This window comes from Schistosoma haematobium, chromosome 1 (assembly GCF_000699445.3).
Source record: "Schistosoma haematobium chromosome 1, whole genome shotgun sequence".
NCBI lineage: Eukaryota > Metazoa > Platyhelminthes > Trematoda > Strigeidida > Schistosomatidae > Schistosoma > Schistosoma haematobium.
The window spans coordinates 19,739,906-19,987,188 of NC_067196.1; the positions used below are offsets into that span (position 1 = coordinate 19,739,906).

At 35.4% G+C, this 247,283-nt stretch overlaps 4 protein-coding genes across 6 annotated transcripts; 3 read left to right on the forward strand and 1 right to left on the reverse strand.

The window, feature by feature from the left end:
- The first annotated feature begins 44,506 nt into the window (after positions 1–44,506).
- SNAI2_2 (Snail 2) lies at positions 44,507–154,419 on the forward strand. 2 transcript variants are annotated; one of them, XM_051212307.1, is made up of 50 exons: positions 44,507–44,530; positions 45,907–46,270; positions 49,868–50,007; positions 51,926–52,067; positions 54,894–55,032; positions 55,810–56,073; positions 60,252–60,623; positions 65,361–65,753; positions 66,011–66,385; positions 67,196–67,410; positions 70,845–71,132; positions 71,696–71,936; positions 74,174–74,463; positions 76,675–76,942; positions 78,189–78,312; positions 82,232–82,557; positions 84,453–84,562; positions 86,371–86,559; positions 88,050–88,197; positions 89,722–89,984; positions 90,971–91,132; positions 91,997–92,476; positions 94,548–94,717; positions 96,462–96,627; positions 97,658–97,855; positions 99,454–99,608; positions 101,119–101,303; positions 101,835–101,887; positions 103,474–103,746; positions 104,782–104,982; positions 107,171–107,422; positions 107,790–107,990; positions 110,050–110,384; positions 111,675–111,745; positions 112,424–112,578; positions 113,886–114,192; positions 117,081–117,506; positions 118,577–118,881; positions 119,668–119,822; positions 121,513–121,841; positions 130,598–130,981; positions 132,242–132,573; positions 133,468–133,669; positions 135,113–135,360; positions 136,909–137,034; positions 139,360–139,588; positions 141,361–141,806; positions 142,271–142,434; positions 143,875–149,386; positions 153,414–154,419. In XM_051212307.1, exons 6-49 carry the CDS (start codon positions 56,061–56,063, stop codon positions 144,464–144,466), a joined length of 10,917 nt encoding a protein of 3,638 aa, XP_051073340.1. In that variant the 5' UTR covers positions 44,507–44,530; positions 45,907–46,270; positions 49,868–50,007; positions 51,926–52,067; positions 54,894–55,032; positions 55,810–56,060; the 3' UTR covers positions 144,467–149,386; positions 153,414–154,419. The 2 variants fall into 2 exon arrangements, with proteins under 2 accessions (XP_051073340.1, XP_051073341.1); XM_051212308.1 differs by lacking the exons at positions 44,507–44,530; positions 45,907–46,270; positions 49,868–50,007; ... (42 more) ...; positions 139,360–139,588; positions 142,271–142,434 and having other exon boundaries at positions 140,458–141,806; positions 146,974–149,386.
- A 9,776-nt stretch (positions 154,420–164,195) lies between these two features.
- Positions 164,196–176,631, reverse strand: WDR69 (Dynein assembly factor with WDR repeat domains 1; the record flags this gene model as incomplete). The annotated part of the gene is made up of 9 exons (XM_012942124.3): positions 176,570–176,631; positions 176,456–176,528; positions 176,275–176,419; positions 176,183–176,241; positions 174,878–175,002; positions 172,147–172,287; positions 167,956–168,305; positions 167,370–167,579; positions 164,196–164,393 (listed from the first exon to the last, which is right to left on the reverse strand). The coding sequence occupies exons 1-9, from the start codon at positions 176,607–176,609 to the stop codon at positions 164,196–164,198; spliced, it is 1,341 nt and encodes a 446-aa protein (XP_012797578.2). The 5' UTR covers positions 176,610–176,631.
- An 18,904-nt stretch (positions 176,632–195,535) lies between these two features.
- MS3_00004419 (uncharacterized protein) lies at positions 195,536–195,835 on the forward strand (the record flags this gene model as incomplete). Its single annotated transcript, XM_012942123.1, has 1 exon — positions 195,536–195,835. One exon carries the CDS (start codon positions 195,536–195,538, stop codon positions 195,833–195,835), a length of 300 nt encoding a protein of 99 aa, XP_012797577.1.
- Positions 195,836–211,701: 15,866 nt separating this feature from the next.
- Positions 211,702–224,980, forward strand: LHX4_1 (LIM/homeobox protein Lhx4; the record flags this gene model as incomplete). Of its 2 annotated transcripts, XM_012942122.3 has the most annotated exons (5): positions 211,702–211,838; positions 214,874–215,076; positions 216,309–216,486; positions 220,088–220,347; positions 222,115–224,980. In XM_012942122.3, 5 exons carry the CDS (start codon positions 211,702–211,704, stop codon positions 222,717–222,719), a joined length of 1,383 nt encoding a protein of 460 aa, XP_012797576.3. In that variant the 3' UTR covers positions 222,720–224,980. The 2 variants fall into 2 exon arrangements, with proteins under 2 accessions (XP_012797576.3, XP_051073342.1); XM_051212342.1 differs by lacking the exon at positions 211,702–211,838 and having other exon boundaries at positions 214,096–216,486; positions 220,088–224,980.
- Positions 224,981–247,283: the final 22,303 nt, after the last annotated feature.

Genomic DNA, 247,283 nt, shown 5'->3' on the forward strand with positions numbered 1-247,283 from the left:
CCACTTACACCTGACTAGTCGCAAGACGCTTTAAATACAGTTCGTTGCATTCCTCACAGAATCACCGACATACACGCATGTGAGCAATTGGTGTGATCTAGAAGTGCGAGAGTTACGTCACGTAAACGAAACACAACTCAACTCATCTCCACTGAACTGAACCGAACTAAACTCAACCGAACTCAACTCAACTCAACTCAACGCAACTCAACTCAACTCAACTCAACTGAACTCTACTGAAATGAACTGATCTGAACGAGTCGGTTGAGGTCGGTTCGGGTGGTGTCACGTCGACATGTCTACGAAACGACTAGTTGAATAAACCACAGTGTTGGTCTTCATAACATATCAACCCAATGTGTGTTAAGTCCACATAACCTGTGAAATGGAACTCGCAATCGCAACTCTGAATCTCGAAACACACTGCAAACATAAGCCAGAAGAGTTATTTCTCCGATGTGTGTAATGCAGCAGTAACACTTGTGTAGTGGTATTTCACAGGCGACTGTCCATCACAACTGTGTTCAAATAGGCCATCAGTTAGGACAATGTATGGTATGTCTCGATTGCAGATTGATTCTGTCATGTGACTAGTGAGCAGAGAGTTGTCTGAGTGCTGATCGACCAGTCGATGGAATACAGCATAGCATATTGTTGGTGGTGGGCGAGCAGAGTGAGAGAGTGTGTGAGTGAATGGTTGAGTGAGTGAGTGATTGATTGATTGATTATGGTGTGTGTGTGTGTTTGGGTTTGTGTGTTTTTGTTTGTGTTTGTGTTCGTGCAAGTGTGTATGTGTGTGAAGGTGGTGAATGGAAGTGTGTAAATTGGCAAAGTATGGGCCCAGCCGGGATTCGAACCCGGGACCACTCGCACCCAAAGCGAGTATCATACCCCTAGACCACTAGGCCAACAATTGCAAATCCATATACAACCACACTTAAACAACAAACACCGATCCAACACAATCACACACACTCGACTACTCAACAAAACTATCGATCACTCGCAAACTCAATCACCAACACAATCAAACATTCACTCAATCACTCAATCACTCAATCACTCACTCAATCTATCAATCAATCACTCACTCACTCAGTGAATCAATCAACCAATCAATCATTGACCAACTCATCACATCACTGTCACAATGATCACACTGTTTGCGTGTGTGTCTGAGTGTTTGGGTGAGACATCGAGTACGAGTATGATTGTCGACTGTATGGAGGGAGACATGACAGATCACGGAGGTGAGTGGAATTAGCTGTGATGTGCTGACCGATCAGACGGTCACCTGTTTGGCACACTGTGCACAAGTTTGTCGAACACTGTCAAGCACACAACCGACCGAACCTTACAACGTCAGCCGACACTTGCTCATCACACTGATCGTTACAACCAGAAAATCGTGCCGAATCACACTTACAACCACTTACACCTGACTAGTCGCAAGACGCTTTAAATACAGTTCGTTGCATTCCTCACAGAATCACCGACATACACGCATGTGAGCAATTGGTGTGATCTAGAAGTGTGAGAGTTACGTCACGTAAACGAAACACAACTCAACTCATCTCCACTGAACTGAACCGAACTAAACTCAACCGAACTCAACTCAACTCAACTCAACGCAACTCAACTCAACACAACTCAACTCAACTGAACTCTACTGAAATGAACTGATCTGAACGAGTCGGTTGAGGTCGGTTCGGGTGGTGTCACGTCGACATGTCTACGAAACGACTAGTTGAATAAACCACAGTGTTGGTCTTCATAACATATCAACCCAATGTGTGTTAAGTCCACATAACCTGTGAAATGGAACTCGCAATCGCAACTCTGAATCTCGAAACACACTGCAAACATAAGCCAGAAGAGTTATTTCTCCGATGTGTGTAATGCAGCAGTAACACTTGTGTAGTGGTATTTCACAGGCGACTGTCCATCACAACTGTGTTCAAATAGGCCATCAGTTAGGACAATGTATGGTATGTCTCGATTGCAGATTGATTCTGTCATGTGACTAGTGAGCAGAGAGTTGTCTGAGTGCTGATCGACCAGTCGATGGAATACAGCATAGCATATTGTTGGTGGTGGGCGAGCAGAGTGAGAGAGTGTGTGAGTGAATGGTTGAGTGAGTGAGTGATTGATTGATTGATTGATTATGGTGTGTGTGTGTGTTTGGGTTTGTGTGTTTTTGTTTGTGTTTGTGTTCGTGCAAGTGTGTATGTGTGTGAAGGTGGTGAATGGAAGTGTGTAAATTGGAAAGTATGGGCCCAGCCGGGATTCGAACCCGGGACCACTCGCACCCAAAGCGAGTATCATACCCCTAGACCACTAGGCCAACAATTGCAAATCCATATACAACCACACTTAAACAACAAACACCGATCCAACACAATCACACACACTCGACTACTCAACAAAACTATCGATCACTCGCAAACTCAATCACCAACACAATCAAACATTCACTCAATCACTCAATCACTCAATCACTCAATCACTCACTCACTCACTCACTCAATCTATCAATCAATCACTCACTCACTCAGTGAATCAATCAACCAATCAATCATTGACCAACTCATCACATCACTGTCACAATGATCACACTGTTTGCGTGTGTGTCTGAGTGTTTGGGTGAGACATCGAGTACGAGTATGATTGTCGACTGTATGGAGGGAGACATGACAGATCACGGAGGTGAGTGGAATTAGCTGTGATGTGCTGACCGATCAGACGGTCACCTGTTTGGCACACTGTGCACAAGTTTGTCGAACACTGTCAAGCACACAACCGACCGAACCTTACAACGTCAGCCGACACTTGCTCATCACACTGATCGTTACAACCAGAAAATCGTGCCGAATCACACTTACAACCACTTACACCTGACTAGTCGCAAGACGCTTTAAATACAGTTCGTTGCATTCCTCACAGAATCACCGACATACACGCATGTGAGCAATTGGTGTGATCTAGAAGTGTGAGAGTTACGTCACGTAAACGAAACACAACTCAACTCATCTCCACTGAACTGAACCGAACTAAACTCAACCGAACTCAACTCAACTCAACTCAACGCAACTCAACTCAACACAACTCAACTCAACTGAACTCTACTGAAATGAACTGATCTGAACGAGTCGGTTGAGGTCGGTTCGGGTGGTGTCACGTCGACATGTCTACGAAACGACTAGTTGAATAAACCACAGTGTTGGTCTTCATAACATATCAACCCAATGTGTGTTAAGTCCACATAACCTGTGAAATGGAACTCGCAATCGCAACTCTGAATCTCGAAACACACTGCAAACATAAGCCAGAAGAGTTATTTCTCCGATGTGTGTAATGCAGCAGTAACACTTGTGTAGTGGTATTTCACAGGCGACTGTCCATCACAACTGTGTTCAAATAGGCCATCAGTTAGGACAATGTATGGTATGTCTCGATTGCAGATTGATTCTGTCATGTGACTAGTGAGCAGAGAGTTGTCTGAGTGCTGATCGACCAGTCGATGGAATACAGCATAGCATATTGTTGGTGGTGGGCGAGCAGAGTGAGAGAGTGTGTGAGTGAATGGTTGAGTGAGTGAGTGATTGATTGATTGATTATGGTGTGTGTGTGTGTTTGGGTTTGTGTGTTTTTGTTTGTGTTTGTGTTCGTGCAAGTGTGTATGTGTGTGAAGGTGGTGAATGGAAGTGTGTAAATTGGGAAAGTATGGGCCCAGCCGGGATTCGAACCCGGGACCACTCGCACCCAAAGCGAGTATCATACCCCTAGACCACTAGGCCAACAATTGCAAATCCATATACAACCACACTTAAACAACAAACACCGATCCAACACAATCACACACACTCGACTACTCAACAAAACTATCGATCACTCGCAAACTCAATCACCAACACAATCAAACATTCACTCAATCACTCAATCACTCAATCACTCACTCACTCACTCACTCAATCTATCAATCAATCACTCACTCACTCAGTGAATCAATCAACCAATCAATCATTGACCAACTCATCACATCACTGTCACAATGATCACACTGTTTGCGTGTGTGTCTGAGTGTTTGGGTGAGACATCGAGTACGAGTATGATTGTCGACTGTATGGAGGGAGACATGACAGATCACGGAGGTGAGTGGAATTAGCTGTGATGTGCTGACCGATCAGACGGTCACCTGTTTGGCACACTGTGCACAAGTTTGTCGAACACTGTCAAGCACACAACCGACCGAACCTTACAACGTCAGCCGACACTTGCTCATCACACTGATCGTTACAACCAGAAAATCGTGCCGAATCACACTTACAACCACTTACACCTGACTAGTCGCAAGACGCTTTAAATACAGTTCGTTGCATTCCTCACAGAATCACCGACATACACGCATGTGAGCAATTGGTGTGATCTAGAAGTGCGAGTGTTACGTCACGTAAACGAAACACAACTCAACTCATCTCCACTGAACTGAACCGAACTAAACTCAACCGAACTCAACTCAACTCAACTCAACCAACTCAACTCAACTCAACTCAACTCAACTGAACTCTACTGAAATGAACTGATCTGAACGAGTCGGTTGAGGTCGGTTCGGGTGGTGTCACGTCGACATGTCTACGAAACGACTAGTTGAATAAACCACAGTGTTGGTCTTCATAACATATCAACCCAATGTGTGTTAAGTCCACATAACCTGTGAAATGGAACTCGCAATCGCAACTCTGAATCTCGAAACACACTGCAAACATAAGCCAGAAGAGTTATTTCTCCGATGTGTGTAATGCAGCAGTAACACTTGTGTAGTGGTATTTCACAGGCGACTGTCCATCACAACTGTGTTCAAATAGGCCATCAGTTAGGACAATGTATGGTATGTCTCGATTGCAGATTGATTCTGTCATGTGACTAGTGAGCAGAGAGTTGTCTGAGTGCTGATCGACCAGTCGATGGAATACAGCATAGCATATTGTTGGTGGTGGGCGAGCAGAGTGAGAGAGTGTGTGAGTGAATGGTTGAGTGAGTGATTGATTGATTGATTATGGTGTGTGTGTGTGTTTGGGTTTGTGTGTTTTTGTTTGTGTTTGTGTTCGTGCAAGTGTGTATGTGTGTGAAGGTGGTGAATGGAAGTGTGTAAATTGGGAAAGTATGGGCCCAGCCGGGATTCGAACCCGGGACCACTCGCACCCAAAGCGAGTATCATACCCCTAGACCACTAGGCCAACAATTGCAAATCCATATACAACCACACTTAAACAACAAACACCGATCCAACACAATCACACACACTCGACTACTCAACAAAACTATCGATCACTCGCAAACTCAATCACCAACACAATCAAACATTCACTCAATCACTCAATCACTCAATCACTCACTCACTCACTCACTCAATCTATCAATCAATCACTCACTCACTCAGTGAATCAATCAACCAATCAATCATTGACCAACTCATCACATCACTGTCACAATGATCACACTGTTTGCGTGTGTGTCTGAGTGTTTGGGTGAGACATCGAGTACGAGTATGATTGTCGACTGTATGGAGGGAGACATGACAGATCACGGAGGTGAGTGGAATTAGCTGTGATGTGCTGACCGATCAGACGGTCACCTGTTTGGCACACTGTGCACAAGTTTGTCGAACACTGTCAAGCACACAACCGACCGAACCTTACAACGTCAGCCGACACTTGCTCATCACACTGATCGTTACAACCAGAAAATCGTGCCGAATCACACTTACAACCACTTACACCTGACTAGTCGCAAGACGCTTTAAATACAGTTCGTTGCATTCCTCACAGAATCACCGACATACACGCATGTGAGCAATTGGTGTGATCTAGAAGTGCGAGTGTTACGTCACGTAAACGAAACACAACTCAACTCATCTCCACTGAACTGAACCGAACTAAACTCAACCGAACTCAACTCAACTCAACTCAACGCAACGCAACTCAACTCAACTCAACTGAACTCTACTGAAATGAACTGATCTGAACGAGTCGGTTGAGGTCGGTTCGGGTGGTGTCACGTCGACATGTCTACGAAACGACTAGTTGAATAAACCACAGTGTTGGTCTTCATAACATATCAACCCAATGTGTGTTAAGTCCACATAACCTGTGAAATGGAACTCGCAATCGCAACTCTGAATCTCGAAACACACTGCAAACATAAGCCAGAAGAGTTATTTCTCCGATGTGTGTAATGCAGCAGTAACACTTGTGTAGTGGTATTTCACAGGCGACTGTCCATCACAACTGTGTTCAAATAGGCCATCAGTTAGGACAATGTATGGTATGTCTCGATTGCAGATTGATTCTGTCATGTGACTAGTGAGCAGAGAGTTGTCTGAGTGCTGATCGACCAGTCGATGGAATACAGCATAGCATATTGTTGGTGGTGGGCGAGCAGAGTGAGAGAGTGTGTGAGTGAATGGTGAGTGAGTGAGTGATTGATTGATTGATTATGGTGTGTGTGTGTGTTTGGGTTTGTGTGTTTTTGTTTGTGTTTGTGTTCGTGCAAGTGTGTATGTGTGTGAAGGTGGTGAATGGAAGTGTGTAAATTGGGAAAGTATGGGCCCAGCCGGGATTCGAACCCGGGACCACTCGCACCCAAAGCGAGTATCATACCCCTAGACCACTAGGCCAACAATTGCAAATCCATATACAACCACACTTAAACAACAAACACCGATCCAACACAATCACACACACTCGACTACTCAACAAAACTATCGATCACTCGCAAACTCAATCACCAACACAATCAAACATTCACTCAATCACTCAATCACTCAATCACTCAATCACTCACTCACTCAATCTATCAATCAATCACTCACTCACTCAGTGAATCAATCAACCAATCAATCATTGACCAACTCATCACATCACTGTCACAATGATCACACTGTTTGCGTGTGTGTCTGAGTGTTTGGGTGAGACATCGAGTACGAGTATGATTGTCGACTGTATGGAGGGAGACATGACAGATCACGGAGGTGAGTGGAATTAGCTGTGATGTGCTGACCGATCAGACGGTCACCTGTTTGGCACACTGTGCACAAGTTTGTCGAACACTGTCAAGCACACAACCGACCGAACCTTACAACGTCAGCCGACACTTGCTCATCACACTGATCGTTACAACCAGAAAATCGTGCCGAATCACACTTACAACCACTTACACCTGACTAGTCGCAAGACGCTTTAAATACAGTTCGTTGCATTCCTCACAGAATCACCGACATACACGCATGTGAGCAATTGGTGTGATCTAGAAGTGCGAGTGTTACGTCACGTAAACGAAACACAACTCAACTCATCTCCACTGAACTGAACCGAACTAAACTCAACCGAACTCAACTCAACTCAACTCAACTCAACTCAACTCAACTCAACTCAACTGAACTCTACTGAAATGAACTGATCTGAACGAGTCGGTTGAGGTCGGTTCGGGTGGTGTCACGTCGACATGTCTACGAAACGACTAGTTGAATAAACCACAGTGTTGGTCTTCATAACATATCAACCCAATGTGTGTTAAGTCCACATAACCTGTGAAATGGAACTCGCAATCGCAACTCTGAATCTCGAAACACACTGCAAACATAAGCCAGAAGAGTTATTTCTCCGATGTGTGTAATGCAGCAGTAACACTTGTGTAGTGGTATTTCACAGGCGACTGTCCATCACAACTGTGTTCAAATAGGCCATCAGTTAGGACAATGTATGGTATGTCTCGATTGCAGATTGATTCTGTCATGTGACTAGTGAGCAGAGAGTTGTCTGAGTGCTGATCGACCAGTCGATGGAATACAGCATAGCATATTGTTGGTGGTGGGCGAGCAGAGTGAGAGAGTGTGTGAGTGAATGGTTGAGTGAGTGAGTGATTGATTGATTATGGTGTGTGTGTGTGTTTGGGTTTGTGTGTTTTTGTTTGTGTTTGTGTTCGTGCAAGTGTGTATGTGTGTGAAGGTGGTGAATGGAAGTGTGTAAATTGGGAAAGTATGGGCCCAGCCGGGATTCGAACCCGGGACCACTCGCACCCTAAGCGAGTATCATACCCCTAGACCACTAGGCCAACAATTGCAAATCCACATGCAACCACACTTAAACAACAAACACCGATCCAACACAATCACACACACTCGACTACTCAACAAAACTATCGATCACTCGCAAACTCAATCACCAACACAATCAAACATTCACTCAATCACTCAATCACTCAATCACTCACTCACTCAATCACTCACTCAATCTATCAATCAATCACTCACTCACTCAGTGAATCAATCAACCAATCAATCATTGACCAACTCATCACATCACTGTCACAATGATCACACTGTTTGCGTGTGTGTCTGAGTGTTTGGGTGAGACATCGAGTACGAGTATGATTGTCGACTGTATGGAGGGAGACATGACAGATCACGGAGGTGAGTGGAATTAGCTGTGATGTGCTGACCGATCAGACGGTCACCTGTTTGGCACACTGTGCACAAGTTTGTCGAACACTGTCAAGCACACAACCGACCGAACCTTACAACGTCAGCCGACACTTGCTCATCACACTGATCGTTACAACCAGAAAATCGTGCCGAATCACACTTACAACCACTTACACCTGACTAGTCGCAAGACGCTTTAAATACAGTTCGTTGCATTCCTCACAGAATCACCGACATACACGCATGTGAGCAATTGGTGTGATCTAGAAGTGCGAGTGTTACGTCACGTAAACGAAACACAACTCAACTCATCTCCACTGAACTGAACCGAACTAAACTCAACCGAACTCAACTCAACTCAACTCAACTCAACTCAACTCAACTCAACTCAACTGAACTCTACTGAAATGAACTGATCTGAACGAGTCGGTTGAGGTCGGTTCGGGTGGTGTCACGTCGACATGTCTACGAAACGACTAGTTGAATAAACCACAGTGTTGGTCTTCATAACATATCAACCCAATGTGTGTTAAGTCCACATAACCTGTGAAATGGAACTCGCAATCGCAACTCTGAATCTCGAAACACACTGCAAACATAAGCCAGAAGAGTTATTTCTCCGATGTGTGTAATGCAGCAGTAACACTTGTGTAGTGGTATTTCACAGGCGACTGTCCATCACAACTGTGTTCAAATAGGCCATCAGTTAGGACAATGTATGGTATGTCTCGATTGCAGATTGATTCTGTCATGTGACTAGTGAGCAGAGAGTTGTCTGAGTGCTGATCGACCAGTCGATGGAATACAGCATAGCATATTGTTGGTGGTGGGCGAGCAGAGTGAGAGAGTGTGTGAGTGAATGGTTGAGTGAGTGAGTGATTGATTGATTGATTATGGTGTGTGTGTGTGTTTGGGTTTGTGTGTTTTTGTTTGTGTTTGTGTTCGTGCAAGTGTGTATGTGTGTGAAGGTGGTGAATGGAAGTGTGTAAATTGGGAAAGGTATGGGCCCAGCCGGGATTCGAACCCGGGACCACTCGCACCCAAAGCGAGTATCATACCCCTAGACCACTAGGCCAACAATTGCAAATCCATATACAACCACACTTAAACAACAAACACCGATCCAACACAATCACACACACTCGACTACTCAACAAAACTATCGATCACTCGCAAACTCAATCACCAACACAATCAAACATTCACTCAATCACTCAATCACTCAATCACTCACTCACTCACTCACTCACTCAATCTATCAATCAATCACTCACTCACTCAGTGAATCAATCAACCAATCAATCATTGACCAACTCATCACATCACTGTCACAATGATCACACTGTTTGCGTGTGTGTCTGAGTGTTTGGGTGAGACATCGAGTACGAGTATGATTGTCGACTGTATGGAGGGAGACATGACAGATCACGGAGGTGAGTGGAATTAGCTGTGATGTGCTGACCGATCAGACGGTCACCTGTTTGGCACACTGTGCACAAGTTTGTCGAACACTGTCAAGCACACAACCGACCGAACCTTACAACGTCAGCCGACACTTGCTCATCACACTGATCGTTACAACCAGAAAATCGTGCCGAATCACACTTACAACCACTTACACCTGACTAGTCGCAAGACGCTTTAAATACAGTTCGTTGCATTCCTCACAGAATCACCGACATACACGCATGTGAGCAATTGGTGTGATCTAGAAGTGCGAGTGTTACGTCACGTAAACGAAACACAACTCAACTCATCTCCACTGAACTGAACCGAACTAAACTCAACCGAACTCAACTCAACTCAACTCAACTCAACACAACTCAACTCAACTGAACTCTACTGAAATGAACTGATCTGAACGAGTCGGTTGAGGTCGGTTCGGGTGGTGTCACGTCGACATGTCTACGAAACGACTAGTTGAATAAACCACAGTGTTGGTCTTCATAACATATCAACCCAATGTGTGTTAAGTCCACATAACCTGTGAAATGGAACTCGCAATCGCAACTCTGAATCTCGAAACACACTGCAAACATAAGCCAGAAGAGTTATTTCTCCGATGTGTGTAATGCAGCAGTAACACTTGTGTAGTGGTATTTCACAGGCGACTGTCCATCACAACTGTGTTCAAATAGGCCATCAGTTAGGACAATGTATGGTATGTCTCGATTGCAGATTGATTCTGTCATGTGACTAGTGAGCAGAGAGTTGTCTGAGTGCTGATCGACCAGTCGATGGAATACAGCATAGCATATTGTTGGTGGTGGGCGAGCAGAGTGAGAGAGTGTGTGAGTGAATGGTTGAGTGAGTGAGTGATTGATTGATTATGGTGTGTGTGTGTGTTTGGGTTTGTGTGTTTTTGTTTGTGTTTGTGTTCGTGCAAGTGTGTATGTGTGTGAAGGTGGTGAATGGAAGTGTGTAAATTGGAAAGGTATGGGCCCAGCCGGGATTCGAACCCGGGACCACTCGCACCCAAAGCGAGTATCATACCCCTAGACCACTAGGCCAACAATTGCAAATCCATATACAACCACACTTAAACAACAAACACCGATCCAACACAATCACACACACTCGACTACTCAACAAAACTATCGATCACTCGCAAACTCAATCACCAACACAATCAAACATTCACTCAATCACTCAATCACTCAATCACTCACTCACTCACTCACTCAATCTATCAATCAATCACTCACTCACTCAGTGAATCAATCAACCAATCAATCATTGACCAACTCATCACATCACTGTCACAATGATCACACTGTTTGCGTGTGTGTCTGAGTGTTTGGGTGAGACATCGAGTACGAGTATGATTGTCGACTGTATGGAGGGAGACATGACAGATCACGGAGGTGAGTGGAATTAGCTGTGATGTGCTGACCGATCAGACGGTCACCTGTTTGGCACACTGTGCACAAGTTTGTCGAACACTGTCAAGCACACAACCGACCGAACCTTACAACGTCAGCCGACACTTGCTCATCACACTGATCGTTACAACCAGAAAATCGTGCCGAATCACACTTACAACCACTTACACCTGACTAGTCGCAAGACGCTTTAAATACAGTTCGTTGCATTCCTCACAGAATCACCGACATACACGCATGTGAGCAATTGGTGTGATCTAGAAGTGCGAGGGTTACGTCACGTAAACGAAACACAACTCAACTCATCTCCACTGAACTGAACCGAACTAAACTCAACCGAACTCAACTCAACTCAACGCAACTCAACTCAACTCAACACAACTCAACTCAACTGAACTCTACTGAAATGAACTGATCTGAACGAGTCGGTTGAGGTCGGTTCGGGTGGTGTCACGTCGACATGTCTACGAAACGACTAGTTGAATAAACCACAGTGTTGGTCTTCATAACATATCAACCCAATGTGTGTTAAGTCCACATAACCTGTGAAATGGAACTCGCAATCGCAACTCTGAATCTCGAAACACACTGCAAACATAAGCCAGAAGAGTTATTTCTCCGATGTGTGTAATGCAGCAGTAACACTTGTGTAGTGGTATTTCACAGGCGACTGTCCATCACAACTGTGTTCAAATAGGCCATCAGTTAGGACAATGTATGGTATGTCTCGATTGCAGATTGATTCTGTCATGTGACTAGTGAGCAGAGAGTTGTCTGAGTGCTGATCGACCAGTCGATGGAATACAGCATAGCATATTGTTGGTGGTGGGCGAGCAGAGTGAGAGAGTGTGTGAGTGAATGGTTGAGTGAGTGAGTGATTGATTGATTGATTATGGTGTGTGTGTGTGTTTGGGTTTGTGTGTTTTTGTTTGTGTTTGTGTTCGTGCAAGTGTGTATGTGTGTGAAGGTGGTGAATGGAAGTGTGTAAATTGGAAAGGTATGGGCCCAGCCGGGATTCGAACCCGGGACCACTCGCACCCAAAGCGAGTATCATACCCCTAGACCACTAGGCCAACAATTGCAAATCCACATGCAACCACACTTAAACAACAAACACCGATCCAACACAATCACACACACTCGACTACTCAACAAAACTATCGATCACTCGCAAACTCAATCACCAACACAATCAAACATTCACTCAATCACTCAATCACTCAATCACTCACTCACTCACTCACTCACTCAATCTATCAATCAATCACTCACTCACTCAGTGAATCAATCAACCAATCAATCATTGACCAACTCATCACATCACTGTCACAATGATCACACTGTTTGCGTGTGTGTCTGAGTGTTTGGGTGAGACATCGAGTACGAGTATGATTGTCGACTGTATGGAGGGAGACATGACAGATCACGGAGGTGAGTGGAATTAGCTGTGATGTGCTGACCGATCAGACGGTCACCTGTTTGGCACACTGTGCACAAGTTTGTCGAACACTGTCAAGCACACAACCGACCGAACCTTACAACGTCAGCCGACACTTGCTCATCACACTGATCGTTACAACCAGAAAATCGTGCCGAATCACACTTACAACCACTTACACCTGACTAGTCGCAAGACGCTTTAAATACAGTTCGTTGCATTCCTCACAGAATCACCGACATACACGCATGTGAGCAATTGGTGTGATCTAGAAGTGCGAGGGTTACGTCACGTAAACGAAACACAACTCAACTCATCTCCACTGAACTGAACCGAACTAAACTCAACCGAACTCAACTCAACTCAACGCAACTCAACTCAACTCAACTCAACACAACTCAACTCAACTGAACTCTACTGAAATGAACTGATCTGAACGAGTCGGTTGAGGTCGGTTCGGGTGGTGTCACGTCGACATGTCTACGAAACGACTAGTTGAATAAACCACAGTGTTGGTCTTCATAACATATCAACCCAATGTGTGTTAAGTCCACATAACCTGTGAAATGGAACTCGCAATCGCAACTCTGAATCTCGAAACACACTGCAAACATAAGCCAGAAGAGTTATTTCTCCGATGTGTGTAATGCAGCAGTAACACTTGTGTAGTGGTATTTCACAGGCGACTGTCCATCACAACTGTGTTCAAATAGGCCATCAGTTAGGACAATGTATGGTATGTCTCGATTGCAGATTGATTCTGTCATGTGACTAGTGAGCAGAGAGTTGTCTGAGTGCTGATCGACCAGTCGATGGAATACAGCATAGCATATTGTTGGTGGTGGGCGAGCAGAGTGAGAGAGTGTGTGAGTGAATGGTTGAGTGAGTGAGTGAGTGATTGATTGATTGATTATGGTGTGTGTGTGTTTGGGTTTGTGTGTTTTTGTTTGTGTTTGTGTTCGTGCAAGTGTGTATGTGTGTGAAGGTGGTGAATGGAAGTGTGTAAATTGGGAAAGTATGGGCCCAGCCGGGATTCGAACCCGGGACCACTCGCACCCAAAGCGAGTATCATACCCCTAGACCACTAGGCCAACAATTGCAAATCCACATGCAACCACACTTAAACAACAAACACCGATCCAACACAATCACACACACTCGACTACTCAACAAAACTATCGATCACTCGCAAACTCAATCACCAACACAATCAAACATTCACTCAATCACTCAATCACTCAATCACTCACTCACTCACTCACTCAATCTATCAATCAATCACTCACTCACTCAGTGAATCAATCAACCAATCAATCATTGACCAACTCATCACATCACTGTCACAATGATCACACTGTTTGCGTGTGTGTCTGAGTGTTTGGGTGAGACATCGAGTACGAGTATGATTGTCGACTGTATGGAGGGAGACATGACAGATCACGGAGGTGAGTGGAATTAGCTGTGATGTGCTGACCGATCAGACGGTCACCTGTTTGGCACACTGTGCACAAGTTTGTCGAACACTGTCAAGCACACAACCGACCGAACCTTACAACGTCAGCCGACACTTGCTCATCACACTGATCGTTACAACCAGAAAATCGTGCCGAATCACACTTACAACCACTTACACCTGACTAGTCGCAAGACGCTTTAAATACAGTTCGTTGCATTCCTCACAGAATCACCGACATACACGCATGTGAGCAATTGGTGTGATCTAGAAGTGCGAGGGTTACGTCACGTAAACGAAACACAACTCAACTCATCTCCACTGAACTGAACCGAACTAAACTCAACCGAACTCAACTCAACTCAACTCAACTCAACTCAACTCAACTCAACTGAACTCTACTGAAATGAACTGATCTGAACGAGTCGGTTGAGGTCGGTTCGGGTGGTGTCACGTCGACATGTCTACGAAACGACTAGTTGAATAAACCACAGTGTTGGTCTTCATAACATATCAACCCAATGTGTGTTAAGTCCACATAACCTGTGAAATGGAACTCGCAATCGCAACTCTGAATCTCGAAACACACTGCAAACATAAGCCAGAAGAGTTATTTCTCCGATGTGTGTAATGCAGCAGTAACACTTGTGTAGTGGTATTTCACAGGCGACTGTCCATCACAACTGTGTTCAAATAGGCCATCAGTTAGGACAATGTATGGTATGTCTCGATTGCAGATTGATTCTGTCATGTGACTAGTGAGCAGAGAGTTGTCTGAGTGCTGATCGACCAGTCGATGGAATACAGCATAGCATATTGTTGGTGGTGGGCGAGCAGAGTGAGAGAGTGTGTGAGTGAATGGTTGAGTGAGTGAGTGATTGATTGATTGATTATGGTGTGTGTGTGTGTTTGGGTTTGTGTGTTTTTGTTTGTGTTTGTGTTCGTGCAAGTGTGTATGTGTGTGAAGGTGGTGAATGGAAGTGTGTAAATTGGAAAAGTATGGGCCCAGCCGGGATTCGAACCCGGGACCACTCGCACCCAAAGCGAGTATCATACCCCTAGACCACTAGGCCAACAATTGCAAATCCACATGCAACCACACTTAAACAACAAACACCGATCCAACACAATCACACACACTCGACTACTCAACAAAACTATCGATCACTCGCAAACTCAATCACCAACACAATCAAACATTCACTCAATCACTCAATCACTCAATCACTCACTCACTCACTCACTCAATCTATCAATCAATCACTCACTCACTCAGTGAATCAATCAACCAATCAATCATTGACCAACTCATCACATCACTGTCACAATGATCACACTGTTTGCGTGTGTGTCTGAGTGTTTGGGTGAGACATCGAGTACGAGTATGATTGTCGACTGTATGGAGGGAGACATGACAGATCACGGAGGTGAGTGGAATTAGCTGTGATGTGCTGACCGATCAGACGGTCACCTGTTTGGCACACTGTGCACAAGTTTGTCGAACACTGTCAAGCACACAACCGACCGAACCTTACAACGTCAGCCGACACTTGCTCATCACACTGATCGTTACAACCAGAAAATCGTGCCGAATCACACTTACAACCACTTACACCTGACTAGTCGCAAGACGCTTTAAATACAGTTCGTTGCATTCCTCACAGAATCACCGACATACACGCATGTGAGCAATTGGTGTGATCTAGAAGTGCGAGTGTTACGTCACGTAAACGAAACACAACTCAACTCATCTCCACTGAACTGAACCGAACTAAACTCAACCGAACTCAACTCAACCGAACTCAACTCAACTCAACTCAACTCAACTGAACTCTACTGAAATGAACTGATCTGAACGAGTCGGTTGAGGTCGGTTCGGGTGGTGTCACGTCGACATGTCTACGAAACGACTAGTTGAATAAACCACAGTGTTGGTCTTCATAACATATCAACCCAATGTGTGTTAAGTCCACATAACCTGTGAAATGGAACTCGCAATCGCAACTCTGAATCTCGAAACACACTGCAAACATAAGCCAGAAGAGTTATTTCTCCGATGTGTGTAATGCAGCAGTAACACTTGTGTAGTGGTATTTCACAGGCGACTGTCCATCACAACTGTGTTCAAATAGGCCATCAGTTAGGACAATGTATGGTATGTCTCGATTGCAGATTGATTCTGTCATGTGACTAGTGAGCAGAGAGTTGTCTGAGTGCTGATCGACCAGTCGATGGAATACAGCATAGCATATTGTTGGTGGTGGGCGAGCAGAGTGAGAGAGTGTGTGAGTGAATGGTTGAGTGAGTGAGTGATTGATTGATTGATTATGGTGTGTGTGTGTGTTTGGGTTTGTGTGTTTTTGTTTGTGTTTGTGTTCGTGCAAGTGTGTATGTGTGTGAAGGTGGTGAATGGAAGTGTGTAAATTGGGAAAGTATGGGCCCAGCCGGGATTCGAACCCGGGACCACTCGCACCCAAAGCGAGTATCATACCCCTAGACCACTAGGCCAACAATTGCAAATCCATAGACAATCACACTTAAACAACAAACACCGATCCAACACAATCACACACACTCGACTACTCAACAAAACTATCGATCACTCGCAAACTCAATCACCAACACAATCAAACATTCACTCAATCACTCAATCACTCAATCACTCACTCACTCACTCAATCTATCAATCAATCACTCACTCACTCAGTGAATCAATCAACCAATCAATCATTGACCAACTCATCACATCACTGTCACAATGATCACACTGTTTGCGTGTGTGTCTGAGTGTTTGGGTGAGACATCGAGTACGAGTATGATTGTCGACTGTATGGAGGGAGACATGACAGATCACGGAGGTGAGTGGAATTAGCTGTGATGTGCTGACCGATCAGACGGTCACCTGTTTGGCACACTGTGCACAAGTTTGTCGAACACTGTCAAGCACACAACCGACCGAACCTTACAACGTCAGCCGACACTTGCTCATCACACTGATCGTTACAACCAGAAAATCGTGCCGAATCACACTTACAACCACTTACACCTGACTAGTCGCAAGACGCTTTAAATACAGTTCGTTGCATTCCTCACAGAATCACCGACATACACGCATGTGAGCAATTGGTGTGATCTAGAAGTGCGAGTGTTACGTCACGTAAACGAAACACAACTCAACTCATCTCCACTGAACTGAACCGAACTAAACTCAACCGAACTCAACTCAACTCAACTCAACTCAACTCAACACAACTCAACTCAACTGAACTCTACTGAAATGAACTGATCTGAACGAGTCGGTTGAGGTCGGTTCGGGTGGTGTCACGTCGACATGTCTACGAAACGACTAGTTGAATAAACCACAGTGTTGGTCTTCATAACATATCAACCCAATGTGTGTTAAGTCCACATAACCTGTGAAATGGAACTCGCAATCGCAACTCTGAATCTCGAAACACACTGCAAACATAAGCCAGAAGAGTTATTTCTCCGATGTGTGTAATGCAGCAGTAACACTTGTGTAGTGGTATTTCACAGGCGACTGTCCATCACAACTGTGTTCAAATAGGCCATCAGTTAGGACAATGTATGGTATGTCTCGATTGCAGATTGATTCTGTCATGTGACTAGTGAGCAGAGAGTTGTCTGAGTGCTGATCGACCAGTCGATGGAATACAGCATAGCATATTGTTGGTGGTGGGCGAGCAGAGTGAGAGAGTGTGTGAGTGAATGGTTGAGTGAGTGATTGATTGATTGATTATGGTGTGTGTGTGTGTTTGGGTTTGTGTGTTTTTGTTTGTGTTTGTGTTCGTGCAAGTGTGTATGTGTGTGAAGGTGGTGAATGGAAGTGTGTAAATTGGGAAAGTATGGGCCCAGCCGGGATTCGAACCCGGGACCACTCGCACCCAAAGCGAGTATCATACCCCTAGACCACTAGGCCAACAATTGCAAATCCACATGCAACCACACTTAAACAACAAACACCGATCCAACACAATCACACACACTCGACTACTCAACAAAACTATCGATCACTCGCAAACTCAATCACCAACACAATCAAACATTCACTCAATCACTCAATCACTCAATCACTCACTCACTCACTCAATCTATCAATCAATCACTCACTCACTCAGTGAATCAATCAACCAATCAATCATTGACCAACTCATCACATCACTGTCACAATGATCACACTGTTTGCGTGTGTGTCTGAGTGTTTGGGTGAGACATCGAGTACGAGTATGATTGTCGACTGTATGGAGGGAGACATGACAGATCACGGAGGTGAGTGGAATTAGCTGTGATGTGCTGACCGATCAGACGGTCACCTGTTTGGCACACTGTGCACAAGTTTGTCGAACACTGTCAAGCACACAACCGACCGAACCTTACAACGTCAGCCGACACTTGCTCATCACACTGATCGTTACAACCAGAAAATCGTGCCGAATCACACTTACAACCACTTACACCTGACTAGTCGCAAGACGCTTTAAATACAGTTCGTTGCATTCCTCACAGAATCACCGACATACACGCATGTGAGCAATTGGTGTGATCTAGAAGTGCGAGTGTTACGTCACGTAAACGAAACACAACTCAACTCATCTCCACTGAACTGAACCGAACTAAACTCAACCGAACTCAACTCAACTCAACTCAACGCAACTCAACTCAACACAACTCAACTCAACTGAACTCTACTGAAATGAACTGATCTGAACGAGTCGGTTGAGGTCGGTTCGGGTGGTGTCACGTCGACATGTCTACGAAACGACTAGTTGAATAAACCACAGTGTTGGTCTTCATAACATATCAACCCAATGTGTGTTAAGTCCACATAACCTGTGAAATGGAACTCGCAATCGCAACTCTGAATCTCGAAACACACTGCAAACATAAGCCAGAAGAGTTATTTCTCCGATGTGTGTAATGCAGCAGTAACACTTGTGTAGTGGTATTTCACAGGCGACTGTCCATCACAACTGTGTTCAAATAGGCCATCAGTTAGGACAATGTATGGTATGTCTCGATTGCAGATTGATTCTGTCATGTGACTAGTGAGCAGAGAGTTGTCTGAGTGCTGATCGACCAGTCGATGGAATACAGCATAGCATATTGTTGGTGGTGGGCGAGCAGAGTGAGAGAGTGTGTGAGTGAATGGTTGAGTGAGTGATTGATTGATTGATTATGGTGTGTGTGTGTGTTTGGGTTTGTGTGTTTTTGTTTGTGTTTGTGTTCGTGCAAGTGTGTATGTGTGTGAAGGTGGTGAATGGAAGTGTGTAAATTGGAAAGGTATGGGCCCAGCCGGGATTCGAACCCGGGACCACTCGCACCCAAAGCGAGTATCATACCCCTAGACCACTAGGCCAACAATTGCAAATCCACATGCAACCACACTTAAACAACAAACACCGATCCAACACAATCACACACACTCGACTACTCAACAAAACTATCGATCACTCGCAAACTCAATCACCAACACAATCAAACATTCACTCAATCACTCAATCACTCAATCACTCACTCACTCACTCACTCAATCTATCAATCAATCACTCACTCACTCAGTGAATCAATCAACCAATCAATCATTGACCAACTCATCACATCACTGTCACAATGATCACACTGTTTGCGTGTGTGTCTGAGTGTTTGGGTGAGACATCGAGTACGAGTATGATTGTCGACTGTATGGAGGGAGACATGACAGATCACGGAGGTGAGTGGAATTAGCTGTGATGTGCTGACCGATCAGACGGTCACCTGTTTGGCACACTGTGCACAAGTTTGTCGAACACTGTCAAGCACACAACCGACCGAACCTTACAACGTCAGCCGACACTTGCTCATCACACTGATCGTTACAACCAGAAAATCGTGCCGAATCACACTTACAACCACTTACACCTGACTAGTCGCAAGACGCTTTAAATACAGTTCGTTGCATTCCTCACAGAATCACCGACATACACGCATGTGAGCAATTGGTGTGATCTAGAAGTGCGAGTGTTACGTCACGTAAACGAAACACAACTCAACTCATCTCCACTGAACTGAACCGAACTAAACTCAACCGAACTCAACTCAACCGAACTCAACTCAACTCAACTCAACACAACACAACTCAACTCAACTGAACTCTACTGAAATGAACTGATCTGAACGAGTCGGTTGAGGTCGGTTCGGGTGGTGTCACGTCGACATGTCTACGAAACGACTAGTTGAATAAACCACAGTGTTGGTCTTCATAACATATCAACCCAATGTGTGTTAAGTCCACATAACCTGTGAAATGGAACTCGCAATCGCAACTCTGAATCTCGAAACACACTGCAAACATAAGCCAGAAGAGTTATTTCTCCGATGTGTGTAATGCAGCAGTAACACTTGTGTAGTGGTATTTCACAGGCGACTGTCCATCACAACTGTGTTCAAATAGGCCATCAGTTAGGACAATGTATGGTATGTCTCGATTGCAGATTGATTCTGTCATGTGACTAGTGAGCAGAGAGTTGTCTGAGTGCTGATCGACCAGTCGATGGAATACAGCATAGCATATTGTTGGTGGTGGGCGAGCAGAGTGAGAGAGTGTGTGAGTGAATGGTTGAGTGAGTGAGTGAGTGATTGATTGATTGATTATGGTGTGTGTGTGTGTTTGGGTTTGTGTGTTTTTGTTTGTGTTTGTGTTCGTGCAAGTGTGTATGTGTGTGAAGGTGGTGAATGGAAGTGTGTAAATTGGGAAAGTATGGGCCCAGCCGGGATTCGAACCCGGGACCACTCGCACCCAAAGCGAGTATCATACCCCTAGACCACTAGGCCAACAATTGCAAATCCATATACAACCACACTTAAACAACAAACACCGATCCAACACAATCACACACACTCGACTACTCAACAAAACTATCGATCACTCGCAAACTCAATCACCAACACAATCAAACATTCACTCAATCACTCAATCACTCACTCACTCACTCACTCAATCTATCAATCAATCACTCACTCAGTGAATCAATCAACCAATCAATCATTGACCAACTCATCACATCACTGTCACAATGATCACACTGTTTGCGTGTGTGTCTGAGTGTTTGGGTGAGACATCGAGTACGAGTATGATTGTCGACTGTATGGAGGGAGACACGACAGATCACGGAGGTGAGTGGAATTAGCTGTGATGTGCTGACCGATCAGACGGTCACCTGTTTGGCACACTGTGCACAAGTTTGTCGAACACTGTCAAGCACACAACCGACCGAACCTTACAACGTCAGCCGACACTTGCTCATCACACTGATCGTTACAACCAGAAAATCGTGCCGAATCACACTTACAACCACTTACACCTGACTAGTCGCAAGACGCTTTAAATACAGTTCGTTGCATTCCTCACAGAATCACCGACATACACGCATGTGAGCAATTGGTGTGATCTAGAAGTGCGAGTGTTACGTCACGTAAACGAAACACAACTCAACTCATCTCCACTGAACTGAACCGAACTAAACTCAACCGAACTCAACTCAATTCAATTCAATTGAATTCAACTCAACTCAACTCAACTGAACTCTACTGAAATGAACTGATCTGAACGAGTCGGTTGAGGTCGGTTCGGGTGGTGTCACGTCGACATGTCTACGAAACGACTAGTTGAATAAACCACAGTGTTGGTCTTCATAACATATCAACCCAATGTGTGTTAAGTCCACATAACCTGTGAAATGGAACTCGCAATCGCAACTCTGAATCTCGAAACACACTGCAAACATAAGCCAGAAGAGTTATTTCTCCGATGTGTGTAATGCAGCAGTAACACTTGTGTAGTGGTATTTCACAGGCGACTGTCCATCACAACTGTGTTCAAATAGGCCATCAGTTAGGACAATGTATGGTATGTCTCGATTGCAGATTGATTCTGTCATGTGACTAGTGAGCAGAGAGTTGTCTGAGTGCTGATCGACCAGTCGATGGAATACAGCATAGCATATTGTTGGTGGTGGGCGAGCAGAGTGAGAGAGTGTGTGAGTGAATGGTTGAGTGAGTGAGTGAGTGATTGATTGATTGATTATGGTGTGTGTGTGTGTTTGGGTTTGTGTGTTTTTGTTTGTGTTTGTGTTCGTGCAAGTGTGTATGTGTGTGAAGGTGGTGAATGGAAGTGTGTAAATTGGCAAAGTATGGGCCCAGCCGGGATTCGAACCCGGGACCACTCGCACCCAAAGCGAGTATCATACCCCTAGACCACTAGGCCAACAATTGCAAATTCATATACAACCACACTTAAACAACAAACACCGATCCAACACAATCACACACACTCGACTACTCAACAAAACTATCGATCACTCGCAAACTCAATCACCAACACAATCAAACATTCACTCAATCACTCAATCACTCAATCACTCACTCACTCACTCACTCAATCTATCAATCAATCACTCACTCACTCAGTGAATCAATCAACCAATCAATCATTGACCAACTCATCACATCACTGTCACAATGATCACACTGTTTGCGTGTGTGTCTGAGTGTTTGGGTGAGACATCGAGTACGAGTATGATTGTCGACTGTATGGAGGGAGACATGACAGATCACGGAGGTGAGTGGAATTAGCTGTGATGTGCTGACCGATCAGACGGTCACCTGTTTGGCACACTGTGCACAAGTTTGTCGAACACTGTCAAGCACACAACCGACCGAACCTTACAACGTCAGCCGACACTTGCTCATCACACTGATCGTTACAACCAGAAAATCGTGCCGAATCACACTTACAACCACTTACACCTGACTAGTCGCAAGACGCTTTAAATACAGTTCGTTGCATTCCTCACAGAATCACCGACATACACGCATGTGAGCAATTGGTGTGATCTAGAAGTGCGAGTGTTACGTCACGTAAACGAAACACAACTCAACTCATCTCCACTGAACTGAACCGAACTAAACTCAACCGAACTCAACTCAATTCAATTCAATTGAATTCAACTCAACTCAACTCAACTGAACTCTACTGAAATGAACTGATCTGAACGAGTCGGTTGAGGTCGGTTCGGGTGGTGTCACGTCGACATGTCTACGAAACGACTAGTTGAATAAACCACAGTGTTGGTCTTCATAACATATCAACCCAATGTGTGTTAAGTCCACATAACCTGTGAAATGGAACTCGCAATCGCAACTCTGAATCTCGAAACACACTGCAAACATAAGCCAGAAGAGTTATTTCTCCGATGTGTGTAATGCAGCAGTAACACTTGTGTAGTGGTATTTCACAGGCGACTGTCCATCACAACTGTGTTCAAATAGGCCATCAGTTAGGACAATGTATGGTATGTCTCGATTGCAGATTGATTCTGTCATGTGACTAGTGAGCAGAGAGTTGTCTGAGTGCTGATCGACCAGTCGATGGAATACAGCATAGCATATTGTTGGTGGTGGGCGAGCAGAGTGAGAGAGTGTGTGAGTGAATGGTTGAGTGAGTGAGTGAGTGATTGATTGATTGATTATGGTGTGTGTGTGTGTTTGGGTTTGTGTGTTTTTGTTTGTGTTTGTGTTCGTGCAAGTGTGTATGTGTGTGAAGGTGGTGAATGGAAGTGTGTAAATTGGAAAAGTATGGGCCCAGCCGGGATTCGAACCCGGGACCACTCGCACCCAAAGCGAGTATCATACCCCTAGACCACTAGGCCAACAATTGCAAATTCACATGCAACCACACTTAAACAACAAACACCGATCCAACACAATCACACACACTCGACTACTCAACAAAACTATCGATCACTCGCAAACTCAATCACCAACACAATCAAACATTCACTCAATCACTCAATCACTCACTCACTCAATCTATCAATCAATCATCACTCACTCACTCAGTGAATCAATCAACCAATCAATCATTGACCAACTCATCACATCACTGTCACAATGATCACACTGTTTGCGTGTGTGTCTGAGTGTTTGGGTGAGACATCGAGTACGAGTATGATTGTCGACTGTATGGAGGGAGACATGACAGATCACGGAGGTGAGTGGAATTAGCTGTGATGTGCTGACCGATCAGACGGTCACCTGTTTGGCACACTGTGCACAAGTTTGTCGAACACTGTCAAGCACACAACCGACCGAACCTTACAACGTCAGCCGACACTTGCTCATCACACTGATCGTTACAACCAGAAAATCGTGCCGAATCACACTTACAACCACTTACACCTGACTAGTCGCAAGACGCTTTAAATACAGTTCGTTGCATTCCTCACAGAATCACCGACATACACGCATGTGAGCAATTGGTGTGATCTAGAAGTGCGAGTGTTACGTCACGTAAACGAAACACAACTCAACTCATCTCCACTGAACTGAACCGAACTAAACTCAACCGAACTCAACTCAACTCAACTCAACGCAACTCAACTCAACTCAACACAACTCAACTCAACTGAACTCTACTGAAATGAACTGATCTGAACGAGTCGGTTGAGGTCGGTTCGGGTGGTGTCACGTCGACATGTCTACGAAACGACTAGTTGAATAAACCACAGTGTTGGTCTTCATAACATATCAACCCAATGTGTGTTAAGTCCACATAACCTGTGAAATGGAACTCGCAATCGCAACTCTGAATCTCGAAACACACTGCAAACATAAGCCAGAAGAGTTATTTCTCCGATGTGTGTAATGCAGCAGTAACACTTGTGTAGTGGTATTTCACAGGCGACTGTCCATCACAACTGTGTTCAAATAGGCCATCAGTTAGGACAATGTATGGTATGTCTCGATTGCAGATTGATTCTGTCATGTGACTAGTGAGCAGAGAGTTGTCTGAGTGCTGATCGACCAGTCGATGGAATACAGCATAGCATATTGTTGGTGGTGGGCGAGCAGAGTGAGAGAGTGTGTGAGTGAATGGTTGAGTGAGTGAGTGAGTGATTGATTGATTGATTATGGTGTGTGTGTGTGTTTGGGTTTGTGTGTTTTTGTTTGTGTTTGTGTTCGTGCAAGTGTGTATGTGTGTGAAGGTGGTGAATGGAAGTGTGTAAATTGGAAAAGTATGGGCCCAGCCGGGATTCGAACCCGGGACCACTCGCACCCAAAGCGAGTATCATACCCCTAGACCACTAGGCCAACAATTGCAAATTCACATGCAACCACACTTAAACAACAAACACCGATCCAACACAATCACACACACTCGACTACTCAACAAAACTATCGATCACTCGCAAACTCAATCACCAACACAATCAAACATTCACTCAATCACTCAATCACTCACTCAATCTATCAATCAATCACTCACTCACTCAGTGAATCAATCAACCAATCAATCATTGACCAACTCATCACATCACTGTCACAATGATCACACTGTTTGCGTGTGTGTCTGAGTGTTTGGGTGAGACATCGAGTACGAGTATGATTGTCGACTGTATGGAGGGAGACATGACAGATCACGGAGGTGAGTGGAATTAGCTGTGATGTGCTGACCGATCAGACGGTCACCTGTTTGGCACACTGTGCACAAGTTTGTCGAACACTGTCAAGCACACAACCGACCGAACCTTACAACGTCAGCCGACACTTGCTCATCACACTGATCGTTACAACCAGAAAATCGTGCCGAATCACACTTACAACCACTTACACCTGACTAGTCGCAAGACGCTTTAAATACAGTTCGTTGCATTCCTCACAGAATCACCGACATACACGCATGTGAGCAATTGGTGTGATCTAGAAGTGCGAGTGTTACGTCACGTAAACGAAACACAACTCAACTCATCTCCACTGAACTGAACCGAACTAAACTCAACCGAACTCAACTCAACCGAACTCAACTCAATTCAATTCAATTGAATTCAACTCAACTCAACTCAACTGAACTCTACTGAAATGAACTGATCTGAACGAGTCGGTTGAGGTCGGTTCGGGTGGTGTCACGTCGACATGTCTACGAAACGACTAGTTGAATAAACCACAGTGTTGGTCTTCATAACATATCAACCCAATGTGTGTTAAGTCCACATAACCTGTGAAATGGAACTCGCAATCGCAACTCTGAATCTCGAAACACACTGCAAACATAAGCCAGAAGAGTTATTTCTCCGATGTGTGTAATGCAGCAGTAACACTTGTGTAGTGGTATTTCACAGGCGACTGTCCATCACAACTGTGTTCAAATAGGCCATCAGTTAGGACAATGTATGGTATGTCTCGATTGCAGATTGATTCTGTCATGTGACTAGTGAGCAGAGAGTTGTCTGAGTGCTGATCGACCAGTCGATGGAATACAGCATAGCATATTGTTGGTGGTGGGCGAGCAGAGTGAGAGAGTGTGTGAGTGAATGGTTGAGTGAGTGAGTGAGTGATTGATTGATTGATTATGGTGTGTGTGTGTGTTTGGGTTTGTGTGTTTTTGTTTGTGTTTGTGTTCGTGCAAGTGTGTATGTGTGTGAAGGTGGTGAATGGAAGTGTGTAAATTGTGAAAGCATGGGCCCAGCCGGGATTCGAACCCGGGACCACTCGCACCCAAAGCGAGTATCATACCCCTAGACAACTAGGCCAACAATTGCAAATTCACATGCAACCACACTTAAACAACAAACACCGATTCAACACAATCACACACACTCGACTACTCAACAAAACTATCGATCACTCGCAAACTCAATCACCAACACAATCAAACATTCACTCAATCACTCAATCACTCAATCACTCACTCACTCACTCACTCAATCTATCAATCAATCACTCACTCACTCAGTGAATCAATCAACCAATCAATCATTGACCAACTCATCACATCACTGTCACAATGATCACACTGTTTGCGTGTGTGTCTGAGTGTTTGGGTGAGACATCGAGTACGAGTATGATTGTCGACTGTATGGAGGGAGACATGACAGATCACGGAGGTGAGTGGAATTAGCTGTGATGTGCTGACCGATCAGACGGTCACCTGTTTGGCACACTGTGCACAAGTTTGTCGAACACTGTCAAGCACACAACCGACCGAACCTTACAACGTCAGCCGACACTTGCTCATCACACTGATCGTTACAACCAGAAAATCGTGCCGAATCACACTTACAACCACTTACACCTGACTAGTCGCAAGACGCTTTAAATACAGTTCGTTGCATTCCTCACAGAATCACCGACATACACGCATGTGAGCAATTGGTGTGATCTAGAAGTGCTAGTGTTAATTCATTGTACGCATACGAACTACCGTGTACTACACATGCTATAGCGTTTTAGGTGATCTGCTTCCTCGCCAACTTTATGGTGCTCTTCTGGCACACGAATCTGGAATCTCTACGTTATCGAGGGATTGCTCTTCCTCGAGTTTTGTCTAACTGTTCATATGTTTCTATACATAGAGATTCCATGCGCACACCTTTTCAACAGCCTTACGGAGGTCCTTTTCACTTGATTTCTCGTCAGGAAATGACCTTCAACGTTGATCGACATGGCCGTGTCTAGACAGTCAGCGTTGCTCGCCTCAAGCCGGTACACATCGACGACAGTGCTCTACTTGGTAAGTTGAGACTCAGTGCTAGACCCATCAAATTTTTTAGCGGGGTCCCCACATCTACCTCGGACCCCACATTAGATACATCAGAGACTCCATTCTCAAATCCCAGTCAACATCTACGGACGAAACTTTAGTCTCATGTCCAGATCAGCAGACCGCGCTACCAGACTCCGTTGAGATTGAAGTCTGACGAAGTGCAAACAAGACTATCGTCTCACGTTCCGGTCGCCGAGTACGCTTACCCGTACGCTTTCGCGACTAACCTCTCAATCAACAACGGAGTCAGTATAGGACTCTATCCTTATACTACATGCATGCTACATCTTTCTCTTTTTCTTAGATTTTCTTTATCCTGAGCCCACGCCTCCAACCGTCGCCCTGTCATTATCGTCGACTTGGCGAAAGCTGGCCTAATCACCTACGCTGTTGTCAATGCACTCATTCGATTTTCTGGCTCTGAATATATCTGGGATACATATGGTCTCGAACCTGGTTGTTATGGTACATAAAAGGCTATTGGTGACAACTCGAGGATAAACGATCGCTTCCTGTTTTGTCAACACTTTCTTCCTACAATCACACGTTTGCCGATCAATCCCACGAAGCAAATAATAATAATAATTTATTCTCAAATAACAGTTTGTTACATGAGGCATGCCAGTTTACAGGCAAGATCAAATTGATACAAATGATACAATATCCACTGTAGTGAATTACACAGCTGGGTTGATAATTTATAAGATATGAATGTAGATGGTTTTAATCAGTATCACAGTTGGCGCGCTTCACGAAAGTTGAGTTGCGAATGTGCAACTGATGATCAAGGTTAGGTCCACTGAAGGTGGGAGCTTCTAAATGTCGCAACCTTATGTCTCTTTGGAATGTCTAAGGCTTTGAGGATAGTGCAGGATAAAATCTTTCGTTCCATATCACAAGGGGGCTGAAAGAGGGGCAAGTAAAAGAAAACACGAGGGGCAGAGTAGCCAATATTCATGAATGAATGTTTAAGGTATGATTACTCATTCTAATTTTCTTTTCTTAAGGTATTTGTTAAGAAAAAGCATTTAATAGGTTAAAGAAAATAAGTGTTAACAAGGTGTGAGTGGACATACAACTGACAAATGGAGGCGATTCGGAAAGGAGCTGAGAGTATGGGATTATGTGTGGTTATAAAATAAAATATGGTGCTAGAAACAGTATTGTGATATACAATTGGCTATCTTTTTTTATCGAAGCAATTGGAGCCCTTTTCATTTTTTTTGTATTATTATTTTTTTCAGGTATCATAGGGTCTTGAGTAGGCTTCGTATATTAGCAAATTGTCTAGTTTGCTTGTAATAGGATTACTGGGTAGGAAGTGAAACCAATTCAACGTTCGTAACACGATTTAAAGAGGTATTTTGCGTGATAAATCAGCTTCAATACCATAAGTTCGTTACATCCCACTAAACCATAAGGAGCCGTAATTAAACAAAATGTTCTGCCCTACAGACATGGGTGGATTGAATTTATCTCCCCACTATCATGTTTGCTGGTCAGTAACGCCACCCTCCCTCGCTACGTGTCGAACGTGTAAACCATTTCTAGTGGAAGGGGGCTCTCGTAGTGACCTACATTTATAGCGAGAACGCAATCACTGTAATGGAGACAATTATTATTATAACCAACTGTCCCAGTGATTTGCTTACAGTACCCGATTGTTTAAATGTATCGAAAAACACTCTCTTCTGTTGTTTGTGACCTTGCACGAACTCTCGTGCGCTCAGTAGTCCCTCTTGGAGATGAATAAAAGATATGAGACAACACTCAACAGTGATCACACCTGAAAGGCTGAGCCATGCCATTCGATCAGTCAATAAATTGGATTCATTCCTCCCGCCTTCTCAATCGTTGGTTTTTTCTCCGCGGTAAATGTTGAAGATCTATTTTTCTAATTGCCTCGTGTTCACATTTGAGGATTGTGTGATTAGGGCTCAATCCCTCTACAAGTTTACTACATGGTTATTAATACTGTGACGGTAAATAAATCCTCAAAATCAATGGCTCTGTAAGTTTTCGACATATGCCGACCACATTAGTGTTAGTGGATTCACCCAGCTGAAGGCGCTCGGTCATGCATCCCTACCTGATCACGAGTGGGAACGCCTTGCTCAACTTCCCTTTTAATCGCTAGTCAGTTTAGATTAGTCGGTTCCCGATATATTGATAGCCTATTAAATATATCTTCGAACTTCCTCACTTCTGACCTTTGATTTCACTAGGCGGGCACAATTCATAGTATAGTGTTACTGATTAAAGCGGTTTCAAACTCCAAATACTTGTGGCGTCTTCAACATAATCAATATGTAGCAATGAATCTTATGATTCTCAACGTCACACTTGAAGCCCGATCTGCTCGACTTGGCTATGTAACCCATCCTCCAACACAGGTAACACAGACCACATCTTATCTCCGGTCTCCTTTCTGTAACATTCACTTTCGATAACTTTGTATAATCTGTCTCTCTGTGATTACCTAAGCAAACTTCGTAACTTAAAACCTTGACTGAGTTGCTTGGGTCACGCTTAATTACGTTAAAGCGTTGTCCGTTGTCAACCTGGCCTTCATAATTCCTTTTACTGAACTTTGAGTTACACTGTACCAACCTATCATAACGCATCTGAGCAATCCTAGTCCTTTCCTCTACAAAGATTACAGTTTCATCAAGGCTCGGCTCCTTCCCGACCATCATGATATTATCAGCAACTTCCACCCACTTATTCTTTAATTCTAGTGGTAAACATGACATTATCTCCAAATTAGTGTTAGAATTCACACAAGAAATTTACTCCATTTTCTTTAATGTTATGCATACGTTACGTAGCATAATCGAGAAGTCAGTTAAGCTATCGACTGATTCTTCAACAGACTTATGTTTGAGTAACTCAATAATTAGTTCGCGAGCAACAAAGTGTTCTTTATCAGATAGACCGTAAAATTTGTCTAGTTCTGTCATAACCCAAATGATCGGGCAAAGAAATACAAGCTTTAATAGCCGTCCTGGCCTTTCCTTTACAGTAATATAACAGATACGACATTTGGCCCTTATCAGACAGTTTACTTTCGACAACGCTAGTAAACTGACCAACGAAATGGTGGTCGTCCATCAAAATACATTATGCCAATCTTAGTTAAAACCATATTATTAACCATAGTATGTAACGCATCCTTCAACTCATAAACCCCATCGCCTTTTGAAATGCTAAAATTACCACAATCAAAATATCTTACAACCTTAGCATTTATCTCACCCTTGTATCCAGGTAGCTGGTTATCCTCCTCCATGAACTTATATTGTAATCCAGTTATATCTACCTCTTCCTGAAGATCTAACATCTTAAGCTGCCTTTCTTACTCAAGTCACTCCTCTAAGTTCTTCTTGCTTAGTAATGCCGTACCTAATTTTAGTACTGATCAGAACACATACGATTACCACTAATATCATCACGTCAGCAAATAGAGCTAGAAGAATCGACCCAAAGTGAAAGTGCAAACAAACCTAAGGTATGAAGAATATAGAACCAATAACTAAAGAAATTTATGTTACGTTCAAGGTTTTGCTCGCTTTCGTTACTGAAGTACGGCATACGAACCCAAATTAAAAATAGAACCAAGCTCCGATTTAGGTACCAAAGTTTATTCGCAATTTACAAATAGTCGACCTAAATGTCGTTCTTCAGTTTTGCAGGTCCCCGGAGCAAAAACTACCAAATACCAAACCGAAGACAAAGATAAACTAAAATTTTACCAGTCGGATGTCTCTTCAGACCGTAAGAAAAGAAAACGGCCAAACATACGGTTGATGACCAAACTGCACCACATATCCGTTTTAAAATGAGTGTTTAGTACACTGATGGCTAACAGAAAACAAATCATCGCATGCCAAAAACAGCATGTTTGTCATGAAGTCGGCTAATGCAAGCTTTGCTATCACAGACATCTCAATTTCCATCGTAGGGCTTGAATCTATTCCTACATAACAGTTTATTTATTAGCCGAAGGGAACATAGGCCAGGAAATGAACCTTTAGCACTTTATTGGAGATGTATTCCGGTATCGACCTGCACATTCATATGCTGACGATTGTCCGATTACAGAGTGAACATCTAGACCTAGCATTTAAACCGTGTCACTGTTGTAGCGGTAAATAAATCCCTAAAATAAATAGCTCTGTAAGTTTTCGACATTGGATGCTGACCATATGTTTTAGTGGACTCATCTAGCTGAAGGCGCTCGGTCAGGCATCCGCACCAGATCACGTGTGGTAACGCCGTGCTCAACATCAACCGCAATCGCTAGCCAGATTAGATCAGAGAATTCCGATATATTGGTCATCGCCAAATATACTCTTCCGATCTCCTCGACTCTGTCTTTTGATTTCTCTGGGTGGGAAAGAAATATATTAGAAGGTGTTACTGGTAGAAGCGTTGTCAAACACTGAATACCTGTGACATCATCATTGGTGAACCCGACGTGATCTGGTACACCTAATTGCAACTGTGAGTCTGTTCCTTTTTGGGATTTTTATATACCATCGCCTTATTTTTTATTTTTTTTAAACATTGCGATTTTTTTCGTGTTTTTTCTTGGATACATATATATTTTCCCCTCGTTCATTATCGTACTTCATATTTCATCATGACTGAACAGACACCTAAAGTACTCAAGCTTAAGACTTTGTCCCCACCTTCGTTTCAACTGATGCCTTTCTGGCCCGACAACATCGAAGCCTGGTTTTGCTACGCAGAAGCCGACTTCTCCGAGCACGGCGTGATCGACACACGTGCACAATTCCTCGCAGTAGTCAAGGCACTACCGCGCGAATTCAACAGGTACGTAACACCTAGTATGTTTAGTAGTGATGTTCCCGATCCTTACGAAATATTAAAACGCTCGATTCTTAAACGAGGAGATCTAACCGATCGACAAAGGTTAGATCAACTCTTCAATAACATCGACCTGCAACACGGTTCTGCGACGGACATGTTGCAACGGATGAGAGAGGTAATAGGCCCAAGAACTTTCGACGAAGGTCTATTCAAACAACTCTTCTTGTCAAAACTTCCCCAACAGGTGCAAGCAGTTCTGGTCTCGTTCCAGAACAACGCCTTAGACGAGCTAGCTGCATCTGCCGACCGCATTCTAGAAATTACGAAACCTACTACCGAGGTATTTTCAGTCAAAGAAAAGCCTCACACGACTCAGAATGATATAACCGACTTATGTCACACACTCACGCGTTATCTTAGTCTTCGTACCGACCGTAAGAGATCGCGCACACCACGTAGAAGCATTTCTCGTAAGCGATCTGTCTCTAGACCACGAGAGACAGATAACCCCGACTGGTGCTGGTATCATAACCAGTATGGAAAGTTTTCCAGAAATTGCAGAAAACCCTGCAACTTTCCCAACACGAAACCGACTGTTTCGAAAAGCAATTCGGGAAACTTCCAAGCCGGCACGCGTTAACGGCAACCGTAGCCGGCGAACATAGCCGTCTGTTATTCGTCACAGATGTGACAACGAGAGTTCGCTACCTCGTCGACACTGGCGCAGAAGTTAGCGTTCTCCCAGCAAATCCTAACGACCGACTACACGAATCGACCCTAAACTTACAGGTGGCAAACGGAAAACCGATCGCTACGTATGGCAAAAGGTACGTTTACCTTAACGTGGGTTTACGCAAACCCATCCACTGGATTTTCGTTGTTGCAGATGTTTCTATGCCAATCATTGGTATGGACCTTCTACAACACCATAATCTAATCATCGATACTCGCAAACGAAGGTTAGTAGACGGAAACACTAATTTATCCGTTTGCGTAACTCCTTTTACTGGTTGCAGATTATCCCCAGTCACAATTAAACATATGATAGACCCACTCTATCAGCCACTTCTCGATAAGTATCCTGGGATACAACAAACGCAACCGAGATTACCGTGTGTAACCAGCAACGTTACACATCACATCACGACTACAGGACCATCTGTATTTTCTAAAGCACGACGACTAGCTCCCAAAAAGCTAAGGTTAGCGAAAAACGAATTCGACCATATGATAGACTTAGGAATCATACGACCGTCAAGTAGCCCATATGCATCTCCGTTGCACATGGTCCCTAAAAAGGACAGCAACGATTGGCGTCCAACTGGTGACTATCGGCGATTGAACGCGAAAACCATTTCCGATCGTTACCCGTTGCCTCACATTCACGATTTGACAACTACCTTGAAAGGTAAAACTGTTTTTTCGAAAATCGACTTGGTTAAAGCGTATAACCAAATCCCTATGGCTACTGACGACATTCCGAAAACAGCTATCATAACTCCCTTCGGACTCTATGAATTTTTGCGAATGCCTTTCGGTCTAAGAAATGCTGCTCAAACATTCCAAAGATTCATAGACGACGTTTTTCGAGGTCTCAACTTCGTACACGCGTATGTTGACGACTGTCTAATCGCAAGTCCGGACAGAGAAACACATCTCAAGCATCTGGATCTTGTTTTCGAACGACTACAAAAACATGGCATTACTGTAAACGTTCAGAAATGCCAATTCGGAACCGACTCGTTAGACTTTCCGGGACACACTATCGATGCTCAAGGTATCCGACCCCTTAGAACCAAAGTGGCGGCCATTCTGGATTACCCAGAACCGACCACCGTCAAGCAATTACGCACGTTCAACGGCCTGGTAAGTTTCTATAGATGTTTCATACCGAAATGCGCATTACTTATGAAACCTCTGACCGACCAACTTCGTGGAAATGCGAAATCCATTAATTTGGACGACACCGCACGAAAAGCATTCTCCACAGTTAAGGAACTGATTGCTAAAGCAACAATGCTCGCACATCAGGACACCCGAGCACCCATTAGCATCGCAGTAGACGCATCGGACTCGGCAATCGGAGGCGTCTTACAACAATGGGCTAACAACTCCTGGCAACCCTTGGCATTTTTCTCTAGAAGGTTGCTAGACACCGAATCGAGGTACAGCACATTCGGTAGGGAACTCCTAGCTATGTATTGTGCTGTACGGCATTTCCAACACTATATCGAAGGCCATGAATTCACTCTTTTCACTGACCATAAACCGCTCACTTTCTCGTTAAGCTCTCCTTCAGACAAGTACTCTCCCCGTGAGTCTCGACAACTGGACTACATTTCGCAGTTTACTTCAGATATTCAACACATCTCTGGAGCAAACAATGTAGTTGCAGACGCCTTATCTCGCATAACTTTCTTGAACAGTTTCCAAGGAATTGACCTTCTTAAACTCGCCCAGCTTCAAAAAGAAGACACTGATCTTCAGCACGAGTTATCGTCTACAACCCTTAAACTACGCATCAAACAGATGGGAACAGGTAAGGAAATCTTACTTTGTGGCACATCTACAGGTAGGGATCGCCCAATCGTGCCGAAACATTATTGACGCAATGTCTTCAATACATTGCACAAACTTTCTCATCCAGGCGTCCGTGCAACCATCAAGCTTATAGCAGAACGGTTTTGCTGGCCTGGAATGAATAAAGACGTGAGGGAGTGGGCACGCTCCTGTGTAAGCTGCCAAAAATCTAAGGTTATCAGACACAATAAATGTCCCTTAGGCTCATTTAAGACTCCCGATGCTCGTTTCGACCATGTTCATTTGGATTTGGTAGGACCTTAACCAGATTCAAATGGATACTCTTGCCTCTTAACCTGCGTAGACCGTTTCACTCGATGGCCAGAAGCAGTAACTATCAAGGACATCACTGCTGAAACAGTGGCTCGCACCTTCGTCGAACGATGGGTAGCAAACTTTGGCTGCCCTTCAACCATCACTACAGACCGCGGACGTCAGTTTGAATCCGATCTTTTCCGTCGTCTGACCACACTTTTAGGAATCACTCGCTTCCGAACGACCGCCTACCATCCACAAGCAAACGGGTTGGTAGAACGTTTTCACTGACAACTAAAAGCTTCGCTATCAGCTGCAAACGTTTCACAGTGGACCGACGCTCTTCCACTCGTCTTACTAGGTATCCGCAATGCAGTGAAAGCTGACATTGGATACACTGCGTCTCAACTCGTTTATGGAACGACACTTCGACTTCCAGGAGAATTCGTGTATCCTTCATCCTCTTCAATGAACATGGATCTAACCTCCTACACGAACAGGCTTACAAACGCAATGCGTTCAGTTAAACCTGCTTTCACTCGACCACAATCAACCGATGTTTTCATTCAACCTGACTTACGACATAGTACACACGTTTTCGTTCGTCGAGACTCGCATCGACGACCATTCGAATCAGCATACGAAGGACCCTTCAAAGTTCTTCAACGTTAATCTAAGTACTATATAGTCGATAAGAACGGAACCAACGATATCATCAGCATCGATCGCTTAAAAGCAGCGTATTTAGAAGGAAATCCTATTCACGTCGACTTTCCTTCGGTACAATCACACAACGCGACTCCTACACTCATAATTCCTCAACCGACAACCAACACTAGCGATGATACTCCGAATGTATCGGAAAATAAACTTAAGACGACGCGTTCTGGAAGAAGAGTAAGATTTCCAGAACATTTAAACGACTACTGCACGCAAGGCACTACTCGACATTTTATATTATCTCGATTTTTCTTTTTACGATATAAAATTTTTCTTTAAAAAACAATTTTAATATGCTTATATATTTATATTTTGAAAAAAAACAAAAAAAACGAAGAATTATTTTTTTTAACGCTATTACGTGTGCTCGAGTTTATTTTCCATTTTTTTCGCCGAGATTGCGTTTTTACGCACATACGAGTGTATTGCGACATGCACTTACATTTTCTTTTTTCTTTTCCAGGATGGCTGGAAAAGAACGATGCAGTTTACGAGAAGTCGAAGTTTTCGTTGCAACTTTTTCTTTTTTTACTATGTTGTACCTCGGTTCCATATAGTAAGGAAAGACGACCAGACGCTGCTAAACCTAGCAAGCTATCAGAAGAGTGTTTACCAACGACAAACTCGTTGGGTTTAAACTTCTGGCTGGCCACGTCTTAGGGTCGTCACTGCCCCACTAGGGGGGGGGAGTGATCTGTAGCGGTAAATAAATCCCTAAAATAAATAGCTCTGTAAGTTTTCGACATTGGATGCTGACCATATGTTTTAGTGGACTCATCTAGCTGAAGGCGCTCGGTCAGGCATCCGCACCAGATCACGTGTGGTAACGCCGTGCTCAACATCAACCGCAATCGCTAGCCAGATTAGATCAGAGAATTCCGATATATTGGTCATCGCCAAATATACTCTTCCGATCTCCTCGACTCTGTCTTTTGATTTCTCTGGGTGGGAAAGAAATATATTAGAAGGTGTTACTGGTAGAAGCGTTGTCAAACACTGAATACCTGTGACATCATCACTGTAATCATAAACAGATGAAAAATTGGAACTAGCTCGCAAGCTAAGAAACAAGATGTTTGCCGTTACGGAATTTCGAGGGTCAATCATCATCAGACAACTATGAACTTTCAGTGAATTAGTAGGTCTTTATCAAAGCTTCGTTCCGAATAACGTGTTTTTTCAGACACCATTACAGAACTAGAATCGTAGAAATCCAAAAATAGTAAAACAAAAACGTGTCAAAAATTGAATTTTCATGTGAATATTTCGTGTCTATAGGTAACCCTCGTGCTATTGATAGAAGAAACCAGACAAGTAGTGAATAGGTCTTTATTTCGATCTTCGCGCAGTCACAGTGGAGCGTGGGATTATCTGTTCAGACAAACAAAGGCTCTCAACATTCAATATAAGATAATAGGGAATATAACGCTTATACAAAACAAGGAAGTTAATGAATACTTGAACAATACTGTTTTGGCATATACTTGGTTGTTTGGGGTCAACTCTTAACCAACCAACCTAAGCTGTTACATTAGCTTCCCCCTAGAATCGACTTCCGTAGGAACGTCGGTTCGATTAACCTATCTATCGAAAACACCTTAGTTCTGTTTTCTCGGCCGAAGGGAAAATTATCAACTCCCTCACTGTTTGACTTACAATCAGTGACGACTGACGCTGTCAACGATAGTCCATGGATGTCTCTTCTTTACTAGCTTGTCATCTTATTTTGTAGCATGTGATTTCTTCTACAACTATCGACGACGCTCTGCTGCGTGCTTTCAAGAGAAAGTGTGAGAATGTGGAATAAGAATATCTGAGGACGTGCCGCGAGCGGGCTACCCAACACCATGTTGGTGAGGTACGATTTTTCCGTGCTCAGACCGGCTATCAGGTGTTTACTCACCTGCCTCTTGGGTCGCCCTCAAGTAAAAAGTAAAGAAGAATCTACTTCAAATGTAATGGTGAAAATCAAGCAAACCTGAAGAACTGCTCCACTGCCTGCATAAAATAATAAGATACAAAATGGAAATACATAAATGTAATTGATAGTTGTTCGGTTCCATGTAAGTGCTTGGTCTCCAGAACGGATTGGTATTCTGGAAGAGAATAGACATAGTGTAGATATCTTGTGCACGAAAAACCGTGAAAACAAAAAAATACTCTTTTTTAATGCATATATGTAAAAGTGTAAACTTGCTAGAAGTTGGACTCTTTAACAAAATCGATCAAACGCGTGACCTTGAGCCTGTGACGACCGCGTTTTACAACTAGGTGCGTAACCAAGGTTGCATCAGAATACTCCACGAAAAGGAAAGGAATATACGGTTAAGAAGCAAAAAAAATTGTGTAGAGTATGCGGATCAAGTACAGTTGTGTCAAATACCCTTTTCTTGTTTGATTTAGGTATGCATGATATATTGGAGCAATATATCGTCAATTCATCCAAGTAACGAATTGGTTTGCACCTCAGAAGTGTGTAAGTCCTATTACTCATTAGTATTATGAGTGATTAATTGGTGTAAGGAAATATTGAAGTCAATTTCTCCGTGGTCTGATGTGGCTTAACGGCTAAGCACGCGGTCTAGCATTCAGGAGGGCAGAGGTTCGAGTGCGTGTGGAGCCTGCGTTTTTGTTCACCAGGCCCACCTTCAATACGATGTTTGTTGCCCGTAAGTCGCGCACATATGAGAGAAAAAATGACAAGAGGACAGATTGATATATCAAAGTGCCATATTGGAGAAGTATAAGTTCTTTGTTTACATGAATATTATCACTATAGAAAAAAACTACAAGTTTAGTAAATTTCCATTTTAAGTTATATTTAAACTAACGAATATATATATATATATCAGTTGTTGACATAAAATGTCTTTTTTATAACGCTAATGTTAAGTTCCAGGACTTTGTATGGGCCACTAATAATAATTGGTTTAACGTTAGCATAGTCGTGATATTCATATTGTCAGTTCAATGTTATAATTACTAAACAGTTCCCTTATAAGTTGTTTAAAATTAGGTATGTGGAATCAATGCGGCTGACATAGTAACCTTACAGTAACGCACTGTACTATATCTTCACGGTTATTGATTCTTAAATGTCAGAAATTAAAAAAAATCTGAATATTGCCAATAAAGATGGGTTATATGATCACACTAAAAAGCATGCTTCAGGGAAACTGGTTAACTCATTACGTAAGTTTCCTAAACATGAAAAAAAATGATGAGAACTTTAATAAGTACTTGACTATGGTTTAATCCAAAATGTTTTGTCTAGAAAACTACTTATTAATGGTAGTATTAATCGTATCAAGCTACTAAACATATCCTCAACCGAAAACTTTTAGAAGTAGTTCATATGGTATATATGTATAGCCAGTCTACGTGAAAAATGTATATAAATATATAAGAAGTACAGCCAACATAGTTAATTAACCAGAAAAAGAAATTATAAAACTCGCCTGGGTTGCTTTTTGAATTCGTTGTATTTGCCAGTGTTAGTTGTATGAGTTTGATTAAAATCCTCAGCCATCGTTGCGGAATACCTAGCTTATGTGTCCAGTATTTTAAAAAAGTATTTAACATAACACGTATATATCAAAGGTAAAAGGTCTGGGGAGTTGTCGGTGAGACGGAATGAGGAAAAAATTATTTTTAAGTAGATGCAGGGTGTGATTAGCTGCGTGGTTAGATTTTATCCTGCAGCCGAAACTGTCAACATCCTTGACTGACTAATTGGATGTGCCCAGCGAACCGTTTTAGTCATTTGTAAAGATTTATTATCTTTACATTTCGATTCCGTAATGGATTTGTCAGTTAAACGATCTAACAACACGTATGGTGGTTCATGATCTAGATAAGCCGGCTTTAGCCTATCAATACTTACTGTGTCGATGTTTCCATGTTTTTCTATCACGAAATATTTAGATTTTCTTGAGACGACTTTGAACGGACCTTCAAATGGAGGACTGAGTGGTGCTTTTATTTTGTCACATCTTATCCAGACGTGCGTGCAATTGCTTAGGTCATTAGGTATATATACGGCGCGCGATTGTTCACGAGTATTAATCGGCTTAATTTTAGACATGTGGTCCCGTAGTTGATCTACATAATTTTCTAAATTAAGTTTTTGACTGTTAGTATTGAGGTTAATAAATTCACCTGGTAGTCTCAGAGTTGTTCCGAAAACCAGTTCCGCAGCTGAACACTGTGCGTCAGTTTTGACAGATGTTCGTATTCCCAACATAACTAACGGTAGGAATTCTGTCCACTGATTGGGGTTTGAGTGAGATATAAGGGCGGTTTTTAGCTGACGGTGAAAACGTTCTACCATCCCATTAGCCTGAGGATGATATGCAGTGCAGCGTATCCTATTGAAGCCTAGAAGTTTAGCCAAGTTATTAAATAGTTCGGATTCGAATTGCGCTCCTCTATCAGTCGTTATTGTTATGGGTGTACCAAAAATGGTTACCCAGTTCTGCATGAAAACCTTGGCTACTGTTTCTGCTGTGATATCCGCTATCGGGATGGCTATAGGGAATCTGGTAAATCGATCTATGCATGTAAACAGATAATTAAAACCGTTTGAACGTGGTAAAGGACCTACCAAGTCGATATGCACATGGGCAAAACGTGCATCTGGTTGCGAGAAAACACCTATGGGTGAATTTGTGTGACGATTAATCTTTGATTGTTGACATGCTGAACACTCTCTAACCCATTTGTGTACATCCTTCTGTAAATTCGGCCATATATATCTGGCATTGATTAGTTTTGTTGAAGCTTTTGCGCCAGGATGAGACAAAGAATGAAAGTTATTATATGTCAACTTTCGCATATTTTTTGGGAACGAAAGGTCGCGGCATTGCCTTGGTCGTGTCACAATAAATTAGAATACCATCGATAGGTGATGGGAATTGTTTTAAATTAAGACTTGAATTGTTTGTTTTAAGTAGGTTTTGTAATTCTAGGTCCTTCTCTTGTTCGTGTCTCAACGTTTCGAAGTTTACTGTAGACTGCTGTAGCACGTTCATTTCTAGTCTGGATAAAGCATCTGCCGCCTGATTGTCCTGACCTTTGACATGTCGGATATCGCTTGTGAACTGTGATATATAGTCAAGGTGTCGGACTTCTCGAGGTGAGTATTTATCGGCTCTCGCTTTTAATGCATTCGTCAGTGGTTTGTGATCCGTAAAGACTATAAATTCCCTACCTTCTAATATGTGTCGGAAGTGTTTAATGGTCAGGTAGATTGCAAGAAGTTCTCGCCCGAAGGTAGAATACCTTGTCTCGGCTGGAGCGAGTCTTTTCAAGAAGAAAGCAATTGGTTTCCAGGCGTTTTTAACCAGTTGGTTAAGGGTACCGCCTACTGCTTTATCTGAAGCATCCACCATCAAAGCAAGTGGGGAAAGAGAATTCGGATATATCAACGTAGTTGCTTGAGCCAGTTTATCTTTAAGCTGTTTAATAGCTTCGATGGCGTCAGAAGACAGTTTGAATTCTTTTGGTTTTCCTTTAAGTGAATCTGTCAAAGGTTGCATTAATTGTGCACAACCTGGTATGAATCTGCGATAAAAGTTAATTAGGTCTAGAAAACTTCTCAGTTGTGTTAGAGAACTAGGTACGGGGTATTGTTTGATAGTATCCACTTCTTTTTTGATAGGTTTAATCCCTTCTGGGCTTATTGTGTGACCGAGAAATTCTAAAGTTTGAACACCGAAAACACCCTTACTTTGATGTATGTTTATTCCATGTTCATCTAGTCTTTTCAACACTGCTTGTACATGCTGTTCGTGTGATTGCAAATCGGGGCTGGCAATTAACAAGTCGTCTATATACCCCTGCGCAAATGGCATATCTCGAAGTAGGTTATCTATGAATCTTTGAAATGTCTGTGCCGCATTTCTCAGGCCGAATGGCATGCGTACAAACTCGAATAAGCCAAAGGGTGTAGTAATAGCTGTCTTGGGAATATCTTCATCAGCCACCGGGATATTGTGATATGCCCTGACTAAATCAATTTTAGTGAATATGTTCATACCCTGTAAACCGTTTGTGAAATCTTGGATATGAGGTATTGGGTACCTATCTGGTACGGTTTGACGGTTTAGGGCTCTGTAATCCCCGCACGGTCGCCAGTCACGTTCATTCTTCTTTGGGACCATATGCAAAGGGGATGCCCATTGACTACCAGAGGGACGGATAATACCCAATTGTAGCATATAATCAAACTCGGCCCTAGCGATTTTGAGCTTATCTGGTGCTAGTCTCCTGGGTTTTGCAAACACCGGTGCACCTTCCGTTTTGATAGTGTGACTTACTTTTAGTTTGTCTTTAGAAGGCTGTGGGTTTGGTTTAGTTAAGTTTGGAAATTCCGCGAGTATATCTTGGAATTTCGCTGTTGTTACTGGGGAGTTTGAATCAAGTTAAGAGAGCTGATGTGACTTTCTTTGCCTTTTGTGTAATACGAAGTTTCTTTTAGTGTTGATCACCGTTTCTTGGTGTCAACTAGAAATTCGTATCTCTCTAGAAAGTCCATCCCCAGTATTGTCAGATCTAAGTCGGCTACCGTGAAAACCCAAGGGAATTGCCTCCTGAACCCCAAATCTAGGGTTAAAGTTTTCTGCCCAAATGTCGCGATTTTAGTTTTATTTGCAACTTGAAGTGTAATTGATGATGTTTCTCGACTAATCTCAGTTTTATTTTGAGGGATGATGCTAAGAGCAGCGCCAGTATCCACCAAGAAATTCAAGCCAGAGTTTCTGTCTCTAACATAAAACAAGCGACTGTTTAGGCGCCCCTCCTCAGTCGTCGCGACCTGGGGAGGGGTTACTCGTTTCCCGCTGTCTTAGAATTATGCTTAGGCCAGGCGCATGGTTGCATGCACTTGGTTGAGTTGACACTAAACTTCCAGTGGTACCAACAAAACTGCCCAGATTGTCTGGACATTTGTGACCTGTTTTGTGACTTGGATCGTGGTCGTTGTGGTGACCTGCTCCTGTTTCTATGACCAATTTGCATTCTGGTGACAGCCTCAGTGAGACTCTTAACACTCGCAATGAGTCCTTCTATTACGGGGTCTTTTGCTGATTCTACTTTTTGTGTGTGATTTATTGTGCCTGATCCAGTTGGAGGACCTCTTTCCATTATTCTGTCGGCTATACGCGCTAAATGAGATAATGAGGTTTCAGGATCTTGTGCATCCAAACAGTGTTGGACGTAGCATGGGAGAGCTTGTATCCATCCTTGTTTTAGGACTGCTTCACCCACTGTGTTATCACCCACTAAGACTTGGAGGTGACGTAAAAACTGTGACGGCGACCGATCACCTAGTGTCTCACCTTAAAAAAGTCTTTGGATTCTTTGACTATCTGATAATGATAAACGGTTCATTATCGCTCGTCTTAAGATGGTGTATGGTTGTGGTGATGGTGGATCTAAAATCAAGTCACGGACTTCTTTGGCGACTGAAGGAGGAAGGATAGAACACAAATCTCTATAGCGAATCCCTTCAGATTTGATATTGTGTCTCCTGAAATAATGCTCTAGTTGAGCAAACCACAACTCAGGATCACTACGATCAAATTCTGGAAGTCGGGATTTCGTAGTCATAACAGTGTCTATCTCCACTGGTGACAAATCCTCCAGATTATGGGTTTCTATTGAGTCTGACATGAGGTATGTGACAAATATAGCAATAAAGTTAGCAAGAAAAAAATGGTTTCTATAACACGAATAACTTAAGGTAATTAAAAAAAAGAAAAAAAAATATTTATATATCCAACTTAGTTTACGGATAATCAGGTCTACTTTTACGATTGAGTACAAAAAATATAATATTAATAACAAAAATGTGGTTAAATTTGTGTTCAAAAGGGCTCACCAATTTCGCGTCTATAGGTAACCCTCGTGCTATTGATAGAAGAAACCAGACAAGTAGTGAATAGGTCTTTATTTCGATCTTAGCGCAGTCACAGTGGAGCGTGGGATTATCTGTTCAGACAAACAAAGGCTCTCAACATTCAATATAAGATAATAGGGAATATAACGCTTATACAAAACAAGGAAGTTAATGAATACTTGAACAATACTGTTTTGGCATATACTTGGTTGTTTGGGGTCAACTCTTAACCAACCAACCTACGCTGTTACAAATATTTATCTTATGAGTTTACTTACTTATATATATCGTTGTTTCGGATGTCTGGTATATTGTACACTGGAACACATTGTTTTGCATTAAAACTCAGGGATTTGTGGTGGCGCTCTGCCCAAAATCCCTTCTTCTGAGGTCGGTGTGTTTTCGAGTTAAACAGTAATTTAGCTGTTTTCTTCGACGTATCCCTTCATTACTTTTAGTTGGTCACTATCTCTTGATAAGGAGTTACTTGTTAATAAGTTTAACGCTGTAAGCGTATACAAATACGTATATATACGTATTTGCTTATAAATAATCAAGTTACTTTCGCTCAATGGAAGACGTGCTGCTAGGTTCTTGCTTCAGGCTTTGTTCATAGTGCTTTGTAATATGCTTTATTGAAGTCGCCATAATTTCCACCTGGTGTATTGATAATGTATCTTTCCGTAAACGCAGTTTTTTCCAAAGGAGCTTGTTAAAATCAGTTGGCTATTAACCAACAAAAGGAAATCAGTACAGAATTAAGTAGTTCTAAAACATGTTCTAAAGCAGGTTTATATGCAGAGCTTGCGATTCATCAATTGTAGTTGCATGACACTTGATATATATATATATATATATATATATATATATATATTCAATCCCAAGAGGTTCAATATAATCTACAGAAAGAGCTGATAAACAACCGAAGGGAGCAGCAGTACGAATCCGAGTGAAAATATTTAAAGTCCAAGCACAGTCACATTGGTAGTGGGCAACGTCGATGGCCGTTTGAGTCATTTATAAAGTGAAGACGTAGCCAATCCCCAAGTTAATAAAAACATGCAAAATTGGTATTAATCACTAATGGCAAAACAGATGCAATTAAATATGAAGTTATTGTCAGTGGTGTCATCTTGATATTGTTAACAAATGGGTAAGACTAATTTGAGCGACGCCAAAGTGACCTTGATAATGTCCACCTATTAACTAGGACTAAATGAAGGTTATAGAACAGTGAGGAATTGGAATTATGGTTTACAGCTGGTGGTTAGGATTACGAACTAGATTTAGAGCTTTCATCATGAATGGACATAAGCTAAAATGCCAAGATGCTATTTAACCAGAGAGGTCAGTGAAGTTTGCACTGAAATCTAAAACCTGCTATCTTGTATCTGATTGGTTCGTCCATAAATTATAGTCCCACCAATAAATTTTTTGTAGCAAACTATGAATGATGGCCTATGTGTTTATATTTCAATATCTATATTTGCATCATCAATGAATTTGGAACAGATTTCTGTATCATAGTGGCATGATACGATAACGTCTTTGATATCAACATGAAATCAACCTCTGATTCAGACACTAAATGGACTGAAACTTACAATCCGCTACCTTACATAATTCTCCTGTCGAATTACGATCTATATGCGTTTAGCAATTTTAAGGGTACTTGTTTAAATTCAATTATAATGTAGACTCATACAGTTTAGATCTCGTTAATTTCATGTACGTCTTTTTAAAACCATCTCTATGTTTTTTTTCAGGATTCTACATAAAATGAGTTCCGGGTCCGTAACAGAATCAAATTTAATATCAGCGCTTCAAGCTGTTGGAGTATCGCATAAGTTGAATGAAATAAATAGATCTGATGCAAGATCTATTTTAAACAATGCATCAATAGGAACTGCATTAAGTTTGTCATCGAACTCATTTCCTGTGTTTGAACGACCCGATTCTCTTCGTATTATACACGATCTTGTAGAAGGTCTTTTACGAGTACAGACACGGGATTCATCTATTGCACTTCGCCATTTGAATGTTGTACTGTCATCTCTCTTTAGATTTCTCAATGATTCAAATTCTGACGTCCGTATAGCTGCTGATGAAGGCCTGAACAAACTTATCAAGGTGATTTTTTTAAAAATTGTGATCAAAAATTTCAGTCCCACATAGGTGAAAAAATTAAACTTCCAAAGAGTAATATTTGGATTCATTAGAAAACTTTCACAACAACTGGTGCTACCCCAATTAAATCGTGACATTGCTACCGCAGTATAAGTGGAGTACATGTATTTGTACTTTACCATATTAACTACTCAGCGGAAATCCACCTCAATCTAAGTTCATTCGAAATCAGTAGGTTATTGATAAGAATTCATAGATTAGTTTTTTAAGAAAATTAATACGTATTGATGTCCCTACACTTCTCATCAACACGACGACCGAAAATAGAGATTTATAATACCAACACCAGCCGATAGCTAGTAAAAATGTAAGAGCAGAAATGAACTAATTCGGCGTATTAAACTTGTAGAATTATACTCAGTGTAGGGGTTATAATGGGGTGAAAAAATAAGCTCTTTGGGTATAGTGGTGGTTTAACCGTAATAAAATATATGCCTCGGTAACAGCGGGCTCTTCTAAATAATATGATGCTCCATCCGTAATCCGGGACTTGGATTTTTTAAAAATCTTTTATCACTAGTATGGTGCAACACTCAAGGTCTGTTAGTTATACTTGAAATTGCTTGATCAACATGACTTAATACAAAAGTTCTAATGTTGTCTGATTTCTACCCATATCCGTTTGCTAGCTTGATTCATTTTACGTGTCTCTCAACCGTCTAGTCATAGTAGTGAAGTTTTTTCCTGTTCATTGTACTACTATGAAGATTCGGTTCTATGATCCAATTTAATCATAAATTAAGATTATTCTAACTTGCATTTATTAGCAATGTACCATTAATAGAAAAGATTTTCTGACATCTTTGGAGTCTACTTTTGTCTTCATACTTTTTTGAACTTCAAGAGAGTGGGTCATTTCTTGACAATGTCATAATATTTCACTGTGCCAGGGTTTTATTATCCTCTCTTTATACATTGTCATCACTCGTGAAGTTCTGTTTTTTAACACACTATATGGTAAATTTTTAAGTGGAAATGTCTATTCAACTCCTATCGACTATAGTTTGAACAAAGATAGTCTTTTTTCGTTGTTCATCGATTATAGTTATGATGTATGACTGGAATATGTCTGTGTACATGCTACTACTTGATAATAAGAGTTTTGTACGTACCAGATATCTCAGGTAATCGATGTGAAACCGAGGACTTTCCAGATTTTTCCAACTTAAAAGTGACGAAGTAAAGTTACTTCAGACCTCAGATGCATAGTTTCTGTTAGGGCTACTCGCCAATACCACTTACATTATATTCAAGAATTGTCAGCTAAGTTTTCCAAAACCCAGGTATTAGTACCTCCATCGATAAACTAACCTAGAATCCATCTTTCCAGGGATCAGGGTTACTGAGTGTTACTGAGTCACAACAACTCATTGTACAGATTTATATTGATAGCTATGTTGTACCAAGTTTGTTATGAAACGAAATAAATAAGGGACCTCTCCGTTGTTGATTTGTTCAACTAAAGTGACCAACCACCGCTGACATTTCCGCTTCTTGTCCCCGCAAGCATTTTGCACACTTGGAACCTGTGTCAAGTTAGATAAAGAACTTCGCAGTTCTACATTATCGTGTACCAAACTAACAGAATTTTTGAAAACGCAATTTTATGGTAGTTTTAACCTACATACGTATGTACTTCTGTTATTTGATTCCATATCTTACGACACTTCACTGTTTCAAAATTTATCTCTTTGACGTATGTCGTAATTACTCGTCCTGTAACTTTTGGGAAAGCTAAGCTACGGCAAGCAACTTATAGTATCAGTGAAGGATGTCGCGGTTTTGGAAAACTGAATAAATCTCGACGAACATCGTCGCAGCGGGTTAATGGTAAAACTTTCATTTGCAAACATAAATTTTGTTTGTTCGAAACCAGTAAAATATACACAACAAGTACTCATTCATATACTAAGCTGTGAGAAAGTAATGTTATCTGACTTCCCAAACTGAAGCCGATGAAAGAGGGTTCGAACCTGAGACCTGTTGGTCCAAAGTACTGTAACCAGCATGCCACCTCTTAACGACATCTTTTACTGGAGTGACTGAGAAAGTGAAATAATATCAGTCCATCCTTTCTGTTGATATACTTCAAAGTGTTATGGGAAAGGTTTTTCCAACTAGTTTGTGTTTATTGGGGGAGTACAAAAGTAATCAGAATTATTCCCTAGGTTTTTGGTTCCACGAGAACTAGTCTTTCAACACCTTAAACAAAAAATCATGATTGAAGAGAGATTGCTTTAAGAAGTTGAATCCATATATACCACATCCATTCAAAGTGCATGTCATTCATGGTATAAGTGATTAAAACCTACAATTAGTTATGAACAAACGTAGCAGACCGATAATTGTAATTGCTATTGCTTTAAACAGTTCATAAGTTAAATATTGACAATGCTTATAACTTTTTTTATTAGGGTGTTTTTCATCTTGTCTCTCATTATGATTTGTAAGACGTCAACTGAAATTTTAGCTAAATTACTTCTGGCAGGCTTTGGAAATCCACCACCATAGAGTTACAACGAAATCAGGTTACTGATCGAGCAATTTTTGCTTAGGATTTCGATATTTCTGCTTAGGTGAATTAAATTTTATGAATAATGGACTATCTCTCTTTCAACAGTATTGTTTACTTTGTGAGATCGAAGTTTCCCACCCTTTATTTATGCTTGAATTGCTCAGTGTCTATTTGTTATGCTATTATCGTTCTGGACAATACAACTTATAGAAGTTTTACCATTTTCAAATTAAGCTGCAAGTTCATATTTGGATTTTGCAAACTACTCACGAGAATACTTCCTTTCGCTGATTGTTCACCATCCGAATACCATTCCTACTTATGGTTTCGAATAAAATCTTCAGATTAATGCATCAAAAACACGTTCCCCCCAGTTTTCGTAATGATAAGAGCATATGTCTTGGCCTAAGCTTTGGTTTGAAAATGAAGAAGGTAGCCGTACACTTCAATAAAATTATGGATTGGTTTCTAAATAACAATCAGTGACGTGATTCATAACTCCCAGTGTTAAATTAATTTTATCGATGAAGAAATGCAATGTGATTCCCAGGTTAAGTAATTTAGTATTACGATTTAATTTATCCACTGTTGGATTGTTGGGAGCAGTTGGTATAAATATCTTGGTTTGTTTATTGCTATTCATCACCAAGTAGTATTCTCAACTGAAAAATTCCGGACAGCACTCAGGGCTATTCGGTTAGTGTTTCATCAGTTACTCCTTGGGTACTGATTTTTATATGTAACTCAGTTCATTTGGGGTAACCTCCTATTATATGTTAATACACTGACCACCTATTTTCATAGCTTGATTCATTGCTTCTAAACTTATTTTTCATACACAATCCTCTTTAGCATACTCAGCAGTAGCCTTCATTAAAGTCAGTTTATTTGTCGAAATAGGTATCTAAAGTATAGAAACCACAATTTTATTTGTGTGCTCATTTCATTTTCTAATGAGTTGTTTTTGAGATTACGAGCGTCGTATAATTTAATTTCTTGAGACTAAATGCTTTGTGTAATTTCAGTTCCTCCGTTCAAGTATGACACGTTTAATTTTGTTCGAACTGCTCATGGAGCTAAAGCGTAATCAAAACTCAAGATCCGTATCGGTTGCACTGTCGAAATTTGCTTCATTGTCTACACAAATTAGAACATCTAAACGCAGGTTAGTCCTTTCGATTACATATGACTTAGAAGTACGAAACAACTTTCTCAAGTTTAATTTCCTTAAGAAATTGTGCCTCATCAATTGCTTGTTCTAAACACATTTATTGTACGACTATCCGTCTGCACTAATACTACAACATGATGAACATGAAGCTGATTTTTATGGACAAAATCTCATCAACGGTAGTCAGCTAACGGACAGCGAAATTTTGGTGCGGATATTGATGCTTTTAATATTTCCCAATCAACATCATCTAAGGCGCCTAAAGAATGCAAGAATGACTATCGAAAATCCACTATACTTCCCTGAAATATGCTTTTCTCCTCTACAAATAGAAGACATCACTGAGAAGCTCTAAACACTTGACTTCAGATGTCTTTGAGGCACGTTGGGCATAGTTAAAGCTATTTAGAAGTGTTGGAGCTACATACACAATTCTAGACGAAGGAACGAATTGATTTGATGAAATGAATCTCCATCGACCAAGGTATTTTGTACATTGGGTTCATATGCCGAACCAAGCCCCCATTTTGACCTATAGTGCGGGCTGTAATAGTATTAAGCTATGAAAGAATTGAGGATAGATAGTGATATGGTGCCAACTCATAAAGTCACTAGCTAATGAATTAATACCTACGCCAAAATATTGCTAGAGTTGTTTTTACAATGGCATGAGTGCATTTATTTTTATCAAATTCAAGAGTCAAATTACATTACACCTTTTTATACCCCATCGTTGTCCGTTTTATCATTTTTATATTTATTTATTTATTTAAACACATAAACATTGGCACAAGGAGGCACCAAATAGACATGTCCCACACAAACCATTCGATTTGTGTGAGGGCTGGGATACTTCCCGGGTATCCAGACCAAAGCAGGTGATTTTTTTAGGTGCGCCACACCTCGAGCCTTTGACCTAAAGGTTTGACCCACAAGGCAGTGGAGCATCGTGAGGAGATGCAGTCCCATGGTAGCCGGTGACCAACGATTGGTTCATACACCATTTGTTCCCTCAGGTTACAGGAGTCCATGTGCATCATTAGTTTGGAATGTGGGTTTCCCAACTCCCCTAGGTTGACTCATCGTGTCCACCGACCCGGTTAAAGCACCGGATATTCGCTTTTTGTCCTCTCAATTTCGTAAATAAGAGAAATGCCTTGAGAAGGCAGTGAGTAAGACTTCCCTGGCAGTGGTTGTATGCACGTGGCCATGTGAGAGCATCTCGAGAGGGAGAGCTGACCCTCCTCACTTTCAGCCGTACCAGGGTATTCGGAGGCTTTATATGTTTGTTAATGATTCAGCTAAATACACTGTTGAACCAGGTTCTACGTCTTCTGTGTTAGGGATAATTAACACTTTTAATTGTTTTTATATCCTTATCCTTAGTAAAACTCTACGTGTATTAATTAATCAGTTTCTGTTAGCTTGTGAATGCTACGAATTCTGTCTGTAACTATATCTTGATTATATTTGACATTGGCAAATATTATGAATTGTCAATCGGATATCCCTACATCCAAGTATGGATGTTCACATTAAGATGTAGATTCTGTACCCATCATTTCCAATATTAGACCGTTATTTGTCACTTCACTGGAATCCATCAATAAAGTTTTATAGAACACTAACAGACGATATCTAATTCTAATAATAATTGTTACTCTTAGAACAAGAGATTTTTGTCACAATTCATTGGCCTGGTGAATAATTCTACATTCATTTCTTAGCAGAAATACCAAAACAATGAGATGTAAGTACATCCAGGTGACAAAGTGGAAAGTATATCCTAGATTTTAATGCTAGGTACTTCTGATTGTAATTAAGGTATCTTTTTATATAACAGTCTAAAACTCGATGAACATTACTTGTGAGCTGTACATTTCACTGTATTTGCACTAATAATCACTTACAGGTTTTATGCAACCAATTTACTACCTGTTCTCATATCAATCTTTGAACAAGAAGATGATTTATTATTTGAAAACCTAACTGATTCTTTTCGACAAATCGCAAACGAATTATTTTATTACGCAACTGAAAAAGAATTACGCAGCGTAAGTATTACCTAACATATCCTTTGTGATTATTCTCCCATTCTTCTTGGGCTGTTTGTTTATTGCTCAGTGTAACTCAGCAATCATATAAACAAGTTTCTTACAATTGATTGGTCACTGGGTAGTGATCAATGTCATATATGTCAGGTCCTTCTTAGTGCAGATCAAATCCTATCGACCAAGTTGCAATGTGGCCACTAGTCTAGGTGACTCGACATTGCGTGCACTATGTTGAAATAAGATGGTGGTTGAAGGTAGTCAACAGGAAACCCTGAACCTAGGTTTCGTACTACTTGGCACTCGTCAGCAAGGTGTACCTGTACTCTTGAGGGGACTGTGCTCCCTGATGGGTTCGATCACCACCCAGTGGTCAATTGGTTGCAAATACATCTCAGTTCTACAGGAGGTCAGTCGCGGCGCAGGTAACTCAGTGGTAACGTCTCCGGCTGTGAAGCCGGATGACACAAGATCGAATCCACTATGGAGCACTAGTTCCTTCAAGATTACAGGTACACCTTGCTGATGAGTGCCAAGTAGCGCGAAACCTAGGTCCAGGGTTTCATGTCGACTACCTCCAACCACAATCCTATCGAAAAAGTTTCTTGTACAGATCATCAGGCTTCAACAGATAAAGTAATCACGTTCATAATAAAGGCCAGTACTGAAGTGTGCATCCAGATTTCATATCTGTCGTATAGTATGTTAAGTAGAACCTCTTTGTTGATTGAGGTGATATTTTATTTTGTCAGCCAAATGTAATGTTGATGACAGTGAACAGATTGTTGAATAAACAAATCCTTATGAAGTTTATATGATGAGTGATCTTGTAAACTATTAGACCTAATTTACTTTAGTTTACTCATTGTCAAGTAAAGCTGAACCGTTCGCATATTGTATTCTTGATTAGTCAGTCAGTCGAACTGCATTCTAATCACATGACAATTAATAAACAAATAGATACCATGTGATAACTATAATATACGTGTCTTAACAGGTAAATAGGTTAATACAAATATCAATACAAAATCCAAGAAGACCATGTGTTCGACTGATAATATTTACAAACAAAAAGATTCTTAAGGGTTATCTACGGATTCTTGCCGAAATCATGAAAAACTACTTGATTAATTTCTGCAAATACCCGATGTATTGCTAGACACTAGTATTGTGGTGTGGGTTACTTATATCCATATAAGTAGTATATAACTGTGGCCAAGCATAGAATGTATTTCAGCAGAAGATCGATAAGGAAAGAACAGAAACAGAACGCAATTGTTATGAAAATGCATGAACAATGAAATCTGAGACAATGGACTGATATTTGCAAAAGGAACCGTGAAGTTTTGAGACGATGGATTGATATTTTGAAAATTAACTACTTACTATATGGATCTCAGATTTTATTGAGATGCTCTGTAATTTCGTGTCGAATACATCCGATTGTCCCCACTCGTGTTCTTTTTCACTACAGTATCAGTTCACATTGCGATAATTCAAAGAGTTCTACTACTATCTTACAATAGGCCATGTATGTTCACCGCCAAACGATAATCAAATAGATAAACTGAATGTTCTATCGATACCGTCAAGCTACCATTTCCAAAGTCACAGCGGAAGGGAACTCCCGAAAGTCTACAAAATTTCCTATTTGTATTGTATCATCACACCCATTATAGCAACCCCCGAAAAGTTATGTCTAAAGAGAACACTGACGTTGCAAAAGCTTAAAATGACTTGCCATGCCATACCATGACATAGATTCCCCGAAGGTAAGGCAAAAACCCCTGGATTCCAAGTTAGGACAACAGTGTCTGCCCGTGATTACCGGTCTAATCATGATAGGCGGATGGAACGGCATAACAAGAAAACAAGAAGAGGTATGTTATGAAGCGACAGTAGGAAGAGACAAATGAAATAGATATTTTAACCAACTACATAAGAGAAATACTTCTGATCCAGCCACTACCTTTGGACATATTACCTGATAATCAGTTACCGAACGCATGGAGAGAGCTAAGCAACTCCTAAGCGTAATATTAGTTTTTCGGGCAAGGAACTAATTCAGCCGACGCCAAAAGAAGACAGTACAATCGCAGATAGATCCATGAGTACATTGTTACTAATTGATGTGAGAGGATACTGGTTCCCTAAATACAACATTCGGAAGAAATCAATTTTAAGATTTATTTTTTGATTGACGACGGATTTCGTTCATTAATTTTCAGTATTAATTAATTCAGGCTGACTTTTGTTCATTGGTTTTCAATGAATTTTTACTCGTATTAAAATACTCAATAATAATCATATTGTTGATGTAGATTTATACTAACTTGAATGTAGTTTACTCGTTCTGCCGTCCTCATCAATACATCTTCTCTACAATTCTCTACCGATCATGTGGAGGTTTGTCATCAAAGTGTTGTGTATTAACTGTCCCATCTATGCAGTTCGTATATATTCCTTTGTATGAGAACCTTACGATGGCTCGTAGTTCAGAAAAACGGAATGTGAACTCAATCCACGATAGTGCAAAGTATTACGATTATATTGACAAGGAATGACAGTAAATCTACATCATACCTACATGGATATCACTCAGTTAGCTCTTGAATAGTCTGGATAAGTAATCTGACATTAATTTTAACTATATAGTAGAATTTCTATGAAGTTTACGGTTTTCGTTAGCGCCAAATTTAATCACGATTTTAACGGATAAATTTGGCCACTTCCGTTTTTTTTGTATGCTCTTTAGTTTGTTATCATGGTTTATGGGTTACTTAATTTTAACTACCCCTTGTCACTCTCCTTTCATATTCTACCCAATAGTTTTTACGTACACAAATTACACGGTTGTCATCGAGCAAGGCAGTAGTACGCCGTTCAGTAGCCCAATCACTTGTAATCACATGTCAGTCATCTCGCGTACCACTCACTCTACTACGCTACCTACTTCACCTAATATTAAGTAAGTCTAATAGTCGTAACAGTGGTAGTTATCATTTGTCTTTTGTCATTATATTCATCAATTTTGTATCCTTTTACAATGTAAAATTACCAAGTAGATAGTACCGCGGCTAAGCTTAGAGGTGTACGTAAATATCGTAAATTTATTGATGAGGTTATGGGTCTTCAGGTATCTATAAGATTTGTATATTATAACTATATTACTGGTAAAAGTATACTACACTGACAATCTGGAGCGATTTATTAGCTAATAAAACGCTGCCTAATTATAAAATAATTCACTACCGGAAGCAATAAAATAATAGGTTTGATCTGAATAATCTACCCTTACATGTCGAATTATTCTTTACAGTAAAGGAAAAGGTCAAGTTTACGTGTTAGGAGTTGGGACCGTATTCTGAGTTAGGGTTATCACCCCATAGAGTTGTCATCACCACATAACATCGGTTATAATTTTAAAGGGTTATGGATAGTTAATAAGCGTTAAGCTGGAGTTTTGAGTTAGATTTTCAAATTAGGGTTAGGGTTTTCATCATGAACTGACATTAGCTCTAGTTCAATGTTTCTCAACCCTTCTGTTCTTAAATTTTAAGAATCTTAGGGTTGAGATTGAGAGTAAGAGTTAGTGTGGGGAAAAACTATATATATATATATATATATATATATATATATATATATATATATATATATATGTAAGTGAATTTATTTTCACTGTGATTTTATACAAATTGATACGCATTTGTTTTAAAAAATGAATTTATGTGTTTTTATATTTTAGCTGAAATGGATTCGCTCACTAGTGATTCCCAGTTAGAACCAACAAAAGTTGTGTGTGATAAATCATCAATACCTTTTAATTCTACTGCTTATTGGACAGGTTTATTCAACACAATTCGTTATTTATCTATTGGATGGGATCAATTCTCAAATAAATTTATGAAAAATATATCTTTTTTAAACTTAAATATACCTCAAACTTCATCAGTACATTTAGATTCTTACAATACTCTGCATTCTAGATTAGTTGAAATGCTTAATCCAGGTTAGTATGAATTTGTGAATTTGATCTTATTTGTGTCGCTGGGCTGTTCTGCACTACGACACTGTAACTGCATGGAAATTAAAATCATAATACCATCTAGGTTTTTATTTTTTGATGTAAAAGCAGTAGCTTAGGTCACAGTGAACGAAGTAGACTTCTCGGCAACATTATCTTAATCTACTTCACACTGTTGTGTATTATACTCCAATAGTCTATGGGTATGATAATGATAGTTTCACTACTTATTAATGAACAACAGATTTATTGATGACAAATGCCAACAATTAACAAAGGTCCACGAATCTAAGGAAATAGACATAGTCAGTGATGGTTTAGTTTTTGGTTAGCATAAATACATTTATTTGATTGTGATCGTATTTATTTATTTATTTGAACACATAAATATTAGTACAAGAGGGCACCAAATATATATGCGCCACACAAAACAATGGGAATGGGAAGAGAAAAAAGAAGGTAAGGAGCGTAAAAGAAAAAAAAGGGAACAATAACGACCAGACTAGTGTAAGGTAGTGTAATAATAATATGTGAAAATTATATTTGAAATAATCTCAGCGATTAAAATTTAAATAATCCCAACGTTTCGTCCAGCTAACTTGTCTGGACTTCTTCGGGGTAATAATCAAAATCATCAAAGAAATATATAGCTTTTGAACAATCGAAACTATACTGTGTTAAACCAATCAAATCTGGATATTGATTTTTGTAAAATAGGATAAAATGAGTCAGTTAACTACAAATCATGTGAAAAATTCAAGTACATGGAAATATTTAACTGAATAACAAATTGTATTTGTGTGAGAATATGTATGTATATGTGAGAATTAATCATTCATCTTCGGTGTTAGTATATTATACATGAAGGAATAAATGAATAAAAAAATAAAAGTTCAATTTCACATCTAATGACTTCTCTATAATCGGCGCTCAATTTCTGTCATACTATTCGTTCTAATCTCGACGAGTATTCGCATAAAATAATAGTAATAATGATAATAATAGCAGGATCGCCACTGGCTTCTATTTTGAAACATATCTAATAACGTCTCTAGCCACTGTGTAGTACCATCTCTCGGACCCCAGCCAGGGAGTCGTGAAGGACCAACAGAAGCCAGCCCTTTGCAGCTTTCTTCCATACCACGACACCATGTCATACACTGACCACCTCTCCGCTTTTTCCAACCAGTCCCAGCATCTGCACGACGTGGAATTCTCTGGGACGACATTCATAGTACATGTCCAAGCCACCGAAGTCGATGTTTCAAGATGGTGACACCAATTGGATTATCGTCTCTGTGCCCGAACGCACGATGCCGAACCTCTGCATTGCTAACATGGTGTTGCCACTGGATGTCAGCAATCCTTCGGAGACAACGATGATCAAACACAGAGAGTCGTCTAACATCCCCGACTCGGAGAGGCCAGGTTTCACAAGCATAGAGCAAAACTGCTCTTACCGACGCGTTGTAGATCCGACCATTTACAGCCTGATTTGCATAAGTCGCTCAGGCTTTCACTACACGTGAATTGATCTTATCACTCACGCCACCACCAGCACTTATGCAGCTACCTAGATACACGAACTTCTCAACTACTTCTATCTGCTCATCCTCCAGGGTGAGTACAGGATTAGAATCCTACCAGTCTTGTAGAAGTACTTTGCACTTCGAAGGTGCAGAGCAGATACCGTACCTACGAACACTGATTGCCAACTGATTAAGTGTGGATTGCATGGCTTGTGCATTATCGCTCAGTAAGACAATATCGTCCGCATACTCAAGGTCGATAAATCTTTCCTCAGGCAACAGATCCACACCGTCATTACTTGCATCCATCAGAGCTGTTTCCAGAATGTCGTCGATGGCAGGTAAGATTGGCGCAGATCAGGGCATAATCAGAGTCCAGATAGGTATTTCAAAAGGATTGGCAGTTTTGTACAAAACCACGCCGGCGGTAGCTGATCGCGACGTGATCACTCTGAGTCCAGGCTCGAGTTGCAGAGGGAGGACGCCAGGTGGCACATCGGCGATGTCTGTGCCGAAAGTTAGTGCTAGTCAGAAATAGGTTGTGGTCTGTGCACCGTTGCAGTAGACGGTCCCCGTTATCTGTCCTGCGACCAACAAGTCCCCATGGGCCACCTAAACGATTCTTTTCTGTGCCTAGACGCCCGACCTAAGCATTCAAGTCCCCGGCTAATACTACAATATCTGTCGAACGCATTTTCTGGAGAAGAACAGTTAAGTGGTGGTAGAATTCATGCTTGATTGCATTCGGGCTGCAATCTGTCGGGGCATAGGCGGAGATGACGAAAAGACATTGTTTCTCAACCCGATTTCTTCTCACTTTGATGGAACTCTCTAATCTAACAGCACTTAACCCACGCCACTAGAAGGCAGTGAGTAAGACTTCCCTGGCAGAGGCTGTATACGCGTGGCTGTGTGAGAGCATGAATGGAAGTTTCAGTAAATATCGTCATTTTCATTTTATTTATGTTGACTGTGATACTGCCCGGGTACCCAGACCAAAGCAGGTGGTTTTTTAGGGGGGCCACACCTCGAGCCTTTGGCCTAAATATCTGACCCTTAAGGCAGTGAAGCATCGTGAGGAGATGCAGTCCCATGGTAACCGGTGACCAACGATTGGTTCATACACCATTTGTTCCCTCAGGATACTGGAGCCCATGCGCAACATTGATTTGGTTTGGGACCCGGGTAAAGAACCGGACATTCGCTTTTCGTCCTCTCATTTTTGTAAACAACACCCGTGGTGCGAGAAGGCAGTGAGTAGGCCTTCCTTGGCAGAGGCTGTATACGCGTGGCCACGCGAGAGAATTTCGAGAGGGATGGTGGGCCCACTCCACTCGGCGTTACCAGGGCATTTGGGGGCGATGGATAAGGCGTCTGCCTCCTAAGTAGATTGTGATCGTGCATCGGCTGACTAGTTTTGGTTACATTACATTTAGCACTTTGGTTATTAGAATATATATTTTCCTACCTATCAGGGTGCAGACAACCAAATAGTATCCGCTATGCATTAGATGTAACTCATAATCTAGTACACTAACTTTTATGGATTTGCGCAAAATGTATAAAATGGTTATTAATATTAGAGATTAGTTACTTCACGATTCTTTAAGGTATTCTACAACATCAAACAATATACATTCGGAGATAGTTGTATTAATTTTGGAATGTCAATTTTCTGAGGCAAAGTCTGGTTCACACCTGACTGAGGTGTCCCGGAGATAGCAGACGTTAGTCTCATGAACTAACGTCAGCGGCTAGGTGGAGACCGGGCTAACCCTTACTCTGCTGAAACTTATGTAAATCGGTCCAGTCCACCACTATGTCATGATTATGGACTATCTGAAAAGCTCGAAATAAAGATTTATGGGTAACTCAGGAATGATCTGGTGGCTGACTGGATTATCTCTAGGATGTTCCATCCGATCTGTTGCAGACCAGAGCGATGACCATAAACTGCACCCTTACCAGTGCACAGGGTTTGATACCAAACTTGTTCGTGGTATAAACAGGAAGGAGCTAATATTCAGAAGACGACCTTAATTCAGTGATTCGAAGACAAGTACTTCATCTGTTTCCCTTGCTACTGGGCTGCGGACTGGTGCGCGCGCGGAAATCAAATCTCATCCATAATTATGAGTTTACTATGGAATGCACAGGCCCCAGCTTGTATATTCTATCTGTACATGTAGCGTATATTTGCGTCGTTGCACATTTATGCTTGTTTGTACTATGGACTAAACTAGTAACGTGTGGTTTGTTTTCTCCCGTGAGATCGGCTTATAAAATTTAACTGCGAAACTATTGTGCTCAATATAAATTATTCAGCCTAAGTCCTGTATAACTAGCTTCTGTAAGTATAGTAGTCTTACAGATCTTCACTGGAGCTCTACTCTCCCTGGTGAGCCAATCGGCTTTCCAACCTAGTTGAAGGGACAAAACAAAATACTAAGTTTACTGGATGTCCTGTCAAAGTGAAATGTTTATTTCGGCCCAGAAATTATAGTAGTTCCCTTCTTAATATATTGGTCATACATCTGAAGGTTTTAAAAATTTCACCGTCTTTTAACACAGCCTTATTATTTGCACATTATACAGAGAATGTCTTCAATCTATTTTCTTTCATCTTTTTTACAGATGACTCAATTCCTTTCTCGTCAGAAGATAAAATTGATTCTCCAAAAAAATTACCCAAAACTGATTATACATATTTCGATAATAGGATGTGGTCAAAAGCATTTTTCATGTGTTTACATTATGCTTGCGATTTGTCCACCTCAAATTCTTTGATGGTACAAACTGCATCATTAGAGGCATTTGTTCAACTGTTAGTAGTTAGACGTCCACTCTTTTTATTTCCAATAAGTTGGCTTACAAGTATTACATCATGTTCGTCACCAGTACCATTATCTTCCAATCAGCATTTAAATGATAATACTTCTAATAATGATATTTTGAATGATAAAACAATTATTGAATCATCATCTCAACAGTACAAACTGTATGAAAGTAAGTTTTACTACTTATGGCTTTTAATTTAGCAATAGAAATAATTACTTTAAGTACTCGTGAGTTTCTTTATTAAGGCACTATTGATTCGACTAAAGAATGTGGAACAGGATTCGAACCAGTTAGAACAATGTATCGTGATAGTGTCTAGGTGAAAATGTAATCCGTTGACTTGACCAAATAGAATTTAAAGCATTGATGTAGGAGTTGAATCTCAAAGCTGAATGCTAAGCTTATGCTAGAAAGGAGGATGATTTGAGTCATGCTATTAAAGTAGATCCATCTAATATATCTGTATATGGAACACTTAAGGGTTCAGTTGATATATGCAAATGTTTTAATTGGCTTTTCTCCAGCAAAGTGAGCTTAGATTTGAGGGAAAAGACTTTTCAAAAGCTTTGACTCAAAATGCACTAGTTACGCAAAGAGAATGATCCTCTTTCTCCCTCTCTCTCCTTAGGTATGATTGCAATTAAAAACCCTAATAAGTTGTCAAAAAAGTAGAAATAGTTTGCCTGAACTTTAAGAATATATTATGAAGTATCAAAGTGTTACCACAGACTAATATGGACCAAATATGTCTTTTGGGTTGTATATATATTGTTATTTACAAGCATTATTATTTTAGTTGATTTAATAAATGTAGTCGTTTTCATCCATTTTCACGTAACTTCCAAAGTATCCTTGCAAAGTTCACTTTTAACTTCTGCTTTTTCAACGGTGTTTGACTTGTTTTGTTTAGTGTATCTGATCAATATTCCAGTTGGTCAGACGATATATATATATATATATATATATATATCTTACTACTTCTGCCCTCTCAAACACTAATGTGGAGTAAGTAATTTGCAGGAACTGCTATTTTGTGTTTACAGATAATTGTTGTGGAATCTACTCAAACAATATAGTACATTATAGACGGTTTTCGAATATGTGTTGGTTTGCACTAACGAAACATTTTGTACTTTCTCGCACTCTCTTTCTAGAGTGTATGTAATTGACTAAATAGATTACTGTCAATTGTTTATTTTTGTTGGAAAAAATAGCGCTATTTAGTTTTTGAAATGTTAAGATCTAATGGATTTAGGGACTAAATGATTTATTTTATATCTCTCTAACTTATATTCTTTTCTTATCTTCTTCCTATTTTCATAATGCTACAACATTTTCATGAGGTATTTCAAATAATAACATATTCAGTTTCGGTGTTGCACAGATTTTCGTCTGTATACATTACAATCATCGCTAACTGTATTTTGTTTTTAAACGCTCGAATCACTTTATTTATATCGATAACCAAAACAATAAATATCACCAAGTTTGTTTAACTTAGCGATTGATTTGTAAGTGTTTACCAATGAAAAATGGTATTTATTTATTTATTTGAACACATAAATATTGCTTCAAGGAGGCACCAGATATATATGCGCTACAAACGGAATGAGAATGGGAAGAGAAAAAGAACGTAAGGTGCGTATAAAAAAAAGAACAATAACGACCACAGATTAGTGTATGGTAGTGTAATAATAAGAGTAATAATGGGGGAAAAAAGGTACAGTCGGAAGAAATTTTTCAGTTAAAGAAGTTACAACCACTTTTTATGAAGAAATTAAAAGAAGGTTACAGCAGGATCGCCACTGGTTTCTACTCTGAGCCATATCTGATAACGTCTCTAGCCACTGTGTAGCACCATCTCTCGGACCCCAGCCAGGGAGTCGTGAAGGACCAACAGAAGCCAGCCCTTTGCAGCTTTCTTCCATACCACGACACCATGTCATACACTGACCACCTCTCCGCTTTTTCCAACCAGTCCCAGCATCTGCACGACGTGGAATTCTCTGGGACGACATTCATAGTACATGTCCAAGCCACCGAAGTCGATGTTTCAAGATGGTGACACCAATTGGATTATCGTCTCTGTGCCCGAACGCACGATGCCGAACCTCTGCATTGCTAACATGGTGTTGCCACTGGATGTCAGCAATCCTTCGGAGACAACGATGATCAAACACAGAGAGTCGTCTAACATCCCCGACTCGGAGAGGCCAGGTTTCACAAGCATAGAGCAAAACTGCTCTTACCGACGCGTTGTAGATCCGACCATTTACAGCCTGATTTGCATAAGTCGCTCAGGCTTTCACTACACGTGAATTGATCTTATCACTCACGCCACCACCAGCACTTATGCAACTACCTCCTCTGATCGATGTTGACGTGGCTTTAGAAAAACTTTCTGAAGTGGTAGCATTCAATATTCGACCAGTCAGTGACTCGAGTTTGTTTAAGTAAAACAGTTTCCACCATAGGCGGGCTGCTGTACAATTCGAAAAATAAGGATACACAATGTAGGAGTGAAAGAGAGTGAATAAATGGCGTCATATAAAAAGAGTAAAAATGAGTTAATTGTCTGACTTTTAATCGAGGCCAGAATAGTATTTTCAGTAATTATCGTCACTTCATTTCATTTGTGTGTGGACTGTGATACTGCCCGGGTACCCAGACCAAAGCAGGTGGTTTTTTAGGGGGGCCACACCTCGAGCCTTTGGCCTAAATATCTGACCCTTAAGGCAGTGAAGCATCGTGAGGAGATGCAGTCCCATGGTAACCGGTGACCAACGATTGGTTCATACACCATTTGTTCCCTCAGGATACTGGAGTCCATGTGCATCATTGGTTTGGAATGAGGGTTTCCCAACTTCCCTAGATGGACTCATCGTGTCCACCGGCCCGGTTAAAGAACCGGAAATTTGCTTTTCGTCCCCTCAATTTCGTAAATAACAGTAATGCCTCGAGAAGACAGTGAGTAAGACTTCCCTGGCAGAGGTTATATACGCGTGGCCGTGCGAGAGTATTTCCTGAGGAAGGGCGGCTCCTCTCCACTCTCAGCCGTACCAGGGCATTTGTTCACTGTAATGTATCTAATTTTTGTACTTGCACTACCGGTAGGTAATATTAAGCATACTTTTTTGAAAAGTTGTAAAATGATATATAAATAAACTCTAACCATCAAATCTCATTGTAACAGAGGTTTGTGTTTTCACGATTCATGAGTTTATCAAGGAATCTGATGTCTGTTATAGATGTTTTGAAATTGAAGTTTGCTTTTGAAGAAAGGGGTTTTCTTAAACGATGTGATATATTCAACAGATGATCTATGCATCAAAACTGAAGTTTATTATGTACATCAGATAAATTCTGATTCATCCACAACTCATCCCCGACTGTTCTGTTGATGTCTCTTTTTAGAAGAGTTTTTAATTTTTTAGTCTGAATCCAACATTTTTCCGCCAGGTTTGTTATCATCGGAAAATTATCGACGCATAACAACTCGAAAATAGTATGAAACATTTGAAATCAAATATCAGTCACAAGAGATCAGTAAACTCATCTGAAACGAGAAAATCAACTGTCCTAACAACGATACTTCATACTTTATTAGTGAAATATAAAAAAAAAACAGTTCTGTCTACAAATATTTGGGTGTTATTGCTTCCTATTTGGAATGCTGATTAACCTCATATAGACACATCAGATGATGTGCCAAAGCGAATTGAAAACTATTTTTATGGGTAAAAAAGTACAGTTTATTGTAGATCATCAATAAGTTGATATTACGGTTATCCAGTGCAGTGAGATCACGTAAGTACTGTAGGTACAGTAATTCTGAAAACTTTTGATTATTTAGAGATCTCTTTCAGGTGTCCAGTGGAGAATTTAACTGTTTCCTATTATACACATTTGACTTTGTATTTATGCAAAACAGATAATTTTTATCTTCTATTTACTTTTTTATACATATTGTTCTCATTCTAATCACTCATTTTAAATTGGTTGTATTATGTTGAGAAAGTTACTTTGGAATAATTTCTGTTATTCTTTTCCTGTCATAAAAGGCATACTTTTCAGTTTTGTTACTTTCTCTTTTTCCACTCAGTTCATGGTCGATTCACATAAACACAATAATATAAGACTCTTTCCAGATAATTCGCATAGTAAAAAAGCACTAGATATCTGCTGTTTGTAATGTAACAGTCCATCAAACCATACAAACATTTATGAATTGTGAAGTCTCACAATCTTGCTTTACCTTACTTACTTTCAATTTTACATCCAACATTTCCGTGTTTATTTAATAGGTTTTGACTATTATTACGTTTATTACAATTTTTGTTTGTTAACTTGTACCATTTAACTCCAGACCTGTAAACGATTCACCTGTAATCGATATCTCTCAGGATCAAGGCTCGCCTAAATATAAATCATGAAGTAATTACACAAATGTGTATGTGATTTCTGATTTAAATATCCTAATTTTCATGATTATTTACACTGTCTAGCTCTAATCAATAGACTTCTTTTAATTCATGACACTATTCAATTTGTTGACAGTTTATGTCAACACATTGTAAATATAATTGATATTCTTGGCTTTCATTAGCTAATGACCTTAGATGGACTGTTTCTCTTTAGTCCCAGATTCCTCAACACTGTACATACATGACCCCACTGGGGCAGAATTCAAAACCTTCGGGTCTCTTACTTTGCGTTTTACCAACCAAGTAAATAGTTTTACCTGATCAAACTTTATTCCTTTGTAATGTATTCAATTAACACAGCATATTAATGGCAGGTAAGTAGTTTATTATTTATTAGTAAAGTACTGAAGTTATCTTTAATAACTTTGATCTTCACAAATATCATATAATTTTATTTATTTTTACAATCTGATTATTACAGGTGAGCTCAGTATCGATATTACTAACTCCAAGGAAACACCTGATTTTGTTGCAAGCAATCGTTTCCTTAGGACGCTTTCTTCACAGTCAGTTGATGATAAGAGTCCAAGCTCAGATTTTCAGTCAGTCGATAGTTGTGATACATATTTCATTCGATCGGCATCCTCTTCCAGTTTATCTTCTTCTATAAAGATAGATTCAAATGACACAGCAATCAATGGACAAGAGATTCAAAATCAGTTATCTGCTGTTCGTGCTCAGTTGGCTAGAGATGGAGAGAAATCAGTGAATAATGACAATGATGATGTATTCAGCTATTTAGGTTATAATGTTGTAGGTGATTCATCCAGAAATATAGAGTTTGCTCAAACTGATTATAGTCATGACTCAATTAGTAAGTCATATATTAACGTTTCCCAGTGATTATAATTAAAATGAAGTATTATGATCTAAATTAACCATAAAATCTAGTTGATAAAATACTTACATCTAGAGTTATTAATGTTCTTTTATTTATCATTAAAACCTTTGGATATTGTTTCGTGCAAATATAATTTGTGGTTTAAATTTAAAATGTTGCACCTTGATTTTATAAATTGATGACTTGTATTATTTAGCTCAGTAGTTTGCGTATTCATTCCTCTTTTACAGATCCAGAAAACCATGTATACGATCAGCAACCATCGTCCATTCATTTTTCGACATTTCGTCCTTTCAACTTATTAGGTCTCATTAACTGCCTTAATAATCAAGGTGAACCAATCAATCTAGTTCAGGCTGATTGGTTATTACCTTTTCTTCTCTTATCGTTTGATATGATGCCGCAAGCCCAAGAAACTTCTAAAACTCATCATCAGTGGCCAAGGCCTTCAACTTCACCTCGAATTAGTTTACAGTTGCTTGTTATCAATTGTTTAACCCAATTAGCTCAGCTTAATCCATTTATGTTTTTTGTTCAGCTAAATGGTGATCAGTGTTGTCCTAATGATCAACTGAGTGTAAAACAAATTCAGTGGCCCACGGCAGGTAATCTTTCTTAGTTATCAATTTCATGTTTTATAAATATTCATGCCAACTAGGTTTTCTGTTTACCGTCTACAATCCTATTGGAAACAAACAATATTTCAGTTGTATCGACACATAAAGAATGACACTATTTGACTGCTAAGATGGTCTCAAATTATCTAGTTTTTTAATTTTGCTGACGAACTACAGAATGAACAAGTTCTGAGTAGTTTTTTTAAGACATAATACCCCACTGACCTTTGTTAATATATAGTTGGTTACTTTCACTTTTAGTTTGCCATTTTTGATTGTGTTTCCAAGGTCATTTTCGTGACTATAAAGACAGTTATTGTACCGCAATTTTGTCTTCTGGAAATAGAATTTCTCTTATCAAGAACTGCCTTCTCTCACTGCAACGCTTCAGGAATATTGCAGTTAAAGTATTGTCATTACGTTGCATTATCAACTCGGTGGTGAGGATAATAGGGGGGAGTTTGTCCTAGGCGTCGTCGGCTTCACTAACCTGATCGGCACGTTTGAAAATATCATTCGTTGACTCTGTCTCTGGTATCCGAATGGAAGCTTGCTGTTTGTAAAAGCTGAATTCCTTACGCCCCATGCTGTTCGAACATGAAAATTCCCAATGTTGAGGAAACTTGACGTAGAATGGAGTAGCTATTCGATCTTTGGTTATCAGTGATTCTCTAGTTCCTATTGATTGATAATGAGAACCATTTACAAAATAAATTGTCCCCTTTTTTAATTATTAATAAATCTTATTGATCCTTATTATCTGCAAACACATTAATGCCTAATTCTATGCTTTTACAGTTGAGGTGATTCTGGAATTTCTCAGTAACAACACTGACCCACAAGCTCAAGGTCAACTTTGCATTCTCATTGGGAATTTGATAGCCTCTTATTTGGTTTGGCAAAATCTAACAGATCAAGATCCTGGTTATTTACTACTAAATGATCATAAACTCGCTGTATATACAAGCCTAGATCATCTTTTCACCAAACTGGACTCATATTTAAATACAGATGTAGGTCTTATTTATAGCATATGAATTTCAGTTTTTCTTTCAATTTAGTTGGGCTGTAACCGCTAATACTACTGAATATTTGCAAATAGAAGGCAATACGACTTGAATTGTCCAAATAAAAAGACTAAGACTTTTTTGTTTGGCATTAAATAATGACCGTTGTTACTTTTTGGGGCTTCAGTATGTTCAGAAGTTGTATAACGCGTTTAAATTCCTGAAGAGAACTGAGTTTAGTGAAGTACCACTAATATTGGTTGTGAGATCCAGCCGTACTGTTGCACCATATTCAGAAATTAAATGCTTTAATGGAATCTTCCTATCAATAGGAAGCTGTCATATTTTTAAATGAGACCTTAGAACAGGCTAGCTGCTAAGATCCCTTATTTTGTTACGATCAAGGTTGAAATATAAACGTAATGAAAAGGTCAAATCTGTTACGTAACGTCATGCGGTTTCAGTCCGGTTACAAAGTCCACATTAGCAGCTAAAACGTGAAAGAAAATAGAGAAAGCAGAGAGCAAAAAATAAAGAGGATACTTGAATGTCCCGGACGTTTATCTATGTTTATGTTTTTAATTTTTCCTTAACTAGCTGACTTATAGAGTTAACTTTCTAAAATAATCTTTTCCTTCTGTATCCTTTTTTTAATAGTCTTCTAGCCATGTAATATATTTTGATGTATTCCCATTGCCTTCCTTACTCAGACATTAATATCTATTTGTTGAACCATACTCCGCACTCAGTAATAATTGATTTTTAGCTGAAACCGTCCAAAATACATACAGTGTCAAAGTTTATAAATGCTTTCATATTTTAAGAAGTGAATACTTCACATTCATAAGCATTAACTACCCCCTCTCAATAATTTCTGGATTTGAATTATTCAGTAATCAAAGTGTCGAGAGGTTTATTTTATAGTGTAGTAACAGGAAAACATGTGCTACGATAACTCATTTTTAGTACTTGCTAAAGAGATAACCACTTAATATTGTTACAATGCTTGAGTAATGTGGTCATGATATTTGATTCACAGAGAAAATGAATTATCTGTTTGAACAGATATTTCAATTAACTAGTATAGAGAAGAGATCTGTGACTTGTACAACCCAACATAAATGATGTTTTCACAGTGAACACTAAGAATAATCAAACATAGTAGGAAAAATCAATGAACATGTAAATTTATTATTCGTATTTACATGTTAGATCAGAACTAAATTAAGAATGTTGTAGAAGATAGATAAAGAACAACAATTATGTAATTAATTTGCACATTATAATGGTTTTAGTATCTATCGAGTCTTCTGACCACGCAACAGTTACACGCGAAAAATCGGAATCCAAGACAAAGTTTTTATCAAGAATGCGGTGTTATTATTACAAAATGACATGCATAATAGTTACAGACATCAATTCGTAAAGTTTCTGTGGCGTTTAATGTGTCAGTTTATTTAAATATGAAAAGCACTTCCTGAAATAATTGCATAAAGTATGAGTAACAACTAGTAGCTGTCTAAAGTTGACGACTGTCCGTAGTCGAAACCGATACTAAAAACAAAAAAATAATTTGAGAACTGATATATCTAAACAAAGATTCAGTGAGTCCAAGAGAATTATAAGTAACTGCTACAATTACAGTAATAATTAGATCTTAAGTTAATGTAAATATTTAGAAGTGACAAACAACAATCAAGAAGTGTAATTCATTTGTATTGGCTTGTATGATATACTATATACTCAAAACAATGAAAAGTGAAATTAATTACTTAATACTGTTAAATAGTATGATTAACTCATAAAGATTATTAAACATGAAGAAATGAAAGTAAAATACCTAAGCAGAATTAGTAGTAAGATGAATTTTCGAAATTAAATTAACTCGATAAGGAAATGAAAGCGCGAATAAATTATTTGCCATTAAAAATAATCAAAACTATCGTGAATTTAGCATCATCAATATGAAGTAAATTTTTCCAAACCATTTTCCTCAATTAAGATGGTTTTTTCCTTATTTCATCCACCATAATTATTCGGTTTTGCATGTAGCCTTTCCTCTATACTTGTTTAAACCCCTTAGCTTCCTGTTGAAATGATTACATTGCTCAGTTTTCCAATTCTAAGTAACTTGCTCTTTCAATTTCTTTTTACAAACAACTTCAGTAATGTATATCACTTTTGATTATGCTCTATTATACGGATACATTTCAGTGTAATTCATAGATGTTTTTAATTTAAAAAAATTTTAAACAGTCAATTGATGTGAAATAAATTCTAGCTGTTCTACTTTTCAGTTATTGTTTTTACAACTAGTAAAGTTTAAACAGGGAGAAAGTTGGTAATATTAATTCTTGAATTCTTGTTCTCTAAAGGTAAACTTCATAAAATAACTTCTCTATGTATTTAACTTGATGTTTTCATCAGTAATTGTAACCATTTAATGTTCAGTTTATTAATTTGTGACTAATTGTTGATAATTCTTTATGAAGATATAAAACATAAGTGGACAAGTATTGTGTTGTTCTAATGTAGAAAGTGAAATTTTATTTGTTTTTCTTTTAACTCAGAATAATTAATAACTTACATTTACCATAGGTCATCCGTAAGTATAAGTATAATTGTATATGTAAAATGTGAAAATGTTTTCTTAATGAACAGAAAAACTTAACCATCGAACATCTATGTACTTGATATCATACCAACACTTTATCTTTTTATATAATTAATTTCCTTAATAAAATTTAACTCTTATTAGTTGAAATCAATGTCTAATTTTCAAGATTTATACTACTTTCCTAATATTAGTCATATATTACAATGACAGTATTCAATTTTTTAAGTGAAAAATCGGCTATAACTTATAGTTGGTTTACTTAACTCTCTGTTGATGCTTTTTTAGTTCACCCATTAGGGATACAGATTATTTATATCTGATCATAATCTAACTTTTCAGTTAATTATTTTTACGACAAAGAAATAACTGGAAATAGTTGTCTAAGGTTTTTCATAACACATTTTTTATGGCTGTTATCGATCATATGTCATTCCAATTTTGTCTCTTTTTCTAGTTGTGTTCTTAAGATGATTTGGAGAGTGAAGTTTGTTGAGTAATCCTTTTCAAGAGTGTAAATTGTTTTTTTTTATGACCTTTGTTTACATAATTTCTGTGATAGCTGAAGAAATGAATATATTCCTCATATTCCTAACTTACTCTTTCATATCTGTTGGGTCAAATAGTTGTCATTACTTAAGTTTGTGATAAATAACAAATTCGTTTTATGTGTCACTTCGTAAATGACAACTTACCGGTCATTCATATTTTCCTAAATATTCTCTTACGCAATCAAGGCAGTTTGATAAAAACTAAAAGAACTACTCGTAAGTTGTGGTAATATTGAAAAACGTATTTTTACTTCTGTGTTTATTACTTATTCAAGGTGTCTGGGATAACTTTACGATGGGCTTTATCTGGTTTACGAGCATGTTCTAACGCTTTATTGTCTTGTGCTGATCGGAAATCCTCATTTTGTCCAAAGGGATATAACATATTACCAGATGAACTTTTGGTGTATCGTTTTCTAAAAACACTGAGTTCAATTGTTATTCATGCATCACGTCATCCTTATCGATTAGTTCGACGTGAGTTGCTAACCTTAGTCACTGAACTTGACTGGGCATCTGTTGGATATTTAGAAGGAACACTGAAGACACATGAATTAGCAAAGGTTTGTTATTTAAAATATAGTTCTGTTTTTTTTTTATTAATAGGTGTTTCATGTTTGTGATTTAAATACCCTTTTTAGAAAAAACTAATTCGCTAATATCTACACTGAATTAATTATTTTACGGAAAATAAATTATAATAAGTCTAAGTGTTGCAAGCGTTATTATTAATTTTGTTAGCTTTCGTCCCATAAGATGCAAGAAAGGTTTGATCTGAATGTTTAGTTGCATTACATATTTATCGTATTTTGTAAACATTTTATCAATCATTGGCTCTACAGCAATATTTGTTTCAGAACATTCAAAACTAGTTAAAAGGTAGTACAACACTGCAGAAAAGAATATGTTTTTCTATACTATTCTAAATTCTGTTTTTTACACCATTAAAAGTATTCCATATGGAGTGTGTCGACATTTTAAAGATAGAAAATCCCAAATTAACGAAGGTCTCCATTACCAAACATCATCGACACACTTTAGGCGTTGTAAATAGAGATTTGTGACGTCTAATCACAATTTTTTTAAATACATTGTTAATAATTCTTTCTTCGCTTATTTGTTTTAGTCAGCACTGTTTTCTGTAATGCCTGCTAGACTGATTGATTTGACATGGACTGAGTGTTGGCGAATTTTATGTGATACTGATCCAGATTTACGTGAATTAGCTTCTACAGCATTAGTTGCATTAGCCTCCAATCTGACTAGTGGCATTGGTGATAATTTAGGTATTTTTACTGGAGGTTTACTACCAAACCGTATCAAGCGAAGTTTGCACTTTTGGCTGCCACAACCGTATTCAATAATTAGTAAGTGATAAGATGTCATGTAAAACAACTTAAACATATATATTTCTTGGCTATTTTCAGCGTTCCATTTATCCCTAAATAACCTACACCATTTTTTAGGCTGTATTAGGGTTTGATATTGTTTTGACTTATTAACCATGACACTGTGTAGAGTGGTTAGTTGGAAAGTTTTAAACCGTTCTCATTTTTCATGCAATTGGTCCCTTTCACGAATTTAGACAAAGCAAGAACGAACATATTTGCAAAACAACGTCAAGTGATTGTATTTCGTCGCATTATCTTCAACTACATATAGGCTAATAAGTCTCCTTATTGCCATTTATTAGCATAATATTGAACTTGATTGAATAAACTGTCAATCAATAAAGGATAAGTTATTTGGAGTGTAAAAGGAATTAAATATTAGTTTCAACAGGGTTATATAATTACTTAGAGCGATAGATCTAGAATACAATGAAAAGTCTGAAAAGTTGTAAAACGTAAAAAAAAATACCTGCGAGTTAAATTCACTAGATTGTAATTTCAATTAATTGATGAAAAAAGAATCGAAATACTTAAGTGACTTTGTTATCAGAACAGTTGAGGAAAAGCTACTGACTTTTTGAATACGAATTTCAGGTTTAAGTCTTTCAGTTGCTATGACTTCTTCAGCGAGTATTAATGAACTAGAATCGGGGTGTTTATTGATAACTTTGATCGCATTTAATTACATCTACTTTGTGTTCCGCGTCTAGTAAGTGATGTGGTACTTTCTTTCGCACTTCAAACAACTTATTCCCTATTCGTTGACACTTCATAATTATAAAAGTCAGAACTTTTGTAACTCGTTTTCGAATTATTATTATTGTTGTTATTATTTATAATTTTGGTATATAATTAAAAAGCCTCTCTTGACTCGTTTATATATAATTGTGACTTTTCATTTTATGGTACGTTGCGGTCAAATATGTCTGTATCTAAACCCACATATAAATAAAATAATACATTTGGTTATTTATTCTCTGAAGAAGTGGCTTACAGAGTCACGAAACGTCAGAAAATCTAATTTTCCTACTCATTGGGACATTACAAATATATTAGTTCATTTATGACAATCTACCCAATGCTCAATTCATTCGAAATTATCAAGTTAAACCTTGGTAATGATAACTATAAGCCCACATATGTTTGAATTATGATAATACTGGAGGTTGGTTGCTGACTTCTTTCTTGAACTCATGGTAGAAGATAGAGTAAGAGTTATAAATAGCGAATTAGTAGAAGTTTAGCTGTTTCGGCTCAAGGTAAACAGTGCTGCTTATCTGTATAACTGGCGGAGTCTGGGACACCAGGCTATGGAAGAACTAGTAGACGCGGAGTAAACAAAATTATAGCTAGAATTCTTAGCATGTAGTATTGGTTAGTGTCTTAAGACATGCCGAACATTATGAATAATTAGAAATAAGTAAACTTATTAGCTTATATGTGGCTGAAGAAAAAGCAACGAAATGCAATCACTTCATCGTATTTTGCAAATATTGTCGCTTTCGCTTTGTTTCCATTTCCCGCTCTTCTTTAAATATAATTAATTATTTCATGAGCAACTATATGTTAATTGTTCATGCTTCAATCGTGATCGGTTAATTTGGTTCCATCGGTCAGGAGCATAAAATAACCACTAGAAATGGTTAACACCCAAAGCACAAGGACTTAATGTCTTTAGGTGATTGATTCAGCTCACTATACTTCTATAGGTGTTACCGGCATATCTTTCGGCAGTTATTTAAATTTAAAAAATTCCAATTTTTTCCATACAGTGTAACATGAGTTGTGATTTTCAATTGTATGATTTTAGTGAATCATCAAATTAGTTATCTTAGGGAGACTTGATTATAAGAACATGGCACTGTCATATATAATAAGAGGTTACTTCTTAAGGTAAGTGAATACTACAAAGAGATTGCCCCCTTCAGTATATATCCTGATCGCAATTGCTTTGTAGTATTAAATTATGTTTGGTAGGAGCTAAAATTACATACTATCTATAGGTCTCAGAGTGGCCCTAATATCGTCCTGTGAATTAAAATCACCATTGAAATTCTGACTAAATATAGTACACACTGTTCCATTAGTACGTGATTTTATGTAATAATTGTTTCAGGATCTTTGGTTTGTGATGTTCAAAGTTTCTTCACATGCATGAACAATATTAACCATTCTTTCCAGCTACTTATTTTGATTGGTTTTTTATTCCATAGAATCAAAAGTTTCATGTTATGGTTTGGTTGGTGCTTTGGGTGTTCATGGTTTACCACCTTGTTTATCCACTCTACCAATGGAAATGGATGTTGGACCTATTGGACGACAGTTTTATCAATCACAAATGTCACAGTTATTGTATTCAGAGGCAGAACACAATAAAATAAGTAACCAAGTTACCGATTTTCGTTTATGTAGTGCAGGAACTACACGTCTCTTCCGTAAATGTTTGACTGCTCTAATGGAATTGCCATGTTCTAGTATTTTACCTGAAGATCGCTACATGCTGGTAAATTTTTATTTTCTAACGTAAACATTTTGGGTAATGGGTGCTTATTTCTACTAAAACAACTTCTGGGTTTTATTTACCTGAATACAATTCTGAATATATGCGGAGTATGGTAAATTTTTTAAGACTGATCACTGGATTGAAACTCTTATTATCTGCGTGGAATAACATGATTTATCACCAAAAAAATAGAATACCTTCCATAGTTATTACTCTCATTTCAGCCGGTTTTTTATTCACAAGGCAAGTAGTCAACAGCTTGAAACGGTAATTTTCTGGTTGTTATAATATACATATTACTTGTGCCACGCATTCGTATTTATAGTTGTTTGATAAATGTGAGTTTGTATGGTTATAAAAAGAGATTACATCATGATGTGATCTGAAAATCTCCACTTTGAGTTACATCGATGTACATCTACATGTTTACTTGCTTTTAGAGGGCAGCTTTCTTTCGCCGTACAAAGTGAACACTTTCTAAACGCATCTCAGAACACTACCCGGGATAGCTTTTAAGAGAGGAATGTGAAACAATCGGTTGTTCAGTACAAAGGAATCTTCCTTTCAAGTGTACACATTTACAAAAGTGGGATCAAAGGGAGGTCGAATAAAAAAACTTATGCACTACTGAGGCGTTGACAATCCGCTATTTCAAGCTTGAACTCTGCGTGCCAAATCATAACATTCAACCTCTCGTCCTTTCATAGCCTTAATGCCCTTTTCATTATGTTTTGGTCTTGTTTTCATTTTTATTACTACTATTTTGTACTTTTCAAAAACCATGTTCAGTTATTATCCTTTAAAAATTTTTGGTGACTTTTATTCAAACGTCATTACGACCTCCACGTTTTTTTAATTTTTTCTTTGTTTTTGTTGATTGCTCCTCATATTTTCTGATCCGTGAATTATTTTTACCCCCTTCCATCCTTCTCTAACTTCCTGATCACTACGCAACCTTCTGATATCTGAAATCTTGGATAATTTTACGATATAATCTATTTCTACTCTTCCATAGACTCGTACATTTGTCAAACAGCTATAAATACCAATGTACAGCTTAAGTAATCGATTTTGTTGGAAAGAAAATTTCCTGTGTTGTGTTCGCTTTACATTTTATTCAGTGACACAATAGGTTACCTTAATGTTCATTGCCTTTATCAAGCCTTTTTAATAAGACTAACTCTATGATAACGCTTCGTATATGTGATTTGTGGTCTCTTCATTATGATATGCGACAAGGTAAGAATGAGTTGTACACAGGTTTATGTGGAGCTACTCTGGGTTTCTCAACATACGTCCTCTTTCCTCCAGGTCTTACTCCATTTAATTACAATAATTCTTAAACTCTTAAACGTAAAATCTTTAGTCTTGATGTATCGTAGGTCAGTGGACGGTCTTAAATCGTCCTTTCGTATCTCAAGCAGTAGTTTCATTATTGGCTTTTTATTTAAACTTTATGACACATTTACCTGGGCTTCAAAAAATTTCGGAGGTCTACTAGTTTCTCAGGCAATCTACCACTTTACTGTAACACTCTAACATCAACATCCCTTTCCATAAGCAAGCAATATTTCTGCGTTATCTTCAGTCTAATGCTCATTACATACAAAAAACTTCAAGATTCAGTGACCATGATTGATATCACTAAGGTAGTATATGATGGGCTCCTGAACAGTATCGCTCTCTTACAGAAGTGCAAGCATCTTGTCTACGTTATAAGCGGCGGAATTGAGCACATTTAAAATCTGTCTTTGTGTTTATGATATCATTTTCCTAGATAAGTTTAGATGGGTTCCCCAACTCCCTCACTTAGTTGGTTTCACCTCTCGTATTTGTTCACAGATAATACGTTGATCTTTTTCATGGTATCATAACATACTGTCATTAATTACTAAATCCTGGCTCTGCTGTCATATGTTTTGAGCATCTATTTAGAAAAAGCATTGAAATCCATCATGTCAATCAAAATGGAAAGTAATGTTGCAGTTACAATATACTCAACTGTGATTGTCCACTAGCTTGTAAGCCTGTAACGTCTGTTGAAATAATAAGTCTGCATCTACTTATTTGTTAAGTTCACCAATGTAATGTTAAGTTATCCCTTTTAAATTTTAAATAAAGTAGAAATAATTCCGATAAATTTCCAATTTTACTCTCATTAAATGTCTCTGAATATTTAGTGTATTTTTATCATTTTTAAAAACTTTCCAGCTTGGTGTTGTTGGTTGCTTGAACCAGTTGATTGGATCATCTCATTTACTCAGTTATTCTCATTTATGGTTTGATCCTTCTCCATCATCATCAACTACCTCTGAGAGCACTTTATCAAATGAAAATTCCGTAAAACCTACTCACCGCAGATCACGTCTATCTCTCTTATCTTGGCATTGTCTCACTCTGTTGTCTTCAGCCCCAGTAACATCACTTGACTTAGAACTCCAGTCTTCTTTATTGAATTTGTGTACTGGTTGTGTAACACGTAAGTTATATTCTTGTATTATTCGACACTACATTAGAAAATAACTGAATACTGAAGTTGTAAGCTGACATTATATTCGTGTCATGTTTTCGGTCGGTCTACGTTAATTCCTAATTACGTTCTATTGGGATTATTTTCATACGAACAGAATCTAATGCTAACTCAGTAGAAGGGTAACTGATAAACAGTGTGACAATAATCCCCAACGTGACGCGTAAAAATGAAAAGTCAGAGGATCAAGGAAACTTGACATTCAAGAAGACGAATTGGGTTCGAACAACTCTGCATATTAAGTGAAAATACATGATCTTGAAACTCGACAAAGGATATTTCAGAAAACAACGAACTGCCAACTTGTGCAACCTCTAGTAGTTCGGAGCAGGAGTAACGATGATCCTGTGAAGATTATTGTGGAACGACAGTAACTATTCTCATTCTCTAGTTGGCTCTTTCAACTTTCCTGTTGCTCATTTTTGCGTATTCTATGCAAAATACTATCATTACTAGAGGAAAATATATATGTTTATTATAATACAGTACTTATTTATAATATTAAGTGCAAAATTTTTGATTAATATAAACGAATAGGAATTTATAATGAAATGCTTTTTTTTCTATGTATGGTTGATGCTACAAGAAAAACCAAATTGCGGTTTAATTTAAATTACTACCACTTGAAACCACTCCGGTTATGAACTTATTAAGGTGTACAATTGAACCTCTAATTCTGTCTCGTTTTTCATTTATCCATCGGGTTTTCCCGATTGATTTATGACTAAGAGATAATCGTACCAAATATAATTTGAGTCGTAGCAACGTAACCCCGACTAATAACTTATTATTCCACTGGGAAACATAGGTATCAAAAATTCATTTAATTTATAACATCAACATATATGTAAACGCAACGCAACATAATCTTCAACTGAAGCTACACTTCATCTTTAATGACTGACGCCCTAGTTGTCATGAAGTTAAAAGAAAGCACAAATTCTATTCTCTATGCAACTGACTTTGATTTACGGCGATCTGAGTGCGTATTTGTGGAATTTTTAGGGTGTCATTAAGAATCACTCGTTCCAAAGCATTTAATTCAAGTGTACCCATGCGATTTCAAACATTTCAATATTTTGACTGATTGGATTCTAATTATCAGGACGTAATGAATTATTTAACAGAAATATGAATTACATCATCAAGTAAACCTTATGTACGATGATTCATCGTAGTCACTTTTGCTTTACAGGTTGGTCTGTCTATACACTCTTGGATAGATCTTCGAAAGATAAAAATGGTAATGAATTACCTACTTCAAATAAACAACAACCATTTACTCGATATGCTTTGGCTTTTATGCAACATTTAATGAGGTTAGTAATGCTTATATTAAAAGTATATATTATTTGGTCTAAGCTTTGCGTAAATATAAATGATCTTATTTTTATTTATTTATTTGAACACATAAATATTGGTACAAAAAAGAACCAAATATATATACGCCACACAAAACAAGGAGAATTCGAAGAGGGAAAAAACGAAAACGAACAGATTAGTGTAAGGTAGTGTAATAATAAGAGTAATGATGGGGGAAACGGAAAGGTACAGTCGGAAGAAATTTTTCAGTTAAGGAAGAAACAACCATTTTTTATGAAGAAATTAAAAGAAGGTTACAGCAGGATCGCCACTGGCTTCTATTTTGAAACATATCTAATAACGTCTCTAACCACTATGTTGCACCATCGCTCGGACCCCAGCCGTGGAATCGTGAAGGACCAACAGAAGCCAGCCCTTTGCAGCTTTCTTTCATACCACGACACCATGTCATACACTGACCACCTCTCCGCTTTTTCCAACCAGTCCCAGCATCTGCACGACGTGGAATTCTCTGGGACGACATTCATAGTACATGTCCAAGCCACCGAAGTCGATGTTTCAAGATGGTGACACCAATTGGATTATCGTCTCTGTGCCCGAACGCACGATGCCGAACCTCTGCATTGCTAACATGGTGTTGCCACTGGATGTCAGCAATCCTTCGGAGACAACGATGATCAAACACAGAGAGTCGTCTAACATCCCCGACTCGGAGAGGCCAGGTTTCACAAGCATAGAGCAAAACTGCTCTTACCGACGCGTTGTAGATCCGACCATTTACAGCCTGATTTGCATAAGTCGCTCAGGCTTTCACTACACGTGAATTGATCTTATCACTCACGCCACCACCAGCACTTATGCAGCTACCTAGATACACGAACTTCTCAACTACTTCTATCTGCTCATCCTCCAGGGTGAGTACAGGATTAGAATCCTACCAGTCTTGTAGAAGTACTTTGCACTTCGAAGGTGCAGAGCAGATACCGTACCTACGAACACTGATTGCCAACTGATTAAGTGTGGATTGCATGGCTTGTGCATTATCGCTCAGTAAGACAATATCGTCCGCATACTCAAGGTCGATAAATCTTTCCTCAGGCAACAGATCCACACCGTCATTACTTGCATCCATCAGAGCTGTTTCCAGAATGTCGTCGATGGCAGGTAAGATTGGCGCAGATCAGGGCATAATCAGAGTCCAGATAGGTATTTCAAAAGGATTGGCAGTTTTGTACAAAACCACGCCGGCGGTAGCTGATCGCGACGTGATCACTCTGAGTCCAGGCTCGAGTTGCAGAGGGAGGACGCCAGGTGGCACATCGGCGATGTCTGTGCCGAAAGTTAGTGCTAGTCAGAAATAGGTTGTGGTCTGTGCACCGTTGCAGTAGACGGTCCCCGTTATCTGTCCTGCGACCAACAAGTCCCCATGGGCCACCTAAACGATTCTTTTCTGTGCCTAGACGCCCGACCTAAGCATTCAAGTCCCCGGCTAATACTACAATATCTGTCGAACGCATTTTCTGGAGAAGAACAGTTAAGTGGTGGTAGAATTTATGCTTGATTGCATTCGGGCTGCAATCTGTCGGGGCATAGGCGGAGATGACGAAAAGACATTGTTTCTCAACCCGATTTCTTCTCACTTTGATGGAAATTTCTAATCTAACTACACATAACCGACTGTTAATGGGGATCTAATCGATTAGTTCTGCCTCAGCTCTAGCGCTTAGTGCGACACCAACGCCAGCGAAACCAGATGAAGATGCCATATGGTCCCCGGATAAACGCATGTAAAAGAAGCTTTTTGAAGCGACAGATGGAGAGTGAATTTGTGGTACTTCACCAGAATCTTGAATACGGGTCTCGGATAGACAATAAACGCCGATATTAAGAATTTCCAAAGACATAACCAGCCTTATCTGTTGTCTGACCTGCATAAGTGTGCGAACGTTGAAGGCAGCCAGTTTGAATGGTGCACGTGGTTTCAGGAAAACTGCTTCAGTATTCGTATTTGATGGTAGTATACAATTTACAAAGTTAGTGACTCGAGAACGTTTAGATAGAACCAAGTTTCCACCATAGACGAGCTACTGTATAAGTCGAAAAATAAGGATACATAAAGTGGGAATAAAAGAGAGTGATTAAATGACGTAAAAAATGATAATAGTAACAATAATAATAATGTGAATCGTTTGATTGTTGATCGAAGCAAGACAAGTATTTTCCATAAGTATCGACATTTTCATTTTATTTGTGTGTGAGCTGTGATACTGATCGTGTACCCAGACCGAACCAGGTGGTTTCCTTAGGGGCCCACACCTCAAGCCTTTTGACCTAAAGGTCTGACCCACAAGGCAATGGAGCATCGTGAGGAGATGCAGTCCCATGGTATCCGGTGACCAACGATTGGTTCATACGCCACTTGTTCCCTCAGGATACTGGAGTTCATGTGCACCATTGTCTTGGGATCCGGTTAAAGCGCCGGACATTCGCTTTTCGTCGTGTCATTTTCGTAAACAGCACACCGCCACGAGAAGGCAGTGAGTAGGACTTCCTCTGCAGAGGCTGTATACGCGTGGCCGTGTGAGAGCATTTCAAGAGGGAGTGCGGACCCACCCCACTCCCAGCCGTACTAGGGCACTCGGGGGCGATCTGCAATTACCTATTATTTTTCTCAAGCATTCAAAGCTCCCCAATTCAATGCAAGGGGAAGAGAATGTGTTTAAGACAGAGAACATCATCTTTTATACAAAATAAAGTTTTACAAGGGTGCTAACTTCTCTTTTGTAACCTATTCCCCGTCTATTTGCTTTTGCCAATAAACTTTAAACTTTCTTTCAACCAATCGTCAATGGTATGTTAGTATTTTCGGAAAAATAAAAAATTGCCTTTTACCGGTTTCTGTACCTGTTTACAGTGCTTTTTATCGTAGTCATGCGATCCCATCTTCATGTCTGATTTAAATAATGTGGCTTAATATATATATTTCCTTTTGCCATCGGATTTTCGATATATATATATATATATATATATATATATATATATATTTCAAGGGATCTTAAGACCTATGGGGATGAAACCTGCTGTTTCATTATCTAAGATAGGTATTGATTTGTAAGTGAATTACATATTATATATATTTACAGAATAAACGGTCTTCCACAACGACTGATAACTTTGTTACACAAAGGTATATAATAGTGTAAGCAACCTATAAGTTATAGGTATGAACCGTTGAGTTTCGGTTATTTAAAGTTTTTTGCTCATTAACTCGATAATCTAAGGATCTCAACCACGAGCCACTGCTTATTGTTCTTGGATGATATCCTTGATGATAGATTAAGTGATGACTGTCAATTTTTCAGTACAGATATACCCTGAACTAAACAAAGCTGTCATTGAGAAAACAAAGTAATTTTATCAAAGCTCATTGGTCCGACTACCGTACTATTCGAAGAGAAAAATAAGAGAGAAATACGTTTCAATATAGAATAAATAACAAGTTTTCACACCCCTACTTTTAAAATCTGTAACATCTTTGCACTGCTACAGTTAATGTGAAAATGCATAATTTTTTCTAGATTGTACCATCTGATTCTTATATCTACAATTAGAATATTTCTATTTAATCTCTAAGTTGTTGCAGTCGTTACTTTATCGTTCAAATTTCACTAAAAAAATAAACTTCAATAATCTACGTTTAAAGTGGCGAAGTATTGTTGTCTAGATTGTACAGTCGACTATGTAGTATTATTTACGTTCATCTTTCTTACTTACGAGGCCTTGCTGTTATTTATTTCCAAAAACAATGGTCAGGACGATGGAAATCTTACTTTCTTTATAGTCAAATTTTATTTACAGTGACATATAGTCAGCAGTGCTACCGACTTTTTGTGCGTATGTTTACTTTATCAATAGGGTTTGTTGCATACTATGGCATATTTTCGAAGGGATTCGCTTACCTCAACATCATCAACATGATTCAGTAACCTCCAAAATTCCAATCAGTTCAATTTACTCTGGTATATCCGAATCATTTATGCATTCTGTAGCGAATTTAGCTCAGACAAGAACCCATTTTTCTATGACCAAATTTGATCACGAAATCATCAATTCTCCTGCTGGTGCCGTCAATAATACTCCTATGAGCGACAGTGGTACTATTGGTAGTGTGGATACATCATCTAGTAAGAAACGTAATTATGGAACAAAATTAGGTGGTTCTCTGAGAAAACATTTGCCAGGTAAGATATTCATATACATATTATTTGTGGCAAATTCATATCATTAGAAATATGTAGTTTCCGTAGTAAAAGTATGGTATAGAGATGAGCCAGCCAGAATTAAAATTTTCTTTGTGAAATTTATGTATCACATATAACGAGAAGTAGAAATAACTTTGTATGCTCCTCAAGACGCTTAAACTGATAACAAAAAATAATTTCTTACTACCATAGAGTAAAATTAATAGTGTTAAGTGTATCAAATGCTCACTTGTGTCTCTATAAATTAGATGTAACAGTTGTGTTGACACTGTTCCTAAATCTTAAATGCAAATACTTAGTCCTGAAACTAATTTTAACCTACTAACAACCTTTTTTTTTTATAAACGAACTAATCAGATAAGACTTAAATATTTATGCGAAATTTTTTTATTTACATAATTACAGTGCAGTTTCTCATCATAGGTAAAACAGTTTGGGTTGAAAATTCTGACATTAAACCCCTGATTCCAACCTCAAATATTTAATCTTAACTAAGAACAGTGTGAGAACTCTTAATAAGTTATTTGAGTTTTTCAAAGGGTTCGGGAAGACAAACAATCTGTATCTATAGGGATGAATTTGTCTTTTTTCAATCCAAAAGGAAAGTAACTTGTAAAAGACGTTAATGTGTTCATTAATCATGTAAAATCTTTTTATACTCATCAATGCTATTTATTTTCATTACCGTTGATAAGAGATTTTTCCAACTAGCTATAAACCATTCGTAAATTTGTCACGGTTCTTTTTATCCCATTCCTATACTATGCTTTTACCGTTTTAATTTTGATAAAAATGAGAAAAAAAGTATTAACTTCTAGTCATATGTAATCTGTCTTATAGATGATATCTCTCTATTGTAGAAAAAGAAAACATTGTGTTTACTCAATGTATTCTGTTTTTACATAACCACAGCATAAATGCTTGTGTACTTTGTAAAATACTAATTACATCTTATGTTTTAAATATTTAAATTAACGTAGCACTCACCTCATAATATGTCAGTCCCTTTAACAGTTTATTAATGTGTATTGTGTATATATCAAGTTACTGATGCCATCCATGTCAGTAGACACAAGATTTTTTGTAAAATGAATTGAATCAAAAGAATATTGTTGCGATCTTGAAAGCTAATATTAACATAAATAGGGAATAGTGGCATAAGAAGTGATCAACGTAGTTTCACTATGTGATTTAATGCCTAGAAATCTGTTATTGTTTGATTTGTTTGTTTGATAGTAATAAATAATTGATCAATGGAAACATTACATGATGTTAATCTTTTCCCCATAGTACAGCGATGGAAACTTCTGTCACAATTTAAACACTACGATAACACCTTTGCAGATAGAAACTTAATGAAGTAGTTCAACAAAAATGAAATTGTTAGATTATCATTAGATCACCACTTTAGGAAGCTGCATTAATTTTTTTCCTTTTAGTTATAAAGCTTTGTAATCTGTTTTGACTTTATATTCTTCCCATATATCTGTATATTGTCTATACTTTTCCACTGGTTCTTGAAGTTAATTGAGAGAATAAATCCGTTTGTATTTGTGGTCTTTCTTAGACTATCAACCGTCCTCATGGATTGGGTTGCTGTTACTGTTTACTGCCGTAATCTTTGTCGTCTCATGTGACTGCAATTCAAAAGTTTTTTTTATCTTCTGCCAAATATGCTACTTATTTTTTAGTCTAGCTGATTTTTTCTTTTAAAAAAATTGTTACTTTCCTACTATTCAGATTTCATTTATGCTTTGTTTTAATACCCTTATTTTATATGAGATAGTTTTTATAAAAGGAACTTAATAATAATAAAAATAACTTGGATTGTTGATATAACTTTTAGTTGTCTGTTATTTATTTTATTTATCAAGCACCTCGACATTCTCCAACATTAACTTCTTCAACTCTTGGATATTTTGCAAACTTGCCACAATATATGTTATTATATAGAACCCTTAAAACTGCATATAAATCTTTTAAAGTAAGTCTTATTTATTATTTATTTAAACACATAAACATTGCTAAAAGGGGCACCAAATACATGTGCGCCATACAATACCAATGAGACCACTAGTAGTTATCACTGATTTGTGTAAGGGCTATGATACTGCTCGGGCGCCCAGACCAGACCGAAGCAAGTGGTTTTCTTAGGGGGTCACACCCCAAGATTTTGACCTAAAGGTCTAATCCACAAAGCAGTGGAACAACTTTAAGAGATGCAGTTTCATGGTAGCCGGTGACCAACAATAGGTTCATACGTCTTTTGTTCGCACTGCATCCTGGAGCCCATATGCACCATTTGTTTGAAATCAGGGTTTTCTGACTCCGATGAAAGCTCCGGACATTCGCTTTTCGTCCTCTCAACCTCGTAAACAACAATCCCACCGCAAAAACTCAGTGTCCGTATACTCGTGGCCACGTAAGAGCATTTCGAGATAGAGAGTGGACTCTCCCTTCCCTTCAACCGTACTAGGGCATTTGTTTACTTGTATATCTGTTCATTTCAAATTCTTTTTGTGTGGAAGTATTTAAAAGTGAATTGTTCTGGGTTTTTTCAATCAATTGAACCTAATTAAATCACACATCGGATCATCATTCAGTTTAATTTAATCTACGCAACTGTTTATCACTCAAATATATTTAGTTTTTATAGTGAATCTTATTAAGGAGTGAAAGATTTCTAATTATTCGTAATAATAATAATTCATTCCAGCAAATAGGTAATTCTTCTTGTATTATGTTGAGTACCAGAGGCCTAGTGATTCCAGTTAACTGTCTGAACATTTGATATAGTGATGGAAGATTGAGTCCCTAAAGCATTGGGACATGGCTTTATATCATGACTAACGTAAAACCTAGCATATATATGGATCTTTCCAAGTTGACACAGCCCTTCAACACAACAAGATAAAACTATCAATACAAATATCAGAGTAATGGAAGTAATAATAATAATATCAGTGATAGTAGAAAAGATTAGTCGTAAATTATGTAATTTGCGTCATAAAAAGTTTGAGTATTTTACAAAAAAGAGCGAATACATCTGTAGCATTCTGACTTGTCGTGAATTATGTCACCTAACGCCTTTAATCGATAATTATAAAATCACGTAGAAACCAAAGAGATTGTCTTCACCTACTTTTTGCTGACGAGTATCAACCAAGGTATATGGTATCCTGACAACTCCCTCTAATCACCTAACATATGACACAGTTAACTAAAATGTAAAGTTACTTAGAAGGTTTGAATAATTTTTTCTGGTTAGCGTTTTTTTAGCGAGTTAGTTTTCTACGGGATGGGGACGCTAACCCCATGCCCAACCCCCCTCCTTTATCTGTTCTTGGGACCGGCAGTAGCCCTCGGAGGGACTCCAGGCGGAGTGGAAGTTGATAGGACACACATTGAGGAAAGCACCCAACTGCGTCACAAGACAAGCCCTCACATGGAATCCTCAAGGCCAAAGGAAAAGAGGAAGACCAAAGAACACATTACGCCGAGAAATGGAAATAGACATGAAAAAAATGAACAAGAATTGGATGGAACCAGAAAAGAAGGCCCAGGACAGAGTGTGTTGGAGAATGCTGGTCGGCGGCCTATGCTCCATTGGGAGTAACGGGCGTAAGTAAGTAAGAGTTACTTAGCCTGATAGCGACATTAGGACTTGATTACCACTGAGGACTAGACAAATATGATATTGATCACTACTCAATAGTCCTTCACTGTAAATCAAATCCCTCTATTTAGCATTCATGTTTAGATTTCTTATTTTTATTGTTCATCAATAACTAGATATCGGCTGATTTAACTGGTTCTCATGATCGATTAATGGGCTTACTACATACCTGTCTATATTCCTTCGGTCGATTATTGGAAAATCTTCATTTTGATGAAACTGCTCCGTATGCAGACGAATTATTAATCTATTTAACTTCATTTTACAATTGGCAGCCTGGTCCATGCTTAGAGTTATCAACTCAGGTAATTTTATTTATTTTATGTCTCTACTTTTCGCTTGATATGAAAAGTATAAGTAACTTAAAATGTAAAATTATCTATCATTATTTTTAAAATGGTTCTTGGGGTACGTGTCTCAGTAGTTTATTATTTAGCATTGCATCAGAAAGCATTATTCTTAATATAATTGAAAGTAATATTGATATCTATGGTGATAATCTGAGACAGTCAAATGACGTGTTATAAGATAAGCATACTCTGTTGGTCAAGATTTGGTCTTATTTTTCAAGAAAGCACCCATCATTGGGTGAAAGTATAGCTTGATTTTCGAAGGAAAAAAGATGTATGTTTATGAATGAGTGTACATATATTCTGGATTCGGTTTCAATCACTGAAACTTCTCACTTTCTGTCTTCTCAGTCAAGTAGTTGGTTTAGACTCACATCTAAAGTTTGAATATTACTATCAAACTCGGACAACCGCACAACATAACATATGACATTTTTACATTTCATATGCTCTGGATAAGTAGTTAACTGTGATATGAATTGAACTAAAAATACTTCAGTGTATATATTTGCTCTAAGCGATTAACAACATACTACCCTGTTTAAATCAAACTCTTGTTTCCGATCAATAACACTGGATAACTAGCCTTTGGAATAAATCTTTTTTGATTATCCATGAAGGTGACTGACGCATCACTGTTATTTTTTAAGTTAGTGATGGTTGTTAAACAATTAAAATGTCAAAGTTGAAAAATTATGCCACAAAAGCGAAATTGTTATGTGTTAATTTATCCTATTTGATACTTATTACAGTGACTCATGAGAGTAACCATTTCTAAATTATAATAGCTTTCGTTGAAAAAAGAATTGACAGATGTTATTTGACAATCTTAACATCATTTATAAACTGATGAAAATCTTAATCTTATCGTAACAGTCTTTGACAAAGCTTTAAGTATGTTGAACTAATCAGCCGCTATTATGTTATCCATTCAAGACTGTTTTCTGTCGTGTCAAATTACCCATTTTCTTAAATGGCTTACTATGTAGAAGCATACAGAAATAATTAGTACAATATTAAAGAGGAGGAATGTATTTGTAAAATCTCATCGAAAGAATTTGAAGTAAATCCAACATTTCACCCGGCAATCTGGTCCAAGCTTTTTCAAGGAAAATTATCGAATATCGATAATTTTGTTGTTCGATTATATTTTCCTTGAAAAAGCTTGAACCAGATTGCCAGGCAAAACGTTGGATTTACTTCAAATTCTTTCGCTGAGATTTTACAAATACATTCTTCCTCCTTAATGTCTCACATTAACTCGGCGCCCAAATATTGTGAAACTATTCGTTCAAATTTAGACGAAAGTTCTTACTTAATAGAATAGTTTGCTAATACTGGAAGTTTTTCTTGAGAATTTTTGATGAACTTCTGTAAATAAACAATTATTGTTTGATGTTTTTTTCTTTAAATAAAAGCATTTTTTGGGACTCTTTATTTGATAGTTACTACGAGCTTTTGTTGGTACAAACCTTTGTAATCAATGGGACGATCAACTTTGTCAATTATATTCAGATGCATTAAACTCTAGTGTTTCCGATCAAGACATAAAAAGTGATTCTGAGGAGAAACATTCTAAAATTAATTTAAAAAGTTAGTGTAATTTTAAAGTTTATTTTGTTTATCATCATTACTATTAATGTTTTTTGCCTACTCCACAATAATAATTTTGCAGAACTTTGTTTTTTTGTCTTTCGTTAATCTGTTTTGACTGTTAAGTTTATCGTTTTCAAATCCCACTTTACTGTTCTCTCTATGTGTGTGGTGTATGCTACTTATGTCTGTCGACATAAGTAGTATGTAACACCAATCAAAATGGAATGCCTGTCAAAAAGAAGGCTGAGAAGACTGATCTGATGGAAACAGAAAGGAATTAAGAATTGGAAAAAGCATGAAAGATGTAGAGGACGATTGATGGAAGATTTGCAAATGTGGTATTTAATGTATATATGTGTAACATCAACTAGTAATAAACTGAACCTAAACTAGGTTTGTAAGGTCGACATTAAAATTCCTCACAACATATCAAGAAAATTATGCTCAAACTGCAATGCAATTCAATAGATGGGCAAAATTTTCAAATGAATAAAAGTAGAAAATCATCAATATGTTTTTCTATTCAGTAATACTGTATATTTTTTTATCATAATAGTTGACTGTCAAACTTTCCATTCGATTTCACTTGCAAACACTGATTCTCGAAAGGCATCGTTTTAATAACTTTCTTAAATTCTTATAGGTTTTAGATTTTGTTTTCAAAATTACGTAAGTCATCTGCCATTTTATAGGTAAAACCATTTTGTCGCGAATCACCTGCTACGAACCAAAAAATTCATAGTGGCTATAAAGGTTTTGGGAAAGTATGGCACGTTCCATGATTGTTTAAACACTTCAATAGGTACCATGCATTGAAGCTGTTGTATTCTTATATCCAAAACGTTTGAAAATTATATTAATAAGCCTTTAGGTTGTGGTAAAGGAAGAAATTATCAAACGAGACATAGTTCATATATAAAAAGTCAATTTTAACATGTTCATAAACTTTATTGCGTTAGAGGCATAGGAGAAGTTTGAAGATTACAAAATTCTGCTCAAGTAGGTTACCATTCAATTTTTTTCTGAACTTTGTTGACTGTGTTGTTCACTTTGACTGAATTAGAATCCCATTTATTATCAGTGTAAAGAGCTTTTTCCGATATCGTTTGGACATTACATTGCTAGGGTGTACGTGGTAGCTACTGAAAAGAATAAAATATCTTCAGAGCAAAGTTTTGTAAGAGTATAGCAGTTATTTAATAGATATGTGATATACAAGATTGGAAGTACAAGCTTTTCATTGACCCTCCGTGTTATGTAACCTAATTTTCAAGTTATTAATAAATCGTGAAAATTACATCGTTTAGTTTTGTTTGTGAAAGTTATTTTATTCCTTCACGGCTTATGTTTGGCTTCTATCATAGTACAAGTAATTTAAGTTTTTTTAACGTGAAACTATATGAATAATACTCGTGTCTATAATAAGAGATCTCAAAAAACAGTATGAGTATTTTAACCGTTTAATGATAATATTCATTCACTCATAGCTGTACGAATTTCCACTTTTGATTAAAATTCTAGATACTGTTGATTTCCATATACGTAAATTATTGCATCAGAATAAAACATTTACTAATTATCTATGGGATCAAAATATATTGAAAGAAAGCAAGGCTTGTTGTTGGATTACATGCCCAGAGCTTATTCAGTCACCAATTTCTGCATGGATCCGTTTTGCTCGTCAACGTCGTATTCCAATCGGTCTTACATATACAAGTAGTACAGATAGAGCGTCAGCTACGACGCCAAATCAAACGATAACTATGTCGGCAATAAAAATTAAAGTGAGATTTCTATTTTAATCTTCATTTTACTAGTGATCAAATTTAAACATGAAAATAGGAATTTTCCTCACTCATTTTCCGTTTATCATTTATTATGAAAGAGAAAAGGTACTCTTGTAAATATCAGTATATTATGCCTGTCGTCTATTTAATTAGTTATTTGGTTGTCAATATTTGACGTTCTTATGGGCGATGTCGAAACTAAATGATGTGTATTGTATGACATTTATACCGTATATCACAATTCTCATAATTTTATAAGTTATTTTTTAATTTTATTACCTCATCGCCTAAGGTTCATCTGAATTCTAATGAGTATGTAGTGTCAGTTGTTATGTCAAGCCTATACACCTTATTCTAGCTTTCGGACAGCCCAACCTATTCATTCTTGCGTTATATTTTGACCTTTTTAATTATACGCTTATCAACCTTGACTGTTTTTATTTGAGAGTGTGTGTACACTTTTTTATCCTATTCATCACATGTCTGTAGCCTATTTTTGTGTGACTATAAATATTGATTAACGGTTGACTAAATTGGGTTGGCTTACCCGCCATCTCCACTGCGTATCATTTCTCTCTACTCTCTTCTCGTCGCTTCATTCCCCGATCGCACGTTCAAATCAATGAGTTCATGAAATATACATATTCAAAAGTCCATTCTCGTTATTTGACTTTTTTTAATTCCGTTATTCACTCAACGTGGATTAAGTCGATAAAGACATACGAGAATAGTCAGTATATATATTTCGACAACAAACATTCATACGATCTAATGGGAGTCAGATCCCGAGCCACTAAAGTGCAGAGCCCGTCGACAAACATCGTCTGACCTAAATGACGACAAAATAAAGGGCCCTACTGAAAGTATTTTTAATATATTCCATGTCAATACAAGATAATGTGGTGAAAAATTTCAACTATATAAAAATATATTAATTCTAATTAATTCTCATTATAGATTTTTATTTATTTATTATTCTCTAGTCTGATGCTCAATTATTTTTTAAACGCCTTGAACATATTGTACTTTGTGGTATGGAAAATTATAAATGGACAAATTGTTATTCACTTCAAACGAATATATTAGATTTACTAATTCATTTAATATATTTACGAATGAATTATTGTCAACTTGATGTACAACAGGTATAATGTTAAATTATATTCTCGAATATATATATAATTCAATGTTAATTATATTTAAGTGTTTTAATTTAATAGTAGTATAATCTTTTAATCTATGCTTTTTAATTCATTATGTTGAAAGTAAATATTTACCCTTTTCAAATGATATCTGTAAAAACATTGATAAGTTTAAATTAGTTGGTGTGTACACTTATGAAATTATTATTATTATTATTATTATTATTATTATTATCATTAGCAGCTTTGTACAACATAGAATTCTCAGCATAAATTATTTCAGCGAGTTTCCATTTTTTCTTGATCGATATTGACGATAAATATTGAGTGATCTCCAGTAAAATATTAGCATTTGAAAAGTCAATATCTGAATAATATTCATTCTTTTCAATGCACATTGCCAGCCATCACGATGTCTCTGGTTGTAAATTTTTGAAACTTTTACAATAAAAGGTTGTTAACATTCCACAAACGCACCTGAATAGTTTATGCAATTAATTGATATAATGATCTGTTAAAACAAACAAGGAAGCAAATAACTTGTTGAAATATTTAGATGGTAGGAACAGGTAGCCCAGATATTCAAGCAGGCCGCCCGGGTGTAATTTGTAGTCATTTAAAGTTATTTACTTGAAATTTTTCAATGAATTTTTTTGAATTGGAACTACTACGTATTTATAGTAAACTAAGAAGTATGAATTTTGATATGTTGTTTTTAATTATCTAATGTTTATTGCAAACATATTTGAAATTATTCAATTACTCAATAACTTATCTTCTGATCTGTATCATAATCATATTATATAGACATTATTCTTGTATTACTCTAATTTGTGTATCACGTGTTTTCAATAATATTTTTTAAAGAAATTTCTAGATACTGTAATTAATCATTGCGAGAATCTGTCCTCGGAAATCCAACGTCTTGAGACAGTATCAATGATGAATGTTAGTTCTTCAAATCGTCAGTGTATTAAAGGGGGTCAACTGTTGAATTTGAATAAACGCTTGTTATCATCATCCTCAACATCAGCGTTTACTTTTCGTGATTTCTGCAATTCTGATTCATTTCTGTTCCCCATGATGAATTCGAGAGAACCGACTATATTACAACAACATCAGCGTCTCGTGAACACTTTATTCCGTTTTTTGGTCACCTTGACTTATCAATACCGTGTTATATCATCATCTTTAACATCAATACCGCCAGCATCAACGCTTGCACAATCTAAGCATCTTGATTCTGGTAATTCTGAAAACTCAGCTACTTCTCCTGCTTCTACTACCAGTAGTGCAATCAACGGCAATGACGAGTCCATCGATTCACGTCTTGTTGAGTTAAGTCAGGTAGGCTTATATTTTGGCTCAATTTTGTTTCTTCCCAACGGGTTTGGTATGTAAACCTATGTAAGGAAGTAAATTTCGGGTTATGATAAAAGTTATCTTACAACTTAGTGTACATTGGCGTCTTTTATCAAGTTGGTGCTTCGTTCGCCGGACTTTCAAGTATAATTTCTAACCATATCTCAATTTCATTTTGGTCACTGTTCTATTCACTGAATCGTTCATAGTGTATTACATCAGGACTTCATTGTAGAATTAATTCATTTCGATTTTTCACTAGAAATTTGATGACTGCTGCTTTTGCAGAACAAATTGCATTTTATCCTTTTTGAAAAGAACTTAGTATAATAATTAATGTTGTTTTATTTTTGAGTCTTAGTGACGATAAGTTTTTCTCCTCTTCCCACGTCACTACATTAATACTGTACTTTCTGCTCCTGCTTAAAATCCTTTTTGATATACAGTATACTACGTAGTATTTTTCAGTTCAAATCCTTTATGCGCATTAAAAGCGATTCATTAGGATTTTTACTTTTCACTTGTTTCCAACCTATATTTGCTTAAATTAAATAATAAAAATCTAGGGGAAGCAAAATAGATATAACGGTTTGGATAAGAAGTACCAGCCATTCAGAATAAGCCTTATCGGTGTTCAAATAATAATCCAATTCATTCAGCTGACCAGTTCTTGTAAAAAGAAATCTGATAGTTCTCTCACTAATCTGTAGGGTTTTGCAATGCTCACTTGTGAACTATACCGAACATAATGACTGAACTATTCTCTATCGTATTGTCATTGACTTAGCCTCCCTAATTAGGAGTTAAATTTAAATAATTACTGGATCGGAGATCAAACTCGATGTTCTATGCTATTTTTATTTAACTGAATTCGGCATTCTCACTAAATTAGCTTGACAGAAATACTAATTTGTAAATTCATCGATCATGCATCGAAACTGAATTTCAAACTCTTAGCTACTAATAGAATACGTTAACCGTCTTCAGCTATGAAACTTTCTGTCGAGAAATTTTTCTGAGATACAACAGTATTCCAAGATTATTCAGAAGAAGCTACATTTATAGTACTCATCAGCTGTGGCCATCCACCCAGAACCTTCAGGTCTTATGGCGAGTACCTAACCTTTAAACTGCTAAATTCACTGACTTACAATCAGTCCTCGATATTGTACAACTGTCTTCTACTACCTCACATCCAACATGATTGAATTCTACTGGTTACGGTTTCTCACTAGTAACTCTGGAATCACCTCTCGAAATCGGTTACAGGTGAGCACACGATTATTGTTAGCGTAATAGGTTTGTGGAAATTGTTGAATTTTATAGTTTTCGTCATAGGACTGACAGTTAAATAATGACTGAAAAATAAGAGGATCTGAACAGCTATTTTGTCTTAATAGTTTTGGGAATGTAACTCATTGAATGCTGAATATTACTCACTCTCTGTGAGACCTGGAGGTCCTCGGTCCAATCTCTGGTATTGTCACTGCCCAATTGTCTCACACGAGCACAGAGCAGTTACACAATGCTTTCTAGTTTCCAATATTTTTTTACTAAGGTCAGTTCAACCGTTCAACCTAACAATCTATGAAATCTGATGACCAAACCATTAAGATTAATCAATAATCAAAGTGGAGTGGTTGCGCTTCACACTAAAACCGGAGCGAATACAATCAGTAAACGTTTTTGCTCTCTAGGTCATTTGTAATGTCTTAGAGCAACTAATTAAAAATCAAATTATAATATAATATATTCAAAAATAAATTGTAGTGTCAACAATTCGTGATGACTGAGAAGCATATTAATTCTAAACGGAAAGAAGAGATGTTAATGAAACATAAACTTCGTAAATCACTACATACATCTAAATTTAATCAGTTTAATTGATAAGTAACTAAAACTTATTTATTACTCTTATTCTCCATGTGAATTTGTTTCTGGCTTTACTATGTAATGACTTATAATGATCTACTATTGTGTCAGGTCTGTAATTGTCCCACTAAGTTGATGAAGTAATAATTCCTTCTTTTAATATCACTTTGTGTATATGTTCCAGGTTGTTCATTTAGCTGAAGCATTAGCAGCAGAAACTTATGATCCTGGTAGTATTGTACTAACTGCAATGATTCCAGTGATCGTCGATTTATTTGTAATTCAACAACCATTAAATCAAAGAATTAATAAACAAGCGGAAAATGTTGATCAAGCCAAAATGAATCAAATTCAGTAAGTTTTGCAGTATATTGATTATCTGCTAGATTATATAAATTATCGAAACAGCTTTTTAAGATATTTAATCCAGTTGAATGTTCATCTATGATAGGTCCGTTAAGAATAGAATGTTCACAAATATTATGTCAGAAATTATTATTTCAGCTCACTTCCTTGTACTTTTCCTACTTTCTTTTCTCTTCCTAAATATTAAATGTTCGATTTCCCACACTTAGCTGAATTAAACTCTCATATCCTCCTGATTAACCATAAACTTATACTCTCTATGGAATGATGTACCGATTTTAGTTATCATTTGTAACACTGAACCATAGAATAAATAATATAGGTTGTGTATTGTAGTACTGTTTTGTGCTATTTTTACTTTCAGTTCTTCGGAATCCTAATTATTTAATGCTGATTTTAGGAAAGATTCTTGATTGCATATCATGTTCGGGTTAGAAATAATTTTTTTCAAAATGTCGCAGTCCTATACACATAAACACATGCATTTATACTTTACTTTCCTGACCTGCTGGTTATTTTACATCTTTTCATTTGAATAACATGTGATAGTTGTGAAATATGATCTCGTAATCAGCACATATTTCTTAATGGAAAATATTACTGTTCAATAGAACTTACTAATTCTAACGTTTCCTAATGTTTAACAAGTTTTAAATTAATTTCTCCACAGATGCATTCATTATTGAGATTACTATCTGATCACATATTTCTTAGAGTATTGCCAGAATCTGCTGGGATCACCGAGTGAGTAATAGTAAGGTTAGGCTCAGGATATTAGGGAGTGATGGTAAATCAGTTGATGAGGTTGTACATCTCCATCCATTAAGATAGTTGGGCCACGTATCACGTATGCCTGATCACAGATTACCATGACGCGCAGTGCTGACCAGTGTTGGAGACTAATGGAAGAAAGTAAAGAGTGTCCAAACCAAAACGTGGCATCAGTGTTTGACGTCATTAACTTCTGGTCTGATCCATGTTGTTAGATGCAGGCTACTTAGTTGGGGCCTGTGCGACTATCGTAACCAATGGTTGAAAACTTTGGGTGACATGTCTCAGAATCGATCACAATGGTGTAGGTTTATTCATTCTTTATCTTCCCGTGAGATTAAAATTACTTGATATCTTTCTTTCTACGGATTGATTCTTTTTCTCTGTATCATATCCCTATATGCAACCTTTATATATATATATATATATCACTACCGTTGAAATAACCGCTTTTATGAATTTAGCGTTGTTATGATTCTCTGTTATTACAACCCAACTATTGCTATTGCTAAGTGTTATTGGACACCAATTCACTCGACAAGTCCCCAAATCAGAAAAGGATTGAACAGAAAAGAAATTATATTCCAAATAACGAAGGTAGATGGAAGTAAGAAGCACAATAAGAGAAACGTTAGTATCTTTATAGTTTTAGCATGTCAAAATTCTAGAGTCCTCTCCAGGTATCGACTAGCGCTGATTGGATAAGAAATATTGTGATATTATCTGAAGGTTTTTATTCTTAACAAACTTTTGTACTTTAAATTCACTTACATAGAATATTACTTCATTCCTCTTTTGAGTTGGGCACGAAATGTTAAAAACAGTTCGTTAAGTCTTAGCTGTATTTATTCAGGGTATTCATTATTCGATCATGTAAGTCATCTTCAACTTCGGAATCATATTTTCGTGTATATATTTAATTAATCTTTTTTTTCTACATTATTTTATTTATTTTTAACAGGCAAGCAAATGCTCAACGTGAAACCATTTTTAGTTTACTTTTACGTCGACTTAGTCATTTACCAGCTAGTTATGATCAAATATCATTGATACTTGAAGAGGTGAATATATCCACAAAAATACGCAAAAGTGGAAATGTCATCTGCATCATTGATTGTTTAACACAGGTATTGTACCAAGGAAAAAGACATTATTTTCTATCTGTTGTGATCGATTTGTTTAAATTAAACAATATAACAGGACTTAGTTGCTATATATATCATAATCATAGTTAATAAAAGACTCATAACTGTGAAGCTTTACGACAATCACTAATACCCTCTTCACACGGCAACCTGATGTAAATGCATCAGATTATTTATTGGAACACTACTTTACACAAGAAATCTCACATTACGTTTTTTGGGGAATTTATATTTTATTCTAATAAAGTTACGAATTTTTAACCAAATAGTGTTTAAAACATTTGAAAAATTCTGACGAACAAAGCAAAAAGATAAGGTGTTTGTATCAATATTAGCCAAAGGCTAAGAAGATTATGTCATAATAAATCACGAAATCAGTTAGTTTGTCCAAAGCTGTTTTAACAGAATTAGTGTTTCTATGTTATGTCCGAAGAAGATTAAACTATGGGTAACTTCCGGGATCTATTTGACCCCTTGACTACTATGATACGATTTGCTTTTTTAATTTGTTTCCAATATATTAGTTACAACTTCTCACACACACTTTTGGCTTGGCCTTGTATAATTGCTATTTTTTTATTTTATGGTGTGGTGCGGTTTGATTTGCTTGTATGTAAACTGAGTATGAAATATATGATTCATACAGTAGAAGCTGAGATTGTGTTCTCTACTCAACGGGCAGGGCTAGATGAGTAGAACTAGTAAGGAAAGGACTCTATACTGGTCGTACTGTTTAACGCATTATTGGTTTAGCACAAGGCCATGGTCGTACAAGTTGTTGTTCTGATTGGTGATTTAGTCACGTGATAGTTAACAAGGCACGAGAACACAACACTAATGTTAGAATTAATTTAAAACAAGGCCAAGTAACATAATTTCCTTTTCCCATAATATATATATATATATATATATATATATATATATATATATATATATATATATACCTTAGTTTCTATGAAATGGGTAAACAGAAGAAAATTTAATCTTACCTCCATTTAAATCACGTTTATAGATTTCGAATCATATCCTTTCTCATCTGGCTACTGGTATAGCTCAGATCGATAACTGTGCTGCCTTCGATGCACTTCAACGTCTTCTGAATCATCTAGTTGTTATCATTAATTCTTTGGACGAAAATGAATCATCTCAAATTGTTTGGAACATCATTTTAAAAGTTGAAGAAGTTCTTTACAATGAATTTCATTCTAAGGTGAGTGTAATCCCTTTTTTAAATTGCATGCAATACTTTCGTTATCATAACAAAATATGTCATAATTACGGAGAGGAGGACTTTTTTTAGATGTTATCTATCCCATCAATAAATGTACTATTAAAATACCTACGGTATGGTATTATTTCTATCGTCAAAGTTAAAATGTTGTTCTAAAACTATGCCAACCAAATAATGTAACATAATATATAAACGCCTCGGTCGAACTTCATTCCACGATGTTTCTGTGGATATGACTTTATTATACAATAAAAGATGAAAAGAAACTCAAGGGTTAACTACCGCATTTTGGAATAGATGGATAAGAGCATATTTACTGACCCTCCAAACAAGAGATAAATAGTTGAACGTACGCGATCTGGTTCTTGTTAGCAATGTTAAAACGAGTAGAAGTCTATGATCTAAAGCCATTGTCAAACAAGTAAGCTATGGTCCTGACAGACGAGTTCGTACAGCAAAATTGAGGACGGCAAACGAGGAAATTGTTTGGGATGTACGAAGCCTATGCCCACTGGAAGAAGCTGGTTATCTGATGGCGACGACGTCCCAAGACGTTGGACGTGGTGTGCGTTTGGGGGGGAGTGTAAAGTGTGATTGATAAACGAATCCGCCAATGATAAAGTGAAACATCCACCACCACCACATTGACTTTCTTTGACCATGTATGACTATGTCTTGTTTATTCAACAATCACCATTTTATGTTCATTACAAAACAATATTCGCTTTGCTGACTGGTTTTTTCTTGTCCTCTAGTTACTGTAGGAAGTTACATTCTGTAGTTTTCGCAGTGAAATATGGGCTATAGTTTAAAAAGCTACGAATTTCCTTCATCATCTTATTAATTTTTATATGACAAATTATAGATTGAGTGTTTTCGTCCTCGCTTTTCTAAGGAGTCCGAAAATATTCGTTGTCAAATTCTTTAGTAGCCCAAAAAACTGCGGGAATTTTTTTATCATTGCAGCACTGAATAGATTCTCCTCAGAAACATTTTGAGAAGTGTAGGATAACGCGTCATATCTTGTATGGAGAATCACCTATGTTATCACTATATTTTGTGCGTTTTTTAAAAGGTTCTAGAAGATCAAGCTCACGTGAAATTCTATCAATTCACTAGATTTTGTGTGTGTAACTAACTTTGGATTAAAGTCACACTAATTTCGCTCTTTTTCTCCACCGTTCAAGTTGAAATGTAGAAGCAGTCTGAGGTTATACGATATAATTTTAAATAAGCACGATTTATGCGAAAATTATGTTCTATACTAATTTTGAAATCAATAAATTCTGTAACATAGAAATCAAGTTAAATTAATCATGTAGATGCATTTCGCCCTTTTTTTATACATGAGTATGATCAGCAAATTACCAATAAACCGAGATGACTAGATTGTTGACTGGATTTTCTAGAAATTTGCTGAGACAATTAGGCTAATTTATTTACTAAGATAACCTAAAAGTTGATATTCTAGTATGAAGAGAATGATTTTTCTACGTTATTCAGTCACTTCACTGACATTCCACAATGAAAGTTTAAATATAAAATTTCTATTCACTCTTTATCTCTTTTGATTATAGATCCTTTTAGACAATTATAATATTTTGCATTTTATTCGTTGGACTGTGACACAAGTTTTCTGTGGTCGTTTCCTCTTTCATCTATTCAATTGTTCCAGAAAATTACATCAGCCAATAGATTTTGACATTTCTAAACGAATAACAAGACTTTTTGAGTAAATACCGTTGATTTGTATGTTGTTTTGTAAACGATAATGAAAATTATCTTCAAAAATATTTTAACTTTTTTTTAGGGTATAATAGTTCAACGAGTGTTACAATCGTTTTGGAATGAGAAATTTTGTGTTCACTACTTGGATTTAATTTTTATTGCTTGCTAACAATAATTTTAAATGATATGCTTAGATTCAGGAAGCTGGGTAATGGTGTTTCGTTGTAGATAGAATTCATTATCAATCGTTTTCAGCAACAAATTAAATTATTCAAGTGACTTTTTGGACAAATTATCAAGAATTATAAATTTCTAAAGAATTTAAGTATGAGTAGCTACTAGAAAAAATATCATCTGTTCATCAGTAGGACTATTTCCTTGACTAACTTATCATAACACAAAATCACGTTTTTTCATTCTAAATGAAACCGTTTAGTTATTTCTCCGTATCAGTTGCATCAAACACATTAATTATTTGTTAATATTATTCAACGAAATATAGGTTCATTCTTTAAAGTCAATGGTCAGTCTCAGATAAAGACTACTGTCTGATAAAATGTCCTAATAAGAGTTGCATTCGTTTTTCTAATTATTTGAACATTACGATTTCTTTTGTGTATTGCAAACAAACTACTCAATACTCTAGTTATTTAAAACGAATACTTATTACTCGCTTAAATCGTGATTTTGTAACAATATTTTAAGATTAACAGCAACATTATAAGCACTTTTTGTAGGGATAATTTCTTCTGAAAAAGGTGCTGATTAACTATCCAATACTTTGGTGTGCCTATACAACACAGCTGATCGATACGAGTTGCTTTTAAGTGATTCCTCTGTGTATATCATACAACGTTAACATTCTTGATTTCATGAATAGTGTCTGACAGATTTGTTTGTCTTAATTTTGCTATCACCTAGTTATATATCTCTCTCTCACCACTGGCAGTTTATTGTGTATATCCTTGATTTACTTCCATTATATGGTAGATTACTATCCATTAATTGCGGATTCATTTGTAGACCTACCACGTTTTAAACTTGTTCTTTCCTTATTAGGAGATATTTTATAGTCAGCATAATCATTATTCTTCAAATTAATCTACTGATAATCGAATTTTACATTCTCTCATGCATAATATGATACTATATCTTATTTATTTACATACACTGCAATAACATTAACATTCGTCCGGAAATTCTTACTTTCAATCTGTAGTAAATACCTCACCTTCTGTTTTTTTGTGAGTGTCAAACAACTTAGGACCAGGCACATATATGCATCGGTCCAAGCTGCCATACCGCATTAGCACAGCAAGATGACTTCTTGAGCGATATTAAATCATTTCCATATGACAGCTGAACTTTCAGAGAATAATATGGAGAAATGACCAAATTTATTATTATTATTATTATGGTAAACATTTTATGTGTTTAATATGGAAATAACTTACCGTTCAGAAACAAAACACACATTGACCTGATCTATGCATAATTTATATTCTTTATTACAGACATTCACTGCTTGCATTTCAACAAATTATTGATGGTATAAAATTTTTTCTACTTCATGAACCAATGATCATTGGTCAAATAACTAGTTTACAATTTGATTATTCACTAAAATCTACTAATCTGATTCTTTTGATTCATTTATCATTGAATCATTCGCTGAATCTTATAGAACTGGTGAAATCAGGTAGGTAAACAATTGTAGATTACTGAGTGATATATTATTTTAAAACTGTTGTTGTTTGTGTAATTTTTTAGATTCTTCTTTTGTTTAATTTACACTTTATTTCCGAACTGGTCACACAAAATCCAATCAAAACGACTAAAAATGCATCCGAAAATATACTGTAAAATGTAACTTCAAAAATAAAAACATGACTTTTATGAAAGATCCAGTTTTACATGAATCGTAAATTCAAATTACTTAATGAATTGTCCGGATTACATCTTATTTTTTAAGTCGACAATAATCCCAACATCACCATTTTTTGTCAAATCTGAGTTGAAACTTTTGTCACTCTATCATAACATGGTAGTAAACTTCATGAAAAGATAAAGGAACATTAGTATACCTCGGAGTCTGTGTACATTTTAATAACAAAGTTTTCAGGACTTTTGTATTCAACTTCTATGAAGACATAAATTTATTTAAAAGCATTATGTAAGTAGTAGTAAACATAATTTTTGTATCACGGTGATTTTCTGTTTTCGTTTTTAGACTTTTGCATGAATATTGAATGGAACATTAAGCAGATAACCTCATTAATCCAGGTATGAAGATTTAATTCACTCATTGAAAATTGAATTGATGTTTTCCGGTATCTGCTTTCATTTCTATTCCGTCCTCTTTGGTCGACTCTATTTCCTTGAAGTTAATTTTGTAGTGTTTTTATGTTTATTTACTAAGTCAACTCTATATATTCTGTTTATTAAATGTCTGGCATTATTAACCTTATATGTGGTTTCGCGTTTGCTGACTATACAAAAATAGACTTAAATACAAAATTTAATTAAATATATTCAAAATACAGTTATTTAGTAAACTACTGTAAATTATTTGCTATTTCATCCATTTATTATCGTTGTTGAAGCACTAGAGATTAGTGGGATGAATAAAGGTTTACCACTTTCGCATGTGTATATGTACGTTTTTCAATGGAGCAATCTAACTTCAGTTGTTCTAGAACCCTGTTAATCTCGTTGACTTCTTAGACTAATTACGTAGTATAATCAATTTCACCTGACAGGATAATATTAAAAGTGCGAAACGGAATACATCGCAAATAGTTATATTTCCGACACACTTAATTCATCAGGCCAGATGTATACGTCTCTAAAAGTGTACGGATTGTATTTTTGTATGTGTGTGTTAAGCTATGTCCTGTATAGATTAATGTGACAATCATGAGTTTTGTGGATTGGTGTAAAAAGTAATCACTGTGTGAACTATTTTGTCAGTGTATACCATACTATTTTCTAATGAGTAAGAGAAACAAACACAAAATTCATACATCTAAAAATTGTACATAGATAACGATTCATAATTATTCATGGAAATAAGTAAATAAGAGGACTCATTTGATCGTTACACGATTTTTTGATCTTATACCAATTCAAGCCAGTTATCAATTTTCATCATCGTATCCTTTCTATTTTCAAGGCTACTGCAAAATATGAAATGTTTACTACGATATCATTGATATATTATTTCACACGGTTCTATTTTTCCTATAAAAATGAAATTATACTCACTTTTCCTTTTTTTTTTACCTAAAGCCAATATTGTTATGGCGTTAAATTTTTCAGTAAATAAATAGTTTATAAAGTTGCTATGTGCTTAGTGTGAAAAATCAATTACCACTCAATCAACTAATAACTCTTTAGTTAAACTGAATCTGTCCATTCATATAAACATTTGGTAGTTGTATTCAAATCCCTCCTTTATACTCTTGATTAAACATGAATGATAATCGGTAATAGAATTTCAGAGTCATGCTTGATCTTAATTTAGTAATCAACAATATTTTAGCATTCATGATAGAAGGTTATATTAATGGAGTTTATCGGACTAATATACAATTAATTACCAACTAGAATATGAAAAATGTCTGTTTTCAACTGATATTTTCAAATCAGTAGAATTATCTAATTTCATTAATTAATTATGTAATACTATGACGTTTTAATCGTTATATATATATATATATATATATATATATATATATATATATATATATATATATATATATATATATATATTCCAAATAGTGTTCTCATTATCATGTACAGTCAAAATTATCGTCAGTTTGCATTCGAATAGATTTTATTCTTACCAGTGTTTCTTATTTTATTTATAGGTTATTCATAAAACAATTTACGCACTTGGAAAATATGAACCATTGCTCTGTTTCTTATGGTATCAATTAATCTATTCAAAAGAATTAAATATAATGAATATTCTATTGAGCAATTATCATACAAAATCTTTTCCTAACAACAATGATGATAATTCATTTAAAATATTTTTACCTAATTTTTACATAGATTCCAATTGGACAAGTATAAATTTAGAACTTGTTCATCAGTTCATTATGATATCGTATATTCAATCACAGTTGAATTCAAACAATGTAAGTTTGTATCAGTTATTGCAGTGAATTAGCGATCTTTTTCTGTTTAAAATTATAGGTTTCTTTTATTGTAAATTATCCTTTTTTAAAAAAAAACAGTATCAGTTTGGTAATCAATGAAAACATATAAATCTCTGCTTTATTTCCTTAAACTCTTTCATGTATTAAATCACAAGTTTCTACAACTTGATCTATCAAAGTTTGATTAATCAGTCTGTATCATCACTCTTCATCCATCTAATAATGATGTATCCATGCTGTACTATAATTGACTATGGGTATGTGTTTTATTGAAATAATTTCTAAATATATTTGCTGCAGAATCAAACACTTCTCATGAGAAGATATGGTTTATCTAGAAATTTGAATTTTCTAACGACATTTTTTCTATTGAATCATGAATACTTTCAAAACACTACTGGCTTGTAGTGAGTGGGCAGTATTTAAGTTTGGTGTGAGGTTCTGTGTAAACGAGTTTAATTAAGTTAGTAAAACTGATGAATTGGATTAATTAGTCTGACTGAAACCTTTGTTGTATGTATCTAATCGTTTTTTTATTTTTAATATCAGTTGGAATTGAAGTTCAACGAAAAAAAGTATTGAAAAGAGTCAAATGAAGACTTAAGATCAATCCATAAATCAACTTACTGTCATCTTGATCTATACGGGTACATTCAATTACTCCACTTTCGGTTTACAATATAGTTGAAGTCTCATTAGATCTGTACAACAATTTTAACCATTGTTTATTCGGTTCTGAACCTGCATTGTATTGTTTTCATTTTTCTCATATTCCTACAATTCAGTTTAATACTTTTTCCTGTTGTTGGCTTTGTGTTTATGTTTTATTAAAAAATGAAAGCACCTTAATCTAATACACCATTACAGTCATTTTTCATTCTCAATTGAAATCACATTTAGATTATTTTTAAACACTATCAACTTGATTAGGCTGTAACCGATGTAAAACTGTCCTATTTATTTATAAAATGTAATACATGACTGATATCTACATATCTACTTTTTCTATTAAAGGTCGATATTGTCTTGCAAAATCTCTTATCACCAGTAAGTGATGGTCATGTGAATTATTCATACCGAAAGAAAATCATACGACTACTCAATATGTGGCATTCAGGAGAACCTATTGTTTGTGACTTAATGTCGCAGTTATCGAATTCCAAAAGCGCATTTAAACAAATTCATGATGGGTTTATGGAAAATCTTTCGTTGATGGTAAGATTAAGTTAATTTATTTTCATTCCAAGTCATTTAAATTGTGAATTTGTAACAAAAAGTAGTTAAAAATTTCATTTAAAGTCAAACTTGTCCCCATTCAATGTTACGCTCTCTTGTAGTGGCTGGTACTATGTCAAGTCCACATGGGCTATTCTAGCTTCTGGACAAACGAATTCATTCCTTCTTCTCAAACCACATTTTGACCTTGCCAATTATTCGCTTATAAATCCTGACTGTTCATATGATCGTGTGTGTGTTAATTGCTTACCCCATTAATTTCGTGTCTTTAATTTATTTTTGTGTGAATATAAATATTCAGTCATGCTTGATTAAATTAAGTTGACGCACTTGCCTTCTGCACTGTGGGTTGTTTCGTTTTGCTTCGCTCTCTTCGCTTCATTTCTCTGATCATTTGTCTGGATCAACGAATTGTGTGAAACATACGTATTCGAAATCTATTCCCATATTTGATTAATTTAATTCCGTTATTCATTAACGCGATTTAAGTCGATGATTATATACGAGGGTAGCCGGGTTGTATATTTTGATAGCAATCAACATACGACCTAACTGGAGTCAGATATAAGGCCAAAAATATAATCTTACCAGTGTGGTATAACAATTTCATTTTCAATATACTATAAGTCATGGCCCGTTGACGGAATTTTGAGGTATTCATCATTAACTGGGAACAGCTGATTAGTGCTAGGCATTCATGATTTACTTGCTTTAAAATGAAAGTTATTCTTTAAATGAGCTAATCCTCATGGACACTTAATTGGCGAAATTATAATTTAATAACTGCGCACGACGTCTACAAACTGAATACTGATGATACATAATCACAAACCTCGCACTAAGTACTTCGTAAATACTAAGTAAGTAATCTTCCTTGTCCATATTTTCCAATGAAACTATTGAATTGAGAACAGCAATAATCTGGACGTGTTGCAAGACAACCGGCGGAAAAAGAGTTCAAAAACACAAGTTTGTGTATGTATTACGTAATTCCAAAAGTTATTAATTCGTTCATTTTAGAATATAGCTTAAGATTAAGTTTGATAAACACCTTTCTCATTTCAAGTTTAACAAAAAGATACGCTATACATCTTCGAGCGATTTAGCTAACTGAAAAGCCAACAATTTTGTGATCTGTATGAAGTTACCTGTTAAACGAAACCACGAATGTAAGAGAAATTCATAGCACTTAGTTCAAAATTTATTAGCTTTTATTGATATGGATTGGTAGTTGTGTAATTCATCTGGAAAGTTAATCATCATATCCACTGTTGACCCGTACGCTTTGTGTTTAAATCCAACAACTGATAAATAAATTTACTTCACTAGCTATCAATACAATCCTGATAATCATAAACACACATGTAATATTTCAACGTGAAGAAACAGTTTTTTTTTAATAGTCGATGTAATGAGAAAGGTGTCTCTTTCACAACGATAGGTTGAGAACGATTGTTACAATTGACTCGGTGAATAAATTAAAATTTGAATATCTAATGGAACAGATATATTTATGACTAAAAGTAGGATCTGGAACGCTCAATTTCGTCCAATGAAGATTTATTAGAATTAGTTCAAGACTATCAACAATGCGGTTATTCAGATCCCTTCCAACAATGGTCTGAATATCATACTGGATGTAAAAGTTAGTGGCTATCTGGACTCAGTCACACAGTAAATAACGTGTTGAGCTTTTAAAGCGAAGGTCACTGGGATTGGGTCCTTGTGTGAATACCAACACAGATGCATGTACATCTATATGATAAGTCCGAAATAGGATGGAACGCTTATCCAGGATTCCACTATTAGCCGCAAAATCTATTTCTGCCGTAAAACATGTGAAAATTGCTTTATCAAGGCAATCTTCCCAGGTTGCATGTATGTTGACAAAAATGAGACAAAATTCAATCAAGTTTATCAACAACCGGTTTATCAAATTTCTTCTTTATAACGATCTAAAAATTGAAGTTAATAAACTCTATATTGTTTAAAGGCACATTAAACGAATCATAGTTGCAATCAGGTTGTCTATACCTCAGTTATTTTTAATCTATATAAGAGGTTACTTTTGATATTGTATTAAACCAATATTTTGATTTGTCGAATTTTCACACATAAATATCGGTATTGTTGTTGTTATTATTATCATTTGCTCTAAATCTTTCAGTCTCTTGAACAGATACACTTTATTCTCAGTAATATGTTTGACAAAATTCATACAGAATCAACATCTTATCAAATTGACACATTGTTCAATATATTTATTACTCCTCAATGTAAGCTGGTTTCATTTGAAAAAAGAAAACATTGTTCAACTTGTACAAGGAGTACTATGCCAATCAGTTTACGAATTATTGCATCTATTAAAGCCTGTAATATATTAGAATGGATTCTTAAAACCTGTGATAATAAGGTCGAGGTAATTTGTTTTACTTGAATTTTTTTTCATGTATGTACTATTCATGCGCTTTCAAGGTCGGGATTGCTTGTCCACTCCGCGAAAACACCATAAGAAATCATGTTTCACCAATGAAAGTGAATGTATAAACGCACTCATTTTCACATGGAAATCTGAATACAAATATGCATTACTTCATGTTACTAGATTTTAAAAGTTTATGTTTTACGATAAAATAATTCGGATAGTTCTCCAATCATTTTCTAAAGCGTGTTTTTAGCCATCTCTGACCTCATTTTGTTTGTTTACTAAAAACATTACTTTATACTTATATTACTCTTAAGTTTATCAGTAGTTTATATTCTACACTTCATTTTATTGGTTACAGAAACTACAGTGCATGGTGCCATATCATGTCCTGTTGAACTATCGCGCGCGTTTAATAACACTCAAGAACAATTTGAAATCAGATAGATTACTTAATTTGCTCGACGAAATTATCAAATTTACGAATGAAAAGCCTGATAAAACTGAGAAATATATTTCTCCCAGCACATTAACTCATGTTAATTTTAACGCAATCATAAAGGTCAGTGTAATAATGTCTATCCTAATCTTTTCCTTGTTTACTAGGAATTGAAATTAATTACCTATATGACAAAAATTTTATTTAATACTGAAGTCATTTTGTCAGATATTTTCTACGTCTTGAGAAATATTTTTTGCTCTAGACCTATGTATCAATCCTCAATTGTTTCAAGTTTGTTTAGATATATATTCTGTTTTATTTCCATATTCATATGATTTGATACATTCAATCAGTGTATATTTCGATCTTCATTTCTGAAGTGATAAAAGACATGGTATTAGCAATAGGTGAATAATTTTGTGATCCATTTTCTTCAAGTTCCATGTTCTAGACACGCAATCATACTTATTGTTTCAGTATATCCCATTCTATTTTAGTGCCTAAAATTAAGCTGATCAAATAGGTTTTCTGCTGACGAACGAGTGTAAACCGTTTCTCTATATCCTTTTTCCTTGTTTAACATAAAAGTGGTATCTAAAATAAATTTCGCAACACGTTAACCTAAAGTGCTAATAAGTAGAATTCCTTTCCAACTTCCAGAGACTTTGTTCGATATTTTGCTAACTGAAATACCCCTCCCTGACTGTAGCTGCTACCTTAACGTGGTGGTCGGACTTGTCTATCGTAATGATTCAGTGGAGCCATATTTACTGGAATAGTTGTACCTCTAGGTTTCATCATTCCAAGCAGGTAGGTTGAAGAAAGGTAAAGTAATAAAAAAAATTTAAGGTCCGGGGTGAAGTCATACTACTAACTGTAGAGGGGTGTAATATTAGTACCGTATTTCCGTTGGACAACCAGCATCTATAGCTATGCTGGCCTCTCACGGAGGAAAGAAGGATTTAGTAAATGTCGGCCCTGAGAATTTCATACCTCATCTTACTCCGGTGGTAAAGCCTTTTAAAGTGTTGAAATAACACATCGAAATCTGTTCATGTAAAGACCGTGTGTGATCAGCCTCGAGCAGTTGCCCTTTGGACCTTGTTGCTATGCTCTCAGTTCATTAAGACCACCATTAACCCAACTTTATTTTCAGATTCCTCAAGGAGAAATATTCTACTACTTCGTGCTCACGGTATGATGATATTGTCTAGTAGTGTCATTGCAAATACAATATTATCAATAATTTACTTTTGATTTCGTGTATAGAAGCCTCAGGGTTGCTGAAACTGGAAATTCTCTGATACATTTTTTAGTTGATATATGATGAAATTACTCTCTGTAAAATCTAAATATTTAAGACTATTCAAAATCAATTGTAATTATGTGCATTTTTATGCACTCTTTGTGTGTTGTGTTTTTATGGTGAACACAATTTATATTCTCATTGTATTAATCACTCATCTTCTTATATCCTTCTTGTAAATTCTATGTTATAATGGACTTGATCCTATCCATTATCGTATTTTACTGAACGTTGTTTTAGTGACAAGATTGTTGAGGTTACTTCCTCATTTTTGACTGCAAACTGTGATAACCTTTTAACTATGCATATATTAGCAATCTAATTTTCTTAGTATCGTTATGAATTCAGTTGGGAGTATTCAAAAGGCAGAATACCAGTTGTTTTGGGAAAGTGCGTATTGTTAATAATCAACTAAATTCACAAGCACACTGGAGAGTAATTGAGTGAAAATGAAGAATGTGTGTATTTTTCATTGGTGCTAATCAATACGTGAGTAAAGTCATTGATTGTCTGTGTTTACAATCAATAAAAGGGGAATAGATGATGATCAAGATGCAAACATGCGTTCAGTCAAAATGACACATTCGTATACATAGTAGTGGATCAAATATCTAGATCACAGTGAATAGATGATAAAAATATAACAGGCCTTTCTTGGCCTCTTATATGACCTAGCGAAGTAGGTCATGCAAATAAAAATTTGTGGAAGGCTGCTATAAAACCAACCTTTTTTAATTTTATAGTTATTCAACTCCGACTGTTTCATACTGTAGAATATTCTTAAGTCATCTATCGTTTACTTTATCTAAACGTATCCTTAATTTCCAATAGATAGATATATTTCCATTGGTCTTTTTCTTTAAAACATTATAGCAACCTAATGAGACCACTTGGTTATTGAATTCAGCAAAAGATCTCTTGATGCAATATAATTTATCAGCTGCATTGAATGGAATTCGATTGATTCATGCTCTGTCAGAATGTTCGAATATTAAGGAAAAAAAGATATCCAATATTCTTAATTCTGTATGCCTTCGATGCTCTCCACGAATACTGTACTATGCTTTGGTACTTGGTTCGTCATCCGCGTCTTCATCATTATCTCTAAATTCCCTTTCTGCTGTACCTGAAATTACAAATCAAACTCATAAACCTTGTTCAAAAACATCACATATCACACCTTGTGTAAATGTCTTATTTCGAGTTGCGTAAGTTTTTCTCTATAGTTTCCCAGATTTATTCATTCATACTGAAATATGTAATACAGTTATATCGTATAATGTGGATCAATTTTGAAACTCAACATCTATGGATTGAAATATCAAGCGACTATATGCTATCCTAAGATGACCTTCGTAACATACAGAGTACATAATTGTCGCACTTCGAATGTAAAATACCTCACATTTTGGTTTGGTGTGCATTCACTATGTAAGGAACGATCCCACGATTTCGTCCAAAGAACTCCGCGTCTTCAACGACATCCGATTTACAGGAGAAGATTCAAAAAAGGAAAGTTTATCCGAGGTTTCTTAGTCAATAGGACAGCAACAATTAAAACACAAATATACAAGAACCCATCCCATAATGATCAAATGCCAAATTACAACGGCGATCCAACGTCTAGGAATATTTGTGAGTAAATGCTACTCACTGCGAAGAGAGTTCATTGCAGCACTGTCACTGCACGAAAAATTTGAAGTACCTCATCTTTTGCCTTTCTTCTATAAAGATAGATACCCACCAACTTCATCTGCAGATGTTTAGCACATGGACATACCACCACCTGCACACCAGGAGAGAGATCGTTCTACCGTATATTAAGGAATTCTCAGAAGTTAATACGAGCATTTCGAAAAGTTTTGGAATCTATGTTGCTCACAAACCAACACAATCACTTCATTCTACTATATACAGACTGAAAGACAAAACAGCGGAAAAAAGCAAATTTAGTGTCATCGAAAAAATGAATTATACCTATTGCAAGAAATACTACATTGCACAAGGCGGACGAATTTTCTACCCATTCATTCACGAAAATAAACTAGTGGTGGGATGCTACGGTCTGTCATCATTGGAGTCAGTACACCCAAACAATAACAAATTTACGTGTGATAGGGAAAACGTCTATCAGCATCTTACTTAGATCAATGAAAAGTAAAACGAAGATTAAGGAAACAACTAGTAACAAACAAACCCATCAGAACGAACTAATTTGCCGCTCGTGGAATATATTTAAAGGCTCACTTTCATGTGATGTAAAATATCATTATGAATACATTTTTGTAATATCGTCATATCTATTCCCCATTTTTAGTTCAGTCTAATTACCCTAGTTTATTGTTGAGTAGTAACTTTTGCCATATCATTTAGCCCTTGATGTTGATCTCTTTCTATCTATCGAGTTGTGAAGGCAATCAGCATAAATTAAATAAGTAATTTATCTTTTGAAAATATCTAGCTATAACTTTCATTCTTCAATCAATTATTCATTTCAGTCAGAAAATTCTGTTTCAAAATATACAGAATATTGTAACAAATCCCAGTGAATTGTTCACAGAAATTGAAGGTAATCCTTTTTTTCCTGTTCATTTGATTAATGGAGCATCATTATTTTAATTGGTTTTGGAGTCCTATAAATTACATTTGAATCACTAAATACTTGTTAAATTGGTCTATAAGATAAATATTCATATGCGATGTAGGCTAACTACTGCTACGAGAGGGACGACGATGATTTACTTATGATGTGCGCATGTTCACTTGGACGGTAGCGTGAGCAGGTGTCACAGACTAATGTCGATTTGTAGTTAGTAGATAAAATATGATTTAGTAAAATCACTCGAGCGCCATGGTAGTTGAATAGATTGTTCACCAATAGAAGCAATCCTCAAATACCAACCGAGATGGTATGATGACATTGAGTGGAAAATGTTTCCCATGATACCTTATCATACTAGGCTGACCTCTTGGAACACAAAAAAATAACAACAAATTTAGGGTTTAAGATTGTACTCGTACTACGGAGTGTACTGGGGCAATCGGCGGCGTGTAATATCACTTCCCTCATGTTTACTGTCGAAAGTAATCAGAACGCGACGACCGTACTGTTGAACAAGGTAATAATGGGGTTGAATGTGTCATCTCTCTTTTACACACTATTATTTTTATCTTAAGGTCCTGTAATATTTATATTTACTTGATTCTAACATCATAAACTTATCTTCTTTAACGCAAAAATTTCTAGATCCGAATTTGGCTGATTCTGTACAAACATATTTAACCGGTCTATCATTCGCTTTATTAGAGTTTCTTCGAGTTTTACCTCATTTACCACTGGGGGATTTAGTACCAATTGAAAAGGAAACAGATGCATTGAGTTTTCTACTCATTCTTATCGAAGTATGTTTAGAATTAAACTTATTCTTAAACTGTCGCATAAAAACGTTTATCCTTTTAAATATCGTTCTGAATATTTCATATACCGCTGCAAAATTTTCTTTTTACATCGTAAACTGACACATCATTTGTGAACTGAATAACACAATTAATCACTCAACGAATATTTTGTTGTAGTTTCTAAACTTTTTAGCATTGTCTATTTGCAATTTCACATGGATTCGAACACGAATAAAAACACCCTAAATGTGGTTGGAATGATTGATAAAAACTTGGAGAAATCAACAATAATCATCGACATAAAATGTCATGATATGGATAGAAAACGTCCGATTCCCCTTTCATATTTCATATAATTTGTGTTTAATACAGTGTTTGTGAAGGAATTAACTAGCCAGTTGTTTGGATCAGCAGTGGTTAAAAAATTTAGTTTGCATAGATCTAACACTATTGTAGTAATGAGTTTACATCAATTTTACGTATTGATGCATAAAATAAACATTGAGAAACTTTCATTTATCATTATTTGCTGTCTCTCCGACTGCTTTTTCCATTCATTTAGAAGTATAATAGATCTAATTGGTGTTTTAATTGTCAACGTTACGTCTTACTGCCAAACTGGAAATGGATTTTCAGATCTTTTCACTTTTTCATTGATTTTTTCTGCCATTTGTATCCGGAAATCGCACATTTAGTTGTGAAAAACCATTAATGTTTTGGCTCTTCATGGTAAAAATTAAGAATATTCCTAAAAGAAACGTTATTCCGTTTTTGACATGGAATGTTCTCTATATTTCACATGTCCAAAGAAAACTGGACCGTTACGTTAGTAAGCAAAAAAAATCAACCATGTTATATCATACAATTCACCAATCGTAGTTTTATTTACTGGGATTTTGACTTCATTGTCTGTTTGATTGTTGATTGTATTACCCGATTGCCCTAACTGAAGTAGATCGGGGTTTGAACCTGTGAGACAACAGTTGAAAGCCGAATCCTTTACTCAATAATCCACCGCTCCACGTAGTAAATTCTTGAATCTACAAGTCTTATTTAACTGTTATTAACTTAATGGTTCAAATGGTTATCTAAAAACTATCAGGACAGAAATTTTGTGTGATTTTGTAACAAATATTAAAATTCCCTATCCTCAATCCAACATTATAAATGAACTTTTTTTCAGAGCCTCATTTTTTTTCTATATTTTATTGACAAACTTCTTTTATGATTTAACATTTATTTAGAATTCTTTCCCAAACAATCTCAGTTAATTTGTTCTCTTATTTTTCTTTATTTTATTATTATTTCAGTTCTTTTTTCATTCAATGGGTTATCCATATTCTAAGATAGCTAGTGTTTGTTCAGGCAATAATTATTCCAATACTGATCATGTATTAAATCAGTCACAAATTATGAACAAGGATGATGATAATAATAATAAACCTCCACGATATTATATCATATCTGTAACAATGATACAAACTAGTCTTCGATTATTAAATTATATTTTACAAACAGCACTAAATCGTTCTGCCAAAGGAGTGGATTTGTTCGGTGGTGATGGTAAAAAGATTTTATCTATCTTTCTTGTCTTCATATGGATGATTGATAAATCAGGTAAATAATGTTTAGTTTCTTTTTGATTGAACGAATTTAATTTTAAAGATATGCTTTACTTTCAAACCACCTTTTTTTGTTTCAGATAGAGTTAAAAATGATGTCAATTTTCTATCACTGAAATGTTTTTAATCGAAACTCATTCATAGTGTCATGTTCCTTTGAAGTGGAAACAATATGAATGATTAAGATTGTAACTACAATCATAAAACTTAATTAGTATAAATTTATGTGTTTCTAAATTTCATGTATCAGTGATAAATTGCATCAAAAGTCAAACATTTTTCAATTGAAGTCTTGGGAATATCTAGTTAATCTACATTTCTTATAAATTTTGTAGCTATCAATAACACCCCAAAATAAGTAGCTTTGAAAGTGTTCGGCAAAGTATCCATACCATGTTCTAACATATCCCGCATAAAACTCTTCTCTATAAGACAGGTTAACAGTCTCACGTTTGTCTACCTCTACCTACGACTAAGTATGTTGTTCCTTCCGATTGTTGTCGTTTTCTCTCTTTGTTTTCAGAATACAACACTTCAGGATTATCATTAAATTTTTCCGAATCAAGATTTTCTCAAATTTACGTGCGAAAATTGCACTAAATGATGGACAGTCTCTTACCTTTACATTTTTAATTTTCATAAGTAAAATAATTCTCAAACGTGAATCCTAGTTAACAAATTCCTTTAATTTATGTAATGATATGTCCACAAATCATGATGATTTATAATTTATTATACAAAAACACATTTTCAGTGACGAACGATAAACAATTAACCTTTCTCTCGTATATGACATTTACGAACTATCCAATATTAAATAAAGTACATACTAATCTTGAGTCATCTAGCTCAAATGCAATCACTTTACAAACGTAACCAGTAAAATTCAACCAAGTTTAATGATATGTGAACTGTTTTCTTTGATTCTTTTTAGTTTTATGCACTTAAATAATCCACACAGTAAAATTTTATTGAAAGAGAGTACTAAAGGGTTTACCACCTCGGTCAAAATTATAGAAATCAGTTTTAGTTTACTAACATTTCTGATGTACACATTTTACTGATTGCTTTATAGTGATGGAGTCAACGGATTAGTTTTACCGTTCTCATTTGACTATGTAAAATTCATTTTGTTTGTGTGATTTGTCATGTTAGACTTCAAATGAGTTCTGCTGATTCATAAAATTTAACAAATAGATCCTAATTTATATTCATGAAGGAAATAATTCATTAACATAAACATCTATGAGTAAACTGTTCTTAGCATTTATTTACTTATTCATCTTATTGGTTAGATGTTACATTGAAGTTATATTTTTTGATGGTTGAGATCGTGAGTCAATTGAAGCTAGACCACCATGGAAAACCTGGAAGCATTGAATGGCTGTTTCGTCCTATTGTGGGACTTCTCAGCAGTGTGCATCCACGATCCCGCCTCGCGAGATTATATTTTTCGCTCAATTTTGTTCAAGCTATTTGTCACATTGGTAAATCCAAGTGAACTTTTGAAGCTAAGATTAAGCAGAGGTAGCTAGCAGTGGAATTCAACCCGCGCGGTTTTCTCTGTTCGGGACTCGCCAGCCGGATCAATTGCAGTCCTAAAAATCAATGGCCAGATTCAAATAACCAGTACAAATGAATTTTAAAGATGTTATGTAGTGTGACTAGTCTTACATCCTAGGCGTTTTAAAATATTTACCTCCCTATTCAGCTACAATACTCTGATTGTTTTGGACCAGTCACTACTTGGTAATTGTCTTCAATTTTAAAGATTAAAATTTGTAATGTCGTGCAATCACTTATATGAAAAAAAATTCTTGGTCAAATATGAAGTTTTAGGTATGCGAATGATGATAATTAAAACTAAATGGTGTCAATCTTCATATTCTAACGAAAGTAGTCCAAAAGTGATACACTCATTTTAAAAATACTTAGATTTATTTATTGTATATGTAGCTTTCTAACGAATCTATATGAGAAACTACTAAGATTTATATACTTAGCGCCATTTCTATGCTCCCTTTTGAATATTTTCATTAATTCGCTGAAGTATATTAAAGTTTATGTCGCTATAGTACGTTCACTGTGATTGATTTCACAGCTCGATTTTTTTCATGTTCAAGTAGTCTTAGACGAATTTAACCCTGTCTGTAACAAATTATAGATATGGGAAAAATCTTTATTAAAATATAAAAATTCATGATCTGATGAGATGATGCAAATTATTTACATCTTTCATCCTGCAATATTTAATGCTTTTAGTTTCAGACCTATCCTTTGATACTATTTACAAAATCCAGTCACATATTCCAAATGGCATACACGTAACGTACATTGCAGTAACTTTCAGTATCCACACAGTTACTATAGTGTATATAAAAAAAATGTATTTGATTCCCCTCTTCGCCATAAACCTAGCTTTTTCACTTCTCCAATGTTCACTTAAATGTTTCTTTTATTTCGTCATTATTACTTCTATTATAAAGGTTGTTTCTATCCCGAAGTCTTGGTGATCATTCATATTAAATCCTCATTTAAACCATTAGGCTAATGATACTCACATTTGCTCTGTTTACAACGATAGTTATCGTATTTCTCTAGTTTCGTAAATCCTCCGTTTACGGTAACTTTCAATTTCAAACTATATACTGACATTTCAGATTACCGCTTATGATATTCTAAAATATGGAATTTTGATTTTTAACAGTTAGTATTTTCCATTACTACATTTCATAGACTTATAATTTGTCAGATATATATGAAGTTTCCAGAAAGGGTTATTTCGCTAAAGTAAACTTTTTACCAAACTCAATGTTCGTCATTAAAAATACTGTATTCGTGTCTACTGCCTAAAATGCTTGTATTATTTTTCCATATATTTAGCATGTCTTTCTGAGTATACAACAATTTGGTCTAAATCAACCAACCAACATATGATAATTGCTGTTCAAAGAATCCTAGATGAATATATACAGCAATCGATAACAAAGTCATCGTCATTATTACCTGCACAATTATCTACAACAATCTTATTAAATAATTTACTCACTCCTTTACATCCACCTATTATGGGTTTATGGTGGCCTGATTCGATTTGTGCATCGACTCTTTCTTACTTTTGTGCCGCAACTGCCTCAGTTGCATCGTTTTCCATATTAAATTCCAATACGAATCAGACAAGATTAGGAAATATAGAAGGTGGATTTATTCAACCAAGTCAACTGATTGGCAAGTGTAGACTGTTACGTTCTAACTTTATTCAGTCAACGGGATTAGATATAGTTGGTCAATTAAACATTTGCACCTTAGGTAACTATTTTATTATATTAGAGTTGTATATTATTTGTTTGTATTTTTCATATCATTAATCGATATTAATCTAATAAATATTAAAATTCATAAAACTATATTTTTCTTTGGTTAGTTACAGTACAGATATATTAAGTTGCTTCAATAACTAAATTATCAAATTGGATTGCTAAAACTACTTTGAAAATAGCTTCCTATAATCAGAACCAGATGTTTTTGTTGTCCTGATAAGTTTACTTTCCTGTGACGCTAGTTTTTGAGAGTGATTTTATGAGTAGTATTTAGGAATTCCAAAACAAAAGTAAAATGTCTGGGTTGTATAATTTTTTATCAGCTGATAGAAATTGAGAATTGAAATTTACCTATGGGGAAAAGTGTTGATGAATATCACCCTCATATTTCCATTAGACTATTACCAGCTTTCGATCGTGAATTATCCTGACAACAATTCCGATTTTTAGTTTCTACTTTACATGCAACACTGAATAATGGTGGGATCTTCGAGAATGTGTTTGTATCTAAACGACTGAATCTACAAACTGACATTAGCAGATTTACCAACGGTGAACTTAAATTGTTATTGTCCGTCCTTGGAATCTCATAATGTAAGTAATATCCGAAAGGAATATAATTGAGCTCTAAGACGTATCCTGAAATCATGCGGTGAGTAATCTGTGCACTTCGTGAATTATCAACGACAATAAATGAATTACAGAATGGAAAAACATTGTATTTCATGAGTAAGTGGTAGCGTTTATACTATCTGACAGAAAATACAATGAATAAATGTTGGAACAAACAAAAATTTTATTGTGTAAGTTAAGTTGTACAAAACTACGCGATTTCCACCTCATTTGTTGAGGAACCACAATTTCGACGGTTAATTGAACAATTTTCTGTGTTAAATCTCACAAATTGTTCTGATAACTAAATTTTCGGTAAATCTATTTGATGATTATTATTGAACCCTTGTTTTTAAACACTGCATCATATATAGAGCTTATCCATTTTCAGTTAGTGAATTTACTTCACCTCTAAGACGCATCATATTCTGTTTCTTTTTCTTCCAGGAATTTCTCGTCTCCTACATACTTTGAACGTATCTAGTTCATACAGTTACAGTTCAATTAATATGTCATTTCATGAATCTGATGATGTGAAAACGTCAGATTGCATTAATTCATTTGTAAACTTGGATTTAGATCATTTAATAGTGAACATTACCCGTCTTAACGCTATGGGTTGGTTAGATCGTAGAGAATTTGAAAGAATTTGGACAAATTACTTAGAATTATTATCCTCTGCATCAGATGCTCAGCAAAATATCTACTCAATTAAAATAGAATCTGATAACGGACAACTAACAAGTTCAGAGGTATGTTGATGAACAGTCACTTTTATACCGAGTTTACTCTAATCAAAACAACACACATGTTTCTAATTTACTCATTTAACTTGACACTTTTGAGATAATCCTTAGAGAACCGTCAATATTCAAGATGTCTGCTTCCTTGTTTATCAATTATTTATAAGACTCTCATACAATACCAAATGAGTTTACAATCGTTCAGACTATGGCAGCAAATTATAGCTAGAAATAAAATGATTGTAAATCCCCTTAATGTCCCTGAATCCCAGTAAGCTGAAATTTTAGTTTTATAACTTCTCCGGATAATTTGAATTTCATCTCAATGTCATTAAATCCTCACATTACATTTCATGATACATACAGTGATTCGTCTTAAGATGTGAACAAAAAAAATATGTTATCTATGTCGAGTTGATAAATATTGAAAGCTTACTATGATGGTCAAATGGATGATTTACCGATTCCAATCAAATAGATTTTCGAAAATAAAACCGTTACCCAACTACCAGATTATATATATATAAAGGATATTAAAGCTATGGTTTTGACAAAAATATTCAAATAATAAGCTATACCTATGAGGTAACGAATGGACAACCAAGGACGAATAGAAAAGTCGCAAAATAACCAATGATTATTCATTTCTACCCTTCCTCTGTTGTCGCGAGCAGTAAACATTCTGTCGTAAATTTGGAATATTTCACTTAGATATTTTCTCTTTAATATATGTACATTATACGCACAGATTTCTTTGTGATTAGAAGTTGTTAGTAAACACTTTTTAATCTGTAGGAATCAATTGAATGCAATCAGTCTATTGTAATTGGTCTACGTGGTTTAACACGATTGCTTATGGATACATCACTGAAACCTCAACCTGGTGATACATTATACTCTCGATTACATCATCATTCTCGCCTTGGAACACCACATTTCTCTCACACTAAGTAAGCAGATAAATCATCTTACTTTTTAAATAAAAAGTTTAGGGAAAATATTCCAAAGATTGGTTAAAAAATTTAATTTGTAGTGGTTTGCATTATGTCGTGGTTGATATTCTGATTGAAATTTGATCAGTGTTATTATACATATGTGAATCCTGTGCAGATTGCCTCAATGTAGCCGTTATGACGTAAGTTATTTAGAATAGATGGATTTTGACAAACAGTGAAATCCAGGACGCACGTTTTTTCCTGGTTAGGACCCGTCAGCTGGATATACCTACATCTTAGAGTCAACCTTCACCCTGTTGTATGAGTAAGTGCTTATCTACCCTAAAAACTTAACTTCACAACGTTTGAAGCAAAAAGTACCTGGTTTGAACCCCAGAGTGGATATCAGCTCTGTAATCTAGGTCCATCCAACTGACGAGTCCCAAACAGGATGAAACGCGTGTCCTTTACCCCACTGCTAGTCACCTCTCATCAATTCTATATAGAATAGATTAATTTGGTAAAAGTTAGATTTATCTATCTAGTTAATTCTGGACAATCTGTATGGGTTTGTAAATCCTCTCTTGCTCTCTTGTTTTCTACTACCAGCACTTGATTTATTATTATAGTTATATTAAACCTAAATTATAATAGTATTAACTTTGTAAATATCTGTAACATTATTTGCCTTGATGACCCCAAACAAATTGGATGTTGATTAACTTGTGACTTAAGTAGAATTTTACCAATCAGTCATACAGTCTAGCATAAGATCATGCACTGCAACTCACATGTCATTAATTATCTCCACTACTAAAGAGGCTTTGATTAAAATTAAAACTTATATCTGTTGCTCCCTGATTGAGTATTCAAAACAATTCTTAAACGAATCCTCTATGATTTCTGATCCAGATTTGTAGTTATTTACGTTTAACGGTGGTGAAGTGTTATATGATGTAACACAGTAGTATGGTATTATCAGTAGTTAGTAGTTGATTCAGATCAATCAGGGTATGAAAATATAGAAAACTTCCTGAATGGAGCATATTAATGAGATTAATAATCTATAAGAAATCTTATCTGTTTTCATCAATACACTAATATCTCAGCATACAGTAAGGAATAATTCTTAAATCTTTCCTCCTCAAAGATAACTTAAAGCATGGAACATAAATCAATATTTTCTCCAAATATCTGGGAATTTCCACTGTTACTACGAATGAAAATCGCAAAGTACCAGGATTTTGGAAAATTGAATCTGAAATTTCTAAAATTATGGATAACATATTGCGTTAGATGCGCCATTTAATTAGCGGTAATACATCACTGTGTACCGTATTAAATAAGAATGTATCTTGAAATGATCCATAGTCATTATCAACTATGATTTGAATTCATTAATTTGGAATTTTTCAACATGATTGGCAGAGTTTTAAGGACTCAAGTTTTATGCTGTCCAATATTCATTGTTAACAAACGGTGCATTTAGAAATATACCGTTTAAAATTTTAATTTTTTTACTACTAAGGGATACTTTTTAGAAATATTACGTTTAACCTGTTCAATAAAATTAGTTCGGTCAATAACAACTATATGGAACATTGGTTCATCATCTATTGATGGTTTATTTGTGATTTGGATACCGATTTTCATCCTTTTCTTTTCTTTATTTCTGTTAAATCTTTCCTGCGTTGAAAAAACAAAGACTTGGTCGAAAATTGATTTCATTACTAACTATGATTGAACGGGAACAGGATTATATAAATAATTCTAACGAATACTCTCTAATATGTACAACACATTCGGAATATATGAATCGACTAAATGAAACTGGAGATTTAGAATTAATTAACTTAGAGCGTCTAACAAATTGGTTTTTAGATGGTCCTAGTCAGTTTGCTGTAGATCGATTAATTCGACGTTTACGTATGCGAGAAAATCCTAATCCAACCGTATGGTCATCCGTTATTGATCATCCCAGTGAAAGTGAGAAACTGAAGTTAACTATGTCACAATCTATTAACCCTTTACCAAGTGAGTTTGAATAGTTTAAAGAATTGTATCCCTTCGGATTACTTACTGATTATTTCTTATTTTCCGAGTCATAGATAACTCAACGACTTCTCAAACAAGTGAATGTTGAAGTGGTGTTGTTGTTATTTTGATTGGATAAAATCAATACAAATAATCAAGGTTGTCACTCTTCTCACACTGTCTTTCTATTCATCTATTCTGATAAGTCTCGCTACCGATACGCTTTAACGGTCTTCCCATCCGATTCCTTTTAACCTCGACTATTTCTACCAGTTAACTAGAACACTAGAAGGAGGGCGCGAATTACGAGTTTAGTCCATATACAGAAAAATGGGGATATTTATGGTTACACATAACCTTGAGTCTCTGGAAACTTCTGAAATCATTAAATATAGTAGTAGCAGTGTAGGTAAATATCCAATCAATACCGTGGAGCATGATTCTGTATTTTCTAGATGTTTCTATGATGCTTCTATCCAACTCTGATTGGTTAAAACGTTTCCTCTTTCCAAATTTATTTCACTGGATTATACTCTTTAGATAACATCTCCAAACCCTAATCTTCCCGATTACTGCTTATACTCTTGCTACCTCTACCACTACGGGATTTGAATCGACAACTGCATCTCTGTGCTAATGTGGTGTGGCAACTCGAACTGATGTACATACGTACGAAGTTCTACGTTGTTACTGACTGACTGACTGGTGTTCCTGGGAATATAAACACTTTGATGAGGAATATTGTGGGACACTCTCAACACCTTACTCTGTTCTACTCGTTCGAGTGATACAATTTCACTAACTATAGAACCGATATTCAACAATCTATGTTACTTTGTCTCCTGTAGTTTTAGGCCAACACATATAAGCAAACTATATTGCTTCCAGTTAGATCCTCCTCGGGGTTTATATACAGTGATATTTCTAAGCACACATGAAAATACCAAACTAATCAAGACAGTTTATGCTTAATGATTGCATTGATTGCATAAATGAATAAAATAAAGAAGAGGTACAAATTGATAGTATGATGACAGGTATACTAGTTGTAATAAGATTAATAAGAGCTTGAGTCAATACATTATAATAGGAAGTAGGTCAAATACTCGGAAAAGCAGACACTAACATAACATTCATTAAAAATTACGTAATAAGTGTTCAGACAATTTCTTTACTTTATACCAAGTCTATACTGATCACTAGCTCAGTGAAATCTTAACCTCTTAATACTTAACAAGATGTAAAATTGTTAATTAGTTCTACTGCAACACACATAATTCTTATCGATTAACTGTGTTGACTGGAATCCCTTTCTTTGACCCAAACACACTAATAGTTTATGATCAGTTAACAGAGTGAATCGACGTCTAAATACCATCTTACGGATAATATTTACAACAATGATAACTGAGAGTGCTTCTTTCTCGACCTAGCTATAACTACGTTTTATTGTTGTAAACGAACTAGTTACATATCCATCGGGAAGGATGTGTGGGACAACTGTTCCTATACCGTTATTCGAAGCGCCTGAAACGACCACAATAAGCAATAAAGGATCATGATGCGTAAGTATGAGGTCTTAAGATACTAGTTGCTCAGTTTTCTCAAATGTTGCTCAAGGATCTGCTGACCGATTCAGTTTTGTATAATGAATAAATTGGTTAATTTTGAAAGCATTTGTTTATGGATATAATATGATAACATAGTTTTCAATCATGAATATGTTAGTCATTATTGTTTAGTATAGACCATAAAAGAATTAATTTCTGAAATTTGATAGTTTGAAAATTTAAACACTGAGCATTTATATAACCTTTTTGAAATCTTATTCGTTATTCAAGCAATTAAATCAATCAAATAACTCTCTCTACTTTGATTCGAACCAATCACTAACTATTGCATTCTCGTAACACTCGTAGCCTTACCCTATAGTCTGCTATTAGTATTTGTTCTTCTGATAGTTTCGGTTATTTTGTTTTCACTATCTAGTCTCCAATTACTGGGACATTATTACTTTGTTCTTAAGAAAAACATTTTGATTAAAAATAAACAAATAGCCATACTTATATGAACTACAACATCGTTTACAACTGACCTTGAGATACATTTCGTTTTTTTCAGTTGAGAAAAAATCAAACCATATTCCTCGCTTCTAGATTTCTCACTTTTTGTTAGTGAAGAAAAATAGACTTGTCTTTGTTTACTGCACACACAGAAAGGATAAACATATACATCTGAATGACTAATTTTGTTTTCTCTTCGTTGCATTTTAAACGATTGTTTTTTGTGGGAATTTCTCTTTCTTGTAATTGTGCCTGTATGTGTGTATTTCGAACATTTGTTTATTAAAATGGGACAAGAAGCAAACAGTCAATTTTATTTAATCAGAGTAGCATCCTACAATGTAACAACGTCATTACTATCTAGTTCAGTAACTTGGTTAACTTTTCAGGGAAACGTCTATCCCAAAATTTTATTCAAATTAATCCCTTATCAATAGATCAAATCGAGTTTATTTCGAATTACATATAAACCATACAATGAGCAAATAAGCTATTGTCACGGTAATTCATTTTGTCAGCTATTAGTCGTCCCTGTAAAACCAGAGTTAGTATATTATTGTCTTCACGTTTTTTTTTCGTTCAAACAGTTGAATCTTTGTAATTTAAATCGTTATAAAGCGGTTATTTGATCCGAACGCCCTTTTTTCTATCTTCTAAGAAGTAACAATCGAACCTTACATTACTTTGAGTGAAATAATAGAAAACAGCTGACGCTTAAAATACACTCGAGCTTTATTAGTCATGTAATTGATTTTAGTTGTGGAATAAGTCCCAAATGTCATATGTGATTTAAATTAAAATATAGTATTGACTCTCCTAGTTGATTGGATGAAGCCGAAACAATTAATCTCTTAAGTCTACAAATGTTAAAATAGAAACAAATGCATACAAATTTGAAAATTCTATTGTGCACTTAGAAGCTAACGTAAAGTACAGTTTTTCGCTAAGGACACCTTGAAGATTTCAGTATACTCTCCAATCGACGACTGGATCTTAGATTTTTCGAGTCTGTATTTATTTCATCTAAAGAGGATTGACTCTTTAAAAGTTAGTTTCTTCAATAGAACTATTGAGACTAAAATTTACTGTGAAGTTTGGCTGAGATAAAAAAAAAGCATGATAACTGACGACTACCGTTGATCTGTTCTCTAGCAAATGAATCACCGTATTTTTCGAGTAGCTGAAAGACTTCAACAAAGATTTTATACTTAACCAACATTCCCTTCTGTTATATCTTGTGTCCTATTGATATATAACATAATGATGCCGCCAATTAGAGAACATCGATTTATCGACCGGACCAATGACACATAAAACCCGTACGAGCAGTCTAAAGTCTTTATCGGTCCTTCTTCTTGCTTAGCCCTGCCTGTTCAGTCTAGAGCACCAATCTCAGCTTCTGTGATATGATTCATTTATTTTAAATATACCTAGTTTATATACAAAACAACCAGACCACATCATACCATAAAATAGAAAATAACATTTGTACAAGATATAGCCAAAAGTGCCTGTGAATGTGGGAGATTGTAATTAATAGACTGGGCCTAACTCGAGAACGGTAAATCGCATAATAACAGTTTGTAGATCAAAATAAGGGTTTTAATAAGAAGAGTATAGATATACACAGTCTAGCTACTGAATAGTTATATATTAAGAATATACGTATAATATTTGTCTATAAATGGTTCTCAAAAGTAACCATTCATAATTCTCACCGGGATATAACACCTTCATTATCAGATACTGATAAATCCTCGTTCACAACCGTTGCTATAACGTCGGTAAGTTTGTCTACGATACACGAACGGGTGTCTGTTACTAAATTTAGTGGACACACATTCTACCTAACCTTAATTCTAACCGGTTTTCATCAATCTATTCCTTTGGAGAAATAAAAAATAACTATGAAATCTAGAATTTCGTCAACTATGCACAATTATACTACTAATAGATCGTATTTACAAAGCATCCCATATTTCCCTTTAATACTGAACAATAATACTTACAAACTCATTGGTAAGAATAGTTTAACTTCTAAAGGCAATCAGCGGCAACCAGATGCTGATTCGCCTTGTATCAGTGACAGTTATTTTGTGAGATCAAGCATTTGGTTTCCCTACATATTCTGATGATCATCGCTCAGAATTCAGGAATAATGTAGATTTTATTTCTGCATATCAATAATTTTTTGAAATCCCATGGTCAAATGTATGATCACATAAACAGAGTATTTTAGGCTACAAAAGTCTATTATTATCCATATTATTTGATATTAAGTATTTAATTGATCCTAACAGACCATTTTTTTTTATTCCTTTTCTATTTCCGGAACTATACATATACTTATCATAATCGTACAGTGTTCTGATATTTAGTTCCGTGTTTATAACGTTCCCAACTGTTTCATGTTGAGAAATATGTAATTAGTGAATGGTTATTACGAAGTAAATGATATTAATCCTGTTCTGTAAAGATTACAAAACCATACTAAAAGGCCACTGGAGCGGTAGCTTAGTGGTTAAGGTGTTCGCCTTTCAGCCACTAAGTCCCAGTCCATACATAGAATTTGAATTGCATGATGACTATAATATCTGGTTTCTAAAGTTTGTGATGAGTGAATAAGGATTCGAATCTTATAATCTAACTGTAAGACATCGAAAAAGCTTTCACCAGAGCGGTATTTTCCCGACCGTGGCTGCTACCTTGACGCGGTAGTCGGGCTTGCCTATCGTGATGACCCAACCGAGCTATATTGGCTGGAACATATGTTCCTGTAGGTTCTACCATGTCAGGCAGGTCGATTGGAGAACGGTAAGACTAAAAGCAGCAACTCAAGGTCTGAGGGCGAAGTCTTACTGCTGACTGTAGAGGGATGTGACAGCAGTAAGGTGTTTCCCTCGGACAACTAGCATCTACAGCGACGCTGCCTTCTCACAAGGAAGGAAGAGGTTAGAAAAGGTCGACCCTAAAAATGTCACACCTCACCTTACCTCACGGATTTCCGTCTCCGGCGGTAAGGCTCTTTGAAGAACGGAGCTAACACATTAAAAACCTCCCACAAAAAGGCCGTGCACGACCGGCCTCAAGCAGTTGTCTCCTGGGCTCTGTGGTCACGCTCTCAGGCCGTTAAGGCCGACATTAATCCATCTTCCTTTTCAGGTTCCTCAAGAAATACCCTTCCACGGTGTGGGCAACCGGAAAGTGATATCAGCCCTCATACCCGTAACAGCACACGAGACCAAGTTCGTCACATTCAAATCCTTCCTACACCTCCTAATACCTCTCTTATCTCCATGACTAACCCTCCTCACGTCTCTTTATCACCTCGCACCGCTAGGGCAAACGATTCGAGTACGTGGAACGCTATTCCTGGTCTCCTGAAACCACGCTCTAAACTACACGTAGGAGCTTTTAACGTACGAACACTGTGCCAAATAGGACAGCAGGCTTCCTTAGCTAGGACTTTAGAATCTCGCGCCATTGATGTGTGCTGCGTCTCCGAAACGCGCATACAGGATCCGAGTAGCGTCATTCATTTGACCTCACCATGTCAAAATAAAGAACCAACTCGATTCACACTTCGTGTATCTGGAAGCCCTGATTCTGCTTCCCGTGGCCTCGCCGGCGTAGGTATAGCATTGAGTCCTAGGGCAGAACTAGCTCTCTTAGAGTGGATCCCAGTAGACAGTCGTTTGTGCGCTGTCCGACTGAACGGAACAGTAAGAATCCGGAAAGATAGGGACACTCGTCGTTGCCTCTTCGTCGTCTCTGCCTATTCTCCCACTGACTGCAGCTCAGATGATGTAAAAGATGAGTTTTACAGAAAGCTCTCCGACCTCCGAAAAGCTAGGCGCTCTGATGTAGTAATAGTGGCTGGTGACTTTAATGCTCAAGTAGGTAAACTAAGCGAAAGGGAAAGACACCTAGGTGGATCTTATGGTGTCGTGGCTCAAAGAACAGATAATGGCGACCGTCTGTTGCAGCTATGCTCAGATAACCGCCTGTTCCTTGCAAATACTAACTTTAAGCATAAGGAAAAACATCTTTTAACATGGCGACCCCCTAATTCGTCCCAACGTTGGACCAAAATAGATCACATCGCTATCAGCCACCGCTGGAGGGGCTCGGTAGAAGACTGTCGCTCATACTGGAGCACATGCTTAAATTCAGATCATGCTCTAGTACGAGCGCGTATTTGCCTGCGTCTTACTGGACGTAAGAAAGACGCTGCAAGGAAACTTCTTAGGGTCCTGTTTAATGATTGTCAAACTAAGAGTATATTTCAGGAACAACTAGGAAAACAGTTAGACAGCCATATAGGTGATGCCCACCCCGATGCAGCATGGAAGGATATCCGAAAAGCAGTTATATCTGCTAGTACGGTAAACCGTAAGGTTAGTGAGCAACACTGGATCTCAGCAGCATCTACCGTACTGATAAATGCTCGAAAACTCATTCCATCTGGCTCTGAACATAACGAAGAGTGGAGTCAGCTTAAGCGCAAGCTGATATGAAGTCTGCGCAATGATCGCGAACAGTGGTGGGTAGCGAAAGCAAGAGAGATGGAAAAGGCAGCGGCAATAGATAACAGCAGACGACTGTTCAGACTCGTTAAGGAAACCGGAATTAGGAACCTGACCGTTAGCGAAACAATCTCAGAGAAAGATGGACATATTATTCATTCTCAATCCAGGAGATTGGATCGATGTGCAGAACACTTTAGGGATCAGTTCAACTGGCCTTCAGCCACACCTCGGTTTCCCACGATCTCCAGTCAACCTGAATGGCGAGCTAATGTAGGTCCTCCGTCTCTTTACGAAGTTGAAAAAGCCATAGGAAATCTGAAGCGAGGGAGAGCAGCAGGCCCTGACAGGTTTACTCCTGAGATTTTTAAGGATGGTGGTCCAGTATTAGCAATGAGATTAACCGAGGTCTTAGGTAGAATTTTGGAACTGGACGTAGTCCCATCTGACTGGTCTCAATCACTGATTGTGCCAGTCTATAAGAAAGGATAAAAGTCCTCTTGTGACAATCACAGAGGAATCAGTTTGACAAATATAGTGTCTAAAATATTAGCTTCAATAATACATCGACGCCTAACTAAAGCTCGTGAAGAGCAGACAAGAGAAAATCAGGCTGGTTTTCGATCTGGACGTGGTTGTATAGACCACATATTCACACTACGTCAGGTTCTAGAACACACACATTCAGACACCCCACAATCGTAGTATTTCTCGACCTTAAAGCAGCATTCGACTCTGTCGATCGTAAGGTTCTATGGCAGTGTTTGTCACTGAAAGGAGTACCAAAGAAGTACATTAACCTTGTAAAGGCTCTGTACTCGAACACTACTGGTAGAGTGAGAGCTTATGACGAACTGTCATCAGAATTGATTACCTCAAGTGGTGTTCGTCAGGGCTGTCCACTCTCCCCATTCTTGTTCAACTTTGTCGTCGACGTACTTTTAGAGATAACACTTTCCTCATCTGAATTTACAGGGGTTGAACTTCTGCCGGGAGATTCACTTGTTGACTTGGAATATGCCGATGACATAGTTCTATTTGGTGAAGACGCAGACAAAATGCAGAGTCTTCTGACCACTCTAATCAACAATGCAAGCATGTTCGGCATGCGATTCTCCCCCTCGAAATGCATCGACACCCGAACTAATGATAGGGAGTGAAGTAATTGAGCGTGTCGACCGCTTCACTTATCTTGGAAGTCTCATTAGCCCTTGTGGTCTGGTGTGTGACGAAATCTCAGCACGGATACAGAAGGCTCGACTAGCTTTTGCCAACTTGCGTCATTTATGGCGTAGGCGAGATATCCGTCTATCAACCAAAGGACGTGTTTACTGCGCAGCAGTTCGTTCCGTCCTACTTTATGGCAGTGAAACATGGCCGGTAAGATTAGAGGATATCCGTAAGTTACTAGTATTTGATCATAGGTGCCTTCGAAATATTGCTCGTATATCCTGGGACCATCGAGTAAGTAATGCAGTTGTTAAGAAACGGGTACTAGGTAAGGATGGCAAATCGATTGGTGAAGTGGTGAAACTTCATCAGTTGAGATGGTTGGGACATGTGTTACGTATGCCCAACGATCGACTGCCTCGACGTGCGATGTTCAGTGGTATGGGAGTAGGTTGGGAGAAAGCTAAGGGCGGCCAGACCAAAACATGGCACAAGTCCATGAAGTCACTGACAAGTGGACTGAGTCATGTTGGTAGGTGTAGACTACCTGGTTGGGGACCGCGAGATGATAGCAACCGATGGTTAGAGACCCTGAATGACATGGTTCAAAATCGTTTGCAATGGCGCAGGTGCATCCACTCTTTGTGTTCTCCCAAATTTTAATCTCCTGATTTCTCCTTGTCTCTTTTTTCTCTTTCCAAATTTATTTCACTGGATTATACTCCTTGAATAACATCTTCAAACCCAAATGTTTCTGATTACTGTTTATACTTTTACTACCTCTACCACTACGGGATTTGAATCGACCACTGCATCTCTGTGCTAATGTGGTATGGCTGATGTACGTACGTACGAAGTTCTACGTTGTTACTGACTGAGAGCGGTATTTTACAAAGATTTATAATAACCAGTTTAGATTCAATATGCATTTGTGTTTAACCATGAAATGTATACTCATATTTATCATTTACATTAATTCTCCATCACTTCTTTCTAGTTCCAAAGTCTAATCATCGTCCAACTAGTGTTCTTACATTACAAAATTATGAAGATCCTTTATTTTCATGTCTTCAGTCATTACAGTTATTTTACCATTCATGTCTTAAACCAGAACCTTTTACTATACGATCTGATAATGAAGATATGAATACTTTACTGTTGGGAACTTCAAAGCTTGTTGATTTATTCACATCTAATTCAACTATTTCCTCTTCTCTGTTAAATAAAAATTCTACTTTTAAACAAATAAAACAGCAAACTTCAACGGTGAAAGGACCAGCTTTTGATGTTTGGCAATCAATTCTCCAGTCAGCTATCATTTTATCCGATTTATTTACAACACAAGAACAATTTATTTGGTTAAATGATCATTTACAAGATGGTAAGATAGTTATGCATTCGTTTACTACTGCTTATAAGTACGCATTGTGATAATCAATAAACCCTCATAATTATAATCCAGACTTAACTGATAGTATCTCATTACATGTACGGGCCTGCTACACAAATCTTAATCGTTTATAGATGTTGTATTTTGGAACATGGCACTGGAAAATAATAATAATAAAGTGATTATACAGAAATTATTTAAGATGGGTGAGATCAAATACGTCCAAAACGTTAAAAATGTTTAATAAATACAATAGTGTAAATAGTACACCAATCTATTACCATTTTGAATCACACGATATAAGATCTAACGAACCATTACTGACTAAATATTTGAGTAGGGATGACTTATGTTGATTTCTTTTCAGCTCATTTCACTTTACACCCATTTAGTCATCATTAATTCAGGTGTTTCTTTGAAATATAAGACCAGGACATTACTCTAGGGAGAGTAAATTTCAAACCTAAATTTTTCTTAGACCACATACTAATTGTCCACTTAGTAGTAGTCTAATGCTCAACTCTGATCAAATACCCCCGGTTGCTTGCCTCCGAGCACTTAACACCAAATCTTGATTGTCAAGTTACTTAGAGCTAATAGTCACTAGAGCTCGATCAGCGCTAAGTACTCTGAAACGTGACACTGGTTACTGCACAGTGATTTGTCAGTATAAAGACTTCAGTTATATGAACCTCTAGAAATCAAGCTATCTGTTTGATAATATCTAATGTACAAAACAATTCTTATTGTATAACTTCCTCATTGATGTATATAACAGTTATTTTATGCACTTTCAAAAGAGAGTACATATTTCATAAGTAAAACTTGATACTTAATGTCAACCTGTCCCACAAAAAGAGAACAATTCTGAATGTAATAGCATATCTAGTCTTCAGTAGAGTTCAACTATGTTGGGCATGAGATAAGTATCGCCAGTGACAATGGACGATATCGCGAACTGTATAAAGTTGAAAATTTAAATCATTAAATGCCATCTCAATAGTCTGAAGACGAAGCACTTGTCACAGGGCCTAAAAGACCGTAATTGAATCCTTAATGAGACTGTGAATGCACAGTGCTGAACATTCGCATACTAGGACGAAATACCCGTCCATCACCTACTAGCTTTCAATTGTTGTCTACTCAAAGTCGGTCTGTAATGTTAAACTTTACTTTTCTGCTGATATCTCTATTAACTCAATTATTTGAATTTATATTAAAAATGAATGAATTTTATCTTTTTTTAAATAGCATTAAAACAATTACCAACATGGGATGAATTTCAATCACCAATACATTTATGGTTAGCATTAGGGATTTCAAAATGTACTGCTGTATTAGAATTAGTTAATAGTTCACCAACTAATTCGCATGTACTTCAGCCTTATTCACTTGAACCAGCTGTAAAACAAACAATGAATGCTATTAATTCTAGTTTATTAACAGTACAAAATGCTGGTTTACATAGTGCAATGTATTTATTACATGCAGCATTATTAATTAGAAGACAACCATATCAACAACAACTACAACAACATAGTCCACCAACTGGTTCATCGTTGTTAAATGAACTTTATACATTTGTAAGTTTTTGATTGGTTTTATTTATTGTTTTATTTAGTGTTAAGACTATAATTATTAAAGATGGCTTTCATTAAATCAATTCGCTTAAAGAAATACAAGAAATCAAAGATATTGGTTAATAACTATGTTTATTCTCTTGACCTAGCACACTTGCTAGTTCATATGGCTACTGTGTTCATAACTGTCAAGTCTCTTACGGTATTGTTAAGCTCCAAAACTATTAGTGTAGAGCCTCAAAATTCAGTCAGTTCATGATATACCATAACAGTCCTTCAATGATGTATTAGTGAATATACGCTTTTATTCCTTGAAAGATTAATTTAATAATCTATAACTTCTCGATTGAGTTTTCCCAGTATATATGAACATGGGAATTTTTAAATTTCAAAATGGACATCTCAACCCCTATATATCCTGAAGAGATAATCCGATTGAGTGAAAAATATCAATTTTTATTTCAGGAACATCTTTCTTTTAATCTAAAAGCATGCAGATAATAAGAGATCTATTAAAATATATTTTTTATTACGGACCAACTACTGAAAACCGGATGTCATTAGATAACTGTTGAATCCTAGTTTAAGATTTCTCAACAGTACACTTCTACACAGGGCATACGAGTTTAAATGTCAGACCTTTAAATTCAACAGTAAGATCAGTGCTGCTTAGCTAGTAACACCAAAGTAAATAAATCTCCGTAAAAGTCAAATACCATGACATGTGTTTGATTCTGTTAAAGATTCATTTGATCCACTTGTCTGTACGTCAAAAAATTACTGTCTCAAGTTAAACTCCGACCCAATACCGGTTTCTACAAAGTTGGAATAAATTATTTTTCTCAAAATAATTACATTTCTATATATTTCACTTTGTATTGATTTTTTACGCTCTAGTTATACAGTTATTTGGAAAAGAAGATTAACACTATATTCTGTAATTCAGTAATAACAAATTTACTAGGCACCGAAACATTAATTAACCAGAATTTATCAGTTTCTCCTAATGGATCATCCGGTATGAAACGATTCATGCAAGCTGTACTTCATCCAGGTACGGCTAGCAAAATTACTAATACTTCTAGTGTGGAACGAGAGTGTGAGTTTATTTTGTCATTTTGTTTTTTCTAACATTTTATATGAATTAATGCTGTGTGAATTAGACTGTATGATTGAAAATAAACAGCAAATAATTATGTTTTAATTTGTAAAAAACTGTATCTTGTTTTGATCTACAAATGAATTAGGAGAACTATTCAACACTAAACAGACATTTGATGCCAAGCATTACTGATAGAAGACTATTTACATTAAATAGTGATAGTAGTTAATTATGTTAGAATATTTTGAAAGCATAATATTCCTGGGTGGTATTTACAGTTCTTAAATAACTAAATCCTACCTATTGTAATGACCGATCTATTGTTATGTGCAAAATCACACACTGCATTTGTAAAATATGGAAACAATATATTGAGTACACTATTTTCACATCTTACTTGAATTGTCGCTTACGAACCCTATTGTTCTTCCATTCCTGTTTCTACTTTGACTGCTTCTACTTTTCTTTTCTCTCAGTAAGAATCCTACTTTCAGTCCCTGACACATACTACTTATATCTGTCCGAATAAGTAGCACACATCACACTATAACATTTAAAATCCATCTACACTACTATACACTAAGTATTTCAAATTGAAAAAAAACATTTTAATTGAATGTAAATACCTTCTACATACATAAACGCACTGGATAAATTATTCCTCCTATTCTTCTGCCGTTTCATGTTTACTTACGCTTGTTAGCCCTTGTGGAAAAGTATAGGCTGCCCACCAGCATTCTCCACCCAACTCTGTCCTGGGAAATTCTTTCGAGTTTTTTCCAGTTGCTATTCATCCTTTTGATATCTGTTTCCGGTTCCCGGCTTCATGTGTTCCTTGGTTTCCCTCTGTTCCTTTTCCCTTCAGGATCCCAAGTTTGCGCTTGTCTTGTGACGCAGTTTGCTGATTTCATACTGACACTGTTATAAGTAGTAATGACAAATCTTCTAGTTGAACTCTTGAATCAGTTTTCTAAGCTCTTCTAATAACCCCCAGGCTAAATGAACACGACGACTTGAACATGAGAGAGAAAAGACGCGGAATATGGAAAGAACACTTTATTCCCAAAGTAGTTTATGTATAGAAAATCTAGAGTATTTATAGCATTTCAGATGGCCTTGTGCTCCTGGAAAGTTCTGGAACCCTTTTAAACAAAGTAGCAGGATAGGTAATCATTCAACCAAAAATGTGACATGTGGCTCTTCAGCTTCTAGAAGTTTCTGAGAAACTTCTATTAGATGCTGATTGGATAAAATGTTTCCTAGCGTTTTCAGGGCATTTTCCGTGGAATTTTATGGGTCTCCCCAGCAATTGGTATAGACATTATATTGTGATGCAGAATCTTGTCAGCTTAAGATAACTTTTCTTTCAATTTTAAAATTTTTTCCTTACTTATTGATAACGACAATCATTAATAATAATCGTTTAAATTTCATTTTTAGCTTCTATAATTCATTTATCAAATATTGATTTGACAGATCATATAGAACAACATCAACTAATGATACTTTCAACAGCGTTTTTCTTAACCGAACATTTTTCTGGTCCACCAGTTTATCCCATTGTAACAGATCCAGGCAATGGTATTACAGAAATGTTATCTGGTCTAACAGCTATATTGTTTCGATTAGCATCATGTATGCTTAGTGATGTGCCTATAATGAATCAGTCAAAATATACAAATAACGCTGTAAGTAGTCATTATTGATAATATTTACATTTCTTTTCTAATGAATATGTATATAAACGCAAAAATGAATTGTTTAAGTTGAATAACGTTTGTTCCGTTAGATCTTCATCGGTTCCTTTCAATCTAGATATATTTAGATGTTGAATATCCAGATGGAGCTTAATATATTGATAGAAATGATGGTCAATAATTAATGTAACCATATATCTGTATAGTACAGCAAAGATTTGAATATAGTTTGTTGTGACTTCTAGCCCGGTTAAATATCACGTGATTTACTCGCCAATCAGAATACGACTTATACAAACCAATGACGTATTGACCGGTATGAGCAGCCTAGCGTCCTTATTGGTCCGTTATCCTACCTAGCCCTACCTGTTGGGTTCAGAACACCAATATTAGCATCCACTATACGAATCATTTATTTTAAACATACCTGGTTTATGTACAAACCAAACAGGCCACATCATACCATAAAATAGGAAATAACATTTGTACAAAAATAAGCCAAAGAATGGCTGTGATTGTGGGAGGTTGTAATTAATAAACTGGGTATAACTTAAGAATAGTAAATCGTATCATAATAGTCCATATTTTACAATAGAGCTTATAATAATAGGAATATAAATATACATAATCCGGTTACTGAATAGTTATACAATAAGAAATATATAATATTAGTCCTTTAGTCGTTCTCAGCAACAGCCTACTATGGGGGAGGACAAACCGCCTTACGGCTGAGGAGGAAATTAAAAAGACGTTGGAAGTGGACAGGACATACATTACGGAAACCACGAGGCAAGCCCCAACTTGGAATCCTGAAGGGAGACGGAAAAAAGGAAGGTCGAAGAACACACTACGTCGGGAATTGGAAGCAGAAATGAAACGGATGAGTAGCAATTGGAAAGAACTGGAAAGGGATTGCCTAGGACAGGGTTGGATGAAGAATGCTGGTGGGCGCCTATGCTCCTCCACAAGGGGTAACAGACGTAAGTAAGTATTAAGCAAGTAATTAATCACTCTCAGAAGTTACTCATAATTTTATCTCCGCTAGGATATAACACAGTTAAAGTGATTAATTACATTAATGAGATTTAATAATAGACACAACAGAAAAAAAGGTTGTAGAATATCGATCAAACCAGTAATAAAATTCTTCAGTACAAAATGCAATGAAACGTTCATCAATAATAATAATTCGAAATCTGATGCGATAAACTCACATCATCTGTGTGTATAAACTACTTCCTTCTAATAAAGCAATTGTCAGTGGTCGGACAGACAAAATAATCTACTTGAGTATGTTTCAAAAGCCTTTTTACTCATCAACTAGTAAAACGAAGTGATACATTTTCCTCCTATCATTTCAGTTTTATAGTAACAACCGATTGACAGTATCTTCAACACTGTATATAAATATTTGACTATAGCTTATTTTTTCCAGTATTATAATAAGACTATTGCATTCCGTACTATGTTCCTTTGATAATTCTTTAATTCTCAAAATCATACTTTTCTCCTTCCCTGTAATTTTCCTTTATTTTGTAGAAATGTTCAGCATTGAGTACAGGGACTACAGTAGATTTGAGTTATTCCTTTCCAGTCCATTTGGCATGGTGTCAAGGTATTGAACGTCTCATTCATACCGGACGCCTTGGTAAAGGCGCTATTGGTGTATGTTTTCCGTTTTGAATTTCATATTGATCTTTACTGGTTAACTGCACAAATTTTATAAAACCTATTCATTTGATTAATATAATTGATAAATAATTTTACTTTCCTACTACTCTGTATATATTTTTTGTCTACTATAAACAGTAAGTCGGAAAATATGAATGACTAAATAAAACACATTAGTCAATAAGTCTACGTACTGTTTGTTATGTAGAAAATTTCAGGTTTTCATTCTTGAAAACTTTACAAATCATTGGTTGTAACCCTTAATGTAACTTAATTTGAAATCGATTGTAACAGATAAAATTCATTATTTTTTCATCTTCATACTCGTGGTTCGCATTATGAACCTGAAGAGAGCCAAACCAAATTTCCAGTGAAAGCCTAACATACAGCATAAAAGTGAATTTGGTTCTAATTCAGTACGAAACCATATCAGCATGACTTGGCAAACAAATAAACTTAAAAACACTAAATAGAGTTGTGTTATTTATTTATACAATCCAGTGGCTGTCTTAACTCGGTAGCTCAGTGGATAAGGCGATGGCCGTTTGAAGTAAAAGACATTGGGTTCGAGTCATAATTGGAGAACACCAACTCTGAGTTGCAGGTATATTCTTCTGATGAATCCTATTTACGACGAAACTCACATCCTAAATTCTACTGCTAATCACCATCCAAATTTACTTGATAATGTTGATTAGAATGTCACAAATAATTATAAAACCCAGAGGAAGGTTCTCGAACATCGATCACTGTCAAACCTAAACGATTACTCAATAAAACAGTGGGACACAAGCTAACTACACTGGAGAATTGTATGACTTAAGCCAAGTCATTTAGAAATAAAACTACTAACTGAACGATGGTATGATAACGTAACACAATAAAAGAAATTTCGGATAATGACGTAATGACTTTAAAATTATGTTGTGCTTAGAGTTGCTCCTGTTACGTACGTGTCGGGTCTGTTGTATCCACAATCCTACTGCTCATGCTCGGAAACGGGGACCACTTTAATTCTCACTATGCGAGTTGAAACCACAACGAGTGGTACAACTGGAGATTTACTGCCTCAAAAAAAACCATTGAAAATCACATCACCAAACCAAATACACTCATTTACTGATTTTGCACGCACGTGATGAATAGTTAAATATCATATAAATAAAACACATATGAAGTTCACATACATAATACAAATAATATAATTGTCACATTGAGTGGAAATTCACACCTGTTATACTGAACGACATTTGTACTAAGTTGATACAAACACATTGATCTCGTAAATCTAAAACCGATGTCAGACTGATTAAAATGTTACACTGAGAATTAAACCAATATCAAAATGTCACATTAGGAATAAAACTAGTTTCATAAAATGTTACATCAAATTAAAGAAAACTTGAACTCACCTCCTATTCCAACTTATAAAATTTATCTATTTTATTTATTTGAACACATTGGTAATAAGGGGGCACCGAATTACGTATGTGCCACAGAAGTAGTCATCATTAAATTTGTGTGTGGCCTGGGAGATTGTCCGGGTGCCCAAAACAAGGCAGAGGGTCACTCCTCGAACTTTTGACCTAGAGGTCTAGTCCATAAGGCAATAACGCAACGTTGAGAAATGCGGTCCCATGGTAGTTGGTGATCACAAAAGGGTTCGCGCACCATTTGTTCCCTCAGGATCTTGGGGTCCACGTGCACCATTGGTTTGGAATCAAGGTTTTCCAGCTCTCCAAGATGGAATTTCCATACCCACCAACTCGAGTTAGGAGCCGAACATTCACCTTTCTTCCTCTCAATTTCGTGGGCAGCATCCCGTATTCGAGAAGGCAGTGAATAGGACTTCCCTGGTGGTAGCTGGGCATTTGGCCGTACCAGGGCAATTGAGAATACCAAAGCAAAGAAGGACAATTAGTTTTTACATTTTAGGTGATTAAATCAGGTTTCAAGAATTAGGTAGCAATAGCTTCAGTGAATTTCGGGAGACTAGAGGTTGTTTATTTATTAAATACTGAGACTTTATGTTATCTAATTGAATTTCTGTGTCTCTGAGATACCTGGAAATTGTACTGTTAAAGGCTCTCAAGCTCAGATTTTTATTAGTCTGTCCGTAAAATCTGAGATAGGCTCTTCCTTTTTTTATTAGATTTGAATGTAGTTTACGTCACTGATACTCTTTGTTAAGATCAGAAATTGAACAAAGTTACCATCTTATATCGAAACTGAGTATAGCACTGATTTTCATGTTTGTCAAGAAACCAATCCGTTCCTATAATTCTGTTTCGTTTTGATATATTTGTTTGTGATTCATAGAGCCTACAGAAAATGTGTATCAGTCGAATACGAACCTGTCGCTCGCCTCATATTAGTTTTCTTGCTATTCGTTTACTACTAACTTGTATGTACACAAGCTTAGGACGGTTGAACGATCGCATTCAACATTATAGACGTATTCATCATACTCAACAATCAGACAGTACCAGCACTAATTGTGAAATAAATATCAATAATAAAATTAACCAAGTTGCTATGTCAAATGAAGGTAAGTTTTATCCGCACTTCTTGTTTGGTAATGATGGATAACGGGCATAATCCTGATTGATTACATAATACTATTAAAGTTGAAATTTAGACTAAAATTTGTACGCTAAACATTCATTAAATTTATGTAACTTATTTATTTGTTGACCAAACATGTTCAAAACAAAATTGACCATGAAAGCATTATTGGGGATCGAACTTTGTTACAAGCGTACCGTTTGACAAAGTGACTTTTGTTTGTTTTTACACTCTTTATAGGACAAATGATAAAGTATTGATAGGTAAAGATAAACCAGTATTTAACATAATCCAAAACATATTCTCAATCAGCATGATATTTTAAATGATATATTTCAACTATCGGGTTTTACCATTTGAATTACCATATGGTGCTATTTGAATCTAGAAACATTTCGGTTCCCTATATACAAAAAGTCCTCCTATAACTCAAAATATGTTGACATCTACTAAGTGGATCCAATTAATCGATCATTGAGTAATGACTAGTGTCATGTTTGCCAATTAGCATAAAACCTAGGTTCAGGGTTTCCTATTGACTACCTCCAACCACCAAGGTGGGTATGTAAAATCTACTGCTAATGTAAGTAATTGACCAATCATTAGATTCTGATTGTGTTTCAAGTTACTACAGTTAAATTAAAACGCACTTGAATACTCCGTATGAATTGGTTATTCGAATCGCCTCATTGATCAGTTTTTTTTTGGTATATGTACATCTTGTGTGGACTGCTTCGATATTGCCATTAAGTCACAAGCATTTTTAAGCAGAGATGGGCGGTGGCTAACAGTTAAATCCAGGATGCACGTTTCGTCCTATTCGGGACTCATCATCCGGATGTACCTGCATCCCGGAGTTGATGTTCCCTCTGGGATTCGAACCCACTACCGTTCGCTTCAGACGCCATCGGTTTTCTACTGAGTTACTGAACTCAGATTGTCATTAGCTTGTGTAATGGAGTGAATTTTAATTCATATGTACTAATTATTTGAATCTTCCGATTGATGTTTAGAACTACAACTGCCCAGTCGCTTCTTCAGTACTATGAAAAGCATAGGTAATTTTTTACCTTAGTGTTTAGAGATATTCGATAAACCTCTAAGGTGACCATTGGCTTTTTAGTGGCCAGTCGCAAAATATGCCTGGAACCTCAAAGAAACTTTACTTTCTGTATTATTATTGCCTGTGTCTTTGAATATTGTATGTATTAATATTAGTTTTAAGGAATTAAGTTAACGACTGACTCTTTTAAGCTAGTCGATTCTCGGTACTTTTCTTGTGCTGACGGACATTCAGAACTTTATAGGCCTTGACCTTAATCATTCAACACGACATAAATCTTTAAGCTACGAAACAGCAATAGTATACGCCTTAAACAATAAAATTTTCTCAAGGTTGATGCTAACGACCCTATAACTGTTTCATAATTTTTTACACGTTGACAGACCTGTTGAAGAAATTAATGATAATAATAAATTATATTAAAGATATCATTGTTTTTAGACATTACTGAAAGACTATTAATATCATCATGAACGCTATCACATTTAGCCAATAAAAAAGACTGAATATCTGAACCTCAAATGTTGACACTGTTCTTTCGATAATACTAGGTGATATGTTAAACTGAATATTCAGTTACAAAATTTCATCAACCTGAGAGAGGTTTATTTAATATCGCGAAATATGATTGCACAATTGTTAATCATACAATGTTCCTTTCTTTACCCTCGTAATTTGAATACGCACTTCAGATATACCTGGTCAGTGCTCAACGAAACCTGAACCAAAAGTCCCTGACCATAGCCCTCTCGAATCGCTTCCTTCGTCAATTCTACAAGATTCTGAGAATATTGTGGCTATTACTCAAGAATCTATCAATTGTCTATGGGAAAGAATTCGTGGTGGAATATCGCTTATTAACTCCCCCGTTCAACCTACTCATGGATTACACATTGCTTGGACAAGTGTTACTGAAGCTCGTTTGATTACAAGATTGTTACCATTTATCAGCAGTGATGTGACTCAAACTTTTATGGGTCTAATAAGCACTCCAGAATCAATGAATAAACAGTCAATCCTTTCATCGTCAATACTTGGTTGTGATTCTCTACCGAATTCTGTTTTAAATAAAGCCTTAGGTGAATTCGCTCGTGCTGATCATTCATTTCCTAATTTAGCAGCTTCAAATTTAGCTCAGGTAAAAGTTTTAAGCAATTTTCTTTAAGAAATTTATCATATATCCCAAACACTTGATCTCATACAAACCAAGTTATTTTCACTCCAATTTAAGCACAAACCTGGTACAATGTGGATATTAAGTAATGCACTACATAAAATAGTGCAACAGCATTATGATGCTGTGAGGAAAGAGGTAAGATTGTGGGCGTGACATAGTTATCAGAAAAGGTAGGAGTAGTCTCATGTGATGCTGATGTGCATTAGTAGGTCAACTCATCTATTATTCACTGGCGTGATGTTATTTTATCAGTAAATAATCATCCTATAAACTCTGACTAAACGACTTATTTGGCAGACACATATATGACTAATTATATTTTCAAATTCTCCGTTTTAAATAACCAAATATAATGATGCTCATTTACACTAGTTGCTATATTGTCATTTTTCCCTCATATATCTTTTGCCTTTTATCTCCTTTAGTTATTTGAAAGTTTTATACAAAACGAAAATGGTCAAAATTTAGTCCGACAGTGGGTACTTCTTTCATTTCCTACACTATTAAGTCGTCAACCCTCTTATTTGGCAATATGGGCTTGTACTGTATGTCTGTTAGCTGCGGCTACAGAACCAAAACTACGTACAGCGTATCCTTTCTTTATATATATAATTAAATGTTCGTTATATTTTGGGTTAGTAATATATCTTATTTCAGGTTGATCGTAGCTGCCTTATCCAACTTTATGTGTCTACCGGGTTCACATATATTCTATTCATCTCAGTTTATGTAGCTTTACAACCTCATCGGTTAAGTTACCTTTTTCCGCCATCTCTAACTGATTGATACTGATTTTTGTTAAGATAACTGAGAAATATCAGCTTTTTAGCTCGTAAAGTAGAAATCATTTATGTTGAATCAAGCAAATTCTTTTCATCAACTCAGACTATTTTGATAAAAATTATCTCTAGTTAGTACTCATGTTTGTTAGCTAATTTTTATGCTACAAAGATGAAATAAATAATATCCACGTTGAATCTTGTTTCAAAGTAACAAGTTTCAGACATTTTTTGACCCGTCATATGAGAATTAGATTGAAAATTTATTGATTTATACTGTCATCTCTATAGATGGAGTGTGTCAAATAACTTATAACAGAATTTATTCAATTATAAGGTAAACTACAAGACATACTATCACTGGTACAAATCCATTGTCTCCGGAGTCTATTTATTCAAAACAGTCATTTCGTCACTCAAAATGAGAATGATAAATGTTCAATATTGTACAAGCTTTGTTGTGTTATGAATGGTGCATCATTCAACTTGATATATTGGTCAACAATCATTTCAGCTGTCTTTTTCACATTGACACCGACCATCATCTACATTTATGAACATCGCTTTCTGTCTTCTGAATCAAATCGTTAATATCATCTAATTAACGATTAATGACTGTATTTGTTGTAACAGTTTCATGATTACAATTCATATAGAATATGTGCAGATAATCAAAAACAAATATAAAAATGAAACGTAAAATTGTGGTTGCTTAGACAAGCTAATAATTTTGCACACATCTAATATGATTGAACACGGATTGAATAATATTGAACGATATCAACTAAGAATAATTAATGATAGATATTATTAGTATTATTACTCTATAAATCTTCTCTATCTTATCAGTAAGAAAAACAAAACGAGATAAAACAAACTACAATATTATCACTCATATTGTATTACATCTTCAAGGTTAATTGCATAGTGGTATATTTTTATTCAACATTGCGTAATTAAACAAAAAGAACTTCCACTATTTACAACAACTGAAACACAAACTTATACAGTTGTTTATCATATTTGTTAAACTGAATATTATTATATCGTAAGGTGTAAAGATGAAATAGCATAGCTCTTTATTTTATTCCGCCTTAAAAGAAAGCAAAGAGAGATTGATTAAGAATAAGTAAGTGTAAGACTATTTAAGTGGATCATTGATATAAATATGATCTATTTACTTGCCCTATTTTCCTTAATGATAATAATAATATATATAATTTCTTCACTTAACTATACTGTTCAATCAGGCTATTTTTATGTTATACTCATAAATTATCCAACACTGAGCCAAATAATTCATTCGATGTAGGCACTGATACTGCTACTACTACCAACACTAATAATAATAATAATAATTCACCTTCTTCTTCTTCGTCAGTTGTCATCACATCCAGTATAGATCTATGGTTAAATGACCTTTTATGCTTAGCTGCTTATCATTTTGTTACGGATGGTTTATTAAAACCTATTTTGAAATCGGAATCAGAGATACTGTATAATAAACGTCAAGCTGAACGTGAGCATTTTCTTGCTTTGATCAAAGATCATTGTGATACACTATGTACTACTAATAATAATTCCAATGTTACTAATCCAACTACTACCGGTGCAACAAACGACATCAGTAGTAGTAGTAGTAGTAGTAGTAGTAGTAGTAGTAGTAGTAGTAGTAGTAGTAGTAGTAGTAGTAGTAGTAGTAGTAGTAGTAGTAGTAGTAGTATTCGTAACAATAATAAGCCATTTTTCAACAATAATATAAAAATTAATGCTGAAAATTCCTCTATATTTCATCAGTTATATACAATAATTAAAAAACAAGTATCTGACAATTCATCATAGATCAAATTTATGGCTGTGCTGTCCGGTTTTTTTTTTTAAACAACAAACAAACTGAATCTCAACATTTATTTTTTTTTCCATGTTTATAACTTTAATTTCATCATATTTAATGTAGTAATAGTTACAATAATAGTAATAATAATAATATTGCATTGATATACTAGTGTATGTTTGTATTTTGATACCTACTTACTTTGTGATCAACATGTGAGTACATATGATTGAGATTGGATCAGAATGCAAAATATCAAAATTGAACTTTATTATTTTCATATTCATACTAATACTACGAATAATAATACACTTTATGATATCAGCACTTAATTGACCATATTTTTGTTATCATTATCATTTTTGTTTACTGTTATCGTTGTTGTCACTGTGGTTATTTTTCACGAATACTTCTGTACTGCTCGTGTGTGTTTTCTTTCAATTCATTTTGTTTGGCTTCAATGGATTGTCATGTGTTTTTTTCGACCGGTCATCATTGAATATGTATTTAACTATCTGTCAATATGACTTACTGGATATATGTTAATGTTTCTCTGTTGTTAATAAAAATGATTTACTGAGAGAAAGTGATTAGTTTATGAAATTTATTTTTATGTGTAGTATTTATATGTGTGATCTTATAAATAACTGATCATCATGAGTGAACAGAAATATTTTAGATGGATTTCTTTGATGTTCCATTCTTGAAAATTCTATGTATTCCAGTTTCATAGCTTCATTCGAATGTTGTTGACAAGAATTTACTACTCAGTCTTGTGGTAATAATGATGTATTGAACACTGCTATCTTGAAATGAAAATCGACATTTTCCAACAATGCTGCAGAATAGCTCCTTTAGGTTATAAATTGGATCAAATTTTAAAATACTAAGCATTAGATACCAGTATTGTGTTTTAGTTGGAGGTGTATATTAATAAGCAGTTTAAAATTAGAATTATGCCATCATTTCATGCTTATTACTCTTCAATGATTTATCGTTTATTTCAGTTTGTCGCACTTAACAGTGGAATTCAATCTGTGTCGGATGTCAGACAGTTATCCACCACAAGCAATAGATAAGGATTGTACAAAAAAATTTGAGTTAGTTGAAACTAGGCACTTACACTTTCGGATCCAGACTCAGTGACCTAGATGCTAGGTGCTCGCACGCGAGGCAGTAGATCCTGGATGTGGTTCTAGCGTGCAGTCGCGAATGTGTTCTGCTGAGGAGTTCTATACCACTGTTTAATCCAGTGCTTTCAGGTTTTTAATAGTGGTTTAGCTAATATCAGTTCTTGATTTAAGCTTGGAAAATCCACCAATTATCTATGCTAATAAAAATCATTGTGTCTAGCAGTTTCATTGTCCTAATATCGTTATATCTCCAGATAAAATAAAACCAATAAAGTTGTCGATCTAAAGTACACAACCTTGCTGAATTCTTTAAGCTGCCAACTGAAAGCGTACCCTCATGGAAATCCGTATGCAACTAGTATTTTAGTACATGTTCTAATTGTCTATGGGGAACCGAATGTTTATTTTCCACATCTGTTAATAAGGTCTCCCGATTATGTTTATATAGCGCAAATATATCACATAACCTTTGTCTTCTGATTGTATTATCTAAATTTATCAAAAAGACTAATTGTTTTAAAAATACTTTCGTTAATAATCATTATCTATTTATGCATTATTTCAGGTAAGATAATGGTGATTGTTGGGAATCACTATGCTTTGATAACTAAGGATCAGGCTAAATGGAACAGAATGACTGTTAAACAGTAAACACAGGGTGGTGTATTTTTTTGCCTCTATCGATCGGTTTTAAGTACATAAACATTGAAAGATAGTGATTTGTTTGAATCCTTTATTAATAAGTGTTCAAATTGTCCAGATGCACACTTTTTGTTCTCTGAAATAAATTCTTCTATTGGTTATAAACCATTTTTAGTTACCATCTGATCAGTTGAGTTCAGTGGAGGCCATTTAGTTTTGATTGTATGTCAAATTTTCATATATTTTTTTATTTGAAAATTATTTGATTCGAAAATGGTCTAGGTCGTTTCAATAGTTTAGGATAAAAAAATTCTTCAAGTTATTTTAGATCAGTGAATAAGAGTTAAGGTATTATTAGAACTCTATAGTAGCCAAAATTTGTAGTTTATGTTCTTATGACATATAGCAACTGACCATTAGTTGTCTGAAGAACGACAGATATTATGGTATCATCGTGAACGTTTCGCGACCGATAAAGGCATGATACGTTGGTATTATCATTAGATTCAAATCGAGTCCCATAAATTGGCACAAAAACTAACTCATTTTTTTGTAACATCGAAACAAACAACATACAGTAAACTATTCTTCAAATTATTTTAATCTACAGGTGCTAGTAGAGGGCACTTCAGGTTATGTAGCTGATATTCATATAATCCTCTAAGTGAAATTATTTGAATTCCCAGTTTATCATGGTTCGCCGGATTTCATACATTTAAATGAACACATTATTTACCTAGGTGATTTGGCTGAAAAAATACGTTTTTGTTGCGTATTGACGTCATCCTTTGGATGCGGCCGTTTACGAAATCAGGGTTCAACAGTATCTTCTTCATTAAATTTTTTGGTGCCTGAAACCAACAGGGGCTTGGAACGTTACGACCTCTGCATCAGCTGATTTTCTCACCCATGTGTTGTTTTCGTAAGTTAAGGAATTGCATTGATTATTATTGTGCAAATGGCAATCCAGTATTCTTTCGTCGAAAATGAATCCTGGACAAGTACATCTCACTGAAGACTTGCAGAAATAATCCTCTAAAATTCTTCGAATTATATTCGCTAAGGCCAATTCCCCGTTTATTTTTGCTGCTATCTGACCATTTCTTCAGCATACAAATTTGAAGTACGGTTTCTGATCTCGATGGAAATAGAAATTACGAACAGTGAAACGATAATACGTTTTTTGAGTGTTTTTTTAACTCCCATTGAGGGAAATGTCACTTTAGTAACATACACAAGGATAGTTTTTTCGTATTTATAACCTCATTCAGAAATGAATCTAAACTCGTGTCAGCTCGATTATTATAACTCATTTTTACGATAAAGGTAATTATCCCAGAAACAATTGCCTTTATATTAATCTTAAAACGATAATAACCAATAATAGTGTTTTAGATTATTAATATTGTTAAATAAAAAGTTTCAGGAATATGTAGGGGGAGGGTATGGAAAGTTTTTCACTCATGATGGTGTGGGTATCAATGAATCATTGTGACGCTATTTTCTTTCCAATGATAACGGCTAGGTGTCCACTTACCCTATTGTAATAAGACGACTTTTTTATGATCGCTGGTGAATCAAACTGCTTGTCATGGTGGCTTGTTCAGTCTTCTGAGTTACTTGTTTTCCAGCTTTACAGACAACCCCATGAATAATTCGGTTTAATGACCAGCCACAATTTTCACGTATCCATTCAGACGAACTTAAAATGTAGATCCATACAATTTATAGGAGTTTACTCCGTCTTAACATAAAGTGATATTGGAAATTAGTTAATCTGATGAAATACAATGTAAAATAATGTTCTGTGACTGAAGTCCGAGTGAAACATCATCTCAAATCGAGTTATGTTTTTCAAGTAGTAAATTTCCAGGCTAAATGGTGTTAACTTGAATCCTGCTACAAAAAGTGTACTTATGTTCCAAACATCCAAGCAATTTTGTGAGATAAGATCAACTATAAAACGAAACATACGTTCTGTACTCAACTACCAGACACTATCGATAATACGAACACTAGTCGTGGCATAGTAGTTACTAATTAGTGTCTGAATAACATTTATTAGTTGGCACATTCATGAACCTCTGAATGAGCACCAGTGACATTGAATTTACTGAAGAATCTTACCAAGAATTCTATCAAGCCTCACGTTGACTTTATTTCATTTGACTAACTTGGATAAATAATTGTTTTAGGTTTATTTCGGTATCTGACACATTCGTTTTATCAGTATCAGGTTATAGTGGAAGTGGTATGTATTGGGTTGCTTTAAAGTAACCTAAATGATAAGATGTCGAATTTTTCAATGTTTACACTCATTTTTCTGTATTATAAAAGTTAATGACACAATAAATGCTAAGCTTTGTGTTATACACAATTTTCTCTGATTTTCTATGCCACACTACCATTTATTCATTTTTTTGTTACCATATTTGGCAACTTTTAAGTGCCCTTGATCGAAAGATTAATTTTTATCTTATTTTATGTCTGACCAGATCATTATAATACTTCAGTCTGATGGTTAGGCAATATTCCATTCATCCAACCCTTGACAAAGGTCAACAGACGTCATTTGTAATTATGAGTCATACATGATCAGCTGATATGGCTTAAGTGTCGAGCGCATCATATCACACACATGTCTAGTATAATGTATTTCTGTTTGGTCAGAGTTTAACCAATGGGCTAAATGCAAATGGCGTGACAAATGAAGGCTTTCTGGCTCATCGATAGGTCAACTGTTTATTAGTCAGTCAAGGTCAGTCGTATGTGTATATGATTAAAGTAAGAAACAATCTTTATTCATTTCACTCGTGTCTCATGCCATGTCTGGCCATATTAGTGGTTTGTTGGATTACGATATGAATCCTGTTACAGCACAGTATATTTTATTTACCTCATTACAAAAACTTGATCAAGCTAAACGTTCTCGTGGAGGTATTACACTGCGTCATAGTCTTATGATCACTGTAACTGCACTGAAAGCTAAACAACTTTTATGGGGTCAAAATCAATCAGTTCACGAAAATGAATACCTGTCAAAACCTCATTTACGTGATGACGAATATGAGACTGTTCACTTGGCATGTCATGTGTATGATCAACCAGTTTCAAATCAAGGACTTAATGAGTTCTCCTATCTCCGCGACCCAAGTAAGCTCTCCTTTTTACTTGTATGTCTACGATATATACATGTTTGGGTTTTTGTATCTCGCTTCATTTTGTGTTATATGAAATAAATAGTAGTAGCTTGTTCATGTCATACGGTTCATAAATTCCTGGTATGATTAAACACTTTCTTTTACTCTATTGTTTAGTACAAATACAAAATGCCTTGTTGATTCCACTTGTCATTTTATATTGAAATGCATAAAAAATATGTTTGTGAAACTAGTATTGAATGTTAAAAGTAATATTTATTTATTTATTTAAACACAAACATTGGTACAAGGAGGCACCAGATAGATATGCGCCACACAGGTCATTCGATTTGTGTGTGGGCTGTGATACTGCCTGGGTACCCAGACCGAAGCATGTGGTTTTCTTAGGGGCCCACACCTCGAGCCTTTTGACCTAAAGATCTGACCCACAAGGCAGTGGAGCATCGTGAGGAGATGCAGTCCCATGGTAGCCGGTGCCCAACGATTGGTTCATACGCCATTTGTTCCCGCACGATACTAAGGCCCACGTGCACCATTGGTTTGTGATCCGGTTAAAACGCCAGACATCCGCTTTTCGTCCTCTCATTTTCGTAAACAACACCCCCGCCACGAGAAGGCAGTGAGTAGGACTTCCCTGGCAGAGGCTGTATACGCGTGGCCGTGTGAGAGCATTTCGAGGCGGAGGGTGAGCCCACTCCACTCTCGGTCATACCAGGGCATTTGGGGGCAACTTGTTATGTGAGTGAATATATTTCACATCTCAATGTTCCTTACAAGAAATCGAATTCCCTTTCCTGAATATGCTTTTCCACTATTCAGACCGTAAACTAATAATTTGTTTTATATAATTAAAACATCAATAATGTTAGTCTTATATGTTATCATCATTATGTTAAATTTTAAATTCCTTTGTTGTATGGTCTAAATTAGGTCATTTAATGTGACCTTAGTGACCTTTCTAGAGTGAATATCTTAATTTGTCTTTGATGATTCATCAAATGCATTTTTATTTTAGATCATAGTTGTGGTTTAATGAGTCAGATACTTGTTTATCTTCGGTCATTGAGTCTCAGGTTCTAATATCACTATCACTTGGGATCTAAGTGATCGAATATTATCATCACATAAATGAATGTGGCACAAAATTAGGTACTTGATTATTAAGTTCTAGATAAGAAGTGTATGTGTTTGTTTATAAAGTTTTCCGCGCACCATATAATTCTTGCGTAATTTAATGTAAGCGGTGACATAGTGGCTGAAAAAAATCGCCTTTCAACCAGTAGATTGTACATTGAAACTTCGTAACACCTTGAGTCCGGTCAAACAGCAACACTGACCCTCACAAACAGTTTCTCAACGTGGTGCGCACAAACATGTACTTCGTTAATGAGAGACAGGATTTTGTAATAATTAAGCGATGTATGATCAATATATGCAGTACTAATTGTCTGTTTTCTATTATCACAAGTGGATAAACTACCAAGTATAGTGGGCAAAAACTCACTGCCTTCTCGCAGCTGGGGTGTTGTTTACGAAATCGAGGGGAGGAAAAGAGAATGTCCGGCCCCTTACTCGGGTTAGTGGGTATGGAAAGTTCATTTTGGGGAGCTGGAAAACCTTGATTTCAAACCAATGGTGCACGAACCCTTTTGTGGTCATTAACCTACCATGGGACTGCATCTCCTAAAGTTGCCCCACTGCTTTGTGGATTAGACCTTTAGATCAAAGGTTCGGGGTGTGGCCCCTAAGAAAACCACCTGATTCGGTTTGGGCTCCCAGGTAGTATCACAGCTCTCACACAAATCAAACGATTTATGTGGGGCATATCTATTTGGTGCATCATTGAACCAATGTTTTTGTGTTTAAATAATAAATGGCCAAATTAACCACACAGTAAAAGTCAGAATGACATATATCCATCTGGGTCATTTCTTGCATCATCGTGATATTAGTCTGTTAGAAATCAGTTTTACGACGCGTCGTAAGAGCGGTTTCGCTCTACTGTTGGGAAGTCTGACATTCGAGTTGGGGATCATAAGAGACCCCGTGCCTGATGTTAATTGGTTCGGAAGGATTGTTGACATTCAGTGGCGGCACGATGTTAGTAATAATGAGGTTTGACAATCCATGTTCGGTTTAGGCGGCGATAATTCAGTTAGTGTCAGGATCCTGAAACATCAGCTTCATTTAGTAGCTTAGAGATGTTCCACTACTTCCTTCCCAAGGTTTCCCACTGCTTGTATAGTCTGCCGACTGTGGACGTGTGGACAGAGCGGAAAGGCGATCATTTTCTGACATGGTGCCTCAATATTTGTAGGACTTGCATCTATCAGGTCAGCACGACGCCGTGCCGAGGGCCCTTTTATTTGTTTATTGAACACATAAGTATTGGTACAAGAGGGCACCAGGTATATATAGGCCCTAGATATAATGAAACTCACTGGATTGAAAATTTCTGGTTTTCATTTACATGCTTTTTAATATTTGGGCGAACTCTCAGCTAAAAACATTCTTCCTGAGTGTTTTGTTAACCGTCCTCCTATTATACACTATTCTTGTTCGCTTTTTTTATTTATTCATTTTCCTTTAATATAAACTTCCCTCCTTTATTTCTTCACAAAGTTATTTATTTTGCATAGAGCGTATTGTTCTTGTTATTGAAGTATACTGGATTTCACTTGCATTAAATAAAATAAATAATTTGTCATGAGTTGGTTATCATCTAACCTCAGTTCTTGGACTGTTATATCCGTTTTTCATTGTAAAATGATTTGGTTGGTGAATATATCTGATGCCGAAGCATAATTAATTATAGAATAAATATCAGTAATTAAAATGAGAAGAAAAATGCACCTGAGATCATTCACTGAACAAAATTACGTATTGTAATTAAATTTCTTAATTCTGTGAACTTAATTGTTTCTGTACCATCTAACCTAATTTATGCGTGTCATTCATAATTGAAATGGTTACACAATTAGTGTACTATGAAGAAACTCAGTACCCAATCTTCTATTGTTTATTTACATAACTTGTCCGAACTTATGTAATTCCAATAAACAGTTGTTGTGTGATTAAAGCTCATCTTTTTTGTACATTATGCATTAAACAAGCTGTCATCTCTGTTTTAGCAAGTTTGTTTGGTACTTGTATAAGTAATAATTGTTTCAAACAACAGGAAACTTTCTAATTGCCACTTTTACCAGGGTACTACTGTTCAATCTTTACTTAGTACTACCTTTTAATCCTTGAAATAGTGTCATAAAGTATACATTTTGACATATATATGTCATTTTCAAGTCTTCATATGAAATTTACTAATTCCTATCAATACTTTTACTCTATATCTCATACAATATGAGGTGACATCTCACTGGTTCTGTTGAACTGACGAGGTTAAAGTTAATTTAGTTGGACATGAACCCGTAAAACAATGATTGTTAATAGGTATGCAAATCACTACTTATCCTGTCCTACTCTAGAATAACAAAAAATGAATAACTTGGCTTCTCTAGTTTTTAAATTTAATAAGTATGATGTTTATATCTTGGTTACTAAGAATTTGAAGTTATTGGCTACATAGGCTCAGTAGCTTGTTGGATAACGGGTTGTGTTGAAAGCAAATGTACTGGGTTAAAATCCTAGTTCAAGTATCGACACTTGGATGAAAGCACATACATCTGATGAATCCAAAATCGAAATTAATACGTTGTGGATCCCACTGCTAGCCACCATTAATCTAAAATGACTATCAATACAGTCTACATATTCCAAAAAAATATTGATCGAAATTCAGTCAATATCAACAATGGGACAACTTAAACCCTTCCTAATGATGATATAAATGTACTGTACAATCCATTCAATGCTAGCCATCAATCAATATAAGGATGTTTTTATCCATTTAAATTGTTACCGCTACAAATCTATGTGCTTATATTCGAAAGTAATCATTTTAAATTTTTCTATATATTTTCTGGTTTGTTAGCATCATTCCTTATTTTCACATTTCTTTTCAGATGAACCTTACTTTCCCCCACCAGTAGATGAAATGATGGAAGTCGACAGTACAGATTTAGTCAATACTCCATCTAAACGATTACGTCATGATTACACATTCTCTTCATCTCCTTCAGCAGTACCATCATACAATGAACCTTATCTAGTCAGTATTAAATAAACAAAAAAGGTTTCCATCATAATGTTGATTGAAAGGTTTACCTCCAATATTTTTTTCTGTGATACATTTTATAAAACAAGGACCTTGTTTTCCTTTAATCTTATACTCTGCCTTCAGTATCTATTTTCCTCTTCTCTGTTCGTATGTTATATACAATACTTGTTTGCATATGCCAAAAAATAATTATCGGCTGTTTCTCAGCCAGAAAATTAATTATGAACTCTTGAAATGCAGAGTATTATTTTCTACTTTTCTCTCTTGTTGAATATAATGAAAACACTTTTCTGTACAATTCTCATCAAGTTCTTATTCTTTATTTGGGATATTTTATTCCAACATCTTTTTCTTCGATTAGATGACCATTGTACATATTTTTTTTATTTGAATATCAAACAATTTATCATATATTTCCTAAACAAAAGTTGTTTTTTTGATTGTGAACAAGTTTACAAAGGGGATTTGTGGGAATGTTATCTACTAGTTTAAATTCTTGATATGTTGCTAAACCTTCCTGTTTTATTTTTTTATTCACGTTATTGAGTTCAATGTATTGAGTTCATTACCATATCAATTCAATTGGATTAAATCAAAGTTAATATAAATGATTGACAGTATCTCATGCATGATGTCCTAACAATAGAATTAGCAAAGTTTTTTCGACTTTTCATATTTGTTTAACTGCTATCGGTTTTATTTTAAGAGAATTTCTATCTGTTTAGTTTAAAGCTTTATGAATTAATCTTGATATGATTCTGTAATTCAAAAAAAGTCTTGATCAGTCCTATAGTGGGTGTTTTAAAATAACTGAATGAATTAATTAATAGTCTTCAGTCATATTCGTTCTACGTATTTCGTTGTTATTCCTTTAAAAACATGGTATATTGTAGCTGTTACTAATCTGAAAATACTTATTTCTGAATGTAAAATTATGGTATATACTGACACCCTTGAATTAGTCAATCAGCATTAACGTAACTCCTTATGTATTTGCGCGAAATTTAAAGTGTAGTGATAGATAAGTTGGATATTATTGTCGGGGAGATATAAAAAACCCCTCAAAAAAGGCTCCGAAAACGCTGAGAAAAATTCTTTCCCAATCAACATTCAATAGAAGTTTTGCCAGAAACATCTAGGAAGTGGGAAGTCACATGTCGCGTTTCCGATTGGATGGTTACCTACACTGCTACTACGTTTAGTTGAGTTTCGGAAGCCAAAGGTCATCTACGATGATATAAAGACCTAGGTTTTCGTTATATAAAGGAACCTTTGGTGTAAAGCTTTTATTCCACATTTCGCGCCTTTTCTCTCGTATTCGAGTCGCCGTGTAGATTTAACCTGGGGGTTACTAGAAGAGCTTAGGAAACTTATTCAAGCGTTCAATTAGAAGGTTTATTAATTATTACTAACCAAATGAAAACTGATTCTTAAAATGCTTGGAATCAATACAAATATCTATGATGCAACTATGTTCTGAATTGAATATAGTGCGTAAGCTAAGTGATAAAACGAAGCTGTTTCAAAGGAAGATTTTGTGTTAAATACCTTAACGTGGTTCAATGCATATTCATGAGTGCTTAACGAAGTTGGGTGATATTCTCCCTTTCGAACTCTTCACCTAAATCACAACCTTAAGTTAGTAAACAGAAGACTAACAAATCACCACATCATGACCGATGTCGGTTCGTTATAAAAAACCCCAACCCTAATTCGTAAACCCAACACAAGTTCCAACCTTACTCTTAATGATTAACTCTTTACATTATAACCGATGTCATGTGATGATAGCTATATAGGGTTTTAGTGGCTCGGGATTTGACTCCAGTGAGATCGTTTCTGATTGCTATTGAGATATACGTATCATCAATCGACTTAGATCGCGTTAGTAAATAACGGAATTAAATGAATCAAATACGAGAATGCATTTTTCAATACAGATATTTTGTATAAACGTTGATCGGAACATATATTCAGAGACGTAGCGAAGAAGAGAGTGAAACGACGCGCAGTGGAGAATGTATGTGAGCCAACTCCATTTAACCAAGCGTTAATCAAAATTTATAGTCACACAAAAATAAGCTACAGACATCTGGTGAGTAGGATCAAAGGTGTACCCACATAAGCTCATATAAAAACAGTCAAGGTTGATAAGTGAATAATTACCAAGGTCAAAATTTGACTCAAATAGAATGAAGAGATTGGCCTGTCCGAAAGCTAGAATAAGAATAATGTGAACAGAGAAACAAGAAGCCTTGACAAACTACGGAAGCTATTTTTCGGGACGTTATTTCATTTAATTCAAAGGTTGTAAAACATTAACATCTATTTTTGTTCCTGGTCTATTCTACGTATCATAAGCTTTCGTTTGATGTATGATTAACTGCAATAGCCCTTTTTTTCCAAAGCTATTGTAATTTAAAAGTATTGTTTTGTGCTCTATTTCTCAACGCTAATCTCCAGTTTTGGACATAATTGTATTTTCCTAATTATTGTACGTTGTGGTCGGGTTAGTCATCTACTTATTCATGTGTCTTTTTACACCGATCGGAAATCGGGAACCAGATCGGAATTGTGAATAAGTCGAGCAGTGTTCCAGTTGATTTTTCTTCTCTCACTCATGTGCTTTTCAGACAATCAGGTGATAGAATAGTTTTCTCTCTACCCCACTTCGAACTCATGCGTACTAGCCTCAAGGTTAAGCCGGTCAGCCTATCACGTCAAGGTCTTAATCTAGATTAGACAAGTTATGCTCAGCACCAAAAGTGGGTTGACAGATCAAGGACGTAACAGTGGTGTATGGGCTTAAAATAATAACCGACACTACAGGGTGATAACCCTAAATCAGAATGTAGCCCCGACTCCTAACATTTTAAATGGAACCACAAAGAATAGTTTGTGATGTGAGGGTTAATCATTCAAATTAAAGATGTTATTCTTCTGCTATTTTAGTTCTGATTATTTCGTAGCTATTCCACGTTTCCTGACTGACTAGTAAGTCTCCTAAGGTCGTCAAGACATACTTTTAACGAATAAGCTAATCCGTTTGATCAATCTTAGATAACGTAACTAGGAGACAAAATTCATCAAAACCAATGCGATAAATTTCTATGACCATTACAAATTTATGGTTGCTAGTTGATGTAGTGTAATTGCGTTTATTACCTGCTCTTGCTACAATATAGTTTTTAACTGATTATACTCACATTCCCCCTTCCCTAGATTAGAGATCTCTGGTCGGCGGCCTATGCCCCACAAGAGGTAGTAAGCATTATTGTATGTAAATATGTTCACATTTAATTCGCGCTAATTATGTTTCGTTATTAACCTGAATACAGTGTCCAAATGTATATTAACTACCATACCGGCGTACAACAACAGTTTGCATGTTTAAAATTAAGGTATATTCTGAATTTTGGTCTCTCAGTTATGATTGCCATACTACCTACTGTGTTCTAATGGCCTTAAATTTAAACCTTTTTTCAACAGAGTGTTACGGTACTAAGATTATAAATCTTAATGTCACGCATATTTTTTACAGGTTTGTGAAATCTGATGTGCATCAATTTTGCCGCCAAAGTTTCAACTAATTGCTTGACTTTATATTTTGTATTGTTAGATCCTTGACTAATCCTTGTTTAATTTGAAATGTTATAATTCCTAATTATTCAGCTGTCCTTTCTTTAATATTTTACTGAGGGATATTCGAAATTAAAAGTAACTTCCCGACTTCATGAATGCAAGGTATCGTACTTGCCAAGGGAGTCACGGTTTCATCACATCTATAGTTGTATTATTCTTCTTATTAGCTTTACTCAATATTATATCTTTAGTACGACATAGAATTTTCAGCTCAGTGTGATGCGGGCCACTAATGTAGTCAGATATGGGTATTATGTATCATCAATCAAAAGTAAAATACCTGGCAGCAAAATGTTAAGGAAATCTAAGAAAAGAGAACGAGAACTGAGAATAATTGGTGTGGAAACAAAGGAACAATGAAGTCTGAGACGATTGATAGACATTTTGTAAATGAAGTATTTACTGTATGGATCTCAGATTTTACTAAGTAATTTTGTAGTTTTGTGTTCAAATAAATTTGATTGTCCCCACTTGTGTTCTCGTTCACTACAAAAGTATTTTAAGAAGTTCCCTTATCTTATTTCTTGATCAATCCTGACAATAAATATTGAGTGATCGGCAGTTAGAAGTTAGCAGTCCAGTCAATCGACATCTAAATAATGTACATTATTTTCGATGTATATTAACGGCAACCACAATATCTCTGATCGGGCCTTTTGTAACCTATACAACGAAAGATTGTACACTTTTCAGAAACACATATGAATAGGTTATGCGATCAATAGCCATAAGGACGTATTAAAATAAATAAATTAGATAACTTGTTGAAATATCTAGATGGCAGGAACAGATAGTCCAGATGTTTAAGCAGGCCTCCATATTGTGGTTTCGTACAATCATCTAGTTGGTCTTAGAAATAAAAACTATCTTCAGGCAAATCAATTTCTATCCAACAGAACCTAAAATCCATGTTTCTCTTCGTCCAATGATCATCAGTTGACCGTGAATACATTTCCGATTGTGTACTTAATCCATTTAGTTTTAATCTAAATCTTATTATCTTCATTTTAGTATTGTTATTAACAGTATAATTAATATGCATTCGACTATAGATATTGTCTTCTATCATTAAAACCAGTAATTTAGAATTAATGAAATTATCATTTTTACAAATCTAGACATGTAGTTACTGATACTTGACTTTGTGGACTTTATTACTCGAATACCTTTCATTATCGTTTTCTTCAAATAACAAATTTACAAACCGCTGAAAAATTCCCATTATATTAAAACACAATTAATATGGACGAAGAATATTCTTTTCACAATGAATTTCCCATCTGGTTCTACAATTCATAAATTCAAATTAATAATCCATAAAATTTTCCAGGTTTAAAGCAGAGTACATTATTTAAAATTGTAATATTTGATTTCAATAATTAAGATCATGAGTCATTTGAAGCTAGACCACCATGGGAAACCTGGAATCACTGTACGGCTGTTTCGTCTTATTGTGGGACTCCCCAGAAGTGCGCTTCCGCGACCCCATCTCACGGGCTTCGGACCCAGGACCTGTCAGTCTCGTGCGCGAGTGCTTCCAGGTTTTTCATGGTGGTCTATGTTGGGGTGATCCAGAAATCGCTTGCAAAAGACAAGCAAGCATCAAGAAGCACTAAGAAGTGTTTCGTCCAATCAGCGTTCATTTGGAGTCTTGGCCAGAAATATCAAGGTAGCGAAACGTCACGTGCGGAAGCTCTGATTGGTTGGCTACTACAGTGCTACTATGTTTAGTAGCATTCCAGAATATTCCAGCGACCCAAGTACATTTAGATATATTATAAAAACCCTATATTTCCTGTAATAAAAAGAACCTCGAAGTAAAGTATTTTCCCTCATACTTGCGTCTTCTCTCTGGTGTTCAAGCCGGTGTGTAGTTCTAGCGTGCGGATCATCGGAATAGCTTAAGAAATAAATATAGCGTTCAATCGATAAGACTTATCAGTCTAGCTTCAATTGACTCATGATCTCAACTATTGAAATTACTACAATCTCCACAAAACCCTTTCTGATGTAATATATGAATCAAAAATTGTTTGTTATATAAAATCAAATCAAAGCGTTAATGTTGGGGCTGACTAATATGAAATGTTAGCTTGAATCATTACAGACGACTGAAGCAATTGCTATTCGGATCAAAAAGCCAGAGCTTTGCATCCAAAAGAAATATGTTCAGCCACTCCTTTTACCCTGGCCAACTGGTTAATAATCAGTTTTATAATATGGTGACGTAATTTGATGAATGTTCATTTGTATGTCCCAAATTCATATTATTGTTATTATCTTTACCACTATTATTACTTTTATCATTGTTATTATTATTACACTTGATAACCGTTTTGAGGAATTTATGCAATATCCACCCCTAAATCTACTATATTTGACCTAATTGCTAGTATTCTACATATTACGTAATTTCTGATTTGTAATTACATTATTTTCTCTCTCACCCCATGTTGACCATATTTATTCTGATCCTTTATCGCACAATTTCATTTCGCTTATAAACTGATTCAAGTTAACACTTTATATTAAACAGCCCCAACATGAACGATTTGATTTGATATGATAAACAACAGTCCTTGATTCACATATTACAATTTCCAAATGATGTACTCTGCCTTAAATCTGGTCAATTTTATAGATTATTAATTTGGATTTATAAATTGTAGAACCAGATGAGAAATTTACAAACGATTTCTCTATCACAGTATATTTATCTGTTTAAATTCACTCGATGTTGTTTTACTTGTATCTTCTCATTGTTATTTAGGACTCCAATTGATCAGTCTCTTGTTAGCATATGTGCATCCTGTGTGGACTGCTTCAATATTGCCTTAGATCACAAACTTTATCTCTTTAGTTTATTGAAATCTATCATTATTTTCAAGAAGTCACAATGAATGGAACTGATTCATAATTTAACTCATTTGATGATTAAATATTATTATTAATTACATTTTGTGGATATTATTGAAATTTCAATAGTTAAACATTCGCGCGCCCGACCGATAGATCATGGTTTCGAATCTTGCGAGGCAGGATCGTGGATACACACTACTGAGGAGTTCCACAATAGGGCGAAATAGCCGTTCAATGCTTCCAGGTTTCCCATAGTGATCTAGCTTCAATTGATTCATATGTTCTCAACTATTGAAATGACACTTTATTTTACTAATGTTTTCTTTTTGTTTATTTATTCTTTAGAATTTTCATTAGTCATTTTTATTTGCTGAGTCATAGTGAGTACCTGTTTTTTTTTCTCTTTTTTTTTCGTGAAAATAATGATTCATGCAACTAATGTGATACAACTAATCATGTTCACATGTTCGATTATATATATATTGCCCTAGACTTTAGGGGGCATAATCATAGTAACTTTTTAAGATAGATTATAACAACTTGTGTGATGTCCTATAAATTTGCATTATTTTGTGACCCTACGAGTTAGACATATTTTCTTTAATTGACCAATATACAAAGGATTTATCTATATATGTATATTATATAGCGCAATACACAAAGAGATGGCAGCGTTGATTCATTCATTCATTCATCTACTAAAAGTTTAGCTGATTCATGTTTAAAGCAGAAAAAATAACACAAAATTAACAACAAAACAACTTACATGACTCATTATTTTAAACAAAAATTTTAACCGCTAAAACCAACTCATAAACCACCATAGTTTAGGGTAGAAATGATTTTCTTCTTTATTAGTATTACCGGCACAAAAAAAAGCGAGCCTATATAGTCCCTTTGGTATCATTCAACCAGTCTGCAGAAACTTCTTCATGAAAACTGTAAAACGTTAGGTTGTTTATTTTATTAGCTTGAAATCTTTTAGTGATGTTTATCGTGTACTGAAAATTCATGAATCCAGTCTTGATCAAGTAACCTATTAGATTTATTCGGTTTACATTGTCAATTGAGGACTAACTGAAAGGTGTTTGGATGAAATTTAATTTTTTTTTGTCTAGAAATCACAATCGAATTTGATCAAAGAGACGTTAGAGATAAAGAGCTTCAAATAAAATGAATTTGTTCCAGCAACTTTATTTCGAATTCTGAATCTCATATTATCATTGGTTATTGTTATAATAATAATAATAATAATAATAATCATAATAATAATCTGGTTGATTGTGAAACCAAGAGTAAAAGAGACACTTTGATAGCCATTACCGAAGAACTAAATACTGAATAGCTATATGATCAGTAGTTGATTCACCTCATTATAAAGCTGACTCCTGACAAGTAAATACGTTAGGACCTGTTCATCAGTGATTATCTAAATATACTTCAAAAATCTCATTCCAGCTGGTAAACTGAATCACCCTAACTGGTTTGAAATGACCATGGTGCCTGGTGACGTAGCGTTCTTGTTTACCAAAGCACTTCATTAAGAAACCATAAATATTACCTACCAGGGTTTTGATCTTCTGTCTTTGACAGTACTTCAATTCAAACGTTTACTTCCTAAATGCTTAGGAGTCATTCAGTCCCAATTTAGCTGTAAAATATATCATCAAACTGATGGCGTAACACTAGGGAATTTGTTGGGTTCTCCCCTGTCACATATCTTTTTATGGATATTAAAAATATCAAACTTAAACATATGATTATGATGAATCTCCAGTTACTTAGTACTGTTTCATCTAATTTTTGAGTTTTTTCTGTTATCTGATCCAGGACCTGCAAGTTCACAGGTTACTCATTGAAATTTTATTACAGTTCAGTCATTTCTCAAATATCTATTATCATTTTTATTTCATCAAAACACACAGAAATACTTATTCAATTGTTTCTTCTACCATAGTCTCAACATCAAGTTTTCCATATCCATCAACATTCCTCTATATCTCCCTCAATTAACCTCTAACCCCCCCCAGCCGACTTGTTTCTGCCTTCATATTCCTTCTAACTACATTTCGCCTCAACCTTAACACCTTATCAAGTTACGCAATCCTTTTCTTGGTGAGAATAACATTTTTTGTGCTTTTATTTATTCCTCTTTTCTGTTGCTATGTTCAGCGAATTGTTGTCACTGTTATTATTATTATTATTATTATTATTATTATTATTATCATTAACAGATATATTATTGCATATCATTTTGGAGAAATATATATGTATTTAGGATTACAGAACTTTAAAAGAAAATTCTTTGAGAAGAGAATTATCGCTTCACTGAACCAATCTTTCTTATTTTTATAAAAGTTTAATTTATCAGTCAATCTTGAATGTTTTAATTAAAATATCTATGAATTTGTCGATGTTATATAAACGAGGACAAAATTGACAATAGTTGAATAGTTTAAATTTAGACATAAACGAACTCGTTTTTGTTGTTGTTGTTGCAGAAAGAGTGTATTACATGTGTATAGTATGTCTCTTTCATATTGAATCCCAACTGTGGTAGATCAGTCTGAAATATATGAATGATCTCAATATACACAAAAGGAAAAGCAAGATTCTCCGATACAACACAGCATGCACCAATCCAATCAAAATTGACGGAGAAGATTTGGAAGATGTAAAAACCTTTACGTATTTGGGCAGCATCATTGATGAACAGGGTGGATCTGATGCAGATGTGAAAGCGCGGATCGGGAAAGCAAGAACAGCATATTTACAACTGAGGAACATCTGGAACTCAAAGCAACTGTCAACCAACATGAAGGTCAGGATTTTCAATACAAATGTCAAGACAGTTCTACTGTATGGGGCAGAAACCTGGAGAACAACGAAAGCCATCATCCAGAAGATACAAGTGTTTATTAACAGTTGTCTACGCAAAATACTTCGGATCCGTTGGCCGGACACTATTAGCAACAACCAACTGTGGGAAAGAACAAACCAGATCCCAGTGGAGGAAGAAATCAGGAAGAAGCGCTGGAAGTGGATGAGACACACATTGAGGAAAACACCCGACTTTATCACGAGACAAGCCCTCACATGGAATCCTCAAGGCCAAAGGAAAAGAGGAAGACCAAAGAACACATTACGCTGGAAAATGGAGATAGACATGAGAAAAATGAACAAGAATTGAATGGAACTAGAAAAGAAGGCCCAGGACAGAGTGGGTTGGGGAATGATGGTCGGTGGCCTATGCTCCATTAGGAGTAACAGGTGTAAGTAAGTGAGTAAAACTGAAGAAAAATTTCAGAAGGTTTCAAATACCTTCTTATTTTAAATGAAAATCAATGATAGACTAATAAATGATCGTATTAATGAAAACACAGATCTGAATATATTTATCTGGAAATATTTAAGATCCTCAATATTTTATTTCGATTTTCATTTTAGACTTTATTGTAAACGATTACTTGAAATAGACAAAACAGGACCATTTATATATTGGTTTATGAATAAATCAGTTTGAATCACCACTTTAGTGTCACTTATTTATTAATTACGTTTCTATCTTATCTTGTCAATGATTTCTGGACTAAAATTAATACAAACTATTGTCATATTCATAAAGTTGATAGCTCATACATGCTAAAAATAAAAGTACCTTATCGAATAACATGATATGATCTTTAGCTTTAGGCGGTAAGTCTGGTGCTGCATTGAAGCTACTTATCACTCAATAATAAAGATTATTATTATTCTAGGTAAAATAATTTCTTAAAAAATACATCCTTTCAGTGGTGTATTTCATTATTTCTCATTTAAGTATGTTAGTAATTATTATCTAGTAATTAGTATTATGTGCTTGAATATACAGATATATAAGGAAAGAGAATAACTGAGCAATAAATAGTGTATATTAGATTTGAAATTATACAACACCGAGGTAAGTGAATATACACAAGAAATGCAATTTTTCTTCTTTTTTTTCTCTTCAAAATGAAATGAAATTCAAGTAAAAATTACAACTTTCTTTTTTAAGGAACTTTAGAAGAAACCTTTCGAGTTAAGAAAAAGAACACACACAAAAGAAGTCAAAGAAAGTTCATGATAATGATTATTGTTAAAAGTGTTATTTCCATATACGACATGTATTGTCTTTAGATCCAGTTATAATTGTATCACTTTCATAATTGAATGCACAACTAAATACTTCATCTGTATGTCCAGATAAAATATCTTTTAGTTCACCAGTTTCTACATCCCATAAACGTGCTGTTTTATCTGAACTAGCTGTTAATACTAGACTACCAGGTGAATTAAAACATACCTGGTAAAGAAAACAATAATGGTTAATATTAAAAAAATATCAACTTATAGGGGCGAGAAATTCAGAAATGAGTAAGTGACTTCAAGTTCGTAGTATATATATCAGACAAAATGTTGTATATCGAACATAGTTGGTTCGTTTCAATGACGTAAGCAATACTAGAATACCATAGTGTCATTTGAATTAGAATTTACGGTTTGGAATTTAAGTTTACGGTTAGGATTAAAGTTCAGGAGTCTTGGTTAAAATTAGAGACTAAGATTTAGGGTTAAATGTTCAAAATTAGAGTATTATTCACAATTACAATGAAAAGTTTAAGATTAGAATTTAAGACTAACCGTTAGCTTAATCACAATCCTAACCTCTAACCTGAACTCTTAATTTGAAATTACAAACTTCATTCTGTAACCTTGATCGACACCGTAGTTCTTGATTGTAAACTATTCATCCGAACTTTAAAGTCTAAATCCTAATCCTAGAATCATAAATAGTTCATTAAGTTCGCCTCTATGAGTCAGCTTTAACACATTTTATTGATAAATAATAAATGTTACATTTAAGGCTAACTGTGACAACTTTTTTCGAGTTCAGATTCTTACACTGACGTTTGTTGTTATCTGATTAGTCGTTCCTACTTTCTATTCGTTACTTTTACTATATACCTCAAGGTCAAATTTGCCAATAAATGTATAGAATTATTCAATTACAATTCCGACTTCTTTGAAAATCATGCTTGTTATATCCTAGTGAAGATTAAATTGCGGGTAACTTCCAAGGACTATTAATGGACTAATATTCTCATTGTATAATTATTCAGTAATTAGATTATGTATATTTATATTCCTCTTATTATAAGCTGCATTTTGACCCATAATTTACTATTATACGATTTACTGTTCTTAAATTATACTCAGTTTATTAATTACTGTCTTCCACGTTCACAGCCACTTATTGGCTTGATCTTGTATAAATATTATTTCCTATTTTATGGTGGGTTGATGTCTCTTTGGTTGATAGACAAATCCAGTATGTTTGAAATATATGATTCGCATAGTGGAAGCTGGTATTGGTGTTCTGGACTCAAGTGGACGGGCTAGGCGAACATAGGACCAATAAGGACGCTAGGCTGCTCATACTGTTCGAACGCCATTGGTTTGGTACAGTGCTAAGATTGTATAAGTCGTATTTTGATTGGTGGATAAATCACGTGAAAAAAAGCCGGACATAAAGTCACAACAATGCTATTTTCCAAACTCCCGATTACTTTCTTTCTCCAATCACCACAACGATCGTTGATATGTTATTGTGCATGAATCTTTTGTGGTGGCTTAGCTTCGTTAATCAATCACCTTGATAACCGTTATTATATAAATCTAAACGGTGTTTGAATTCAGAAGGCAATAATAAGTGGCGACTACAGCACAGATAAAAAAGTTGCAAGCACATCGAGCGAATTGCACCCGAGAGGTTTTATATATATATATATATATATATATATATATATATATATATATATATATATATATATGAACGTGACCGGCATTTCAAGTATCGAAAAGGAATTACAATGAGAACGAATATCGAGTTAGATTAAAAGTGTCCTTGAGAGTCCAACAATCGAGAAACAAATTATTACAAGTGAATCAGTGGATATAACAATGTGACGCCTTGTTTTAATGCAATGTGCTTTAATTTAAATAAATAAATTACTCATTTAAGACCTGACAGAATTCTAGATTCATAAAAAGTGTCCTCCATATGTTTTAGTTAATTTCCTATTGGGATCAAGCTATTTTACCCTCATTGTCAAGTCTGTATAGATTTCCATCTTTATTATCTTTGTATGTTAAATTATACTACTTACTAATATTCAGTAACCAAGCAAGTCTAGTGTTTTTTGAAGGGACAGCGTGGTATCTCTTCTGTTAGTTTAACATTTCTAAGCATAGACATAAACAGATAATATTCAATTTATTTATTATTGTAATTGAATGTTCTTAATAATAATATCGTATTGCAGATAATCTTATGTTTTAATCTTCAGATGCTACATGTCTATTTGTTGTATATTCGGAAGCTTCGATAGGATTTAAGACAAATTTTCGAATAACTTAAGAACATGTTAAATAGCTTGAACTCGTAGGTCTCCGTTATTAAAACGCCAAAATCTCCCACTTTTGCCTCTATAATGAAATGTTACTGGTCATTCGACTGGTCATTAATAAGATGAGATGACCCACGAATGTGAGTCGACTTAAGTTACTACAATTGATATCAACACATCTAGTGAAACCGACGGACAGGAGAAGCAATAGAAGGGAAATAACATAAGCTGCATTGGGAAGCTTAGCACAAAAGTATCATTCGAAAGAAGAAGATGAAATCAGTAAGCCAAGAGTGTGAAACAACAGTAAGCCCAAGATCCATAGAATGACTATGACTGGATACATCTGAGCCAGTGGGTCCAGATTCATACCACATGATTTAGTCTCTCAAACCATATTTTGTGAGTGTCCTCCGGATCCCAAGTAAGACCTCTTGATGTAAACCGTTTTTACAGTCAAGGATTTAATAGGCTGATACAATTTGTTCGTTCAATTACTTTTATCTTTCTTCAAAATCACTCATGTCAGGTAGCATTCAACATTGAAGTAGGCTGTAGTAACACATAACCCAATCACCTAATTGAATGAAGGCTAATATCCTCACAAATCAGCTAGTCATTTCTACCCAAAAACCGTCTGCCTAACCTCATTATTACTCACCTGATAGTTCAACAGTACCTGAACAACGCTTCAAATGTATATTTGACCGAATACTTACAATCTACATGTGTACTCTACCTTTAAAGTCCAAGTTACAAAATAATCAAAAAATTTCGCAAATTACTGAAATAAATTACGATAAAAAGGAAACCGAGGTCGAATGCACCATATTTAAAGATAAAATAATTTTTAATAGTAAAAGATAACTTACTTTGCTAACTTCGCCTTCATGTCCTATAAGTGTAGACAGGAATTTTGCACTTTTTGTCTCTCCACTTATACCAACATTCCATACTTTTGCGGTACCGTCAGCACTAGCACTAGCCAGACGTCGACCACTGGGATCAAATGTTACATCTAATACTTCATCTTGATGACCGGTAAGCAAGTGTAGTTGACGACCAGTTCTAGTATCCCACACCTAGACGTGTTAGTTAATTTGCATAAAATGTTAGGAAAAAAATAAGTGATAGTCGTAATTACTGTGGAAGTACAGTTAAGTACCTTTTCTTTACTATGAATTTAAAATCAGAACTCTGATTAGGTTTATCAGTCTCTTTTTACTTATTTCGCTGTATGTGGCCTGTGCCTGAAATCTTTTCAGAACAGTTAGAACAAGATTCGCTTGATCTGGTAACATAAATATATTAAATAGGTAAGGATTGTCTCTATTGTCGCTGATGATGATTCCATTAATATTTCCGTCTTAGTTAACACATAGTACCTTGGAACTACAATTCTAACCGTAGACTATCAATCTTAAAACATTCGATTATATTGTTTGTAATCAAACTCACTCTAACAGTCTTGTCCATTGAAGCTGTTGCAACTAAACAAGTATCATAAGTGAATGAGGCAGCTGAGACTTCTGCAGCATGACCAATCAGATGGTGTGTGCGTTCACCAGTTCTTACATCCCATAAACAAACAGTATGATCAAAGCTTCCTGTTAACATTAGGCGTCCATTACCTGCTCCGCATACAGAATCTCCATAAGGACCATTATTTTCACTTGATGTTCCATAAGTTGTAATTGAATTGCACTGAGAAAATTGTAATGCAATAACTTCAGCTGTGTGACCATTTAAACTGGCTAATTCACTTCCAGTTTCTACATCCCATAATTTTGCGAGAGTATCCATACTACCTAAAATAAATCATTATCAATGATTTCTAAGCATCATTTATAATAAAATATCTACTCACTGAAAAACTGAGTGTGAAAAATATTTATCATCCAGCATACATCGCATTATCTTTGTAGATGGTTAAAATTAATTTAAAAGGGATTATATTTCTACGCTGTTGTTTGGACAGTTTACAAATCACTAATGAATCTTAATTTTCAGATCATTCATTCAATTTTATGTAAAAGTAGTAAATTTGACTGATAGATTTCATTCATTTTTTAAAGCGAAATGGATATTTTTCTTCCAGTAGTCTTCAGAAATTCCATACAATTATTCCAACCCAGCGATTAGTTCTCACGTAAGTCTTAAACCAAAAGGCAGGATCTGTTTAAAAGTACAGTCCTGGTATCCGAAGCAAAGTAAGCACCATGGGTTTTTAACCTCGGAAAGTGAGATGTCCGACCGTCAATTTCACACAATCAGAAACGCTATCTTAAGTAAAATGTGCCCCATATGTGAATGAGTGTAAGTCTTCAGAACACAAGATAAATCACAAAATAGAACACAGTTGTGTCAAGAAGGAGTGTTAGAAGTTAATAAGAATGGTTCAGAATGGAAATTTCAAAGAATATTCAGGATAAGTAAAGGCTTAATAGAATACACAAGGAAACCGTTGATTTCGTTCCCATTATGTCTTGATGCCCAAAAGTTATGAGAAATAAAACTAGTTACTTAGTAATTATTAGTAGTATAAGTAATACACGAAAAGGAGATTGGCAAAAAGAAGTTGATGTGTAACCTATATATGTTTTGATGTTGTACTCCTAAGTATTTACATAAACTAATAACATCTCTTTTATTTGTCATTGAACACAAAGTCTCTCAGCACTCGTAGTGGTCACTTTCAGTTTTTGTGAATTCGTTGAATCATTGTCTAAAAACTGCAGCTTCCATATTTTTATGCTCATAGTCTCCGTTTGATAGTTGATAGTCCTTATTGATTGTAGACAAAGATACCGATTGTCATTTAAGCTACCAAATATTATCACTAGTCTACGTAATAATTGAAAGAAGAACTCTCCTTTCCATATATACGGACGCATTAATCGCCACAGACACCCCACGAGTTGAGATTTGTAACTAATTTACATATATTTCTTAGAGAACCGTTCTGTAGATAAATCTTCGTTCTGAACCTGGATTTCTTCCGCCCTTTGTGAACTTAGGTAGGTGTGCCTGAAGACCGATTACCACGATGCGCAATGTTGCCTAGTGTTGGAGACGAATATAAGAAAGTTAAGGGTGGCCTAACCAAAACGTGGCATCAGTCCATAAAGTTATTAACTTCTGGTCTGAGCCATGTTGGATGCCGACTAGTTGGTTGGGGTCCGCGTGACTATCGTAACCAATGGTTGGAGACTCTTGGTGACATGGCTCAGAATCGATCACAATAGCGTAAGTGTACACACTATGTCTTCCCTTAAACTATGGGATTAAAATTGCTTCATATCTTTCTTTCTACGTACTAATTCTTTCTTCCTGTACTATATCCTTATGCATAATCTTTCTTTTATATATTACTACCATTAACGTAACTGCTTCCATGAATTTGTTGTTCATCTTGTTGTGCTAATGAGGTGCATATATGTGCCTGAGCCTACGTTGTAGTTGACTGACTGACTGAGTCGGTTATTAAGTCTTTAACGTTTTGAAAAAAGAACCCAATGATTTTCAGTATAGGGATGTGGAGATTTTTGAGTTAAGATTGATATCATGAATGGACATTAACACCATTGGAGATACGTACTGCCGAGGAGTCCTGTACTAGGCCAAAACGGCCGTCCGGTGCTTCCAGGTTTTCAATGGTTGTCTAATATTGATTCATTCATGACATCAATATTAAATCAATGATTTGTTATTATTTCTTATAGCCAAATGAAAAGAATGTAATGGAAAGGAATGAACCCCATTATTTTTATTTTATTCTAGTATGTTATCGTTGAATAATTGTTGTATTTTTTAGTAGTATTTAAAAGTTTAGGAATCAATCTTATATTTTAATTTGTATTTGGTCAACATTTGATAATATTATGTTTATCCTTCAATAAATTTCGGACAACTTCAACCGTTTGCTTGATGTCTGTTTCTATTTTACACAGCTTTTTAAGCAGAGTTAGGTGGTGGCTAGCAGTAGAACTTAAGACGCACGTTTCATCCTATTTCGGATACGTCAGCTGCATGTACTTGCATCCCAGAATTGATTTTATTTAAGTATATTTATATGGCTTCTTGTGAACGTAAGAGATGAACTCTGGGAGCATGATGGGAGTTTGATGGAGTTCTGTTGATAAGTTAAAAAAAATAGCTTTCTATTAATGCACCGACTGGTATCATTTGGATGCATTGGAATGAAACTTCCTATGAGAAGCAAGTAATTACTCAACCTAGCATGGGATTAGATATAGTCCTTACAGATAAAACAGTCTGCACATAACAGATTAATGCATTATTCCATGACTGTTGCGAAGTTCAGAAATTATCTTCGAACAACGACCTCACATAAAAGACTGAGCGAATGAGCTTGAAAAAACACGTCCAGTTTTCGAGGGCTTATACGCAGTTCTCAGATGCACTGGAGCTGTGACATGCAGACTAAATGCTCTGTTAAAAGTAAATAAAGCGGTTTATCGCCTCATCCAATTATAGATAATGGTAGATTCATCTTAACACGTGACCTTTGGAATACCAGCAGTAATCCTAAGGTTACTACACAGAGACGTAATAAAACACAATGTAAAAGACAGTTTTTAATTTTTTCTACAGAATCAAGAATTTAAAAATGGTGAACAAATTGATGACATTACATGATGTATCACCTTTATTCACGAAAATGATTCTGATGGAAATAGTTATATTCATATATAGTAAACTATGAAGTTGAGAAATAGAAATAAGTATTTGTATTTCCTCTTTAAAAGGACTTCTCAAATACATGGTAAATATATATTTTTTGTTCAACACGAATTTCTTTTGGAAGTTTAATTAAGTTACTATGAAGTCATTAATAGGTTCAACCCTAGTAGGTTTCTTTGAGGTGAAATTAGAAAATTGTCCATTCAGAAGTATGACAAAGGAGGTAGTTCAACTTTCATCTGTAATCTTATTCTTACGTAATGTGAAGAGAGCTATTATGATCAAGTGGTAGTTATCAAAGATTTTAATCATGAGTAGCAAACGATCATTTATTTTTAAAATTGGTTATAATATGATTGCCTCCGGTAACATTGTCTCTGTAACACAAATTGATAGAGAAAAGCTCTATCAAACCTGACTGAAATTATCGATTAAAATTATACAACTATTCTACTTTTCATGAATTAAATAACTTAAGTCTGTTTGTATAGATTTTGCCATGAATAATTATTAGGTTTACATAAAATGGACAAAATAATATCACATAAATTTGACGAAAAAATATATAACACAATGAGACTATAATTTATGGGAGACCTTTGAGTGACGCTAGACTGACCTTGAGAGTATCTACCTGATAACTAGGACCAGATGAGGGTTATAAATTAGTGTGAGGAATTCGAATTATGATTTACGGTTGATGATTAAGGTTAGGAATTAGCTTTAGGGTTTTCATCACGAACTGACATTAGCTATAATGCCAAGACTCTATTTAGCCAAAATGAATGAGTGAATTTCATGCCCAAATCCGAGACCTATTATCTTATGTTTGATTGTTTCATCCATAAATTATAATCCCATCATAAAATGCTTTCACTAAAATAAGATAAAATTGAATATTCAAATATGCATTTTTACAAAAAAACATTTAACTTTGTGATTTACCTGTAGCAATAAGATTACTAATTGGATTAAATTGTATACAAACTACTTCTGCTGTATGGCCTTGTAGAATATAATGACATTTACCAGTTTCAGCACTCCATAATCTAGCAGTTTTATCAAATGAACCAGTTGCAATTTTATCTAAAATAAAAAGATTATTATAATGAATATTGAATGAATTATAAACAAATATGAAACAAATTGACTATAATGAATTTCATAGATTCATTATTTCAATCTGTTTTAATATAATAATAAATATTATTTTAATGGTTAAGACCATGAGTCAGTTGAAGCTAGACCACCATGGAAAACATGGAAGCAATGGACGGCCGTTTCGTCCTATTGTGGGACTCCAGCGCTTCCAGGTTTTTCATGGTGGTCTATCTTCAAATGACTCATGATCTTAACCATTGAAATTACTACAATCTCCACAACACCCATTTGATATTAAATATATTTTAGTTTAATTCAATTTAATATTTTTGTTTGAATTTATGTACGATAAATTAAAAAAAGTTGTACTATTGTACAGATTTCTTAACTACTATACCTCTTAGTGTATTGTAAAAGTAATAATAATTGTTGGTTAGTTTAATTAATTGATTAACTATTTGTAGTCTCTAATAAGAGCTTTGAATTGATTTCAATAGATTCAGGTCTAGATTTTCAATGAACCGGGTAGCTTTTGAAAATAAATTGTAAGGCATTGTAAATCCCAATAAAAAAACTAGTTACTTGTTCTGTGAATCTCTTCACCTGCACATTTTTAAAGTATGGGTACCATTGTGTTTAAAAAGCAGACTAAAGAATTAAATCTCGTTGTCGTCTGTTTACATTTTCTATCAATATTCTCGTCCTTTCTTACTCCTTTTCGTACATTAGATTATACTACATACTAATATTCAGTAGTTAGTTCAATTTTAATAGTTTTTAAAAATGGAATGCTATCTGTCCGTAAATATTGTTTCCAACTAACTATATAAACTGGTAACATTCATTTTATGTTATTGTAATTACATCTCCCTAATACTTGTAACAGTTGTTTCTAATTTTAGTGTAGTCATTGAACATCTGCTTCAATGATAGTTTACATTTCTGGTGTTCTTCGTTCTTATTTTGATGTTGTCTCGTTTTGTAATTTCAATATAGCTGTTAGCTTTCATACAGAATATTATGTTTTGTTGTAACTAACTTGACATAAACAACTTATAAGGCATTCTTATTTAGTTTTAAGGACATGGTAGATAACGTAGACATCTCACAAACTAAAGCTTGTAATACATTCCATAAATTTTCGTATAATAATTTTTATTGGGTTTCTGAACACCAGACTCTACACGACACGTGACCGTGTGCTCAGAAGCTTAGATAAAAATTAACGTCAGTTGATTTCTACAGAAGGTTCGAAAATTCAGTGGATTTAAACCCCAGTGTAAACAAAAATAAACTTTGTGAAGTTTAAAAACTGACTAAGATAAAAGGTACGATTCAAATTATAATCTATATAAGTGATTATAACCGCCAGCTATTAATAACAAAATTGAACTATAAACGCTCAGTTATTTAGCCAAACACATAACTTTAACAGTCACAAACTCTCAATGAGTTTTTAGCCAGAATTAATCTTTGATGAAAACTACCTTCAAACTAATGAACAAAACTATCTTCGAACCTTGATGACATTAATGTGACAAACTTAACGAATACAAGTAGTTACAGTACAGCTGTTTGTTCTGTTCTTCGTTAGGAGTGTGAAAGACGGCCTTTAAAAATGGTCGGTATTCGACGGTTACTAGTATTCAATGGTAGGTGTTTTCGAAGCATTTTTTGTATACTTTAGGACCATTTGGTTAGTGATTAAGGGGTTACACATCGATTACTAGATAAGTATGGCAAATCTGTTGACAAGGTAGTACATTTTTATTGACTGAAGTAATTAGGACATGTATTGTGCATGTTTGTCCACCTGAAACCTCAAACAATGATGATATCTGATAGAGAAGTAGGTTGGAAGTCAACTAGAGGTGCGGTCAAACTAAGACATAAGATAGGTCCATGAGGACAGCGATTATTAGACTCAGCCATATAAGTAGGTGCAGATCACCTAGTAGGGGTCGACGTGATTATCGTGACCAATTGTCAGAAACTTTGAATGACGACCCGAAATAGTTGGAAATGACACAAATGTATTAACCCGTTGTCTTCTGTTGGATCCTGAGTTTTTAACTTCCTCACAATTTTTTCCATAATTTCCCTAATATGTATTTTCCTCTCGGGCTGTAACTTCAATCTCTGATTTTTTTCTATCACCATTAATACCGCTACTACCTCAACCAATCCGGGGTTTGCCCTGGCAACATAATCTTGTCGGGGCTACGAGATACGGCAACTTGAACCGATTTACACACACACACATCAGATTCTATGTTGCTTTTGGGTGACTGATAGATTGAGTTGTGGCTCCTGCTTTATTACTCGCTGGGTAAGGATTGTTAATTGACTGATAAGTTTTCAATTCTTTTTTAGACTGTTACTTTTTTAAAAAAGCAACAATCTCGGTGCGTAATCACACATTGTAATTGATAAATTAACATCGATATCTAATAGATAATATTTAACGAATGAAATTCTGCCCTTGGTAATCCAAAGCTGAGGTGTACCTATGAAATGATGTGTAGACTTTGGTTACATTTAAGGGTGACGATATATATAACATAGATCGAGTTACCTGAGAAAGGCAAATTAAATGCAATTGCATATACCACATTTCTGTGTCCCTCCAGTGTGTATACTTCACATCCAGTTTCAGTTTGCCAAACTTTACATGTACGATCATAAGATCCAGTAATAAAACTATATAACATGTATAAAATAGTGTCAGAAGAAATAAACAACAATTACCATAAAATTATCTCCATTTCCACCTGAAATCAACCATAAAAACTCATGGAAAGCAGGGAGCAGCAAAACGCTGCTCTGTTTTAATTTAGTACTCTTCAAAATTCTGACCTTGGATTAAGTACATAATCGCTGAATAGAAGTCCAGTGATTAGTAGTTTTCAAATGATAAATTTCCACGACAAAAATTATTTTCAAATAAAAATGGTCTGTACTGAATCAGTTAATTGAATAAAAGTGGTCATAAGTTTACCAAACTATGTTTGTAAAGGAGTTTAAAGGAGAGTGAATAAATACCTTTCATATCGTATTTCACATTTATATACCTCAGTTTTTCCCCCCTGAGTCAGTAAAACGTAACTTTTCACCAAAAAAGTGCCAAATAGGAGTGTTTTTCTTAAAACAGATCAAGGTAAGCAAAGACTTTTTCATAAATATTCTTATTGTATAAAATACCGACAAGGGTTATCGTCCTAAAATTCAATATTCTTGGTGCGAATGAAGATATAAGTGGACAAACTGACTCCTATATGATATATCTGATATAAATGTTTCCAGATGAAATGTATAAACTTTTGAATTCACCTGATAAATTAGATTTTAGGTCAGACGTTTTCTGTAGGAGTTTTCACGGTCAGAAAACTAGGCATTTTTATCATTTATTCTGCTTTGTGAAAGTGTAAATTGACCACTGCGTTTGGCAAATGATATGATGGTCTGTTGTATTGTTGATACTAAATGATAAGTGGCTTATACGTTATTATACGCCTTGTCCTAGTTCTAATGCAGGATTGAAATGGAAACCGAGGTAGAAGTGTCAAGTTGAAAATATGGAAAGTGAATATTCAAATTCTAATCTAATCACATTTTATGGTATCTAATAGTAATAAATCAGTCATTTGTAGCGATAGTTCGAAGACTTTGAGCTAAACTTCTATACTCTAACGTCAAAAATAACAGTCAAAATGGATCTAACCTCCAGCAATTAAAACATTTGATCCATAGCCACTAGAACAAATATATGAAAATTTGGTCAAGAAATTATATATTTTATGCTGATCGAAGGCCGAGAAAACGAAAACGTCATCACATTACATAATATGTCATCATACTTATGACAGGTCTAACAACTTACTGGCTTCCACTTTTGTTGAAGGCTACATTAGTCAGGGGCAAAATATGTGCACGTAATATCTACAGTACTAGTTAGAATAGATGTTTTTATACTTTATATTGACCAAATTTAGTTTTACTACTGGAACAAAGCTTCGATTTCAAACGTTCAATTAACTCCTGAACTTGAATTTTCCGCTTCTCAGTGATTAAGGGCTCCTTGCTGCATAACTCTTTCAGGATTTCCTCGGTATCACTTCTTTAAGCAAAAAATTAAAGTGAGCTGTATACCTACTCAGGTGTTAATTCCAAAAGGTCTATAGACTTTGTTTTGGTAGCTCCACCTTGTTCATAGTCCAGTATGATACCTTTTATATTAGGAATGTTTCGCTTGACATTTTCAGTTTACCTGGAGGGTAGTATCGTAAAAGAAACCGCTTCAACTTCATCTGAGGCTTTATATTTTAAAAAACTAGTGTGGTCAAGGTCATTTGTAACTAAGATATGAACGGATAAAAAATTGTTGGTTTAAATAAAAGTGTGCAGTGACACAAATTTGTGATGGATGGTCACTTTATTAGTTGTAAATTCTTAATAATGCTTTGTTGTTTGCTGTATATTCTTGATTTTTCAGTTCATCGTGTCGCTCATATGCTTGTTTCTATTATATTACTTTATCCCAATTCCTGACAGAATTTAATCATTTTGTTTGACATGCAAGCCTGCAAGTGTAATTCAGGCGAACACATACGTATTTGGATTCATGATCACGTGGTTACCGAACTTCTGAGAGCCCTAATATCAAAAATCTGCAGCAAACGTGCTCTTATAATTTTTGTAATGAACAATATTTGTTAGGCATGAAATTTCACTCGGTAAATTTTTGTCTGGTTGTACAATTTACTCGGTCTTAGTACTTCTGGTCTGTGGTCGTAAGTCTTGCAACCATTCATATATCAACTATCGAAGAGTTTTAGATTTCAGATGTTACATTAGTGAATAGCTAATTCCCAGATTCTACGCCAGCAGTCCTCGTATACTTACGTTTTTCAACATGGACATTGTACACTATACCAAGTAGTCAACCATCTGTGCATGGCTTTTTGGCTACGTCTGGAGGTTGCTTGGTTATTTTTATATCACCATTGAGAAATATTCATCTACTTCAAAACAATTGTAGCGGTAAATAAATCCCCAAAATAAATAGCTCTGTAAGTTTTCGACATTGGATGCTGACCATATGTTTTAGTGGACTCATCTAGCTGAAGGCGCTCGGTCAGGCATCCGCACCAGATCACGTGTGGTAACGCCGTGCTCAACATCTACCGCAATCGCTAGCCAGATTAGATCAGAGAATTCCGATATATTGGTCATCGCCAAATATACTCTTCCGATCTCCTCGACTCTGTCTTTTGATTTCTCTCGGTGGGTACAAATTATATTAGAAGGTGCTGCTGGTAAAAGCGTTGTCAAACACTGAATACCTGTGTCATCATCATTGGTGAGACCGACGTGATCTAGTACACCTAATTGCAACTGTGAGTCTGTTCATTTTTGGGAATTTTTTATATATTATTGCCTTATTTTTTATTATTTATACATTGTGTTTCAGGATATCTATATATTTTTCCCTTGTATTCTCGTACTTAATATTCCCCTATGGCAGAACAGACTCCTAAGGTATTTAAGATTAAGACCATGTCCCCACCTTCGTTCCACCTCATGCCCTTCTGGCCCGACAACATCGAAGCCTGGTTTTGCTACGCAGGAGCCGACTTCTCCGAGCACGGTGTGAACGACACACGTGCACAATTCCTCGCAGTAGTCAAGGCACTACCGCGCGAATTCAACAGGTACGTAACACCTAGTATGTTTACTAGTGATGTTTCCGATCCTTACGAAACATTAAAACGTTCGATTCGTAAACAAGGAGATCTAACCGATCGACAAAGGTTAGATCAACTCTTCAATAACATCGACCTGCAACACGGTTCTGCGTCGGACATGTTGCAACGGATGAGAGAGGTTATAGGCCTAAGAACTTTCGACGAAGGTCTATTCAAACAACTCTTCTTGTCTAAACTTCCCCAACAGGTGCAAGCGGCTCTGGTCTCGTTCCAGAACAACGCCTTAGACGAACTGGCTGCATCTGCCGACCGCATTTTAGAAATTACGAAACCTTCTACTACCGAGGTATTTTCAGTCAAAGAAAAGCCTCAAACGACTCAGAATGACATAACCGAGTTATGTCATACACTCACGCGTTATCTTAATCTTCGTAACGACCGTAAGAGATCGCACACCCCACGTAGAAGCATTTCACGTAAGCGATCTGTCTCTAGACCACAAGAGACGGATAACCCCGACTGGTGCTGGTATCATAACCAGTATGGAAAGTCTTCCAGGAATTTCAGAAAACCCTGCAGTTTTCCCAACCCAGAACCGACTGACTCGAAAAATAACTCGGGAAAGTTCCAAGCCGTCTGTTGCACGTCACAGATGTGACAACGAGAGTTCGCTACCTCGTCGACACTGGCGCAGAAGTTAGCGTTCTCCCAGCAAATCCTAACGACCGACTTCACAAATCGACCCTAAACTTACAGGCGGCAAACGGAAAACCGATCGCTACGTATGGCAAAAGGTACGTTTACCTTAACGTGGGTTTACGCAAACCCATTCACTGGATCTTCGTTGTTGCTGATGTTTCTATGCCAATTATTGGTATGGACCTTCTACAACACCATAATCTAATCATCGATACTCGCAAACGAAGGTTAGTAGACGGAAACACTAATTTATCCGTTTGCGTAACTCCTTTTACTGGTTGCAGATTATCCCCAGTCACAATTAAACATATGATAGACCCACTCTATCAGCCACTTCTCGATAAGTATCCTGGGATACAACAAACGCAACCGAGATTACCGTGTGTAACCAGCAACGTTACACATCACATCACGACTACAGGACCATCTGTATTTTCTAAAGCACGACGACTAGCTCCCAAAAAGCTAAGGTTAGCGAAAAACGAATTCGACCATATGATAGACTTAGGAATCATACGACCGTCAAACAGCACATGTGCATCTACGTTGCACATGGTCCCTAAAAGGACAGCAACGATTGGTGTCCAACTGGTGACTATCGGCGATTGAATGCAAAAACCATTCCCGATCGTTACCCGTTGCCTCACATTCACGATTTGACAGCTACCTTGAAAGGTACAACTATCTTTTCGAAAATCGACTTGGTTAAAGCGTATAACCAAATCCCTATGGCTACTGACGACATACCGAAAACAGCTATCATAACTCCCTTCGAACTCTATGAATTTTTGCGAATGCCTTTCGGTCTAAGAAATGCTGCTCAAACATTCCAAAGATTCATAGACGACGTTTTTCGAGGTCTCAATTTCGTACATGCGTATGTTGATGACTGCCTAATCGCAAGTCCGGACAGAGAAACACATCTCAAGCATCTGGATCTTGTTTTCGAACGACTACAAAAACATGGCATTACTGTAAACGTTCAGAAATGCCAATTCAGAACCGACTCATTAAACTTCCTGGGACACACTATAGATGCTCAAGGTATCCGACCCTTAGGACCAAAGTGGCGGCCATTCTGGATTACCCAGAACCGACCACCGTCAAGCAATTACGCACGTTTAACGGCCTCGTAAGTTTCTATAGACGTTTCATACCGAAATGCGCATTACTTATGAAACCTCTGACCGACCAACTTCGTGGAAATGCGAAATCCATCAACTTGGACGACACCGCACGAAAAGCATTCTCCACAGTTAAGGAACTGATTGCTAAAGCAACAACGCTCGCACATCAGGACACCGAAGCACCCATTAGTATCGCAGTAGACGCATCGGACTCGGCAATCGGAGGCGTCTTACAACAATGGGCTAACAACTCCTGGCAACCCTTGGCATTTTTCTCTAGAAGGTTGCTAGACACCGAATCGAGGTACAGCACATTCGGTAGGGAACTCCTAGCTATGTATTGTGCTGTACGGCATTTCCAACACTATATCGAAGGCCGTGAATTCACTCTTTTCACTGACCATAAACCGCTCACTTTCTCGTTAAGCTCTCCTTCAGACAAGTACTCTCCCCGTGAGTCTCGACAACTGGACTACATTTCGCAGTTTACTTCAGATATTCAACACATCTCTGGAGCAAACAATGTAGTTGCAGACGCCTTATCTCGCATAACTTTCTTGAACAGTTTCCAAGGAATTGACCTTCTTAAACTCGCCCAGCTTCAAAAAGAAGACACTGATCTTCAGCACGAGTTATCGTCTACAACCCTTAAACTACGCATCAAACAGATGGGAACAGGTAAGGAAACCTTACTTTGTGGCACATCTACAGGTAGGGATCGCCCAATCGTGCCGAAACATTATCGACGCAATGTCTTCAATACATTGCACAAACTTTCTCATCCAGGCGTCCGTGCAACCATCAAGCTTATAGCAGAACGGTTTTGCTGGCCTGGAATGAATAAAGACGTGAGGGAGTGGGCACGCTCCTGTGTAAGCTGCCAAAAATCTAAGGTTATCAGACACAATAAATGTCCCTTAGGCTCATTTAAGACTCCCGATGCTCGTTTCGACCATGTTCATTTGGATTTGGTAGGACCTTAACCAGATTCAAATGGATACTCTTGCCTCTTAACCTGCGTAGACCGTTTCACTCGATAGCCAGAAGCAGTACCTACCAAGGACATCACTGCTGAAACAGTGGCCCGCACCTTCGTCGAACGATGGGTAGCAAACTTCGGTTGCCCTTCAACCATCACCACAGACCGCGGACGTCAGTTTGAGTCTGAACTTTTCCGTCGTCTGACCACACTTCTAGGAATCACTCGCTTCCGAACGACCGCCTACCATCCACAAGCAAACGGGTTGGTAGAACGCTTTCACCGACAACTAAAAGCTTCACTATCAGCTGCAAACGTTTCACAGTGGGCCGACGCTCTTCCACTCGTCTTACTAGGTATTCGCAATGCAGTGAAAGCTGACATTGGATACACTGCGGCTCAACTCGTTTATGGAATGACACTTCGACTTCCAGGAGAATTCGTGTATCCTTCGTCCTCTTCAGTGAACATGGATCTAACCTCCTACACGAACAGGCTTACAAACGCAATGCGTTCAGTTAAACCTGCTTCCACTCGACCACAATCAACCGATGTTTTCGTTCAACCTGACTTACGACATAGTACACACGTTTTCGTTCGCCGAGACTCGCATCGACGACCATTCGAATCAGCATACGAAGGACCATTCAAAGTTCTTCAACGTGAATCTAAGTACTATATAGTCGATAAGAACGGAACCAACGATATCATCAGCATCGATCGCTTAAAAGCAGCGTATTTAGAAGGAAATCCTATTCACGTCGACTTTCCTTCGGTACAATCACACAACGCGACTCCTACACTCATAATTCCTCAACCGACAACCAACACTAGCGATGATACTCCGAATGTATCGGAAAATAAACTTAAGACGACGCGTTCTGGAAGAAGAGTAAGATTTCCAGAACATTTAAACGACTACTGCACGCAAGGCACTACTCGACATTTTATATTATCTCGATTTTTCTTTTTACGATATAAAATTTTTTCTTTAAAAAACAATTTTAATATGCTTATATATTTATATTTTGAAAAAAAACAAAAAAAAACGAAGAATTATTTTTTTTAACGCTATTACGTGTGCTCGAGTTTATTTTCCATTTTTTTCGCCGAGATTGCGTTTTTACGCACATACGAGTGTATTGCGACATGCACTTACATTTTCTTTTTTCTTTTCCAGGATGGCTGGAAAAGAACGATGCAGTTTACGAGAAGTCGAAGTTTTCGTTGCAACTTTTTCTTTTTTTTTACTATGTTGTACCTCGGTTCCATATAGTAAGGAAAGACGACCAGACGCTGCTAAACCTAGCAAGCTATCAGAAGAGTGTTTACCAACGACAAACTCGTTGGGTTTAAACTTCTGGCTGGCCACGTCTTAGGGTCATCACTACCCCACTAGGGAGGGAGTGATCTGTAGCGGTAAATAAATCCCCAAAATAAATAGCTCTGTAAGTTTTCGACATTGGATGCTGACCATATGTTTTAGTGGACTCATCTAGCTGAAGGCGCTCGGTCAGGCATCCGCACCAGATCACGTGTGGTAACGCTGTGCTCAACATCTACCGCAATCGCTAGCCAGATTAGATCAGAGAATTCCGATATATTGGTCATCGCCAAATATACTCTTCCGATCTCCTCGACTCTGTCTTTTGATTTCTCTGGGTGGGAACGAAATATATTAGAAGGTGTTACTGGTAGAAGCGTTGTCAAACACTGAATACCTGTGACATCATCAACATACGTGATAACTTCCAGACCGATCCAAAAACGTAATCTGGGTATGGTGACGTGTGGGACTCTAAGAGTTGGGCTTCAGCTTTGTCGGTCCTTAAACCAGTTAGTCGAAGTCTCCTTATCTAAAAATTTGTATGTCACTAAGAGTGCGTGATGTGCTTGTAGCTGCTTCAGAGTTACTGCCAGTCCCAAGCCCGTATAAAAGTTGAGGGTTGGGCATGCGGTCAGCAACCCCATTCCGTTGAAGACGACTTTCCTGGAAGACGTCAACTAGTAGAAAACCATTTAAACTCTACCATATGAGATGAAGGGTTTTCATGTAGAACAGTCATGACGTCTCATGGTAAAAGCTCTGATTCTTAAGAAGTCATGGAGTCGATTCCCCAAATTACAACCAGAACACCAATTAACATAGGTACATAGAATCCTCATACAGTGTGAGACTGGTAGGACCAATCAATAGCAACGAAAATGAGGAGATACAGCTTGGCGGTACTTGGAATAAGTGAAACCGATTGAACACAAGCTTGACAGAAACGGCTAGGTTTGGAATAGTTGCTGATGTATTCTGATCATGAAGAAGAAAATGCCCCACACACAAAAGTTGCACTGATGCTTTCCAGAGAAGCACGAAAGGCACTTATATGATGGAAATCTCATGGATTCTGGATCATCGCAGAATCATTAAAATCAGAGAAGAAGGGGATCACAATGAATGTTCTCCAATGTTACGCACCCACCAATGATAGCAATGACGAAGGTAAAGACCAGTTTTGCGAGGGGTTGTATACGATCTTAGAGAAGTGATCAGGAGAGGACCACAAACACAAGCTCACCACAGGGAATGAGACCTATAATATTTGCTCCACTAAAAAATTTAGAAGGTCATTGGGATACGTGAGAATCAGGAGGAGGGCTGACATTGCTTCAGATCACCACCTGATGGCTGCCAATTGAAACTGAAGCTAAAGAAGCACTGGAAAGCCGAAGAAACCGCATTACGAAGGTTCAATACAGCCTTATTTCATGATACTGACAAACCCAACGGGTTCAAGATACCTTTCGACAACAGGTTTGAAACCTTACATTTCAAAGAGGAAATTACAATGGGGAACTATTAGAGGGGACTAAAGGAGCACTAACCTCAACATGACAAGATATGCTGGGTCACAAGAAGTGTAGAATTTATGGTCTAATACGATATTAGTACAGCTCTAACAATAGACTTAACCCTAAGACTGCAGATTTGTCACGATGTAACTGCCTAATCTATAAGATCTTACGTGGTAGTCACATTATTATCTACATGAACGCGTCGTACCAACCATCAATATATGGTGGAGAACACACTTAGGCTGGAGATAGAACAATATATTTAACAAGAATAAAAGGTATATGTTAACATTTAACAATGGCCACGCCTGCAAGACCGAGCCATGCCATACGATGGATTCAAACTAATCCAATTTATTGTCACCACCTTCTCCATCGGGTTTTCTCCGCGTTAAATGTTGAATATGTATTTTCCCAGTTGTCTCGTGTTCAGCTTTAAGGATTGTATGTTTAAGGCCCGATGCCACTACAGAAGCACCATCATATAAAATGGATCTCTATCGATTCCTTGGAAAAGATTTGTAGTGACTCACATTTATCACGAGAACACGACTGGTTTAATAAAAACAGTTATTATTATAACCAACTGTACCAGTGTTTGTTTTAGTGTGCTTTTGTTTGACTGTGCTAATGACAGCTATTTTGTGCTTCCATTCTTATTCTCACACTTTGATTGTGACTTCGCGCGAATTCGGTTACGTTCTGTAACCAAGTTTGTATCCTGGCACGATCTCGGTATCCTTTCGATGTCACGAGATCGCCAGCGAATATATCTCGATTTGGTCCATTAATTGCCCTCTGATAGTTGGCTTCTCGGGGATTTTATGGATTTATTTGGTTACGTTCAACCTTCGCCTTCTGATTTACTTGGCACGTGTTTCTCTGTAGCGGTGTTCATAGTCAATCTCGACTGGACGCCACGCTACAGATTCAAGACAGAGAGGATATGAAGACAGCAATCGACAATAACCGAACAAGAACAGAGAAAGTCGGGACACAAATTGATTACACAGAAGCAAACAGGGGAGTGAAGAGGCACACTAGAGCCGGGAAGCAGAAATATGTGGAAGGTCTAGCAACTACAGAAGAAAAGGCCACAAGGAAAGGAAATATGAAATGACTGTACGATACAGCGAAGAAACTAGCAGGAAACTATAGTAAACCAGAGAGATCAGCCAGTGACAAAGAAGACAAACGGATCACTGAGATTTATGGACAGCAAAACAGGTGGGGAGGGTGCTTTGAAGAACTACATGGGCAAGCCCCGAGGAACCAACCAGACATCGAAACATCACACACGATCATCTGTGGAAGTGCTAACGCACGTCAACGGTCAAAGAAATCAGCGTGGTCATCAGACAAACGAAGAGTAAGAAAGAAGCGGGACGAGACAACAAACTAGCTGAAACACCGAAATCAGACATAGAAGTAACTGCAAAAATGTTTCACATTTTCTTCAGAAAGACTTGGGAGGAAGAACAAGGCCCAAATGACTGGAAAGAAAGATACCTCATCAAGATACTAGGGAAAGCAGTAAGTATGAGAAATACGGAGGCATCACACTACTATGGGTACCAGGGAAAGTTTTCATTATTGTTGTTGAACCGGATAAAGAATTCAGTAGACACCAAGCTTTGAGATCAACAGGCTGGATTTCGTAAGAATCGACAGTGTACCAACCTAATTTCGACACCACTAATCATTATTAAGCAATCAATCAAATGGAACTCGTCACTTTACATTAAATTCCATGACTATGAGATGGCGTTTAACAGCGTGGATAGGAGGACTTGATGGAACTTTCTTTGACATTATTCTGTACCTAAGAAGATTGTCACAAGCATATGTAATCTTCACGGCAAACCATATTGCAAGATTGTGTAACGGGACAGATCAAAGGATTTCAGGGTAAATGTGAACTACACAGTAAGGAGCTTGAGGAAACTTAAAAATATCTGACAAACCATAAAGTTCAGCGGTTGAGAAATGGATGGAACGATTGAACTAAGTGATAATAAATGGAATAGTTAGGGTAGACGGATACCTCCTTTCCCATGGTCAATAAGAAGGTTGCCGGTCTCTTATTTTATAATCCTACACTACCATGCTGTTGAAGATTATCTAGGACCTGGGGAGCAGTTCATTTATGAAAGTACTATATATTGGTTTCTCAGTGAAAAAAGAGATGTTAACCAATCCCTATAGGAAGATGCACTGATGCTAGCCTTCTTAAGACTCAGAAATCCCAGGGATATGACTGAAGTGCTGTTTTGTCATAGGGTAACAGACGTAGCAGCTACCCAGTCAGAATCAAAGGAAGAATAAAAAGACTTTGGAGAAAGGGTTCACGAAGAGTTGTCGCGTAGATGAATAGAGAAGAAATATAATCCGCTCTTGGCTAGCATGATAATCAGAAGTACATGACCTAGTGCAACTGAAGGCAGCCAGAACTAGATGATCACTATCGTACATGTTGTATTTGTAATTCGTGATAAGCACGCAATTGGGTACAAAGAACTCATCAGTTAGTACAAATACCACAGATCTGTATAAATTCTAAGACGAATATTCCACTCCATAGTCAGTGATCACTGCTTGGTAGATATTAACCTACAGACGTTAATGGGTGATTATAAAATTAAAATTATTACTTCTCAAAACTGTGATGATGACACAGGTATTCAGTGTTTGACAACGCTTCTACCAGTAACACCTAATATATTTCGTTCCCACCCAGAGAAATCAAAAGACAGAGTCGAGGAGATCGGAAGAGTATATTTGGCGATGACCAATATATCGGAATTCTCTGATCTAATCTGGCTAGCGATTGCGGTAGATGTTGAGCACAGCGTTACCACACGTGATCTGGTGCGGATGCCTGACCGAGCGCCTTCAGCTAGATGAGTCCACTAAAACATATGGTCAGCATCCAATGTCGAAAACTTACAGAGCTATTTATTTTGGGGATTTATTTACCGCTACAGATCACTCCCTCCCTAGTGGGGTAGTGATGACCCTAAGACGTGGCCAGCCAGAAGTTTAAACCCAACGAGTTTGTCGTTGGTAAACACTCTTCTGATAGCTTGCTAGGTTTAGCAGCGTCTGGTCGTCTTTCCTTACTATATGGAACCGAGGTACAACATAGTAAAAAAAGAAAAAGTTGCAACGAAAACTTCGACTTCTCGTAAACTGCATCGTTCTTTTCCAGCCATCCTGGAAAAGAAAAAAGAAAATGTAAGTGCATGTCGCAATACACTCGTATGTGCGCAAAAACGCAATCTCGGCGAAAAAAATGGAAAATAAACTCGAGCACACGTAATAGCGTTAAAAAAATAATTCTTCGTTTTTTTTGTTTTTTTTCAAAATATAAATATATAAGCATATTAAAATTGTTTTTTAAAGAAAAAATTTTATATCGTAAAAAGAAAAATCGAAATAATATAAAATGTCGAGTAGTGCCTTGCGTGCAGTAGTCGTTTAAATGTTCTGGAAATCTTACTCTTCTTCCAGAACGCGTCGTCTTAAGTTTATTTTCCGATACATTCGGAGTATCATCGCTAGTGTTGGTTGTCGGTTGAGGAATTATGAGTGTAGGAGTCGCGTTGTGTGATTGTACCGAAGGAAAGTCGACGTGAATAGGATTTCCTTCTAAATACGCTGCTTTTAAGCGATCGATGCTGATGATATCGTTGGTTCCGTTCTTATCGACTATATAGTACTTAGATTCACGTTGAAGAACTTTGAATGGTCCTTCGTATGCTGATTCGAATGGTCGTCGATGCGAGTCTCGGCGAACGAAAACGTGTGTACTATGTCGTAAGTCAGGTTGAACGAAAACATCGGTTGATTGTGGTCGAGTGGAAGCAGGTTTAACTGAACGCATTGCGTTTGTAAGCCTGTTCGTGTAGGAGGTTAGATCCATGTTCACTGAAGAGGACGAAGGATACACGAATTCTCCTGGAAGTCGAAGTGTCATTCCATAAACGAGTTGAGCCGCAGTGTATCCAATGTCAGCTTTCACTGCATTGCGAATACCTAGTAAGACGAGTGGAAGAGCGTCGGCCCACTGTGAAACGTTTGCAGCTGATAGTGAAGCTTTTAGTTGTCGGTGAAAGCGTTCTACCAACCCGTTTGCTTGTGGATGGTAGGCGGTCGTTCGGAAGCGAGTGATTCCTAGAAGTGTGGTCAGACGACGGAAAAGTTCAGACTCAAACTGACGTCCGCGGTCTGTGGTGATGGTTGAAGGGCAACCGAAGTTTGCTACCCATCGTTCGACGAAGGTGCGGGCCACTGTTTCAGCAGTGATGTCCTTGGTAGGTACTGCTTCTGGCTATCGAGTGAAACGGTCTACGCAGGTTAAGAGGCAAGAGTATCCATTTGAATCTGGTTAAGGTCCTACCAAATCCAAATGAACATGGTCGAAACGAGCATCGGGAGTCTTAAATGAGCCTAAGGGACATTTATTGTGTCTGATAACCTTAGATTTTTGGCAGCTTACACAGGAGCGTGCCCACTCCCTCACGTCTTTATTCATTCCAGGCCAGCAAAACCGTTCTGCTATAAGCTTGATGGTTGCACGGACGCCTGGATGAGAAAGTTTGTGCAATGTATTGAAGACATTGCGTCGATAATGTTTCGGCACGATTGGGCGATCCCTACCTGTAGATGTGCCACAAAGTAAGGTTTCCTTACCTGTTCCCATCTGTTTGATGCGTAGTTTAAGGGTTGTAGACGATAACTCGTGCTGAAGATCAGTGTCTTCTTTTGAAGCTGGGCGAGTTTAAGAAGGTCAATTCCTTGGAAACTGTTCAAGAAAGTTATGCGAGATAAGGCGTCTGCAACTACATTGTTTGCTCCAGAGATGTGTTGAATATCTGAAGTAAACTGCGAAATGTAGTCCAGTTGTCGAGACTCACGGGGAGAGTACTTGTCTGAAGGAGAGCTTAACGAGAAAGTGAGCGGTTTATGGTCAGTGAAAAGAGTGAATTCACGGCCTTCGATATAGTGTTGGAAATGCCGTACAGCACAATACATAGCTAGGAGTTCCCTACCGAATGTGCTGTACCTCGATTCGGTGTCTAGCAACCTTCTAGAGAAAAATGCCAAGGGTTGCCAGGAGTTGTTAGCCCATTGTTGTAAGACGCCTCCGATTGCCGAGTCCGATGCGTCTACTGCGATACTAATGGGTGCTTCGGTGTCCTGATGTGCGAGCGTTGTTGCTTTAGCAATCAGTTCCTTAACTGTGGAGAATGCTTTTCGTGCGGTGTCGTCCAAGTTGATGGATTTCGCATTTCCACGAAGTTGGTCGGTCAGAGGTTTCATAAGTAATGCGCATTTCGGTATGAAACGTCTATAGAAACTTACGAGGCCGTTAAACGTGCGTAATTGCTTGACGGTGGTCGGTTCTGGGTAATCCAGAATGGCCGCCACTTTGGTCCTAAGGGGTCGGATACCTTGAGCATCTATAGTGTGTCCCAGGAAGTTTAATGAGTCGGTTCTGAATTGGCATTTCTGAACGTTTACAGTAATGCCATGTTTTTGTAGTCGTTCGAAAACAAGATCCAGATGCTTGAGATGTGTTTCTCTGTCCGGACTTGCGATTAGGCAGTCATCAACATACGCATGTACGAAATTGAGACCTCGAAAAACGTCGTCTATGAATCTTTGGAATGTTTGAGCAGCATTTCTTAGACCGAAAGGCATTCGCAAAAATTCATAGAGTTCGAAGGGAGTTATGATAGCTGTTTTCGGTATGTCGTCAGTAGCCATAGGGATTTGGTTATACGCTTTAACCAAGTCGATTTTCGAAAAGATAGTTGTACCTTTCAAGGTAGCTGTCAAATCGTGAATGTGAGGCAACGGGTAACGATCGGGAATGGTTTTTGCATTCAATCGCCGATAGTCACCAGTTGGACACCAATCGTTGCTGTCCTTTTTAGGGACCATGTGCAACGTAGATGCACATGTGCTGTTTGACGGTCGTATGATTCCTAAGTCTATCATATGGTCGAATTCGTTTTTCGCTAACCTTAGCTTTTTGGGAGCTAGTCGTCGTGCTTTAGAAAATACAGATGGTCCTGTAGTCGTGATGTGATGTGTAACGTTGCTGGTTACACACGGTAATCTCGGTTGCGTTTGTTGTATCCCAGGATACTTATCGAGAAGTGGCTGATAGAGTGGGTCTATCATATGTTTAATTGTGACTGGGGATAATCCGCAACCAGTAAAAGGAGTTACGCAAACGGATAAATTAGTGTTTCCGTCTACTAACCTTCGTTTGCGAGTATCGATGATTAGATTATGGTGTTGTAGAAGGTCCATACCAATAATTGGCATAGAAACATCAGCAACAACGAAGATCCAGTGAATGGGTTTGCGTAAACCCACGTTAAGGTAAACGTACCTTTTGCCATACGTAGCGATCGGTTTTCCGTTTGCCGCCTGTAAGTTTAGGGTCGATTTGTGAAGTCGGTCGTTAGGATTTGCTGGGAGAACGCTAACTTCTGCGCCAGTGTCGACGAGGTAGCGAACTCTCGTTGTCACATCTGTGACGTACAACAGACGGCTTGGAACTTTCCCGAGTTATTTTTCGAGTCAGTCGGTTCTGGGTTGGGAAAACTGCAGGGTTTTCTGAAATTCCTGGAAGACTTTCCATACTGGTTATGATACCAGCACCAGTCGGGGTTATCCGTCTCTTGTGGTCTAGAGACAGATCGCTTACGTGAAATGCTTCTACGTGGGGTGTGCGATCTCTTACGGTCGTTACGAAGATTAAGATAACGCGTGAGTGTATGACATAACTCGGTTATGTCATTCTGAGTCGTTTGAGGCTTTTCTTTGACTGAAAATACCTCGGTAGTAGAAGGTTTCGTAATTTCTAAAATGCGGTCGGCAGATGCAGCCAGTTCGTCTAAGGCGTTGTTCTGGAACGAGACCAGAACCGCTTGCACCTGTTGGGGAAGTTTAGACAAGAAGAGTTGTTTGAATAGACCTTCGTCGAAAGTTCTTAGGCCTATTACCTCTCTCATCCTTTGCAACATGTCCGACGCAGAACCGTGTTGCAGGTCGATGTTGTTGAAGAGTTGATCTAACCTTTGTCGATCGGTTAGATCTCCTTGTTTACGAATCGAACGTTTTAATGTTTCGTAAGGATCGGAAACATCACTAGTAAACATACTAGGTGTTACGTACCTGTTGAATTCGCGCGGTAGTGCCTTGACTACTGCGAGGAATTGTGCACGTGTGTCGATCACGCCGTGCTCGGAGAAGTCGGCTCCTGCGTAGCAAAACCAGGCTTCGATGTTGTCGGGCCAGAAGGGCATGAGGTGGAACGAGGGTGGGGACAAAGTCTTAAGCTTGAGTACTTTAGGTGTCTGTTCAGTCATGATGGAATATGAAGTACGATAATGAGCGAGGGGAAAATATATATATATCCAAGATAAAACACGAAAAAAAATCGCAATGTTTAAAAAAAATAAAAAATAAGGCGATGATATATAAAAATCCCAAAAATGAACAGACTCACAGTTGCAATTAGGTGTACCAGATCACGTCGGTCTCACCAATGATGATGACACAGGTATTCAGTGTTTGACAACGCTTCTACCAGTAACACCTTCTAATATATTTCGTTCCCACCCAGAGAAATCAAAAGACAGAGTCGAGGAGATCGGAAGAGTATATTTGGCGATGACCAATATATCGGAATTCTCTGATCTAATCTGGCTAGCGATTGCGGTAGATGTTGAGCACGGCGTTACCACACGTGATCTGGTGCGGATGCCTGACCGAGCGCCTTCAGCTAGATGAGTCCACTAAAACATATGGTCAGCATCCAATGTCGAAAACTTACAGAGCTATTTATTTTGGGGATTTATTTACCGCTACAATGTAACTAAGTGACAACTATCGTAAGATAGGTTTACCCTAGATTGCATCAAAACTATTGACTTTGGTCAAGTTTTTCAGACCGTAGAAAACTCAGGAAAGCAGGTTGATTTTTTGATATTTTTTGTTTGTATTCACCATACCTGTATTTCTAGCCAAATGGTAAAGTACTAACACATTTATTACAGGCCAGCAATCGTCGCATTTTTTGGTATTAGGATAGCTTTTGGTTCTTGGTACAGGACTGCATTTTGAAATTGTTTGTTGTTAAAAGATGTATTTAAGAATTTTATTGATATCTAGAAGGCTTTGTTAATAAAAGCTTTAAGCATAATGATGATATCTAGACACATCCATCTACTGTTCCAGTTTAGAAGTGGGGTTAAGCAAAGTTTTTTGGTCACGCGATTCGCCCCTAGCTTCACTATCAATAGCTCTGTAAAGTAGCAAGATCAGTTTTACCCGGGGTCTGTGAACTTCTTTCTCCGGACACGGTCAGAACGTTAAGCCATGGGTTTTGGCGCACATGTTACATGTTATCGTGGACTTTACATGTCGTTACTTATCATGTGTTAACAGCTTTTTTTTCCGTCTCACATCAATTTTCGTAATGTTTTTGCATGTTCTCCGAGTTAACTATGTTTGGCGAATTTCCCTAACTGGTCACTGTTGTCCTGGGGGTATTTCCGACAGAAGCTAGTAACGATCAGGCTATAGTTTCCACTGACATCACTTATAAAAGTGTTTCGAGGTAACTAACTGACTCTCGAGTCAAAAACGCTAGACACTGTGAACTGATGTAGTTGAGGAATAGTTCAAACATCCTGGTGTAAAACCATTTCGTATATTCAAAGCTGTAGAAGATGAATGTTTGATGGGCATAGAAAATAGGCTGACCTAGTTGTAACATCAATAAGTGAACGGAATTTCAGGAAACGTATTTACTTAGTTTTGAAAGGCGACAGTGAGTAGGAGAGAAATAGTGTAAGACAATCAACTGACATGATTCGTTATACGATTCACAAATTAAGTTGACATTTTTAAAGGAGTGGAAAATATAGGGTCGTCATGAGGGTACAATTCGTAGGAGACTAAGTTTCCAGTAGTATTCAATATTTATTGATTCAAGCCACTTGTCTAAACCCAGTACTGAATAGCAACCTCTAGTTCTTAGTCTGACAACCTACATGATATGCTATTCTTGAGCTGTTCGTGCAATTTCATCATTACCGAGGCGAACCCCCCATCAAATTCAACATGAAACTTTCTACTAACACTATTTTGTCTTATGACTGATGACCGAAAGCACGTGGCAAAACCACCTATCAGAATCCTGATTTTTATGACTTAATGTCTCTAAGTCTATCAGTTACACGTTCAATCAGAACTAGTAACCTTGAGTCAACTGCTAAGTCCTTATTATTCCACGACTCTATAGCTACTCCCTACATTCTGGCCTTGAGTTCAGAGCTCAGTAACAAGCCTCAGCTATATTATATTCCAAGCAGACTCAGTTTATATACATGTATACCAGACCTCATCATACAACAAACTGAGAAATAATAATCCTAAATGATCAATCCAAAAGTGACTGTGAGCAGGAAGGACTGTTAATAGTAAACTGAGGACTTGCTATGAATAGTAAGTCATAAGGTGGTAGTTAACGGGTTGGTCTATAGCTTGTGATAAAAGAAATGTGTGTACATCGTAACTTATTCACTTTACAACCACATAATATGAATAAATATAATAAAAATAATCAATAAATTAATCTTGAAAGTTGTCGTTTCTTTAGTTTTCATTCTGAGGAACACCACCAACAAGTCACATTCTCCAACATCAAAACCATAAGTAAGTCGAACATCTCAGTACCTTAGACCATTTACATTAACCCATCACGACCAAGCTAAGCAAAGACGATAAATTGTCAGTCATCTTCCACAAGTCACATTCGTATACTGTGTTCTAGAAGACACTGAATCTAGGTTATCATTTAAACATTATTGGATATATGAGATAAAAATTCGTTGCAACCTCCTTATAGCTGAAAAGTTGGAGAAATCCATTCCGTGTTTGTCTTCCACAAAAGTGGTTACCTGAGTAACTTTGTCAAAACATTTCTGCTTAATTGACATACAGTCGAGAAATCGCCTCGGAAAACTAATGGCTCATATACGAAAAATCCTATAAGGACTTAAAAGTCCTTAGGAATCAATGTTCCCAACCAGCCAACACATTTACTTCATTCCGTTCGATGCAAATAAAAGACACAACTATGAAGGAAATCACATGCAATATCACAAATGAAATAAATTGTATAAACTTTGAGAACTACTAGATTAAGCAAAGTGGGTTCCCTTTCACCTATGTATGCACTAGTATGAACTAGCAGAGAATAGATAATAATATGCTTCCATTTATATCAATGCTTTTGGATCCGGATGCGCCATCTGAAAAAAGGCAACAAAGCTTGTTATCACATCTGTTTTTCTTCTTGAATAGTAGTAAATACATTTGAATGGGACGTATTCTCCTTATTGTAATTCTTTATATTTGTATTCAGCTTTGATTTGTTTTATAGAGGTATGTGTTTTGTTTGTTTGACGCGAATAAATAAACTCTTCTCAGGTTTATTAAAATATTGTCAGTTAAGTGACTAATATGGAATAATTCCTAACAATTTCCAACAGATAATGCAAAATAATAATAATAATAATAATTTGGGAAACTAATTAGAAGACCCTATAACTGACAGTTTATTTGGTTTGATAACGTAATATAAGAAATACAATTGAATTTCACGAACAAACAGTTTAATGAGATACATGTTTATTTTGTATTTTGTAGTTAATCACATTATTTTTCAGCAATTGGTCAATGTTATCTGATAGGTTGTTATTATCATTTTATATCATGAAATCTCACTGACAAAAAAAAGTGTTTCAGGTATTGTTCAGAATATAATGAATTAGCTTTATGAAAGTGAATTTAAATTATAAGCAAAGATGGATAGTGGCTAGCAGTGGAATCCAGGACGCGCGTTTCGTCCTGTGTGAGACTCATCGGCTGGATGTACCTGCACCTCAGTTGATGTTCACTCTGGAACTCGAACCCAGTACCGTTCGCTTGAAACTCCACCGCGTTATCCACTTAGCTAGTGAGTCCTGATAGCCACTTGCTTGTGCAATGGGGTGAAGTTTAATTCACTTCGTATTGTTTTACTTGAATATTCCCATTGATGTGTTAGGACTGAAATTGATCAGTCTCTTATTGACATATGTGCATACTGTGCGTATGCATCGATATTGCCTTAATTTACATTTATTTAACATTTTGTCTAGAAGTATTTTTTTTAATAAAAAATAAAGGTGTTATATTCAAACCTTCCTTTCATTATTTCTAATATAATAGATTGTTTTCCTGTGTTATTTATTCAACACCCTATTTAGTTTTCTTAATAGTATTATCTTAATAGTATTTTAATTTCTATTCGAATATTATTATTCTCCCTTTCAATAGATTCACAGAATAACAAATTTCCTAGATATGGATTGATCTCTCTCTCCCTCTCTCTCTATACATATATATATACATATGTAGGGATAGAGTAAAAAGAGGGATACTTCCAACATGAATAATATAAAATGACCAATGAATATTAGATGTTTATTTCTAAATGTTGATTGGTTTATTTAATTTTTATCCTTTCCAAAAAAAAAAGAATTTACCACATTGTTTAATGATGCATTTATTCTAATTTCTTGTATAAAGTTGAATACATGATGGTGTGTTTTACTTTTTCTTCTTTTTCTCTTTTTTCTTTTTCTTCCTCTTCTTCTTCTTCATCATCATCATCTTTATATTTTTGACAAAATTAATATGCCAATTTAATCTTAGGGTAACCATTTTTTTTTAGATTGGATATTATTGAAAAGAAGAAACTTACCTTTTTACACATTAAACCATAATAGAAATTATTACTAAAAATAATGAATCAAACATTAACTTTATATAATCAAAATTCTGAATATAATCATGAATCAATTCTAAATCAAATTATTTATACTGAAAATAAAAATGGATTCTATTCATCGGAAACAACAATGACTAATTCATTAAATCATCTAAATAATGATCTACAAAATACTGTATTATTCAAATCATGTACAATAAAATCTAATATAAAAGATGTTGATCATGATAATAAAGATATTTCATTAAATCATTTTAATAATGATTATCCATTAGCTCATTCCTCTCCAAATTCATTTATAAATGGTAAGTGTTAATATATTTTTTTGTTTTGCGACGGGGGGAGGGGAGGGACTATTTTATGAGGAAATTTCAATTGTCAACTTTTATTTGTTTTTCATTGATCAGTTCCTTCATTTCATTGAGATTTGTATGTTACTGCACTTGTAAACAAATATAATTGTTGAGATTATAAGTTAATTGAAGCTAGATCATCATGGAAAATCTTGAAGCACTGGATGGCCATTTCGTCCTATTGTAGGACTTCTCAGTGGTGCACTTAGTGGTCTAGAGGTTAAGCGTTCGAGTGCGAGACCGATAGGTCCTGGGTGCGAACCTCGCAAGGCGGGATCGTGGATGCGCACTGTTGAGGAGTCCCATATTAAGACGAAACCGTTGTCCAGTGCTTCCAGGCTTTTCATGATGATCTAGCTTCAAATGATTAATTATCTCAACTAGTGAAATTACTATAATATCCACAAAAACCTCTTCTGAAATATGATTGTATTGAATTTCATCAAAATTGTTGATTAATTGCTAGTGAATTGCTTATTGTTTTTTAGACAACAAACAATGTATATGAAGATTATCGTAAGTGACGCTATGTTTTAGAATGGATTATCGATTATATGAACTTCACTTTTACTTAAAAGTTTTCGACTTTTACGTATTTTTCTAGTATTATTTCGGTGGTTTAACCTTGTATTTATAGTGTTCATGAATCATGGAATAATGACATAAAAGTATATTAAATGAGAGTATAATGATTAAAAAGTCACAAATAATTTTCATCCTTACAGATGGTTAGATTAGTAGAAACTTAGATCATTTAATTCTAGAGGAAATGAATTCCATGTAAAGATATGAGTCGTAAAGTCTTTCTGAAGTCATATAAAATAATGTTATTGTCTGTTATCACTAAAAAACAGTGTTCAATGTGACTAGTTGATACAATTCAGAAAATAAGTACATGTTCTTGTAATTCAGTGTTAGATACATTTATTAATACTAACTGGATGTATGAATCCAAGTAACGAGAGATGGGTTTGTATCAGTGACCCAAGAGTTGAGAATCGATCATTAAAGCTACATATGGAATGTAGATTAACCGAAGTTAATTGAACGAGAAGATAATGAGATGAATGTAGTGACTTCCTACTATGAAAATTCAAGATTTACACGTATGATTGAAGTTTGTTGTACTGTCTAGTCATATCATGTATGTTTTTTCTCCGCATTAACTGGAACATTTCAAATGAATACAGTACAAGTATATTAAGTTCATTTTCTTAAATAAGAACCAGAAATAATTAATTTGAGTAAAAGATGATATATATCTTAGCTTAGTAACGTAGAGAAATTGATGCTTGACACTGCATGTACTGGATTAGTCTCCATGCTAACGATAATGTTAGGATCCAAGTATACCCAGCTGACGAATCTCAAATAGGGTGAATTGTACAACCTAGGTTCTGATGCTTTAATAAAGACATGAATGAGTCGGTTGCTGAAACATTTGCTGTTATACATCTCAATACTTTTTAGAGCACATCTATTGTTTGGTGTTTTATATAAATCTCTCAGAACTGAGACTCGATCGTTTGTAACGAAGTTCACAAGAAAAATCAAAAATATATTTGAAGGTTGGTGTCTGATTAGAGAATAAACTGAATTTAAGTTTGCGGATTAATTTAATAGTTGAAGTCATGAGTCATTTAAAGCTAGACCACCATGGAAAACCTGGAAGCACTGGACAGCCGTTTCGACTTATTGGTCTAGACCGACAGACCCTGGGTTCGAATACCGCGAGACAGGATCGTGAATGAGTACTGCTGAGGAGTTTCATATTGGGATGAGGTTCAAACCCAAAACCTACCAGTCTCGTATGCGAGCGCCTGACCTCTCATACTAGGATGAAACGGCTGTCCAGTGCTTTCAGTTTTTCCATGATGGTCTATCTTTAATTGACTCATTAATCCAACTATTAAATTACTACAATATCCACAAAACCCCTCTCTGTTTACGAATTAAGTATTCTAGTTAAGGACAGCAGTTTATAGAGTATGTATTGAATATAATTTTTAGCGTGACTTATGTAAAATTTACTAACCAAATCACTCATCAACATTTTGGTCAAGTTAGATATCATATTTAGGCATTATCTAATTACATTTTCTAATCACTAATAAAAATCAGTTGATGAAGTAAGCTATAATCAAATAATTTAATAGTTGAGTTCATGAGTGAATAAAAACTAGATCATCATGGAAAACCTGGAAGCACTGAACAGCCGTTTCGTCCTACTGTGGGACTCTTCACTATTGAGCATCCACGATCAAATTGCTTATTTAATTTATGTTTCTTATGAAACTATTAGATTATACATATTCTTTCATAACTTTTAATACAATGAAAAACAAAACAACCCAAAAATGTTCATTCTTGATTTGAAACATATAATCAAAATAAATTAGATATTCAGTTCACACTTAGTTTCTATGATTTAATTGTTATGATTCCCTACTAATGATAAGAATAAAAATGATTTAAGAATTACTTTTACAATGAATTAGTATCAATTTTTGTTAAAAAGAAATCTTTAAAGAAAACTTTAAAGAATAGTAAATTTTTGCAACGAATAGAAATAATTATGTTTATTTTTCTGGTTAGGGTATTTTAGCGAGTTAGTTTTCTACGGGATGGGTTTGCTAAACTCCATACTCAACCCTTCTGTTTTATCCAGGCTTGGAATATTCAAAAAAATATGTATGTGAAATATTGTTAACCAGTGATTAGCTTCTATTTATACTTATCCGTTTATGGTTTAAGGCTAGTTTTGTTCTCATAGCATCTATTATTATCGCCTAATATATTTCATGAACAAACCTTTTGTTTGTTCAAAGAACAGAGAGAATAGAAAGTACACAAACTACCATTGTGATTCACTTGGTGTTGTTTTTACTTGTACCTTCCAATTGTCATTTAGGACTTCAATTGATCAGTTTTATGTTGACATATGTGCAACCTGTGCGGATTGCCTCGATACAGCATTAAATCACAAGCTTTTAAAACAAAGATGAACGAGTCCCAAATAGAACGAAACGCGCATCCTTGATTCCACTGTTAGCCACTATCCATCTTTATCATTGTGATTGTTCTTGAATTTATTTTGTAATTAGATAGAATATTTACTTTGCTTTTTAGAATAGTATAAAAATACACTATGTAGTATATTCAGCTTATATCTATGTATGTTTTCTTTCTGTTTAAATTGAAGAAATTAAGCATGATATCAAGATGAAAACAGAATTAAGGAGAGATGATGAAATTTTGATGAGTGTAGAAGGAATAAAAAAATATTTTGACGAGAAAAACACAACTAAATTGATCAAATTGATTACAGCGTTTGTACATAGGACATGAATAGTAGAATGAATAGCTATGTTAAACATTCTATTTATCATAAATCTTATTCATGTAAATGCTCATCAATTCGTCTTTATGTATGTCGTATATAAGATAAGTTGAACATGTTAAATTTCATTTGTTTGTTTCTAATTAATCTTAATGTCTTGCAGAAATAATAGTTCAGTAGTGAGAGGATTCAACTATCAGTTTTAAATGTCATACTGTTTATTTTGGCTTTAGTTGTCAGATAGAGTTGTTAAATTATGCAAGAAAATGTATGACTTTAAATAGAATGTACGAATTTATACTTGGTTCATTAATTTATTAGAACTTAGTTTTCTTTCATATGACCTGACCATCTGAAAGGTGAATGTACTTTTCAAATATCTTATGAAAGTAGTAACATTTGTTCTCTACCTAGAAACAGATATTTACTGTTAGCTAGGTAAAATGAAAATTTAGAAAAAACAATTAGTCAACAATAAATGAGATCTGAAGATTTATATCAGATGGGTACTGTGGAGATTGTAGTAATTTCAATGGTCAAGATCATGAGTCAGTTGAAGCTAGACCAGCATGGAAAACTTGGAAACACTGGACAGCCGTTTCGTTCTATTATGGGACTCCTCAGCAGTGCGCATCTGAAGATTTGTTTGGCTAAAGTATATTCTGAAGATTTCTAAGATCTTCATGTTCTTGTTTGAGTCGCCCAATTTACAGTTTTCAATAGTCAGTATTAACTTATAGATCCAGTTACAACATTTACAAATGAAAAGTGTACAAATATAAATCATAAAAAATTAATCATCGATTGTCACTAGATTTATCCGTGAAAAGTAATGAAAATTAGTGTTTGTCTCCTGGTTTAGTATCAGTGTTTTCAACGAGTTTGTTTATAAGTATTACTGTGAATCTTTGTGAACAATAGGGGGGGGTTGATAATAGTAATTTTGAAGTACTCCACCTCATAAGCATGAAATATGTTTTTTTATGATGTGATTTTAAAATACCTAAAAAATAAACATGAAGTGTAAAGTGATGTAAGGATTCTATACAAATGTAATTACTTATAGGTGAAGGGACATTTATGTCGAAATTGTAGCTAACATTTAGATAAAAGAGACTGAAAACGATAGACCTGAATGATATATATATATCGATTAACTTTGAAATCGACATGTAATACGCTGTTAGATTTGTACACGTCAGATAATTACCCCTAGTCGAACACTTAGTAAAACTGATAATCTTATGTATATTATTGAACACAAATCCTTTTAATGTTGTTATATCATTATGGAAAATATTTCTTCTAGTAAAGGATGAATGGGTTCCGATAAATTAATATGGCTAAATGAAATATACCAACTAAAATAAGCCTGTTAATCTATTAGACAAATATTGAACTCATATTTCTGTGCTGTGATCGGATAGTATTCTACTTAAGCCAGTTATACTTATATATGTAGTATATACCAAAAAGTGTATGATCATAGGTCAATATTTAAGTCATTGGGATCGTAAAGTAGAAATTGAGTGAATCATATGTTTTATCAGATGCTTAAACTCATGTCACCCATTGATATATTCAGATATGCTAACAGTGTATGAACTTATCAAGTGACGAATGGGTTCAGATACTCTAGTCAATCGCTAAATAACGTCCAGTGTAACACCATGTAGTATTTTCTTCTGGTTGAATTTTAATAACCTAGTAAAACAATTTGTATTCCAAAATATTGTTAGATGTTATGCAATAATTTGCAATGTTTATTTAATTTTTTTTAAAGTACGGTACGTTAATAAAGCTAAGGAACTTAAACAAACATACATAAAAACTGATTGAGTTATAGTTTCAGTAAGTCTGTGGTCTTGGCTTCAAGCTTATTTATGATTGACAAAAATTATTACCTAGGAATTTAAGAGGAGTTCTTTTTACAATTGATTGATCACTGGGTCGTGATCAATGTTATGTATGTCAAGTCTTTCTTAGTGCAGATTGAATTCTATCGACCAAGTTGCAATATGGCCTAGGCGACTCAACATTGCGTGCACTATGTTGAAATAAGATGGTCATTGGAGGTTTTCGTGCTACTTGGCACTCGTCAGCAAGGTGTACCTGTAATCTTGATGGAACTGATGCTTTCTGACAGATTCGATCCCGTGTCACCCAGCTTCACAGTCACAGACGTTACTACTGAGCTATCTGAGTCGCGACTGACCTCCTGTAAGACTGAGATATATATACAATTGATTGATCACTGGGAGTTATATTTTCTCATCACTGGATAAGATTATAGCAAGTAACCAAGTTACTTAACTGTTTAGTTGTACTATTACACAAGTAAAACAGGACTTAAGTAGTTTATTTGTTTAACAAAATGTTTGATTTATTATTAACTATAGTAGATTAGTATCATAATGGAGATTTTTTACTTTGATATTCTTTAACCAACAAAGTTTTTTTTCTAATATTCAATAAACACACAATTTCATATGTACATTATCATTTCTGCCAATTATTCTTATCATTCTTGATAATCATTGACATTTCTTCAGATGAAATAGAATTGAGCAATGTATGAAACAATGCCAAAAGCATTAAAATAATAAGAAAGACTGAATATAAGGTTATACAATGGTTTATGAATATGAATGGATAATATACAAATGGAATATATACAAAGAGAAAACAGCGGTCAATGACTAAAAATACAAAACATTTCATTGATAAATTAAATTATCATTGTTTATATATATATATATATATATATATATTTGTAAAAGAATATATTCTAGGCTATCACTCTTATTCATTTGTCAAATTCTAATATTAATAAAGACGGACAAATCTGTTATATTAAGTAAACATTCTAATAATTAAGGAAGACAAAATCAGAATTAATTGAATTAGTTATAAGAAATAAGTTGAATAAATAATAATCATAAAGTGGACAAGAACAAATAGCAGTTTACAACTTATTTTCTAATCTCAATGGATTCAACAGTGTGCAGAAGACACACTTGTAAATCATGTGGGAAATTCAATGGAATATGGTGGATAACTTTAAATGCTTTAATCAGTTCAATATGATGACCTGTTTCCACTAAGTGAGCGAGAATAGAACTCTTAATCACTCTTGCCTGTCCTTTGCTCAACTACGACGGATGGTGTTCTGTTATACGGTGATGAACTTGCCATGCATAAGTGGCTTCACAGGAGCCAGAACACCATCCGTCATGGACGAGTAAAAGACAGGTAAGACTGATTAAGAGTTCGATTCTCGCACACTTGGTGGACACAGATCATCAAGTCGAACTGAATAAAGCTTTTAAAGTTATCCACCTTATTTTCTAATTCTTAGTATTTTAACAAGAGTAAATATATGCGTCAATGTATGATAGAGAAAGAAAGAATGAAATTATGAATTTAGAAATGTATATAATAATAGATATTACTTTTCATGATGAATTATAGTAGTCAGGAGAAGTGGATGAGTTTTCATTCCTACTATTCATATGATGTTGTTTGGTAAAATTGGCAACTGAAGAAGATACCAAAGTCGAAAGTTACGGAATACTTCACTCTTGTTCATGGGTTGTTAGTAGGACATATCCTTAAACCGTTTTATTATAGAACAAACAATAGTATAAATTTTAGATAATTCAAATTGAAATCGAAAGATTGATAGAGACTAACACTGTTAGATCTGGAGTTATGATACTGAATAGTTTGATACAATGTTCGTACTTGAATGAAATTCTGGTTTTCATATGTTGGTTATAGCCAGTAAATTTTGTACTCACTTTTGAAATAACTCATACTTTTTAATTTCGGCAACTTATTTGACGCCGATTAAACTGATTCACAATTGATCTGAGATAAGAAGTGATATGACTATATTAATATTCTACTTTATTATACAGTTTCAGCGTCTAACAATGAAAAACATATTATTTCAAGCCTCACTTAACTAATACGATACTACAGTGTGATTTACAGTATGTGACATGATTAATTGAGATACATGATCTTTAAGCTAGTCAAGCTACATTCTATAAAGCACATGATACATTTCTAATCTAATATGTACTAACATTGATGATATTTGAAGCAACTCGCTATGATAACACATTCAAATCCTGTTACATGTTATTTTAGGAATGACTATAAAATGAATAGAATTGAAACGCATTATGATTATGTAAAACTCTAAGTGAAAAGAGTAAATCTATCGGGTATTCCTCCGTTTTGTATTATCTATAAATTAAACTTGTTTATGAATTAGCATTTATTTGCATCCATTTTATTAATAAGCTAATTGATTGATCTGAAAATAAATCCATTTAAACAATAAATTATAAATATAATCATATAGTGATTTTTATCATTGATCAACAGCAGCTAGGGAATTACTGAGTACCAGGGGATATTCAGGAACTGTTTCATTCTAGTTTAAATGTCTTTATATTTTCGAAACCACAAATCCACATATTGTATATAATACATGTTGCCAGAAAATAAGAATTTCACATTTTAATGAGTTTGTGTCGTTTAAGAAAAAGAATCGGATATTTAGTCAAACATCCAATAACACAGATTTACTGAATATTCAATAACACGTGAAGAGCTTTTGATCATAGTTAGTCGCATATTAAATAATTTTTTGATTGAGACCATGAATCGATCGAAATCTGGAAGCACTAGACGACCGTCTCATCCTAGTATAGGAATCTTCAGTGGTGCTCATCCACGATCTTGTATCCAGGATTCGAACCTAGGACCTTCGGTCTTTCACGTGGACGCTTAACCTCCAGACCACTAGATGTGCCTTACTGCGGAGTTCTATACCAGGATGAGACGGCCGTCCAGTGCTTATAGGTTTGCAATAGTTGTCTAACATTGATTGATTCATGATCACAATCAAAAAGTCAGCAATCTCCACAACCCCATACTTATATTAAATAATTAATAATCATATTTTTATCAATTGATTTACAATTGGAAGTGATCGTTTCTATTTTATCGAATAATAAAAATGTAGTTGATTTACTATTTTGTTTTTAGACAGTTGTTTATTTTAAAATATAGAAATTGTTATCACTCTGACAATAATACATCACTAATATCACCTCTATTGATCATTGACATATGATCAACTCCTATAATTTTTAATCCAATTGATTAGCATTTATTCATTAGTCTCTCAATAATAATTTTATTTAGTAAACAGATAAAAATTGGGAGATAATTTATATTACTATAAAAAATGTATTTCAAATCATTAATTAAACTTAACCTTACAGTCATTATTCAGTTCATCGAGTATAACAATCTTGTAATGATGAATGATCGTTATAGTATAACTATCGGTGAGATCATAATCTATGGACGACCTTTAAGCGACGCTAAAGTGACCTTGAATGTGTTCACTTAATAAACAGGACCAAATAAGGGTTATGAACCTGTGTGAGGAATTCGAATTATAATTTATGGTTGATGATTAAGCTTAGGAATTAGATTTCGGGTTTGCATCACAAAGTGATATCAGCTATAATACCAAAACTCTATTTATCTAAATGGATGAGTGAATTTCTCGCCCGTTACGGTTCGTCCATAAATTATAGTCTTGCCTTTTTATCATATTCATGACTTGAACCCAAATTGTAATTTTGAATCAATTAACGACTAATAAATTATATTCGTTTAAGCAATTATATCTGGCTGACGAATTATCATAAAACTTAGATATTTTATACGAATATTTGTCAAGATTAGAACGAATAGTTTAACAAAAATTGGGCACCAAGTATAGAAAAGTCATTATATACGAAAATTATATTTACTAAAATCAACATCCAAATATGATTGGATTAGCATATTATAGATTTGATCTGATTCGATTGTTAAAAACTTTATATATTTCTTTGATGATTTTGATTTTAATTATTCTACTCTGAAGAAGTCCAGACAAGTTCATTGGTCGAAACGTTGAAATTATTTTAAATTTCAATCGCTCAGATTATTTCGAATATAATTTTCATATCTATATCAGATAGTTCATAATGTTTTAGTACTTTAAATTCTTTGATTATCTAGTTGTATCATTTAAGACTTCTTTCCTTTTTTTACTTCCAACGTAGTCCATGATTTATCTTTGCGTCATTCATCATTCTCGTCGTTTCTTTCATCAAAACAAAAAACAGACGAGAAAAAAGAGAGGAAATTTCTAGTTCATTTAACCATAATGTACAATATTTTGACAAGTTATAATCATTTGGAATTTAGTAACAGACTTAGCCTATTTCTATAATATTCATTTATATATATACATAACCATATTTAACTGAATATATTTTCTCTTATCTTTAACGTATTGTTAGGAGAATTAAGTGTAATAAATTAGAATATGCCATGAGATTTCTTCCTCCCCCCCCCTCCTATTTTCTGCTTATATTATTTCAAAGCACAATGAGAAAATAAATGACAATAGTTAAGTTATAATCAAGTCAATGATAATGTATGGAAAAATAAATTTAAAGTTAATTCTTTTGTAAATCGTATTGTTAATGTGTAGAAATAATTATTTTCATGAACATCTGGGGGGGGGGTTCAAAAAAAAAGCTGGCCTTTTTTTTGAATGGTAACCAAACCTCATATAAGGATAGAAATAAGTAGTAAGATAATGGATTAAATAAATTAAAGCATTAGTTGAATCAATTCCATTGTTGTTGTTACATAATGATAAATGTCAAATTTAGTAATTTTCTAAAATAATTTTAACGAAGTATAAAAATCAAGTCACGGGTGAGAAATGTGTCACACATTACATTAGATAATAGTCTCATAATACTGAGGAGTGATTGTGGCTGAGAATTGTGACCAATGAATGTCAACTTAGTGTTCGGAGAGCAAAGAGTTTACTATGAAATCTGAAGGTTTTTGGTCCAAGCTCTGGTACGACTATGAATATTAAGGAGTCTCAAACCAAAGTGTGATATTTGTTCCAAATAATGTCTACCTAGATTCAGTCTATGACTAAACTTATCTTCAAATTAGAAAAGACTATTTGGCTGACAGTATATTAGCAAGTAGTCGAATCATTGCCTTCATTACCTTATTATCTAACTAAACGACTTTAAACTACTCGGTGAAATAATTTAATCATAACGTGGTTATCTTTAATTCAAGTGAAACTACAATGAATTGGCTTGTAGTAATTCAAAAGTAAAGGACAGAAACACTTGTGAACTGTCATGGTGACTTACATTATGAGTCAACTTAAGGTTTAGTTAAAATATCTACATGATATGTGGTGTCGAGACAAGGACATTTGACGGCTTCCCAAACTGTTTGTCATTTCAGTAACAGACACTTCTCATGTCAGTTAACTGATATGGTTGGCCTCAGGCTTTGGTTATGAACCATAAATTTCTTTCAAAGTAGCAACGCATACGTAAGATCAGGAGTAGGCGCTTGAATTTAACGGTAGTAGTCAGTTGCGAATCTTTTTTGAGGAGACCAGTATCTAAAGTCATCTTAAAGTATTTGTTCTCACTTTCAAACTACTTAATTTGAAAGATTGTTTATTCTCAGTCGACGTTCTGGAAATTTATATCAAACCCAGATAATAGCAAACATATTATTTTGTTAGTAACTAAGTTCTCCGTGATAGCTCCTACTTAATGCATTTTCGATGAAAATAGAAGATATAAGCTACTGCTGAATTGATATTAGTGACTTTTGAAATACTTATCTAAAGCTTCACTTGTTGAGCTGTGAAACCCAGTTGGTACTGAGCTTCGAAATCTTTTTATCAATCAAATCATTTGGAGAATTTCAGAAGGAAATTTCAACAGACAATAATAATGAATATGAATAAGATTAATGAGATAGAAAACAGATAATACGGTACCGTTACCAAATGAGAATTAGGATTGAGGGTTGTTGATAAGAATAAAGCAGTATATTTGTTAAACACCAGTGAGTAAAAAATTGATTTTACGATGTTCCAAGACTCAGTACGAGTCCTTTGTTCAGAGAATAAATAACCGAGTTAAATTAATATAAATTTAGATTACACAGAGAAACATAACAAAACATTTGGTACTGCTAAATAAGTTTGATTATGCTGATGTCATTATGTTCAGATCAGATATGTGATATATACATATATATTCGCGAAAACCTGGGTGCGTATGACAAGAGTAATACATCTTGACGTGAAGGAACAGATTCAGTTTGTCTGTCGATGACATAAGATTTGAACAAACTAAGTATAATTGTTGAGAAAGATGGTTTAAGTTGCATGGATACCAACATCTTTTATATTGGGTGCAGTAGGGTTTAGGAACATATATGGGAAGCTTCAGTTACTCGCCTGTTTTTATAGTTCGGAAAAACTTTTAGAATTATTTTGATAGTTTAACTATCGACTTGATGGGTGATAAAAACAGACTAATGCAATCACTGATTTAATTTGTAGATCCTCGAGTTCCACAAGAATATTTGGTATCATGAGGTATCATGAGAAGACTACAACATAGGAGAGATCGTAATCAAGACAGCCACTTCTATAGGGACAATTCTGTTTATATGTAGAAAGACTAAGACTAAAGCATCTCGAAAAGTTAGCTGTTCCGTAGAATACTTTAATTTTGTTTAGTTTTGAGACTTGCGGCAATGTTTCTACCATATCATGGCGGTAAGGTAAGACTTATGAACAATCCATGAAATTTCATCTAATTAATTACTCAACAATAAATTGTTTTGTCATTGTAAACTTATTACTATGTATATGCAAATTATTGAAATGCAAGATATTTATCATATTATTTTATTCCCTCTGCTTAGTCTTCTTTGAATGCAGTGATTTCAGTAACACTTCTGAATGTAAATGAAGTCAACATTATCAGTATGAATGTGTACGTTCAAAGTAGAAGGTCATAATTAAAGTTTCATTTAAATTTCTTTTAATTAAATAGTTTAAAATAAGAAAGTTATTGTGTTCATTTTCACCTTCATGAAAAAAACTTGAATTAGAAACTTATCTATTTATCTAAGAGAAATTCCTAAGAATGTCTTTTCAATAAAGATTTATAATCTAATATCATTCGTAAAAGTATATTGATTTTGTATAAGACATTAGTAAATTAACGACAATCGGAAACACAGAGAATCTCTTCAAGCTCTCTATAACTACACAAAATACTTGTAGAATATAGGTAATATTTTATATGGATTTTTATTATCAGAATGGGTTTTAGTTAAGCGCCTGACACGAAACTGATAGGACCTGGGTTCGAATCTCGCGGGGGGCGGGATCGTGGATGCGCATTGCTGAGGAGTCCCATACTAGGACGAAACGGCCGTCCAGTGCTTCCAGGTTTTCCATGGTGGTCTAGCCTCAATCGACTCATGATTTCAACCAGTGAAATTATATGGATTTATTCATTAATTTATATAAGTAGCAATTTAACAACAAGAATTTCAGCAAGTTGATTTATTCGATAACCAATTTTTCTTTAAAAAAAAATTAGATGTTAGGAAAGAAAACAAAGCACTTTTAATCAAAGCATTTATAGTTGAATACATTGAAATTTGTTATTTAATTGTATAGAGATATATGAATAAATAACTTCTATTCAAAGTAAGAACAGCAGATATTCGTTAATGAATGAACCCACATTTTATCTTGAAAAAAAGAAAGAAAAAGAAAAGAAATTGTTTCTATCCGTTGTTGTTAAGCTGACCAAATGATTTATGAATATGGAAATGTCTTGAAAGGTTTATGTTAACCGTATATATATACATATATACACGCGTCAGACAAATAAATCTCTATGTGAGATATTAATGACAAGAAATATAATGGGAAAAATAGTATTTCATTTTGTATAAATGTATTTATTTAACATAAATAAGGGTGTAAATATCTTAATCATAAAAGCCGAATATCATTTTTGTGTACAATAGATCATGTCATCAATATAGATCTAAATAGATTTTGTCACATGGAAATTTCATTTGGTTTGTTTGTAATTGTGAAGTTTTCCTTTTTTTATTTTAACTGACAACTATTCAGAACCACTGTTTTCATTATTATTATTATGTATATCACTACGATTTCGAGTGTTATTGAGAAATTCGGTGTTATTATAAATTTAGTTGAGTTTATTTAACACTTTTTTGAATTGGAAAATATTATGGATGGAAGTATCTTTTACACTGATATGAATAAAACTTTTCAATCCTTGTCCCTAAATGCTCTGGTACTGTTGAGAGTTGGGAGAGTCAACTCTCCCTCTCGAAATGTTCTCAAATGGCTACGTGCATACAACTACTGCCAGGGAAGTCCTACTCAATGCTTTCTCGTGGTAGGGGTTTCGATTACGAAATTGAGAGGATGAAATGCGAATGTCCGGCGCTTTGTCCGGGTTGATGGATATGGAGGATCCACCTAAGGGAGTTGGAAAACTCTGAGCTCCAGGATCCTGAAGGAAACAAATGGCGTATGAACCTATTGTTGGTCAATGGCTACCATGGGACTGCATCACCTGAAGTTGTTCCATTGCCTTTTGGATTAGACTTTTAGGTCAAAGGCTCGGGGTATGAAACTCCGAGAAAGCCACCTGCTTTGGTTTGGGCACCCGGGCAGTTTCCCAGCCCTCACATGAATAAATAAATAAAATAAATTTCAATCCCTAGTATTTTTCAATATATTTTTTTCAAACTAATTTCAGTCCAATGGAAAAAAATGTATCCAAATACATTTTGCTTTGAATTAACTATCACTGTTTATAGTTATGGTTCATATTCTGTTTAACAGTTGATATGGGAGTATGAGTAGTTGATACATACAATAAAATTTGATTTGTTTATCAATAAAAATATGGAATTTACCATACTATGAAAACAATCATTATTTAAGTATCATCCATTATACAGTATTACTTTTATCATTCAATTCTAATCAGGAAACAAATCTTCTTTGTATTTTTTTTTATAACTCATATTTCTCTCTCTAGAAGGAACATAACCAAGAGACTGGATGATAATATACACTCTAGATCTTCATTAGTTTGACTAGTAGAAGAATGATCAGTTTATCATTTTTAATTCCGTGAACGGATTTATTTTCTTTTAATTGTTGAATTCATGAGTCAACCTAACTAGACAACTACTGAAAACCTAAAAACATGGGATGGCCTTTTCTTCCGAGTATGGGACTCGTCAGGAGTGTACATTCACAATTATGCATACGGTGTCGTGGATGAAAATTAACTTGGAGCCCAAAAAATACCACCACAAATCGTTTCAACAACAAATAACGTAGTTTTTAAGCAAAAACTTCAGGAAGATCCTCGTGAAGACATCTTGCTCTACCAACCGTACAGATACGGAAAATTATATCCAGTGGAATATCGATGAAAAAAACTCTTTTCTAATTATACAGACACCTAAAGTATTATTTGCTTAGTTAAAATCACACATATTTTGACTTGAGATAGATAAAAGTTTTAATATCGACACAGGCGCTGGTGTGGGTTCATTTTCGTCAAAATATAACACTCATTATACCGGAAAAAAGGAGTTTGAGCTGCAAGTGTGAGAAGATCTACCTTCGTTGACTCAGCCACTGAGATCTTTACGAGTGATTTGTGGTTTACGATTTTCTAATTGATAGTCGATTAATTTACGTGAAACCACTCGTTCAAATCTTGACGAATATTTATCGAGTTTACAATTATTATTATCAATGGCTGTACACCAGAAATTCGAAAACGGATTCATTTTAAGGTTTCTTCGTGTAATACCTTAAGGTAATTATGAACATTGAATGATGCCAAATAACATATGATTGGTAACCTGTGGGAAATGTTAACCTTAGTAAGTAACATTTTCTCTATGCGAAATTCTTCATTCGGAACATATTACAGTATATTGAGACCTTTTTTTTTTATCAAGAAAAAGCTAAATTTATTATTCGAATTTCTAAGGTTGTAATTGATGAGCAAAATAATTAGGAATTAAATAAAACAGTGTTCTAAATAGCTGAAGAAATAATAAATGCCTTTTTGTTACCACATACCTCATTGAGTTTCGTTAGGCAGAGACTTAAATATCCTGTATTCGTCTGAGATAAAACCTTGTTCTTACAAAATGATACCATTGTTTATCTCCCAGTTAGTTAGCGAATTCAGTTACTTCATTTAAATTATAGCAATCTTATTGAGCACATTTTTAAATCTCTCTATCCATTCTAGTAAAAGATTAGAATTTTGGTATTTAACCCCCTACTTTAAATATGGTTTTGTTTGCTCTAAATCTTTAAAAGGTGGATTAAAATAACTACATTCCACTACAGATTCGTGTTATACGGAAGGTGATAATATAGAGTAGTTGTATCATTATTTCTACATTCATTTTATTTCTTTTTCATATCTAATTCATTATTAACTAGCTCCACAATGTGCTGGATGCAAACAATTGGTAATGGATCGAACTATTCTACAAGTTCTTAATCAGAGTTGGCATGTAAACTGTTTGAAATGTATGGATTGTGGTACTTCATTATCAGAGAAATGTTTTGTACGAACAGATGAACTGTACTGTAAAGAAGACTTCTTTCGGTAAGTTAGCGATTATATATATATATATATATATATATATATATATATATACATATTTGTTATTCATACGAAAACTATCTACATTTAGAAATACATTTTTAGGTTATCCACACATCAATCAAACGAACGAATACTTGATAGTTATCTTTAATGAATTACCATCGAGTGGATTACACCATAATGTTGAATCATTCAGATTAGTGATTATACACTAAAAAAGTCGACCCAATATTGATTTATCCAGTATTGATAACCACATAATATTATTCTACTACTGAATATCATTTTCTGTTGTAAACTAAATACCTTTTAATAGCTAAGATCAGGAGTCAACTGAAGCTAGACCACTGTGGAAAACCTGGAAGCACTGGACGACCGTTTCGTCTGTAAATCACTGATGACAATGGTGAATGTGTCACTCAATCTCATCGACTAGTTAGTTAGACATTAACAACGTTGGATGCCGGCCTAGTGGTCTAATCCTTAAGCGCTTGCGCGCGAGATCGATAGATCCTGGGATGCGTACTGCTGAGGAATCCCACAATAGGACGAAACGGCTGTCCGGCGCTTACAGGTTTTCCATGGTGATCTAGCTTCAATTGACTCATGATCTTAACTATTGAAATTAACATAATATTCATCAAACCTCTTCTGATATAAATACCTTTTGCTCTATCAAATAAAATTTACTTATCATATACATTAACAACTACATGAAGAAATGTTAAACAGAGTTTTTTTTAAAAAATGGCACTTAATTAAAAAAAAATTAATATTAATACGAATATTCGTCAAGATTAGAACGAATAGTTTGACAATGATTGGGTACCGTGTATAGAGAAGTCATTATATGTGAAAATTATATTTGAATTAATCTCAGTGATTGAAATTTAAAATAATTCCAACGTTTCGTCCAGTAAACTTTTCTGAACTTCTTCAGGATAATAATCAACCAGGATTATTACCCTCAATGAATGAATATTAATGCTCCTTTTTTTCTCTCCTATAATCGATTATTTGTCAGTTGTGTTAGTATAGTAGAATTTGCAACAACAACAACAAAAACACAACAAAAATTGTAGGTTTAATCAGTCACAATTATTTATTAGCTGTTTTCAATTGTCAATTAAATTAAATTACACTTATTTAAATATGTCTGTGTATATCATTTTTATTATGTGAATGTAAAATAAATCATTTTAAAACAAGTAGATAAATGATATGAACATTGTACTTCATACTTAAACATTATTATTAGTAGTATTGTTATTAACATTTCTTTCATTTTTGTACACTACCACTAGCACTATTACTACTATTACTACTAATAATAATAATAATGATATATGAACAGGGAACTAAGAATGAAAGAGGAATATTTACACTGAAAATAGAAATAAATAGTTTTATCACTTTGTAGGCATAATTCATTTACTCCTCAAAATCTATTCGAACATTAACTAAATTGGGATTATATTCTTTGAGGTGTTTTTTAGTATTATTATTGTTCAGAGAGAGATATTTTTTTTTTCTAATTAACTAAATGGTGTTTATCCATTAGATTGAAAAAGAAAGGAATGGATTTGTTTTGTTTGTCTGTTTTTTTTGTGTGTGTATGTATGTGTGTGAACATTTTTCATTCATTAATTTTTCTCGAATTTTTACTTCATTCTTTTATTTATTTATCTATCAACAACCCCCTTTCATTAGAGATTTCAGTCTTCACTTAACTAACTATTCGTTAATTATACCGGCCTCCCCCTTCCCTCCTTCCCTCCCTCCCTCATCGATAAATACAGACACACATGTAGATTATTTTGTTAGAATAAGACAGAAATTTCAGTAGTTTGTTTTCTTGACAGATAAACGCGACATTTTATTCATGCTCATTGTATTTATTATCAATATTATTATTAGTATTATTCATATTTGTTATTATTGTGGTGAAAAAAAGAAGAAGAAAACAATTCCAGACTAAATAAGGTGTCATGAAATTTATTAGATACAAGTTGTCTGTTATTTTTATAATTTTGGCATGAATAGAAAGCTTATTGATAATCTTTTACAATACAAACTAACTCAAATAAGGTGAGTTTTCTCATGTTTCTCATGTCAATATAAGAATATTAAAAATAATGATGAGATAAAGTTAATAAGTTAATGTATTATAGGTCTTAAATTATAAGATAGATTAGATTAATCCATATACATTATTAACCTTTATTCACGTGTTCATTTTATTATAAAAACATTTTGCCTTGTTGTCTTATAACACATATTGCTGTATATTTTTTTCCTTGATATATAATAATTACTATTTAAATGGTTTAGGGTCATATTCAGTTAGTTAATAGTGATCTTGATTACACACACTATTGTAAGATTCATTGAAAAAAATCATATTTTCTGAAAAATAAATTAATTTACAGATCAATAATTATTAGTAGTTAGACGGATACTTTTAAATCGATCAATCAAATTTTCTTGATAATCAGCTTAATTTCAGTTTTTCTTCGAATTCAATACCGTGGTAAATAAATATCATCAGTATGTGGTCGTGGGGATTGTCAAGTTTTTGATTGAGATTATGAATCAGTCTAGTCATGTTCTCTACAAACTTGAGATCTATCATTTATAGAATTCATGATTATCCCCAAAGCATGTTGATAAATATCACTTTCATAGGAGGAGTCAGTATGGCAATCACATTATTAAGTTGTCTTGGAAGCAAAAATGTTTCGATATATTAATGTTTTTTTTTCTTGAATCGAATTAACTCCAAGTGCTTGTTTCTGTTATAGAATAGTCATCAAGTACTTCTTCTTTGAATAGCATTTCATTGAACCGTTTATCTATGATCAACAGAAATGAATTATAACGTTTATGCAAGCCAGAAGTAAAAAAGACTATATTTAACCATGATCTTGGTAAAACAGCTAACATAAATGGTAAATTCTCCTCTATATTACTCATTAATCAAAGCAGATATCTATTTGTAATTTTATAAATGATATTAATTTTCTTTAATTATTTAGTCGCTTTGGAACAAAATGTGCAGGTTGTGATAAAGGTATTCCACCAATGGAAGTTGTTCGGACAGCTCAAGAAAATGTATATCACTTAGATTGTTTTTCATGTGTCAGCTGTGCTCGTATGTTAAATACAGGCGATGAATTCTATCTATTACGTGATCGAAAACTAATGTGCAAGTCAGATTTTGAAACTGCTAAAGCTCGAGGTAAAAAATATTTTTTGATAAAAATCTAAAAATAATAAAATAATTTCAGGTAAAAATTTTTAATAGTTGAGATCATGAGTCAATCAAAGCTAGACCACCATGGAAAACCTGGAAGCGAATGCTCACTAGTGACTGGCTTCAAGAGGTATTTCCTAGAGTTCTAGTGAGAAGCAGTGAGCAGTAGAGTTCAACCGGGTCTGTTGTGAGATAGTAACTCACAAAAGAAAATGGTGGGTTTGTCACTCAATTTCGTCGATTAGTTGAAGTTAGACATTGAAACTGTTGGATGGCAGCCGGATCAGTGGTCTAGTGGTTAAGCGTTCGCGGGCGAGACTAATAGATCCTGGGTTCGGATCTCGTGAGGCGGGACTGTGGATACACACTGCTGAGGAATCCCACAATAGAACGAAACGGCCATCCAGTGCTTCCAGGTTTTCCATGGTGGTCTAGCTTCAACTGACTCATGATCTAAACTATTTAAATTAACATAATATTCCAAAAAAACCTGATAAAAAAATTTTGTAGTAATTTATCTATATGAAGATACTTCTAATGGTTTGTTACCATGATACTCGTGGACAGTTAGGTAATTAGGTTTACACTTTTAAAAAAGTCAGATTACATCCATGTTGTGGATTTCTAATTTCTTATACTGTCAGAAAAGTTGATTTGACCATATGTTCTTCGTTCAGTCTTAATCCGGTATTTTTATGTTTCATCATCCCATACTAGGATGAAATGGCCGTCCAGTGCTTCCAGGTATTCCAAGGTGGTCTAGCTTCAATTGACCCATGAATTCAACTATTAAATTATATTATTTTCTTGATAAATTTACACCCTTCTGAATCATGGATAACGTCATGTATTAAATATGGGGGTATGGTATTTGAGATTAACTTCTGGGATGGTGGAGAGAATTCGTAGCTCAGGTGAATGATTTTGCTGGAGTTTTATTCTTTGGGCTGGATGGTTTGGTCTTAGAGCTTTCATCGTTCTTCTGAACGACATCATCAGCACAAACTTCAGATAGAAGGCCAAACCATCCATCTCAGAGAACGAAATTCCATGGAGATTAACTTTTACCAAACTTGTGAATTGTATTTAGAGGAAATGCAATGACTTTATTGTAATATTTAAAAATGTGCTTATGTATCTATATTACCATTTGATCCCTTTGAATTATAAATATACTTAACTAAGTAAATGTATTATGCTACATCTATATTTTTTAGAAGCAGAATTAGACAATGCTAATAAACGTCCTAGAACAACTATTTCAGCTAAACAACTGGAAGCACTTAAAAGAGTTTATGGTGAAAGTCCAAAACCGGTACGTCATATCAGAGAACAACTTAGTGAAGAGACTGGTTTAGATATGCGTGTAGTACAAGTATGGTTTCAAAATCGTAGGTAAGTTTAAATATTTATTAAAATTACTAACTTCAGATCATATCAAAAATCGAGAACTCAAATACCGAGTGAAAAATACTTAGGTTATTAGAAATATTATGTATAGATGTATTTCATTTATTCAAGGTAAATATATATGTCAAAACTACAATAAAATAAAAACTCCTGAATGATCATATTCCCAATGATAATAATGATGGTTATTTCAACGAGAGACCTGATGTATGTATGTAATTACTAATTTTTCAGGGATCTCGTAGAATAAAAGATAATCATTACCTTAAGTTCAAAGCTAAGAAGCTCACAACACGAAATCAATTACATATTAATGTAAACATACTGGGGTTCAGTAACCGTTGGAATAGCTCAATGGTAACTTATTTAATTATGTCAATAAGTCATGTTAGTTCAAACCTATAAAAAACTACCATTCCCCTTAAGACTGCAAATACATTTCACTCTTAAATAGTAGAAAGAAAATGTTGATTAAGGGATTTCTGTTGGCTGATTTCAACCAATCAATATCGAAAAAGTGCATTATCACTTAGCCTACATTTCCAACTGAGAGATACAGCTCTATCATTCTTAAAATCTACATAATTTAAAACCATGGTCCACACAGTAAGTAATTAGTATAGACAAGATTAATTGTGATGGTTTAGTCTCACTGGATATGGAGCTGAATATCTAATGTGGTGCTTACCTAATCTCTACCAATACTAACTTCATACTGACTAAAATGAATATAAGATGTTATGTTGAATTAGCATTAAATTGAATAACTTCGTCTTTACGGTAAGTATAACGTGGTACATAAATGTAGTAAATATATATATGATGTGCATAAGAAGTGAAAAAAAATTTGGGAAAATCATCCATTTTTTACGCTGCTTTTCTATCAATTTCATTTTTCACTCAAAACCACCTTCATTTTTACACCAACCACTGGTTAAATAAAAAAAGCACACAGAGTATTCACATCCGTTTATCTATCTATCTATCTATCTATCTATCTATCTATCTATCTATCTATCTATCTATCTATCTATCTATCTATCTATCTATCTATCTGTCTATCGTATTTATTTTACTGTCTATTTATTTTTAGTTCTATCTCCCTTTCTCTGTTCTTTTCTCTCCATTCTCTCTCTCTCTCTACTTCTATCATCATTCTAAATTTCATTTATGTGTATGTGTACGTAATAAGAAAATACAAAATATTCCCCAAGGTAAAAAAAAGAGAAGAGAAGCATTTCTGGTTGATGAAAAATAAATATTTATTTCTACTGTGGTTGTTGTATTGCTTTTTTTGTATTGGCTTTTGAATGGATGAATGGATGATGATGAGTGAATGGATTTCCAAAATTCATTCATTCATTCATGCATAGATTTTGCATTTCCACTGGAATGCATAATTCATCATATAACCACCCTTGCAAAAAATATTAAAAAAAAGAAAAACTACTTTAAAGAATTTTTAGTTATGCATGGGGTTTTCGTTTTTCTCTGTCCATTTTTCACTTATTCACATATTCAATTGTATGCGTGTGAATTCTATTTTTCTTTTCTTTTTCTTTTTTTTCTTTTTTCATTATCTACTCCAGCATATATAAATGTATATTAAGTCCTCTGTACTGTTATCGAATTATATATTTTATTTGGCTGATTATAAATAGACTTGAAAAAGTTCTTCATCTTTTACTCTGAAAAGATATTCACTTATTCCCTCAAGAGTTATATATATATATATATATATATATATATATATATATATATATAGCAGTACAGAGGAACTAATGTAAGAGATATATTGTATAATAATATCTAAATTTTATATGCCAAGAAGTTTAATTATTCTAAAAAAGGAAAGGACAATTTCACTGAGTATAACAAATCATTGTACAATTGATGAGTTCAGTATATATTATGAATGAAAACAGAACAGATTACTATTGTGAGTAGTTTAAACTGGTAGATGAATATTAATTTCATTATATTTGATGTATTTATAGGGGAGGGGGAAATGAGGAAGATTCAATGGTTTAATTTTATAAATGACTGATATAAGTAATATACATATATATTTAATATAAAGTAATATACAAATAAAATAGAAAAGTGACTAAAAGAGTTTAGATAGAAATGAAATTTTTATCATTACTAACGAAATGATTTACAGTCAGTATAATCAACATTAACTTCTGATAACTTTATTAAGTGTTTTCAAACAACGGATTCGATATTATATCTTCTACGGTAGTGGAATGGAGGATGCGTGTTTCATCCTATTTGGGACTCGTCAGCTAGATGTACCTGCATCTCAGTTTTGATGTTCACTCTGAGACTTCAACCTAGTACCGTTCGCTTAAAACGTCATCGCGTTATCCACTTAGTTACTGAGTCTTGATAGCCAATAACAATGGGAAGATACAAGTAAACAACATCAAGTGAACATAACTTTACCCTATTGCACAAGCAGGTGGCTATCAGGACTCAGTAGCCAAATGGATAACGCGATGGCGTTTGAAGAAAATTATACTGGGTTCGAGTCCCAGAGTGAACATCAACTCTGAGATTCAGGCACATCCAGCTGACGAGTCCCGAGTAAAACGAAACGCGCGTCCTCCATTCCACTGCTAGTCACTACCAATCTTTGCTTATAAGGCTTGTGACTTCAGGCAGTATCGAGGCAGTTCGCACAGGATTCACATATGCCAACAAGAGACTGATTAATTGTAGTTGTAATTAACAATGGGAAGATACAAGTGAAATAACACCAAATGAATATAAGTTTTGTATTCATTGGGATTAGTTTCCAATGAACACTTTGAGTTCACTAGTTAAAATCCTAATATACTTCTTTTCTTTCTTTTGACCCTAATTGTAATCTACATATTTGATAACTGGTCCAGCTTCATGACCAGTTAGATGGATTATATAATCTATACAAAAATAAAATCAATACAATTCATGATCTCAATCAACAACTTAACAGTCTCCATAATCCCTTACTGATAATTACCATCGGCTCACTAGTGACTAGCTTCGTGAGGGAATTCTTTGAGTTCTAGTGAGAGTCTGTGACCAGTGGAGCTAATCCATGTTAGGCACAGACAGGTATCTACCTCAGACAATGGAAGATAGTCGCATAATTTCGTGGATTGGTTGAAGTTGAACATTAACTACGTTGGATACCGGCTCAGTGGTCTAGAGGTCAAGTGTTTGCGCGCGAGATTGAAGGTCTTGGGTTCGAGTCGCGTGTGTGGGATCGTGGATTCGTACTTCTGAGGAGTCCGATACTAGAACGAACCGGCTGCTCAGTGCTTCCACGCTTTCAGTAGTGGTCTATCATTGATCGACTCATGATCTCAATCAAAGACTTGACAAGCCCCAAAACCCTTTATTGATCAATACAACTTTACCTCGATCTTGATAGATAAAACTTCTTAGCTTATACTTACTGTAATTAAGGCTTTTTAATGTAAGATAAAGTCAGAATATATGATGTAGTGACAATCTTTTGTTTGAATAGTGTGTAAACATTAAAACTAATTGGCTAAATTAATTTCAGGATTAAATGTTTTTACATCTTATTTATTAGGGCAAAAGAGAAAAGATTAAAAAAAGATGCTGGAAGGAATATCTGGTCAATTTCTGACTCTTTATTAATCAGTAGTGCAAATACAAGTACTAATAGTAATACACCTGTTTGTATGAATGAACCATACTTATTTTCAACATGTTCAAATGATTTAGATAAAAGTTCTGCACCATACTGCGGTGATAATTCAATTATACTAGATGATTCAACTAGTGGAGATGAATATCTATCTAAGGATGAATTTCAGGGTTCTGGTTCAAGTAAGTTTACTTTCACTTATACTCAAGTTTTTGAATTTAAGTGATGAAATAGTAGGATAGAAGTAAAATACCCTAGTAATCCTATCTAGTGTCTAGCTATCTACAATCTTCAACTGATTTTATTCTTATCCATCAATAGGACACAGTTTAGATAATTATTAGAAGTGTTTGTTACTCAATGAGTGTTTTCATTTAATAAGGAAACAATTTGAAGATGTTAAGTAATTCATCAGCAGTAACTATGTACAAATGTTATGTGTTTTCGAGATTTATAAGATTATCCTTGATAAGTTCAAAAAGATATAGTATAATCAAATGGTTCACTTTATGAAACTGTCCCTGAAGAAACTTTTGAAGTAATAATGAATTTCTATCGCATTCTTTCTTTTAACATAATCTGATTTATAATATGATATCTTCCTATTCTTATAGTTACATTAATTATTGTCCGTATGATAGCATAATTCGATCATTTAAAATAAATTAACAATTCAATGACAAGGAAATAAAATATCATCATTCTACAGTATCGGTAGTTGAAGTTGATATCTATTCGTTCGCACTGTTATTTATGCTGAGGAGTCCCACAATAGAATGAAACGGTCGTTCAGTGCTTCCAGGTTTTCCATGGTAGTCTAGCTTCAATTGACTCATGATCCCAACTATTGAAATTAAAATTACCTTTTTTACACTTGTCAACTTGAAAAAAATGTGGGTTTTTGACAGAAAGGTTAATTATTCTTTACATCTTTACTAATATTCTAAAGCTAGTTTAGTAAATGTAGCATCGTAATCTCTGCTAAGATAAGAATGAATTCTACTCTTTTTATAACTTTGGTGTGCGCTACTTAAGTAGTATATAACGCTAGTCAGGAATAGAATGTTTGGAAGCAGAAGGTTAAGAAGATCGAAGAAAATATAACGAGAACAGAGAATGATTGATGTGGAAACGAAAGAATAACAGAGTCTGAGACGATTGACTGATATTTTTAAAATGAAGTATTTACTGTATGGTTCTCATATTTTACTAAGAAATTCGGTAATTTTGTGTTCAAATACATTCGATTGTCCCCACTTGTATTCTCGTTCACTACATAACTACACTAAATCAGTAACAGATGGTTTCAATCGAAGATTTATTAGTTTCAAGTGAGCTCTTAGAAAAGTAACAGAGATAAAGTTTTATTGGATAGATTTTATGATCCAATATTAGATTACAAATGTTTCAGTTGGTTTATGAAATATTTTTAATATAGGGGTTATAGGTTTACGAATTCACAGAATCAATGGCTTCCAATTCAAACACTCCATATTTGTAATCTTTTTGCAAACTACTAAGTAGTTAGCTTTTGGAGATATTTATAACAATTGGACTAAGTTAATATTCGAAAAGTAACTTATGATAACAATTTTCAGTAAAAACTCTAGTGGTATTTAGATGCGGAGTTCTTGATTCCGATGAGTGTTACTTCGGTAGCCTCTACTGTTTGACTTGATTCTTCCCTTATTTTGATATAAAATGGTGTCAGATTGAAAATACTCGTTAATGTGTCACTACCAGTGACACAAACACCAGAATTTAGGAATTACCATGAAGATGTTCTCTGTTTCTTTTAAGATAACAGATATAATCCATGTTGAGACTTTCTCTGGAGTAAGAAAAAGAACTTTCAATCTATCAAGTATTCCTAAAACTATTTTTTCGTAATTCTTTACTTACATTTTGCTCATGTTTCATAATATAAAAATGTAAATTTCCATCCCCAGGTGATACAGACAGCAACTGTTCAGAGGAACCTGAAGATTTGAATCAGTCTTTAAATTTTTCTGTTGTATGCGATCCTACACATTCGAAGCATACTACAGATATACCAACCACTGAAAAGTTATCATTAAATAAAGATGAATTCCTAACTCATGACAATAAATCTGCAATTTTTCAGGCATTTTCAAAGTCTGCCTTATACGAGAACCATTCAGTTCACGATTTAGTTTCAACAAAAGCAGAACAAGTACATGATGTAAAGTTCCATGGTTCTACTCAAACATGGTTATCTACTCCACGGCCTTTTCAAAATCAAGGCTTTTCAGTTGACAATCGGTCGTTCAAACCAGATAATGATAATATTATCTTAAAACACAGTACAGAAAATATCAGTGTTTTAAATGAATCAGACAATAAAAATCATAGCATTTTACGTTTTGCATCAAATCCATTTGTTTCAAGTAGTATTAGCTTGAATAAGCAAGTTGTATCTAACAGTGAATTGTCAACAAAAGAAACATATTTACAGCCTGTTGACTTCTATCCTTATTGTCTAAATGCAAGCAGTCTTTCACAATATGGTATTCCACAATCAAGTTCATCATAAATAATCCTGCTTAAAAATTAACCCAATAATAATGGTATACCACCACACAAAATGATGTGATTCATACGATCCTTTTGTAGCTATCAGAATATATTACGGCAAACATTTTGCTTATCACTTACAAAACCAATAACAGATTATGGACACAAAAAATACAACAGTACTGAAAATCTTTTTTTTCAGTAATATTTAACAAAATGAAATTCATTATCTGAATTCAGAATTTTTGGCATATTCACGATGTATTTCACTCATCTTTGTGTTAACATCTATGCTACTTGTCTCTAAACAATATTTCATTTTGTTGGGCAATATTATTCAATTTGTTCTTATGTATAAGTATTGCTTTTAAAGAAAGACTACCCAGTTAGTTCATCATGTATCTACATCAGTTTAGATTATTATTATTTAATTTGGATTTAATAACTAAACACCACTTGTAAAATTGTTTTACAATGAATTCAAATTATGAATAAGACACTTTCATTTCAATTTAATCCTTCTAAAAAGTATGAGATAAGGTTCACACTTAAAATTCAGTTAACTTTACCTATTCAATTTTTTATTTGTATTTTAAAGTAATTTATTAGAACTTTCTTATTATTGTATCTCTAAAGTCAATTGTGTCTACTAATTGATAAGTTAACAATAAGATGGTTATCTTTTGGAGATGAAAAAAACAAACATTTAAAGTGAACAGAATCGCATTAGTTACAAGATTACATAATTTTTTTTCTAATAGAATTTGTATGGTTTGACTGTTAACTACCATTCGATTGACATTAATTTATGATTAATTCTATTTTCATGTCATACGGTTCTCAATAATAATAAAATTCTATCCCTCGAACTAGTCAAGTTTGTTTTATTTTTTTTGGGGGTGGGGTGGATCTTTAATGCCTTATTTTCATTTACCACTAAGAATCCCACAATGTTGATTATGTTTATCATTCAAATGTTATAGATACTCTAGTAAGTAACTAGGGTGAAAATCATCCCTTTAATAAAACCGTGATTAAAGTGCACAAATGATAAAAGTGACTTCTTTGTTGGATGTTTCAAGATAAGAGACTTTCTATGGTTTAAAAGGGAAATTAGGAATCATGAGAATTATGGACACAAACTTATATGAAATATTTATTGGGATGAAGTGTAGTGCACTAAAAAGCTTTTTTTTATAGTAAATTTTGACGATCAGATTACATATAAATGGTTTGCCAGTGATATAATTCATACAATCATTAGTATAGTGTTGTAGAGATTATTAAGTTCTTAGTTGAGATCATGAACCGATTGATGTTAGACTACCATTGAAAACCTGGAAGCACTGAACAGCCGTTTCGTCCTATTATGAGATTCCTCAGCAGTGCGCATACATGATCCCGCACGCAGGATTCGAACACGTAACCTTTGATCACGCGCGCGAACACTTAATCTCTAGACCACTGAGTCGGCATCCAACGTTGTTAATGTCTAACCTCAACCAATCCACGAAATTGCACGACCATCTTCCATTGTACCAAGGTAGATACCTGTCCCTACCTGACTTGGTTTAACACCATTGGATGCCGACTTGCTGGTCTAGAGGTTGAGTGTTTGATTATCAATCTTATAGTTTCATTCAACCTGTAAACCTATTTAAGTAACCACCGTAAGACTAGTCATTTCAGCACTAACAATTTTATACTATGTTACCAACATTCTTAAATTTAAACGTTCTAATTATAAAAGATGTATTTGGCTAAGAATTGACTAAGTTATTGAAAATAATATCCTTTGTTCATAATTCTGCTTCCTTTTTTTAGACTTCCCATGTTGAATAGAAATGCATGAATAATTTATCAGTCTCACTGTAATAGAAAGCAAGAACATATATACAATAATGTAAAGGCCTATTTGATTAAAAGTTTATAAATCATAAGAGTTCAACTGAATATTCCTTACTCAGAATTAAACAAACAGCAGTAATTCACAATGTTCAATGAAAATTTAAAGTTTGAAACTAAGAAACAATTACATAACTCTATGGATTATAATTTACAATAATCTGGTACACTAACATTATGCTTAAAATATAAGTGACTGAAGAAAACATACTCCGTAAATAAATAAAAAAACGACTCATCCGAACCACTTAACATTTAACTTAATGGCATGATCATTTGATTGAAAATAAGATATTAGTAACTTGATACTCTCCTTACCATATCAAGAACTATACGGATAAATTTCAAAGCAAACCTACAAAATTTAATAGTTTTACTCAGTAATTAAGATTTAATACAAAGATAGGATGTTAAATGCAATTAAACTTCAAGTTTGTTAAAAGTTGTTTGTATGTGTCTGTGGTAAATAACATAAATCATCTTCTTGTAAGTGATAAATACTAATGGTGAAGACTTAACATGTAATTCTGAATAGAAGTAAAGTGCACAATTTGTGAAGTGAGTAAACATTATCAGATTATGATTTTTATTGACTTTAACAAATTTGAATAAAAAAACTTCTAATGATATTAAAAACTTACTTACGCCTGTTATTTCTCGTGGAGGAGCATAGGCCACTCACCAGCATTCTCCATCCAACCCTGTTTTGGGCAATCCTTTCCAGTTGCTATTCATCCTTTCCATATCTGCTTCTATTTCTTGACGTAATCTGTTCTTTGGCCTTCCTCTTTTCCGTTTACCTTCAGGATTCCGAGTTAGGGATTGTCTCGTGATGCAGTTTGATGATTTGCGTAAACAGATTCCAATAAATATCGATAGTGAAAATAAAATGGTTACAGAAAAAGTGAAAGGAAATTTATAACTGAACTAAAACTCATCATTATCAATTATCGTAAAACCGAACTCATAAATTTAATCTTGATTGAAAAGCTCATGAAATAGCTAAGGTTATTGTGATAAATAAAATATGCAGAATTAATTCACCTCATTCTCTTACATCGAATTAAATTCAAGGTTAATTACAAACCACTTTCTTATCATCTTTAAATATCACTTGATCTAAGTATATGAAATACCTTAATCATATCTGCTTTCAGTAGAAAAAGATTTTAGATAAGTGGTAGTCAACTTCAATAAACTATATGATTGGGCATTTTGAAGTGGAAAATTACTTTATGTTATATTTTACTTGTTGAGTTAAAGTTACTGTCTTAATGTTTATGAAACGTTAAAAAGAATTTTAGTGACATCACAAGAGAATTTAGATACTGCATAATAAAATTAAGTAAGTTAATTAAGAAAAACCATCCATATATATGTAATATCTACATTCAGACAAGGATTTTGTGGAGATTGTAGATTGCTAGGTCCTGGGTTCAAATATGGCGGGGCAGCATCGTGGATGAGTACTGATGAGGAGTCCCATAGTAGGACAAAACGGCCGTCCAGTGCTTCTAGGTTTTCCATGGTGACCTAGCTTCAGTTGACTCATGAATTCAATTATTAAATTAATATCTGTATAGTTTATTTTATTGTTATTAAATAGATTGGTTACCTTAAAAGTAGTTTCCTAAAAGTTTATTATATAATTGTACTAAAAACACTGATTACTCTAAATTAAATCATTCATTTCATCCAAAAATAATTGAAGTTATGATCAAAGAAAAAATTTTTTTATCTGTCATGTTCTTTACAGTTGAAAGCATATTATATTGACGTTTTATGACAACATTGTAGTGTACGGTAACGCAATCTCGTGGATTGGTTGAAGTTGAACATTAACACTATTGGATGCCGGCTCAGTGGTCTAATGGTTAAGTGCTCGCGCGCGAGACTGATAGGTCCTGGGTTCGGATCTCGCAAGGCGGGATCGTGGATGCGCACTGCTGAAGAGTCCCACAATATGGCGAAGCGGCCGTTCAGTGCTTCCAGGTTTTCCACGGTGGTCTAGCTTCAATTGATTCATGATTTCAACTGGTGAAATTTCTAAAATCTCCACAAAACCCTGTCTGATAATATTGTAGTTGTTATATAGCTTCAAAATTTCAATAATTTGTTACACAGACATTGTAAACCATTGCTTGATTGAGAAAAAAACATTTGAGAATCCGCTTTTATATCTGTGAAACTATTTGTAAACGTTCACCAACATATACTATTGTAAGAATGTGACCAAACATTATATGAAATTAACCTGGTTTGAAGTATTCAGTCAACGTGTATACATCAAGTACAAAGTTCATAATAAAGTTAATAAGTCATTGACATTTTATTTTATGTACTGGTTTTAATCAATATACCCAAAGAATTTAGAACTTATTCACAGATATCTTATTGTCATATTACAACCGTAAGTAAATAAGTACTAGAATCTGGGAAAATGCTCATCCAATCTAGATTATTTGACTCATTTGCATGAATATATCCAATACTTAGATATGCTTGGTTTGAAGATCATATTCATCTCAGTAAATTTCATACCGCCTATAACAGTTAAAGTTGAATCTAATGCCTTAAAAATCATGTAGACATACATTAATGTTTAGTATCGATAAGTAGGAAATACTGATCTATTGTTTTCTAAGAATTACTCTTATGAATTTTAAACACTATCTTAAAAATTTAATGATTGAATTCATGAGTCGATTTAAGCTAGACAACCATGTAAAACCTGGGAGCACTGGACGGCCGTTTCGTCTCAGTATGGGACTCCTTAGTAGTGCGCATCTACGATCCCGCTATCAACAGAATTCAGGACGCGCGTCTTGTCCCATTTTTGACTCGTCAACTGATGTAACTGCATCCCAGAGTTGATGTTCACTCCGGGACTCAAACCCAGTACGGTTCCTTTCAAACGCCATTGCTACTGAGCCTCGATAGTCACCACCTTGTGCAGTGGGGCAATCCGCACAGGATGCACATATACCAATAGGAGACTGACCAATCGTAATCCTAAATATCAACGGGGAAATTCAAACAAATAATACAGAATGGATATTTTAAGTTTCAAAGTCTTAATTTATTAACTATCCGATGAGTGAATCAGATCACAATTTTTAGTCCTAATAAAACAAGATCTATCAGAAAAAACAAGCGTTAAAGATCCTCAATTCAGTGACAAAAAGACAATTTTTAAAATACTACCATATAAATTATTTACTGTAGTTTTTCTTGTCATGTACAATTTAAATATCATTGTGTATCCAGTTCCAATTTTGATATGTCTTGTTATTTGAATACTACTTTGTTATATCTAGTCGTCACTGATTGTTGTGTCGGAAACGCTTATCACTTATACTCGAAAAGTGGGACCTCCGCAATTCCCACGATGCGAAAGTAAGAACACAAAGACTAGTATAAGTGATTTATTAACACCAAAAACACAACGACGACAACCCTAGTCAAGAATACACTCATTTATATATTGATTGTACACCCATTTTGATTAATAACTAGGATGAAATGATATATATGAAAAATACTCAGTTATAACAAACCACATACTGAGCATAGTTCATGTTAATTGAATACACGAATATCGTATATTATACAGAATATCATACGGGAAAACAAAACCGAATACTACACTGAATAATAATGGTTCTCTTATATACAATGCTCAAGTTTTATATCAGACGATAATATTGATGTAAACCAAAACAAAATATTATTCACTAGTATTCCTCTGTGTTTCAACACACACACACACACATTTTACGTGAATAAAATTGTCACAGAACTATACAGCTGAAATTGTTGTTAAATAATCTTTTCTTTATGGTAAAGATCATGAGTCATTTGAAGCTAGACCACCATGGAAAACCTGGAAGCACTGGACAGCCGTTTCGTCCTATTGTGGTAGTCTAGCTTCAACTGACTCATGATCTTAATCATTGAAATTATTATAATATCCACAAAACCCATCTGATATTAATCTTTTTTTACTTAAAAATTGAGTTCATGGATTGGCAATATTGTAATGGACGAGAACACCAGTGAGGGGGGAGGACAAACAAATGTATTTGACTACAAAATTACAAAATCTCTTAGTAAAATCTGGGAATCACATGTGCAATATTTCATTTGCAACATGTCAATCAGACTTGATTGTTCCTTCGTTTCTATAACCATCACTCTATATTCACTTTCTCTTCGCTTCGATCTTCTTAACCTACTACCACTAATATTTTACTTTCATCTGTGATACATATCACTTATGTCTGTCGACATCAGTAGCACACTACAGTTTATTCTATTTGATGATTTATTAATTAATAGGGATCCTGTTCATAAAAAAAGTAACTCATAATCTTCAAGAGTCTTGGTGGTTTATCAGTAAATAACAGTCCTAGATAAAATGATCTTCATATGGAAATAAAATTTCATTCTTTATCTAGTTAAGAAAAAAAACAACTTTTGTTTTATGCCAAAACTACTATTAGATGTTTTCATAAAATACATTCAATTTCATGCAGACAAAGATATAGGGAATATATTTTAACAAGTAAATAAAGTTATAACTAGCGCCATACCTATGTTTTACTCTTTTCAATTTAACCGAATTAACAATTCATTTTGATGTTTACCGATTAAATTTATTCCTTTTAGAAAATGGTAATTAGTAAGACACTACTAATATATATATATATATCTTTATTATCTAATTATGGAATTTCAAAGAGGGTCACCTTATTTAAACTATTCACATGTTATATATATATACTTTCTTGCATTTTTAATGAAGTATAATGATAATAATAAGTTGTAACTTTGTTAAAAGCTTCAAAAGAAACCATAAACAAACTCTTGGATTTTCTATTTTATTCACTGATACTTTTAGTGTAGTTTATTAAGGTAGACTGAATCTTCTGAACAAGGAACTAAACACAATATTTCCTTTCTGTAGATCAGATATGATTTTATTATAGGTAAAATGAACTATTGTTATTATGGTAAGACGATGATTTATGGACGACCTTCGTGCGACGCTAAGGTGACCTTGAAAGTGTTCACCTAATAACTAGGATCAAAAGAGGGTTATAAACTAGTGTAAGGAATTAGAATTACGATTTACAGTTGATGGTTAGGGTTAGGAATTACATTTAGGGTTTTCATCACGAACTGACATCAGCTATGATGTCAAAACTCTATTTAGCCAAATGAATGACTGCATTTCGTGCAAAAATTCGAGGCTTATTATCTTATACCTGATTAGTTCGTCCATAAATTATAGTCTCCCCGTTTGGTTTGACATAACAAGTTATTATAGTCAAAAAATAAACACTGAAAATCAAAATATTATGATGTCTTTATAGTTAAAGGTCTAGATAAGACTTAAGAATCAATTTCTACGGTTTGATTATATCTTTAATTTGTTGAAAAGCTGATTCTACTGAAGTTCATACATAATAAACAAACAGTTTTATTCTGTTTAATCTACAGTTAAGTAGATTTATTATATCTGTTAAGTACTAAAGTGATATATACTCTAAAATCTCTTAAGCTTAGTGAAGCTTTTCAGAAAATAAGGTTAACATACAGCTTATTATCGGGTAGATCTTCAAGAGAATATTAATGTCTCATAAAAAGTACGTTTTCGCACGCATAGAGTCATGATATTGTATTAAAGATATATTCAGACAGGTAACTAATAAAAAGCTATGTATATCTTAATTGATTAATATACAGTTTTATTTACTGTTTTGGAATGATTTGAAAATTATCTTAAAACCATGATTGAGTATGAAGAAAGTAAATGAAATAGAGGATATTCTGGTTGGTTATCAGTTGACCAATACACTTTAATTACTTGAAATATTGAACATTCCATTTCAAGTTAAGATCATTTAATGACATATAGATGGTATGATCAAAATGGAAACGTATTTTATAGTGTTTGTGATAGCAGAGTACATTTAAATATCACCCTTCTTATTCATTATTATACAAGGAAACTATCTGAAACTCATTGTCAGTTTTTATTAATATACATATACATGACAAAATTATCCATTTAGTGTTTAAATATGATTAAATAAACTTATCATGGAAGTACACAATGGTATCAAAGATATACATAGTGAAAAAGATAAATATAACTGAGATTTGTAATAAACAGATTAACATTAGCCATCAACATACAGATCTTTATTCTAAGAAAAATGAATATCTAGTAATAAGACAAGCTATTTATTTGAAAGTAATTTGATTGTGAATTGAATGGACTAAAGATATACCCTAGAGTTGATGTTCATCCCGGGACTCGAACCTAGTGCAGTTTGCTTCAAACGCTATCACGTTATCCATTTAGCTACTGAGCGCCGGTAGCCACTTGCTTGTGCAATGGGGTGGAGTTTGAATTCACTTAGTGTTACTTTACTTGTATCTTACCATTGTTATTTACGACTACAATTGATCAGTTTCTTGTTGGCATATGTGCATCCTGTGCGCATTGTCTCGATATAGCCTCAAGTCGCAAGCTTTATAAGCAAAGATGGATAGTGGTTAGTAGTGGAATCCAGGATGCGTGTTTCATTGTATTCGGGACTCGTCAGCTGGATGTACCCTCATCGCAGAGTTGATGTTCACTCTTGGACTCGACCACAATTTAGAATTATTTGTAGAAATGAAACAATAATTTAATCGAGAATTTTAACTTTTGTTAGAACCTAACTGACTATTATTCAATCGTTTAATGATTAAATAATATGACGTTGAAGCATACTGAAAATTTTATTAGATAAATATTTCTTTAAAATACCCAAGAAAAAAGTATCTTTCTAAACCTGGGCGGTATAAACGAAATATATGAATTATAGAGTTTATTTTCAGCTAAAAAAATTTCCGTTACGGATATGCATCCATTTCCATCTAAAACTATAAATGATAAGATGAAAGCAAAATGATAAATAAACAAAGAACATCATTAAAAATTGAACCACATAACCCTTCTGTCACTCTCATAAGTATTCATACTGTTAAATGGTAAATCATACTACCAAATTTAACATCTATCAATACGGATAACATTTTGTTGAGTCATTTTTCATCAAATCATATTTGTGAATTTATAAAAATGACCAAATATTCATATACATACTCAAGCATATAGTAGTGTCTTTTCGTCTATAATTTATTACTTCAAGAAGTAATTCCCTGTAGATTTGATAAAATACAACATTCAACATGTTCGGATTAAGAAAAAAACGGATTACATTTCATTTAAGCTAATAGTGAATATTTCTATCCATTAGTATTTTTTTCTATGAAGAGAAAGTGTTCATATTGCTAAATTCAACACAATATTTTAATATTGATAAAAGTAAATTGATAGAATAGATTATAAATATATTTCAGCTAAGGTAACTAAGATTTGCTTTATTGATGCTCAGCTACAATCTACGTCCATGTGTACTATATGGCAGAGAAGAAGTAAAACTTTAATTTAGTATATATCTATGTCTTGAATAACCTTTATTTGTTAATTATATGCCGATATGTCAGAGCGATTTTCCACCGAAAATCGACAACATTTGGAACACTACTGATAATCAGGATATGTTAGACGGCTATTTCTCTCTAGTTTTGGATTCTTCAGAAGTAATGGACACATAAATATACAAGGTAAAGAATCTAAGCTCTTCATGTCTTTCAGATAGGATAATGCTTTTCGATAACTGATTCAACATCTAATAATTCACATTTCAAACTACAATTAATCTATAGTTATGAAACCACTGAATATGAGCATTTTAGTGAAAATGAAATTGTCGAATCAATTTCAAAGTAACTACGTAATTACTTACAATTTTAGAATTATTATTACCAGATATTAATAAATACTCCTTACTTATATTATAGTAGCTGTACGATGATTTTCCTGATGGTTATTCATAATAAAAAAGAAACATGTTTGTTTTAAGCAACCCACACACACACACTGATAGTTAGAGTATTGTTCCAATGTTCACTAACTGGACACGTATATATATATATATATATATATATATATATATATATATATATATATAATATATAAATCTACGATATAAATCCAAATTATGTATATACGAACGTCTTCATATTAGCCTATAAGAATGTCTTCAAGTCTGAAACATAAAATAAAAAATCTATATTTCAGTTTGATTATTTAATTTTATGACATAATAAAAGAATAATGCAACAACAATACCAATGATAATCATAAATTTTCTATAGAGGGAATAGAAAGATTCGATTTAATAAATTCTCCTTATATTTTATTTGATTACTTAATATAAATACAGAATAAACAATAATAACAGTAGTATTATTAGTAGTAGTATGTGTAGTAGGTAGCAGCAGTAGTAATGATAGAATCAACAATATGTCTATCTATATACATATGAGATTTGATATAATTTTATGTATAATTAACAAGATTTTATAGTCGAATATAAAAATAAAATAAAAAATCTGTTATTTATTCCTGTCTCTTCTTATGTCCGTTGATTATTTCATGTTCATTACCTTTTGTTACACTATTGAAATCTTTAAAATTTATGATTCAATCCATTTATATGTATATATATAATGTTATGATATACTATTGATATCACGTATGTATATATAGTAATAAAAAGCAAATTATAGTTTACTACTGAAATGTATTATTAGTAGTATCCATAAATGATACATAATTTATTTATTTTAATATACAATAAATAGGATACTTATTTTCTTTATAAAAGTCTTTTTTTATAATAAAATATTTTTAAGATGGTAGAGAAGACTGTTAGCTCAGATGGATGATTTTGATGGAGTTGAACCATACAACTCAGAGAACAAAACTTCATCAAAATAAAATGTTTTAAATAAGTTCACTTATCTTTATATTAATTTTTTTCTTTTAAAATGTGACTTCATAGAATGACACATAAAATTTGAGTTCTATGAATGTACATTTATTTCTTTTCCATTTATTAGGTCAATAAGAATAAATTTTAGTCAAAATAAATTAAAGTTACAAAATAGTTTTGAATTGAATAGAACATGAAATGATTTATGATTATTATTATTGAAAGATTTTCTTTTAAAAAAAAAACAAGTTAGATTCATCTCATGAGGCGGGGATCATGAATATACATTGTTGAAGAATTTCACAATAGGATGAAATGGTCATCTAATACTTTCGGGTTTTTCATGATGATCTAACTTTAATTGACTCATTATGTCAAGTATTGAAATTCTTTGTCTTAAATAACATTAAGAGGTTGATAAATTGAAAAATTATGATCTTTTAAAGGTGTACAGATAGACATGTACATGTAATTTAGAGTTTTGTTATAACATGGTAGAATAACCACAATTGATTGATCACTGGATGGTGATCAATGTCATGTGTGTCAAGTCCTTATTGTTAGTGCACATCGAATGCTATCGACCATGTTGCAATATGGCAACCAGTCTAAGTGCCTCGACACTGCGTGCACTATATATTGAGATTAGATGGTGGTTGGAGGTAGTCGACAAGTCGATAGCATTCGATCTGCACTAAATAAGGACTTGACACACATGACATTGATCACCACCCAGTGATCAATCAATTGTGATTACATCTCAGTCCTACAGGAGGTCGGTCGCGACGCGGATAGCTCAGTGGTAACGTTTCTGACTGTGAAGCTGGAGTACACGGAATCCGACCCGCCAGGGAGCACCAGTATCTTCAAGATTACAGATACACCTTGCTGACGAGTGCCAAGTAGCACGAAACCCGGGTTCAGGGTTTCCTATCGACTACCTCCGACCACCATCTAATGGTAGAATAATCAATATATATGACACTATGGTTCATTAATATTTGATGTAGACTCAATTTATTGAATAACAACTCGACACATATAAAGAATAAGTTACACAAATCAGTACAAGTATGATGTTCAACTTGATAGATTCAAATTAATTGAAAAATGATTTATACTTAACCATGAAATGTTAAAATTTTGTTTTTTTTCCATTGAAATATTATAAATCCACGATCCCGTACCCTGCTAGATTCGAACCCAGGGCCTATCAGGGTGCGGGATCATGGATACGCACTGCTGAGGAGTCCCATACTAGGACGAAACGGCCGTCCAGTGCTTCCAGATTTTCCATTATGGTCTAGCTTCAATTGACTCGTGATTTCAATCAGTGAAATTTCTATAACCTCTACAAAACTCCTTCTGACAATTACAATAGTCAAATCAGGTCATTCAATAGCTAAGATTACTACCGATAAGTTGGCCTTGAATTTTGGCCAGGGGAAGAGAAGCAGTTGAAGATATTTCTTTTGTACACATAGCTCTTGTTTCTTCATCCGGATGGCTGCTGTTTCAGTCAAAGCCTGTCAGAACTAAAATCCTTCAAACGATTTCAGTCATTTAAAGCCTTGGTTGAAATTAAAGTTTTAGATTTTATACATTGAGATTTTCATTTCATCAAAGTACATTTTACAACGAAATATTTTGTTAAAAATTTTTAATGTAAGTGCCTTCAATAGTTGAGACCATGAGTCAATTGAAGCTAGATCATCATGGAAAACCTGGGAGCACTGAATAGCCGTTTCGCCAAATTGTGGGATTCCTCAGCAGTACGCATCCACGACCTCGCCTCGCGAGATTCGAGCCCAGGACCTATCAATCTCGCGCGCGTACGCTTAACCACTAAACCACTGAGTCAATCGGCATCCAATGGTGTTAATGTCTAACTTCGCCCAATTCACAAAATTGAGCGATACATCCACTAATGTCTTCAATGAGTTACTATCTCACAACAGACCTAGTTGGACTCTACTGTTCACTGTTTCTCATTAGAACTCCAAGAAATACCTCTTGAAGCCAGTCACTAGTGAGCATATGCTGATTCATATCAAAAGGGATTTGCAGATATTATAGTCATTTCAATGGCTGTAATCATGAGTCAATTGAAGTTAGACCACCACCATGGAAAATCTGGAAGCACTGGATGGCCGTACCTTCATTAAAAATGTTTCTAAACAAAGTTCCATCTACTACTTTAAATATATATACATATAACTTTTCCTTGAACAGTTATATCATTTTCAATGAAAATCATTATTTAAAAAATTCCTATTAGTAACTTATTCTATGAAAGGTGAACTTCTCATGAAAAATGAGTTTAAAAAAAATAAATTAATAAAGAAAACATACTACTGATTATACTACTGATATGTTTATATAAATTATTTATTTACGCAAAATTTACATAAGATCTCTTTATCATTATCACATAGTTTATGATGATTACATAATCATATTTAAGTTAATTAATCATTTATATACAGTAACTATTTCACAATTAAATAGAACTGTATACCTTCATTATTATTATAATATCAAATTGTATTATATAGTAAAGTATTATTTATTTTAACAGATGGAAAGATAAATATTAGCATTATTTCTTTTTAAATCGTAATTAAAAATAACCTAAACAGTTGTTTGAAGTTGATGAATTGATAATTAAGTAGGATAGAGAAATAATAGAAATCTGATTGTAATAAGTTTAGACTTCTTTTTTTTTCCAAAGTGAAACCATATGGTTAATATATGACATAAGAAAATACCGAATTGTATACAAAGTCTAATAATATAAATGAAAACAAAATTGTAAATAAGTTTAATAGTGGAATTTATGAGTCAATTGAAGCGAAGATCATCATGGAAAATCTGGAAGCATTGAGCAGCTGTTTCGTCCTGGCATGGAACTCTTCAGCAGTACGCATACACGATACCGCCCCGCGAGATTCGAACTCAGGACTTCTCAGTTTCGTGAGTGAGTACTTAACCTCTAGACCATTGATCTGGCATCCAACGGTGTTAATATTTAACTTCAACTAATCCATGAAGTTACGCCACTGTCCAATAATGTCTTCAGTGAGGTATTATCTTACAACAGATCCGGCTGAACTCCAGGAAATACCTCTTGGAGACCATCACTAGTGAGCATATGACGATTATAATTAGAGAGGGGTTTTGTGGATATTATAGTACTTTTAGTAGTCGAATTCATGAGTCGATTGAAGCCAGATCATCATGGAGAATCTCGAAGCATTGGACGGTTATTTCATCCTAGTATGGGAGGTTAAGCGCTCGCAAGCGAGACTGATAAGTTTTCGGTTCGAATCTAGCGAGGCAGGATCGTGGATGCGCACTAATGAGAAGTCCCATACTATGGTGAAATGGCTGTCCAGTGCTTCCACATTCTCCATGATGATCTAGCTTCAATTGACTAATGAATTCGACCATTAAAATTACTATAATATCCTCAAAACCCCTCTTCGATTAAAATTGTAAATAACTTGAATATATTTGAAGTAGATGTTACAACTATCATCACTGATTTTTACATATTTCAAACTAAATAAATACTCAAAGGACATTGATGAAATGTCTTACATGTTAAGTAAGATATAAAAACTTAGTACGAAAATCTAAAATTAATTGTCTATTATTGTAAACCTATTATTTAGAAGATTATCACTGTTGAGCGTTCGGATGATCATGATGCCACACGTTTACTTTGATTATAAAATATAAGATATGGTCGACGTTTATGAAACCATTCTGACCTGCCTTTAACTTATGGTTCAATCATATGTCGATAATATTCCAAAAATATTTATGAGTTAATGCCTATGAGCCTCGTAGAGCTTTACTAATCAATGAGTTTATCCTAGCACTGTTTTACGAAGGACATTGATAGTAATTTAGTAGTTTAGGTTAATAACATCATAAATGAATATTCGCTAGGAATATTGTGACAACCATAAATAAGTTAACTGTTCATTTCTATTGTTTGTAGCTTTATTATGAAAAATATCTTCTCATTGAACTTAATCGAAAGCAGTTGAGTCGTTCCCAGTTTAGGGGTTGTGGTGATTGTTAAGTTTTTGATTGAGATCAAGAACTGATTGATGTTAGAGTGTCATTGAAAACCTGGAAACAGTGTACGGCCGTTTCGTCTTATTGTGAGACTCCTCAGCAGTGCGCATCCACGATCCCGCTAGCGGGACTCGAACTCAGGGCCTTCAGTCTCGCGCGCGAACGCTTAACCTACTGGACCACTGAGCTGGCATCCAATGGTGTTAATGTCTAACCTCAACCAATCCACGAAGATGCATGACCATCTTCCATTGTACAGATACGAATCTCAAGTGACATTGAGAAATATTATCCAATCCTGAAACAGTTTGTATAGAATAAAAATATACAAAACCAAAGAAGTAAAATGGATACACTTCTTTTACATGGTTCAGAAATTTGTCGAGGTTAGAAAGGGGTTCAGAGGTTCTAAATTGTAATGCATACGGTAGAAGAACCCATCCGTATTGCTCCATAATATTCGGCCTCTGGAGCCATGATAAGGTCGCAAAAACTCTTTCAGCCTCGATCACATAGCTTAAATATTATTTGTGTGCACTACGGTTGTCGGATCCACAAAATGCCGCTTGTGGACAACGACACAATGCATATAACCAAGTCTATGTATGCATCTGTACGCTTTCCAATCATCCGTATATATTGTAGTACCCGGCTGCAGCCAGTGTTACTGGTGCTTTTATTATCCAGTTCACAATTTGCCTTAATCTCAATCTGGATCAAGCGATAAAACCCTATTCTAGCAGACTTCTTCCTCCAACACATATTACATCGAGAGACAACATCATAACGATAGTCTGAACAAGGTTCACAGGTTATGTGATCACCACAATCACAAATAAAGGAACTTCTTAGTAGTCCCAGTCATTGTAGTCGCTTAATTATCTTGTTTCCTCTACAATCCACTATGAACCAATCGTAGGTGAACATCAGGTAATGAAATTGGCACTATGACCTTGAAATCCCTCAAACGTTTCTGATTGGCTCATTCATAAATTATAGTCTAGCTGGAATTTCAAATAAATGAATGATTAAAATCTTTCCTCTAGAAAATCTTTTATTACCTTTTCGACATAACAAATGAAATCGTAAAATCAATTAATTTTTTTTTCTAAAAATCCATATATAATGAAATATAAGTTTCATTTCCTTAATCTATCTAACAATTCATTCAATGTGTTGCTTATCATGAATGACAAAACTTATTTCTAGCGATGGCTCAATTAAGAAAGTTCGAATAAATATAATTGTTTTCAAAGGCTGTTTTTGTTGACAATTAATATCTTTTGTATGTATGTAAGTACGTATGTGTGAGTGTAGGATTTATTTAAGAAGTGAGCTAAACAACAAAGCTGATTGTCTATTGTGACTTCATTTAAAATTAAACTCTGCTTAAATCTCTCCTAATTTCTTTTAATGGTATATATATATATATATACAATGAGATGAAACACATCAAGACAATTTTCATTCTGAATTGGCTTAGCTTACTGAAAACTGATACAATAGAATGACAAGGTGAAACATTTATAGAAGTAAATACGTATGGTTTCAGAAAAAAGTTTTCAGTCTTACTTGACCATTTGTTTAACTGTTTAAATTAATTTAAACCATTAAACGAGATATTTATCATTTGATCATCTAGTGATTGATTTCAAAATGATTTCCTTAGGTCCCGATAAACCAACTGACTAAGTAGGAAAAGAATTCATCACGACTGATATCACTTTTAAGGGAAATGATGAATTCAAAAACTACATAATTAATTAGCAAAGATGGATAGTGGTTGGCAGTGGAATCCAGGACGCGAGTTTCGTCCTATTTCGGAATCGTCAGATAGATGTACCTGCATCGCAGAATTGATGTTCATTCTGGAACTCTAACCCAGTACCGTTTGCTTGAAACGCCATCGCGTTATCCACTTAGTTACTGAGCCCTGAGAGCCACTTGCTTGTGCAATGGGGTAAAGTTTCAATTCACTCTCTTTTTCGTGATTCTGTCTGTGACATTGTGTAAAAATAATTCTCTTTTTTTTCATTTTCAATATACAGGAAGCATATAAATAGAGAAAATGTTCATTAGTCAATATGCATTGACTTGTTTAATTAAATTGATTCATCTTTTAAACAACTATCCATTTCCAATTCCATATCATTCGAAGAAATAATGAATAAATTCTCATAGTTTTATGATCATTCTAGGTTAACCTATACACGATTGCCAGTGACGGAAGTTTGTTCCCAACCAGAATTTTCCCCTTTTATTCTTGTAGGTATTTGTTATGTCCCGATAAGCATAATGAATAGTAACTTCCGGGATCCATTTATGGACCAATACTATGCGTATATTTTTATTGTATAATTGTTAAATAGCTAAACTATTCATATTTATACCCTTCTTATTATGAACTTTATTTTGACCTATGAATTATTATGCGTCATTGATCTGATCGATAATTCACTGCTCTCTAATTGGCGGTATCATTACGTTATACATTAACAGGGCACACAGGTCACAAGTTATAACAGTGTTATATCTCCGAACTCACACCATCAACAATCAAGAACATTGATTATTCATAGATAATTGATCTACATTTAATTGTGTAATCTTTTTCAATTCAATAAATTCGTAGCAAATTCATGAAATTTTCTGAATAATATACCACTGTACTATAAAATTGTACAGTATGTTTCACTAATATTGTTTATTGTATAAAGTTGTAATCTGTTACATAAATTTTAGTTACATGTGATTACTTTGTAACTCCGCCTGGAGTCCCTCTGGAGGCTACTGCCAGTCCCAAGCCCGGACAAAGGAGGAGGGTTGGGCATGGAGTTAGTGACCCCATCCCGTAGAAAACTAACTCGCTAAAAAAAACGCTAATCAGTGATTACTTTGTATTTGAGTAAAACAACTAAATTACCAATTATCTTTATCTTCTTTTTATTATGACTCCTTGTATAGGCACCATGTATGATGTGCATTAAATTAGCAGTTGAAAAACGAAGAATTTTCAGGCGAACACTATAACCATCAGTCTATAATTCTTTTAATATACAAGAACTTGATGACGAATTTATTAAAGATGATTGTTCATTCAAACTTGTTTTTTTTTTAATTTGTAAATACTCTGTAGGGATCTTTAAATCGTTAAGTAAGAATTAGAAATAGGGATTTTATTACACTTCACTAATTAGGTGAAAGTCAGTATTATTAACATTTTTTTTGCTTATTCATTAAGTTCTTTCATCATCGGTTCCTTTATAGTTCGATATTTGTCCTTTCATTGTAGTATCACTTTTTTTTTAAAATTAATTAGATGTTTCATTGGTTGACTAGTTGAATCAGGTGATGGATTTTCTTTATCATTGAATATTTCTACTTTTGATGTTGTTACTGTTGTTTTTAACTGCGAATCATTTATGAAATGCTTAAAATAGCACTTATCACCATATGAACAGTTACCGGTGGTTGAATAGTTTCGACATATTTGACTACGAAATTTTGGATGGGATTTCGGATCTCGCAGTTCTATTATACCATGTGCAAAATGGCATCTTATTCCAGCTGGACAATAACCATCATGTTCTTGAAAATATCTGCATACTTGTGTTTTGTAGCGTATGTTGAATAATGAATCGTTCTTACTTTTTGAATTATCTGATGAAACCTAGACCGGTAAAAAGGAAATTATAGTTTTGATTTCTGGTTTCAATGTGGTAAGGTGTCTAACAGTCTACAGAAATAAGCAAATCTATTTGAAAACAAACTCATATTGGTTTATCTAAATGGGAAGTATGATCGTAGTTGTTAAGAATATCCATAGATCAAGATATGGACATTGAATAAGGGTTCGCTCACAGGCATCTGAAGGATTTAAAAATCTCCATAAATCAGGATTTAAACGCATACTTTTGTCATCACAGGCCCCTGCTATGTGGAACAACGGCCATTTTACATGTATTACTTGTAGAGTTGACATTCATACGACGTGTTTTTAGTTATCTCGGTGGTACAGGATCTGTAGTAAGTTTCCTGTTGATCTTTTATATGGATTGTAGTCATGAAGGTGGTATTTGGACAAATATATTTGATCGAGATACCAACTTTAAAATCTTTGGTAGACTAGTGAAGGTCAGAAACCACTACTGTTTCCACATGCTCCCCCTACATGCCCCCTTTATCCTTGTCTTACATTAGCGTAGACAGTCGAATGTTCATCTTACTCTCGACCGTCATTGTAGCATATTTAAAGCCTACTTACTGCGAAATTTAGTCGTTACTTTCTAAAGAATATATTTGGCTATTATTTATTTTCGATCAAAGTTCCATTTTAAACATCAGTACCCTATGAAAAAATTAGGCTGCAATAAAAAGTATTAAAGCTGATCCTAAACAATTCGCAAGAAGTTAAAATTACCGCATACTCATTTGATGATTTCGACATGTTCTAAAGGTTTTTGTTTATTTTTCCATTCCAAGATCCGATTGCTTTGATAAAACGAAAATGACTGATCCTTGAAACTTTACAAGAAATGCTTATCATGTCATCAGTAATGAAATTTCAGAAATTTGCCTCTGTAGCATTATTTTTCAACCTCGAGTTTTGATTGATCGGTAAGAAGAAGGTCTTCATATTTTGCAAACGATGCATCGAATGTGGTATCTATTAAAATTGATTGGTCTGATCATGAAGTTGGTGGGAAGTATTTTGAGTTCGCTGGACGTAAATCTTGGCTAAGATACACAGTTTGTGAGAGGTTGCCTCGGTAACTCAAAAGTTTTGCAAATTCATTCGATTATGTTCTTCTGGTCAGAATAAGGGAGAATATAAGTACGCCAAGTTAATAGTGTTTCTCAAATACACAAAAACATTGACTTAGTGGATGTTTAGGACCTTTTAAAAGATCAGTAGAAACTTGACAGGAATCTAGTTGGATCACTTACTGATTAAATGTTTTAAAAAGTTCCTATTGCAGGAAAACAGTTATATTTATGGATCAAAGTTATTCAAAAGGCTATCTGAATCAGGCATAGTTACACATTTATTCTCACCTAGAACAGGACTTCTTCTAGACTAGGACGTCAGTCATATTTGAAATAACGTGAAAATGTGTAAAACCTCGAAAAGGAACTCAAATTGCTGAGTCTAATGCCTATAGATTAATAAAACTGTGCATAACCAAACAGTCAAAAATAAAATCACCACAGAAAGACAAACAGCTATTATTTCTCTAATATTTCACTGGTTCTCGTCTATTTGTGATATCAGAACGAGTTCGAATATGAAAACCTTAGATCTGTCTAATGCTCTAAGTGCACTGTTTGAACTACTATTTCACAAACTAAAATTTCCAAATTGTTACCAATTTCCCATATTACCTCATACTCAACTTCAGACATAATAGGAAATTCTCTCTTTTAAACCAGAAATACGCAAGATCAACCTCTATTTTCCACTCCCTCATACAATTCCAAACCCTGTCTGAATTGCATACTAAATAATATAGGCTAATTGTTCAGCTCGCTTTATCTCTCTCTCTCTTACTGTGTCTCTTATAATTCTGTTCAGTTCTTGATATTTTGTTGAAGTTAATCTATTTTCATTGTTCATTAAATATTTATCGTCTACAAAGTTGAATCATCGAATATTGGATCATCAGAACACTTAGAGTATTCGTCAACTGAATCACTTCATCATATCTTGAGTTTCTGATTCAGTTATCTTGAAACACTGTTAACATTTTATATCAGTGATTTTTTGTTAGTTAGTACTGTTGATAGATACGATTTTCACTACTGAACAGTAAACCAACTTCAATGTGATGTTAAGTTAATTAGACCAGTTATATCTTAGAATTCTGTTACTGATTTAATTAGTTTTATTCAATTTTTATCAATTTATTTCAACTACATGAAATTTATGATTGACTTTGGCTTACATAATAAAATTAAAGTATTGAGATTAGATGGTGGTTGGAGGTAGTCGATAGGAAACCCTGAACCCGGGTTTCGTGCTACTTGGCACTCGTCAGCAAGGTGTATCTGTAATCTTGAAGATACTGGTGCTCCCTGGCGGGTCGGATTCCGTGTACTCCAGCTTCACAGTCAGAAACGTTACCACTGAGCTATCCGCGTCGCGACCGACCTCCTGTAGGACTGAGATGTAATCACAATTGATTGATCACTGGGTGGTGATCAATGTCATGTGTGTCAAGTCCTTATTTAGTGCAGATCGAATGCTATCGACTTGTCGACTACCTCCAACCACCATCTAATCTCAATATATAGTGCACGCAGTGTCGAGGCACTTAGACTGGTTGCCATATTGCAACATGGTCGATAGCATTCGATGTGCACTAACAATAAGGACTTGACACACATGACATTGATCACCACCCAGTGATCAATCAGTTGTGAAAATTAAAGTATATTTACACAAAGATAGCTATTATGAAATAATAAATCAATAAAATAACGGATTACTCTCATTATTTATCTAGGATAGTTCTTTCTATCAAATTAGATGAGATTCACTTGAAATTGTTTGGCTTGTATCTTCACATTGAGGTTTAAGTCTGCAATTGATCAGTCTGTTATTGGCATATGTACATACTGTGTGTATGCCTCGATATTGCCTCAATTCACAAGCTTCTTATAAGCAATGATGGATAGTGGCTAGCAGTGGAATCCAGGATGCGCGTTTCGTCCTATTTGGGACTCGTCAGCTGGATGTACCTGCATCTGAGTTGATGTTCACTCTGGGACTCGAACCCAGTACCATTCGCCTCAAACGCCATCGCGTTATTAGATAAGAGATGTTTCATTTGTTTATCATCAGATTATCATAATAATGATCCACTACTTTAAACTCGTTCAATTTCTTACCATAAAAAAGGAAAAAAAAGAATGATAAAACTTCTGTTTAAAAACTGATCAAAATATTCTTCATAGATAAAATCAGAAAATCCATTTGTAAAATTCTACAGTGATAATCATTAATCTATTTCTACTTACTTTATTTAATGTTTTCCTATCAACATAATAAGCTGAAATTGGTTTTGTTTGTATAATGTAATTTGATTTAAAATGATTTACTTCTGATAAATCATTGGTTAACTCGAATGGTGATATATTTATAATATTTAATGACCGATCTGATGAAAATAATTGATCTTGTTGATAATGATGATGATGGTAATAATAATAATCATTTATTGAAAATGATGAACTTTGAAAAGGACATAACGTTGTACTGGATGATGAGATTGATGGTGATGATGAAAATGTGGGGAACTGATATTCCGATGGAATTCTATTAACATTTAAGCAAAAATCAGATGTATTATTATTAATTTTATGTTGAATAGAAAATTCATCTGATTTATTCAATAAACTTATTGATCTATCACATTTATTAAGCAGTTTCAGAAGGTTAGATTTTTCTTCACAATCAGGAAAATCTTTCAATGTATACTTAACAAATAGTTTTGCATGTTTTAAATATCCATAAGTTTCAATATAGTTCTCATATAATTCCATTAATACACGTTTAGAATGAATCAATTGACATGAATAAGATGATGACGATAATGATGACAATGATAATGGTGACGATGATGATGATGACGATGATGAGGATGGTGATGATGATACTAAGGATGAATAGTCATTTATTTCATTATTAGTGGTTGTGTTAACAGTAGTACTTTTACTGCAATTATAATTTGACTCATTTTCATTAAGTTTATGTTTACTTTTTTTCATTAAGTAAAAAAATAATTTAGTCATTGGTAGTAAAACTAATTTTTCAATGATAAATGGATCTTTTATAATGAATTTAACATCAGAATAAGTAGTTTTTAAATAAAATCCCGTGAAGCATTTGTCAGTACGTTGATTGATATTAGTATTTTTTGTTGTAGAAATGGTAACATCAGAGCTAATGACACTATTATTATTATTATTATTATTATTATTATCATCACCACCATTATCATCATCAAGAGACTGAATCTTCGATTCACTATCTTCTGTTTTCAAATTCATTATAGGTATTTGTAGATGAGAATTTTTTCGTTTCTTCATTGATGTTGACAAAAATGAAGTTGATGGTAAAATGGTTTGATCATTAAGTACTGGACTATCCAATAAATTTCTTGGTAATAAAGTTGCAATTGTAGGACTTAGATTTTCATGACTGTTAAAATAATAACCAGTACTACTACTAATAGTGTCATCAACATTAAGACTATCAGAGCTAATGTTACACTTTGATTTTGATTTCATAATTTGGCTCATTGGTTTTCACTGTTAAGTTGTGTTTAGATTATATTTATGATTTGCGGGTAGAACTATAAAAAATCACATGTTAGCTTTTGCGAACATTTTCTAGTACAAATAGCATGCTATGAAACTTATCATCTATATATTAACTAGTAAATAAGGTCACTAATTATGAATATGATTAAAAAAACTCTGAGTGGAACTGTTAATTGATTATTTCTAAGTTTTCTTTAGAATTGCGCTGAATAACGAACTAAAAAGCGAGTCATAGGCTATAAATATGCCGTGCTTATTACAGATTAAACTAACACATGGTTACTATTAGTCGATAAAATACGTATTTTAATTTGATAGTTATCATGTGCATCCAATAATGTTTTTAATGTTTTACTACTTAATATTTGTAAGTAAGCTAATTTTATAATGAAATTAAAAAGGTTGAAATTAAAGTATCTAAGACCGAAAGAAGATCCAATGATGTACTTGTCAGAAGAACACAGAATTACATCATTAACATTAGTTGTGGCTAGGTGTTATTATGAAAAAATTTGGATGTGATAAAGCATACTTCTGATAAAAGTAATTTAAAGTATACAATTACAGAAATAGCATGACTGAAAACTCCTGAAAGTTCTTTCAATTTACATGAAGTGGGGAGTCAATAAAAAACTAAACTTAATCATACGAAGAAGGTTCATCTGTTATGCGAATTGCAAAATTGCATTCATATGCTTGTGAGGTCTTAACTCTGTTTCCGACTAAAAAGTTTATTATATAAACAAGCAGTATCATATTACTAAAAACAGCTTAAATTGCCGTATATAGTTTTGCTCGGTGAATTAATTCTACACATTTTAGCTTTTCCTTCTCTGAACTAAATCCTTGCGAATTTCGATTTGACTGTCGCTTCCAATGATAGCACAAAATCCATTGAGTTAAACTAAATTTTGAAAGAGATAAAGTACCAATTTTAAAAAAGGTTGTATGATCATGTAAATCGTACACAATAAATTACCGCAAATATGGGCAGTGTATAGTTGTACTGAATGTGCACATTTTTATATTATTATTAGGATCAACAAAATTCTAGACGAAAGCAGAGAAAGATAACTTTATTCTTATAGTTCTGCTTTCATCATCCAGGACTTATGATATTATGTTTAAAAGAAACACTGAAACTACTTAACCTTCATCAGATATAAGTACTGATGTGAGGGTTTAATATGGCTGCAAGAAGATATTTTAATTCATTCGAATAGATCGCCAGTAATACATGTGTATTTACTCAACATTTTACTACAAAAACGTCATATCTTATCACTTTAGTTTTTGTAGCTGCTATTTAGCAAATTCGTTTACTAGCCCTACTTCTACATTTTATTATGATAATCATTAACCCAAATCAGTGC

What these genes read in the sequence shown, in the direction of transcription:
- SNAI2_2 (XM_051212307.1), top strand. An exon ending in CCTGTGATAATAAGGTCGAG is followed by an intron (nt 107,423 to 107,789) that starts GTAATTTGTTTT and finishes TATTGGTTACAG; the next exon opens with AAACTACAGTGCATGGTGCC. An exon ending in GACAACTAACAAGTTCAGAG is followed by an intron (nt 118,882 to 119,667) that starts GTATGTTGATGA and finishes TTTAATCTGTAG; the next exon opens with GAATCAATTGAATGCAATCA.